General features: G+C 37.1%; 2 protein-coding genes and 1 non-coding gene across 3 annotated transcripts; 1 reads left to right on the forward strand and 2 right to left on the reverse strand.

The window, feature by feature from the left end:
• Positions 1-17,195: 17,195 nt before the first annotated feature.
• On the forward strand, positions 17,196-17,301 carry LOC148268837 (small nucleolar RNA R71). Its single transcript, XR_015817467.1, has one exon. It is a non-coding gene; the product is annotated as a small nucleolar RNA R71 (small nucleolar RNA).
• Positions 17,302-21,993: 4,692 nt separating this feature from the next.
• Positions 21,994-22,619, reverse strand: LOC148268838 (uncharacterized). Its single transcript, XM_088212196.1, has 2 exons — positions 22,324-22,619; positions 21,994-22,168 (listed from the first exon to the last, which is right to left on the reverse strand). The coding sequence occupies exons 1-2, from the start codon at positions 22,617-22,619 to the stop codon at positions 21,994-21,996; spliced, it is 471 nt and encodes a 156-aa protein (XP_088068322.1).
• An 84,956-nt stretch (positions 22,620-107,575) lies between these two features.
• On the reverse strand, positions 107,576-108,208 carry LOC148268839 (uncharacterized). The gene is made up of 2 exons (XM_088212198.1): positions 107,979-108,208; positions 107,576-107,807 (listed from the first exon to the last, which is right to left on the reverse strand). The coding sequence occupies exons 1-2, from the start codon at positions 108,206-108,208 to the stop codon at positions 107,576-107,578; spliced, it is 462 nt and encodes a 153-aa protein (XP_088068324.1).
• Between the last annotated feature and the right edge of the window lie 180,150 nt (positions 108,209-288,358).

A 288,358-nucleotide genomic window follows, 5' to 3' on the forward strand; every position in this document is an offset into this window, starting at 1 on the left:
ATTTGTGTTTACATCATTTGAAATTTGCTCCAAGTCACCTTCTGATGCTCTTTGAGTATTATGAGTGTTTTTAACCTTGTTTGCATCATTCCCCCTCCCCTCAAAAGGATTCGTCATATATGTTAAATGTAGCCGAAACACTATACTCACATGGTAGGTCCACTTTGTAGGCATTTTCATTGATTTTGGCTATGATTTGAAATGGACCATCCCGACGAGCATCCAACTTAGATTTCCGTTTTGATGGAAATCGTTCCTTGCGCATATGAACCCACACCCAATCTCCGGGTTCAGATGAAATCTTGCGCCTTCCTTTATTGACATGGGATGCTACTTGTTCATTTTCCTTTTCAATGTTCTGCCTTGCTTTTTAACCTTGTTTGCATCATTCCCCCTCCCCTCAAAAGGATTCGTCATATATGTTAAATGTAGCCGAAACACTATACTCACATGGTAGGTCCACTTTGTAGGCATTTTCATTGATTTTGGCTATGATTTGAAATGGACCATCCCGACGAGCATCCAACTTAGATTTCCGTTTTGATGGAAATCGTTCCTTGCGCATATGAACCCACACCCAATCTCCGGGTTCAGATGAAATCTTGCGCCTTCCTTTATTGACATGGGATGCTACTTGTTCATTTTCCTTTTCAATGTTCTGCCTTGCTTTTTCATGAATTGCTTTAACCATTTTTGCTTTCTTATGTCCATCCAAATTAGAAATGTCACTTATAGGAATAGGCAACAAATCAAGAGGAGTTAAAGGATTAAAACCATAGACAATTTCAAAAGGTGAAAACCCAGTAGAAGAATGTGTACTCCAATTATAAGCAAATTCAACAAATGGTAGCACATCTTCCCAAGTTTTAACATTCCTTCCAATTAAAGCACGTAATAATGTATCACGTGTTCTATTTACTACTTCAATTTGACCATCCATTTGTGGATGTGAAGTAGTAGAAAATAAAATTTTGGTCCCAAGTTTGGACCACAAAACTCGCCAAAAGTGGCTTAAAAACTTAACATCCCTATCGGACACAATGGTTTTAGGAATGCCATGCATTCTAACAACTTCGCGGAAAAACAAATCTGCTATGTGTGTGGCATCATCTATTTTGTGACATGGTATAAAGTAAGTCATTTTGAAAAAACGATCAACAATAACAAATATTGAGTCTTGGCTTTTTCTAGTCATAGGCAAACCCAACAAAAAGTCCATAGAAATATCAACCCAAGGATGTGTAGGAATGGGTAATGGCATATATAATCCATGTGGTTGAACTCTAGACTTAGCTTGCCTACATGAGATGCACTGCGCACAAATTTTCTCAACATGTTTGCACATATTAGGCTAAAAGAAATGTTCATGTAAAATGCTGAAAGTTTTGCCAGTCCTAAAATGTCCCATTAAACCACCACTATGTGCTTCACGAACAAGCAACTCCCTAATAGAACTATTAGGTACACATAATTTTTCCTTTTTAAATAGAAAACCATCATGCCTATAAAAGTCTTGAAATATCACATGTTCACAAGCGACATAAACATTTGAAAAATCACTATCATGCACATACAATTCTTTGAAATGCTCAAATCCCAACAATTTTGTAGAAAGAGTAAAGATAAGGATGTACCTTCTTGAAAGCGCATTAGCTACCACATTTTCTTTTCCTTGCTAATATTGGATCACATATGGGAAGGAATCTATGAATTCTGCCCATTTTGGATGTCGTTTATTAAGTTTGCCTTGCCCTTTCAAATACCTCAAAGATTCATGATCGGTGTGAATCACAAATTCTTTTAGTAACAAATAATGTTGCCATGTCTCTAATGCTCTTACCAAAGCATAAACTCTTTATCATAGGTGGAATAATTCAATTGTGCACCATTGAACTTCTCACTGAAGTAAGCAATGGGTCTTTTATCCTACATAAGAACAACACCTATCCCAAGCCCAAAGACATCACATTCAATTTCAAAAGTTGAATCAAAATTAGACAATCTTAATAAAGGCACATTACATAACTTTTCTTTCAATAAGGAAAATGCATGTTCTTGTTCTTTTCCCCAAATAAACCCCTTATCTTTTTTCATGATTTCAGTTAAAGGGGCAGCAATGACACTAAAATATTTTACAAATCTCCTATAGAAACTTGTCAAACCATAAAAACTACGCACCTCACTTACACTTTTAGGTGTCGACCACTCTTGAATAGCCTTTACCTTTTCACTATCTACTTCGATTCTTTTTGCACTCACGACATATCCTAAGAAAATGATGCGATCAATGCAAAATGTACATTTCTTCATGTTAGCATATAGTTGAAATTTGTGCAATGTGTCAAACACTTGCCTCAAATGCATGACATGCTCATAAATAGATTTGCTATATACAAGAATGTCATCGAAGTAGACAACCACAAACTTTCTAATAAATTCACATAAAACATGGTTCATTAAATGCATGAAAGTACTTGGCGCATTAGTTAAGCCAAATGGCATAACCAACCACTCATGTTTTGTTTTAAAAGCAGTTTTCCATATCTCCTGGTTTCATTCTTATTTGGTGATAACCACTTTAAGATCAATTTTAGAAAATACACAAGCACCATGCAACTCATCTAACATATCATCAAGTCGAGGTATTGGGTGTCGATATTTTATTGTTATTTTGTTGACGGCTCTACAATCAACACACATACACCAACTACCAACTTTTTTGGGTACTAATAAGACAGGTACTGCACATGGACTTAAACTTTCTCGAATGTGCCCCTTTTATAAGAGCTCCTCCACTTGCCTTTGAAGCTTTTTGGTCTCCTCAGGATTGTTCCTATAGGCTGGTCTATTTGGTATGGCAGCCCTGGGAATGAAGTCAATTTGATGCTCAATCCCTCTCAAAGGTGGTAAACCTTGAGGTAGATCATCAGGAAAAATATCGCTAAATTCCTGCAAAACTTCAACCCCAACACTTGACAAAGAAGGGTCATGTTCGTTAGTTGAGAAACAAGCTTCCTTATACATGAGTACAATAATTGGCTTGTTAGAAAATAAAGCTTTCCTCACATCTCTCATTTTAGCATAAAAGTTCATTTTCTTTCCCTCATTCTTTTCTATAGTCGAATGCATCTCTTTTTCTTTTTCCTTTTGATCTTCATTTTTCCACTCTAATTTTCTCTCTCTCTTTTCTTTTCTCTTTTCTCTTTTTCTTTTCTTTTTCTCTCGGTCTCTCTTTGTGCGAATTCATCATGGGACTTTTTAAGTTGCATTTGGTCTTTAAAAACTTGTTTAGGGGTTAAAGGAAGAAGAGTATACTTTTTGCCCTCTTTTCCTATCATGTACCTATTGAGATACCCATCATGCATCACTCTCCTATCCCATTGCCATGGTCTACCCAGCAAAATATGACTAGCTTGCATAGGAACTACATCACATATCACCTCATCACTATACTTCCCAATAGTAAAAGGCACCCTCACTTGCTTATTAACTCTCACCTCCCCACTATTGTTAAGCCATTGCAGCTTATAAGGTTTAGGATGTTTTGTAGTTTCCAACCCAGTTTATAAACAAATAAGGTACTAGCCACATTTACACAACTACCCCCATCAATAATCATGCTACACAATTTTTCATTCACTAGACATCTAGAATGAAAAATGTTCTCTCTTTGCAACTTAACCCCCTCATCATCATTCCTTACTTGCATATTCAAAGCACGTCTAGAAACCAACAATCTATCTTCCATAGGCAAATCCCTATCACTACAATCCTCCACATTTTCTCATCATCTAAATCAACACCATCACCACGCATCACCATTACCCTTTTATTCGGGCATTGAGATGCAATATGACCAAAACCTAAGCCTCTGAAACACTTGATATCTCCTAGGAGTTTGGGAGTTAGAAATACCTTTGTTTTTATTATCATTAGCATCTTTTGGCTTAGTTTTGTCATCTCTTTTGAATTGGACAACCTTGTTATCTCCCCTCCAATTCGGTCTCTAATTGGAATTTTGGGCCGAGTAAGTATTGGCTTGCCTTGTGTTCCCCTTTCTCTTTAATTGTCTTTCAATCTTTATAGCCATGTGCACCATATCATCAATCTCCACATAATGTTGAAGCTCTACAATGTTGGTTATGTCTTTGTTAAGGCCATTTAAGAACCTTGCCAAACTAGCTTCCCTATCCTCTTCAATGTTAGCCCTTATCATGGCTATCCCCATCTCTTTGTAGTAGTCTTCTACACTCTTGTTCCCTTGTATAAGGCCTTGCAATTTTTGATGTAAGTCCCTATAGTAGTGAGTAGGAACAAAGTGCCTTCTCATGATAGCCTTCATTTCAGCCCAAGTGGAAATAGATCTCGCTCCATTTCTCCTTTTACTTGTGATGAGTTGATTCCACCACACAATGGCATACTCTTTAAACTCCACGGCTGCAAGCTTTGTATTTTTCTCATTCGAATAATTGTGGCACTCAAAAATAAGCTCCACCTTGCGCTCCCATAAAAGATAAGCATTCAGATCATTCTTGCCTAGAAACGATGGGATTTTAATTTTGATGCTCCCAATGTTTTTATCAAGATTGTTTCGACCCCTACCATAATTTCGACCTTCATTGACCAAAGTAGTTTGGTCATCAAATTCTTCCTCCAGTTCCTCATCAAAAGGTGGTGTTGGAAGTCTTCTTGCCCCTGGATTGGTTTGGGAAGCTTCCCCTCTCATGGAATTTAACTCACGTTGTTGTTTCTCTAGTTTCTCATTCATGTTGCTAATAGCTAGTTGAATCCTCTCAAATTGTTGTTGCATTGCTTTGAGGATGAATTCTCGATCGTTTGATGTTCTCACTCCCTTGTGGCTCCATCTTCAAATCTGAAATTTTAATGACAAACAAAATAGATTACAACCTCACAAATCACTCCCTCACGTGTTTACTCTCGTAGTATGGGCACTTGTGTTTCACTCAATTTTGGCTTTTATCCTCTTTTGAGCTCAAACTCTCTTGCTTTTTAACGCTCAAGAAATCTTTTATAACTTTATACAAAATGGCCAATTCAAACAACAATTAATTATCACTCTGTACTCAATTTTAATTAGAGATAACAAAGAATTTCTAAAGAAACAAGATACACGAATTCAACTCTAAAAGCAAACTAGAACAATCTAAACAATGAAGAGCACACACTTGATATAGAAATAAGTGTATGATGATTTTTATGTTAATTAGGCAACAACGAATCATATTATTATTTTAAGATGTAATAAGCAGCATATGGGCAGAAATATTAAATGAAAACTAAAGATGCAAGAAAAAAAATGGTGAATATGGAATTTAATGCATGAAACTTGTAATTCTCTAATAGAACCACAAATGATCACCCAAAATACTCAAATTAAGTGAAACAAACAGTTTTGGATGAAAACAAACTCAATTGGGTGAGTTGTTTCCAAACAGCCCCGAAAATTATACAAACAATCTCAACCAAACAAACAGCCTTGAAACGAGTTTCCCTTTTAAATTTTAAATGTATTTGAATGTTATATGAGATAAATAAAAGGAAAATAACAACAGCTATGTCAATTACACAAGGTAGAATATGTGGAAATGTGTTTTGCACAATTAAGCAAATTAGGCTAATCTGATTTTTTTTTTTGCTGAATGCAAATTTGTCTCGTTTTTTTTGTAAGAAATAATGAAAATAAAGACAACAAAATAAGGATAGACTAATTTACTTGGTGAACCAATGCTCTGATACCAAATGATGCAGAACCCCAAGACCCTTGCTTGAACCTTAGAACTTTTCAATCGGTTTAGAATGGAATTTAGATCATAAGTAAAAAAAGAATCAAATTTGTTCAATCACCCAAATGATAGAAGTTAAAGAGAACCCAAGAAAGATAAATGATATCCCTTGAACCCAATCCAAACAAGCACAAAGAACAATTGAAATATGAAATCAAAATTGAAATACATGTGATAACAATTGTATTCCAAATCAACACCTTATGCATAAAGTGAAAAGAAAGCCAAAACACTCTCAACTCAATTCTAAAATGTTTGATTACAACTCTTGATGTCCACAAAAAAGAGTTCCTTTGGTATTTATAGCTAAAGAAATCAATGATACGTTACAATACAACTAGGCTAATTATAGGCATGTAATTATTATGTAACTCCTTGTAACTCCAATCTTCTTAAACAACACCACTAATTATTTGTGGCACCGTATAGTTATGGGTTCATTCTTGTAATAACACTAAGACAAGACTTAAGCCCAAAATGAGTTATACTTAACTATATGGGCTTAATTAACTTACACTAAAATAAAACAATCCAAAATACTTAAAACAACTCAACTATCAAGCCCATATACAAGGCTTATTCATCCATTATCAATAAGATTAAAACAAGCCCAAATTATCCCAAATCACTTAAATCCAATTAAAGTTACGAATTTGGGCTGTTCAAAAAGCTCATATTTGAACTTTCCACAATTGACCAGCTCATCATCCACATGTTTTTGAGTAAAACTTGGAGCATCACCTTCTGATGCTCTTTGAGTATCTTTAGTGTTTTTCATCAAGCTCTCTTTAAAAAATACCATGTTACTCATCACATCTCCACAGCTTACCACCCATAAGGTGAAGTCGATCCTTGAGAAGATAGTCAATCCTAATAGGAAGGATTGGAGTTTGCAACTCGATGATGCATTATGGGCTTACAGAATAGCTTTGAAAATCCTCACAAGAATGTTGTCATACTGCTTGGTCTTTAGCGAAGCTTGTCAGCTTCTTGTTAAATTGGAGCACAGAGCCTATTGGGTGATCAAAAGTTGTAACATGAAGTTAGAAAAAGTTGAAGAAACAAGAAGTGATGCTTACGAGAATTCAAGAATCTATAAATAAAAGACAAAGGCTTTCCATGATCAGATGATCTCTAGAAAACAATTCTCAATAAGGTAGAAAGTCTTATTTTACGATTCTCATCTGTAACTATTTCTTGAGAATATATGGTCAAGGTGGTTAGGCCTGTTTGTTGTTACCAACACATTCCCTCGTGGTTCAGTCGAGATTAAAAGCTTGGACACCCATAAAATTCTCAAAAGAAACAGCCATCGATTGAAGCCCTTCTATAAAGGATTCTTTTCACAATAGGTTGAAGAACTCACTTTGAATATCCCTGAAAAAAGTGTTTGACATACCTAGGGCAATAAATAAGGGTGCTTAATGGGAGGCAACCCATTCGATTTTTAGTGTTTTTATTTTGAAATTCAATTATTTATTTATTTATTCGTGACATTTTGTTCTATTTATTCTGACATGAATTTTCCTATCATTTGCAGCTCACCAATGAAGAGGCCACATACAAATCTACTGAGTTTTTAATCTTGAGTGTTTGCATAAGCCTTGCCTAAGGTTTATGTCAACTACTCTAGGCTTGCCCCAGGCCTACGCTAATTCTTCTGAGATATTTACACGAGCCTTGCACTAGGCTTGATCATGCCACTTATTTAATTTGAGGTATTCGCACAAGCCTTCCCAAGGCTTATGCCATAACCATATCTGGGATTAATTTAGGGATGTTCGCATAAGCCTCACCCAAGGCTTATCCCAAGGCCATTTGACACCCATTTCAATTTATTTTTGCCCTAAACCTTTCTCTTTTTAATTATCACAATAGCCACTTCACCTCTCTTCTATCAAAACAAAAAACACTTTTTATTTGCTCTACCTGAACCTCCCTCTTCTTGCTTACAACTTCCACCCAAAGTTAACCTCCCTCCACTCCAAATATCCTTCAACCATATGAAATAAAGACGAAGGAAGTTTTCCCTAAATATGGCCGATTAGAAAATAAAAGGCTTTGAACCACTAGTGAGACAAAAACACAAACACAGTCGCCTCTAGCAACACCCAAACTCCAAATCACATGAGAGGAACAAGCTTCACTCTAAGTGCAAGTGGTTCTAAGATGGCCGACCAACACTATAGCCCCATAATTGACATGCTCGATTCTCTGACTCGAGAGCAAAATGCACAAAACCCCAGAATAAGTTGCATAAGCAACTCTTGAATGAAGAAGCAGCAAACTGTTGCCTTTCTCTTATTGTCTTTTAATAAACTCATCATATGACTTGATAATTTTGAGTTGGTCTTCATAGGCGTCCCTTCTTGACAAAGCTGTCAAAACAAGGGTAAGGCTTCCCATTTGAATAAAGTATTGATTCCTTTCACCAGCATGGCTAACATCTCGATTATATTGCCATGGCCTGCCTAACAATAAGTGCCCTATTTGCATGGGAACCATGTCGCACAATATCTGATCAATATAGTTACCAACAAAAAATGAGACACGTACTTGCTAGGTGACACTAATCTCCTTACTGTCATCCAACTAGTATAGCTTATAGGGACAAGGATGTTGTTCACATGTTAACCCTGTTCGATCCACTAGTAAGCCGTTGGCAATGATAGTATAACTGCCTCCATCAATTACCACACTACAGACCTTTCCATTGACCAAGCATCTGGAGTAGAAAATTATTTCCCTTTGACCATTGCCATTGGGCTTAACTTGTATGTTCAGTGCTCATTGAGCCATAAACACATCTCTATGTACTAATTGAACGACACTTTCTCTACTTGCACCCACTGATGGAAGATTTTTCTACTCATTACTGCTCTCATGATCACTGACAATATTTTCATCATCTCTGGTGATCATGGCGCGCTAATGGGGATGTTGAGATGGAATATGCCCAACTTCTAGGCACTTGAAACATTTAATAGTGCTTTGGCGAGTAGTAAGTGCCTTAGGATTACCTGTTGAGTTGTCAGTGGGTTAATTTCCCTTACTGTCATCCACTTTTTTGCCTTCATCCCCTCGAGTCCACCTTTGATTACCCTAGGGATTGTCACTGACATATCCTTAGTTGGTTCCTCTAACCATTAGTTTCATTTCAATCTTGGTAGCCTTGTGTACCGTCTCTTCCAAATTGACATAATTTTGAAGTTCAACGACGTTGGCTATCTCCTTATTTAGGCCCTCCAAGAACCAAGCCATGGTAGCTTTTGGCCGTTCGTCTATTTGGGCCCTAACCATAGTTATTTCCAATTTCTTGTAGTATTTTTCCATTAACTTGGAGCCTTGAGTTAGGTGTTGCAGCTTCATATTCATGTCCCTGTCGAAATGGGTTGGTATAAACTGTTTCCTCATAATGGATGTTAACTCTCTCCAAGTGGTGATTTGTAACACCCCGCCCATCACTGTGCTTAAATTATTTGAAAACCCTATTTATTCGAGTCTTTGGTCATGTTAAACTTAATTAATTTACGCTACTTAATAATTATTGTAATTTTGGTTGATTTATTTATTTATTTAATTTTTATTTGATTTTCTTTTAATTAATTTTATTTTAATTTATTGTAATTAAACTAAGTCTAACTCGTTTAAATTAAATATAAAAATTAAGAAAAAATTAAAAAATGGTGAATCGGGAAGAAAATCTCGTAGGAAAAATCCTGCGGGGAATTGTGCGCGTGCGAATGCGCACAGAGTAGCTGCGGGACATGCGCACGATCCACACTCACGCACGCATGAGACATGCGCACAACGAGCATGTCCCATCTGCACTCACGCACGCACAAGACGTGCTCACAGCGAGCATGTCCAATTTGCACGCCTGCACGCACGGGATGTGCGCATAGTGCGCACATCCCCTTTGCACACATGGTATGTGCGCATAGTGCGCACATCCTCTCTGCACACATGGCGAAGGGTCAGGACTTGCGTGCGTCCTATTGAGCGTAGGCGAGCAATCCGTGTGTCACATCGCACGCGAACAGGCACAACAAACTATGCGCAGCTAGTCGGCACAGTAGGCCTTCGGGTGGTGCCCAGCACGCCAAGGCCCTGCACTCGTGGCAGGAGACCTGTGCACCTGTAGGCTAGCCTATAATGCGCCGCTGCTGCCTCAAGCGACATGCCATCGTCGCTGGTGGAGGAGGCCCTCCTCCCTTTTTTTTGTGCGAAAGCATTTTTTCTCATTTCTCTTCATCGGATTTTACCACTTGGCGTGAATCTGACAGTTTCAAAACTCTATAAATTACCCTTCCCCTTCCTTCGCTCTCTACACTTCCATTCTTTCATTTTTTTTAAAGATTTAAAGAGAGAGAGATAGTAGTCTAGTGGGAGAAGAAGAGAAAGAAAGGAGAACGGTGAAGGAAAAAAACATCAAGGTCTCGATAAAGAATCTAGTACTTCTTTCGACGTCTTAAGGAGTATTTTTAGATAAAATAAATTAATATGATTGTTATTTTTCCTGTTTTGCATGCCTTTGTGTTTAGATAAGTGGAATTATTTTTGTTTTCAAGCATGCTATGTGAATTACAGACAGTTGATGAATTTGCATGTAATATATATAATATGTATTCTGTAACAGTAAAAAGTATAAAATAAAAGAAAAAGAGAAAAGTGGAATGAAGCCTGTATAGTCTGAAGTGTATTTGTATTGACATGCATATTGTATCAAGTGTCTCACTAGATTTTTTATCTCTGAAGGGTATCTGTTCCTCTTGCCATTCGGGGTATCTGTTTTTCCCTTCCCTATCTGGTCTAGAAAGACATAAGAGGACCGCTCCCAATGGATGGTGGCGTACACTCTAACGAGAGTGGTATCACACTCTCTGTAGGGGTCACCCGTGATCAGTAATGTCGTGATTGTGAATATTTGTTAAGGCCACTACGGCTGGTACGACCGTGGTCATAGATCGTACCATAGTTTGGCCAGTTAGAAATGGGCTTGAGCAAATTGTCATATCTGTATCTGATCTTGTCATTCTACTTGGGTAGTTGAAAATCTGTATCTGCCCTGAAAGATAGAAGTTATGACGACTTCGTGAAGCATGACACTAAAATTTGAGCATTTCATGATTTATTTGATTTTGTCTATTATCTGCCATGACGTATGTTTTGTTATCTGTATTAACATATCGTTTTCTTAACAAATAAATGATTTTTCATAATGTGAGATAGGTAAACGATGAGGTTAAATGGTAAGTTAAAATAACTAACTTTTGAAATCTTATGATGTTAATTTAATATTATTTTTCTTACTGAGCATATAAAACTCACTATTTCCATGCCCCCCCAGATGAAGAAAAAAGTGAGGAATCGCAGGCTGACCTACCCTTAGAAGTCTATGAGGATCCCGTAGATTCATAAATCTGAGTGCATGACTATTCCCGCACTCTGATGAGTCCAATAGCATAGTGAAAGAAGTGGCCCTTATGTTTTGTTTTGTATTTTGCAGCCACTTATGGCCTCATTATATGTATGTATAGGATCTCATATGTATTTATAAGGGATTTGTAATAATTTCGTTCCGCTACATAAATTTTATCATACACTCGTTATTCTGAATATGTATCTAACACCCATTTGCTTTAATTAGCAAATGGGATGTCACATGATTGGCAGGTCCCCATTTTGTTCACGGAGAAGGGCTATTTGATCACACCATACTGAGGCATAGCCTGTAAATTCAAAGGTGACCAACTTAAGCTTTTTTTCTTCACTATAGTGGCGGTAGCTGAAGATGCAGTCAGTCATCCACTCCCACTCAAGATAGGCTTCAGGATCATTTTTTCCCTTAAAAGTTGATATATGGAACTTAAAGTCATGGAGGTCTCCATCTGCCTCTTCGCGACGGCCTCCCTGTCTGTCGCCAACTTCATCACCATAAGATCTTGTTTTTTCCCGTGTTATTTGGCATCAGGCACGATTGCGATTGTCTCCCTGTTCCAGATGATCCATGCGGGCAGCCATGTTCCCCATTTGGAAACTTAACTGAGTGAACATGTCCAGAACCCTCTCTTTTATGGTTACTTGTAACACCCCACTCATCGTGTGCTTAATTAATTTGAAAAATCATATCTGTTTGGGCCTTTAGGCTGCATTGAACTCATTTAATTTGCTCCGCATGTTATTTATCGTAAATCGTGAATCTTACCTATTTTTAATTATTTTGATTTTATTTAATTTTTAATTGTTTTTATTTATTTCTAACTTAGTTTCATTTATGTCATTTATTTATTTAGAAAAAAATTGGAAATTCGAAAAAACGGCGAAATGGGAAAATCTTGTGGGGATGGACAACAACCCACGCGGAATGCCTGCACATTGTGCGCGCATGCATGCGCACAACACATACGTCCCATCGACTCATGTGGTGCGGGGCCAGACCCTACGCTTGACATGTTGCGTGAAGGCTCGTTCGTGCATCACTTCGTGCGCGGATAGGCGCCACACATTGTGTGCATGTCATCTGCACAGCAGACATGTGCAGATAGGCCCCTGTGCACCTAAGGCCTGTGCGAGCGACGCCTACCGTAGCTTGGCCCTGCGTGCGCAGCAGGTGGCCTGTGCACCTACAAGCTAGTTTACAGCGTGCCAGGTAGGCCACTGCCACCTCAGGCAGTTCGCCGCTGTTGCCTCGCTCCGCCACCACTGGCGGAGGAGGCCTTCCTCCCTCATTTTTCGTGTTGAGCATCTTTTTTCTCTCTCTTCATCGAATTTTGCTACTTAGCACGAATCCAACGGTTCCAAATTTATATAAATAGGTCTTCCCTATCAATTCTTCCCCACACTTCCATTCTTTCATTTTTCAAGACTTAGAGAGAGAAAAATAGAGAGAGTGATTTAGAGAGAGAAGGGGGAAAAGAAAAGAAGAACGATGAATGAGGAAATATCAAAGTTTTGGTAAGGAATTTATTATTTTTTTCAACGTCTTAAGGAATATTTTTAAAAAAATTATTAAATTATGATAATGATGACTTTGCCCGTTTTGCATGTTTGTGTGTTTGTAAGTCTTATAAGCTAAATTGTTCTTGTTTTCAAGCATGCTATGTGATTTATAAACACTTGATGTTTTGCATGTAATAAAAATTAATATGAACTCGGTATTGTTATCTGGAAAGTTAAAAGAAACAAAAAAAAAGAGATAAAGTGGAATAAAACATGAATGGTCCGAAGTATGTATCTATACTGACATGCATAATGCATCAAGTGTCTCGTTAGACTTTTTATCTCTGAGAGGTATCTGTTCCCCTAGCACCATCCGGGATATCTGTGTCCCCCTCCCCCATCTGTTCTTAAAAGACGTAAGAAGGTCACTCCCTGTGAATGACAGTGTACCCTCTGACGAGAGTGGTAACGCAAATATCTATTAGGGATCACCTTTGGCTAAGTACTATCATGACTGTAGATATCTGATATGACCACTATAGTTGGTTCGATCGTGGTCGTAGATTGTACCATGGTTTGGCCAACCAGAATTGTGCCTGAGCGATTGTCATTATCCATATCCGATTTGGTCATTCCACATGGATAGTTGGAAATATGTATCTGCTTTCAGAGATGGAAGTTATAACGACTTTGCGAAGCATGAAACGAAAATTTGAGCATTTCATGATTTATTTGATCTTTTCTATTATCTAGCATGATGTTTGTTTGTTTGATTATATTAACGTATTATTTTCCTAATGAATAAATTATTTTCATAATGTAAGATAGGTCTACGAAGTAGCCAAACAGTAGGTATTTACGTTAGAATAATTCACTTTTAAAACCTTACGATGTTATTTGAATATTATTTTCCTTACTGAGCATATGAAACTCACTCTTTCTATGCCCCCTAGATGAGGAAGAAAATGATGGACTGCAGGCTAACCTACCCTTGGAAGTCTATGAGGATCCCGTGGATCTACAGAACTTGGGTGCATGACTGTTCTCGCACTTTGATGAGTCGAATAACATAGTAAAAGAAGTGGCCTTCTTTTGTGTTTTTATTTTGTAATTATGGCCACTTCTGGCATCAGTTATATGTATATACTTGAAACTCATATATATTTGTAAGGGATTTGTATTAATTTTTTCTATTGCATAAACTTTTATCATGTGCTCGTCCTTCAGTTTCTGTATGTGACACCCATTTGCCTTGAATAGCACTTAGGATGTCACATTACCTTTGCTTCTGTTAACCTTACAATCTCTCAATTGACAACTTCTTCTATCGAGTTGAGCATTTAAAATCAGAATCACTTGGATCGAGTCTGTACGTTAGTCCTTACGACATAACAAGGATCCTAAAAGATATTGATGATACCTGAAAGCTCTTCAAACTTGGCATTTACATTAATAGTTAACATTACAACTGAAGGCAAGATCTGTTCAAGAGAAATAGATGAAAAGGAGTCAGCTAGGTTTTCATTTTATTTTTTTTATTTTTTTTATTTTTTTGTTTTTTTAAAAATTTTTTCTCAACAGCATGAGCATGCAGCTGGCCATGCCATTTTTTGCCCCAAAAATCTTTTTTACCATGTGTTTGACCATGCAGATGGTCATGCACCTTGTTGTCCTCCTTTCCTGGTTAAGTCTGAATGTGCCTGAGTGACTGCATCACCATGCTGAAGCTCATGCAGCTTGCTGCCCTATGTTGTTTGTCATGTGTAACACCTCTAAAACCTTCCAAATGATGAAAAGTTACTTAGATTATACCATGAGACACATCGAAGAAGCAAACTCATGCTTAAACCATAACATACCACTTAGAATTGACTAAATACATTGAAAACAACGAATAATTAACCCTAAAAAAATTAAAAACTAAAAAAAACATAATTAAATATGAGGGTAGAGAAGTAGTTCTAAGTTATAGTCGTTAGTTTGACTTTCTTTTGGAGCTCAATCTCTCAATTTGAAGGCTTCAGTTACAAGATTGAACCGTCCTACAAAATATGGCTTAAACTCCATTTTTGTTGTCTCTACATGTGGCTCCTCCTTTATTCATAGCACAATGTATGATAGAGATTCACCTTCCAACTCTATCACTTCCTTTTTCAAGTGAGGATCCTCCTCTTCAATTGTGTTTGATAGCACGAGACATCTCTCTAAATTATCCTCCATTAGAGTGGCTTGTTTTTATTCATCTACACACTCATCAATAATATAAATTGCACAACAAATATCATCCAAACTAATAGAAGGATTTTTCATCGCCTTCTTGATATCAAAGGCTATCTTCTCCTCATTGAACCTAAGGGTTACTTTACCATTCTTTATATCTATTAATGCTCCAACTGTGGCTAAGAATGGTCTATCTAGAATCAATGATAATTCAGGCTCAACATCCATATCAAGTATAACAAAATCTACAGGGAAAATAAACACCCCTACTTTTACCAAAATATCTTCAAGGATTCCCACAGGTCTTTTAGTTGATTTATCCACAAATTGCAGAACCATATGTGTCTCTTTCATCTCCCCAAGGTTAAGTCTCCTACAAACATATAATGGCATTAGGTTAATTAGAACCCAAATCACATAGTGCATCTTTAAATTTAAATTTGTCTAGTTCACAAGGTATAGAAAAATTTCTTAGATCTTTAAGCTTTATAAGCAACTTATTTGTATAGTGGCACTACACTCTTCAGTAAGCATTACCATGCCATATTCCTCAATCTTTCTCTTATTATAAAGGATATCTTTAAGAAATTTTGCATATTATAGCATCTGCATCAAAGCTTCAACAAATGGAATGTTAATCTATAATGTCTTAAAGATCTCTAAAAATCTAGCAAACTTAGCATCTTTCTTTTCCTTTCTAATTCTATCTGGGTAAGGAAACTTGTTAACATCTACACTAGAGTTTGAATTGAAAATTGTAAATTTAGTATTTTTCTTACCTTGCTTTTCCACACTTACCTCAACTGGGTTTGATTGAATTAGCTTATCAATTTTTACTTTTTGCTTTGGCTTCTCCAACACCTTCCCATATCTGAGTGTAATGGCCTTGACATGCTCTTTGAGATTAGTCTTTGAGTTTCATGGTAATGAACCTTGAGTTTGACTCGTAATAACATTGGCAAGCTGTCCAATTTGTGTCTCTAGATTCTTCATGGAAGCCTCATGATTTTGCAACCTTGTTTCGGTAGAGTTAATGAACCTTGTCATTAGCTCTTCTAAGTTCGATTTCTTTTCTTGTAGTGGAGAATACTATTGAGGTTGGAATCCTAGTGGTGGTTATCTCCCTTGATTATTTTTATTATTCCACGATAAATTTGGGTGATTTCTCCAACCAAGATTGTAAGTATTATTGAAGGGATCATTTTACCTGTGAAAATTATTAACAAAGCTAAGTTGTCTAGGAATATTATTAGCAGTAAATGTATTAACTGCCTGGCACTCTTGATTCGAGTGCCCTCCTCCACAAGAATCATAAACAGCTGCCACTACAGCTGATTTTCCAATTGTAGCCCTTGTAGATTGTAACACCATGAAAACCTTCGTGCTTAATTTATAATGTGAACCCCTATTTATTCGGGCCCTAAGACTGTTTAAACTCTTTAAATTTTGTATTTTAAATTCCTGAATGAATTTCATATTTTAGTTTAATATTTAATTAGTTTAAATAATCATTAAAATTATTTTTATTATTTATTTGTTGATAATTTATTTTAAATTTAATTAAAAAGATTTAAGGAAAAGCAGAGGAGAAAAGGTGACAAAATCACGCGAGAAAGATTTATTTTGAAATCTTAGTGATGTAAATTAAATATTATTTTTCTTACTAAGTATATGAAACTCACCTATTTCCATGTCCCTCTCTAAATGAGGAAGATAGTGAGGAACCAATTGCCTTTGAGGGTTTTGTGATCTGTGAACGGTTATGAGTGCATAGTAGTCCCGCACTCTGATGAGTTTATCTTTTATATAGGCTTGTAATTAATTTTGTTTCTACCTCAGTATTGTATGAAACTCTATTATTATTTTATAAGGGATTGTAATTATTTATTCTACTACATAAATTTATCTTATATGCACTCTTAATCTATTTCTGTATCTGACGCCCTTATGCTTTGTTTTATATTTAGGATGTTACATAAATTCTTATTCAATGCTTCCATTTGAGCTGCTAATGCTATAAAAACATCTATATTATAAATTCCAGCTGCCTTCTTTGTAAATTATCTTTCAGTGGGCCATTCACTTGAGTTAGCAACCATCTCTTCTATCAATTCATAAGCTTCTTCAAGTGACTTCATGTATATTGAACCTCTACGTGAAGCATCTATGATGCTTCTGACTTAGCTATTAATTCCATTGTAGAAGGTTTATACTTTTTGCCAAATAGAGAATTCCTCTTGAGGGCATTTCCTTAGCATATCCTTGTATCTCTCCCATACCTCATATAGGGTCTCTAAATCTCCCTGTGAAAATTTAGCAACCTCATTAATTAATTGTGCAATTTTAAACAGTGGAAAATATCTACTAAGGAAATTTTGTGCTAATGCATCCAAATAGTTATGGAGTTTCGTGGTAGTGATTGCAACTAATGTTGTGCTTTCTCCCTTAAAGAGAAAAGAAAAAGCCTCATCCTCCTTACATCTTCAGAAACCCAATTATACTTGAAAGTATCAACAATTTGGAGGAAACTTGCTATGTGTTGGTGTGGATCTTCACTAGGCAATCCTCCAAATTAACAAGTATGTTGGATTAATTGTAGTACTGCTGGCTTTATCTCAAAGTTGTTAACTTGAACAGTAGGTCCCAAAATGCCTGCACTTGTTCCTTCCAATGATGGCATGGCATAGTCTCTCATGATGCGAATAAGTTGAATAGCTCAAGCACCATTATTGTTATCACCTTCTTCAAGAAGATTGTTTTGATTTTCTACCATGTTGAATTTATGATTTGCTCTTTTTCTTTAAGGAAAAGTTCGTTTAGGTTCCGAATCAGATTCTGCTAATGGCTCCTCATAACTTCTGGTCATACACTAACAAAACTTGAAACATAAGAGAAATAAATTAAAAAAGAATTAAAATCTCAAATTAACAGCTAATAACAATATAATAATTTCTAAATAAATTTTAGTCCCTAGCAATGGCACCAAAAACTTGATGCGTCCTAAACAACACTAGCAAGTGCATTAGTCGTATCAGTAATATAGATATGAGAATCTGAATATCATCCCATGAAGATAATAAAATTTTATGAAGCAATTATTATACTGAAAACTATTATTTGAGAGATATTTATCAAATGAAAGTAAATTAAAGTAAAATATAAAACTAACTAAAATTGTACAGAATTGAATAACCAGATTAAATGGAAGATAAATCAATTAATAAAATAGTGTTAGGGTCCACAATCCCCATAAACTTGTTTGGATATCAATATTAATAACAAAATTTGAGTTAAGATTGACTGGTTAGTTCTAAAGCCTGGTTAATCTTATTCAGGGATATAACCTTTCTGATTTAACAAAACTTTGATTCAGACATTTTTATATAAATCTAACATATAATTAACCCAATTATCCGACCTTATTCAGGAACACAAATACATACTACAAGTCAATTTCAGATTATCTATTCGAACAAATCTGTTATTAACCTGTTATGCAAAATCCTAATAATCATGCATTGAAATCCCATCAATTGAAAACCTTAACTTCTCTATTCCACACATCATTAAGGAATTCAATCAACAAAATATCCATAGAAGCATTAAACTCAATGATTTTGCATAAAACTAACTCAGATATCATTAAGCAAAATCAATACCCTTTATAGTTTAGGGTTCATGTTTTCTCTAACAAAAGAAATCTACTCCATAATTAAATTGATAAAACAAAAACTGAAATTAAAAGAAAACATAATAAAATAAAATAAAACTTAGGATTGTGTCTTCGTCTTGAGCTTGATCTCCTCTCCAATTGAGTTTTGAGTCTTCCAGTAAGAAGAAGAAGAAGAAGAAGAAGAAAAACCCTTACTTAGAACAATATCTCAATTAAAAGAGTGCTGCTAGAATACTAATAATATGTCCTATATACACTGGGTAAATAACAAAATTTTGTAAATACAAATCCTAGGTGAAATAGGAAAGAGAATAAAGCATCCTAAGCCATTTAGGAAACCTAAAAATTATGCATTTCCTACATGACGATATGCATGACCATGCAAGCACCCATGCAAATTGTTGCCTTCAAAATTCTATGTAGAGAGAGACTCCAATACTGATGTGCATCACCACTGCATAAGTATGCATCTGTCAGTGCAAGTTTCTGCCTTTTTTGTGCCTTCATCTAAAACTTTTTAAATTCTCCCAAAATCAACTAAAATTTATAAAATAAACCAAAGTGACTAAACAAATTAAAATTAAACAAAAAACTAACGAGAATTACTCAAAACTAACAAAAACTAAAGCAAAAACAATCCTGATTGTATATAAAATACACCATTATCAATAAGTTTTTTTCGGGATAGTCTAGATGGTTACAAACATTTGAAAATTAATAAAATAATATCCTATCCCAATCTAGAATTCAAATTAAATAATTAAATAACCTAAGGGATAGAATTTACATTAAAATAAGCATTAAAAAAATTAAAAGAGGCTAAAATTATCCATGAAATTAATTAAATCATGTGAAAAAGTGAAGGTGGGATCCAAAAAAAGGACTTAAAAAAGTGGAGGCCGACTGATTTGCGAGATGGGTAGCCCGCGTACATTAGTTTATCGGATCGTGTGGGTCACCAAAACAGGCCTGTGTATTGGGCCTACACATCGGACGTGGGCCTGCTGGGTGCACAACTAGTCCAACTCCAGGCTGGGCGCATAGGCTGTGCATGTACGTGGGCAGTCTGTGTGCTTACGTGTGTGCAGAGCGTGAGGGTTTGTTCGTATGCTCGGTGCGTGCACGGGGTGGCTTACTCGTGCTTGAATGTGATATCCCAAACACTAATTAAAGCATAAGGGTGCAAGATACAGAAACAGATACGAGTGCATTTAAGATTAATTAAATGCAGCATAATAAAATATTGCAATCCCTTAAAAAATAGTAATAAAGTTCCAAACCTTACAATACTGAGGCGAAACAAAATTAAATAGAATCCTTTACAAAAGATGGACTCATCAGAGTGAGGAACAAAATATGGACTCGTAACAGTTCATGGATTCACGGGATCCTTAAAAGCTTCAAGAAGCAGATCAATGATTAGTTCCTCACTATCATCCTCATCTGAGGGGGGCATGGAAAAAGGGTGAGTTCCACATACTAAGTAAGGTAAACAGTATTTAAATAACATCACTAAGATTTTAAAAGTAATTAAAATTAAAAAAGTACCTTATTTACTCACCATCGGAAATCGTGTCAGAGATTCATTTTAATAATTATGAAAATATTTTACTTTATATAGAGAAAACATCAAATCAATCATGTCAAATCATGTCATACTCTTATCAAATCCTATCAATCATATCAAGTCAATCATATCAATCATGTTGAACTTAAATAGTGAAAACAAAACAAATCATGTCATGCTTTGTCTTATTTTCATTCTTCGCATGAAGTTGTTCTGACTTCCATCTACAAAGGACAATACAGATTCCCAACTACCCATATGGAATTATCAGTTCATTTCATATTATATTATATTAGCAATTTGCGGCTTGCAAAACTATCAGCACATTTATAGCTTGCCAAATCATGACACGATCTATGACCACGGTCGTGCCAACTATAGTATAGTCCTACATGTAAACTACAATCACGGTCATACTTCACCAAAGGTAACCCCTACAATCATATCATATTACCACTCTTGTACGTCGTCATCCACAGGGAGAGGTCCTCTCACCTCTTTTCAGACCAGATAGGGGAGAAACAGAAACTCTTAGAGATAAAAATCTAACAAATCATGTCATTTATAAACCATGCATGCTAATATCGATAAATATTTCTCATGTATATGAGATAATATCATGCTTTGCCACTTTATCATGTCATTGTACACGCATTAACATTTTTCATATACATAAAAATCATTATAGTTAAGCATGCAAACAACCGGTTTATATTCACTCACATTAACAAGCATTAGCACATAACATTTGCATTAGACTATAACAAAATTAAGCACGCAACCAACTAATTAGCATATTATTAAATTAATCTAGAAATACTCCTTAGTATGTAAAAATAAATATTAAATTCCTTATCGAACACTTGAAATTTTTCCTAGGTCTTTCCTTCTTTTGTTTCTTCCTCTTCTCCTTTTAGCTCTCTCTCTCTCTAGAATTTCTTTGTTGGATGGAAGAATGAAGTTGTAGTGATGAAGAAATGGTGAAAATGGGTCCCTATTTATAGAAAAATAAGGACTATTAGATTTGCACCAAGTGGAAAAATCTTATGAGGAGAAAAGAAAGGAAAAGGTGATTTGATGCGACGCGGTGACTGATAAATGTGATTGATGGATGGCCGATGCAATGACAATGATGCGATAGTAGTGAAAAAACAAAAGGCACGCCACCCAAATGACAGCGGCATGCTGCCCAATGGGCGACGCCCACTAGCTGAGGCAGCGCGCGTAGGCCTAAAACTTGCAGGTGGTGCCTGCCGTGCACCTCGCGCCCCACGAAAATGGGATGTTCGTGCAGTCGCACGTCCCATGCTGACCGTGGGTGCAGTGCATGGGGCCCACACGGATGCAGAGGCATTCCCACGACCCTTTCCATGGGATTTTTCTGTCTTTCCTAAAATCTTTTTAAAATAAATTAAATAATTAAATGTTTTAAAATAATTAAAAAAATTTAATTAAATAAATAAAAGTACGTTAGTTTGTGAGAATTTAAATAATTAAATTTAAACCCAATTTATTCGAAGATTAGAACATGAAATTTAAAGAGCTCAAATTGCCTTAGGGCCTAAATAATTAAAGGTTTTATACATCAATTTAGTGTAAAGGTTTTCAGGATGTTATATTCCTCCCATCTTTAAAAAATTTGGTCCTCCAAATTTGTCATAAATAAATGAGAAAACTCCTCTCACATCTCACTCTCCAGTTCCCGCGTTGTCTCTTCTAGAGTGTGATGTTGCCATTGCACCTTCACCATCCGGATCTTTTTGTTGCACAGAACTTTGTCTGTCTAACTAAGGATTTCTGCAGGGTGCTAGCTCCTCATAAATCATGTCTGTTGGGACCTGTATCTCTTGGTGAGGAGTTATGTGAGAAGGGTCAGGGTGGTACCTTTTAAACATGGAGATATGTAAAACATCATGTAGACCCGCAAACTCTGGAGGTATAGCAAGGCGGTACGCCATGTGTCTGATATGTTCCACGATAAAAAAGGTCTCACATAACGGGGGCTCAGCTTCCCCTTCTTACCAAATTGTATTTTACCCTTGTAAGGGAAGATCTTGCAGAAAACATGGTCATCAACAATAAACTCTAAGGGTCTTCTTCGGTTGTCAACTTAGCACTTTTGGTGACTCTGGGCGGTGGCTAGGTTCTTCTGAATAATGACGACTTTGTCAACAGTCTCTTGAATGTAGTTTGGTCCCAAGTGATGCTGGTTCCTAACATTGTTCCAGCAAGTGGGGGAATGATAAGGCCTACCATACAGGGCTTCATACAGACCCATGCCAATGTTGGAATGATAACTATTATTATAAGCAAATTCACAGAAAGGAAGATACTTATACCAGTAATCACCAAAGTCGAGAACACAAGCACAACATATCTTCAAGTGTCTGGATGATATATTCAGATTGACCATTGGTCTGAGGTGATAGGCAGTACTGAAGTACAATCCCGAACAAAGAGCTTCCTGAAAATTGTCTTAGAAATGGGAGGTGAATTGAGGGTCTCTTTTAAAAAAAAAAGGTGAAGGTTCACCATGGAGTCCGTTATTCTAATTGGTAGGAAATGGGTGGTCTTGGTTAACCTATCAATAATGATCCATATTACAGTGCGATCAGAACAGGTTCTGAGTAAATCAGTGACAAAATTCATGGTCACATGCTCCCACTTCCATTCTAAAATAAGGAGGTCTTGTAATAAACCGCTGAGTCTCTAGTGTTCAGCCTTAATTCTTTGGTAAGTAAGGCATTGGGAGACATAATCAACAATGTCTTTCTTCATTCCAAGCCAATAATATTGATCTCTCAAGTCCCGATATATCTTGGTATTTTTGGGATGGATGGAAAATTTGGAGACATGGGCAGCCATGAGAACATCTGTTCTGATAGTAGTATGGACCCAAATACGATACCGGAATCGACACAAACCATCATCCGTAAGTTAAAAATCAAGAAATTCATTAGAAGTAAACTTAAATTTTTAGTGATCTCTAGGTCAGTACATTGAGCTTCCCAAATTTTCATGAAAAGGTCAGGCAAGTCTCGAATCTGGGCGAGATAGGCACCATTATCGTAATGATTAAGGCGGAGTGCCTGCATTACATCAACTAATTTCTAACTGGAGGTCATCATCCTAGCCAACAAAGTGGACTCCTTTCGGCCCAAAGCATCAACAACCACATTACCTTTACCAGGGTGGTAGAGGATCTTGCTATCATAATCCTTCAGGAGATCCATCCAGTGTCTATGCCTCATATTTAATTCTCTCTGTGAAAACATGTATTTCAAACTTTTATGATTAATATAGATTTTAAATGTTTGACCATATAGATAGTGGCGCTATATCTTAAGGGCAAATACTATGGCAGCCAATTCCAGGTCATGTGTGAGGTAGTTACACTCATGGACTTTTAGCTATTTGGATCCATAAGCGACCACCCAACCATATTGCATCAAGACACATCCCAACCCTATGTGAGATGCATCACAGTAAACCTAAAATCGTCCAGTATTGTCGAAAAGGATCAACACTGGTGCAGAGGTGAGGCGATACTTCAACTCAACAAAACTTTCATCATATTCATAATCTCAAATAAAAGTTACACCCTTCCTGGTGAGGTGGGTCAACGGAGTTGCAATCTTGGAAAACCCATCAATGAACCACCGATAGTAGCTAGCTAAACCAAAAAAAAAAACTACGTACCTCAGCGATGTTTGTTGGCTGGCTCTAATTAATCATAGTTTCAACCTTAAATGGATCAATAGAAACTCCTTCGCCATAAATTACATGACCAAGAAAGAGACTCGATCTAACCAAAAAGAGCATTTGCTGAACTTTACATATAAATGATTCTAGCAGAGGGTCTCTAACACTCAGGACAAGTGATTTGCATGTTCTTCGTGGCTCTTTGAATACACCATAATGTTATCAATGAACATGATGATGTATTGATCAAGTGCTTGCTAGAAAACCCTATTCATAAGATCCATGAAAGTAGTAGGGGCATTAATTAGTCCAAAAAGCATAACCTTGAACTCATACTAACTGTATCGGCATCAAAAGGTCATCTTGGGGATATCTTCTTCCTTCACTCTCAACTGGTAGTACCCTGATTTGAGATCAATCTTTGAGAAAACGAAGACACCTTAGAATTAATAAAAGAGACCATCAATATGGGATAAAGGGTACTTACTTTGCACCATCACTCGATTGAGTTCTCTATAGTCAATACATAGTCGGAGGGAACCACCTTTCCTCTTTACGAATAGCACTGGGGCACCCTAAAAGGAATTATTGGGATGAATAAATCTTTTCCCAAGAAGCTTAGAGAGTTGGTGCTCAAGTTCAGCAAGTTCGGTGTAGCTCATGTGATAAGCAGGCTTTGAGATGGGTTGAGTTCCGAAAAGCAAATCGATGGAGAATTTTATCTCCCGTGGGGAGGTAGACTGGGTAGTTCCTCCAAAAAGACATCCAGAAAGTTACAAACAGTAGGGATTATATATATGGAAAGCTCGATATCCATATTCCTATTTATTCAAAGTTTAAAGAATAGTAAACAGAACTCATAAAAATTTTATTTCACTTTTAGTGAACGAAGAGTTACAACTTTACTTTCATAATTAATGATTGCTCTATACTTTTCTAACCAATCCATATCAAAGATAACATCAAATCCTGAGAAATCTAAGAGTATAAGATCTACTAACAATTCTACTCCTAAGGTTTTCATTTTACAATTTTTATACACACAGTGAGCTTCTAAATGATCTCTAGAAAAGGTCTCTATTATTAATACTTTGTTTAAAGGTTCAGGCTTAATATCTAATTTACAAGCAAAAGAACAAGAAATAAAAGAGTGGGTAGCACCTATATCAATTAAAGCTTGAGTAGTAGTGTCATGGATAGAAAGCATATTCTGAATAACAGCAGGAGTGGTGAGGACACCAGGCTCATCAAAATGGTATATACGACCCTACGCTATTGGTCTGACGATATCCTTCGGCCGCTAGGGATAGTCTTTCATGAAGTGCTAAGTGCTTATAGTAGGTGTTGTTCAAATACCGATAGGGCTTATCACCATGCAAGCGTCCACAATGCTCACCTGGTTGGGCAAGTCGGGTAGGGTGTCCAGTAGGTAGAGGCAAGGTAAGAGGAGGGACAACTCAGGGTCTTTTATCAGGATGGTCATTAGTTGGGAGGGGAAATCTTCTTCTTGGTTATTTGGGTTGGTGTTGTTGTTATTAGGTACAAACTCGAGCAATTCGTTGGTGTCGGGCCAAGATAAGATCTTCGACCAACTTGGCATGTTCCAGCACCTTGGCATAAAAGTTGGATACCGGCATCATGACCTGGTCGTAAATATCGGCACAAAGGCCTTTTAGGAATTTCCTAACTTTAAGGCTTTCAAAGGTAACCATTAGAGGGTAAAACCTAGATAGCAGGATGAATCGATATGCATAGTTGACAACCGTCATATTTCCCTAGCAGAGGTCCTGAAATTCCTACTCTTTCTTTTTCTGAACATAAACAGAGAAGAAATTTTGGAATAAAGCATCCATGAAAACCTCCTAGGTGGTAAGGGTGGGTAAAACATCTTTCTGAAGCCACCACCAATGTTCGACTTCTCTGGTTAACATGAAAGTTACCAGAAAAACCTTTTGTTTCTCGATCGAGTCTAGGACAGAGAAAGGTTTCTCTACCTGTCGGATCTAGGCTTCAGCAGCTAAAGGATTAGGGCCTCCTTTAAAATGAGGGGGGTTTCATCTCCTAAACTCAGCTATTTTATAGGAAATAGATCTCTCGACTAGGTGATAGTTAAAGATAGGAGGGTGGTGTTGGTAATGGTTTGGTTGGTTTTGACCTACAGCTACAGTTAGACCCTAAATTGCTAAAAAAAACTCAGTAAATTCGGCCCAAGTTAGATGATCTTGGCGCTCGCGTCTCTTGATTCATTCTACATAAGGTCTTCCTCACATTATTCCTAGAAAAAAGGAAGACATGAGTTGGTGGTCTAGTTTTTGAAAAAAAGAAATATCATAAGTATCTAGAGTGGTTTTCTAACTACAATCTTAGTTGTAAAGGATTATTCTACGTAACTGCTCTGATACCATTTGTGACATCCCAAGCATTAATTAAAGCATAAGGGTGCAAAATATAGAAATAGATACGAGGGCATTTAAGATTAATTATATGCAGTGGAATAAAATATTATAATCCCCTAATAGAGTTCCAAATCTTACAAGCACAGTGCCCCAACCAGCACGCTGCAGGCTAGCCTGTAGGCATATAGGCCTCTTATCGCGCGCGTAGGGCCTGCTGCGTTGATAGCGTACGCACAGTGTGCGGCACTTATCCGCCCGTGAGGTGACACGCGGACTAACCACCTACATGCGACAAGATGCGCACAAGACCTATCCCTGCGTTGTGCATGCGAAAGGGACGTGCACGTTGTGCGCAGGTCCTGTGTGTGCGTGAATGTATGCACAGTGTGCGGCATCCCGAACAGGTGGGATTTCTTCCCATTTCGCAGTTTTTTCAATTTTTTTCCAAATTTTCTAAAATTAAATAAAATAAAATTAAATACAAATTAAATAATAAAAATTAAAATAATTAAAAGTAACCTGATTCACGAATTACGATAAATAATACACAAAGTAATTTAAATGATTTTAATATGGCCAAATGTCCGAACAAATAGGATTTTCCAAATTAATTAAGCACAACGATGGGCGGGGTGTTACATCCCTCCACTTTAAAAAATTTGGTCCCCAAATTTGTCTCGATTAGATCCGGATACTTCTCCCTCATCTCACTCTTCAACTCCCACATGGCTTCTTCTCGGGTATGATGTTGACATTGCACCTTCACCATGGGAATCGTCTTGTTACTCAAGACCTTATCCGGATACTTCTCCCTCATCTCACTCTTCAACTCCCACATGGCTTCTTCTCGGGTATGATGTTGACATTGCACCTTCACCATGGGAATCGTCTTGTTACTCAAGACCTTATCGGTCCAACAAAGAATCTGGACGGGAACTTCATCATAAGTCATGTTGGCTCGTACCTGCACCTCATCACGAGGAATAATATGAGAAAGATCAGGGTGGTACCTTTTAAGCATCAAGAAGTGAAAAATGTCATGTAGACCCGTAAATTCTCGGGATAAAGAGAGGTGGTATGTCGCGGGTCCAATACGCTCGATGATCCGAAAATGTCCCATAAAATGAGGGCCCAACTTCTCTCTCTTCCCAAACTGCATCTTTCCCTTATAGGAGAAAACCTTAAGGAAGACTTAATCTCCAACAGCAAACTCTAAGTGTTTCCTATGATTGTTGACATAACTCTTCTGACGATTTTGGGTAGTTGCCAAGTTCTTGCAAATGATTGCGACCATCTCAATGGTCTCCTTAATGAAGTCTGGTCCTAAATGGCAATGGTTTTTTACTTCACTCCAATAAGTAGGAGAACGGCAAGGCCTTCTATACAATGCTTCATATGGGGCCATGCTGATGATGGAATGATAACTGCTATTGTAAGCAAATTCACAAAAAGAAAAATACTCATACCAGTTATCACCGAAGTAGAGAGCACAAGCACGCAACATGTCTTTCAATGTCTGAATCGTACATTTCGACTGACCATTCGTTTGGGGATGATAAGCAGTATTGAAATACAACCCAGACCTCAAAGCTTACTAGAAGCTGTCCCATAAATGGGAGGTAAATCGGGGATTGCAGTCGGACACAATAGATGAGGGAACACCATGAAGTCGAACAATCACATCAACATATAGGCTAGCTAACTTACTAGTCCAGTCAGTGGTTCTGATGGGTAAAAAATGGGCAGTCTTGGTTAGTCTGTCCACGATGACCCAGATAGCATTTCGACCAGAACAGGTCCTGAGTAATCTTGTAATAAAATTCATAGTTACATGCTCCCATTTTCATTCAGGAATCGGAAGACCTTGTAATAAACCATCGGGTCTCTGATGTTCTGCCTTAATCCACTGACAAGTAAGGCATCAAGAGATGTAGTCAACTATATCCTTCTTCATTCCTATCCACCAGTACTGACACTTCAAATCCCGGTACATTTTGGAATGGATAGATAACTTGGAAGCGTAGGCGGTCTTAAGAACATCCGCCCTTACAACAACAAGGACCCAAATTCGGTTCTAGAATCTGAACAGTCCATTTAAAATCTTAAAATCAGGATATTCGTCAGAAGTGAACTTACCTAAATTCTTGGTGAGTTTCAGGTTCATGGATTGAGCTTCTCAGATTTTTATAAAAAGATCCAATAGGGCTTGGATCTAGGCAAGATAGTATGTCCCTTTGCCATAATAGCTAAGGTAGAGAGACTGCATAGCATCCATCAATTTCTAATTAGAAGCTATGGATTAAGCCAGCACAGCAAACTCCTTTCGGCTTAATGTATCAGGGACCACATTTTCTCTCCCTGGTGGATAGATGATCTTGCAGTCATAGTCCTTTAGAAGATCCATCAAGCATCTCTATCTCATGTTTAACTACTTTTACAATAGGATGTACTTTAAACTCTTATAGTCAGTATAAATTTTAAAGGTCTGACCATACAGGTAATGACGCCATATCTTTAGGGTAAAAATAATAGCTGCTAGCTCCACGTCGTGGGAAGGCTAGTTCGCTCATTGAGTGGGGAATTTAGGATCGACTTACCAGATTAGTCTGTGGTGTCTTTCTGTATTCTTTCTTTTATTTTTCCAGTTGTTTGGATAAGTTTTTGCTTAGATGACTATGATTCCAATAGGAAGGGTTTATCCTATGTAATCGAGTTTTCATTTGTTAAATATAGTGGGTTTAAGATTGAAGTGTCTTTGGTCCGTGGAGCAAATGCACTCCACCCCACATCATATTGTATAATGAGTCTAAATTCATCACTACTATAGAGGGTGCAATAGATATATCTAGCTACACCATGTCTAGGCACAAAGTGACAATAAGGCCAGACTCCCAATTCCTATAAGCACTAGACTCCCAATGCACCCACGTATAACATGTATTGCACAAACAGATTCCTAACATGGTATAAATGGTTTCGAGTGCCAATGATGTCAGACTCCCCCCATAATTATCGATGAATATATTTCACAATCACATATTAAAAATGAAAACATAACAATAACTAATTTTTAGTTTCAAAATTAAAACATTGAATTTAAGATATTATTGGAATTTTAAAAAAAATGATAATTCAAATTTAGTAATTTTAAATCAATGACATAATTAATTCATACTTAAAATATTAAAATCATGCCAATTTTTTAATATGTTAAGCACTTAACTTGCTCTTGCTAATTTCAAAAATTCTTTAAACTCTTCCCATAAACTCGACAGCATAACGCCTATTTTGGTACTAATTTTATTCCTATTTTGGGTAGAACCCCGAGATATTTTATGTATATATTTATTCTCAAATAATACTCTAACTATACTTTAATTGATGTTATAAAAATTAATTCTAAAATTTTATTCATTTCATGGCCATTATTTCTTCTTCATAATTTTTTTTCTTTTACTTTATTTGTTGGCCCTTACTTCTCTTTTCTAATGTATATATAACCTTAATTTATATATATTGCAATATTAGTTTGATCGATAATAATGGATTTGATATATAATAATTTTATAGTATAAAATTTATTTATTTGTTATATATTTATTCAAAAATATTCTTCTTTCCATCATTTTCTTTTCTTCTATCTACGCTAATGTCTTCCATAATTTCATACTTAAATTTTATTTAGTTTGAGCTTGGGAAGTGTTAGAAGCTTAAAAGGTCACTTTATCCCTCTATTGGGGGGGGATTTAGGATTTCCCTCTAATCCTAATTTTTGTTTTCTCGCCTTATTTTCATTATGATTCTTTTTCTCATTCTTGTGGAAAGTTTTCAAACATATTATAATGTAATATGAGGTTTATAAACCTAATTCGAAGTTCGGAGTGACTTAGTTTCACTTTAGGGGAGTAAAATCCCTCGTCTAGGGGATTTTTCTCGCTAAACCTAATTTCTCATTTGTTTTCCTTTTCTTGTTTTCTATTTTCTACTGTTAAACACATTTCTATTTAAATATGCATATGTTCACATTACACATAAAATAGAGAACTAAAAAAATTAGAATATTTTATTTCTCTCCCCTTAAAATAAATTTGGTCCTGCAAATTTGAAATTACCAAGGATTTAAATTTAGAAATAGATGAGGATACTTATCTTTCATCTCCTCTTCCAACTCCTAAGTAGCTTCTTCAGTAGATTGGTGTTGCCATAGCACCTTCATTAGTGAAATCACCTTACACTGTAGTACCTTTTCCTTACGACAAAAAACTGCACAGGGACCTTAATATATGACAAATTATCTTACAAGGGAAGGGCTTCATGCCAGAGTACATGCATAGGATTTAGTTGATACTTCCTCAACATAGACACATAAAAGACATTGTGAATACTGGCTAGTTCTGGCGGTAGGGCCAATCTATAGGCGACAGCTCCAACCTTTTCTAATATATCAAAAGGTTCGAAAAATCGATGACTTAACTTGCCTTTCTTTCTGAACCTCATTATCCCTTTTATTGGATATATTTTAAGAAAAACATGATTGCCTACCTCGAAGAATCTCTTATCTAGTTATCTGCATAGATTTTTTGTCTTCTTTGGGTCGTTAATAGATGTTTCCTAATCACCTTGATTTTCTTTGTAGCTTTTTCTACAAAATCTAGTATAAGTATCATTTTTTCCCAACTTTTTTCTAGTAGATTGGTGATCAATATAGTCTTTTATACAGAGCTTCATAAGGTGCCATATGAATGCTTTATCGGTAACTATTATTATAAACAAATTCGATTGAAGGAAAATGACGTGATAATAACTTAAGGAAAGACCAGTAACAAACAGGAGGTTTATGAGACCACTAAAGGATGGAAAAGGCTAAACGGTAATGAACTTCCTAGATATGTTCGTAAATTTTCCCATACAGATAGTGACAAAGCTGAAACAACCCAGTTACAAGCCCAAGATAGCAAATTTGGATTAATTACACCTGGATCTCAATTTAAGAAGAGATAAAATTAGAAAAGATGGAAAAATTAGAAGTTATTGGGCCTCGACCCACGAATCTCGACCTAAGAAAAAGCCCAAAGTGTGGTGTGAGTATGGATCACAAGTAAAAAATGTAGCCCTTGCACGTGCAAGCACCAAGCCCCCATGGTCATGCACATCAGACTTACGAAGAACAACACCTGCATATCCCACAACATACACACAAGTGCACAAAGAGCTAGCCACACGTGCAGCCCGCAAGCGCACGTGGACAAGTCATCCCGCATGCCGAGCGCATGCTAACATGCATGCAGGACGAGCACAACACATACACGACAACACTTTTGTACATAGGAGGTTGGTTGTGCGCCCGACGACCCGTACGCGCATAACCCAGGCCCATGCTACAGGCCCGCGCGACCCGCATTGCCCACCTGCAGGGCATGCAACTTAACCTGTGCATCCAGTAGCCCACCCATGTGGCTGGCCTTTCCTAAGTCTACAAGGTTTCCTGAGCTTTTATAATTATCCCATGTGATTAATATGCAAAATTGGAGAAGGATTTCTAATCAAAATTGAAGTTAAAAGAAGATAAAGATCCTTAAAGATTTGGATAAGAAGAAAATATTATTTTAATATTTATCCCAATTATTTTATATACTTAAATTAAGTTTATGATAAGATTCTATTATTTTGTTCCCTAGTTCTTGTTTTTGCATGCCATATTCTTGGTTATAGATTAAAGTAAAGTGAGTGGTTAATTAGGTGGTTAATTTTCTAAAAGTGCATGCATTGGGTTGAGGTTCTGGGAGTCAAAACAATCCTTCCCATACCCTCTCGCATAAGGTAGTATCAGAACTTAGGCTCCTAATTGGTATCACCTGCGTGAGGAAGCATGAGAGGTGCCCAGCCAAGTCAACTCGCGCGCCCGTGCGCGCTGCCACGCGCGCAGGACATGCGTAGCATGTGCGTGACAATGTGCATGCACGCAAGCAGCTAGTCATGCGGCCAGTGACTTGCACCCAGGAAATATAAATGCGGCTCCCACCTAGCCCATCAGTGGAACCTACAGCCTGACCCGCACACCCAGTAGCTAGTTGCATGGTTTCCTTCTTCATAGTCCTTTATGGACTCCAATTTTTCACTTTTCCTATTTCTACAAGGTGTCATAGATTCCCAAATATCGCATGTGCAAAATATGCCAAATTTTTAAGTGGAATGCTACTCAAAATTGAAGAGAATATATCCTTGAATAATTAGGATGAGGAGACTATTATTTAATATTATTTTAATGTAAATCCTTATTGTTAGGATTATTTAATTAGGATAATGATAAGGAATTTATTATTTAATTAATTATATATTTGTTTTTTAGTTAAATTAAAACCTAAAGTTTGGATAAGAATCTTAAATTCTATTCTAACTAGAAGTAGTAATCAAGAGCCTATATAAAAGCCTTAGCTCAAGAATTGTAAGACACATAATGAGAATTAATAAAAGTTAAGCTTTGGGTGTTGTTAGCCTTGTGCTAATTCTTCTCTTCAAGTCCTTCCAAGCTAGGTGAGCTTACTAAAGTCTTGATTGAGCCAAGGAGTTGGGATCGACTTATCGAGTAAGTCGTGGCGTCTTTCCTTTCCTTATTTTTGTTCCCTAGTTTTTGTTATTACTTTCTTAATTTTAGGATTTTAATTTCAATTAGAGGGAGGGGTTTTAATTAGGTTGTTTGAGTTTCGATATTGCACACAATTGGGTTGAGGTTCCGAGAGTTAAAACAATCCTTCCCATGCCTTCCCGTGTCAAGTGGTATTAGAGGTTAGGCTCCTAGTGAACCTGTTTACATTAATTACTTTAGCATTCTTGTGAATCAATTAACAATTCAAATTAAATTTGTTTTGTTAGATCGTATTGCATCCCACTTCAATTCATATCTATCTGTTTAATTCAACTAGTTTGTGTTTATTACTAAAAAAATTACAAAACAAAAAATACAAAAATATCCCAATTGCACACCATAAGGCAATTGGTACGCTGTTTGCATCTTGCATTCAAAAGCAGAGTAACCGCCTAGTAAGTGAGATTGGAAAACCTTTATGGATTCAAAGGTAGAGTACTTCACTGAATAGGTGCGCGTGAAAACTTTTGGTTTTCATTCCTTTTGCATCATTCATATACATAAAGGAAAAAAGAAGATTAACTCCTATGAGTGAAAACCTTTTTTGCTTCGCTTTTAATTAATAGTTTTATATCCTAGAATTTTGATTTAAATGTTATATAAAGAAAGTCGACCATTCATAGAGCGTAGCTAGTATTGGGTAGTATAATTAGGATACACCTTCCGGTTATATCCATCACGATTGATCGAATCCCTACACAGTAGAGTCTAACTAGTTTTTTTGTGATCTACGTTTCCATTATTTCATTTTGCTTTTGTTCCATAATATATCTACGTGACTAATTCTTTTTGGTTGCTTAGCATATAAATAGGAGCACTCCATTTTTCTTCTCTGTGTTTATTTCGAACGTGTATAGATTAGATACCTTTAGGATTCTTATGTGCCAGAAAGACTAATGTGCAGATCCTGATCTAAAGCGAATCCGATTATGAATACTCAACTTGACATGAGCGAAGGTGAGGGAGAGTTTATTTGCTTTCATTAACCTTTTCTTGCAGGTTTCATTATGTCTCAAGAGAATAGTAGCCTTGTTCTCCAAAGAGCTCTTAATTTATAGATCAGGAGGGAAGACCACGAACAATAGGATAACACATTCCACACTCATTTCCTTGTCAACGATAAAGTGTGTAGTATGATCATCGATGTAGGAAGTTGCACCAATATAGCGAGCACCCTACTTGTGAAAAGATTGGGATTAACGTGCACAACCCATCCCAACCCCTACTGATTGCAGTGGCTAAATGAAAGTGGTGAGGTAAAGGTAACCAAACAAGTCATGGTACCTTTCTCCATTGGTAAGTACAAGGATTAGGTATGTTGTGATGTAGTACATATGTATGCCAACCATGTAATTCTAGGTAGACCTTAGCAATTTGATAGGCAAGTCTAACACCATGGCCGCACAAACCATTATTCACTGCAGAAGGATGGCCTTACAATTGTTCTTATGCTTTTGTCACCTCGTTAGGTATATGAGGACCAACTAAAAATTAAAAGGAACTATGAGGAATACTTAGAAAAAGAAAAGGAAAATGAAAAAAAAAGGCCCAACAAAAAGAAAAGAAAATATGAAATAGGGAAAAAAGAGTCTCTATGTAAGGGAGAGAGAGGTGAGGCGGCAATGTGTGCGAAAAGGAGCTTGATTGTACCATGGTATAGAGAGGCTTATTTGAATTTATCTGACCTTAACCAATCTTTGCCTAGTGGCATTTTCTGTCTTTTGCAAGAATGTGGAGATGTCTTTCTGAATGAAATCACGAATGGCTTTCAACCTATCCGAGGGATCGAGCATCAAATTGATTTTATCCCTGGAGCTACTACCTCTAATCGACCTACCTATAGGAGTAACCCTGAATAAACTAAGGAGCTCCAATGGTAGGTGGAAGAGTTGTTGGAAAAGGGACATGCTAGGGAAAGCCTAAGCCCTTGTATTGTTCCTATTTTACTAGTACCCAAGGAGGATTATTCTTAGTGGATGTGTGTTGACTGTAGAGTTGTCAATCAGATTATAGTAAAATATAGGCACCCTATCCCAAATTAGATGACATGCTAGATGAGCTTAGTGGAGCCACCATCTTCACCAAAATATATCTTAAAAGTGGGTATCACCAAATCAGAATGAACCCCGGAGACGAATGAAAAATAGCCTTCAAGACCAAGTACAGCTTGTACCAGTGGGTAGTAATGCCCTTTGGCCTTTCTAGTGCCCTTAGCATCTTCACAAGACTTATGAACCATGTCTTACGTCCATTTCTTGGGAAATTTATAGTGATGCATTTTGATGATATCGATCTATAACAAAAATTTAGATGATCACCTTGAGCATATCTGCTCTGTCCTCGAGGTTATTAGAAAGGAATAGTTGTATTCCAATTTCAAGAAGTGCATCTTTGTAGTAACAAAATGATCTCTTTAGGTTTTTATGGTGAGTGCTCAAGACATTGAGGTCCATGAGGAAAAAGTTAAAGCCATTAGGGAGTGGCCTACGCTGACAAATGTAAGTGAAGTCAAAAGCTTCCATGAATTAGCCAGTATTTACCACAGGTTTGTAAAAGATTTCAGCTCCATTATGGCACCCTTAAATGAGTTGGTAAAAGAGGATGTCAAATTCACATGGACTGAAAAATAAGAGAATATTTTTACTATGCTAAAGAACAAGTTGTGTTCTACTCCTATTCTAGTTTTACCTGATTTAAAAAAAACTTTTAAGCTTGAATGTGATGCTTCAAGAGTAGGCATAGGAATAGTATTGGTGCAAGAAGGGCACTCAGTAGCCTATTTCAGTGAAAAGCTTAGCGGTGCACCCTTAAACTACTCAACTTATGGCAAGGAGTTGTACGCCTTTGTAAGGTCCTTAGATGTATGGCAACACTACCTGCTTCCAAAGGAGTTTAAGATTCACACTGATCATGAGTCCCTTAAGTACCTAAAAGGCCAAGTTAAACTCAGCTATAGACACTGTAAGTGGGTAAAGTTTATAAAGTCATTCCCCTATGTGATTTAGTATAAACAGGGAAAGGATAACATTATCATAAATGCATTATCTCGAAGGTATGCATTAATATCCACCTTAAGTTATAAATTCTTAGGCTTTGAACATATCAAAGAGTATATGCCAACGATAAAGACTTTTCCATTATTTATCATACATGTGAACACTATGCATTTTAAAAATACCATAGGAGCAATAGGTTCCTTCTTAAGGAGGGAAGACTGTGTATACCCAATTGCTCAGTCAAAGTGTTGTTACTAAATGAAGCACATAGTGGGGGACTCATGGGACACTTCAGGGTATCTAAAACCCTAGAGATCTTGATCAAATACTTCTACTTACCTAATATGAAAAAAGAGATCCAATGCATCTGTAGCTCATGGTTTTTATACATCTTTAAATGTATCTATGGCACCTTGATAGATATTTCTATAGATTTCGTGTTAGGATTACCTAGAAATAGGAAGGGTATTGACAACATATTTGTTGTAGTGGACTGATTTAGTAAAATAGCCCATTTCATTGCTTGTCATAAGATTGATGATGCGACTAGCATCCTAAAACCTATTCTTTAACGATGTTGTGAGACTTCATAGCACACCTAAAACGATAGTAAGTGATAGAGATGTCAAGTTCCTTAAGCATTCTGGCGAGTACCATGGGGTAAGGTAGGTATAACACCCCAAAAACCTTCGTGCTTAATTGTTGTAAAACCTCTATTTATTCGGGCCCTATGGCCATTAACTCTTCAATTTTTTGTTTTTGATTTTCGCATGAAAATGGGTCGAAATTTAGAATTTGTATTTTTTCATAATTATTATTTATTTATTTTTACTAATTTTAAAAATTTGAAGAAAAATGGAGAAGGAAAACGACGGAGAAATCCCGCGGAAAAGCTGCATGAAATTTTTCCACACCAGTGCATGCATGCGGCTAGCCGCCTATGCGCACAGTCTGCATGCGCATCACATCTTACATAGACGATGTGCGACTCTGTGCGTCTGTGTTTGCGCCTGTGCATGTTGCCCCTTGGGCAGTGGGCGCCGCACTTTGAGGGGCGCGTGTTGTTGTTCGACCGACTTGCTGCCATCGTTTGAGAGGAGTGATTTGTCCCTCAGCTGATGTGCCTCCAATTTTTGTACCACCAAAGGCATGAATCATGCTTGCAGATGCGACCATATGGCGCGTAGCTTAACATGCACGGATCCCGTGCGCAAGCCTGTTGCATCAGACTTGTTCCAGAATGACGTTAAATACAAACTTAATTTCTCTATCAGGAGGTAGACTTGGAAGATCCTCTAGGAGTACATATGAAAATTCTTTCACTATAGGTATCTGTTGTGACGCGATATGCACTGAGGAGAAACCTTAACCAATGGCAGGCAAGAAGCTGCCCAGTACTGATGAACTACTAGGGAGTGAAAGAAAAAAATTGCGAAGTAACGATACTCTAGGCTACTATTTCCCCGATCAAGTATCAAATAGTGAGGTCGAAGCCACCAAACAGAGATCCCAGCCTAGGAAAAAAATGACACTAGAATGTGCTAGAAACCCGAAAGGTAATGGGCCTCACAGTTAAGTAATGACTTGCCCTGAAAATCCCGATCCAAAAAGAAAGCCCAAATATGGTATGGATATGGTGCCTGTGGGGTATACATGTGTCGCAATTCACATACAGGATACTTGGTCCCCATCTCCACTGGTGTTCCAAGGTCTTGGGATAAACCAATCGAAGTGACCTTATACCCTGTAAGAAAATCGGAGGCTTGCAAATTCCTCAACAGATGGACATGGAGGTCCACACGCGAACAAGGCTACCTCCTTGTGTGTCGTACGTGCAACCCAACCCGTGTGCCCGCTTAAACCACGCGCACATCAATGCCCACGCATGTGGTTCGTTTGGCCCGCGTGCCGAACCAGTCACATGCACACAGGAAAATGGGCTGAATGTGCTCGTCCTGTGCGGATAGGCTAGGAACCGGCTTAGCCGGCCCTGAACGCTGCCCGCAGCCTAAACTGCAAACCTAGTTCGTGCGACCCACCTAGGTTGCCTAAACCCGCCCGACTGATCCCCACTTTTAGTTAATTAATGTTTATTTTAAATTTTAAGGCTTTTAGAGCCCACTTTTTAAATCCCCATATTTTTAAATTAATTTCCACATGTCTAACTTAATTACCCCATGTGTTTTACATGAAAATCATATGGGATAAAGGCTATCCTATTTTAATTATTATTTTAATATGTATTCTATTTTTATGATTATTTAATTAATTATCTTGTAATTAGATGGGATAGAATAAATATTTTATTATTTTAGTATCATAGAATTAAATAGACTTTTATTTAGGATATTATTTTAATAATTTCTTTAAAAGATTGTAATCATCTAGAATTATCCTTAGAAGGCTATAAATAGGCATTTGCCTATAGGTTATAAGAACATTCAATTGCAATCAATTTAAGAGAAATTCTTGAAAGCTTCGACTTTTTCTCAATTAGCATTTTTACTAATTTTAGCTTCTTCAAGTTCTTCAAGGAGTAGGAGTCTTCAAAAGGCTTGTTTAGCCAAGGAACGAGGATCAACTTATCAGTAAGTCCGTGTCATTTTTCCTTATCTTATTTTATTTTTCTTAGTCTTTGTTTTTGCATTCCTTTTAGAATTATAGATTCAATTAGAGGAAGAGGTTTTCTAGGTGGTTAAGTTTCAATATTGCTAACGTTGAGTGGGTTATAGGAGTAGATTCGATCCTCCCCATAACCTCCTGCATCATGCTGTAAATCCATCTCACTAGTCTTGTTTTCTATCACATACACTAGGTAACCTCACATCATTTGTCTAACAATCTACGAGCTTGAATGCTAGAAACCAAGGAGGCACTCTGAGATTTTTTTATTCCCTTAAACTAGATGGCTTTATCATTAGGAATGTTGAAAGTACCTTCCATGACAGTCTACACTAGTATGATATGTGGCTAACAAATTCATACACAAATGACACCAAAATTATGATTGTTCAATAAAATAAATCCATCTCTAGTTCTCTATTAGCCATTTCTATGATGTCGTTCCAATATACACTATCAGAAATCACTTCAGTATTTGCTAGTGTAAATACTACCATAATGCAGTTTAATTTTGCTAGCTGAACATATAACTATAATGCAAACTGATAGGACACAAAGGAGTCTGCGAACTAGGATCTATCAAAATTTTTGCTAACTACTTATAAATTAAAATCATGCCTTGGATTACAACTTGAGTTGCCTCTGTGTCTTTTTAAGTAATGGCGTAAACCCTTCCTTGTGCTCTGGTCCTATCTTGTTATTGTTGCTAAGGACAATCTCAAATCATATGCTATGTACTGCCATATTTAAAAGAACTATTAATCAACTTGTAGCATGGCTTATTCCTGTGGTTCTTTCAATAGAGTGGATAAATCTACTTAGGTATTAGAAATGGTACTAGAGCTCTAGATGCCGAAGGTCTAGATGCAACATATATTATCCTCAGCCTCTTGCCTGGTTGCCCAAGCTCTTGTGATCTTTCCTTGTTATTGTTAGCCATTATTGTCATTGATGTTTCAACCACCGGCCTTATTGTTTCTTCTGTAAGCTAGGCATGATCTAGTGTTTCATGATAAGTACTCAATTGAAATACATAGTTCATATTCAAGAATTTTTTACTCAAACCCCATTGGAACTTCTTCATTTCCACTTTCTTCATCTATTACTAGTGTGGGGCAAACCTAGAAAGCTCTATAAACTTCACCAAAAATTCTCCAACACTCATACTACCCTACTTCAACTTAATGAATTCTACTTCTCTCTACTCTCTAATATATCGAGGGAAGTACTCCTCATAGAATGCTCTCAAAAATATTTCTTAGGTTATTGGAGCTCTCAGCATCTCCTTCATGTGTCATTAGTGTTCGGCGGCAAATGGACCTTTTGCCAAATGGAACTTTTTCTATGAGGTGTTCCGATGATCTTGAACAACTTCTCAATCTATATTATCCAATGTTAAACTACAATTGTATAAGGGCCTCCTTGAAATGATGGCAGTCTAAGTCTCTTGAAACACTCCAGTATTCTTTCATTGATCTCTACCACTGTCTCAGCCTAGTTGTGTGTGACATCTTACTACCTTATGGGAAGTGGTGTCCAATATAAAAAAAATAATGAGTGCAATACATATATATATATATCACGGAAGCGGTTCATCCCTTACAAAAAAATTTAGCAGTATAATTTACATTTATAAGGGAAAGAAGTTACCTAACAAAATAGTTATGGAGTGAAGCACCCATTCGCACTCAACAAATTACAAATCCATCAACGAATTCAAACAGGCATCAAGGGCAAATCGAGGGGCAAGTCCTCTTCCTTGACATCATCTGAGGGAAAATGGATTGGGATGAGTTCATAAAACTTGGTAAGGGAAATAACATTATAATCATACCCATAATGTTTCAAAGGTTAATTAAGGCATATCGGTAAAAAATACATTTGCTTTTTTTTTAAAGAAAATAACATACATAGATTCTCGAGACTGCTTCAAATTTCATAGTAAAATCATTGATGTATCTTTCTTGAAAATCATTTTACCGATCCATCCTCAAGTACACAACCAATCATTTACAGAAGCTCAAGTAAATTGATAACCTAACTAACAGACAAGTTAAACAATCCTAACAATGACTCAATTGGGTTTTAATGGTTCAGATCTTCACGCAAAGCCGTTTAATCCTATATCAACGGAAGGCAGAGGTGATCCCAACTACTCTTGTGAATGGAAACAATCAATTCAATTAAGAAGACATAAAATATAGAAATTCTATGACCATGGCATTATGTGGCATTGGGCACGGCTGCAATGGCCTCCCTTCTCTAGGCAGTCCATTCACGTTTTCCATTTGGAGAGTCAATTGGGTAAACATGTCCATGATCCTTTCTCCATAGTGAGCGGCTTACTGTTAGCACTATGGTGAGGCATGGTGACATTCTTGCAAAGACAAATGTTAGTGAAAACAATTAAACTTTCCCTCACTTTTGCTCTTGTTTATCTCACAATGTCTCAAACTATAGTTTTTTCTATTGAGTTGAATATTTGGAATTGGATTCGCTTATATCAAGTTAGTCTTTCTGACACACAAAGAATCCTAGAGGAATCTAATTTATACGGAAGCTCAAAAACAAGCTCATAGAAGAAGAAATGATGTGATTTTTATTTATATACTAAGCAACCAGGGATGATTAACTAGTTGCTCATATATGTAATAAAACAAAAGCACAATGAAATTAATGGAAATGAAGATCACAAAGAAAATAAGATAGACTCTACAATGTAGGGATCTAATCAATCCTGATGCATATAACCAGAAGGTATATCCTAATTATACTACCCAATGTCAGCTACGCTCTATGAGTGATCAAGTTTCCTTATACAACGTTAATTCAAAACTCTAGGATGCAAAACAGAAATTAAACGTGAAACATAAAAGGTTTCCACTCATAATGAGTTAATCTTCCTTTTTGCTTTATGCAACTGAATGAAAACTAAACATTTCACGTGCACCTATAGGTGAGGTACTCTTCCTTTGACTCATCAAAGGTTTTCCAATCACACTACTAGGTGGTTTGTGACATCTTACTACCCAGTGGGTAACAATGTCCAATATAGAGTAAAAAAAGTGCAATGAATTTAAAATCTCATGCAAAAGTTGCATTCATCCCTCACAAAAATTAAAAGTATATTTCTGAGCCATCGGAATTAACTACTTAATATTTACAAAATTATCCAAGCTAACTCTCGCAAAATACAAAATAATTGCTTCTTAGAGTACAATCCTCTCAATGCATTCATCATCTAAGGATCAACAAAAGTATCCAAGTAGCATCATGGGGCATATCAACAGGTAGATCTTCTTCCTTTACATCATTTGGGGGAGATGGATTGGGGTGAGTTACATGAAAATCAGTAGGTAAAATAGTATTAAATCCATAGCATTAATGTTTTAAAAGTTTATTAGTGCAACCGATGAAATAAGATTTATCATTTCAAACATTTGTTTACATAATAGAGATTGTTGAAAATTTTATAACACAATTTCATTTTATTTTAGAAAAATGCTAAAAATATCATAGTAATAGTCAACTTTAGTTTTATTTAAAATAGTAACTTTAGTCTATCTGTAATAGTATAATCAGACACAAAGAAAAAGAAGTTATTCTGGGGCAAATCATAATTCAATCAGTAACCTTATTGCTAGACAATTTTGACCATCCCAATTATTTTGACTCAATTAGGTTTCCTTTATTTAGAGACTTCATGCGAAGCTGTCTAAACCTATATCAATAGAGGGCAAGAGGGATTCGCGACTACCACTATGAATGGAAAACAATTAGTTTCACGATATGGTAATTTAGTAAGATTCTATGATCATGGTATTACTTTGCCATTGTGACCCCTACGATCAATCACAATCCACTCTCATCAGAAGGAAGGCCAATATGATACTCATTCACAGGGAGTGGTTTCGCTAGAATCAGTGAGCAGAAAATTAACGGTAACCCCTCTGTGATAATGGTTAAATGAATTTAGGAATTTTTTTGCTGATTTAAATTTTCATTCAAAGCAAAAGCATTTTTTGCCTACCGATGTGACGAAAACTTTCGATTCGTCAAAAGAACATTACCTCACCCACTGGGTGTACATGAAAACTTTTGTCTTGCATTAGTATGAGTAAAGAAGATTAATTGTCTTTATAAACGTGCGAAAACTGTTGCTCTATATTTAAATTTATTTGCATTTATTTAGTTTGCATCACACATTTATTCACTCGTGCATGCCTTAGGTGTCTAAAGCCTATGAGGAATTTTTTAAATTTATTTGCACTTATTTAGTCTGCATCACACATTATTCACTCGTGCATGCCTTGGGTGTCTAGAGCCTATTAGGAATTTTCTTAAAAATTATTTCTAACTTGCATGACTTGATTCAATAGGAGCCGATTCCCAACATTCAACTTGGCATATGAAGCTTGAGTGTTGAGACTTGAGAGTTGAAACACACGTGATTGCAAGGGATGTTATTTTCCACTAACTCTTCTTGCAAATTTTATTCACAATAAATTTTCACGAAGAATTTGTTGAATTACGGTGTGATATGCGAAAATTCAAATATCAATTTGACGAATAGAAGGAATTAGTGCGAGAAGCATTAAGGGAATAAATGGCTCGATCATGTAATGATGTGGCACAGAGTCTTTCTAGTCAAGAAGAGATTCAAGCTCCTGCGAAGGGTTTCGAAGGTTACCCACAAAAAAACCTTTACCTCAAGAAAGTCAAGATCTAAGGACGAATTTTTTCAAAGAAGAGGAGTCTGATGTGAGAACAACCAAGCCAAGAGCCATTCTAAAAATCCAAGCAGAGTTGTAATCCAAACAGGCAAGTAGTTTTGGATTCTTTTTGTTTATTAACCTGAATGAGGAAAGTGATCATGCTTTTAAACACCTTCATAATTGGAATTATTTAAAAGAATGGGCCAAGCCATGGTCTAAAACAAGAAGACATCAAGGTGTCATGGCCAAGGAGAGGCTCGACCTAAAGAGATTGCACCAAAGGGAAGAAGCCCAAGCCGTGACATGGGTTTTGATGCCTGCTGGGTGCACAAGTAAAGGCGTCCATGTACAGGGTGAGTAGCCCAAAAAATACCTATACACAAGGTAGCACGCATGTGCTAGATAACCCACTACACAAGTGCAGGAGAGGCATGCGCATGAAGCAAGCAGCACGCACATGCGGTAAATGTTACAGGGACGTGCACGCACAAAAGAAGTCTTGCGCACCTGGAAGAATTGTACTTGATTTACATACACACAGCAAAGGCGCGCGTGAGGAAAAGTTACACACATGGGCCATACGCACACCTACAGATTAACGAGCATGCGAACATACCTTCCCACACACTTGGCATGCTTGGAAAAAGATTACAATTGTTGGCTGAAAATTGGACTCCTTTTTGTATATTTTTCATGTGTTTTTATCCAAAAATCACATGGGGTAAAATCTACAATTATTTTAATATTTTATTTGTTATTATTTTAATATAAATCTATCCCTTATGATTATTTAATTAATATATTTAGAATAGAGATTGAGATAGAATTTTATTTTGTTATTTTTTAAGAGTTTGTGATTCTTTAGAACTACTTGGGTGAAAGCCTACATAAAGCCCTCATCATAGGTTGTAATTAACAACATAAAGATTGAGAAAATTAATAACGTTTTTGCTTCGAATTAGCTCTGCTAATTTTTAAGTTCTTTAGGTGTCTTCAAGTTAGGAGCTTCAGACTGCTTCGTTGAGGGTGGAATCGAGGATCGACTTATCATGTAAGTCATGACATCCTTCTTTATTCTTTTTTTTCTTTAATTTCCTAGTTAGTTAGTTAAGCTTTTGCTTAGTCAACTGTGATTCCAATAGAGAGAGTTTATTTTGGGTAATTAAGTTTTGAATTGCTTAATATAGTGGGTTTGAAATCAAGGTGTTTTCAATCTGTGGAGTAACCGCACTCTACCCCGCGTCATCCACCTATGAGAAATGTCCAAATCCAAGAAAATCATCTACTTCCTTCTTCAACCGCAAGTTCTCTTTAAGTTTAGGTGATCAAATTGGATTACACCCCAAGGAAGAAGAAGTCTACACTATTTCAAACTTAAGAGATCAAAAGGAAGGAGAAAACTACAAGCCAACAGACTTAAGAGAATTGGCCATGAGAAATAGAGTTCTACCCGATTTTCCATATTCAAAGTCAATTACAAGTCCACAAAGGAAGATTTTATCCTAAAAGAGAGAAGATTCACCTTATTTTAATAAGCTTTTATATTTAATTAAAGTTTTGGTTTTATATTTGAATTAGAATTAAGTATTTTTATGTAATTTCTTTTCTCATAGAATTAGTGGTGGAAATTTTATATAAGGAGGCCACCACCACTACTTCGTATTCACAATTCAAAATATCAATAACAGTTCAATATTCTTACTTAAGCTTTTAAGCTTCCAAGAGTGAGTGAGTGAGACTTTGATTGGTTTGTTGCGTTAGGAATTGGAATCAGTTATCAAGGTAAGTCTCTTGGAATCTTTTCAATTCTGAATTTCTTTTTTCCTGATTACCTTGGTTTTGCTCCCTAGTTGATTACGAGTCAAGTAGGGAGGGTTCACTTAGGGATGTATATGTGGGGCTTTAAATTGCATGTTGATCCTGGGTTCTGTATTAGTTAGTATCAAAGCTTACGCTCTAGTGAATCAATGATCCTTTTGATTTACTATTTTATATTTGTTTTTGCATAAAATTAATACTTGTTATGTAAGGTGTGAATCTGTTCAGTTTCTTTTCAAGCAATTTCAACACCATTAATTATAGTTCAAAAAGAGAAAACAAATCATGAAAAAACTGATTTCCTTCAAACAAAGCAAATCAAACACAAAAATTGCATTAAAACTTGATCAAAGATCAAATTCAATCGAAATCAAGCAAGGACGGCCATCCTAACTAAAAATCAAAGGTGCATGATTTCCTTACCTCTCTTTCTTTCTTCAACATTGTATTCATCACTTTGCATATCAAAAACTTGAGTCAATCATAGAGTGCAGCCATCATCAGGGTAAAATAATTAGACATAGCATTTTGATTGTGCCCATACGGGTTAATTGAATCCTTGAAGCTTTAAAGTCCATAATTATTTTTCTTTTAATCTTAGTTTTAGTCCTTCTCTAATGCTCTTGTTCCATTACATAACTAAGTTGATATTTGCATCCTAACTACTTAGGCATAACATAAAAGCTCACCACATCTTCTTCTGTGTGCTTAATTCTAAACTTCTAGAGATAAGATCTCTTCTAGGATTCTTTATAGAGTCTTAAAGAAAATCTTATTTGTCTTGATTCAAGAGATCCAGTTATGACACTTAATTTGACAGAAGAAGATAGAGAGAGGTAAACAAGAGAGATTGTGAGGGAGAAAACATAGCCATAACAGACACTGGTGATGTTGATTCGTATTGCGACAATAGTGAGGGTGACAAAAGAGAGATCGAGAGGGAAGATGACGATATTAAGTTCATCAAGATGCAGATACCCTTGATCAAAGGAAGGAACAATGTTGAGACCTTCCTGACTGAAATGTAAGGTAGAGCTAACTTTTTATTGCCAAAACTACAGTGAAGCCAAGAAAGTAAAACTAGCAGCAATCGAGTTTACAGACTATGCACTTGTATGGTGAGATCAAGTGACCGCCCTCATGAGAAAAGATGGGCACGAGCCAATATCCACCTTGAGAGAGATGAAATCCATCATAAGAAAAGGTTTGTTCCATCTTATTATCATAGGAAAATGGACCAGAAGCCCCAACGACTAACACAAGGTTCCATGTAACACCCCGAATCTTTGTACTTTAGCCTATAGTCAAAACTCTATTAATTTGGGTCTAATAACCATTTTAAATTTCTATCAATAATTAATTTCTCTGTATTTTAAATTATTAATATTTTTGCATTTTAATTTTTACCACGTTTTATTTTATTAAATTTGGTTTTTGTTTATTTAAAATATTTAAAATTAATTTTATCTTTAATTTATAATTATGAATTTTTAAAAGTATAAAATAAAATGAAATAAGAGAGAAAAGAAACAAAAGAAAGGAAAACAAAAAGAGGAGGAGATCTTCCCCATACCCACCCCATGCCCCCCCCCCCCCCTAGTTATCATGTGGGTCCCATGGTCACCCACTCGGACCCACTACCACTTGCTCTTCTTGGATGCTTGCCATGTGGCACACATCCAAGCTTCCTCCATGCCTATTTAAGGGCTCTCTTTTTTCTCATTTTCACACACTTCATTTCTTCTTCTTATTTCACTTTCTAGAGAGAGAAAGAAGCAAGAAGTAGGAGTTTAAGAAGCTTGACCAAGGAGTGCTGAAGTTCTTTCCTCCCCTCCCAAAAGACTAATCGATTTGGTTTTGGTAAGGGATTCTTTAGTATTTTTATCTAATTTTTAAGTACTCTTTTTAGTTAATTAATTTGGTGAAATTGGAGATTTGTTGAAGTGGATTTCTATGCTTGTTTTGGTGGTTAAATTTTTTGTATTTATTCATGATGAATGTGTTATAAAAATGATTTGGTATATCTATGATTTTGATACATGGACTTATGTGCTTGTTTGGTGATTAATTGTAAATATGATTATTTGAAGTATGATACATTATAATTATACCATATGACTCTTAATGCATGAACTCCTACAAGATTGGTGTTATTTATGTAAATGTGAAATATGGTATTGTTGAACATGATTGTATGACGTATAAATTCCTATGGTGATTCAATCATTGTTTGACCACGGAAATATTGAGCATGATGTATGAAAATATGATGATTGCTAAATGCATGCTAATTTGGCCCTTTGTTTTACCTCAGTAATAGTAATGTGGGTTATTCTAGTGGGTATTGACTCAAAAAAATGACCTGAAGGTCAAGTCCAAGTAAATGAGCCTTCTGGCCAGATATGAGCCTTCGGGCCCGATATGAGCTCTCGGGTCGAATATAAGCCTTCAAATTCGATATGAGCCTTCAGGCCAGATATAAGCCTTCAGCTTGACATGAGCCTTCGAGTCAGATACATGAAATGAGCATTCAGATCATACAAGTTTTGGAATCCTTATCAGGTTCGAGATTGATTACATTGAACATGTAATATGCATATGAAAAGAATTTGGAATTTGTTGTGAACATGGAATAAACAAGTGAAAAGAATGGAAAATTTATTCAATTATTATCCCTGAGGGATTTTGTTTTCTCCCTCCTCTGAATAAATGTTGGTGAATCGCTCTCTATGATGATCATCGTTCCTTATGACGATAGTGGATATATGTTAGGTATATGTAAGGCCACAGTAGTGAACTACGGCCGTGGTCATAGTTTAGATGGAAAAATGATAATGACCCGAGAATGGATCGGTGATTCATAGTGATAGTTGAGGATCCCCTCTGCCCTCATTGGATATATATTGTATCGGCTTCGTGCGAATGTTGGTAAAAGACTTAATAAAACATATATATAGTTAAAGATACTATTTGAAACTTTATGTTGATTTGTACGATGATTCTTCCATTTATTGAGTATGCTGCTTAATTGTATCTCTGTGATGATTTGTCTGATGGTTCTTCTGTTTACTGAGTATGCTACTTGTACTAATTGTATCTCTATAATGATTTGTATGATGGTTCGTCTATTTATTGAGCATGCTATTTGTTTAATTTCTATTGGATATTTGATATGTTCGGGTGTGCTAAATATGATATAACATTCTATTGGATATTTGATATGTTCGGAATGACTTTGTAAGTTATGACATGAAAATCTAGACATTTCATGATTTATTTTATTTTCTCTATTGTCAAGTATGATTTTGATTTGATTGTGGTGACTATGGTATAATGTTTTCTTAATAAATAAATTATTTTCATAAGGAACGATAGGACTCTAACATGACCATATGGTAAGTATTTATGATATAATTATTTACTTTTTAACTCTGACGATGTTATTTAAATATTATTTTCTTTATTGAGCATATGGAATTCACTTTTTCCATGCCCCCTAGATGAGGAAAATAGTGAAGAACTGTTTGTTGACCCCTTGAAGTCTATGAGGATCCCGTGGATCCGCAAACCTTGAGTGCATGATTTGTCCCTACACTTTGATGAGCCCAATAGCAGAATGATATAAATGATCCTTTTTGTATTTTGATATTTTATATTTTGTAACCACTTCTGGGCTAAGTTATATATGTGTATTTGGAACTCATATATTTTGTAAGGGATTTATATTAATTTGCTTCGATACATATAATTTCTATCATGCACTCAAAATCTATTTATATATCTAGCACCATCATGCCTTAGATTGTATTTTGGATGTCACAAATGGTATTAAAGTAGTTACACGAAACAAATCCCTTACAACTGAGACTGCATATAGAAATACCTTTGGGATATCTAGGAAAAATGAGTCATCTTTTCCAAAAATATTAGACCACCAACTAGTGTCTTCCTTTCTTTTATAGGAATGACGTGAGGAAGACCTTCAGTAGAACGTACCAAAAGACCCGATGCCCAAGACCATCCAACCAGGGCTAAGTTTACCCAACTCTTCTTAACTATCAAAGGATTTACTGCAGCTGTTGGACATAACCAAGCCAACCCCTGTCAATACCCTGCCCCAAAGTAGCGAACAATTGAGAGGTCCATCTCTCATAACATAGCGGAGTTTAGGAAACTTAACCCACCACACTTCGAAAGTGGGCCTGACCCCTTAGTAGCCGAAGCCTGGATCCTACAAATAGAGAAGCTTTTCTCTGTCTTAGACCTAATCGAAGAATAAAAGGTTCCCCTAGCAGCCTTCATGTTGATCAGTGAAGCAGAACACTGGTGGCGACTTAAGAAGGAAGTCATGTCGACCCCTACCACTTGGGAAGTTTTCATAGACGCATTCTGTGACAACTTTTTCCCAGCCTATGTCTGAGAAAAAGAGGAGGAATTTTAGGACCTCTGCCAAGGAAACCTGATGGTTGCCCAGTATGTGGCCTGATTTATCTAACTGTCTAGGTTTGTCCCTCTTATGGTCACCCCTAAAAGCTATAAAGCTAGGAAGTTCCAAAAAGGCCTTTGTGCCGATATTTATGACCAAGTTGCAATGTTGAAACCTAGCTCCTATGCCGAGGTGCTAGAACATGCCTAGTTGGCTGAAGACCTCATCTCGACCAAGCACCAACGTATTGCCCGAGTTCTTACCCAACAATAATAACCCCAACAACTCAAAAGAAGATTACTCGACCCAATAACTAGAGACCCCGATAAACGAATCTGAGTTGCCCCTCCCCTGCTCTACCTCCACCTACTTGACAACTTGCTCAACTTTCCCAACCATGTCAGCATTATGGTCCCTCGCATGATGATCTACCCTATCGATGTTTCAATTACACCTGCTATCGGTGCGGAAGCACCCAACACCTTATAAAGGACTGCCCTCAGCAGCCAAAGGACATGGCCAAACCTGTAGCTCAGGGTCGTGTGTACCACCTATATGAACCAGGTGCCCTCCCCACTCCTGTCCTTATCTAGGGTATGTTTTCTATTCATGATACTTATGCCAAGACTTTGATCGATACAGGTGTTACTCATTTTTTTATCTCCTATGCATTTGCTTGTAAATTTGATATTAGACATGAACCTTTGAGAGAAATATTAACTGTAGAGACTCCCTCTAGGGGACTACTAGAAGCTCATTGTGTATATAAAAATTATAAGATAAAAGCTTCAGAAATAGAAGCATTTGTAGCTTAATACTCTTAGATTTCTCAGGATTTGATGTTATTTTAGGAATGAATTGGTTAGAAAAATATATAGCAATTATTGATTGTGAAAGTAAAGCTATAACCTTGCGATCCCCGAAAAAAAGATAAAATATATTTTATTTTTCCTAACAATTGAATAAATAGGAAGATGGATGTTGATCCTGCTGTGTATTCTATTCTAATTGTTTGCAACTTTTTGGAAGTTTTCCTGTTGAACTACTTGGTCTACCTCCCCCATGAGAGGTAAAATTTTTAATCGAACTGCTACCCGAAACCCAAACTAATTTTGAGACCTGCCTATTGCATGAGTCGTGTTGAGCTCGCAGAACTGGAAAACTAGCTTTCCAAGCTGCTTGGCCAAAAGTTTGTTCGCCCTAGCCACTCCACTTGGGGCGCTCCGGTATTATTTGTGAAAAAAAAGGATGGCTCTTTCAGAGTATGCATGGACTGCTGGGAACTTGAATGGATAACGATAAAAAAGGAAGTACTCCTTACCTCGAATCAATAATTTTTTCGACCAATTACAAAAAGTCATGATTTTCTCCAAGATCAATCTCAGATCGGGATATTACCAGCTTAGAATCAAAGAAAAAGACATTCTGAAAACCACTTTTTGGTGTAGATATGGACTGTACGAGTTCAGGGTGATGTCGTTTGAGTTAACTAATACCCTTGCTACCTTCATGGACCTCATGAACATAGTTTTTCGGCATGCACTGGATCAGTACATCATCGTATTCATTGATGACATCTTAGTGTACTCCAAGAGACCGAAGGAACATGTTGTCCACCTATCTAAAGTGTTGTGGACACTTCACCGGAACCAACCGTATACTAAACTTAGCAAATGCTCCTTATAGTTGGATCGAGTTTCCTTTCTCGGCCATGTGATTTCGAGTGAAGGAATTTTCATGGATCCAGCTAAGGCTAAAGCAGTGATCAACTAGAATCCGCCCACTAATGTTACTGAGGTATGTAGTTTTCTTGGCTTTGTAGGTTACTATCAGCAATTCATCGATGGATTTTCTAAGATTGCTGCTCCGTTGACTCGACGCACTCGAAAAGGCATACCATTTGTCTAGAATTACGAATGTAGTGAGAGATTTATGGAATTAATGTGTCGTCTTACCTCTACTCCGGTGTTGATTCTCCCTGACAACACTAGAAGATTAGGTCTATTATGATGCAACTCATATCAGCTTGGGATGCGTTTTGATGCAGCATGGTAGAGTGGTCACTTATGGATCCCAACAGTTGAAATTCCATGAGTGGAATTGTCGTCACTTGCCTCAGCTATTATAGCAACGATACCTATCTTGCTTAGATCCAAGTCTTGCTTGATCTTTTCATGAAGATTTAAGAAGCTTAGTCCATAGACCTGGAAATCACCAAGAATTTGAATAAGTTCTCTTTTGACTAATTTCCCGATTTCAGAATCTCAGACAATGGGTTGTTCAGATTTTGGAACCAAATTTGGATTCTCGTCACTGTTAGGACAGATGTTCTCAAGGCTGTTCATGCCTTTTAACTCTCAATCCATCCTGGGAGTACCAAGATGTACTAAGACCTGAAGCGCCAATACTCGTGGCCAGGAATGAAGAAGGATATTGTTAACTACGTCTCCCAATGCCTTGTTAGAGGATTATGGCAAAACACCAGAATCGGTAGTTTGTTACAGGGCCTTCCGATTCTGGAATGGAAGTGGAAACATTCAAGCATGGATTTTGTCACCGGACTACCCAAGACTTGTTCTGATTGTAATGTTATTAGAGTCATCGTTGACAGCTGATCAAAACTGCCCATTTCTTGCCCATCACGACCACTGACTCCACCAGCAAATTAGCCGTCTTTATGTCGATTAAAATTTTCAACTCCATGGTATTCCCTCATCCATTGTGTTCGATCGAGATTCTCGATTCACCTCCCACTTTTGGAACAGCTTTCAAGAAGCTCTTCAGTCTGGATTGTACTTCAACATGGTTTATCATCCCCAAACTAATGATCAGTCGGAACGTACTATCCAAAAATTGGAAGATATGTTGTGTGCTTGCGTCTTTGACTTTGGCGATAACTAGTATGAGTATATTTTCCTGTGTGAATTTGCTTATAATAACAATTATCGTTCCAATATAGGCATGGCTTCGTATGAAGCTCTATATTGTAAACCCTACTAATCTCCCACTTGTTGGAGTAAAGTTGGAAACCAGCGTCATTTGGGACCAAATTTGTTCTAAGAGACTATTGAGAAGGTCACGTTCATTCGTAAGAACTTGGCTACCGCCCAGAGTCAGGAGAAAAGTTACGCTGATAATTGTAGGAGACCCCTTGAATTCGTCGTTCAAGACCAAGTCCTCCTTAGGGTAGCGAACCCAAAAGCGTCAGCCAAGAGTGGTTTAGGGGACAAATTATGACGTTGCCACCTCAATTCCTCAAGCTTATCCTTTTTACCCTCTTTTCCCTTTCCTTCATCCTTAAGTACTTCTAGAGTCTTTCATCCTTATCTAGAGTTTATGTATTGCCCTATCCTCCTTCTAGGAGCTTCCATACCAAATTGGGGCTTCCATTTAAGCTAATTTGGGCCGCTTTAAGCCCACCTAAACCCATAAGACCCAAAACTGCACTCCACACACATGTCTTCACTTTAAACAACCATAACTCCCTTGATTCTTATAAGTTTTCAACCTATTTCACCTTCACTTGCTCTTAGTGATTTTTATAACTTACTGACCAAATTTGTCCCAAATTGACGATATTTGGCATATGTAAGGTTTACTTAAGTCCCAAAAGGTCTAAACCGAAAATAAAGTTAGCCCCATACCTATACCCTTACTTCAAAACTCCTTAACTTGTTCAATTTTTAATCTTATTGGGATGACTTATGCTTCACGTGTTCCTCAAGTAGCTGCGGGACGTGCGCACCATCCACACTCACGCACGCACGAGACATGCGCACAACGAGCATGTCCCATCTGCACTCATGCACGCACGGGACGTGCTCACAGCGAACATGTCCAATTCGCACGCATGCACGCACGGGATGTGCGCATAGTGCGCACATCCCCTCTGCGCACATGGCGAAGGGTCAGGACTTGTGATGCAAACAAGGCTAAAAACACTCAAGATACTCAAAGAGCATCAGAAGGTGACTTGGAGCAAATTTCGAATGATATAAACACAACTAAAATTCCAAACCTAGAAAGTTTCAGCGGACCAGTAACAAGATCAAAGGCAAAGAAGCTTAAAGAGTTGCTCCAAGTTTTTACTCAAAAACATGTGGATGATGGGTTGGCCAATTGTGGAAAGTTCAAATATGAGCTTTTTGAACAGCCCAAATTCGTAACTTTAATTGGATTTAAGTGATTTGGGATAATTTGGACTTGTTTGAGTCTTATTGATAATGGATGAATAAGCCTTGTGTATGGGCTGGATTAGTTGAGTTGTTTTAAGTATTTTGGATTGTTTTATTTTAATTTGAGTTAATTAAGCCCATATAGTTAAGTGTAACTCATTTTGGGCTTAAATCTTATCTTAGTGTTATTACAAGAATGAGCCCATAACTATATGGTGCCACAAACAATTAGTGGTATTGGTTAAGAAGATTGGAGTTACAAGGAGTTACATAACAATTACATACCTATAATTAGCCTAGTTATTGTTGGAGTTACATTGTAATTACCACATAATTAACCTAGTTATTGTGGGAGTTACAATTGTAGGTATTGTATTGTAACTTATCATTGATTTCTTTGGCTATAAATACCAAATGAACTCTTCTTTGTGGACATCTAGAGTTGTAATCAAACATTTCAGAATTGAGTTGAGAGCGTTTTGGCTTTCTTTTCACTTTATTATGCACAAGGTGTTGATTTGGAATACAATTGTTATCACTTGTATTTCAATTTTGATTTCTTATTTCAATTGTTCTTGGTGCTTGTTTGGATTGGGTTCAAGGGATATCATTTATTTTTTTTGGGTTCTCTTTAACTTCCACCATTTGGGTGATTGAACAAATTTGATTCCTTTTTTACTTGTGATCTAAATTCCGTTCTAAACCGATTGAAGAGTTTTAAGGTTCAAGCAGGGTCTTGGGTTTCTGCATCATTCGGTATCAGAGCATTGGTTCACCAAGTAAATTAGTCTATCCTTATTTTGTTGTCTTTATTTTCATTATTTCTTACCAAAAAAAAGAGACAAATTTGCATTCAGCAAAACAAAAAAATCATATTAGCCAAATTTGCTTAATTGTGCAAAAAATATTTCCACATATTCTACCTTGTGTAATTGACATAGCTACTGTTATTTCTATTTTATTTACCTCATATAACATTCAAATACATTTAAAATTTAAAAGGGAAATTCGTTTCAAGGTTGTTTGTCTGGTTGAGATTGTTTGTGTAATTTTTGGGGCTGTTTGGAAACAACTCACCTCAATTGAGTTTGTTTTCATCCAAAACTGTTTGTTTCACTTAATTTGAGTATTTTGGGTGATAATTTGTGGTTCTATTAGAGAATTAATAGTTTCACGCATTAAATTCCATATTCACCATTTTCATTTTCTTGCATCTTTAGTTTTCATTTAATATTTCTGCCCATTTGCTTCTTATTACATCTTGAGGTAATAATATTGATTTGTTGTTGCCTAATTAACATAAAAATCATCATACACTTATGTCTTTATCAAGTGTGTGCTCTTCATTATTTAGATTGTTCTAGTTTGCTTTTAGAGTTGAATTCGTGTATCTTGTTTCTTTAGGAATTCTTTGTTATCTTTAATTAAAATTGAGTACATAGTGATAATTAATTGTTGTTTGAATTGGCCATTTTGTATTAAGTTATAAAAGATTGCTTGAGTGATAAAAGCAAGAGTGTATGAGCTCAAAAGAGGGTAAAAGCCAAAATTGAGTGAAACACGAGTGCCCATACTACGAGAGTAAACACGTGAGGGAGTGATTTGTGAGGTTGCAATCTATTTTGTTTGTCATTAAAATTTCAGATTTGAAGATGGAGCCACAAGGGAGTGAAAGAACATCAAAAGATCAAGAATTCATCCTCAAAGCAATGCAACAACAATTTGAGAGGATTCAACTAGCTATTGGCAACATGAATGAGAAAGTAGAGAAACAATAATGTGAGTTAAATTCCATGAGAGGGGAAGCTTCCCAAACCAATCCAGGGGCAAGAAGACTTCCAACACCACCTTTTGATGAGGAACTGGAGGAAGAATTTGATGACCAAGCTACTTTGGTCAATGAATGTCGAAATTATGGTAGGGGTCGAAACGATCTTGATAAAAACATTAGGAGCATCAAAACCAAATGCTTATCTTGAATGGGAGCACAATGTGGAGCTTATTTTTGAGTGCCACAATTATTCGGAGGAGAAAAAGTTAAAGCTTGTGGCCCTGGAGTTTGGAGAGTATGCCATTGTGTGGTGGGATCAACTCATCACAAGTAAAAGGAGAAATGGATAGAGATCTATTTCCACTTGGGCCGAAATGAAGGCTATCAGTAGAAGGCACTTTGTTCCTACTCACTACTATAAAGACTTACATCAAAAATTGCAAGGCCTTATACAAGAGAAGAAGTAGAAGACTACTACAAAGAGATGGAGATAGCCATGATAAGGGCTAATATTGAAGAGGATAGGGAAGCTACTATGGCAAGGTTCTTAAATGGCCTTAATAAAGACATAGCCAATATTGTAGAGCTTCAACATTATGTGGAGATTGATGATATGGTGAACATGGCTATAAAGATTGAAAGACAATTAAAGAGAAAGGGGAACACAAGGCAAGCCAACACTTACTCGGCCCAAAATTTCAATTGGAGACCGAATTGGAGGGGAGATAACAAGGCTGTCCAATTCAAAAGAGATGACAAAACCAAGCCAAAAGATGCTAATGATAATAAAAACAAAGGTATTTCTAACTCCCAAACTCCTAGGAGATATCAAGTGTTTCAGATGCTTAGGTTTTGGTCATATTGCATCTCAATGCCCGAATAAAAGGATAATGGTGATGCGTGGTGATGGTGTTGAAACAGATGATGAGAATGATGTGGAGGATTGTAGTGATAGGGATTTGCCTATGGAAGGTAGATTGTTGGTTTCTAGACATGCTTTGAATATGCAAGTAAGGAATGATGATGAGGGGGTTAAGTTGCAAAGAGAGAATATTTTTCATTCTAGATGTCTAGTGAATGAAAAATTGTGTAGCATGATTATTGATTGGGGTAGTTGTGTAAATGTGGCTAGTACCTTATTTGTTGATAAACTGGGTTGGAAACTACAAAACATCCTAAACCTTATAAGCTGCAATGGCTTAACAATAGTGGGGAGGTGAGAGTTAATAAGCAAGTGAGGGTGCCTTTTACTATTGGGAAGTATAGTGATGAGGTGATATGTGATGTAGTTCCTATGCAAGCTAGTCATATTTTGCTGGGTAGACCATGGCAATGGAATAGGAGAGTGATGCATGATGGGTATCTCAATAGGTACATGGTAGAAAAAGAGGGCAAAAAGTATACTCTTCTTCCTTTAACACCTAAACAAGTTTTTGAAGACCAAATGAAATTTGAAAAGTCCCATGATGAATTCGCACAAAGAGAGACCGAGAGAAAAAAAAAAAGAAAAAGAAGAAGAGAAAAGAAAAGAGAGTGAGAGAAAATTAGAGTGGAAAAATGAAGATCAAAAGGAAAAAGAAAGAGAGATGCATTTGACCATAGAAAAGAATGAGGGAAAGAAAATGAGAGATGTGAGGAAAACTTTATTTTCTAACAAGCCAATTATTGTACTCATGTACAAGGAAGCTTGTTTCTCAACTAACGAACTTGACCCTTCTTTGCCAAGAGTTGTAGTTGAAGTTTTACAGGAATTTTAGTGATGTTTTTCCCGATAATCTACCTCAAGGATTACCACCTTTGAGAGAGATTGAGCATCAAATTGACTTCATTCCCGGGGCTGCCATACCAAATGGACCAGCCTATAGGAACAATCCCGAGGAGACCAAAGAGCTTCAAAGACAAGTGGAGGAGCTCTTACAAAAGGGGCACATTCGAGAAAGTTTAAGTCCATGTGCAGTGCCCGTCTTATTAATACCCAAAAAAGATGGTAGTTGGCGTATGTGTGTTGTAGAGCCGTCAACAAAATAACGGTAAAATACCGACACCCAATACCTCGACTTGATGCGCTTTTAAGAAGGAATTGATTCAAGGACGAATCCTTTTGAGGGGAGGGAGAATTATGCAAACAAGGCTAAAAACACTCAAGATACTCAAAGAGCATCAGAATGTGACTTGGAGCAAATTTCAAATGATGTAAACACAAATACAGTTCCAAACCTGGAAAGTTTCAACGAACCAGTAACAAGATTAAAGGCAAAGAAGCTTAAAGAGTTGCTCCAAGTTTTTACTCAAAAACATATGGATGATGGGCTGGCCAATTGTGGAAAGTTCAAATGTGAGCTTTTTGAACAGCTCAAATTCGTAACTTTAATTGAATTTAAGTGATTTGGGATAATTTGGGCTTGTTTGAGTCTTATTGATAATGGATGAATAAGCCTGTATACGGACTAGATTAGTTGAGTTGTTTTAAGTATTTTAGATTGTTTTATTTTAATTTGAGTTAATTAAGCCCATATTGTTAAGTGTAACTCATTTAGGGCTTAAGTCTTGTCTTAGTGTTATTACAAGAATGAGCCTATAACTATATGGTATCACAAATAATTAATGGTGTTGGTTAAGAAAATTGGAGTTACAAGGAGTTACATAACAATTACATGCCTATAATTAACCTAGTTATTGTTGGAGTTACATTGTAATTACCACATAGTTAACCTCGTTATTGTGGGAGTTACAATTGTAGTTATTGTATTGTAACTTATCATTGATTTCTTTGGCTATAAATACCAAAGGAACTCTTCTTTGTGGACATCCAGAGTTGTAATCAAACATTTCAGAATTAAGTTGAGAGCGTTTTGGCTTTCTTTTCACTTTATGCACAAGTTGTTTATTTGGAATACAATTATTATCACTTGTATTTCAATTTTGATTTCCTATTTTAATTGTTCTTGGTGCTTGTTTGGATTGGGTTCAAGGGATATCATTTATCTTTCTTGGGTTCTCTTTAACTTCCACCATTTGGGTGATTGAACAAATTTGATTCATTTTTTACTTGTGATCTAAATTCCGTTCTAAATCGATTGAAGAATTCTAAGGTTCAAGCAAGGGTCTTGGGGTTTCGCATCGCGTCCTGTTGAGCGTAGGCGAGTCGTCCGCATGTCACATTACTTGCGGACAGGCACAACAGACTGTGCGCAACGAGTTCGCAGCAAGCCTTCGGGTGGTGCCCAGCACGCCAAGGCCCTGCACTCACGGCAGGAGACCTGTGCACCTGTAGGCTAGCCTGCAATGCGCTGCTGCTGCCTCAAGCGACGTGCTATTGCCGCTGGGGGAGGAGGCCCTCCTCCCTTGCTTTTCGTGCCAAGGCATATTTTTCTCCTTTCTCTTCACCGGATTTTACCACTTGGTGTGAATCTGACAGTTTCAAAACTCTATAAATTACTCTTCCCCTTCCATTGCTCTCTACACTTCCATTCTTTCATTTTTTTAAAGATTTAGAGAGAGAGAGATAGTAGTCTAGTGGGAGAAGAAGAGAAAGAAGGAGAACGGTGAAGGAGAAAACATCAAGGTCTCGATAAAGAATCTAGTACTTCTTTCGACGTCTTAAGGAGTATTTTTAGATAAAATAAATTAATATGATTGTTATTTTTCCTGTTTTGCATGCCTTTGTGTTTAGATAAGTGAAATTATTTTTGTTTTCAAGCATGCTATGTGAATTACAGACAGTTGATGAATTTGCATGTAATAAATATAATATGTATTCTGTAACAGTAAAAAGTATAAAATAAAAAAAAAAAGAAGTGGAATGAAGCCTGTATGGTCTCAAGTGTATCTGTATGGACATGCATATTGTATCAAGTGTCTCGTTAGATTTTTTATCTCTGAGGGGTATCTGTTCCTCTTACCATTCGGGGTATCTATTTTTTCCTTCCCTATCTGGTCTAGAAAGACGTAAGAGGACCGCTCCTAATGGATGGTGGCGTACCCTCTAACGAGAGTGGTATCACACTCTCTGTAGGGGTAATCTAATGTCATGACTGTGGATATTTGTTAAGGCCACTACGGCTAGTACGACAGTGGTCATAGATCATACCATGGTTTGGCCAGTTAGAAATGGGCTTGAGCAAATTGTCATATTTGTATCTGATCTTGTCATTCCACTTGGGTAGTTGAAAATCTGTATCTGGCCTCAAAGATAGAAGTTGTGACGATTTTGTGAAGTATGACACGAAAATTTGAGCATTTCATGATTTATTTGATTTTTTCTATTATCTATCATGACGTATGTTTTGTTATCTATATTAACGTATTGTTTTCTTAACAAATAAATAATTTTTCATAATGTGAGATAGGTAAACGAGGAGGTTAAATGGTAAGTTAAAATAACTAACTTTTGAAATCTTATGATGTTAATTTAATATTATTTTTCTTACTAAGCATATGAAACTCACTCTTTCCATGCCCCACAGATGAGGAAAAAAGTGAGGAATCGTAGGCTGACCTACCCTTAGAAGTCTATGAGGATCCCCTATATTCATAAATCTGAGTGCATGACTATTCCTGCACTCTGATGAGTTCAATAGCATAGTTAAAGAAGTAGCCCTTATATTTTGTTTTGTATTTTGCAGCCACTTATGACTTCATATATGTATGTATTGGAACTCATATGTATTTATAAGGGATTTGTAATAATTTTATTCCGCTACATAAATTTTATTATACACTCGTTATTCTGAATATGTATCTAACACCCATTTGATTTAATTAGCACATGGGATGTCACATAATTGACACCGAGAAGGGCTATTTGATCCCACCATACTGAGGCATAGCCTATAATATAAATTCAAAGGTGACCAACTTAAGCTTTTTTTCTTCACTATAGTGGTGGTAGTTGAAGATGCAGTCAGCCATCCGCTCCTACTCAAGATAGGCTTCAGGATCATTTTCTCCCTTAAAAGTTGATATATGGAACTTAAGTCATGGAGGTCTCCATCTGCCTCTTCGCGACGGCCTCCCTGTCTGTCGCCAACTTCATCACCATAAGATCTTGTTTCTTCCCGTATTATTTGGCATTAGACGCGATTGCGGTTGTCTCCCTATTCCAGATGATCCATGCGGGCAGCCATGTTCCCCATTTGGAAACTTAACTGAGTGTCCATAACCCTCTCTTTTATGGTTACTTGTAACACCTCGCTCATTGTGTGCTTAATTAATTTGAAAATTCCTATTTTTTTGGGCCTTTAGGCTGCATTGAACTCATTTAATTTACTCCGAATGTTATTTATCGTAAATCGTGAATCTTACCGATTTTTAATTATTTTAATTTTTAATTTTTTTATTTATTTCTAATTTAATTTCATTTATGTTATTTATTTATTTAGAAAAAAATTGGAAATTCGGAAAAACGGCGAAATGGGAAAATCTCGCGGGGATGCCCGCATATTGTGCGCGCACGCATGCGCACAGCACGTACGTCCCATCTACTCACGTGGTGCGGGGCCAGACCCTACGCTCGACATGTCGTGTGAAGGCTCGTCTGTGCATCACCTCGTGCGCAGATAGGCGCCACACATTGTGTGCATGTCGTTTGCACAGCAAGCATGTGCAGATAGGCTCCGTGCACTTAAGGCTTGCGCGGGCGGTGCCTCGCGCAACTTGGCCCTGCGTGCGCGGTAGGTGGCCTGTGCACCTGCAAGCTAGCCTACAACGTGCCAGGTAGGCCACTGCCACCTCAGGTAGTGCGCCACTGTCGCCTCACGCCGCCGCACTGGCGGAGGAGGCCTTCCTCCCTCATTTTTCATGCTGAACATCTTTTTCCTCTCTCTCTCTTCATCGAATTTTGCTACTTAGCGCGAATCCAATGGTTCCAAATTTATATAAATAAGTCTTCCCTTCCAAATCTTCCCCACACTTCCATTCTTTCATTTTTTAAGACTTAGAGAGAGAAATAGAGAGAGAGTGATTTAGAGAGAGGTGGAAAAGAAAAGAAGAATGGTGAATGAGGAAATATCAAAGTTTTGGTAAGGAATTTAGTATTTTTTTCAACATCTTAAGGAGTATTTTTTAAAAAATTATTAAATTATGATAATGATGACTTCGCTCGTTTTGCATGTTTGTGTGTTTGAAGTCTTATAAGCTAAACTGTTCTTGTTTTTAAGCATGTTATGTGATTTATAAACACTTGATGTTTTGCATGTAATAAAAATTAATATGAACTCGGTATTGTTATCTAGAAAGCTAAAAGAAACAAAAAAAAAATGAGATAAAGTGGAATGAAACATGAATGGTCTGAAGTATGTATTTATACTGACATGCAAAATGCATCAAGTGTCTCGTTAGGCTTTTTATCTCTGAGGGGTATCTGTTCACCTAGCACTATCCGGGATATCTGTGTCCCTCTCCCCCATCTGGTCTGAAAAGACGTAAGAAGACTACTCCTTGTGAATGACGGTGTACCCTCTGATGAGAGTAGTAACGCGAATATCTATTAGGGATCACCTTTGGCTAAGTACTATCATGACTGTAGATATCTTATATGACCACTATAGTTGGTTCGGTCGTGGTCATAGATTGTACCATGGTTTGGCCAACCAGAATTGTGCCTGAGCAATTGTCATTATCTATATCTGATGTGGTCATTCCACATGGGTAGTTGGAAATCTATATCTGCTTTCAGAGATGGAAGTTATAATGACTTTGCAAAGCATGACACGAAAATTTGAGCATTTCATGATTTATTTGATCTTTTCTATTATCTAGCATGATGTTTGTTTGTTTGATTATATTAATGTATTGTTTTCCTAATGAATAAATTATTTTCATAATCTAAGATAGGTCTACGAGGTAGCCAAATGGTATGTATTTTGGTTAGAATAATTCACTTTTAAAACCTTACGATGTTATTTGAATACTATTTGATCGGTACAGGTGCTACTCATTCTTTTATCTCATATCCATTTGCTTGTAAATTTGATATTAGACTTGAATCTCTGAGAGAAATATTAACTGTAGAGACTCCCTCTAGGGGACTACTAGAAGCTCACTGTGTATATAAAAATTGTAAGATAAAAGCTTCAGAAATAAAAGCATTTGTAGACTTAATACTCTTATATTTCTCAGGATTTGATGTTATTCTATGAACGGATTGGTTAGAAAAATATATAGCAATTATTGATTGTGAAAGTAAAGCTATAACCTTGCGATTCCCGAAAAAAAGATAAAATATATTTTATTTTTCCTAACAATTGAATAGGAAGATGGATGTTGATCCTGCTGTGTATTCTATTCTGATTGTTTGCAACTTTTTGGAAGTTTTCCTGTTGAACTACTTGGTCTACCTCTCCCGCGAGAGGTATAATTTTTAATCGAATTGCTACCCGAAACCCAACTAATTTTGAGACATGCCTATTGTGTGAGTCATGTTGAGCTCGCAGAACTGGAAAACTAGCTTTCCAAGCTACTTGGCCAAAAGTTTGTCGCCATAACCACTCCATTTGGGGCGCTTCGGGATTATTTGTGAAAAAAAAGGATGGCTCCTTCAGAGTATGCATGGACTACTAGGAACTTAAATGGGTAACGATAAAAAGCAAGTACCCCTTACCTCGAATCAATAATTTTTTCGACCAATTACAAAAAGTCATGATTTTCTCCAACATCAATCTCAGATCGGGATATTACCAGCTAAGAGTTAAAGAAGAAGACATTCTGAAAACCATTTTTTGGTGTAGATATGGACTGTACAAGTTCAAGGTGATGTTGTTTATGTTAACTAATACCCTTGCTACCTTCATGGACCTCATGAATAGAGTTTTTCGGCATGCACTGGATCATCCTTCACGGACCTCAATTCCTCAAGCTTATCCTTTTTACCCTCTTTTCCCTTTCCTTCATCCTTAAGTACTTCTATAGTCTTTCATCCTTATCTAGACTTTATGTATCGCCCTATCCTCCTTCTAGGAGCTTCCATACCAAATTGGGGCTTCCATTTAAGCTATTTTGGGCTGCCTTAAGCCCACCTAAACCCATAAGACCCAAAACTGCACTCCATGCACATGTCTTCACTTTAAACAACCATAACTCCCTTGATTCTTATAAATTTTCAACCTATTTTACCTTCACTTGCTCTTAGTGATTTTATAACTTACTGACCAAATTTGTCCAAATTGACCACATTTGGCATATCTAAGGTTTACTTAAGCCCCAAAAGGTCTAAACCGCAAATAAAGTTAGCCCCATGTCCATACCCTTACTTCAAAACTCCATAACTTGTTCAATTTTTATCTTTTTGGGCTGACTTATGCTTCACGTGTTCGTCAAATAGGTGTTATCACATGGTTTTGGTTTAGGCTTCATCCAGATCCATTTGGCTCACTTATGGCCCAATAATCCCAAAAGGTCAAATTTGTCCTTCATGTGCATGCCACTATGGACATTTTTGTTCCATACACATCGTCCTCAATGTCTTGGCTAGTTCTCAGCCAAATTTGAGCCTTAAATGCCAAGTATTTTGGTATCGGAACATAAATCAAGCTAAAAGGGTCAAATTAGAGCTTTATTGGGAACTATTTCACTAAGGTTTCAGTTCCTTGCATTTTTCTCTCAATGTTTCTTCTACACAAGTCTTTCTTTTCTTACAAATCTCTTTCCCCAAATTCCATCAATCTTGGGCTCAAGAAGTATTTCAAGCACTAAACATCACTTTGTGTTACTTAGGGGACTTTTCTCCCTCTCTCAAGGGATTTTCTCCCTCTCTTAGGGAATTTCTTTCTTAATTCTTAATCTAATTACTATCTCATGTTCTTGAAACGTCTTCTTATCTTCTACGATGTCGTTCTACTCTCAAGAAGCATTCCCAAGCCTTGAAACTTGATTTTCTACCTGAGAGAAAGTTCTCTTTCTAAGGGTTCCTTTTAACCCTAATTTCACCATCTTTGCTCCGTTTAACTCAAAACTTAGTCCATAACCTTATTACATTTCTCTTCATGCATTTATATGTACAATTAACTATACCAAATATAAGAGCTTAGAATGAGAAAAATTTGGGTTATCACAATAAGTCTCTAGCTAGTTGACCAAGAATCTACTCAGCATCAACCAAACCATCATATGATGGAATATTAATTTTTGCCTCCACCTTAAAAGGTTTTGTCTACCTCTCCTCTTCCTCTTTTTGAGGAGACTACTCTCTTTTCTTCTTTTTAAAACTCGTACTGACACTTTTAGTTGGCTCTATGGAGCTTCTATCAAAATCATTACGAGACTTATCCTCCATCCAAGATATAAATTTTCTCATTTGTTCAAATAGATTAGCAATTTGCTTAGCCAAGTTGACTACAGTAAAATCTTATGCCATTTTAACATACTCAACAATTTTTTCCTTCTTGAGGGTCTTTGGAGAATAAGAAATGATTCCTTTGTCTCCTTATAACCACTTCTAATCTTAACCATACAAAAGTAGGATCAAAATGCTTTGAACTAAGCTAATTCGTATGAGAGTGATAGAATTTGACAACTCTCAAAAAAATAATAATTGAAAATTAAGAGAAGGTTTATCTTTGAAGAAGTTAAGATCACTTCCATTCTTCTCTGATTATTTTTAATAATGACATCCTCTTATATATCTATGAGGAGTTTACAAAAATAAAAACTAAACTAAAGTATGTAATAATATAAATAATATATAAGCTAATATCCTCTCATTTTTAATAAATTAATTAAAACCATTAATCTATTAATGGAAAACTATAATAATCTTACATAAAAAATAGAAAGGAAAAATAATCCTTGATCAAGTGTTTAGTGTATCCTATCTCAGTTGCAATATAGTGATTCATAACAAACTGCAGTTGAATGGAGGTAAACCATACCTAGAGGTTGCAGGTGGTAAAGGGAGAGTCTCGATCAGGTAGGGAAGATGAGACCCAACTCAGCTTCAGGTCTATTTTCTTTAGATTTCAGGATAATCGAGCTTTGAATGGTAAGAGAGGCCTGCTTGTTGAGCTTAGCACTGTTTAATCATGCAAGCCCAATGGAAGAAGATTTATTTTCTAAGAGAATGACAAATAGACGCGAGCTCCCATACCCAAGACTAGTTTTTAGATATTAAACCTTTTTGTGGTTTATAATGATTAGGGACATGCTTGAGTTATATAATATATATTTTAAACAATTTAATCTTAATTACATAATTTATTTAATTCATTATAAATTTAGAGAAGTGATATTTAATTACATAAAATATGATATAATTTAAATATCATAGATATCAAATTGTATGTTATTATGGAGTTAGGTATTTCTAGTTGAGGGTGAAACTCTTAAAGAGCTCTCATTTCCTCAGTACAATTGGGAGTAAAAAGGAGAAATTTAAGGAAGCAAACTTCTAAAAGGAGGAGGAGAAACAAAAGGGATTTTCTTCAAAAAAGAAAGAGGGAAAATAGAAATAGGAAACAAGAAAGGAGATCCAAATGGCCATGTGCCTTATGATCCTCTACATGCTCAGCCTAGCCTGATGGGTCGAAACTAGGAGCAGAACATTTTTATACCTAAAAGAGGAAGAAGAGTAAATGAGATAGTTGATCCATTACAATTAGATTGCCTTGGCAGTGGATTGGTTTTAACGAATAAATTGTTAAATTTCCTAACAAAATCCTAAAAGATCAACAATTCTTTTCTAACCACTGCCCAAAAGTGTCTAACACTGCCTTCACCACCAAACTTAGAAGGTCCCAATCAATGGACTCCCAAATTCCTTACATGGAAATCCACTAGAAGCTACCACACTTGTCTGTGTAAGCTCCCTCAGTTGTTACCTTTTTTGAATCTAATTTACAGCTCACATCTTTCACCAACCTCCTATATGAGACTAGCACTTTTAGATGGGTCAATTGCTAAATGGCTGCCATTACTTGATGATTATAAGCTAGTTCATGGACCTCATGCACACTCAATTACAAATAAATAGTGTTCTATTTGTTTTTTTTTTTCCTTTTTTGAATCAGATTTGAAAAAAATAGTTCACCTAGATATGTTTGCCCCTGTTAGACTAGTTTTTATCAATTTAAAGCAAGGTATTCTTATATACTCTACTTCGTTATCAAACTGTTTTGACAACCTCTATTTTGTCCTCCTAAATAAGGAGGTTTCTATTTGTGGAGAGAAAATCATTTGATCTAGAACTTATGGGAAGAAAAATGAAAGGGTTTAAGCTAAGCCAAAATGATAGAGGCTACAAGTCTTCAGTAATTATTTAAGCAATGTAAATAAAGTGGTTTATTAAATGTCTAAGGTAGTTATATTAGCAAAAGATGATGCAAACAAGGTTAAAAACACTTAAGATACTCAAAGAGCATCAGAAGGTGACTTGGAGCAAATTTCAAATGATGTAAACACAAATACAGTTCCAAACCTGAAAAGTTTCAGCGGACCAGTAACAAGATCAAAGGCAAAGAAGCTTAAAGAGTTGCTCCAAGTTTTTACTCAAACACGTGGATGATGGGCTGGCCAATTGTGGAAAGTTCAAATATGAGCTTTTTGAACAGCCCAAATTCGTAACTTTAATTGGATTTAAGTGATTTGGGATAATTTGGGCTTGTTTGAGTCTTATTGATAATGGATGAATAAGCCTTGTGTATGGGCTGGATTAGTTGAGTTGTTTTAAGTATTTTGGATTGTTTTATTTTAGTTTGAGTTAATTAAGCCTATATAGTTAAGTATAACTCATTTTGGGCTTAAGTCTTGTCTTAGTGTTATTACAAGAATGAGCCCATAACTATATGGTGCCACAAATAATTAGTGGTGTTGGTTAAGAAGATTGGAGTTACAAGGAGTTATATAACAATTACATGCCTATAATTAGCCTAGTTATTGTTGGAGTTACAATTGTAATTACCACATAATTAACCTAGTCATTGTGGGAGTTACAATTGTAGTTATTGTATTGTAACTTATCATTGATTTCTTTGGCTATAAATACCAAATGAACTCTTTTTTGTGGACATCAAGAGTTGTAATCAAACATTTCAGAATTGAGTTGAGAGAGTTTTGGCTTTCTTGTCACTTTATGCACAAGGTCTTGATTTGGAATACAATTGTTATCACTTGTATTTCAATTTTGATTTCCTATTTCAATTGTTCTTGGTGCTTGTTTGGATTGGGTTCAAGGAATATCATTTATCTTTCTTGGGTTCTCTTTAACTTTTACCATTTGGGTGATTGAACAAATTTGATTCCTTTTTTACTTGTGATCTAAATTCCGTTCTAAACCGTTTGAAGAGTTTTAAGGTTCAAGCAAGGGTCTTGGAGTTCCGCATCACAATTAAATATATAAAGAATGCTTCTTCAAATTGACCAAACCAAAATAGTAATACGATAAATTCACGAATTATATCTTAGGGCCTTGCCTAAGCATAATAAGTCAATCGAAGACTTGGGAGGTGAAGGATGTAGTACTTAGCCTTAGAAAGATTAAAATAGGTAGAGAATATAATCAACCTTAATCAAATTATTATTTGACCCTTTGATCAAGGACCTCTAATAATCATCGGTAAGAAATATGAATCCCTAAGAATTACTAATATAGATTGTGGACTCCATAACTTGCAATGGAAATTTCACAAGACCTTTAGGGAGGCTAAATCAAGGATTGAGGTACTTCATAGATTATTCGAATCTTGGTGAATTTATAGGGACGATCCGATTTAGTTATATGAGACCTGGTAGGATATTGACCCAACTAAAGAGAAATGAAAAAGAGTCTTAAAAACCTTTATAGAGATATTGTATCCAGTCCATAGATAATACCTTTAAGTCAGAAAATTACCACACCAAACATAGGTTTGAATTCCAAACCTTTAAAGAAAATGCGTATATTGGCGTAATTAGAGAGTATAAAGAGAACATCTTTCACATAATCTCATACTAATTCTTGATAGTTAGAGAGTGAATGAAATAATTTGGACACATGAATTTCGGAAGACACTCTCCTATTAGTTAGATCTTAGGTGTGTTAGAAACAAAGAAATGTAGGACCAATTTTCTGACTCGTTTTTTTTTAAAACAAAATTATTTTCAAATTTAAAGGACCAAAATTTTAAAGGTGGGGGGGATTGTAACACCTTGAATCTTTGCGCTTTAGCCTATGATTAAGACTCTATTAATTTGGACCTAATTGTCATTTTAAATTTCTATCAATAATTAATTTCTTGGTATTTTAAATTATTAATATTTTTGCATTTTAATTTTTACCATGTTTTATTTTATTAAATTTGGTATTTATTTATTAACATATTTAAATTTGATTTTATCTTTAATTTATAATTATAAATTTTTAAAAAGATAAAATAAAATAAAATAAGAGATAGAAAAGAAAGAAAAGAAAGGAAAACCAAAAAGAGGAGAAGATCTACCCCATACCCGCCCCCACTCCTCACCCACCACCACTTGCCCTTGTTGGATGATTGCCATGTGGTGCACATCCAAGCGGTCCATGCCTATTTAAAGGCTCTCTTTTTCCTTATTTTCACACACTTCATTTCTGCTTCCATTTTCACTTTCTAGAGAGAGATTTTAGAGTGATGAATGTGTTATAATGATGATTTGGGATATCTATGATTTTGACACATGGACTTATGTGCTTGTTTGGTGATTAACTACTTAAATGTGATTATGTGAAGTATGATACATGATAATTGTACCATATGGCTATAATATATGAGCTCCTACAAGATTGGTGTTGTTTATATAGATGTGAAACATGGTATTATTAAACATGATAGTTTGATGTATAAGATGTAATACCCTGAAAACCTTTACACTTAATTTGTAATAGCGAACCCCTATTTATAAGGCTGCTTAAACTCCTTAAATATTTCATAATTTTAATTTTTAGATAAATATAATATTTCATATTTTAAATTTTGTATTTAATTGATTCTTAAAATTTATCATTTTATTTGGCCATAGAAAAATATATTTTGTTGTTATTTAAAAATAATTTTCAGGAAAAATGGAGAAAATGTGGAAATCCTGTGGGAAAATACCTGCGGGAAAGGTCCCGCGCCCGCGGCTGACTGGGACAACGTGCAGCTATCTCGGGCGGTGCACATAGCCAGCTTGGGTGATGTATCATCGTCGATTAGGTGGTGTGCCTTTGTTTTTCATGCTGCCGTCACATCATGTTGTCCGTCCATCGGTCACATCCATCAGTAGTCACATCTCTTCTTTTTCCAATGACTTTCCCTCTCCTCACAAGATTTTTTCACTTGGCACAAATCCGACAGTCCTCAGTTTTTATAAATAGGGACCCTCCCTTCACTATTTCCTCATCACTTCCATTCCATTCTTTTATCCTCCAAGAGTTTAGAGAGAGAAAGAGAGGAGAAGAAGAAGAAAAGGTATGATACCCCCAATGCAAAAGTAGAAGATAGTAGTAAACTTTGTCCACCTAAATCATTTTTTTTGTACATTCTTCAATTGATCTTAAAAAGGTTTGTTGGTGTATCAAGCTCAACATGAGCAACTAAGCATTTCAATTTCTAGTTAGAGATTTAATTGAAGTTTCAACTTTGGAATTATGAGATTAAATTATTTTACTTTTATTCTTATTTAACTTTAGTATTTATATATCTTGTTTTGTGCATACAAATATTGTATCTGATATCTATCCAATAGGGCTCGTTGTGTATATAGCATGATAGCATATTGCTGTTCAAGACTCCAAAATCTGTAATTGTTTAGGTTGTTTTAATATTAGTGGTAAAGTAGTGTCACACTAAGAGGATATATAATATAGTTTGAATGAACCATGCGGTTGAGTTTATTGATTAGAATTGGGTCTTTCTAGTTTTTAATGCTATTAATAAACTAAATTTTAGGAGTGTTTTCAGGATTGTTTATTAGCAAGAGTTAATCAACGAGCATTTTTTGGTTAGTATAGGATTAAGGAAAGATTTGACTGTTAGGAGCATCTCCAACAATTAGAACTGGTTTATTAAAAGTCGGTAGGAATTATCTTTGATCAATGATCAATCCTGCAAGTTGAAACTGATATTACTTCTTTATCTGGAACTCTCTCATAACTAATTTTCACTATATTATTTTGCTGAATTATATTAAAACGTCCCTTTACTTGACAAAATTACATAGATACCTCGGAATGCCAAATTTCTAACAAAACTATGCACCAGTAAAAAGAAGTTGAGCTATAATGAAAAGGTAAGTGTGGGGGAGAATGTCTCGACTATAATTCAGAGAAAACTACCCCAAGTGCAAGGACCAAGATATGTTTGCTACCTCTTGCAAGATAGGTACCTTAGATATAAAAAAGACTGTGTGATTTAGGAGCCTCAATAACTGTAATGCCACTATCCATTTATTCCAAGCTGAATACTGGTCTATTGAAGGGAACCGGTGTCATCATTCAACTAGTAGATAGGTCAGTTGTCTACCTTGAGGGAGTTCTAGAGGACATACTGGTCCAAGTGGACAATCTTATTTTCCTTGCTGACTTTTATGTATTAGACATGGAAGATGGAAAATCCTCTAACTCTTCTAATCTTTTGCTAGGTAGGCCTTTTATTAGTACGACTAAGATGAGAATAGATGTGTAAGACGATACACTTTTTATGGAGTTTGATGGAGAAATTGTAAAATATAATGTTTATGATGATATAAAGTATCCTAGTGATGTGTCTTGTGTGTATGGTGTTGATATTGTAGATACTCTAAGTAAAAAATACTTTGATTTAAGCTATGATGATAAGTTGAACATTATACTCTATAATGATTTGAATGTGAAAAGCTTAGGAACTTTGGAAAAAGATTTTGTTGTTGAAAGGAATGTGCAGGAAATAATGTTTGTATTAGAAACACTTAAACCACAAAGAGGTAATGTATCTAATATCAATCTCCCTATTTCTCACATGAAGCTTCAACATTATATTTTAAAGGCACCGAAGTTGGAACTAAAACCATTGCCCGAACATCTGAAGTATGCATTCTTAGGAGAAGGAGAAACCCTTCCGGTAATAATTTACAACAAGTTGAGCAGGACAGAAGAGGATCGGTTAACTAGAGTGCCCTAGAGCATAAGGACGTAATTAGATGGACCGTAGCTGATATAAAGGGGATATCACCATCCATGTGCATGCACAGGATACTACTGTTGGAAAAAAGCAACTCGAGCAAACGGGCATAGAGACGACTAACCCACCCATGATAGAGGTTGTGAGAAAGAAATATTGAAACTTCTTAATGTTGGACTCATCTACCCAATTTCAGACAGTAAATGGGTAAACCCGATGTAAGTGGTGCCAAAGAAAACATGAGTAACAGTGGTGGAAAATCACGATGGTGAGTATTAATCCACTAGAGTATAGAAGAATGGTTGGAGAGTATATACTACAATAAAATGAATGCATCAACCAGAAAAGATCACTTCCCCCTTCCTTTCATTGCTCAGATGTTGGAACATTTAGCCAGTTGAACACACTACTGTTGTCTTGATGGTTATTCATGTTTTAATCCAATCCCTGTTGCACTTGAAGATTAAGAAAATACAACTTTCACCTGGCCCTTTGCTACTTTTGACTATAGGAGGATGCCATTTGGCCTCTGCAACACCCCAACAACATTCTTAAGGTGCATGGTAAATATATATATTTTTTTAATTTTGCAGAGAATATAATAGGAGTATTCATGGATGATTTCATGATCCAAAGTAATTCCTTTGATGAATGCCTCATCAACCTGAAAAAAGTACTTTAGTAATGCCTTAAGTCTAACCTTGTTTTGAACTATGAAAAGTGCCATTTTATGGTAGATTAGGGATTAATCTTAGGACATGTGGTGTCTTCAAAAGTGATAGAAGTAGACAAGGCAAAAATTAATGTAATTAAATCCTTGCTTTATCCTGCGAGTGTACAGGAAGTGTGATATTTTCTTGGACACGTAGGGTTCTATCGGCGCTTTATTAAAGACTTCTCTAAGATTAACCTCTATGCTGGTTGCTATAAAAAGGAAATGGTTTCCAAATTTGATGCATCATGCAAGGAGACATTTGAAATACTTAAGAAGAAGCTAGTGTTAGCACCAATCATGCAATTGCCAAACTAGGAGCTGCCGTATGAGATTATGTGTGATGTCAGCAACTAAGCAGTGGGTATAGTCCTTGGGCAAAGGATAGGCAGGGAACCTCATGTGATCTACTACACCTCAAGAACTCTTGACAGCACTTAGATCAATTACTCGACCACATAAAAAGAGCTTTTAACTATCGTATTTGCCTTGAAAAAAATTTGTTCTTATTTGCTTAGCAATAAGGTGATTGTGTCTTCAAATCATGCACCTTTAAAGTACCTACTCAAGAAGAAAGATATAAATCGAGGCTGATTCGATGGATACTCTTGCCACAGGAATTTAACTTGAAAATACAGGATAAAAAGTGTATGGAGAATCTTGTTGTCGACAACCTCAGCTGTCTACCACTAAGTGAAGAGCCATAGCTACTAAAAGACAATTTCTTGGATGCGTATCTCTTCTCAGGTTGCCAATCAACACCATGATACGCTTATATCGTTAACTATTTAGTTACCAATACACTTCTAGATGGGTGGTTGTCCCGAGCAAAGAGAGATAAGATCAAGAAAAAAGAGGCTAGATATTATGTATGGGATGATCCCTGCTTGTGAAAATACTGTGCAGATCAAACCATTGGGTGCTGTGTCTTAAAAATAGAAGTACCCTCCATTTTAAAATTTTGCCATTCTTATGCTTGTGGAGGATGTTTTGGCCAAGAAAAACATCCCACAAGGAGTTGGAATCTGGTCTGTTTTGGCCCTCTTTATTCCATGATGCATATGTGTATTGCAAAACGTTTGAAAATTGTCAAAGAACAGGAAACTTAGGCCATAAAGATCAAATGCCACTAACACCTATCCTGATTTTTCAAATCTTTGACATATGGGGTATAGATTTTATAGGGCCATTCTCCTCTTCCTATGGTAATTCCTACATACTGCTTGTTGTTGATTATGTCTTTAAATGGGTGGAGGTAAGGGCTACCCGAGCTTGCGATGCTAAAACAGTTGTGAACTTTGACAAAACTCATATTTTCATCAGGTTTGGGATACCGTGAGTAATGATAAGCAATAAGAAAAACTCATTTTTGTAATTGGGTTGTAGGAGCTCTGATGCAGAACTCCAAGACCCTTGCTCATAATCGGTTTAGAACAGAATTTAGATCATAAGTAAAAAAGGAATCAAATTTGTTCAATCACCCAAATGGTAGAAGTTAAAGAGAACCCAAGAAAGATAAATGGTATCCCTTGAACCCAATCCAAACAAGCACCAAGAACAATTGAAATAGGAAATCAAAATTGAAATACAAGTGATAACAATTGTATTCCAAATCAACACCTTGTGTATAAAGTGAAAAGAAAGCCAAAACACTCTCAACTCAATTCTGAAATATTTGATTACAACTCTTGATGTCCACAAAGAAGAGTTCCTTTGGTATTTATAGCTAAAGAAATCAATGATAAGTTACAATACAATAACTAGGCTAATTATAGGCATGTAATTGTTATGTAACTCCTTGTAACTCCAATCTTCTTAACCAACACCACTAATTGTTTGTGGCACCGTATAGTTATGGGCTCATTCTTGTAATAATACTAAGACAAGACTTAAGCCCAAAATGAGTTATACTTAACTATATGGGCATTAACTTACACTAAAATAAAACAATCCAAAATACTTAAAACAACTCAACTAATCCAGCCCATACACAAGGCTTATTCATCCATTATCAATAAGACTCAAACAAGCCCAAATTATCCCAAATCACTTAAATCCAATTAAAGTTACGAATTTGGGTTATTCAAAAAGCTCATATTTGAACTTTCTACAATTGGCCAGCCCATCATCCACATGTTTTTGAGTAAAACCTTGGAGCAACTCTTTAAGCTTCTTTGCCTTTGATCTTGTTACTGGTCCGCTGAAACTTTTCAGGTTTGGAACTGTATTTGTGTTTACATCATTTGAAATTTGCTCCAAGTCACCTTCTGATGCTCTTTGAGTATCTTGAGTGTTTTTAACCTTGTTTGCATCATTCCCCTTCCCCTCAAAAGGAGTCATCATATATCTTAAATATAGCTGAAACACTATACTCACATGGTAGGTCCACTTTGTAGGCATTTTCATTGATTTTGGCTATGATTTGAAATGGACCATCCCCACGAGCATCCAACTTATATTTTCGTTTTGATGGAAATCGTTCCTTGCGCATATGAACCCACACCCAATCTCCGGGTTCAGATGAAATCTTGCGCCTTCTTTTATTGACATGGGATGTTACTTGTTCATTTTCCTTTTCAATGTTCTGCCTTGCTTTTTCATTGATTGCTTTAACCATTTTTGCTTTCTTATGTCCATCCAAATTAGAAATGTCACTTATAGGAATAGGCAACAAATCAAGAGGAGTTAAAGGATTAAAACCATACACAATTTCAAAAGGAGAAAACCCAGTAGAAGAATGTGTACTCCAATTATAAGCAAATTCAACAAATGGTAGCACATCTTCCAAGTTTTAACATTTCTTCCAATTAAAGCACGTAATAATGTATCACGTGTTCTATTTACTACTTCAATTTGACCATCCATTTGTGGATGTGAAGTAGTAGAAAATAAAATTTTGGTCCCAAGTTTGGACCACAAAACTCGCCAAAAGTGGCTTAAAAACTTAACATCCCTATCGGACACAATGGTTTTAGGAATGCCATGCATTCTAACAACTTTGCGGAAAAACAAATCTGCTATGTGTGTGGCATCATCTGTTTTGTGACATGGTATAAAGTATGTCATTTTGGAAAAACAATCAACAATAACAAATATTGAGTCTCGGCCTTTCTAGTCCTAGGCAAACCCAACAAAAAGTCCATAGAAATATCAATCCAAGGATGTGTAGGAATGGGTAATGGCATATATAATCCATGTGGTTGAACTCTAGACTTAGCTTGCCTACATGAGATGCACTGCGCACAAATTTTCTCAACATGTTTGCGCATATTAGGCCAAAAGAAATGTTCATGTAAAATGCTGAAAGTTTTGCCAGTCCTAAAATGTCCCATTAAACCACCACTATGTGCTTCACGAACAAGCAACTCCCTAATAGAACTATTAGGCACACATAATTTTTCCTTTTTAAATAGAAAACCATCATGCCTATAAAAGTCTTGAAATACCGCATGTTCACAAGCCACATAAACATTTGAAAAATCACTATCATGCACATACAATTCTTTGAAATGCTAAAATCCCAACAATTTTGTAGAAAGAGTAGAGATAAGGCTGTACCTTCTTGAAAGCGCTTTAGCTACCACATTTTCTTTTCCTTGCTAATATTAGATCACATATGGGAAGGAATCTATGAATTCTACCCATTTTGGATGTCCTTTATTAAGTTTGCCTTGCCCTTTCAAATGCCTCAAAGATTCATGATCGGTGTGAATCACAAATTCTTTTGGTAACAAATAATGTTGCCATGTCTCTAATGCTCTTACCAAGGCATAAACTCTTTGTCATAGGTGGAATAATTCAATTGCGCACCATTGAACTTCTCACTGAAGCAAGCAATGGGTCTTTTATCCTACATAAGAACAACACCTATCCCAAGACCAGAGACATCACATTCAATTTCAAAAGTTGAATCAAAATTAGACAATCTTAATAAAGGCGCATTACATAACTTTTCTTTCAATAAGGAAAATGCATGTTCTTGTTCTGTTCCCCAAACAAACCCCTTATCTTTTTTCATGATTTCAGTTAAAGGGGCAACAACGACACTAAAATCTTTTACAAATTTCCTATAGAAACTTGTCAAACCATAAAAACTACGCACCTCACTTACACTTTTAGGTGTCGGCCACTCTTGAATAGCCTTTACCTTTTCACTATCTACCTCGATTCTTTTTGCACTCACGACATATCCTAAGAAAATGATGCGATCAATGCAAAATGTACATTTCTTCATGTTAGCATATAGTTGAAATTTGCGCAATGTGTCAAACACTTGCCTCAAATGCATGACATGCTCATCAATAAATTTGCTATACACAAGAATGTCATCGAAGTAGACAACCACAAACTTTCCAATAAATTCACATAAAACCTGGTTTATTAAACGCATGAAAGTACTTGGCGCATTAGTTAAGCCAAATGGCATAACCAACCACTCATGTTTTGTTTTAAAAGCAGTTTTCCATTCATCTCCTGGTTTCATTCTTATTTGGTGATAACCACTTTAAGATCAATTTTAGAAAATACACAAGCACCATGCAACTCATCTAACATATCATCAAGTCGAGGTATTGGGTGTCGATATTTTATTGTTATTTTGTTGACAGCTCTACAATCAACACACATACACCAACTACCAACTTTTTTGGGTACTAATAAGACGGGCACTGCGCATGGACTTAAACTTTCTCGAATGTGCCCCTTTTATAAGAGCTCCTCCATTTGCCTTTGAAGCTCTTTAGTCTCCTCAGGATTGTTCCTATAGGCTGGTCTATTTGGTATGGCAGCCCTGGGAATGAAGTCAATTTGATGCTCAATCCCTCTCAAAGGTGGTAAACTTTGAGGTAGATCATCAAGAAAAACATCGTTAAATTCCTGCAAAACTTCAACCACAACACTTGACAAAGAAGGGTCATGTTCGTTAGTTGAGAAAAAAGCTTCCTTGTACATGAGTACAATAATTGGCTTGTTAGAAAATAAAGCTTTCATCACATCTCTCATTTTAGCATAAAAGCTCATTTTCTTTCCCTCATTCTTTTCTATAGTCGAATGCATCTCTTTTTCTTTTTTCTTTTGATCTTCATTTTTCCACTCTAATTTTCTCTCACTCTCTTTTCTTTTCTCTTTTTCTTTTTCTTTTCTTTTTCTCTCGGTCTCTCTTTGTGCGAATTCATCATGGGACTTTTCAAATTGCATTTGGTCTTCAAAAACTTGTTTAGGGGTTAAAGGAAGAAGAGTATACTTTTTTCCCTCTTTTCCTATCATGTACCTATTGAGATACCCATCATGCATCACTCTCTTATCCCATTGCCATGGTCTACCCAGCAAAATTTGACTAGCTTGCATAGGAACTACATCACATATCACCTCATCACTATACTTCCCAATAGTAAAAGGCACCCTCACTTGCTTATTAACTCTCACCTCCCCACTATTGTTAAGCCATTGCAGCTTATAAGGTTTAGGATGTTTTGTAGTTTCCAACCTAGTTTATCAACAAATAAGGTACTAGCCACATTTACACAACTACCCCCATCAATAATCATGCTACACAATTTTCCATTCACTAGACATCTAGAATGAAAAATGTTCTCTCTTTGCAATTTAACCCCCTCATCATAATGCCTTACTTGCATATTCAAAGCACGTCTAGAAACCAACAATCTACCTTCCATAGGCAAATCCCTATCACTACAATCCTCCACATCATTCTCATCATCTGTTTCAACACCATCACCATGCATCACCATTACCCTTTTATTCGGGCATTGAGATGCAATATGACCAAAACCTAAGCATATGAAACACTTGATATCTCCTAGGAGTTTGAGAGTTAGAAATACCTTTGTTTTTATTATCATTAGCATCTTTTGGCTTGTTTTTGTCATCTCTTTCGAATTGGACAGCCTGGTTATCTCCCCTCCAATTCGGTCTCCAATTGGAATTTTGGGCCGAGTAAGTATTGGCTTGCCTTGTGTTCCCCTTTCTCTTTAATTTTCTTTCAATCTTTATAGCCATGTGCACCATATCATCAATCTCCACATAATGTTGAAGCTCTACAATGTTGGTTATGTCTTTGTTAAGGCCATTTAAGAACCTTGCCAAACTAGCTTCCCTATCCTCTTCAATATTAGCCCTTATCATGGCTATCCCCATCTCTTTGTAGTAGTCTTCTACACTCTTGTTCCCTTGTATAAGGCCTTGCAATTTTTGATATAAGTCCCTATAGTAGTGAGTAGGAACAAAGTGCCTTCTCATGATAGCCTTCATTTCGGCCCAAGTGGAAATAGATCTCGCTCCATTTCTCCTTTTACTTGTGATGAGTTGATCCCACCACACAATGGCATACTCTCTAAACTCCACGGCCGCAAGTTTTGTATTTTTCTCCTCTGAATAATTGTGGCACTCAAAAATAAGCTCCACCTTGCGCTCCCATAAAAGATAAGCATTCAGATCATTCTTGCCTAGAAACGATGGGATTTTAATTTTGATGCTCCCAATGTTTTTATCAAGATTGTTTCGACCCCTACCATAATTTCGACCTTCATTGACCAAAGTAGTTTGGTCATCAAATTCTTCCTCCAGTTCCTCATCAAAAGGTGGTGTTGGAAGTCTTCTTGCCCTTGGATTGGTTTGGGAAGCTTCCCCTCTCATGGAATTTAACTCACGTTGTTGTTTCTCTAGTTTCCCATTCATGTTGCCAATAGCTAGTTGAATCCTCTCAAATTGTTGTTGCATTGCTTTGAGGATGAATTTTTGATCGTTTGATGTTCTCACTCCCTTGTGGCTCCATCTTCGAATCTGAAATTTTAATGACAAACAAAATAGATTACAACCTCACAAATCACTCCCTCACGTGCTTACTCTCGTAGTATGGGCACTTGTGTTTCACTCAATTTTTGCTTTTATCCTCTTTTAAGCTCAAACTCTCTTGCTTTTTAACACTCAAGAAATCTTTTATAACTTTATACAAAATGGCCAATTCAAACAACAATTAATTATCACTATGTACTCAATTTTAAATAGAGATAACAAAGAATTTCTAAAGAAACAAGATTCACGAATTCAACTCTAAAAGCAAACTAGAACAATCTAAACAATGAAGAGCACACACTTGATATAGAAATAAGTGTATGACCATTTTTATGTTAATTAGACAACAACGAATTATATTATTATCTCAAGATGTAATAAGCAGCAAATGGGCAGAAATATTAAATGAAAACTAAAGATGCAAGAAAAAAAATGGTGAATATGGAATTTAATGCATGAAACTTGTAATTCTCTAATAGAACCACAAATGATCACCCAAAATACTCAAATTAAGTGAAACAAACAGTTTTGGATGAAAACAAACTTAATTGAGGTGAGTTGTTTCCAAACAGCCCCAAAAATTATACAGACAATCTCAACTAAACAAACAGCCTTGAAACGAGTTTCCTTTTTAAATTTTAAATGTATTTGAATGTTATATGAGATAAATAAAAGGAAAATAACAGCAGCTGTGTCAATTACACAAGGTATAATATGTGAAAATGTGTTTTGCACAATTAAGCAAATTAGGCTAATCTGATTTATTTTTTTTTTGCTGAATGCAAATTTGTCTCTTCTTTTTTTTTGTAAGAAATAATGAAAATAAAGACAACAAAATAAGGATAGACTAATTTACTTAGTGAACCAATGCTCTGATACCAAATGATGCGGAACCCCAAGACCCTTGCTTGAATCTTAGAACTTTTCAATCGGTTTAGAATGGAATTTAGATCATAAGTAAAAAAGGAATCAAATTGGTTCAATCACCCAAATGATAGAAGTTAAAGAGAACCCAAGAAAGATAAATGATATCCCTTGAACCCAATCCAAACAAGCACAAAGAACAATTGAAATAGGAAATCAAAATTGAAATACATGTGATAACAATTGTATTCCAAATCAACACCTTGTGCATAAAGTGAAAAGAAAGCCAAAACACTCTCAACTCAATTCTGAAATGTTTGATTACAACTCTTGATGTCTACAAAGAAGAGTTCCTTTGGAATTTAAAGCCAAAGAAATCAATGATACGTTACAATACAACTAGGCTAATTATAGGCATGTAATTATTATGTAACCTTGTAACTCCAATTTTCTTAAACAACACCACTAATTGTTTATGGCACCGTATAGTTATGGGTTCATTCTTGTAATAACACTAAGACAAGACTTAAGTCCAAAATGAGTTATACTTAACTATATGGGCTTAATTAACTTACACTAAAATAAAACAATCCAAAACACTTAAAACAACTCAATTAATCCAGCTCGTACACAAGGCTTATTCATCCATTATCAATAAGACTCAAACAAGCCCAAATTATCTCAAATCACTTAAATCCAATTAAAGTTACGAATTTGGGCTGTTCAAAAAGCTCATATTTGAACTTTCCACAATTGACCAGCCCATCATCCACATGTTTTTGAGTAAAACTTGGAGCATCACCTTCTGATGCTCTTTGAGTATCTTGAGTGTTTTTAGCCTTGTTTGCATCAAGCTCTCTTCAAAAAATACCATGTTACTCATCACATCTCCACAGCTTACCACCCATAGACCAATGGACGAACAAAAGTTTCTAACAGAGAGGTGAAGTCGATCCTTGAGAAGTTAGTCAATCCTAATAGGAAGGATTGGAGTTTGCAACTCGATGATGCATTATGGGCTCACAAAATAGATTTGAAAATCCTCACAAGAATGTTGTCATACTTCTTGGTCTTTAGCAAAGCTTGTCAGCTTCTTGTTAAATTGGAGCACAGAGCCTATTGGGTGATCAAAAGTTGTAACATGAAGTTAGAAAAAGTTGGGGAACACATGAGGTTACATCTGTAAGAACTTGAAGAAACAAGAAGTGATGCTTATGAGAATTCAAGAATCTATAAATAAAAGACAAAGGCTTTCCATGATCAGATGATCTCCAGAAAACAATTCTCAATAAGGTAGAAAGTCTTATTTTATGATTCTCATCTGTAACTATTTCTTGAGAATATATGGTCAAGGTGGTTAGGCCTGTTTGTTGTTACCAACACATTCCCTCGTGGTTCAGTCGAGATTAAAAGCTTGGACACCCATAAAATTCTCAAAAGAAACAGCCATCGATTGAAGCCCTTCTATGAAGGATTCTTTGCATAATAGGTTGAAGAACTCACTTTGAATATCCCTGAAAAAAGTGTCTGACATAGCTGATAATGTCTAACCTAGGGCAATAAATAAGGGTGCTTAATGGGAGGCAACCCATTCGATTTTTAGTGTTTTTATTTTGAAATTCAATTATTTATTTATTTATTCATGACATTTTGTTCTATTTATTCTGACATGAATTTTCCTATCATTTGCAGCTCACCAATGAAGAGGCCACATACAGATCTACTGAGTTTTTAATCTTGAGTGTTTGCATAAGCCTTGCCTAAGGTTTATGTCAACTACTTTAGGCTTGCCTCAGGCCTACGCTAATTCTTCTGAGATATTTACACGAGCCTTGCACTAGGCTTGATCATGCCACTTATTCAATTTGAGGTATTCGCACAAGCCTTCCCAAGGCTTATGCCACAACTATATCTAGGATTAATTTAGGGATGTTCGCATAAGCCTCACCCAAGGCTTATCCCAAGGCCATTTGACACCCATTTCAATTTATTTTTGCCCTAAACCTTTCTCTTTTTAATTATCACAATAGCCACTTCACCCCTTTTCTATCAAAACAAAAAACACTTTTTATTTGCTCTACCTGAACCTCCCTCTTCTTGCTTACAACTTCCACCCAAAGTTAAGCTCCCTCCACTCCAAATATCCTTCAACCATATGAAATAAAGACGAAGGAAGTTTTCCCTAAATATGGCCAATTAAAAAATAAAAGGCTTTGAACCACTGGTGAGACAAAAACACAAACACAGTCGCCTCTAGCAACACCCAAACTCCAAATCACATGAGAGGAACAAGCTTCACTCTAAGTGCAAGTGGTTCTAAGATGGCCGACCAACACTATAGCCCCATAATTGACATGCTCGATTCTCTGACTCGAGAGTAAAATGCACAAAACCCCAGAACAAGTTGCATAAGCAACTCTTGAATGAAGAAGCAGCAAACTGTTGCCTTTCTCTTATTGTCTTTTAATAAACTCATCATATGACTTGATAATTTTGAGTTGGTCTTCATAGGCGTCCCTTCTTGACAAAGGTGTCAAAACACGGGTAAGGCTTCCCATTTGAATAGAGTATTGATTCCTTTCACCAGCATGGCTAACATCTCGATTATATTGCCACGGCCTGCCTAACAATAAGTGCCCTATTTGCATGGGAACCATGTCGCACAATATCTGATCAATATAGTTACCAATAAAAAATGAGACACGTACTTGCTTGGTGACACTGATCTCCTTACTGTCATCTAACTAGTATAGCTTATAGGGACAAGGATGTTGTTCACATGTTAACCCTGTTCAATCCACTAGTAAGCCATTTGCAATGTTAGTATAACTGCCTCCATCAATTACCACACTACAGACCTTTCCATTGACCAGGCATCTGGAGTAGAAAATTATTTCCCTTTGACCATTTGCCTTTGGGCTTAACTTGTATGTTCAGTGCTCGTTGAGCCATAAACACATCTCCATGTACTAATGAACGATACTTTCTCTACTTGCACCCACTGATGGCAGATTTTCCTGTTCATTACTGTTCTCATGATCACTGACAATATTTTCATCATCTCTGGTGATCATGGCGCGCTAATGGGGATGTTGAGATGGAATATGCCCAACTTCTAGGCACTTGAAACACTTAATAGTGCTTTGGCGAGCAGTAAGTGCCTTAGGATTACCTGTTGAGTTGTCAGTGGGTTAATTTCCCTTACTGTCATCCACTTTTTTGCCTTCATCCCCTCGAGTCCACCTTTGATTACCCTAGGGATTGTCACTGACATATCCTTAGTTGGTTCCTCTACCCTTTAGTTTCATTTCAATCTTGGTAGCCTTGTGTACCGTCTCTTCCAAATTGACATAATTTTGAAGTTCAACGACGTTGGCTATCTCCTTATTTAGGCCTTCCAAGAACCAAGCCATGGTAGATTTTGGCCGTTCGTCTATCTGGGCCCTAACCATAGTTATTTCCAATTTCTTGTAGTATTTTTCCATTAACTTGGAGCCTTGAGTTAGGTGTTGTAGCTTCATATTCATGTCCCTGTCGAAATGGGTTGGTATAAACTGTTTCCTCATAATGGATGTTAACTCTCTCCAAGTGGTGATTTATAACACCCCGCCCATCACTGTGCTTAAATTATTTGAAAACCCTATTTATTCGAGTCTTTTGTCATGTTAAACTTAATTAATTTACGCTACTTAATAATTATTGTAATTTTGTTTGATTTTTTTATTTATTTAATTTTTATTTGATTTTCTTTTAATTAATTTTATTTTAATTTATTATAATTAAATTAAGTCTAACTCGTTTAAATTAAATATAAAAATTAAGAAAAAATTAAAAAATGGCGAATCGGGAAGAAAATCTTGTAGGAAAAATCCTGCGGGGCACTGTGCCGTGCGAATGCGCACAGAGTAGCTGCAGGACATGCGCACGATCCACACTCACGCACGCATGAGACATGCGCACAACGAGCATGTCCCATCTGCACTCACGAACGCACAGGACGTGCTCACAGCGAGCATGTCCAATTTGCACGCATGCACGCACGAGATGTGCGCACTATGCGCATATCCCCTCTGCACACATGGGATGTGCGCATAGTGCGCACATCCTCTCTGCACACATGGCGAAGGGTCAGGACTTGCGCGCGTCCTATTGAGCGTAGGCCAGTCATCCGTGTGTCACATCGCACGCGGACAGGCACAACAAACTGTGCGCAGCGAGTCGGCACAGCAGGCCTTCGGGTGATGCCCAGCACGCCAAGGCGCACTCGCGGTAGGAGACCTGTGCACCTGTAGGCTAGCCTATAATGCGTCGCTGCTGCCTCAAGCGACGTGCCATCGTCGCTGGTGGAGGAGGCCCTCCTCCCTTTTTTTTTTTTGCCAAAGCATCTTTTTCTCCTTTCTCTTCACCGGATTTTACCACTTGGTGTGAATCTGACAGTTTCAAAACTCTATAAATTACCCTTCCCCTTCCTTTCTTTCTACACTTCCATTCTTTCATTTTTTTTTAAAGATTTAAAGAGAGAGAGATAATAGTCTAGTGGGATAAGAAGAGAAAGAAAGGAGAACGGTGAAGGAAAAAACATCAAGGTCTCGATAAAGAATCTAGTACTTCTTTCAACGTCTTAAGGAGTATTTTTAGATAAAATAAATTAATATGATTGTTATTTTTCCTATTTTGCATGCCTTTGTGTTTAGATAAGTGGAATTATTTTTGTTTTCAAGCATGCCATGTGAATTACAGATAGTTGATGAATTTGCATGTAATATATATAATATGTATTCTGTAACAGTAAAAAATATAAAATAAAAGAAAAAGAGAAAAGTGGAATGAAGCCTGTATAGTCTAAGTGTATTTGTATTGACATGCATATTGTATCAAGTGTCTCACTAGATTTTTTATCTCTGAGGGGTATCTGTTCCTCTTGCCATTCGGGGTATCTGTTTTTCCCTTCCCTATCTGGTCTAGAAAGACATAAGAGGACTGCTCTCAATGGATGGTGGCGTACCCTCTAACGAGAGTGGTATCACACTCTCTGTAGGGGTCACCCGTGATCAGTAATGTCGTGATTGTGGATATTTGTTAAGGCCACTACGGCTAGTACGACCATGGTCATAGATCGTACCATGGTTTGGCCAGTTAGAAATGGGCTTGAGCAAATTGTCATATCTGTATCTGATCTTGTCATTTTACTTGGGCAGTTGAAAATCTGTATCTGCCCTGAAAGGTAGAAGTTATGACGACTTCGTGAAACATGACACTAAAATTTGAGCATTTCATGATTTATTTGATTTTGTCTATTATTTGCCATGACGTATGTTTTGTTATCTGTATTAACGTAACGTTTTCTTAACAAATAAATGATTTTTTATAATGTGAGATAGGTAAACGAGGAGGTTAAAATAACTAACTTTTGAAATCTTATGATGTTAATTTAATATTATTTTTCTTACTGAGCATATAAAACTCACTATTCCCATGCCCCCCAGATGAAGAAAAAAGTGAAAAATCGCAGGTTGACCTACCCTTAGAAGTCTATGAGGATCCCGTAGATTCATAAATCTGAGTGCATGACTATTCTTGCACTCTGATGAGTCCAATAGCATAATGAAAGAAGTGGCCCTTATGTTTTGTTTTGTATTTTGCAGCCACTTATGGCCTCATTATATGTATGTATAGATCTCATATGTATTTATAAGGGATTTGTAATAATTTCGTTCCGCTACATAAATTTTATCATACACTCGTTATTCTGAATATGTATCTAACACCCATTTGCTTTAATTAGCAAATGGGATGTCACATGATTGGCAGGTCCCCATCTTGTTCATGGAGAAGGGCTATTTGATCACACCATACTGAGGCATAGCCTGTAAATTCAAAGGTGACCAACTTAAGCTTTTTTTCTTCACTATAGTGGCGGTAGCTGAAGATGCAGTCAGCCATCCACTCCCACTCAAGATAGGCTTCAGGATCATTTTTTCCCTTAAAAGTTGATATATGGAACTTCAAGTCATGGAGGCCTCCATCTGCCTCTTCGCGACGGCCACCCTGTCTGTCGCCAACTTCATCACCATAAGATCTTGTTTCTTCCCGTATTATTTAGCATCAGGCACGATTGCGATTGTCTCCCTGTTCCAGATGATCCATGCGGGCAGCCATGTTCCCCATTTGGAAACTTAACTGAGTGAACATTTCCAGAACCCTCTCTTTTATGGTTACTTGTAACACCCCGCTCATCGTGTGCTTAATTAATTTGAAAAATCCTATTTGTTTGGGCCTTTAGGCTGCATTGAACTCATTTAATTTGCTCCGCATGTTATTTATCGTAAATCGTGAATCTTACCTATTTTTAATTATTTTGATTTTATTTAATTTTTAATTGTTTTTATTTATTTCTAATTTAGTTTCATTTATGTTATTTATTTATTTAGAAAAAAATTAGAAATTCAGAAAAACGGCGAAATGGGAAAATCTCGTGGGGATGGACAACAACCCACGCGGAATGCCTGCACATTGTGCGCGCCTGCATGCGCACAACACATACGTCCCATCGACTCGTGTGGTGCGGGGCCAGACCCTACGCTCGACATGTTGCGTGAAGGCTCGTCTGTGCATCACCTCGTGCGCGGATAGGCGCCACACATTTGTGCATGTCATCTGCACAGCAGGCATGTGCAGATAGGCCCCTGTGCACCTAAGGCCTACGCGGGCAACGCCTACCGCAGCTTGGCCATGCGTGCGCAGCAGGTGGCCTGTGCACCTACAAGCTAGCCTACAGTGTGCCAGGTAGGCCATTGCCACCTCAGGCAGTGCGCCGCTGTTGCCTCGCGCCGCCATCACTGGCGGAGGAGGCCTTCCTCCCTCATTTTTCGTGTTGAGCATCTTTTTCCTCTCTCTTCATCGGATTTTGCTACTTAGCGCGAATCCAACGGTTCCAAATTTATATAAATAGGTCTTCCCTTTCAATTCTTCCCCACACTTCCATTCTTTCATTTTTCAAGACTTAGAGAGAGAAGGGGGAAAAGAAAAGAAGAACGATGAATGAGGAAATATCAAAGTTTTGGCAAGGAATTTAGTATTTTTTTTCAATGTATTAAGGAATATTTTTAAAAAACTTATTAAATTATGATAATGATAACTTTTCCCGTTTTGCATGTTTGTGCGTTTGTAAGTCTTATAAGCTAAACTGTTCTTGTTTTCAAGCATGCTATGTGATTTATAAACACTTGATGTTTTGCATGTAATAAAAATTAATATGAACTCGGTATTGTTATCTAGAAAGTTAAAAGAAACAAAAAAAAAAAAGATAAAGTGGAATGAAACATGAATGGTCCGAAGTATGTATCTATACTGACATGCATAATGCATCAAATGTCTCGTTAGGCTTTTTATCTCTGAGGGGTATCTGTTCCCCTAGCACCATCCGGGATATCTGTCCCCCTCCCCCATCTGGTCTGAAAAGACGTAAGAAGGCCACTCCTTGTGAATGACGGTGTACCCTTTGACGAGAGTGGTAACACGAATATCTATTAGGGATCACCTTTGGCTAAGTACTATCATGACTGTAGATATCTGATATGACCACTATAGTTGGTTCGACTGTGGTCGTAGATTGTACCATGGCTTGGCCAACCAGAATTATGCTTGAGCAATTGTCATTATCTATATCTGATTTGGTCATTCCACATGGATAGTTGGAAATATGTATCTGCTTTCAGAGAAGGAAGTTATAATGACTTTGCGAAGCATGAAACGAAAATTTGAGCATTTCATGATTTATTTGATCTTTTCTATTATCTAGCATGATGTTTGTTTGTTTGATTATATTAACGTATTATTTTCATAATGTAAGATAAGTCTACGAAGTAGCCAAACGGTAGGTATTTACGTTAGAATAATTCACTTTTAAAACCTTACGATGTTATTTGAATATTATTTTTCTTACTGAGCATATGAAACTCACTCTTTCTATGCCCCCCTAGATGAGGAAGAAAATGATGGACTGCAGGCTAACCTACCCTTGGAAGTCTATGAGGATCCCGTGGATCTACAAAACTTGAGTGCATGACTGTTCTCGCACTTTGATGAGTCGAATAACATAGTAAAAGAAGTGGCCTTCTTTTGTGTTTTCATTTTGTAATTATGGCCACTTCTGGCATCAGTTATATGTATATACTTGGAACTCATATATATTTGTAAGGGATTTGTATTAATTTGTTCTATTGCATAAACTTTTATCATGCACTCGTCCCTCAGTTTCTGTATGTGACACCCATTTGCCTTGAATAGCACTTAGGATGTCACATTACCTTTGCTTGTGTTAACCTTACAATCTCTTAATTGACAACTTCTTCTATCGAGTTGAGCATTTGAAATCAGAATCACTTGGATCGAGTCTGTACATTAGTCCTTACGACATAACAAGGATCCTAAAAGATATTGATTTATACTGAAGCTCATAAACAAGCACACAGGAGCAAGAATGGTGTGTTTTTTTATTTGTTAAGCAACTAGTATTGATTAGTCACTTAATTTTTTCTTGTAGTGGAACAAGATTCTAAAAAAAAAAGAAACATAAATCACATAGAATGATAATTCGAACTGATTAATGGGTTAATTCTAAACTTGTTTGGATATCAATATTGATAACGAAATCTAAGTTAAGATTAATGGGTTAATTCTAAAGCCTAGTTAACCTTATTCAGGGACATAACCTTTCAGATTTAATGAAACTCTTAGTCAGACACTTCATATAAATCTACATATAATTAACCAATTATCTGACCTTATTCAGGAACACGAATACATGCCACAAGTCAATTTCAGATTATCTATTCGAACAAATCTATTATGCAAAACCCTAATAATCATGAGTTGAAATCCCATCAATTGAAAACCCTAACTTCTCTATTCGACACATCATTAAGGAATTCAATCAACAAAATATTCATACAAGCATTAAACTCAACAATTTTGCATAAAACAAACTCATATATCATTAATCAAAATCAATACCTTTTATAGTTTAGGGTTGATGTTTTCTCCAATAAAAGAAACCTACTCCATAATTAAATTGAGAAAACAAAAATTGAAACTAAAAGAAAACATAATAAAATAAAATCAAATTGGGATTGTGTCTTTGTCTTGAGCTTGATCTCCTCTCCAATGGTGTTTTGAGTTTTCTATAAGAAGAAAAAGAAAAACCCTAACTTAGAACAACCTCTCAATTAAAAGAGTGCTGCTACAATACTAATAATATGTCCTATACATACTAGGGTAAATAACAAAATTTCCTAAATATAAATCTTAAGTAAAATAAGAAAGAGAATAAAACATCCTAAGCCATTTAGGAAACCTAAAAATTCTGCCTTTCCTACATGACCATTTGCATGACCATGCGTCTACCCATGTAGATTTCTGTCTTCAAAATTCTGTGTATATAGAGACTTTAGGACTAATGCACATCACCACCTGCATAATCTGTACTGGTAGATGCATGAGCATGCATCTACCAGTACAGATTTCTGCCCTTTTCGTGCCTTTATCAAAAACTTTCCAAATTCTCCCAAAATCACTTAAAATTTATAAAATAAACTGCTAGTCCAGAATTGGGTAAGCTGCACGATCATCGATGAAGCACAAAGCGAGGCTCAAAGTCCAACGCAAAGATGGAAGACACGTGCAGTATGCATAAACTACCTTTGGCACATGAGTAACAAGCATGGAGATCCACCCGTCCAGGTGGATAACATGCATATGTGAAGCAGCGTGCAAGCGTCCGACTATAATAGCACGCACGTCCCACGCGCGCAAGACCAAGTACGACCTTTATGAATGGTTTGTAATGCCTTTCAGCATTTCGAACACCCCCAGTACTTTCATGAGACTTATGAACCACATCCTTCGACCTTTTCTAGAAAAATTCGTAGTTGTGTACTTCGACGATATCATAATCAACAGTAAGAATCTACACAATCACATCCAGTATATTCGTTCTGTTCTTGAGGTCCTATGAAGGGAACAATTATATGCTAATGCGAAGAAATGTACCTTTTGTAGTGACAAGCTAACCTTTTAGGATTTGTGGTAAGTGCCCGTGGTATCGAGGTTGACAAAGAGAAGACAAAAGCCATTAAAGAGTGGCCCACATCGATAACTGCGAGTGAGGTGAGAAGCTTTCATAGGTTAGCCGGTTTCTATTGCAGGTTTGTCATAGGTTTTAGTTCCATTGCGGCACCCGTAAATGAGTTGGTTAAAAAGGATGTCAAATTCGTGTGAATTGAGAAACAAAAATCCAACTTCACCCTATTAAAGGAAAAATTATGCTATGCCCATATCCTTGCTTTACATGACTTGAACAAAAAATTTGCGATTGAAGGTGATGTTTCAGGAATAGGTATAGGAGCTGTGTTGATGCAAGAAGGGCGCCCAATAGCCTACTTTAATGAAAAACTCAGTGGCTCACCACTTGATTACTTGACCTACAACAAGGAGCTATATGCCTTGGTACTATCCTTGGAAGTGTGGCAACACTATTTACTGCCGAAGGAATTTATAATCCGCACTGATCATGAATCCCTTAAGCATTTAAAGGGCCAAGGTAAGCTGAACCACCGAAACAGTAAGTGGGTAGAGTTTATAAAAACGTTCCCCTATGTGATCAAGTATAAACAAGGAAAAGACAACATCATTGCAGATACATTATCTCGACGGTATGCGCTCCTCTCCACTTTAAGCTCTAAATTGTTAGGGTTTGAGCACATAAAAGAGATGCATGCCAATGATAAAGATTTTTTCTTTATTTACCAGCTAGTGAGCATTATACATTCCAAAAATATCACTAGAGCAATGGATTCCTCCTAAAGAAGAACAAATTCTTTATACCAAGTTGTTCCATTAGGGAACTATTGATACGAAAAGCGCATAGTGGGGACTCATGGTACATTTTGGGGCAGCGAAAACCCTAGATATGTTACAAGAACACTAGTCAAATATGAAAAGGGATGTTAAACATATCCGTAGCTAGTGTATCGCTTATAGGCAAGCCAAATCGAGACTAATGCCTCATGTTTTGTACACCCCGCTACCTATACCCACTAGCCTTTGTGTAGACATCTCTATGGACTTTGTGTTAGGGCTGCCAAGGACTAGGAGAGGTCATGACAGTGTATTTGTTGTGGTAGACCATTTTAGTAAGATGACCATTTTATTGCATGCCATAAAACAAATGATGCCACAAATATTGGCAATCTCTTCTTTAGGGACGTCATCAAACTTCATGGTATACCTAAAACCATTGTGAGTGACAGGGACGTTAAGTTCCTCAACCACTTTTAGAGAGTGTTGTGGGGAAAGCTAGGAACGAAGTTGTTGTTCTTCACTACCTGTCACCCCCAAACCAATGGGCAAACTGAGGTGGTAAATAGGACCCTAGGATCCCTTCTAAGAGCCATGGTAGGCCGTAACTGGAAGACCTGGGAAGATTGTCTACCTATGATCGAATTTTCCTAACATTGATGTATTCATACTTCCACTTGGATGTCACCTTTTTAGATAGTATACGATTTTAATCCTTCGACTCCATTAGATCTAACCCCTGTTCCTGTGTAATAAGTAAAAATTATCGATGGAAAAAAATGCGCCGAACTCATTAAAGCCATACATGAGAAGATTCAGTAGCACATATAAAAATAAAATGAAGTCTATGCCCGCATTGCTAATAAGGGATGGAAGCACCTCGCTTTCCAACCAAGAGACTGGGTATGGGTTCACCTATGGGAAAGAAGGTTCCCTAAGTAGCAAAAATCTAAGCTGAATCCTCGAGGAGATAGACCATTCTAAGTTTTGGAGCGTATCAAGGACAACGCCTACAAAATTGACCTACCAGGTGAGTATGAAGTATTCGCTACTTTTAATATATCTGACCTGTCTCCTTTTGAGGTAGGTGAATATTCAAGAATGAATTTTTTTTGAAGAAAGGGAGGATGACGTGAAAGCCATCACGAAGGATATCCTGATAAAAGAAGAAGAAGTGCAGGACTCTGAAGTCCTTGACAAACTAGACTCAATGGGTAAACAAGCCCAGTTGCCCGTAGGCCCAATAACCTGAAAGCTTCAAGGAATTTTCAATCTACTAGTCTAGGGTTGTGTAAGCAACACGATCATCGATGAAGCAAAAAGGGATGCCCAAAGTCCAGCGTGAAGATGGAAGACACGTATAGTATGCGTAAACTACCTTTAGCACGTGAGTAAAGAGCATGGAGATCCACTCATGCAGGTGGATAACTCCCACGCATGAAGCAGCGTGCGACTGGAACAGCACGCATGCCCCATCCATGCGCTCGCAACCTGCAGCCCAGGATTCCTTCTTGGCCACCCCATGCAGATGAGCCTGTGGACAACCCAACCAACCCAAGCCCACCAGCTTGTAACTCTCGTAGGCCTTTTCCCACGTAGCCCGCGTGGATCGGCCGGCCTGGCCCATCTGAGTGACCCAAACCCAGTCGGCCCTTTCGCTTTTAACTATTTAATATATTTTATTGTTTTATTATTTTAAAATTTTAAAAGGCTTTTGGGACCCACTTTTAAAATTATCCATGTTTTAAATTAAAATCCCACATGCCTAAACTAATTTCCACATGTGTTTTACATGGAATTCACATGGGATAAATATTTTAATTATTATTTTATTCTAATTCTATTCTTTAGGATTATTTCATTAATTTATTTAGGATAGAATAATTATTTTATTATGTATTTATCCTAGATTTAGATAGAATTTTATCTACCGAATTATTTTATTAAATTATCTCAAGAGTTTGTACTCATCTAGATTAACAAGAAAAGGCTATAAATAGGCATTTGCCCATAGGTTGTAAACTCCAATTACAATCAATTTAAGAGAATTCTTGAAAGCTTAGACTTTTCTTCTTTTAACATTTTTGCTAAAATTAGCTTCTTCAAGTTCTTCGAGAAGCAGGATTCGTTAGAAATCTTGTTGAGACAAGGGGCAGGAATCAACTTATCGGTAAGTTCGTGGCATTTTTCCTTTCCTTGTTTATTTTTCATAATCTTTGTTTATACATTCTTTTTAAGATTATAGATTCAATCAGAGGGAGAGATTTATCTAGGCGGTCATAGTTTCGATATTGCATAATGTTGAGTGAGTTATAGAAGTTGAATCGATCCTCCCTATACCCTCAAGCTTGACAAACAAAATGTTAAGTATGCATGGATTCATAAAATTTTCAATTACCCCACCCCAAACTTTTAAAATAGACATTGTCCTCAATGCTGAGAAGAATTTTCAAAGGAGATGATAAAGATTGAAATATAAAGTATAGAATACTCCCCTGAAATTTTTTTCGTGAGGACAAACTGCTTGTAATCTCTTTTAGTGTGATGTGGAAAAATGTTCTTGGTTGTCCTCTTCCATGGAATTATCTAATTTTCGCTTGATTCAATTTGGGCGAACACTGTGGCTATGGATGATACCTGAAAGCTCTTCAAACTTGGCATTTACATTAATAGTTAACATTACAACTGAAGGCAAGATCTGTTCAAGAGAAATAGATGAAAAGGAGTCAGCTAGGTTTTCATTTAATTTTTTTTATTTTTTTTATTTTTTTGTTTTTTTTAAATTCTTTTCTCAACAGCATGAGCATGCAGCTGGCCATGCCATTTTTTGCCCCAAAAATCTTTTTTTAGCATGTGTATGACCATGCAGATGGTCATGCACCTTGTTGTCCTCCTTTCCTGGTTAAGTCTGAATGTGCCTGAGTGACTGCATCACCATGCTTCAGCTCATGCAGCTTGCTGCCCTATGTTGTTTGTCATGTGTAACACCTCCAAAACCTTGCCAAATGATGAAAAGTTACTTAGATTATACCATGAGACACATCGAAGAAGCAAACTCATGCTTAAACCATAACATACCACTTAGAACTGACTAAATACATTGAAAACAACGAATAATTAATCCTAAAAAAATTAAAAACTGAAAAAAACATAATTAAATATAAGGGTAGAGAAGTAGTTCTAAGTTATAGTCGTTAGTTTGACTTTCTTTTGAAGCTCAATCTCTCAATTTGAAGGCTTCAGTTACAAGATTGAACCGTCCTACAAAATATGGCTTAAACTCCATTTTTGTTATCTCTACATGTGGCTCCTCCTTTATTCATAACACAATGTATGATAGAGATTCACCTTCCAACTCTATCACTTCCTTTTTCAAGTGAGGATCCTCCTCTTCAATTGTGTTTGATAGCACGAGACATCAATAACAAGATACTCCATTAGAGTGGCTTGTTTTTATTCATCTACATACTCATCAATAATATAAATTGCACAACAAATATCATCCAAACTAATAGAAGGATTTTTCATCGCCTTCTTGATATCAAAGGCTATCTCCTCCTCATTGAACCCAAGGGTTACTTTACCATTCTTTATATCTATTGATGTTCCAATTGTGGCTAAGAATGGTCTATCTAGAATAAATGATAATTCAGGCTCAACATCCATATCAAGTATAACAAAATCTATAGGGAAAATAAACACTCCTACTTTTACCAAAATATCTTCAGGGATTCCCATAGGTCTTTTAGTTGATTTATCCACAAACTGCAGAACCATATGTGTCTCTTTCATCTCCCCAAGGTTAAGTCTCCTACAAACATATAATGGCATTAGGTTAATTAGAACCCAAATCACATAGTGCATCTTTAAATTTAAATTTGTCTAGTTCACAAGGTATAGAAAAATTTCTTAGATCTTTAAGCTTTATAAGCAACTTATTTTGTATAGTGGCACTACACTCTTCAGTAAGCATTACCATGCCATATTCCTCAATCTTTCTCTTATTATAAAGGATATCTTTAAGAAATTTTGCATATTATAGCATCTGCATCAAAGCCTCAACAAATGGAATGTTAATCTATAATGTCTTAAAGATCTCTAAAAATCTAGCAAACTTAGCATCTTTCTTTTCCTTTTTAATTCTATCTGGGTAAGGAAACTTGTTAATATCTACACTAGAGTTTGAATTGAAAATTGTAAATTTAGTATTTTTCTTACCTTGCTGTTCCACACTTACCTCAACTGGGTTTGATTGAATTACCTTATCAATTTTTACTTTTTGCTTTGGCTTCTCCAACACCTTCCCATCTCTGAGTGTAATGGCCTTGACATGCTCTTTGAGATTAGTCTTTGAGTTTCATGGTAATGAACCTTGAGTTTGACTCGTAATAACATTGGCAAGCTGTCCAATTTGTGTCTCTAGATTCTTCATGGAAGCCTCATGATTTTACAACCTTGTTTCGATAGAGTTAATGAACCTTGTCATTAGCTCTTCTAAGTTCGATTTCTTTTCTTGTAGTGGAGAATACTATTGAGGTTGGAATCCTAGTGGTGGTTATCTCCCTTGATTATTATTATTATTCCATGATAAATTTGGGTGATTTCTCCAACTAGGATTGTAAGTATTATTGAAGGAATCATTTTACCTGTGAAAATTATTAACAAAGCTAACTTGTCTAGGAACATTATTAGTAGTAAATGTATTAACTACCTGGCACTCTTGATTCGAGTGCCCTCCTCCACAAGAATCATAAACAGCTGCCACTACAGCTGATTTTCCAATTGCAGCCCTTGTAAATTGTAACACCATGAAAACCTTCGTGCTTAATTTATAATGTGAACCCCTATTTATTCGGACCCTAAGACTGTTTAAGCTCTTTAAATTTTGTATTTTAAATTCCTGAATGAATTTCATATTTTAGTTTATTATTTATTTGTTGATAATTTATTTTAAATTTAATTAAAAATATTTAAGGAAAAGCAGAGGAGAAAAGGCGGCAAAATCCCGCTAGAAAGACCTTGCCTGCGCGAGCTCCACATGCCACTCGCGCATGTGCGCTCGCAGCCAACACAGGCACACATTCCATCTGTATGGGGCGCGAGGCACATAATCTACCTCCGTGGCTCCACACGCCTTGTGCACGTATATGAATTAACGAAATTTTAAATTAAATGGTTGCATGCTTAATCTTATATGCTTAAATAAAATTATTACGTGTTTATATGAACATATATGAATTCATTACTCGCATGTTTAACTAAAACAATTAAATGTTTGTGATAAATGTTGATGCATGATACATTGTACGATGGTGAAGTGATAAAGCATGAAGTGATATTTAAGCATGAAAAATATGTATCAGTATCAGCATGCATGATTTATAAAATATTTCATTAGGCTTTTTATCTCTGAGGGCTTTCTGTTTCTCTCCCCATCTGGTCTAAAAAGATGTAAGATGATTGCTCTCTGTGAATGACGAAGTACCCTCTGATGAGAGTAGTGACGTGATACGATTGTAGAGGTCACCTTTGGCTAAGTACAGTCATGGCCATAGATTACATGTAGGACCACTATTGTTGGCACGGCCGTGATCATATATCGTGTCATAGATTGGCAAGTCGTAAATGTGTTGTTGGTTGAGCAAGCCGCAAATTATTGATATAACATGAATTGAATTTGTCATTCCAAATGGGTAGTCGAAAATCTGTATTGTTCTCAATAGATGGAAGTCAGAACGACTTCACATGAAGAATAAAATGAAATAAATAGCATATCATGATTTGTTTGATTTTCTCCATTTTAAGCGTGAATGATTTGATTGACATGATATGATTATAACATGATGAAATTCATATTTTTTAAATAAAATAAATTATTTTCGTGATTATTAAAGAACCCCTGATAAGACTCCTGATCATAAGTAAATAATGGTACTTTATTTTAGTTTTAATTACTTTTGAAATCTTAGTGATGTAAATTAAATATTATTTTTCTTACTGAGTATATGAAACTCACCTATTTCCATGTCCCTCTCTAAATGAGGAAGATAGTGAGGAACCAATTACCTTTGAGGGTTTTGTGGGTCTGTGAACGGTTATGAGTGCATAGTAGTCCCGCACTCTGATGAGTTTATCTTTTATATAGGCTTGTAATTAATTTTGTTTCTACCTCAGTATTGTATGAAACTCTATTATTATTTTATAAGGGATTGTAATTATTTATTCTACTACATAAATTTATCTTATATGCACTCTTAATCTATTTCTGTATCTGACGCTCTTATGCTTTGTTTTATATTTAGGATGTTACATAAATTCTTATTCAATGCTTCCATTTGAGCTGCTAATGCTATAAAAACATCTATATTATAAATTCCAGCTGCCTTCTTTGTAAATTATCTTTCAGTGGGCCATTCACTTGAGTTAGCAACCATCTCTTCTATCAATTCATAAGCTTCTTCAAGTGACTTCATGTATATTGAACCTCTACGTGAAGCATCTATGATGCTTCTGACTTAGCTATTAATTCCATTGTAGAAGGTTTATACTTTTTGCCAAATAGAGAATTCCTCTTGAGGGCATTTCCTTAGCATATCCTTGTATCTCTCCCATACCTGATATAGGGTCTCTAATTAGCAACCTCATTAATTAATTGTGCAATTTTAAATAGTGGAAAATATCTACTAAGGAATTTTTGTGCCAATGCATCCAAATAGTTATGGAGTTTCGTGGTAGTGATTGCAACTAATGTTGTGCTTTATCCCTTAAAGAGAAAAGAAAAAGCCTCATCCTCCTTACATCTTCAGAAACCCAATTATACTTGAAAGTATCAACAATTTGGAGGAAACTACCTATGTGTTAGTGTGGATCTTCACTAAGCAATCCTCCAAATTAACAAGTATGTTGGATCAACTGTAGTACTGCTGGCTATCTCAAAGTTGTTAACTTGAACAGTAGGTCCCAAAATGCCTGCACTTGTTCCTTCCAATGATGGCATGGCATAGTCTCTCATGATGCGAATAAGTTGAGTAGCTCAAACATCATTATTGTTATCACCTCCTTCAAGAAGATTGTTTTAATTTTCTACCATGTTGAATTTATGATTTGCTCTTTTTCTTTAAGGAAAAGTTCGTTTAGGTTCCGAATCAGATTCTGCTAATGGCTCCTCATAACTTTTGGTCATACACTAACAAAACTTGAAACATAAGGAATAAATTAAAAAAAAAATTAAAATCTCAAATTAACAGCTAATAACAATATAATAATTTCTAAATAAATTTTAGTCCCTAGCAATGGCGCCAAAAACTTGATGCGTCCTAAACAACACTAGCAAGTGCATTAGTCGTATCAGTAATATAGATATGAGAATCTGAATATCATCCCATGAAGATAAAATTTTATGAAGCAATTATTATACTGAAAACTATTATTTGAGAGATATTTATCAAATGAAAGTAAATTAAAGTAAAATATAAAACTAACTAAAATTGTAAAGAATTGAATAACCAGATTAAATGGAAGATAAATCAATTAATAAAATAGTGTTAGGGTCCACAATCCCCATAAACTTGTTTGGATATCAATATTAATAACAAAATTTGAGTTAAGATTGACTGGTTAGTTCTAAAGCCTGGTTAATCTTATTCAGGGATATAACCTTTCAGATTTAACATAACTCTGATTCAGACATATTTATATAAATCTAACATATAATTAACCCAATTATCCGACCTTATTTAGGAACACGAATACATACTACAAGTCAATTTCAGATTATCTATTCGAACAAATCTGTTATTAACCTGTTATGCAAAATCCTAATAATCATGCATTGAAATCCCATCAATTGAAAACCTTAACTTCTCTGTTTCACACATCATTAAGGAATTCAATCAACAAAATATCCATAGAAGCATTAAACTCAATGATTTTGCATAAAACTAACTCAGATATCATTAAGCAAAATCAATACCCTTTATAGTTTAGGGTTCATGTTTTCTCTAACAAAAGAAATCTACTCCATAATTAAATCGATTAAGCAAAAACTGAAATTAAAAGAAAACATAATAAAATAAAATAAAACTTAGGATTGTGTCTTCGTCTTGAGCTTGATCTCCTCTCCAATTGAGTTTTGAGTCTTCCAGTAAGAAGAAGAAGAAAAACCCTTACTTAGAAAAATATCTCAATTAAAAGAGTGCTGCTAGAATACTAATAATATGTCCTATATACACTGGGTAAATAACAAAATTTTGTAAATACAAATCCTAGGTGAAATAGGAAAGAGAATAAAGCATCCTAAGCTATTTAGGAAACCTAAAAATTATGCATTTCCTACATGACCATATGCATGACCATGCGCCTACCCATGCAGATTGTTGCCTTCAAAATTCTATGTAGAGAGAGACTCCAATACTGATGTGCATCACCACTGCATAAGTATGCATCTGTCAGTGCAGGTTTCTGCCTTTTTCGTGCCTTCATCTAAAGCTTTTTAAATTCTCCCAAAATCAACTAAAATTTATAAAATAGACCAAAGTGACTAAACAAACTAAAATTAAACAAAAAACTAACGAGAATTACTCAAAACTAACAAAAACTAAAGCAAAAACAATCCTGATTGTATATAAAATACACCATTATCAATAAGTTTTTTTCGGGATAGTCTAGATGGTTTACAAACATTTGAAAATTAATAAAATAATATCCTATCCTAATCTAGAATTCAAATTAAATAATTAAATAACCTAAGGGATAGAATTTACATTAAAATAAGCATTAAAAAAATTAAAAGAGGCTAAAATTATCCATGAAATTAATTAAATCATGTGAAAAAGTGAAGGTGGGATCCAAAAAAAGGACTTAAAAAAGTGGAGGCCGACTGATTTGCGAGACGGGTAGCCCGCGTACATTAGTTTGTCGGATCGTGTGGGTCACCAAAACAGGCCTGTGTATTGGGCCTACGCGTCGGACGTGGGCCTGCTGGGTGCACAACTAGTCCAACTCCAGGCTGGGCGCGTAGGCTGTGCATGTACGTGTGCAGTCTGTGTGCTTACGTGTGTGCAGAGCGTGAGGGTTTGTTGGTATGCTCGGTGCGTGCACGGGGTGGCTTACTCATGCTTGAATGTGATATCCCAAACACTAATTAAAGTATAAGGGTGCCAGATACAGAAACAGATACGAGTGCATTTAAGATTAATTAAATGCAGCATAATAAAATATTGCAATCCCTTAAAAAATAGTAATAAAGTTCCAAACCTTACAATACTGAGGTGAAACAAAATTAAATAGAATCCTTTACAAAAGATGGACTCATCAGAGTGAGGAACAAAATATGCACTCGTAATAGTTCATGGATTCACGGGATCCTTAAAAGCTTCAAGAAGCAGATCAATGATCAGTTCCTCACTATCATCCTCATCTGAGGGGGGCATGGAAAAGGGGTGAGTTCCACATACTAAGTAAGATAAACAGTATTTAAATAACATCACTAAGATTTTAAAGTAATTAAAATTAAAAAAGTACCTTATTTACTGACATCGGAAATCGTGTCAGAGATTCATTTTAATAATTATGAAAATATTTTACTTTATTTAGAGAAAACATCAAATCAATCATGTCAAATCATGTCATACTCTTATCAAATCCTATCAATCATATCAAGTCAATCATATCAATCATGTTGAACTTAAATAGAGAAAACAAAACAAATCATGTCATGCTTTGTCTTATTTTCATTCTTCGGATGAAGTTGTTCTGACTTCCATCTACAAAGGACAATACAGATTCCCAACTACCCATATGGAATTATCAATTCATTTCATATCATATTATATTAGCAATTTGCGGCTTGCTAAACTATCAGCACATTTATAGCTTGCCAAATTATGACACGATCTATGACCACGGTCGTGCCAACTACAGTATAGTCCTACATGTAAACTACAATCACGGTCATGCTTCACCAAAGGTAACCCCTACAATCATATCATATTACCACTCTTGTACGTCGTCATCCACAGGGAGAGGTCCTCTCACCTCTTTTCAGACCAGATAGGGGAGAAACAGAAACTCTTAGAGATAAAAATCTAACAAATCATGTCATTTATAAACCATGCATGCTAATATCGATAAATATTTCTCATGTATATAAGATAATATCATGCTTTGCCACTTTATCATGTCATTGTACATGCATTAACATTTTTCATATGCATAAAAATCATCATAGTTAAGCATGCAAACAACCGGTTTATATTCACTCACATTAACAAGCATTAGCACATAACATTTGCATTAGACTATAACAAAATTAAGCACACAACCAACTAATTAGCATATTATTAAATTAATCGAGAAATACTCCTTAGTATGTAAAAATAAATATTAAATTCCTTATCGAACACTTGAAATTTTTCCTAGGTCTTTCCTTCTTTTGTTTCTTCCTCTTCTCTTTTTAGCTCTCTCTCTCTCTCTAGAATTTCTTTGCTGGATGGAAGAATGAAGTTGGAGTGATGAATGGTGAAAATGGGTCCCTATTTATAAAAAAATAAGGACTATTAGATTTGCACCAAGTGGAAAAATCTTGTGAGGAGAAAAGAAAGGAAAAGGTGATTTGATGCGACGCGGTGACTGATAAATGTGACTGATGGATTGCCGATGCAATGACAACGATGCGATAGTAGTGAAAAAACAAAAGGCACGCCACCCAAATGACAGCGGCATGCTGCCCAATGGGCAGCGCCCACTAGCTGAGGCAGCGCGCGTAGGCCTAAAATTTGCAGGTGGTGCCTGCCGTGCACCTCACGCCCCACAAAAATGGGACGTTCGTGCAGTCGCACGTCCCATGCTGACCATGCATGCAGTGCATGGGGCCCACGCGGATGCAGAGGCATTCCCACGACCTTTTCCATGGGATTTTTCTGTCATTTTTTCTGTCTTTCCTAAATTTTTTTTAAAATAAATTCAATAATTAAATGTTTTAAAATAATTAAAAAAATTTAATTAAATAAATAACAAGTATGTTAGTTTGTAAGAATTTAAATAATTAAATTTAAACCCAATTTATTTGAAGATTAGAGCATGAAATTTAAAGAGCTCAAATAGCCTTAGGGCCTAAATAATTAGAGGTTTTATACATCAATTTAGTGTAAAGGTTTTCAGGATGTTATATTCCTCCCATCTTTAAAAAATTTGGTCCTCCAAATTTGTCATAAATAAATGAGAAAACTCCTCTCACATCTCACTCTCCAGTTCCCGCGTTGCCTCTTCTAGAGTGTGATGTTGCCATTGCATCTTCACCATCCGGATCTTTTTGTTGCACAGAACTTTGTCCGTCTAACCAAGGATTTCTGCAGGGTGCTAGCTCCTCATAAATCATGTCTGTTGGGACCTGCATCTCTTGGTGAGGAGTTATGTGAGAAGGGTCAGGGTGGTACCTTTTAAACATGGAGATATGTAAAACATCATGTAGACCCGCAAACTCTGGAGGTATAGCAAGGCGGTACGCCATGTGTCTGATATGTTCCACGATAAAAAAGGTCTCACATAACGGGGGCTCAGCTTCCCCTTCTTGCCAAACTGTATTTTACCCTTGTAAGGCTTCATCTTGCGGAAAACATGGTCATCAACAATAAACTCTAAGGGTCTTCTTCGGTTCTCAGCTTAGCACTTTTGGTGACTTTGGGCAGTGGCTAGGTTCTTCTGAATAATGACGACTTTTTCAACAGTCTCTTGAATGTAGTTTGGTCCCAAGTGATGATGGTTCCTGACTTTGTTCTAGCAAGTGGGGGAATGACAAGGCCTACCATACAGGGCTTCATACAGACCCATGCCAATGTTGGAATGATAACTATTATTATAAGCAAATTCACACAAAGGAAGATACTTATACCAGTTATCACCAAAGTCGAGAACACAAGCACACAACATATCTTCAAGTGTCTAGATTATATGTTCAGATTGACCATTGGTCTGAGGTGATAGGCAGTACTGAAGTACAATCCCGAACAAAGAGCTTCCTGAAAATTGTCTTAGAAATGGGAGGTGAATTGAGGGTCTCTTTTTTTAAAAAAAGATGAAGGTTCACCGTGGAGTCAAACAATCTCCTCGACATATAGGTGAGCTAACTTGCTGGTAGAGTCCGTTATTCTAATTGGTAGGAAATGGGTGGTCTTGGTTAACCTATCAATAATGATCCATATTACGTTGCGATCAGAACAGGTTCTGAGTAAATCAGTGACAAAATTCATGGTCACATGCTCCCACTTCCATTCCAAAATAGGGAGGTCTTGTAATAAACCGCTAAGTCTCTAGTGTTCAGCCTTAATTCTTTAGTAAGTAAGGCATTAGGAGACATACTCAACAATGTTTTTCTTCATTCCAAGCCATTAATATTGACCTCTCAAGTCCCGATATATCTTGGTATTTTTGGGATGGATGGAAAATTTGGAGACATGGGAAGCCATGAGAACATCTGTTCTGACAGTAGTATGGACCCAAATACGATACTGGAATCGACACAAACCATCATCCGTAAGTTAAAAATAAAGAAATTCATTAGAAGTAAACTTAAATTTTTAGTGATCTCTAGGTCAGTACATTGAACTTCCTAAATTTTCATGAAAAGGTCAGGCAAGTCCCGAATCTGGGCGAGATAGGCACCATTATCATACTGATTAAGGCGGAGTGCCTGCATTACATCAACTAATTTCTAACTGGAGGTCATCATCCTAGCCAACAAAGCGGACTCCTTTCGGCCCAAAGCATCAACAACCACATTACCTTTACCAGGGTGGTAGAGGATCTTGCTATCATAATCCTTCAGGAGATCCATCCAGTGTCTATGCCTCATATTTAATTCTCTCTGTGAAAACATGTATTTCAAACTTTTATGATCAATATAAATTTTAAATGTTTGACCATATAGATAGTGGCGCTATATCTTAAGGAAAAATACTATGGCAGCCAATTCCAGGTCATGTGTGAGGTAGTTACACTCATGGACTTTTAGCTATCTGGATCCATAAGCGACCACCCAACCATATTGCATCAAGACACATCCCAACCCTATGTGAGATGCATCACAGTAAACCTAAAATCGTCAAGTATTGTCAAAAAGGATCAACACTGGTGCAGAGGTTAGGCGATACTTCAACTCAACAAAACTTTCGTCATATTCAAAATCTCAAATAAAAGTTACACCCTTCCTGGTGAGGTGGGTCAATGGAGTTGCAATCTTGGAAAACCCATCAATGAACCACCGATAGTAGCTAGCTAAACCAAAAAAAAAAACTATGTACCTCAGCGATGTTCGTTGGCTGGCTCTAATTAATCATAGTTTCAACCTTAAATGGATCAATAGAAACTCCTTCGCCATAAATTACATGACCAAGAAAGAGACTCGATCTAACCAAAAAGAGCATTTGCTGAACTTTACATATAAATGATTCTAGCAGAGGGTCTCTAACACTCAGGACAAGTGATTTGCATGTCCTTCGTGGCTCTTTGAATACACCATAATGTTATCAATGAACATGATGATGTATTGATCAAGTGCATGCTAGAAAACCCTATTCATAAGATCCATGAAAGTAGTAGGGGCATTAATTAGTCCAAAAAGCATAACCTTGAACTCATACTAACTGTATCGGCATCAAAAGGTCATCTTGGGGATATCTTCTTCCTTCACTCTCAACTGGTAGTACCCTGATTTGAGATCAATCTTTGAGAAAATGAAGACACCTTAGAATTAATAAAAGAGACCATCAATATGGGATAAAGGGTACTTACTTTTCACCATCACTCCACTGAGTTCTCTATAGTCAATACATAGTCGGAGGGAACCACCTTTCCTCTTTACGAATAGCACTGGGGCACCCTAAAGGGAATTATTGGGATGAATAAATCTTTTCCCAAGAAGCTTAGAGAGTTAGTGCTCAAGTTCAGCAAGTTCGGTGTAGCTCACGTGATAAGCAGGCTTTGAGATGGGTTGAGTTCCGAAAAGCAAATCGATGGAGAATTTTATCTCCCGTAAGGAGGTAGACTGGGTAGTTCCTCCAAAAAGACATCCAGAAAGTTACAAACAGTAGGGATTATATATATGGCAAGCTCGATATCCATATTCCTATTTATTCAAAGTTTAAAGAATAGTAAACAGAGCTCATAAAAATTTTATTTCATTTTTGGTGAACGAAGAGATACAACTTTACTTTCATAGTTAATGATTGCTCTATACTTTTCTAACCAATCCATATCAAAGATAACATCAAATCTGAGAAATCTAAGAGTATAAGATCTACTAACAATTCTACTCCTAAGATTTTCATTTTACAATTTTTATACACACAGTGAGCTTCTAAATGACCTCTAGAAAAGGTCTCTATTATTAATACTTTGTTTAAAGGTTCAGGCTTAATATCTAATTTATAAGCAAAAGAACAAGAAATAAAAGAGTGGATAGCACCTATATCAATTAAAGCTTGAGTAGTAGTGTCATGGATAGAAAGCATATTCTGAATAACAGCAGGAGTGGTGAGGACACCAGGCTCATCAAAATGGTATATACGACCCTAGGCTATTGGTCTGACGATGTCCTTCGGCCGCTAGGGATAGTCTTTCATGAAGTGCTAAGTGCTTATAGTAGGTGTTGTTCAAATGCCGATAGGGCTTATCATCATGCAAGCGTCCACAATGCTCACCTGGTTGGGCAAGTCGGGTAGGGTGTCCAGTAGGTAGAGGCAAGGCAAGAGGAGGGACAACTCAGGGTCTTTTATCAGGATGGTCATTCGTTGGGAGGGGAAATCTTCTTCTTGGTTATTTGGGTTGGTGTTGTTGTTATTGGGTACGAACTCGAGTAATTCGTTGGTGTCGGGCCAAGATAAGATCTTCGGCCAACTGGACATGTTCCAGCACCTTGGCATAAAAGCTGGATACCAGCATCATGACCTGGTCGTAAATATCGGCACAAAGGCCTTTTAGGAATTTCCTAAATTTAAGGCTTTCAAAGGTAACCATTAGAGGGGAAAACCTAGATAGCAGGATGAATCGATATGCATAGTGGACAACCGTCATATTTCCCTAGCAGAGGTCCTGAAATTCCTACTCTTTCTTTTTTGAACATAAACAGAGAAGAAATTTTGGAATAAAGCATCCATGAAAACCTCCTAAGTGGTAAGGGTGGGTAAAACATCTTTCTTAAGCCACCACCAATGTTCGACTTCTCCGGTTAACATGAAAGTTACCAGAAAAACCTTTTGTTTCTCGATCGAGTCTAGGATAGAGAAAGGTTTCTCTACCTGTCCGATCTAGGCTTCAGTAGCTAAAAGATCAGGGCCTCTTTTAAAATGAGGGGGGTTTCATCTCCTAAACTCAGCTATGTTATAGGAAATAAATCTCTCGACTAGGTGATAGTTAAAGATATGAGGGTGGTGTTGGTAATGGTTTGGTTGGTTTTGACCTACAGCTGCAGTTAGACCCTAAATTGCTAAAAAAAGCTCAGTAAATTCGGCCCAAGTTAGATGATCTTGGCGCTGGCATCCTTGATTCATTCTACATAAGGTCTTCCTCACATTATTCCTAAAAAAAAGGAAGACATGAGTTGGTGGTCTAGTTTTTGAAAAAAAGAAATATCATAAGTATCTAGAGTGGTTTTCTAACTACAACCTTAGTTGTAAAGGATTATTCTACGTAACTGCTCTGATACCATTTGTGACATCCCAAGCATTAATTAAAGCATAAGGGTGCAAAATATAGAAATAGATACGAGGGCATATAAGATTAATTATATGCAGTGGAATAAAATATTACAATCCCCTAATAGAGTTCCAAATCTTACAAGTACAGTGCCCCAACCAGCACGCTGCAGGCTAGCCTGTAGGCATAGAGGCCTCCTATCGCGCGCGTAGGGCCTGCTGCGTTGATAGCGTACGCACAGTGTGCGGCACCTATCCACATGCGAGGTGACACGCGGACTAACCACCTACATGCGATAAGATGCGCACAAGACCTATCCCTCCGTTGTGCATGCGAAAGGGACGTGCACGTTGTGCGCAGGTCCTGTGTGTGCGTGCATGTATGCACAGTGTGCGGCATCCCGCACAGGCGGGATTTCTTCCCATTTCGCAGTTTTTTCAATTTTTTCCAAATTTTCTAAAATTAAATAAAATAAAATTAAATACAAATTAAATAATAAAAATTAAAATAATTAAAAATAACCTGATTCACGAATTACGATAAATAATATGCAAAGTAATTTAAATGATTTTAATGTGGCCAAAGGTCCGAACAAATAGGATTTTCCAAATTAATTAAGCACAACGATGGGCAGGGTGTTACATCCCCCCGCCTTAAAAAATTTGGTCCCCAAATTTGTCTCGATTAGATCCGGATACTTCTCCCTCATCTCACTCTTCAACTCCCACATGGCTTCTTCTCGGGTATGATGTTGACATTGCACCTTCACCATGGGAATCGTCTTGTTACTCAAGACCTTATCGGTCCAACAAATAATCTGGACGGGAACTTCATCATAAGTCATGTTGGCTTGTACCGGCACCTCATCACGGGGAATAATATGAGAAAGATCAGGGTGGTACCTTTTAAGCATCAAGAAGTGAAAAATGTCATGTAGACCCGTAAATTCTCGGGATAAAGAGAGGTGGTATGCCGCGGGGCCAATACGCTCGATGATCTGAAAATGTCCCATAAAATGAGGGCTTAGCTTCTCTCTGTTCCCAAACTGCATCTTTCCCTTATAGGAGAAAACCTTGAGGAAGACTTAATCTCCAACAACAAACTCTAAGTGTTTCCTATGATTGTTGACATAACTCTTCTGACGATTTTGGGTAGTTTCCAAGTTCTTGCAAATGATTGCGACCATCTCAATGGTCTCCTTAATGAAGTCTGGTCCTAAATGGCAATGGTTTTTGACTTCACTCCAATAAGTAGGAGAACGGCAAGGCCTTCCATACAATGCTTCATATGGGGCCATGCTGATGATGGAATGATAACTGCTATTGTAAGCAAATTCACAAAAAGAAAAATACTCATATCAGTTATCACCGAAGTAGAGAGCACAAGCACGCAGCATGTCTTTCAATGTCTGAATCGTACATTTTGACTGACCATTCGTTTGGGGATGATAAGCAGTATTGAAATACAACCCAGACCTCAAAGCTTACTAGAAGTTGTCCCATAAATGGGAGGTAAATCGGGGATTGCGGTCGGACACAATAGATGAGGGAACACCATGAAGTCGAACAATCACATCAACATATAGGCTGGCTAACTTACTGGTCCAGTCAGTGGTTCTGATGGGTAGAAAATGGGCAGTCTTGGTTAGTCTGTCCACGATGACCCAGATAGCATTTCGACCAGAACAGGTCCTGAGTAATCCTGTAATAAAATTCATAGTTACATGCTCCCATTTTTATTCAGGAATCGGAAGACCTTGTAATAAACCATCGGATCTCTGATGTTCTGCCTTAATCCATTGACAAGTAAGGCATCAGGAGATGTAGTCAACTATATCCTTCTTCATTCCTATCCACCAGTACTGACACTTCAAATCCCGGTACATTTTGGAATGGATGGATAACTTGGAAGCGTAGGCGGTCTTAAGAACATCCGCCCTTACAACAACAAGGACTCAAATTCGGTTCTAGAATCTGAACAGTCCATTTAAAATCTTAAAATCAAGAGATTCATCAGAAGTGAACTTACCTAAATTCTTAGTGAGTTTCAGGTTCATGGATTGAGCTTCTCAGATTTTTATAAAAAGATCCAATAGGGCTTGGATCTAGGCAAGATAAGTCCCTTTGCCATAATAGCTAAGGTAGAGAGACTGCATAGCATCCATCAATTTCTAACTAGAAGCTATGGTTTAAGCCAGCACAGCAAACTCCTTTCGGTTCAATGTATCAGCGACCACATTTTCTCTCCCTGGTGGATAGATGATCTCGCAGTCATAGTCCTTTAGAAGATCCATCAAGCATCTCTATCTCATGTTTAACTACTTCTACAAAAGGATGTACTTTAAACTCTTATAGTCAGTATAAATTTTAAAGGTCTGACCATACAGGTAATGACGCCATATCTTTAGGGTAAAAATAATAGCTGCTAGCTCCACGTCGTGGGTAGGCTAGTTCGCTCATGATGTTTCAATTGTCTAGACTCATAAGTGACTGCTCTACCATGCTGTATCAAGATACACCCCAAGCCAATATGAGATGCATCACAGTAGACCTGAAATCTTCTCGTATTGTTGGAGATGATTAACACAGGAACAGAGGTGAGATGATGCTTCAATTCAATGAAGCTTTCACTACACTTATAATTTCAGATGAATGGTACCCCTTTTCGGGTAAGTCGGGTCAGTGGGGTGACAATCTTAACGAATCCGTTAATGAACTGTCGGTAATAACCTACCAAGCCAAGGAAACTACGTACCTCGGCCAATTGGTGGGCCGATTTCAGTTGACTACTATTTCACATTGGACGGGTCTACAGAAACTCCTTCACTCGAAATTACATGACCGAGAAAAGAAACTCAATCCAACCAGAAAGAGTGTTTGCTCAAGCACACAGTTGATTCCGGCAAAGAGTCTCCAACACTTCAGTCAAGTGCATTACATGTTCTTCAAGGCTTTTGAAATACATTAGGATGTCATCAATAAAAACGATGAAGTATTGATCTAGTGCATGCTGGAAAACTTTGTTCATTAGATCCATAAAGTTTGTAGAGGCATTGGTTAATCCGAACGACATTACCTTAAACTTGTATAAACTGTACCTACATCGGAAGATGGTCTTCGAAATATCTTCTTCTTTGACTCTCAATTGGTGGTATTCCATCCTGAGATCAATTTTAGAGAAGACTGTGGCTCCTTACAGTTGATCAAAGAGATCATCGATCCGAGGTAAGGGGTACATGCTTTTAACCGTCACTCGGTTGAGTTCTCAGTAGTCCACACAGCGTTTGAGGGAACCATCCTTTCTCTTCACGAATAACACTGGAGCGTCCCAAGGAGAATGGTTAGGGTGAATAAACTTTCGGGTAAAAAAGGTCAGAAAGGTTATGTTACAGCTCTGTTAGTTCAGCACGACTCATACGATAGGCGGGCTTTGAGATTGGCTAGGTTCCGGGCAGCAATTCAATTAAGAAATCTACTTTTTGTGGGGGAGGTAGACCAGGAAGTTTGATGGGAAAGACATCCAAAAAGTTGTAAACAATTGGTATGGCATACACAATAGGATCAGTAACCTTGTTCCTATTCATTCAATGGTTAGGAAAAATAATAAAAAAACTTTTATTCCTTTTTCAGGGACCATAAAGTTACAATTTTACTTTTACAATCGATAATAGCTCTATACTTTTCTAACTCCATTCCTAATATTACATCAAATCCTACAAAATTTAACAGTATCAGATTCACAAATACTTCTATTCCTAAAGTTTTTATCCTATAGTCTTTATATACACAGTGAGCCTCTAGCACTCCCCTAAAGGGAGTTTTAGACTGTTAATGTTTCTACCTAAGGTTCTAGTCTAAAATCAAGATTACAGGCAAATATACGAAAAATAAAAGAGCAAGTAGCACCTGTATTGTTCAGAGCCTTGGTAGAAGTGTCATGAATAGAAAGCATACCATGGATAAGAACAGGAGTAGGAAGAGCATCTGGTTCATCCAACTGGTACATGCAACCTTGTACTATAGGCCAGCCGGCGTCCTTTGGTCACTGGGGACAGTCCTTCATAAGGTGTTGGGTGCTTCCATACCGATAACAGGTATTATTGATATGCCGACAGGGTACATCACTATGCGAGCGACCACAATGCTGACAGGGTTGGTTAGGTCAGGCAAGTTGAACTGTAGGTGGAGGCAAAACAAGGCGAAGGGCAACTCTAAGGTAACTACTTACTGGGTTAGGTAATCTCCTCTTAAGTTGCTAAGGTTGTTGTTAGGTATGGACTCAGGCAATGCGTTGGTGCTTGGCAGAGATGAGATCTTCGGCCAACTGGGCATGTTATAGCACCTTCGCATACAAACAGGGTCTCAGCATCGCGACCTGGTCATAGATGTCGGCACGAAGGCCCTTGAGAGACTTCCTAACTTTTCGACTTTATGGGGTGACCATTGGAGGGGCAAACTTAAACAGTTGAACAAAATGGGCTGCATACTGGGCAACCGTCAGACTCCCTTGGCGGAGGTCTTAAAATTCCTCCTCCTTTTTCTAGGCATAGGCAGGGAAGAAGTTATCAAAGAATGCATCCATTAAAACTTCCCAGGTGGTAGGGGTAGGCAGGACTTCTCTTTTAAGTCACCACCAGTGTTCTACTTCGCCGTATAAAATACAAAAACAAAACATAAAAGAATGTCACTTCTTTCCCTATGCTATTAGACTCATCAGAGTGCGGAAACAATCATGCACTCAAATTTTGTGGATCCACGAGATCCTCATAGACTTTCAAAGGTAGGTCAGCCTGCGGTTCCTCATTTTCTTCCTCATCTTGGGGGGACATGGAAAGAGTGAGTTCCATATGCTCAGTAAAAAAACAGTATTAAATTGATATCATAAGGTTTTAAAGGTGAATTATTTTGACTTAAAAGCTTACCATTTAGCCACCTCGTAGACCTATCTTACATTATAAAAACAATTTATTTACTAAGAAAATAGTACATTAATATGAACAACCAAACATACATCATGCCAGATAATAGAGAAAATCAAATAAATAATGAAATGCTCATATTTTCATGTCATGCTTCATGAAGTCATTACAACTTCCATCTCTGAAGGCACATATAGATTTTCAACTACCCAAGTGGAATGACCAAATTAGATAGAGATATGGCAATGCTATGCCCATTTCTGGCTGGCCAAAACACGGTATGATCTACGACTACGGTCATACCAACCATAGTGGCCCTATCAGATATCTATAGTCACGATAGTACTTAGCCAAATATGATCCCTAACAGATATTTGCATTACCACTCTCGTGATAGGGTACACCCTCATCCACTAAGAGCGATCCTCTTACGTCTTTCTAGACCAGATAGGGGAGGGGGAAGCAGATACCCTAAAGGGCTAGGGGAACAAATACCCCTCAAAGATAAAAATTCTAACAAGACACTTGATGTAATATACTATCAATATAGATATACTTCGGACCATTCATGCTTCATTCAACTTTTTTCTTTTCTTTTTCTTTTTATTCTTTATTTTTACCAGGCAATAATACTGACTACATATTATATTTATTACATGCAAATCATCAAGTGTCTATAATTCACATAGCATGCTTGAAAACAAGAACAATTCGATTATCTGGGCTATAAATGTAAAGGCATACAAGCAGTCAAAATCACAATCATCACGTTTAATAATTTTATTTTATCTAAAAATATCCCTTAAACATCAAAAGAAATACTAAATTCTTTACTAAAACCTTAATGTTTTCTCCTTCATCATTCCTCTTTTCTTTTCCTCTTTCTCTCACTAGATTACACTCTCTTTTTCTCTCTCTAAGTCTAGAAAAAGGGAAGAATGGGATTGTGGGGAATAATGGGATGGGAAGACCTATTTATAGAATTTTAGAACTGCTGGATTTACACCGAGTGGCAAAACCCAGTGAAGAGAGAGGAGAAAAAGATGCTCAACACAAAAAAATGAGGGAGGATGGCACAGTGCCTGAGCCAGTAGTGCCCTAGCAGTGTGCTGCAGGCTAGCATGCAGACGCATAGGTCTCCTACCGTGAGTGCAGGCCTACTGCGCGGTCGCCCTAGGTGCGCAGACCCTATCCACGTAGGCTTGTCACGCGAACGTTGTGCAGACAGTTCGCAGCGCTTGTACACGCACGAGGTGACGCGCGGATGGCCCGCCTGCATGCGATAAAACCCGCGCATGACCTGTCCTCACGCTATGCGCATGGAAGGGATGTGCGCTTTATGCGCATGTCCCGCGTCTACTGTCCGCAGGATCCTGCCGAGCTACTCTTCTTCCAGGTGGGATTTCTTCCTATTTTGCCCTTTTTTCGATTTTTTCCAAATTTTCTAAAATAAAATTAAATAAAAATAATAATTAAAAATTAACTAAATTCACAAATTATGATAAATAATACGGAGAAGAATTTAAAAAAGTTTAATGCGGTCAAAAGCCCGAACAAATAGGGTTTTCCAAATTACTTAAGCACAACGATGGGTGGGTTGTTACAGAAACAATACCTCGAGGTATGGCTAGGTATAGATCAGATAGATTTAGGTACACTTCCTTATACTCCAATACTACGAGGCTTTTTCTCTCATAAACTGCTTGCCTCATCTATTGTGCCCTCATGTAAAGATTTACTTTTCCTTTCTCTTTCTCTCGAGTCTTTACTAGGCTAGGTTTACTCCTTTCTGGGTAATCCTTGACTTTTTCTCTCCCTTTCTCTCTCCAAGTATTCCTCGAAGGCCTTTTTGACCTTCACTTGATTCTTGTGTACCTCTTGGGGTGAGAAAGGTGTGAGGATATGAGTGAGGTCGGCCTTCCACCAAGAATAGCAGTTGGCCTAACAATAGTGTTGGACTCATCTATCAAATTGCCAAGGCTGGCCAAGTATCACATGGTTGGCTTGAATAGGAACAACATCACAACATACCTCATCTTTATACTTACTGATGGAGAAGGGCACCATGACCTGCTGGGTTACCTTTATTTCGCCGCTCTCATTCAACCACTACAGCAGGTAGGTGTTGGGATGGGCGATGCATGTTAGTCCCAATCTTTCCACGAGTAAGGTGCTTGCAATGCTGTCACAGCTTCCTCCATCGACGATCATACTACACACCTTATCATTGACTGGGCAGTGGGTGTGGAATATATTCTCCTGTTGTTCATGGTCCTCATCCTTGACGTGCAAGTTGAAGGTCCTCCACAAAATAAGGTTACTGCTCCAGTTGGGAGTTTCTTCAACGAGCTGAAACATACCGAAGTACCTGCAAGAAGACGTTAGTGAAGATAAAACTCTCTCTTACCTTCACTCGTGTTTACCTCACTGTCTCTCAATTGGTAGCTTCGTCTATAGAGTTGAGCATTTAAAATTGGAATCACTTAAATCGGGTCTGCACGTTAGTCCTTATGACACAACAAGAAACCTTAAAGGATTCTGCTTTCTACTGAAACTCAGGAATAAGCACACAGAAAAAGGAATGACGTGCCCTTTATGCGTTACGCAACTAGTAACAATTAGTCGCTTAATTATGTAATGGAACAAGCATCAACATAAATTATGAAACGTAGATCACAAAGAATGATAATTCAGACTGATATCCAATCAATTCTTATGGATATAATCGACAAGTCTATCTTCCTATACTACCCCTAATTTGTGACATCCCAAATGCTAATAAGGCATAAGAGTGCTAGATACAGAAATAGATTACAAGTGTATAATAGTTAAATGTATGTAGCGAAGCAATTTATTATAAATCCATTATAAAATATGAGTTCCCAATTACATATATAATTGAGGCCAGAAGTGGCAACAAAATATAAAATAACAAAATACAAAATAAAAAAATACAAAATATTAAAATACAAAAAAGGGAACTTCTATCACTATGTAAAAAGGCTCATCAAAGTGCAGGACAAGTCATGCACTCAAAAAGGTTTATGGATCCACGAGATCCTTAAAGAATTCAAGGGGTAGGTCAACGATCAGTTTCTCACTATCCTCCTCATCTGGATGGGGGCATGGAAAGGGGTAAATTCTATCTACTCAGTAAATAAAATAATATTTAAATAGTATCATAATATTTTTATGGTAGTTACAGGTATCATCATGACTTATCATTAAGAGTCATGTTAGGGTCCTTTATTAAATTATAAAAATAATTTATTTTATTAAAAAAATTATCAAACCCATAGTCATATCATATCAATCAAATATATCATGCTAAAAATAAAAAAAATCAAATAAGTCACGATATGCATTATTTTTTGTGTCATTCTTCGTGAAGTTGTTCCTACTTCCGATGTGAGGGCAATATGGATTTCTGACTACTCATGTGGAATGACTAATTCATTTTATTTATAAGAACAATTTGTGGCTTGCCAAACCAACAACACATTTGCGGCTTGCCAACCTATGAAATGATCTATAACCACGACTGTGCCAACCACAGTGGTCCTATATGTTAACTGCGGTCACAATCGTACTTCACTAACGGTGACCCCCTACAATCATATCACATCACCACTCTCGTTATAGTGTATGTCGTCATCCACAGGACCGATCCTCTCATGTTTTTTCAGACCAGATGTGGGAGAAACAGAAACCCTTCACAGATAAAAAGCCTAACAAAGCTCTTTATGAATTATGCATATCAATATCAATACATATTTCTAATGTCTATGCATCATTTCATGCTTAATCATTTTTTCGCCATCAATCACATATCAACATTTATTTCGAGCATCAAATCACATAAATTACACATACAAATTAATAAGTTCATATATGATCATAAAACATGCATTATCACATAAAATTACTTCGTTTAGGCATAAAATTAAACCATGCAAATCATAAATTTAAACCTCATTAGTTTTAATTCTATAAATGCTCCTTAGGATGTTTAAAAGTAAATACTAAATTTTTTACCAAAATCTTGATGTTTCCTAAACTTTTTCTTCTTCTTCCCCACTCCCTCTCTCTTTATATCACTCCCTCTCTCTCTAAGCTCTAGGAGGATAGAAGAATGGAATGGCAGAGATGAGGAAATGGTGAAGGAAGGGTCCCTATTTATAGAAATTGATGACCATATGATTTGGACCAAGTGGCAAAATCTGGTCAGTAGACAGAAAGTCAATGGGAAAGATGTGATGTGACGATTGATAGATGTGATTGACAGATGGACGATATAATGTAACAGTGGTGCAAAAAATAGAGGCACACCATCCAAACAGCAGCAGTACATCAGCCAAACGATGGGGGCACATCGCCCAAGCCGGTAATGACACGTCACCCAAGCGACAGTGGCACACTATTCAAGCCGGTGGTGGCATGTCGCCCAAGCGATGGTGGCACACCGCCCAATCAACAACGCTGATGTTTAAGGGCACAGTATACATTGCCTGAGGCAATCGCATGCTGCCTCAGCTAGCACCATATTGCAGGCCTAGCCTTCTGTGTGTGCCGACCTAATTTGTTGCGCGTAAGCCTAGCCTGTCGGGCACACAGGCCTAGCCTATCAAGCGTGCAGGCCTCTATAGTGCGCAAGGCACTGCCTGCTATCTTACCAAGTGCAGGCCCTTGTTCGCAGGTTGATTGCGGAGACGAAACATACACAGGGCGCTCGAAGCCGCACTCGTCTGCGCATGATGGGACGCGCATGCAGACTGCACTCATCTGTGTGCGATGGGACGCGCGTACAGACTGTGCTTGTCCAGGCATGATGGGACACACAGGTAAACCGTGCCTTGTGACCATGTAGACGAGATGTGCGCACAGTACGCACGTCTAGCACCGTGCCTTGTGACCATGTAGACGAGATGTGCGCACAGCACGCACGTCTAGCAGAGCCTGCACAGACAGGATCCTTCCTGCGGGCATTCCCAAAGGATTTGTTGTCTTTTCTCCACTTTTTATGAAATTATTTTAAATAAAAAATGTAATATAATTTTTCATACGCAAAATAAAATAATAATTTTAAGAATTAGTTAATTAAATAAAATACGAAATTTAAAATATGAAATGATATATTTATATGAAAAATTAAATTATAAAATATTAAAAAGTTTAAGTAGCCTTAGGGCTCGAATAAATAGGAATTTAATTTACAAATTAAGCGCAAGGATTTTTGGTGTGTTACATTCCCCCTACCTTTGAAAATTTGGTCTCAGAAATTTGTCATGATATGTGTGGCAACTTCTCTCTCATCTCATTCTATAGCTCCGATGTTGCCTCTTCTGGAGTGTGGTGTTGCAATTGCACCTTCACCCTTGGGATCCTCTTGGGATCCTCTTGTTGCACAAAACCTTGTTGGTCCAACCAAGGATTTTTGCGGGGAGTTCCTCCTATGTCATATTAGCTTAAACCTGCATCTCTTGGTGAGGAATGATGTGAGAAGGGTCAGGGTGGTACCTTTTGAGTATGGAAACATGAAAAACATCATGTAGACCCACAAACTCTCGAGGTAGAGTAAGACGGTATGCCAGGAGTTCAACACATTCTACGATCTGAAAAGATCCCACATAATGGGGATTCAACTTTCCGTTCTTACCGAACTGCATTTTTTCCTTATAAGGAAAGATCTTAAGGAAGACTTGGTCACCAACGACAACTCTGGGGATAGCATTTTTGACAACTATGGGTAGTGGTTAAGTTCCTTCAAATGACAGCAACTTTCTTGATAGACCTTCCACCTGACCAGCCCAAGAATATGAAAGAGGAGATGAAGCATGGGCCTTTAGGCAATCTTGGAATTTGAGGAGGAAGGCCCAAGCCCATGAATGTTCAACCATCATAGCGCTCGACTTAAAAACGACACATAGGCCAATAACCCATGTGACAAGTGAGAAAGGCCCATAGCCGTGATAGCCAATGGCTAAAGAAAGTTGTGCAAGCGAATGGCCATAAACATTGGGTTCAAGTTGCAGATCCGTGGGAGGCCCAACCTACACCTGAAGGAACATGCATGTGTGCAAGACAGGCAGCCCGTTCATGCAAGACAACTTGAACACTACGCACGTGCAAGATAGGCATGTCAGGTTGCACGCGGCACCCGCCACATGAGTGGGAGGCCAGCGCGCAAGTTCCTATATGTGTGACATGCCTAGGCTGCGGGATAATAGCCCGTGTCCTTATGGCGTGTAGGAATTACTTCCTGTATGTGACAAGCATGTGACAGCTGGACAGTTTTCTTTAACAATGAGTTTGTTCTTTGACATGTGATTTTTTTGTGGAATAAATTCTACAAGAACTCTGTAGTAACTCAACCTGAAATTTAAGCACATGGAAAAGAACAAATTTATCTACTATAATATTTTAATATTATTTTAAATGTAATTAATTTTTTATGTTTTATCTTTAGGATTTAATATTTATTATTTTAATCTTAGTATTAGACTAAATATTATTTATTAATTATTTTAATTATTTTTTAATCAAGCTAGAATATGGATCATATTCAAGTATTTGTATTCTACCATAATTATTCTGGGAAAAGCCTATATAAAGGCCTTTTACCCATAGGTTGTAAACATATAATTCAGAATATCAATAAAGAAGTTTTGGCTTAAATCAGCTCTAACATCCTAGATACCTGGTGGGGTAAAAGGGAGCTTGATAACAAAAATAAATACGAGTTCAAATAATAAAATATATGCAGCAAAAAAATAAAAATCCCTCACAATAAAATCAAAAGTTTATTTACACCCGAAGCTAAAGGTTGGCTACCAAAACATGAATATACAAAAGTGAGAGTCATTGTAATAATTACAAACATATGTCATCAAGTGCGAACAAAATATTGCACTCGTAAATATCTTAAAGATCCAAGAAGGGATTCAAACAAGCTTTAAGGGGCAACTCGGTGAGCGAATCATCACTTTCATCATCTGAAGGGGGCACAGATTAGGGTGAGTTCTATAAACTCAGTAAGGGAAACAATATTTAAACTATACAGCTAAAGTTTATAAAGGTGATTAATTTTTAGAGTAAAACATCATTCCTCAATTAAATAACTTACCTCAGAAGTCTCCACCGGGCGAGCTCAATTCAAATACTTAGAAAAAAAACCGCAATTTCTTTTTGAAAAACATATGAATATCAACATAGCAAATAACAAAGGCATAGAAAATATAAAGTCAATCATAAATCAGGAAATTCAATAGAAACTCATTGAGCCAACCAAGAACATAGTAAGATCAGGATAAATTAGAATAATTGTCATACAAAATCACCATAGAGTCTTCAACAACTAGTTAAATCATGTTTTTGCCTTATTAAGTCTTTTACCAATCTCCACATGAAGCGAGTCCAGCATATATCCATTGAGGGCAAAGGGGATTCCCGACTACTATTGTGAATGATTAGTCAATTCAATTTTCATATTGGATATAAACTATGACCACAACCGTACATCGCCACAGTGGCCCTATATATCATATCATGAATCCACTCTCATAAGATGGAACGCCAATCATTCACAGAAAGTGGTTCATTAACATTTTATATTTAGAGTGAAAAGAGACAGAAACCCCTAAAAGATAATAGTTAAATGGATTTTCATCTTTTCTCTTTGATGTTCGATGTCCAAATCACAATAACTTTCGTGCTTAGAATTCGGTGAGGATCTAAATACATATCTGGCACAAAGTACATTTACCCAGACTTGACCTTCGGGTCATCCTCTTTAGCCAAAGCTCATTAGAATAACCTATTCACCATGCCAAATGGTAAGGTAAAGGGTCAACCCTCATGCATTTCAAATCATCAAGTTAATAATGCATTATACTCGATATTTTCATAATTCATATTCGAATGAGCAATAGAAAATCAACATAAAGGTTTATGCATCAAAATCATTCAAGCTTAATAATTTCATATTTCATATCTAAATAAATAAATTGCCAATCATCATAGAAATTCAAGCAACAAAATGGTATTCAACATTTAAATTATTCTTTCTAGAAATTGCACTTAGAAATGTAAGAGAAAATACAAAAAGAATCTCTTACCAAAATCGAAATAAAATTAGTCTTTAAGGAGGGAAATGAAGGACTTTTAGTACCCTTAAACTTCTACTTTCTTTTCTTTTTTTCTTGGTTCTTTCTTTCATTAAAATCCTTTTTTTCTCTCTCTAAAATTTCTAAAATGAAGAAAAAAATGGTGGGAAAATGTTAAGAGAGGTGGGTCTTTCAATAACAATGGAGGGGCCATGGATGGGCAACACGTGGTGCTCATCCGAATAAGACCCATTGCGAGTAGGTATCTCGAAAAGGATGCTACAGCATGGGGAAGCATGCCGACGTTACCACAGGCTATCACGTCTGCGGCTGGGCATGCCCGAGTGCGGTAGGCAATGCGTGGCCTGCAGCACTGCGTGCACAGGCACGCCCTACTGTGCACACTGGTGCACCATGCTGTGAATTATGTATGTGCGCAAAGTTGACTGACACGCGGGCTGTGCGACGTGACCGCACACAGTACCCCCGGTCAGCCTGTAAATTTCAAGGGATTTTCTCCCCTTTTTTGGTTTTTGTCCTTTTTCATCCTTTTTCTCTCATATTTTTAGAAAACTCATAAATATAAATTAAAGATAAAAATCAAATTTAATATTTTAAATAAACAAGTACCAAATTTAGTAAAATAAAACATGATAAATGTAGAAAAATATTAATAATTAAAAATATGGAGAAGTTAATTATAGGTAGAAATTAAATGGCCATGATGCCCAAAGTAATAGACTTTTGACACCACATTTTAAGCACAAAAGTTCGAGGTGTTACATTAGCTTTGTTAATTTTTAAGTTCTTCAAGCATCTTCAAGTTAGGAGCTTTAGATTGCTTCGTTGAGCGAAGAATCAGGGATCGACTTATCAGGTAAGTCCATGGCATCTTTCTTTATTTTTTTCTTTTATTTTCCAAATTACTTGGATAAGCTTTTATTTAGTCAACTATAATTCCAATAAGGAGGGTTTATCTTAGGTAATTAAGCTTTGATATGCTAAATATATTGGGTTCGATATCGAGGTGTTTTCAATCCGTGGAGGAACCACACTCCACCCCGCGTCATTTGGTATCAAAGCTTAAGCACTTGCTTTGAATCTACTTTGTTATTTTTCTTTCCACTTTATATGCATAATTAGTAACAAAAACATCTTGTTGATCATCCATTTTGCTTATGAAACTGCGTCCCACTTTATTTTATCATGTTTGTTTATTCAAGTGGTAGTTTGTTTGTGTTATTGAGTAAAAAAATCCAAGAAAACTAGTTGTACCTCGTAAGGCAAGTGGGTCATTCTATTACATTATAAAGAAAAGAAGAATAACTGCCTACCAGTGTGAAAAAAAATTTGATTCATCGAAAGAAGATTACATCACCCACCAAGTGTATGCGAAAACTTTTTTTTTTTGCATTTAAATGAACAAAGAAGATTAACCATCTTTTCAAGATAGGTGAAAAGCCCATATTTAAATTTTTTGCATTGTTGAGTCTGTATTGCTCATTTGTTCACTCGTGCATGCCTTAAGTGTCTAGAGCTTGTTAGGGTACAAATTGTTTCTAACTTGTAGGACTTGATTCAAGGAGATGCCATTTTGCAGTGTTCAACTTAGTGGGTGAAGTTAAAGTTGTGAGTGGCAAAAATTAGAATAATAGTAAGACAAAAAGATGGGTCTTAGGATAGGAACGTTACCTTAGTTCCACATGAGGATGTGTTCTGCTAGACCCAATATCAACCTAACTCTTTCCACTTCTTTTTAGTTTTCTCATTGTGGCCAAGTTTAATAAAAGACAACGAAGCAAATTCGAGGATGAATCCTTTTGAAGAAAGAGGGGGTGATGATGTGATATCAAGTAGGCTTAATCATGCTTCACATGGCAAGCCGCATGGCATAGGTGTTCGATCCAAAATTCAAAAGAAAACAAGGCCTAGAAAACAAGCCCGCATATGGGAAGTGAAGGTCAGCCCACCTAAGTGTAATGATCTAGTTCGTAAAAGATTGGATCACGTAAGATGGATCTTAAATACCATCATGCAGGGGCAACCGTATAGGCCTTCAACCCGACTAGCTTAAGAATCTGAAGGTGGAGATGAAGATGGGCCTTTGGGGCAATCTTGGAATCTAAGGAGAAAGGCCCATGCCCATGGTCATTTGGCCATCATGGCCCTCAGCTCAGAAGTGACACATCAGCCAACAGCCCTATGCGACAAGCGAGATAGGCCACAGTCGTGACAGCTCACGACCCAAGTAAGTTATGCAAGTGGATGGCCATACATGCTGGGTCAGAGTTACGGATGTGTGGAAGGCCCAACCCACGCTCGAAGCAAGCACGCATACTTGCTTTGGATGTACCGAACGCCCCAGTGATGGCAAGCCATGAAAGTTCTAGCTAAAGTTCGATATCCGATTTTGATCATTTACAACTTCTGATAAATGAAAAAGATCTTCACTATAATTGAATCCCAGTAGGCAGGTCAGGTTTCCTTTAGGTCAGAATCCTACCGGCTAGTTTGCTTGGTTAACGCCTTCTTATTCCCATCTAACCTGGAACCTTCCTGGATGTACCTAACAGGGAAAGACTAGATGTACCTTGGACAAATCTCTTTTCTCTTTAGTGGAATATGCCTTTCTGGTAGCGCTTAATTTATTGCTTCTTTCTTCTTCTTGCTTTGGATCATTTCTTTTTTTGTCTATAGTGACTCCCGAGTCTTCCTTTTGGGTAAATAACCGTAGGAAGATCCAACTACTCGGACCAGCACTAGTGTTGGTGTGGGAGCTGTAGATGGTTTCTTTCCTTCTCCTCCAGAGTGAAAAAGGTTAGGATACCCCATCCGTATAACCAAATCCTTTCTACATTGAGTTGAATGAATCAGTTCGTGCGAGCGGGTATAAGAGAGTGAGAGTGTACAATCCTAGTCATTATTCTTCTTTATGGTATTCAATGAAGCGAGCTACGTATTGATTAGATTTGACCTCTCTCCATATAAAAGCACTTTTCTCTATTCATTTTGCTGAAACAAAGTAAGGATCCACAGATCTTCTTTCTTTTATTTGAAGTTGAATAATCAGTATGAATAAGAGAATGATTGTCTCACCTATGTTGAATGCTTGAAACATGCCAGTCTTTCGATTGGAATAAGAATCGAATATTTTTTTCGGTCGAGCTTCTATTCAATTACCTAGATGTTTATGTCCTTTACTATCCTTTCTTTCCTTGTCTACAAGAGAGAAATTCAAACCCCTGCTATCCAGCCGATGGAAAAGAAGGATGACTTTTCTCTTTATGTCCTTTAAATGAAATGGATATAAAAGATTTCCGACTTCCTGGTAAAGATCTGTGCCACGCCACTTCCTATGATAAAAGAAAAAGAGAACAAAGAAAGTGGCGTAGGATGCGAATTGTCACTCTGAACTGCCCTCGAAGTCTTTCAACCGGCTCCCCTTTCGTAGTATGGGCTAATCTTCTAAGTTCTATTATGGGGGGAAAAGACAACTCTTTTGCTTGCCACGGAAAGCCAAGAATGTAAAGAAGTTCAAAAAAATTCAAAGTAATCAAGACCGGCACCTTGTACTCTCTGACCTGTGCGCAGTGCTTCTTCAGTTTTTTGTGTCCCGAACCTGACTCGAATACTTCACTCTTGGGCAGATTCCCATGTTAGTGCGCTATTCTCAGCTAAAAGAAGCCATTTTTCTCGAACGAATGAAGATAATGGGAAGTGGAATGAGGAATGTCACTAAATGAATTTGAAAAATCTCTCAAACATCCGCCCATCCTTGTTCCACCTGTACCCGATGGACCACTCCTCTTATATTGACATGTCTAATGAGTTGCGTTTTAGGCCAACATGATGATACGGGAAGGGAAGGAAATAAAGGGAAATTTCTTATCAGAGTCAGAAATTCACTCATTATGAAACTAGGCCTATTGAGAAGACGTGTCTAGCCTTAGTTTGGGCAACAACAAGGTTGAGACATTACATGCTTGCTTATCCAGTCAAACTACTCGCCAGGATGGATCCCTTGAAGTCTTTATTTTAAAAACCTGCATTGACTAGAAGGACTGCTAGGTGGAAATGACTTTTTTCAGAATTGGATATCACCTCTTTACCCAGAAGTCAATCAAGGGGCAAGCAGTTGGCTGATCATGATCACCTGGCTTTGCACCCATCCCATTGGCCTTCAAGTGGAGTTTACCATGTACGTACGAACAATGTCGCTGAATACGAAGCTTGCAATGCTGGCCTGAGAGCAGCCCAAGAGCTATCAGGAAAGCATTTTCAAGTAATTAGGGATTCCTTATTGGTAAGGAGCCTTAGGAGCGGGGCAGGATCACATAATGAATGTGACAAGTGTCTCGTTATCTATTTATTTTGATTGAATGAATTTAGAAGAAATCGAATATGAAGATTCTCCCAAAAAAGAGAAGCCATTTTTCAAGATCTTGTGATAGACCGACCTTCTAGGAGGCAATTGAAATGGTACATTGAATTCGATAGATTGAAGCATGAAGTAGCTTGACTTAAACGAAAGGCATGGAATCTCTTTGCTTAAAAGAAGGGCGAAGCGGATTGACCGATCTCCATCCATTACGTGTTTCAGGCGATTGCAGACGTTGAGGAGTGAATTTCTTAGGATGTTTTGGTCTTTCTTCAGCAACATGGACAACTAAAGCTGGTTTGGCAGAAATGGGCTTTCTAGCAGTTGTTGGCCTAAGGTCACCTTAGAGGAATGGAAGAAGCTCTTTTATCGAGAGAAAGGATTCCTTAACCTTAAGCTTAGATTCCGGTGCGGATGACATGAGAGAAGAGAATGAACGGACTTTAGCAAGAGGAATGAAGTAGAGAGCGGGTTAGATTCAGAAAATGACAATTCCCTACCGTCAGCTGACGATAAGTGGTATGAAGAGAGAGAAGGCAAAGAAAGAATGACGAGAGGCACTAGTGAGACTTCAATAAAATGTTCTCTTGCTGCTAGGAAGAATGGAATGAAAGGGCATAAACATACGAATAAGCTGAATCCACATTAGCAGACACTTTGGAATCCCCAACTAGAGAATGGTTCTTTCATTTGTTGAAGGAGAAGTCTCATTCGAAGAAAGAAGAGATCCAAGAACACCTATACTGATCATGGCATAAACCATGCCTAAATACCCGAAGACCGGTTTTCCCGAAAAAGTCGAAACGATATGACTTATGATACCGGATCCAGGCAGAATGGGAATATACACCTCTGGATGACCGAAGAACCGAAAGAGATGCTGGTATAATATAGGGTCTCCACGTCTTTTGGTAGTGGGGGACAGAAGGCGGACAACATTGAGTTGTGGTCTTGTTAGGGAGCCCCTTTTCAACTCCGAGTTTTTCAGTTTATTGGGGAGATTTCTAGTATAATATATAAAGAAATGCTGGTTTTTTTTCTTGCCTTCTCTGGAAATAGTCTTCCCCCCCTTGCTACGTCAGTCAAATACGGCAAGCAAGAGCCAATGTAATGCTATTTGCATATATATGTATGTATGCTAGGCTTTTTCTTTCACATCGAGAAAGCTGCTCCAGAAAAGAAAGCAGAGTTGCTATGGACATCTTTGATTGGATGGAGACAGATATATAGAAAGTGTGCAGTGAGGGAGGTAGTCAGTCTTTACTTAACTCGGCCCAAGCAATGCCCAAAGACTCCCATGCCTTTCTCGGTTGGACCAACCCAACAATGATTATAGACAAGTCTTTCTTCATTTTTAGAGCAAGAAGCAGAACTACAGGAAAGCTTTCTTTATCTTTATGGATAACCAATCCATTTTCAAATATAGTTGGGAGACTCTACCCAAGAAATGGGTAAACAAAATGGAAATATCGGAACATGGGAATAGATCTGATACCAATACGGACTACCTGTTTCAATTATTGTGCTTTCTTAAATTGCATACCTATACAGGGGTTCAAGTTTCGATCGATATTTGCGGAGTTGATCATCCCTCTCAAAAACGAAGATTTGAAGTGGTCTATAATTTATTGAGTACTAGGTATAACTCACGCATTCGTTTACAAACCAGTGCAGACGAAGTAACACGAATATCTCCGGTAGTCAGTCTATTTCCATCAGCCGATCGGTGGGAGCGAGAAGTTTGGGATATGTTTGGTCTTTCTTTCATCAATCATCCAGATCTACGCCGTATATCAACAAATTATGGTTTTGAGGGTCATTCATTACGAAAAGACCTTCCTCTGAGTGGATATGTGGAAGTACGCTATGATGATCCAAAGAAACGTGTGGTTTCTGAACCCATTAAGATGACCCAAGAATTTCGCTATTTCGATTTTGCTAGTCCTTGGGAACAGCGTAGCGACGGATAATTCAGAATCAGAATAGGTCCAGTCCAGGGGACAAATCAATAGGAAATGTTATTTGCTTTGTAAGAATCAGAATGAACTTCTATGAAATGAAAGAGTTTCACGGGAATTGTCTTGATCGTGTCGGATATCATTGAGAAATAGGAAGAAGTGTTATCGAAGATTTCCCACAATTCTTCATAGTATGGAATGAGTAAAGAATCAAGCTACAAGTCTCGATCTATACTGGGTTTTTATCTTTCTTTCGGTTTCATTGATAGTAGAAGACCTTTACTCTATAGGGGCGCTAGCGCTTTACTAATATAATCTCAAGTAAAGGGGCTTGAAAAACGTAATAGGCTGCTACTCTAGGCTCGCTTCGCTTCTTTAAGCTCCGCCCCTTATTTCAAACTAAAGCGCTAACGCGCCAACTATTATTTAGTAAAGCAGCCTTTCGCGCTAAATGCTCATTTTTTTGTCTGGGTGGAAGCTGGCGGCAGGGCTTACTTAACCGGATACACGGAATTGGGATCTCTCTCGCATGCAACTATAGCACACATAGCACGATAGCACGCATGCGCGAGGCAAGTGTATCAGGTTGCACGCGACACACGTCATCTATGCAAAAGGCCTGTGGGTAGGGAATGAGCATGCATGCCCATCAATACTGGTGGCACACCCAAGTCGTGGGAAAATAGCCCGTGCTGGTGGGGCGTGCAGGAATTCCTTCCCACACATGCTAGAAATGTGACGGCTAGACATTTTTCTTCAACAAGGAGTCTCTTTTTTTACATATGATTTTTTTATGGGATAAATTCTACAAGAACTCCACAACAACTCAAGCTCAAATTTCAGCACATGAAAAAGAAGAAATTTATCTACTATAATATTTTAATATTATTTTAAATGTAATTATTTTTTTATATTTTATCTTTAGGATTAAATATCTATTATTTTAATCTTAGGATTAGACTAAGTATTATTTATTAATTATTTTAATGATATTTCAATCCTAGGGTTAGGATAAGAATTATATCCAGCTAGAATTTGGATATATTCAAGTATTTATATTCTAGCAAAATTATTCTGGGAAAAACCTATATAAAGGTCGTTACCCATAAATTGTAAACACACAATTCAAAATATCAATAAAGAAGCTTTTTCTTAAATTAGGTCTATTAATTTTCAAGTTTTTCAGGCGTATTCACGTTAGGAGCTTTAAACTGCTTCATTGAGTGGGGAATCTAGGATCGACTTACTGGGTTAGTCCGTGGTGTCTTTCTATATTCTTTCTTTTATTTTTCCAGTTGTTTGGATAAGTTTTTGCTTAGTTGACTGTGATTCCAATAGGGAGGGTTTATCCTATGTAATAAAGTTTTCATTTGTTAAATATAGTGGGTTCAAGATTGAAGTGTCTTTGGTCCGTGGAGCAAATGCACTCCACCCCACATCATATTGTATAATGAGTCTAAATTCATCATTACTATAGAGGGTGCAATAGATATATCTAGCTACACCATGTCTAGGCACAAAGTGACAATAAGGCCAAACTCCTAATTCCTATGGGCACTAGACTCCCAATGCACCCGCGTACAACATGTATTGCACAAACAGATTCCTAACATGGTATAGATGGGTTTCGAGTGCCAATGATGTCAGACTCCCCCCATAATTATCGATGAATATATTTCACAATCACATATTAAAAATGAAAACATAACAATAACTGATTTTTAGTTTCAAAATTAAAACATTGAATTTAAGATATTTTTGGAATTTTCAAAACAAAAATGATAATTCAAATTTACTAATTTTAAATCAATGACATAATTAATTCATACTTAAAATATTAAAATCATTCCAAATTTTTAATATGTTAAGCACTTACCTTGCTCTTGCTAATTTCAAAAATTCTTTAAACTCTTCCCATAAACTCGACGGCATAACGCCTACTTTGGTACTGATTTTATCTATATTTATTCTCAAATAATACTCTAACTATACTTTAATTGATGTTATAAAATTAATTCTAAAATTTTATTCATTTCATGGCCATTATTTCTTCTTCATTATTTTTTTTCTTTTAATTTATTTGTTGGCCCTTACTTCTCTCTTCTAATGTATATATAACCTTAATTTATATATATTGCAATATTAGTTTGATCGATAATAATGGATTTGATATATAATAATTTTATGGTATAAAATTTATTTATTTGTTATATATTTATTCAAAAATATTCTTCTTTCCATCATTTTCTTTTTTTCTATGTATGCTAATGTCTTCCATAATTTCATACTTAAATTCCATCTAGTTTGAGCTTGGGAAGTGTTAGAAGCTTAAAAGGTCACTTTATCCCTCTACTGGGGGGGGATTTAGGATTTCCCTCTAATCCTAATTTTTGTTTTCTTGCCTTATTTTCATTATGATTCTTTTTCTCATTCTTGTGGAAAGTTTTCAAACATATTATAATGTAATATAAGGTTTAGAAACCTAATTCGAAGTTCAGAGTGACTTAGTTTCACTTTAGGGGAGTAAAATCCCTCATCTAGGGGATTTTTCTCTCTAAACCTAATTTCTCATTTGTTTTCCTTTTCTTGTTTTCTGTTTTCTACTGTTATAACACATTTCTATTTAAATGTGCATATTAAACATTCACATCACACATAAAATAGAGAACTAAACAAATTAGAATATTTTATTTCTCTCCCCTTAAAAAAAAAATGGTCCTGCAAATTTGAAATTACCAAGGATTTAAATTTAGAAATAGATGAGGATACTTGTCTTTCATCTCCTCTTCCAACTCCCAAGTAGCTTCTTTAGTAGATTGGTGTTGCCATAGCACCTTCATTAGTGGAATCACCTTGCGTGTAGTACCTTTTCCTTACGACAACAAACTGCACATGGACCTTAATATATGACAAATTATCTTACAAAGGAAGGGCTTCATACCAGAGTACATGTGTAGGATTTAGTTGATACTTCCTCAACATAGACACATAAAAGACATTGTGAATACTAGCTAGTTCTGGCGATAGGGGCAATCTGTAGGCGACAGCTCCAACCTTTTCTAATATATCAAAAGGTTCGATAAATCGATGACTTAACTTGCCTTTCTTTCTGAACCTCATTATCCCTTTTATTGGAGATATTTTAAGAAAAACATGATTGCCTACCTCGAAAAATCTCTTATCTGGTTATCTGCATAGATTTTTTGTCTTCTTTGTAGCTTTTTCTACAAAATCTAGTCTAAGTATCTTTCTTTCCCCAACTTTTTTCTAGTAGACTGGTGATCAATATAGTCTTTTATACAGAGCTTCATAAGGTGCCATATGAATGCTTTACCGGTAACTATTATTATAAACAAATTCAATTGAAGGAAAATGACGTGATAATAACGTAAGAAAAGACCAGTAATAAACAGGAGGTTTATGAGACCACTAAAGGATGGAAAAGGCTAAATGGTAATGAACTTCCTAGATATGTTCGTAAATGTTCCCAGACAGATAGTGACAAAGCTGAAACAACCCAGGTACAAGCCCAAGATAGCAAATTTGGATTAATTACACCTGGATCTCAATTTAAGAAGAGATAAAATTAGAAAAGATGAAAAAATTAGAAGTTATTGGGCCTCGACCCACGAATCTCGACCTAAGAAAAAGCCCAAAGTGTGGTGTGAGTATGGATCACAAGTAAAAAATGTAGTCCTTGCACGTGCAAACACCCAGCCCCCATGGTCATGCACATCAGACCTACGAAGAACAACACCTGCACATCCCACAACATACACACAAGTGCACAAAGAGCTGGCCACATGTGTAGCCTGCAGGCACACATGGACAAGTCATCCCGCATGCCGAGCGCATGCTAACATGCATGCAGGACGAGCACAACACATACATGACAACACTTTTGTACATAGGAGGTTGGTCGTGCACCCAACGACCCGTGCGCGCATAACCCAGGCCCATGCTACAGGCTCGCGCGACCGCATAGTCCACCTGCAGGGCATGCAACCTAACCAGCGCATCCAATAGCCCACCCATGTGGTTGGCCTTTTCTAAGTCCTCTTGGACTCCCTTTTCTGATTTTTCCTAAGTCTACAAGGTTTCCTGAGCTTTTATAATTATCCCATGTGATTAGTATGCAAATTTGGAGAAGGATTTCTAATCAAAATTGAATTTAAAAGAAGATAAAGATCCTTAAAGATTTGGATAAGGAGAAAATATTATTTTAACATTTATCCCAATTATTTTATGTACTTAAATTAAGTTTATGATAAGATTCTATTATTTTGTTCCCTAGTTCTTGTTTTTGCATGCCATATTCTTGGTTGTAGATTAAAGTAAAGTGAGTGGTTAATTAGGTGGTTAACTTTCTAAAAGTGCATGCATTGGGTTGAGGTTCTGGGAGTCAAAATAATCCTTCCCATACCCTCTCGCATCAGGTGGTATCAGAACTTAGGCTCCTAGTTGGTATCACCTGCGTGAGGAAGCATGAGAGGTGCCCAGCCAAGTCAACTCGCGTGCCCGTGCGCGCTGCCTCGCACGCAGGACATGCGTAGCATGCGCGTGACAATGCGCATGCACGCAAGCAGCTAGTCATGAGCCCAGTGACTTGCGCCCAGGAAATCGAAATGCGCCTCCCACCTAGCCCATCAATGGGACCTACAGCCTGACCCGCACACCCTGTAGCTAGTTGCATGGTTTCCTTCTTCATAGTCCTTTCTGGACTCCAATTTTTCACTTTTCCAAATTCTACAAGGTGTCATAGATTCCCAAATATTGCATGTGCAAAATATGCCAAATTTTTAAGTGGAATGCTACTTAAAATTGAAGAGATTATATCCTTGAATAATTAGGATGAGGAGACTATTATTTAATATTATTTTAATGTAAATCCTTATTGTTAGGATTATTTAATTAGGATAATGATAAGGAATTTATTATTTAATTAATTATATATTTGTTTTTTAGTTAAATTAAAACCTAAAGTTTGGATAAGAATCTTAAATTCTATTCCAACTAGAAGTAGTAATCAAGAGCCTATATAAAAGCCCTAGCTCAAAAATTGTAACACATAATGAGAATTAATAAAAGTTAAGCTTTGGGTGTTGTTAGCCTTGTGCTAATTTTTCTCTTCAAGTCCTTCCAAGCTAGTTGAGCTTATTGAAGTCTTGATTGAGCCAAGGAGTTGGGATCGACTTATCGAGTAAGTCGTGGCGTCTTTCCTTTCCTTATTTTTGTTCCCTAGTTTTTGTTATTACTTTCTTAATTTTAGGATTTTAATTTCAATTAGAGGGAGGGGTTTTAATTAGGTTGTTTGAGTTTCGATATTGCACACAATTGGGTTAAGGTTCCAAGAGTTAAAACAATCCTTCCCATGCCTTCCCGTGTCAGGTGGTATTAGAGGTTAGGCTCCCAGTGAACCTGTTTACATTAATTACTTTAGCATTCTTGTGAATTAATTAACAATTCAAATTAAATTTGTTTTGTTAGATCATATTGCATCCCACTTCAATTTATATCTATCTGTTTAATTCAACTAGTTTGTGTTTATTACTAAAAAAAGTACAAAACAAAAAATACAAAAATATCCCTATTGCACACCATAAGGCAATTGGTACGCTGTTTGTATCTTGCATTCAAAAGCAGAGTAACCACCTAGTAAGTGAGATTTGAAAACCTTTATGGATTCAAAGGTAGAGTACTTCACTGAATAGGTACGTGTGAAAACTTTTGGTTTTCATTCCTTTTGCATCATTCATATACATAAAGCAAAAAAGAAGATTAACTCCTGTGAGTGAAAACCTTTTTTGCTTCGTTTTTAATTAATCATTTTGTATCCTAGAATTTTGATTTAAACGTTATATAAAGAAAGTCAACCATTCATAGAGCGTAGCTAGTATTGGGTAGTATAATTAGGATACACCTTCCGGTTATATCCATCACGATTGATCGAATCCCTACACAGTAGACTTTAACTAGTTTTTTTTTGTGATCTACGTTTGCATTATTTCATTGTGTTTTTGTTCCATAACATATGTACATGACTAATTCTTTTTGGTTGCTTAGCATATAAATAGGAACACTCCACTTTTCTTCTCTGTGTTTGTTTCGAGCGTGTATAGAATTAGATTCCTTTAGGATTTTTATGCGCCAGAAAGACTAATGTGCAGATCCTGATCTAAAGCGAATCCGATTATGAATACTCAACTTGACATGAGCGAAGGTGAGGGAGAGTTTATTTGCTTTCATTAACCTTTTCGCAGGTGTTTCATTATGTCTCAAGAGAATAGTACCCTTTTTCTCCAAAGAGCTCTCAATTTATAGATTAGGAGGGAAGACCACAAACAATAGGATAACACATTCCACACTCATTTCCTTATCAACGATAAAGTGTGTAGTATGATCATCGATGTAGGAAGTTACGCAAATGTAGCGAGCACCCTACTTGTGAAAAGATTGGGATTAACGTGCACAACCCATCCCAACCCCTACTGATTGCAGTGGCTAAGTGAAAGTGGTGAGGTAAAGGTAACCAAACAAGTCATGGTACCTTTCTCTATTGGTAAGTACAAGGATGAGGTATGTTGTGATGTAGTACATATGCAAGCCAACCATGTAATTCTAGGTAGACCTTAGCAGTTTGATAGGCAAGTCCAACACCATGGCCGCACAAACCATTATTCACTGCAGAAGGATGGCCTTACCCTTGTTCTTATGCTTTTGTCACCTCGTGAGGTATATGAGGACCAACTAAAAATTAAAAGGAATTATGAGGAATACTTAGAAAAAGAAAAGGAAAATGAAAAAAAGAAGGTCCAACAAAAAGAAAAAGAAAATATGAAAGAGGGAAAAAAAAGAGTCTCTATGTAAGGGAGAGAGAGGTGAGGCGAGCAATGTGTGCGAAAAGGAGCTTGATTGTACCATGGTATAGAGAGGCTTATTTGAATTTATCTGACCTTAACCAATCTTTGCCTAGTGGCATTTTTTGTCTTTTGCAAGAATTTGGAGATGTCTTTCTGAATGAAATCACGAATGGCCTTCAACATATCCGAGGGATCGAGCATCAAATTGATTTTTTCCCTAGAGCTACTACCTCTAATCGACCTACCTATAGGAGTAACCCTGAATAAACTAAGGAGCTCCAATGGTTGGTGGAAGAGTTGTTGGAAAAGGGACATGCTAGGGAAAGCCTAAGCCTTTGTATTGTTCCTATTTTACTAGTACCCAAGGAGGATTATTCTTGGTGGATGTGTGTTGACTGTAGAGTTTTCAATAAGATGATAGTAAAATATAGGCACCCTATCCCAAATTAGATGACATGCTAGATGAGCTTAGTGGAGCCACCATCTTCACCAAAATATATCTTAAAAGTGGGTATCACCTAATCAAAATGAACCCTGGAGACGAATGAAAAATAGCCTTCAAGACCAAATACAGCTTGTACTAGTGCGTAGTAATGCCCTTTGGCCTTTTCAGTGCCTTTAGCATCTTCACAAGACTTATGAACCATGTCCTACGTCCATTTCTTGGGAAATTTATAGTGGTGCATTTTGATGATATCGATCTATAGCAAAAATTTAAATGATCACCTTGAGTATATCTGCTCTGTCCTCGAGGTTATTAGAAAGGAATAGTTGAATTCCAATTTCAAGAAGTGCATCTTTTCTAGTAACAAAATGATCTCTTTAGGTTTTTGTGGTGAGTGCTCAAGACATTGAGGTCCATGAGGAAAAAGTTAAAGCCATTAGGGAGTGACCTACACTAAAAAATGTAAGTGAAGTCAAAAGCTTCCATGAATTAGCCAGCTTTTACCACAGGTTTGTAAAATATTTCAGCTCCATTGTGGCACCCTTAAATGAGTTGGTAAAAGAGGATGTCAAATTCACATGGACTGAAAAATAAGAGACTATTTTTACTATGCTAAAGGACAAGTTGTGTTCTACTCCTATTCTAGTTTTACCTGATTTAAAAAAAACTTTTAAGCTTGAATGTGATGCTTCAAGAGTAGGCATAAGAATAGTATTGGTGCAAGAAGGGCACTCAGTAGCCTATTTCAGTGAAAAGCTTAGCGGTGCACCCTTAAACTACTCAACCTATGGGAAGAGTTGTACGCCTTGGTAAGTCCTTAGATGTATGGTAACACTACCTGCTTCCAAAGGAGTTTAAGATTCACACTGATCACGAGTCCCTTAAGTACCTAATAGGCCAAGTTAAACTCAACTGTAGACACGGTAAGTGGGTAAAGTTTATAGAGTCATTCCCCTATGTGATTTAGTATAAACAGGGAAAGGATAACATTATCATAGATGCATTATCTCGAAGGTACGCATTAATATCCACCTTAAATTATAAATTCTTAGGCTTTGAACATATCAAAGAGTATATGCCAATGATAAAGACTTTTCCATTATTTATCATACATGTGAACACTACGCATTTTAAAAATACCATAGGAGCAATAGGTTCCTTCTTAAGGAGGGAAGACTGTGTATACCCAACTGCTCAGTCAAAGTGTTGTTACTGAATGAAGCACATAGTAGGGGACTCATGGGACACTTTAGGGTAGCTAAAACCTTAGACATCTTGATCAAATACTTCTACTTACCTAATATAAAAAGAGAGGTCGAATGCATCTGTAGCCAATGCATTGCATGTAGACAAACAAAATCTAGGGTATAATTCTCATGGTTTTTATACATCTTTAAATGTATCTATGGCACCTTGGTAGATATTTCTATAGATTTCGTGTTAGGATTACCCAGGACTAGGAAGGGTATTGACAACATATTTGTTGTAGTGGACTGATTTAGTAAAATAGCCCATTTCATTGCTTGTCATAAAACTGATTCGATCAATCACGCAAAGCCGTTTAATCCTATATCAACACAAGGCAGAGGTGATCCCAATTACTCTTGTGAATGGAAATAATAAATTCAATTAAGAAGACATAAAATATAAAAATTCTATGACCATGGCATTATGTGGCATCGGGCACGGCTACGATGGCCTCCCCTCTCTAGGCGGTCCATTGTGCATTCATGTCCATGATCCTTTCTCCATAGTGATCAGCTTACTGTTAGCACTATCGTGAGACATGGTGACATTCTTGCAAAGACAAATGTTAGTGAAAACAATTAAACTTTCCCTCACTTTTGCTCTTGTTTATCTCACAATGTCTCAAACTATAGTTTTTTCTATTGAGTTGAATGTTCAGAATTGGATTCGCTTATATCAAGATATACATGTTAGTCTTTCTAACACACAAAGAATCTTAAAGGAATTTAATTTAGACAGAAGCTCAAAAACAAGCTCACAGAAGAAGGAACGGTGTGATTTTTATTTATATACTAAGCAACTAGGGATGATTAGTTGCTCATATATGTAATATAACAAAAGCACAATGAAATTAATGGAAATGAAGATCACAAAGAAAACAAGATAGACTCTACAATGTAGGGATCTTATCAATCCTGATGCATATAACCATAAGGTATATCCTAATTATACTACCCAATGTCAGCTACGCTCTACGAGTGATCAAGTTTCCTTATACAACGTTAATTCAAAACTCTAAGATGCAAAACAGAAATTAAATGTGAAACAGAAAAGGTTTCCACTCACAATGAGTGAGTTAATCTTCCTTTTTGCTTTATGCAACTGAATGAAAACTAAACATTTTCACACGCACCTATAGGTGAGGTACTCTTCCTTTGACTCATCAAAGGTTTTCCAATCACACTACTAGGTGGTTTGTGACATCTTACTACCCAGTGGGTAACAATATCCATTATAGAGTAAAAAAAGTGCAATGAATTTAAAATCTCATGCAGAAGTTGCATTCATCCCTCACAAAAATTAAAAGTATATTTCTGAGCCATCGGAATTAACTACTTAATATTTACAAAATTATCTAAGCTAACTCTTGCAAAATACAAAATAATTGCTTCTTAGAGTACAATCCTCTCATTGCATTCGTCATCTAAGGATCAACAAAAGTATCCAAGTAGCATCATGGGGCATATCAACAGGTAGATCTTCTTCCTTTACATCATTTGGGGGAGATGGATTGGGGTGAGTTACATGAAACTCAGTAGGTAAAATAGTATTAAATCCATAGCATTGATGTTTTAAAAGTTCATTAGTGCAATCGGTGAAATACGATTTATCATTTCAAACATTTGTTTACATAATAGAGATTGTTAAAATTTTCATAACACAATTTCAGTTTATTTTAGAAAACTGCTAAAAATATCATAGTAATAGTCAACTTTAGTTTTATTTAAATAGAAACTTTAGTCTATCCGTAATAGTATGATCAGAAACAAAGAAAACGAAGTTATTCTAGGGCAAATCATAATTCAATCAGTAACCTTATAGCTAGACAATTTTGACCATCCCAATTATTTTGACTCAATTAGGTTTCCTTTATTTAGAGACTTCATGCGAAGCTGTCTAAACCTATATCAATAGAGGGCAAGAGGGATTCGCGACTACCACTATGAATAGAAAACAATTAGGTTCACGATATGGTAATTCAGTAAGATTCTATGATCACGGTATTACTTCGCCATTGTGACCCCTACGATCAATCACAATCCACTCTCATCAGAAGGAAGGCTAATACGATACTCATTCGTAGGGAGTGGTTTCGCTAGAATCAGTGAGCAAAAAATTAACGGTAACCCCGCTGTGATAATGGTTAAATGAATTTAGGAATTTTTGTGTTGATTTAAGTTTTCATTCACACAAGAGTTAATTCCTGAGGCTATTCCTAAATTCGCTCACAATTTATCATGTAAGTCTTATTGTACGATCCATTGGACCCACCAAACATTTCTCAATTTCCTCTTGGCTCATTAGTCTTACGTATACAGAACTAGACCAAACAGGGTCCATTACACCAGCCCTCGACCCATTAAGGCCCATAAAACACAACCGGGACCATATCGGGGGTTTATTGTTAAATTCTACGCTCTATAAAGCCCATTAACTTTTTTTTGGTCTCCTTTAAGCCCATCAAGAAACCTAGCCCACTAGGACCCATGTCCAATCCAAGGGCCACGAGGGAAGACCCTCTCTGTATTCACCAACTAGGCGAGACAAAGGCTACTTATATAGCCCTCTATGCACAAGGTGTACTTGGCAAGGCTGTACAACATAAGTAGTCAGCACATTGCAGTGCACTTAGTGCAGGCTGTCTAGACACTTAGGTGTGTTAGGACAAGCTCCCATGTGGAAATGAACATTTTTCTTTACGTGGTGCAACATGTCCACAAGCGCTTGTGTAGCACAACATGTCAGCTCATAGGCTCCCCCTCGCGGGACACAGGGTGCCATTGCATGCACTCCCTCGACATGCGGTGCCTGCCAATGTGACAAGCTTGTGCCCGCACCTTCCGTGTTAGGGGGGTAGTCTCGCCACTTTAGGCATCTCAAATTAACATTGCACATGCAGGCCTATGTCAGTCGCAACTCTCTCAGTGCACATGTATAATTGGTAGAGTTTGTTTATTCATGCAAAGCTCAATGTGTGCACATAGCAAGCAATGGGGCTCTACCCCGACACTTGGGTGTGCTTAAGCAGTATCTCGTGCATGCTACTTGTATGGCACGACTATGTGTGGCAGTCTTTTTGTCATGCTTCTTTTCTTTGACTTCAATACTCTTTCATCCCGAGATCCATTCCATTTAATTCCTAAAAATTTTACCGTCAACATGCACATAATTTCAAACATTCAAAATAAAACAAACAATTCAAATCATCTTGAATGTAGGCATGCATCATCGAAGTAAAAGCAATCTGGCATGCAATATTAAGCGTCTTAAACTTTCCAAGACTTTTCTAAAAATATCATGAAAAGTATCAAAGAAATACTCCATTCCTTAAATCATACGTGATGTCTCTTATTTTTAAATAGAAGTAAAAAGGCTCCCTTAGGCAGAGGAGGAAGCTGTTGTAGAGGAAAAAATTATCTTCCAAAGATCAGAAGTTATTCTTGTTTGGTTTGTGAGAGAAGAGCTACTATTAATGAGGTGATGTTTGATAAAAAAAACTGGAAAAGAGAAAGTAAAGGAGGAAAAAGGCAGGTAGAGCAGCAACGAGTGGCAGAGGTTGTAGTAGCAGCAACATGCAACCCTTCTTCCTAGAAATTCACTCAATTTCTTCATTGAATTTCTCTCAACTCTCTTGAGTTTTCTCTTTTGAAGAACATAAGAGAATAGAGGAAGGGAAGAAGCTTCAAATAGACGAGATTGGAGTAATGTGATCTGTTGGATCACATGCAAAGGAAAATGATCGTTGATTGACTTTGTGGCTGACCAAAAAAGGTTTGACATGACTGTGGTGCTCCACGTGGCAGAGAGGAGCTATGGGGGATGTCATGGTTTACAGATGGTGCAATTTGCTGGGAAGTTTTGCTCGACCAAAATATGTTCGTTTTGCAGGTTCGCACTGGCTCCGTAGCGTGGGCAAGGATAAAACTCACATTCTTCCTTGCAGGTTTTGCTCGCGTGTTGTGCTTGTGGTATAGTCTCATGTAGAACTTGCTCACATGTGGGGGGAAATTTCCTATGCATGTTATGCCCATTTTTCTATGAGGCCTGGGCTTGTGGGTAGGGAAGCTTCATTCCGTGCAAGTTGTGAGGCATGACTGGGGATTTCTATTCGTGAGTTATTTTGGAAATCCTTTTTTTTTTCTCTTTTTTTGAATGATTCATACATTCAATTCATTAATAAAATTACAAAACTATTAAAATAAAATAAACAGAAATGCTTGGAGGTTTTTAAGATAATAGCATGAGGGTTATCACAGCCTCCCCTCCTTATAAAAATTTGGTCCTCTAAATTTGAAATTTAAAATAATTCGGGATACTTGTCCCACCTCTCATATTTAATTTCCCATATAGCAATGTTAGGTGAGTGACATTACAAGACAACTTTTTCCATGGGGATCTTATTGGATATGAGGACTTTTTCTTATCGATTGATAATCTCAACGGGATACTTTGAGTAGGTCATATCTGATCACACTGGGAGTCGTTGGTACATGATGATATGGGAAGGGTCACAATGATACTTCTGGAGCATTGAGACATGAAAGACATCATGAAAACCAGTGAACTCAAGCAGTAAATTAAGAGGGTAAGCTATGGGACCAACAAAATTTAGTACTTCAAAGGGTCCCATAAAACGAGGACTTAGTTTACCTCTTTTTCCAAACCTCATGTTTTCTTTGGCTAGAAAGATCTTGAGGAAGATATAGTCACCCACTGGAAATTCTAGATCCTTCATTCAATTATTGGTGTAGCTCTTTTGTCAGCTGCGAGTTGTAATGAGATTCTTATAGATGACGAAAATTTTTTCCACTGTATCTTGATAAGGTCTAGTCCAAAGGGATGTCTTTTCCCAACTTCATTCCAACATATTGGGGATCAACAAGGCCTTCCATATAGGGCCTCGTAGGGGGCCATCCCAATATTGTTGTAAGTGAATTTTGCTAGTGGTAGATGCTTGTCCCAACTACCGCTAACCCCGCAAAAATTATTGATTGGATCGACAAAGTCTTACGCAATAAAAGGATCCCCATGGTGAAGGTGCAATGGCAGCACCATACTCCGAAAGAGGCAACGTGGGAGTTGGAGAGTGAGATGAGGGAGAACTTCCCAGACCTATTCGAAACAAATTTGGGGGACCAAATTTTCTAAGGTGGGGGGGATGTAACACCCTGCTCACCATCGCACTAAATTTGTATATGGAAATTGCTACTTATTCAAGCCTTAAGGCCACCTGAACTCATTTAAATTTATCTCATAGTTTTATATTGTATTTCCTGATTCAAATTCGTGATTTTAATTTTATACTGATTTCGTTATTTTATTTTTATTTAATTTTATTCATTATTGTTATTATTATTTTGTTATATTTTTATTAAAATAATTTTCAGGAGAAAAACAGGAAAAAAGGTGTGAAATCCTGCAGGAAAATTCTCGCGAGAAAGATCTGCCCATGTGGGCATTGCGCGCATGCATGCGCGGACAGCGCAGGATGTGCACACTGTGCACACGTCTCGTCCATGCGAGACGCGGGGCCAGTCTGCGCACGCATCCCATACATCGCACATGGACAGGGCCAGGCATCTTGTGCCCTGTGCCTGCGCCGTCCACGTAGTAGGCCTGCATGGATAGACCTACGTGTTGTAGGCCTTGCACGCAGCAGGATAGGCTAGCACCCGCAAGCTAGGCCGACTTAGAGAGGCGCATTGCTGCCTCGGGCAGTGTGTCGCCAGTCCTTAAGCACCGTGCGTCACCTTGGGCATTGTGCCACAAATACCTTGGGTGGAGAGCCACCACCGGTTAGAGGATTTTTTTCTCTAGTTTTTGTGTTGCTGTCGCATCACGTCAAATCACACATCTTTCACTCAGCATTCTCTCTCTTCACCAGATTTTGTCACTTGGCGCAAATCTAATGGTCTCTATTTTTTATAAATAGGGACCCTTTTCTTCAATTTTCCTTATCACTTCCATTTCATTCTTCCATCCTCCAAGAGCTTAAAAAGAGAGGGAGTGATCTAGAGAGAAGAAGAGGAGAAGAAGAAGAAAAGTGTAGGAAAACTTCAAGGTTTTGGTAAGGAATTTAGTATTTTCTTAAACATCTTAAGGAGCATTTTTAGAAACCAAAATTATAAAATTTGATCTTTATGTTTTGCATGATTTATGTTTAGTAGTTCCAATGAAGTGATTTTGTCTTGATTAAGCATCCTATGGGATTTTATAGGCACATGATGGTTTGCATGTAATTTAAATAACATGATTCTTGTGATAATTTTCTAAAATATAAAAAAGGGAATGAGCCTGAAATGGTTTGAAAAATAAATGTATCTATATTGACATATATAATGCAGTCAGTGTCTTGTTAGGCTTTTTATCTCTGAGGAGTTTCTGTTTCTCCCTCGCCCATCTAGTCTAAAAAGACATGAGATGACCGCTTCCTGTGGATGATGGCATACCCTCTAACGAGAGCAGTGACTCGAATATCTATTAGGGGTCCCCTTTGGCTAAGTACTGTCGTGGTTATAGAATATCTGATAGGACCACTGTGGTTGGTATGACGTGGTCATAGATCGTACCATGATTTAGTAAGCCAAAAATATGCTGTGAGCAAATTATCGTTATATATCTAATCTGGTCATCCCATATGGGTAGTTAAAAATCCGTATCTGCCCTCAGTAGATGGAAGCCAGAACGACTTCGTGAAACATGACACGAAAATTTGAGCATTGCATGATCTATTTAATTTTTTCTATTGTTAAGTATAATATGATTTGATTGTTGTGACTATGATATGATGGATCTGATGTTTTCTTTAATAAATAATTTTTTTTTATAAACTAAGAAAGGGTCCTGACGTGACCCGATGGTAAGTGTCGATAACTTAATTATTCACTTTTCAAATCTTATGACGTTATTTAAATACTATTTTACTAAGTATATGAAACTCACTCCTTTCTATGCCATCCAGATGAGGAAGATAGTGAGAAATCGATCGCTGACCTAAGTCTATGAGGATCTCGTGGATCCATAAACCTTGAGTACATGAACTGTCCTACACTCTGATGAGTCCATTTTGTATTTTGATATTTTATATTTTGTTGCCACTTCTGGCCTCAGTTATATATGTGTAATTGGAACTCATATATTTTGGTAAGGGATTTATAATAATTTACTTTGCTCCATACAATTTTTATTATACACTCATAATCTATTTCTATATCTAGCACCCTTATGCCTTAATTAGCATTTGTGATGTTACATTCATGATTATGTTGGTCCTCAGCAGGATGAGGATGGTTGTTATTGTGAGCACAATTTTAGCCAACTACAGTAATCAAACCATGAATGGCCCTGAATAACTAGGTGAATTCTGCCCTGGTTGAGGCACCATGGGCCTCAGGTATTTCAACGAATGATCTCTCTTGAGTCATGATTGCCGACAAAAGAGAGATAAAGATTTAGTAAAATGTATTTGTCAAGAGTTCCTAGGCTACTATATTTCTTAGGAAGTTTTTTTTCAACTTGCTGACCCTAAATCATAAGCCTCACCATAAGGGATGTCTTAGGGATCTTACTCTGATATCACCTGTGACATCCTACTACCAGAGGGTAACGATGTCTAATATAGAGTTAAATAAGTGCAATGAATTTAAAATCTCATGTAGAAGTTATATTCATCCCTCACAAAAATTACATGGGTATTTGTGAGGCACCAGAATTATCTACTTAAATATTCTATGCTAACTCCTAGAAAATACAAAATAATTGCCTCTCAAAGTACAATGCTCTCATTGCATTCATCATCTAAGGATCAATAAAAGTATTCAAGCAAGCATTGTGAGGTAGATTGAGGGGTAGATCTTCTTCCTCTACATCATTTTGGGGAGATGGATTGGGGTGAGTTACATGAAACTCATTAAGTAAAACAATATTAAATCCATATCGGTAATGTTTTAAAAGTTCATTAATGCAACCAGTGAAATACGATTTATCATTTCAAACATTTTTTAACACAATAGAGACTGTTGTAAATTTCATAATACAATTTCAGTTTATTTTAGAAAACTGCTGAAAATTTCATAGTAATATTCAACTTTAGTTTTATTTAAGATAGAAACTCCGATCTATCCCTAACAATGTAATTAGACAAAGAACACAAAGTCATTATAGGGTAAATGATAATTCAATCAGTAATAATAGCTACTAGTTTTAACCATCCTAATTATTTTGACTCAATTAGGTTTCCTCTATTTACAGACCTTCACGCGAAGCCATCTAGACCTACATCAATGGAGGGCAGAAGGGATTCCCGACTACCACTGTGAATGGAAAATAGTTTAGTTCACGATATGATAATTTAGTAAGATTCTATAATCACGATATTATTTTGCCATTGTGACCCTTACAGTCAATCGCGATCCACTCTCATTAGAGGGAAGGTCGATATGATACTCCTTCACAGGGAGTAGGTCACCAATAATTTGTGAACATAAACTTAACGGTAACCCCTTCATGAATTAGGTCAAACGAATTTAAGACTTTCTGTGTTGATTTAAGTTCTCATTCACACAATAGTTGGTTCCTAAGGCTATTCTAAAATTTGTTCACAATTTATCATATAAGTCTTACTGCACGGCCCATTGGGCGCACCAAACATGTCTCAATTTCCTCTTGGCCCATTAGCCTAATAAATAGAAATAGACCCAGCGGGTCCATTACCTTCGTCCCCAGCCCATTAGGGCCCATAAAACCCAACTAAGACCCTATCGAGATCCATTGTCAAATTTCAAGCTCCGTGAAGCCCATTAACTAACTCACCAATAGAGGCCAATTAACTTCTTTTTGTGTTCCTTAAAGCCCATCAAGCAAACCCAACCCACTAGGGCCAATGTCCAATCCAAGGCACATGATGGAAGACCCTCTCTACACTCACTAACTGAGCGAGACAAAGACCAGACACACAACCCTCTTGACACAAAGATGTGCATCGTAAGGCCATACAACACAGGCAGGTTGGGCGTTGTAGCATGCCCAAGGCAGGCTGTCTAGACACTTAGGCATGTCAGGACAAGCCCCCATACATAGATGTAGATTTTTCTTTCCCCAGTATGACATGTTCACGCGCATTAACTCTCCCCGCGTGGCATAGAATGATATCATGCCCACTCTCTCAGTGCACGACACTTAACAAAGTGACATGCTTGTGCAGGTGCCTTGTGTGTTGGGGGGTAATCTCGGCACTTCGAGCGTGCTAAATCAGCTCTACACATGCATACAGGTGTCAATCGTGGTTCTTTTGGTGCGCATGCGCGCCTGACAGAGTATGCTGTACATGCATAATAGCTCATTTTGCACACACAGTGTGCTAGGGAGCTCTATCTCAGTCTTGGGTGTGCCTAGGTAGTGTCCTACACTTGCTGCCTACACGGCATGGTCGTGCATAGCAATCTTTTTGTCATGCTTCATTTCTTTCATTTCAATACCCTTTCATATTTTACCGTCACCATGTATATAATTTCAAACATTCAAAATCAAACAAACAACTCAAATCATCTCGAATGCAGGTTTGCATCATTGAAACAAAAATCGTCTAAAAATTTCATTAAAATTATTAAAGAAATACTCCATTCCTTTCTTAAATCAAAAGTGATGTCTCCTGTCTTTAAATGGAAGGAAAACGGTCCCTTAGGCAGAGCAAGAAGCTGTTGTAGAGGCAAAAATTTTCTTCCAAATGGCTAAAGCTGTTCTTGTTTGGTTTATGAGAGAAGAGCTACTGTTAGTGAGGTGATGTTCAGTAAGAAAATCGAGAAAAAAGAAATAAAAAGTAAAGAAACGACTTTAACTTTCGAAGGAAAAAGGCAGGCGAAGCATCAGCAAGCAACAAAGGTTGAAGCAGCAGCAACACGCAGCCCTTCTTGTTGAAAATTCACTCAGTTTCCTCACTAAATTTCTCTCGACTCTCTCGGGTTTTCTCTTTTAAAGAATAGAAGAGAATGGAGGAAGGGAGAAGATTTAAATAGGTGAGATTAGAGCAATGTGATCTATTAGATCACATGCAAAGGAAAATGGTCATTGATCAACTATATGGCTAACCAAAATAGGTTCGACACGACTGTGGTGCTCCATGTGGTAGAGAGTTGTAAGGGATGTGATGGTTTGCAGATGGCACAGTTTGCTAGTTAGTGTCACTCGGGCATAATCTATCTATGTTTGCGGGTTCACGTTGGGCTTGCAGTATAGGTGGAGAAACACTCTTGTGCGCCCTTGCGTGTTTTGCCCGTATGTTGGGGAAATTTCCTACACATGTCATGCCCATGTGTCTGCGAGACCTGTGCTTGTGGGTGGGGAAGGTTCATCATGTGCAAGCCACGAGCAATGTCCAGGGGATTTCTATCTACGAGTTATTTTGGAAATCTTTTTTTTCTTTGTCCCTTTTTTAATGATTCATGTATTCGATTCATTAATAAAATTAAAAAAATAATAAAATAAAACTACTAAAACAAAATAAACAGAAATGCTTCGAGGTTTTTAAGATAACAACATGAGGGTTGTCACATAATTTCCTTCTTTTGAATGCAATAATGCAAACAGCATGTCGACTGCCTTATGGTGTGCATTTGGGATATTTTTGGATTTTGTATTTTTTTTACTTACGGATAGAAATATGAACTACTTGAATTAAACGGTTATGAATTCAAGTGGGATGCAAAATGAATTAACAGTTCAAATAAATTTGAATGTTAATTAATTAACAAGAATGTTAAAGCAATTAAAATAAATATGTTTGCTAGGAGCCTAAGCTCTGATACCACTTGACGCGAGAGGGTATGGAAAGAATTATTTTAACTCTCGAAACCCAATGCATACAATTTTACAAACTTAACCACCTAATTAACCCCTCCCTCTACTTGAATCTACAACCAAGAATATGGCATGCAAAAACAAGAAGTATGAAAAAAATGATGGAATAAAGATGTCACGGACTTACTCGATAAGTCGATCCCAACTCCTTAGGCTCGAAGAACTTGAGGAAGAAAAATTGGCACAAAACTAATTTAAAGAAAAGCTCAAAGCTTCAAATTTGTTAATTCTCAAAGTTGTTATTACAAAGCTTGAACTTAAGCCTTTACATAGGCTTTTATTTTCTATTTCTACTTGCAATATGATTTAAGATTCCTATCCAAATTAGAGGATTTAATTTAACTAGAATACAATTACTTAAATAATAAAATAACATAATCTTATCCTAAACTTAATCCAAATACATAAAATAATTATAATAAATATTAAAATAATATTTTCTTCTTATCCAAATCTTTAAGGATCTTTATCTTCTTTGAACTTCAATTTTGAATAGAAATCTTCCTCTAATTTTGCATATGAATCACATGAGATAATTGTAAAAGCTTAGTAAGCCTTGTAGTCTTAGGAAAAGTGAGAAAGGGAAATCCAAGAGGACTTAGGAAAGGCCAGTCGTGTGGGTGGGCTATTAAGTGCAAGTCAGGCTGCGGGCCTCTCGGGCAGGCTATGTGGGCCGTGCAGGCCTAGGTCGCGTGCGTGGGTTGCTAGGCAAGTGACCAGCCTCCTACGCACATGAGTGTTGTTGTACACATGCTACGCAAGTCCTACGCACATGTTAGCGCACGTTGTGTGTGCGAGAGTTTGTCCATGCACGCTTGCGAGCTGCATATACGGCTAGCTCCTTGCACGCTTGTGTAAACGTTGTGGGATGTGCAAGCATTGCTACACACACGACCTATGTGTGAGACTGTGGGGGCTAGGTGCTCACACGTGCAAGGGCCACGTTTCGCACCTGTGAAGGCCTGTACATATGTAGGCCACAAGTATCCATACTAACACCACACTTTAGGCTTCTTTTTAGGCTGGGATTTATGGCCTGAGTCTTTTCTTAGCAGGAAGGCCCAATAACTTCCGGTTTTCACGTCATTTCAGATTTTGTCTTTTTTTAGACTGAGATCCAGGTGTAATTAATCTAGATTTGTTGTGTTGGGCTTGTACTTGGGTGGTTTCAGCTTGTTCACTATTTGTTCGAGAACACTTACAAACATGTCTAGGAAGCTCATTACCATTTAGCCTTTTTCGTCCTTCAGTGATCTCATAAACTTCCTATTTATTACTGGTCTTTTCCTCAATTATTATCACATCATAGAGATTGTCTGCAAGAAATCTCACCAAGTCCACATCACAAAGGAAAACAATTCTGAGCATGTTTCATTACCTAAATGGAATTATGCTGGACAGAAAAGTAAAGTCATCCATAGATACTTTTCTAAATGGGATCGTCAACAAAGCAACCCCAAAATAAAGTAAGAAAGTGGGCTAAGGACTTAGGAGAAACTCATGGGCTTGGAGGCTCATCTAAGAAGAGATAGACCAAGCCTTAGTCCAAGACAAGTGAGAACTATGACATCCTAGATACCTGGTGAGGTAAAAGGGAGTCTAATAATAGAAAAAGATATGAGTTCAAGAAATAAAAATATATGCAGCAAAAAATAGAATCCCTTACAACAAAAAAAGGTTTAATATTTACAACTAAGGCCAAGAAGTTGGTTGCCAAAATTTAAATACAAAAAAGCTCCAAGAGCCACTTGTATCATTACAACTGGTCCTATCAGAGCGTAGACAAAATATAGCACTTTAATCATCCTAGGCATCCATGAAGGGATCCAAACAAGCTTCAAGGGACAACTCAGTGAGCGCATTATCACTTCCATCATCTGGGGGGCATAGATTGAAGTGAGTTCCATATAACTCAGTATGAGAAATAGTATTTAAACTACACTACTAAGGTTTACAAAAGTGATTGTTTTTAAAATTAAAATGTCCTTATTAAATAAATGACTAACCTCAGTAGTTCTCGCATAATGATTTTATTTTCAAATATTTAGTAAAACCTTTATCTTTCTTGAAAACAACATTTGAACATTGCTAACTTACTAAACAGTAAAGGCAGAGAGAAAAGATAATCAAATCATAACAATACATTAAAATTGAAGCTAGTTGAACCAACTAAGAGCTTTTGTAAATCATGATAAAATAGAAGAACCATCATACAAAATCACCATAAAGTATCAACAACATCCTAGTTATGTTTTGAATCATCAAGTGTCTATAATTCACATAGCATGCTTAAAAACAAGAATAATTCGATTATTTGAACTATAAATATAAAGGCATACAAGCAGTCAAAATCACAATCATCACGTTTAATAATTTTATTTTATCTAAAAATATCCCTTAAGACATCAAAAGGAATACTAAATTCTTTACTGAAACCTTGATGTTTTCTCCTTCACCATTCCTCTTTTCTTTTCCTCCTTCTCTCACTAGATTACTCTCTCTCTCTTTTTCTCTCTCTAAGTCTATAAAAAGAGAAGAATGGGAATGTGGGGAATAATGGGATGGGAAAACCTATTTATAGAATTTTAGAACCGTTGGATCCACACCAAGTGGCAAAATCCAGTGAAGAGAGAGGAGAAAAAGATGCTCAACACAAAAAAATGAGGGAGGAGGGCACAGTGCCTGAGCCAGTAGTGTCTCGGCATTGTGCTGCAGGCTAACATGCAGACGCACAGGTCTCCTGCTGTGCGTGCAGGCCAATTGCGCGGACACCCCAGGTGCACAGGCCCTATCCACGCAGGCTTGTCGCGCGAACGTTACGCGCATAATTTGCAGTGGTTGTACGCGCACGAGGTGACGCGCGGACGGCCCGCCTGCGAGCGATAAAACCCGCGCATGATCTGTCCTCACACTGTGCGTGTGGAAGGGATGTGTCCGCCTTGCACACATCTCGTGCGTGCGTGAGCTCATATGGGATGTGCGGGCTATGCGCATGTCCTGCGTCTACTGTGCGCGGCATCCTGCCGAGCGGCTCTTCTTCCATGTGGGATTTCTTCCTGTTTTGCCATTTTTTTTATTTTTTCCAAATTTTCTAAAATTAAATTAAATAAAATTAAATAAAAAATAATAATTAAAAATTAACCAGATTCATGAATTATGATAAATAATACGCAAAATAATTTAAATAAGTTTAATGCGGTCAAAAGCACGAACAAATAAGGTTTTCCAAATTACTTAAGCACAACGATGGGTGGGGTGTTACAGAAACAATACCTCGAGGTATGGCTAGGTATAGATAAGATAGATTTAGGTACACTTCCTTATACTGCAATACTACAAGGCTTTTTCTCTCATAAACTGCTTGCCTTATCTGTTGTCCCCTCATGTAAAGACTCACTTTTCCTTTCTCTTTCTCTCGAGTCTTTACTAAGATAGGTTTACTCCTTTTTGGGTACCCCTGACTTTTTCTCTCCCTTTCTCTCTCCAAGTTTCCTCGAAGGCCCTTTTGACCTTCACTTGATCCTTGTGCACCTCTTGGGGTGAGAAAGGTGTAAGGATATGAGTGAGGTCGGCCTTCCACCAAGAATAGCAGTTGGCCTAACAATAGTGTTGGACTCATCTGTCAAATTGCCAAGGCTGGCCAAGTATCACATAGTTGGCTTGCATAGGAACAACATCACAACATACCTCATCTTTATACTTACCGATGGAGAAGGGTACCATGACCTGCTGGGTTACCTTTATTTCGCCGCTCTCATTCAACCACTACAGCAGGTAGATGTTGGGATGGGTGGTGCATGTTAGTCCCAATCTTTCCACGAGCAGGGTGCTTGCCATGCTGGCACAGCTTCCTCCATCGACGATCATACTACACACCTTACCGTTGACTGGGCAACGGGTGTGGAATATATTCTCCCGTTGTTCATGGTCCTCATCCTTGACGTGCAAGTTGAAGGTCCTCCGCAAAATAAGGTTACTGCTCCAGTTGGGAGTTTCTTCAACGAGCTGAAACATACCGAAGTACCTGCAAGAAGACGTTAGTGAAGATAAAACTCTCTCTTACCTTCACTCGTGTTTATCTCACTGTCTCTCAATTGGTAGCTTCGTCTGTAGAGTTGAGCATTTAAAATTGGAATCACTTAAATCTGGTCTGCACGTTAGTCCTTATTGCACAACAAGAAACCTTAAAGGACTCTGATTTCTACTGAAACTCAGAAACAAGCACACAGAAAAAGGAATGACGTGCCCTTTGTGCGTTACGCAACTAGTAACAATTAGTCGCTTAATTATGTAATGGAACAAGCATAAACATAAAGAATGAAACGTAGATCACAAAGAATGATAATTCAGACTGATGCATAGGGATTCAATCAATTCTTATGGCTATAATCGACAAGTCTATCTTCCTATACTACCCCTAATTTGTGACATCCCAAATGCTAATAAAGCATAAGAATGCTAGATACAAAAATAGATTACAAGTGTATAATAGTTAAATGTATGTAACGAAGCAATTTATTACAAATCCCTTATAAAATACAAGTTCCCAATTACATATATAATTGAGGCCAGAAGTGGCAACAAAATACAAAATATCAAAATACAAAAAAGGAAACTTCTATCACTATATAAAAAGGCTCATCAGAGTGCAGGACAAGTCATGCACTCAAAAAAGTTTATGGATCCACGAGATCCTTAAAGACTTCAAGGGATAGGTCAACGATCAGTTTCTCACTATCTTCCTCATCTGGATGGGGGCATGGAAAGGGGTAAATTCTATATACTCAGTAAAAAAAATAATATTTAAATAATATCATTATATTTAAATAATATCATAATATTTTTAAGGTAGTTACAGGTATCATCATTACTTATCATTAAGAGTCATGTTAGGGTTCTTCATTAAATTATGAAAATAATTTATTTTATTAAAAAAATTATCAAACCCATAGTCATATCATATCAATCAAATATATCATGCTAAAAATAGAAAAAATCAAACAACTCACGATATGCATTATTTTTTGTGTCATTCTTCGTGAAGTTGTTCCTACTTCCATCTAGTGAGCTGACTACCCATGTGGAATGACTAATTCATTTTATTTAAAAGAATAATTTGTGGCTTGCTAAACCAACAGCACATTTGTGGCTTGCCAAACTATAAAATGATCTATAACCACGGCTGTGCCAACCACAGTGGTCCTATATGTTAACTGTGGTCACAATCGTACTTAGTAACGGTGACTCCTACAATCATATCGCATCACCACTCTCGTTATAGGGTATGCCGTCATCCACAGGACCGGTCCTCTCAACCAAATGGGGGAGAAACCCTTCACAAATAAAAAGCCTAACAAAACTCTTTATGAATTATGCATGTCAATATCAATAATATTTCTAATGTCTATGCATCATTTCATGCTTAATCATTTTTTCACCATCAACCACATATCAACATTTATTTCGAGCATCAAATCATATAAATTACACATACAAATTAATAAGTTCATATATAATCATAAAACATGCATTATTATGTAAAATTACTTTGTTTAGGCATAAAATTAAACCGTGCAAATCATAAATTTAAACCTCATTAGTTTTAATTCTATAAATGCTTCTTAGGATGTTTAAAAGTAAATATTAAATTTTTTACCAAAATCTTGATGTTTCCTAAACCTTTTCTTCTTCTTCACCACTCCCTCTCTCTCTAAGCTCTAAGAGGATAGAAGAATGGAATGGGAGTGATGAGGAAATGGTGAAGGAAGGGTCCCTATTTATAGAAAATGACGACCATTGGATTTGGACCAACTGGCAAAATTTGGTCAGTAGATAGAAAGTTAATGGGAAAGATGTGAGGTGACAATTGATAGATGTGATTGACAGATGGACGATTCAATATGACAATGGTGCAAAAAATAGAGGCACACCATCCAAACAGCAGCAATACATCACATCACCCAAACGATGGCGGCACATCGCCCAAGTCGGTAATGACATGTTACCCAAGCGATAGTGGCACACTGTCCAAGCCAGTGGGGGCATGTTGCCCAAGCGACAATGGCATACCACCCAATTGATACCACTAATGTCTAAGGGCGCAGTACACATTGCCTAAGGCAATCGCGTGCCGCCTCAGCTAGCACCATGTTGCAGGCCTAGCCATCTGCGTGTGCCGACCTAATTTTTAGCGTGTAAGCCTAGCCTGTCTGCGCACAGGCCTAGCCTATCAAGCGTTCAGGCCCCTATAGTGCGCAAGGCACTGCCTGCTGTCCTACCAAGTGCAGGCCCTTATTCGCAGGTTGACTGCGCAGACGACACATGCACATGGTGCTCGAAGCCGCACTCGTCTGCGCATGATGGGATACGCATGCAGACTGCACTCATCTATATGCGATGGGACGCGCGTACAGACTGTGCTTGTCTAGGCATGATGGGACACACAGGTAAACCGTGCCTTGTGCCCATGTAGACGGGATGTGCGAACAGTACGCACGTCTAGCGGAGCCTGCGCATACAAGATCCTTCCTGCGGGCGAATCCAAAGGATTTGTTGTCTTTTCTCCACTTTTTATGAAATTTATTTTAAATAAAAAATGTAATATAATTTTTCATACGACAAAATAAAATACGAAAGTTAAAATATGAAATGAGATATTTATATGAAAAATTAAATTATAAAATATTAAAAAGTTTAAGCAGCCTTAGGGCTCGAATAAATAGGAATTTAAATTACAAATTAAGCGCAAGGATTTTTGGTGTGTTACATTCCCCCTACTTTAGAAAATTTGGTCTCAGAAATTTGTCATGATATGTCTAGCAACTTCTCTCTCATCTCGTTCTACAACTCCCACGATGCCTCTTCTAGAGTGTGGTGTTGCAATTCCACCTTCACCCTTGGGATCCTCTTGTTGCACAGAACCTTGTTGGTCTAACCAAGGATTTTCGCGGGGAGCTCCTCGTATGTCATATTAGCTTAAACCTGCATCTCTTGGTGAGGAATGATATGAGAAGGGTCAGGGTGGTACCTTTTGAGTATGGAAACATGAAAAACATCATGTAGACCCACAAACTCTCAAGGTAGAGTAAGACGGTACACCAGGAGTTCAATACATTCTACAATCTGAAAAGATCCCACATAATGGGGATTCAACTTTCCATTCTTACCGAACTGCATTTTTTCCTTGTAAGGAAAGATCTTAAGGAAGACTTGGTCACCAACAACAACTCTGGGGATAGCTTTTTTGACAACTCTGGGTAGTGGTTAAGTTCCTTCAAATGACAGCAACTTTCTTGATAGTCTCCTAAATGAAATCAATTCCCAAACGATGCTGGTTCCCAACTTTATTCCAATAAGTGGGAGAACGACAACCCCTATCATACATGACTTCATACGGAGCCATACCGATGTTGGAATTATAACAGTTATTATAAGAAAGTTCATAAAGGAGAAGATCTTCATACCAATTATCGCCAATGTCAAGGACGCAAGCGTGCAATATGTCTTCCATCGTCTAAATAATGTGTTCACTTATAATCAGTCTGGAAATGATAAGTAGTGCTGAAGTACAATCTAGATACGAGTGCTTTTTAGAAATTTTCCCAAACAAGGGAGGTGAATCGAGGATCTTGGTCGGACACAATAGATGCGTGGACGCCGTAGAGTAAAAAACTTTTATCGACATACGAGCGGGCTAATCTGCTGGTGGAATCTATGGTTTTGATGGGTAAGAAGTGAGTGGTCTTGGTCAACCTGTCAATAATGACCTGTATGGCATTACAATTAGAACAGGTCCTAGGCAGTTTGATGACAAAGTCCATTATTACATGCTTCAACTTCCATTTCAGAATAAGGAGCCCTTACAATAAACTACTGGGTCTCTGGTGTTCTGCCATAACTCGTTGGCAAGTAAGGCATCAGGAGACAGTTCAAAATGTCCTTGTTCATTCTAGGCCACCAATATTGAGGCTTCAGGTCCTGATACATCTTAGTACTTTCGAGGTGGATGGACAGTTTGGAGGCATGGGTAGCCTTAAGAACATATGTCTTGACAGTGACAGGGACTCATATACAATCCAAACATCTACACAATCCGTCATCTGTGAGCTTGAAATTTGCAAACTCGTCAGAATTAAACTTACTCAAATTTTTGTTAATTTCTTAGTCTGTGGACTGAGCTTGCCAAATCTTTATGAAAAGATCAGGCAAAACTTGGATCTAGGTGAGATAGGCACCGTTGCCATAGTGATTAAGGTGGAGTGCCCACATAGCATCAACTAATTTCTAACTGGAGGCCATGGTTTTGGCCAAGGTAGTAGATTCCTTTTGGCTCAGCGCATCTGTGACCACATTACCTCTACTGGGGTGGTAGATGATCTTGTAGTCGTAATCCTTCAGGAGGTCCATCCAATGTCTCTATTTCATTTTTAATTCCCTTTGTGAGAATATATATTTCAAAATTTTGTGGTCAGTATAAATTTTAAATGTTTGACCGTACAAATAATGGCGTCATATTTTCAAGGCAAAGATTATGGTCACTAATTCCAGGTCGTGAGTAGGTTAGTTGCCCTCATGGGACTTCAACTGTCTGGATTTATAAGCAACCACCAAACTGTGCTAAATCAAAATACAACCCAAATCTACGTGAGATGCATCACAGTAAGCCTAAAATCTTTTAGTATTGTCAAGAAGGATCAACACTGGAGAAGAGATGAGACAATACTTCAATTCAATAAAACTTTCACCATATTCATAGTCCCAAACAAAAGGTACACCTTTTCTGGTGAGATGGGTCAACAGAATAGTAATTTTGGAGAACCCATTGATGAATCGTCGATAATAACCTATTAAACTAAGAAAACTACGTACCTCAGCTACGTTGGTTGGGGGGTTCTAATTAATAATTGATACAACTTTTGATGGATTCACAAAAACTCTTTCACCTGAAATTACATGGTCAAGGAAGGGGACTTGATCCAACCAAAATGAGCACTTACTAAACTTAGTATATAATTGGTTTCAATGAAGGGTCCCCAATACCTGAGATAAAGGGACTGCATGTCTTCCAGGCTCTTAGAATACATTAGGATGGTATCAATGAACACGATGACGTATTAATCCAGTGCATGCTGAAAAACTTTATTCATAGGATACATAAAGGCAGCAGGGGCATTAGTTAGTCCAAAAGGTATAACCTTGAACTCATACAGACTGTATCGGTATCAGAAGGCAGTTGTCAGAATATCTTTTAATTTGACTCGCAACTGGCAGTATCCTGGTCAGAGGTCGATCTTTGAGAAGACTGTAACTCCTTGCAACTGATCAAAGTGGTCATCGATACGAGATAGAGGATACTTACTCTTCACTGTTATCCAGTTGAGTTCTTTGTAATCTATGCATAATCTGAGGGAGCCGTCCTTTTTCTTCACGAATAATATTGGGGCACCCCAAAGGGAATGATTGGGGCGGATGAATTTTTTATCAAGAAGTTTAAAAAGTTGGTTTTCCAATTTTGTGAGCTAAGTATAACAAAAGTACATTTTTATTTCATTTTTTGGGATCGCAAGATTAGAACTTTACTTTCATAGTTAATGATTGCCCTATCTTTCGCTAATCAATCCTTCCTAAAATGACGTCAAATCCTGAGAAATCTAAAAGTATTAGATCTATTAATAGTTCGACTTCCAAAGTCTTTATTTTATAATTTTTATACATACAATGAGCTTCTAATAAATCCCTAGAGGGAGTTTTTACTGCTAATACTTCAGTTAAAGGTTCACGTCTAATATATAATTTACAAGTAAATGTACAAGAAATTAAAGAGTGAGTAGCACTTGTATCGATCAGAGCTCTAGCATAAATATCATGGACAGAAAGCATTCCTTGGATGAGGACTGAAGTGTTGAGGGCCCCAAGTTCATCACGGTGATACGCATGACCCTGAGCTACAAGTCTGGCCATGTCTTTCGGCAACTGAGGGCAGTCTTTCACAAAGTGTTGAGTGCTTTTGCACTTATAGCAGGCATTGTTCAAATGTCGACAGAGTTGATCACCATGCAAGCGACCACAATGCTGACATTGTTAGGAAGATTAGGCAGGTTGTCTAGTAAGTGGAGGTAGAGAAGGGGGAGGGGTTACTCGGGGTTGTTTATCAAGATGGCATTTACTGGGTCAGGCAGTCTTCTTCTGAGTTATTGGGGTTGGTGTTGTTGTTGTTGGGTACGGACTCGGGCTATACGTTGGTGTCTGGCTAAGATAAGGTCTTCACCCAACTTGGTATGTTCTAGCACTTCAGTATACGATCAGAGTTTCAGCATCGCAACCTAGTCGTAGATTTCAGCACGAAGGCCCTTTAGAAACTTCTTAACTTTCTGACTCTCAGGGGTGGCCATTAATGGGGCAAACTTAGACAACTAGATGAATCGAGATGCATATTGGGTAACTGTCAAGTTTTTCTGGGGAAAGTCCTAAAATTTCTCCTCCTTCTCTTGGACATAAACTTGGAAGAAGTTCTCAAAGAATGCATTAATGAAAACCTCCCAAGTGGTAGGGGTAGGTAAGACTTCCTTTTTAAGCCGCCACTAATGTTTAGCTTCACGAGTTAGCATGAAGGCTACTAGGGGGACATTTATGCTCCTCCGCTAGGTCTAAGATAGAGAAAAATGTCTCTATCTGCAGGATCGAGGCTTCAGCCACTAAGGAGTCTGGGTCTCGTTCAAAGTTGGGTGGATTAACTTTCCTAAATTCTACTATATTGTAGGAGATAGACCTTTCGGCTGGTTGATATTTAAGGGCAAAAAGATGTTGGCACAGGTTGGCTTGGTTTTGTTCTACAGCTCCAGTGAGACCCTAGATGGCTCGAAAGAGTTCGGTAAACTCGGCCCTGGTCGGATGATCCTGGACCTCAAGTCTTTCATTATGCTCTACAGAAGGTCTTTCTCGAGTCATACCTATAAAAGAAAAGAAAGACACGAGTTGGTGGTCTAGTTTTCAAAAAATGATATATTTCCTTAGTATTTTAGAAGGGTTTTTTCCTAGCTACAGCCTCAGTTGTAAAATATTGTTCTACGTAACTGCTCTGATACCATTTGTGACATCCCAAATGCTAATTAAGGCATAAGGGTGCTAGATATAGAAATAGATTACAAGTGCATAATAGTTAAATATATGCAGGGGAGCAATTTATTACAAATCCTTTACAAAATAGATGAGTTCCCAATTACAAATATAACTAAGGCCAGAAATAGCAACAAAATACAAAATATCAAAATATAAAAAGGGCCACTTCTATCATTATGTAAAAGGATTCATCAGAGTGCGGGATAAGTCATGCACTCAAAAAGGTTTATGGATCCACGGGATCATCAAAGACTTCAAGGGGTAGGTCAGCGATTTGGTCCTCATCTGGAGGGGGCATGGAAAGGGGTGAGTTCCATATACTCAGTAAGAAAAATAATATTTAAATAACATCATAAGATTTTAAAGGTAGTTACAGGTATCATCATTACTTACCATCAAGAGTCATGTTAGGATCCTTAATTAAATTATGAAAACAATTTGTTTTATTAAAGAAATCATTAAGCCCATCATATCATAATTATATCATATCAATAAAAAATATCATGCTGAAAATAGAGAAAATCAAATAAATCATGATGTGCACTATTTTTCATGTCATTCTTCGTGAAGTCATTTCAACTTCTATCTACTGAGGGCAATACGGATTCCTGACTACCCATGTGGAATGACCAATTAATTTCATTTATAACAATAATTTGCGGTTTACCAAACCAACAACATATTTGCGGCTTGCCAAACCATAACACGATCTATGACCACAGTCGTGCCAACTACAGTGGTTCTATATGCTAACTATGGTCACAGTCGTACTTCACCAATGGTGACCCCTACAATCATATCGCGTCACCATTCTCATCAAGGGCTTCAAAGTCCTGTGCGTCTTCTTCTTTTATCAGGATATCCTTCATAATGTCTTTTGTGTCAAACAATGCTAAATAGTGATGTGATATCAAGTAGGCATGATCTTGCTTCACATGGCAAGCCGCATGGTATAGGTCTTCGACCTAAAATCTAGAAGAAAACAAGGCCTAGCAAGCCCACATCCGAGAAGTGGAGGTCGACCCACCTAAGTGCAATGATCCAGTTCTCAAAAATTTAGATCACATAAGATGGATCCTGGATGTCATTAAACAAGGGCGGCCCTATAGACCTTCCACCTGACCAGCCCAAGAATCTGAAGGAGGAGATGAAGCATGGGCCTTTAGGCAATCTTGGAATTTGAGGAGGAAGGCCCAAGCCCATGAATGTTCAACCATCATAGCCCTCGACTTAGAAGCGACACATAGGCCAATAACCCCATGTGACAAGTGAGAGAGGCCCATAGTCGTGACAGCCAATGGCTAAAGCAAGTTGCGCAAGTGAATGGCCATAAACATTGGGTTCAAGTTGCAGATCCGTGGGAGGCCCAACCTACACCCAAAGGAACATGCATGTGTGCAAGACAGGCAGCCCGTTCATGCAAGACAACTTGAACGCTACGCACATGCAAGACAGGCATGTCAGGTTGCACGCGGCACCCGCCACATGAGTGGGAGGCCAGCGCGCAAGTTCCTACATGTGTGACACGCCTAGACTGCGGGATAATAGCCCGTGTCCTTATGGCGTGTAGGAATTACTTCCTGTATGTGACAACTAGACAGTTTTCTTTAACGAGTTTGTTCTTTGACATGTGATTTTTTTGTGGAATAAATTCTACAAGAACTCTGTAGTAACTCAACCTGAAATTTAAACACATGGAAAAGAACAAATTTATCTACTATAATATTTTAATATTATTTTAAATGTAATTAATTTTTTATGTTTTATCTTTAAGATTTAATATTTATTATTTTAATCTTAGTATTAGACTAAATATTATTTATTAATTATTTTAATTATTTTTTAATCAAGCTAGAATATGGATCATATTCAAGTATTTGTATTCTACCATAATTATCCTGGGAAAAGCCTATATAAAGGCCTTTACCCATAGGTTGTAAACATATAATTCAGAATATCAATAAAGAAGTTTTGGCTTAAATCAGCTTTAACATCCTAGATACCTGGTAGGGTAAAAGGGAGCTTGATAACAAAAATAAATACGAGTTCAAATAATAAAATATTGCAGCAAAAAAATAGAAATCCCTCACAATAAAATCAAAGGTTTATTTACACCCGAAGCTAAAGGTTGGCTACCAAAACATGAATATACAAAAGTGAGAGTCATTGTAATAATTACAAACATATGTCATCAAGTGTGAACAAAATATTGCACTCGTAAATATCTTAAAGATCCAAGAAGGGATTCAAACAAGCTTTAAGGGGCAACTCGGTGAGCGAATCATCACTTTTATCATCTGAAGGGGGCACAGATTAGGGGGAGTTCTATAAACTCAGTAAGGGAAATAATATTTAGACTACACAGCTAAAGTTTATAAAGGTGATTAATTTTTAGAGTAAAACATCATTCCTCAATTAAATAACTTACCTCAGAAGTCTCCACCGGGCGAACTCAATTCAAATGCTTAGAAAAAAAACCGCAATTTCTTTTTGAAAAACATATGAACATCATCAACATAGCAAATAACAAAGGCATAGAAAATATAAAGTCAATCATAAATCAGGAAATTCAATAGAAACTCATTGTGCCAACCAAGAACATAGTAAGATCAGGATAAATTAGAATAATTGTCATACAAAATCACCATAGAGTCTTCAACAACTAGTTGAATCATGTTTTTGCCTTATTAAGTCTTTTACCAATCTCCATGTGAAGCCAGTCCAGCATATATCCATTGAGAGCAGAGGGGATTCCCGACTACTATTGTGAATGATTAGTCAATTCAATTTTCATATTGGGTATAAACTATGACCACAACCGTACATCGCCACAGTGGCCCTATATATCATATCATGAATCCACTCTCATAAGATGGAACGCCAATCATTCATAGAAAGTGGTTCATTAACATTTTATATTTAGAGTAGAAAGAGACAGAAACCCCTAAGAGATAATAGTTAAATGGATTTTCATCTTTTCTCTTTGATGTTCGATGTCCAAATCACAATAACTTTCGTGCTTAGAATTCGGTGAGGATCTAAATACATATCTGGCATAAAGCACATTTACCCAGACTTGACCTTCGGGTCATCCTCTTTAGCCAAAGCCCATTAGAATAACCTATTCACCATGCCAAATGGTAAGGTGAAGGGTCAACCCTCATGCATTTCATATCATCAAGTTAATAATGCATTATACTCGATATTTTCATAATCCATATTCGAATGAGCAATAGAAAATCAACATAAAGGTTTATGCATCAAAATCATTAAAGCTTAATAATTTCGTATTTCATATCTAAATAAACAAATTGCCAATCATCATAGAAATTCAAGCAACAAAATAGTATTCAACATTTAAATTATTCTTTCTAGAAATTGAATTTAGAAATGTAAGAGAAAATACAAAAAGAATCCTTACCAAAATCGAAATAAAATTAGTCTTTAAGGAGGGAAAAGAAGGACTTTTAGTACCCTTAAAGTTCTACTTTCTTTTTTTTTTCTTGGTTCTTTCTCTCATTAAAATCCTTTTCTTCTCTCTCTAAAATTTCTAGAATGAAGAAAAAAATGGTGGGAAAATGTTAAGAGAGGTGAGTCTTTAAAAAGAAATGGAGGGGCCATGGATGGGCAACACGTGGTACTCATCCGAATAGGATTCGTGGCGAGTAGGTATCCCAAAAGGATGCTACAGCATGGGGAAGCATGCCGACGTTACCACGGGCTATCACGTCTGCGGCTGGGCATGCCCACATGCGGAATCTAGGTCTGCTAAGTTTCAAGTTTTTCAGGCGTATTCACGTTAGGAGCTTTAGGCTGCTTCATTAAGTGGGGAATCTAGGATCAACTTACCGGGTTAGTCTGTGGTGTCTTTTTGTATTCTTTCTTTTATTTTTCCAGTTGTTTGGATAAGTTTTTGCTTAGATGACTATGATTCCAATAGGAAGGGTTTATCCTATGTAATCAAGTTTTCATTTGTTAAATATAGTGGGTTCAAGATTGAAGTGTCTTTGGTCCGTGGAGCAAATGCACTCCACCCCACATCATATTGTATAATGAGTCTAAATTCATCATTACTATAGAGGGTGCAATAGATATATCTAGCTACACCATGTCTAGGCACAAAGTGACAATAAGGCCAAACTCCCAATTCCTATAAGCACTAGACTCCCAATGCACCCGCGTATAACATGTATTGCACAAACAGATTCCTAACATGGTATAGATGGTTTCGAGTGCCAATGATGTCAGACTCCCCCCATAATTATCGATGAATATATTTCACAATCACATATTAAAAATGAAAACATAACAATAACTAATTTTTAGTTTCAAAATTAAAACATTGAATTTAAGATATTATTGGAATTTTCAAACAAAAAAATGATAATTCAAATTTACTAATTTTAAATCAATGACATAATTAATTCATACTTAAAATATTAAAATCATGCCAATTTTTTAATATGTTAAGCACTTACCTTGCTCTTGCTAATTTCAAAAATTCTTTAAACTCTTCCCATAAACTCGACAGCATAACACCTACTTTGGTACTAATTTTATTCCTATTTTGGGTAGAACCCTGAGATATTTTATGTATATATTTATAATCAAATAATACTCTAACTATACTTTAATTGATGTTATAAAAATTAATTCTAAAATTTTATTCATTTCATGGCAATTATTTCTTCTTCATAATTTTTTTTCTTTTACTTTATTTGTTGGCCCTTACTTCTCTCTTCTAATGTATATATAACCTTAATTTATATATATTGCAATATTAGTTTGATCGATAATAATGGATTTGATATATAATAATTTTATAGTATAAAATTTATTTATTTGTTATATATTTATTCAAAAATATTCTTCTTTCCATCATTTTTTTTTCTTCTATGTACGCTAATGTCTTCCATAATTTCAAACTTAAATTCTATTTAGTTTGAGCTTGGGAAGTGTTAGAAGCTTAAAAGGTCACTTTATCCCTCTATTGGGGGGGGGGGGGGGGATTTAGGATTTCCCTCTAATCCTAATTTTTGTTTTCTCGCCTTATTTTCATTATGATTCTTTTTCTCATTCTTGTGGAAAGTTTTCAAACATATTATAATGTAATATGAGGTTTATAAACCTAATTCGAAGTTCGGAGTGACTTAGTTTCACTTTAGGGGAGTAAAATCCCTCATCTAGGGGATTTTTCTCTCTAAACCTAATTTCTCATTTGTTTTCCTTTTCTTGTTTTCTATTTTCTACTGTTATAACACATTTCTATTTAAATATGCATATGTTCACATTACACATAAAATAGAGAACTAAAAAAATTAGAATATTTTATTTCTCTCCCCTTAAAATAAATTTGGTCCTGCAAATTTGAAATTACCAAGGATTTAAATTTAGAAATAGATGAGGATACTTATCTTTCATCTCCTCTTCCAACTCCTAAGTAGCTTCTTCAGTAGATTGGTGTTGCCATAGCACCTTCATTAGTGGAATCACCTTACACTGTAGTACCTTTTCCTTACGACAAAAAACTGCACAGGGACCTTTAATATATGACAAATTATCTTACAAAGGAAGGGCTTCATGCCAGAGTACATGCATAGGATTTAGTTGATACTTCCTCAACATAGACACATAAAAGACATTGTGAATACTGGCTAGTTCTGGCGGTAGGGCCAATCTATAGGCGACAGCTCCAACCTTTTCTAATATATCAAAAGGTTCGAAAAATCGATGACTTAACTTGCCTTTCTTTCTGAACCTCATTATCCCTTTTATTGGATATATTTTAAGAAAAACATGATTGCCTACCTCGAAGAATCTCTTATCTAGTTATCTGCATAGATTTTTTGTGTTCTTTGGGTCGTTAATAGATGTTTCCTAATCACCTTGATTTTCTTTGTAGCTTTTTCTACAAAATCTAGTCTAAGTATCTTTTTTTCCCAACTTTTTTCTAGTAGATTGGTGATCAATATAGTCTTTTATACAGAGCTTCATAAGGTGCCATATGAATGCTTTATCGGTAATTATTATTATAAACAAATTTGATTGAAGGAAAATGACGTGATAATAACTTAAGAAAAGACCAGTAATAAACTGGAGGTTTATGAGACCACTAAAGGATGGAAAAGGCTAAACAGTAATGAACTTCCTAGATATGTTCGTAAATTTTCCCAGACAGATAGTGACAAAGCTGAAACAACCCAGTTACAAGCCCAAGATAGCAAATTTGGATTAATTACACCTGGATCTCAATTTAAGAAGAGATAAAATTAGAAAAGATGAAAAAATTAGAAGTTATTGGGCCTCGACCCACGAATCTCGACCTAAGAAAAAGCCCAAAGTGTGGTGTGAGTATGGATCACAAGTAAAAAATGTAGCCCTTACACGTGCAAGCACCAAGCCCCCATGGTCATGCACATCAGACTTACGAAGAACAACACCTGCACATCCCACAACATACACACAAGTGCACAAAGAGCTGGCCACACGTGTAGCCCGCAAGCGCACGTGGACAAGTCATCCCGCATGCCGAGCGCATGCTAACATGCATGCAGGACGAGCACAACACATACACGACAACACTTTTGTACATAGGAGGTTGGTCGTGCGCTCGACGACCCATACGCGCATAACCCAGGCCCATGCTACAGGACCGCGTGACCCGCATAGCCCACCTGCAGGGCATGCAACTTAACCTGCGCATCCAGTAGCCCACCCATGTGGCTGGCCTTTCCTAAGTCCTCTTGGACTCCCTTTTCTGATTTTTCCTAAGTCTACAAGGTTTCCTGAGCTTTTATAATTATCCCATGTGATTAATATGCAAAATTAGAGAAGGATTTCTAATCAATATTGAAGTTAAAAGAAGATAAAGATCCTTAAAGATTTGGATAAGAAGAAAATAATATTTTAATATTTATCCCAATTATTTTATATACTTAAATTAAGTTTATGATAAGATTCTATTATTTTGTTCCTTAGTTCTTGTTTTTGCATGCCATATTCTTGGTTGTAGATTAAAGTAAAGTGAGTGGTTAATTAGGTGGTTAATTTTCTAAAAGTGCATGCATTGGGTTGAGGTTCTGGGAGTCAAAACAATCCTTCCCATACCCTCTCGCGTAAGGTAGTATAAGAACTTAGGCTCCTAGTTGGTATCACCTGCGTGAGGAAGCATGAGAGGTGCCCAGCCAAGTCAACTCGCGCGCCCGTGCGCGCTACCACGCGCGCAGGACATGCGTAGCATGCGCGTGACAATGTGCATGCACGCAAGCAGCTAGTCATGCGCCCAGTGTCTTGCGCCCAGGAAATCGAAATGCGGCTCCCACCTAGCCCATTAGTGGGACCTGCAGCCTGACCCGCACACCTAGTAGCTAGTTGCATGGTTTCCTTCTTCATAGCCCTTTCTGGACCCCAATTTTTCACTTTTCCTAATTCTACAAGGTGTCATAGATTCCCAAATATCGCATGTGCAAAATATGCCAAATTTTTAAGTGGAATGCTACTCAAAATTGAAGAGAATATATCCTTGAAGAATTAGGATGAGGAGACTATTATTTTAATGTAAATCCTTATTGTTAGGATTATTTAATTATTTCAAGCGTGTATAGAATTAGATACCTTTAGGATTCTTATGTGCCAAAAAGACTAATGTGCAGATCCTGATCTAAAGTGAATCCGATTATGAAAACTCAACTTGACATGAGCGAAGTTGAGGGAGAGTTTATTTGCTTTCATTAACCTTTTCTTGCAGGTGTTTCATTATGTCTCAAGAGAATAGTACCCTTGTTCTCCAAAGAGCACTTAATTTATAGATCAGGAGGGAAGACCACGAACAATAGGATAATACATTCCACACTCATTTCCTTGTCAACGATAAAGTGTGTAGTATGATCATCGATGTAGGAAGTTGCGCCAATGTAGCGAGCACCCTACTTGTGAAAAGATTGTGATTAACGTGCACAACCCATCCCAACCCCTACTGATTGCAGTGGCTAAATGAAAGTGGTGAGGTAAAGGTAACCAAACAAGTCATGGTACCTTTCTCCATTGGTAAGTACAAGGATGAGGTATGTTGTGATGTAGTACATATGCATGCCAACCATGTAATTCTAGGTAGACCTTAGCAGTTTGATAGGCAAGTCCAACACCATGGCCGCACAAACCATTATTCACTGTAGAAGGATGGCCTTACCCTTGTTCTTATGCTTTTGTCACCTCGTGAGGTATATGAGGACCAACTAAAAATTAAAAGGAATTATGAGGAATACTTAGAAAAAGAAAAGGAAAAATGAAAAAAAGAAGGCCCAACAAAAAGAAAAGAAAATATGAAATAGGGAAAAAAAGAGTCTCTATGTAAGGGATAGAGAGGTGAGGTGGCAATGTGTGCGAAAAGGAGCTTGATTGTACCATGGTATAGAGAGGCTTATTTGAATTTATCTGACCTTAACCAATCTTTGCCTAGTGGCATTTTCTGTCTTTTGTAAGAATTTGGAGATGTCTTTCTGAATGAAATCACGAATGGCTTTCAACCTATCCGAGGGATCGAGCATCAAATTGATTTTGTCCCTGGAGCTACTACCTCTAATCGACCTACCTATAGGAGTAACCCTGAATAAACTAAGGAGCTCCAATGGTAGGTGGAAGAGTTGTTGGAAAAGGGACATGCTAGGGAAAGCCTAAGCCCTTGTATTGTTCCTATTTTACTAGTACCCAAGGAGGATTATTCTTAGTGGATGTGTGTTGACTGTAGAGTTGTCAATCAGATTATAGTAAAATATAGGCAACCTATCCCAAATTAGATGACATGCTAGATGAGCTTAGTGGAGCCACCATCTTCACCAAAATATATCTTAAAAGTGCGTATCACCTAATCAAAATGAGCCCCGGAGACGAATGAAAAATAGCCTTCAAGACCAAATACAGCTTGTACTAGTGCGTAGTAATGCCCTTTGGCCTTTTCAGAGCCCTTAGCATCTTCACAAGACTTATGAACCATGTCCTACATCCATTTCTTGGGAAATTTATAGTGGTGCATTTTGATGATATCGATCTATAGCAAAAATTTAGATGATCACCTTGAGCATATCTACTCTGTCCTCGAGGTTATTAGAAAGGAACAGTTGAATTCCAATTTCAAGAAGTGCATCTTTTGTAGTAACAAAATGATCTCTTTAGGTTTTTGTGGTGAGTGCTCAAGACATTGAGGTCCATGAGGAAAAAGTTAAAGCCATTAGGGAGTGGCCTACACTAAAAAATGTAAGTGAAGTCAAAAGCTTCCATGAATTAGCCAGCTTTTACCACAGGTTTGTAAAATATTTCAGCTCCATTGTGGCACCCTTAAATTAGTTGGTAAAAGAGGATGTCAAATTCACATGGACTGAAAAATAAGAGACTATTTTTACTAAGCTAAAGGACAAGTTGTGTTCTACTCCTATTCTAGTTTTACCTGATTTTAAAAAAACTTTTAAGCTTGAATGTGATGCTTCAAGAGTAGGCATAAGAATAGTATTGGTGCAAGAAGGGCACCCAGTAGCCTATTTCAGTGAAAAGCTTAGCGGTGCACCCTTAAACTACTCAACCTATGGGAAGAGTTGTATGCCTTGGTAAGGTCCTTAGATGTATGGCAACACTACCTGCTTCCAAAGGAGTTTAAGATTCACACTGATCACGAGTCCCTTAAGTACCTAAAAGGCCAAGTTAAACTCAACTGTAGACATTGTAAGTGGGTAAAGTTTATAGAGTCATTCCCCTATGTGATTTAGTATATACAGGGAAAGGATAACATTATCATAAATGCATTATCTCGAAGGTATGCATTAATATCCACCTTAAGTTATAAATTCTTAGGCTTTGAACATATCAAAGAGTATATGCCAAGGATAAAGACTTTTCCATTATTTATCATACATGTGAACACTATGCATTTTAAAAAAACCATCGGAGCAATAGGTTCCTTCTTAAGGAGGGAAGACTGTGTATACCCAATTGCTCAGTCAAAGTGTTGTTACTAAATGAAGCACATAGTGGGGGACTCATGGGACACTTCAGGGTAGCTAAAACTCTAGACATCTTGATCAAATACTTCTACTTACCTAATATGAAAAAAGAGATCGAATGCATCTGTAGCCAATGCATTGCATGTAGACAAACAAATTCTAGGGAACCTCATGGTTTTTATACATCTTTAAATGTATCTATGGCACCTTGATAGATATTTCTATAGATTTTGTGTCAGGATTACCTAGAAATAGGAAGGGTATTGACAACATATTTGTTGTAGTGGACTGATTTAGTAAAATAGCCCATTTCATTGCTTGTCATAAGATTGATGATGCGACTAGCATCCTAAAACCTATTCTTTAACGATGTTGTGAGACTTCATAGCACACCTAAAACGATAGTAAGTGATAGAGATGTCAAGTTCCTTAAGCATTCTGGCGAGTACCATGGGGTAAGGTAGGTATAACACCCCAAAAACCTTCGTGCTTAATTGTTGTAAAACCTCTATTTATTCGGGCCCTATGGCCATTAACTCTTCAATTTTTTGTTTTTGATTTTCGCATGAAAATGGGTTCAAATTTAGAATTTGTATTTTTTCATAATTATTATTTATTTATTTTATTTATTTTTACTAATTTTAAAAATTTGAAGAAAAATGGAGAAGGAAAACGATGGAGAAATCCCGCAGAAAAGCCGCATGAATTTTTTCCACACCCGTGCAGGCATGCGACTAGCCACCTATGCGCACAGTCTGCATGCACATCACATCTTACATAGACGATGTGCGACTCTGTGCGCCTGTGTTTGCACCTGTGCATGCTGCCCCTTGGGCAGTGGGCGCCGCACTTTGAGGGGCGCGTGTTGTTGTTCGACCGATGTGCCGCCATCGTTTGAGAGGAGTGCTTTGTCCCTCAGTTGATGTGCCTCCAATTTTTGTACCACCAAAGGCATGAATCATGCTTGCAGATGCGACCGTCTGACGCGTAGCTCAACGCGCGCGGATCCTGTGCGCAAGCCTGTTGCATCAGACTTGTTCCAGAATGACGTTAAATGCAAACTTAATTTCTCTATCAAGAGGTAGACTTGGAAGATCCTCTAGGAATACATATGAAAATTCTTTCACTATAGGTATCTGTTGTGATGCGATATGCGCTGAGGAGAAACCTTAACCAGTGGCAGGCAAGAAGCTGCCCAGTACTGATGAACTACTAGGGAGTGAGAGAAAAAAATTGTGAAGTAACGATACTCTAGGCTACTCTTTCCCCGATCAAGTATCAAATAGTGAGGTCGAAGCCACCAAACAGAGATCCCAGCCTAGGAAACAAATGACACTAGAATGTGCTAGAAACCTGAAAGGTAATGGGCCTCACAGTTAAGTAATGACTTGCCCTGAAAATCCCGATCCAAAAAGAAAGCCCAAATATGGTCTGGATATGGTGCCTGTGGGGTATACACGTGTCACAATTCACATACAGGATACTTAGTCCCCATCTCCACTGGTATTCCAAGGTCTCGGGATAAACCAATCGAAGTGACCTTATACCCTGTAGGAAAATCGGAGGCATGCAAATTCCTCGACACATGGACATGGAGGTCCACACGCGAATAAGGCTTCCTCCTTGTGTGTCGTACGTGCAACCCAACCCGTGTGCCCGCTTAAACCACGTGCACATCAATGCCCACGCATTTGGTTCGTTTGGCCCGCGTGTCGAACTAGCCACACGCACACAGGAAAATGGGCTGAATGTGCTCGTCCTGTGCGGATAGGCTAGGAACCGGCTTAGCCGGCCTTGAACACTGCCCGTGGCCTAAATTGCAAACCTACTTCGTGCGACCCACCTAGGTTGCCTAAACCCGCCCGACCGATCCCCACTTTTAGTTAATTAATGTTTATTTTAAATTTTAAGGCTTTTAGAGCCCACTTTTTAAATCCCCATATTTTTAAATTAATTTCCACATGTCTAACTTAATTACCCCATGTGTTTTACATGAAAATCATATGGGATAAAGGTTATCCTATTTTAATTATTATTTTAATATGTATTCTATTTTTATGATTAATCATTTAATTAATTATTTTGTAATTAGATGGGATAGAATAAATATTTTATTATTTTAGTATCATAGAATTAGATAGACTTTTATTTAGGATATTATTTTATTAATTTCTTTAAGAGATTGTAATCATTTAGAATTATCCTTAGAAGGCTATAAATAGGCATTTGCCTATAGGTTATAAGAACATTCAATTGCAATCAATTTAAGAGAAATTCTTGAAAGCTTCGACTTTTTCTCAATTAGCATTTTTACTAATTTTAGCTTCTTCAAGTTCTTCAAGGAGTAGAGTCTTCAAAAGGCTTGTTTAGCCAAGGAACGGGGATCAACTTATCAGTAAGTCCGTGTCATTTTTTCTTATCTTATTTTATTTTTCTTAGTCTTTGTTTTTGCATTCCTTTTAGAATTATAGATTCAATTAGAGGAAGAGGTTTTCTAGGTGGTTAAGTTTCAATATTGCTAACGTTGAGTGGGTTGTAGGAGTAGATTCGATCCTCCCCATAACCTCCTGCATCATGCTGTAAATCCATCTCACTAGTCTTGTTTTCTATCACATACACTAGGTAACCTCACATCATTTGTCTAGCAATCTACGAGCTTGAATGCTAGAAACCAGGGATGATTAACTAGTTGCTCATATATATAATGAAACAAAAGCACAATGAAATTAATGGAAATGAAGATCACAAAGAAAACAAGATAGACTCCACAATATAGGGATCTTATCAATCCTGATGCATATAACCAGAAGGTATATCCTAATTATACTACCCAATATCAGCTACGCTCTATGAGTGATCAAGTTTCCTTATACAATGTTAATTCAAAACTGTAGGATGCAAAACATAAATTAAACGTGAAACATAAAAGGTTTCCACTCATAATGAGTTAATCTTCCTTTTTGCTTTATGCAACTGAATGAAAACTAAACATTTCACGCGCACCTATAGGTGAGGTACTCTTCCTTTGACTCATCAAAGGTTTTCCAATCACACTACTAGGTGGTTTGTGACATCTTACTACCCAGTGGGTAACAATGTCCAATATAGAGTAAAAAAAGTGCAATGAATTTAAAATCTCATGCAAAAGTTGCATTCATCCCTCACAAAAATTAAAAGTATATTTCTGAGCCATCGGAATTAACTACTTAATATTTACAAAATTATCTAAGCTAACTCTCGCAAAATACAAAATGATTGCTTCTTAGAGTACAATCCTCTCAGTGCATTCATCATCTAAGGATCAACAAAAGTATCCAAGTAGCATCATGGGGCATATCAACAGGTAGATCTTCTTCTTTTACATCATTTGGGGGAGATGGATTGGGGTGAGTTACATGGAAATCAGTAGGTAAAATAGTATTAAATCCATAGCATTAATCTTTTAAAAGTTTATTAGTGCAACCGGTGAAATAAGATTTATCATTTCAAACATTTGTTTACATAATAGAGATTGTTGAAAATTTTATAACACAATTTCAGTTTATTTTAGAAAAATACTAAAAATATCATAGTAATAGTCAACTTTAGTTTTATTTAAAATAGCAACTTTAGTCTATCCGTAATAGTATAATCAAACACAAAGAAAACGAAGTTATTCTAGGGCAAATCATAATTCAATCAGTAACCTTATAGCTAGACAATTTTGACCATCCCAATTATTTTGACTCAATTAGGTTTCCTTTATTTAGAGACTTCATGCGAAGCTGTCTAAACCTATATCAATAGAGGGCAAGAGGGATTCGCGACTACCACTATGAATGGAAAACAATTAGTTTCACGATATGGTAATTTAGTAAGATTCTATGATCATGGTATTACTTTGCCATTGTGACCCCTACGATCAATCACAATCCACTCTCATCAGAAGGAAGGCCAATATGATACTCATTCACAGGGAGTGGTTTCCCTAGAATCAGTGAGCAGAAAATTAACGGTAACCCCTCTGTGATAATGGTTAAATGAATTTAAGAATTTTTTTGCTGATTTAAATTTTCATTCACACAAGAGTCAATTCCTAAGGCTATTCCTAAATTCGCACACAATTTATCATGTAAGTCTTATTGTTATGTCCATTGGACCCACCGAACATGTCTCAATTTCCTCTTGGCCCATTAGTCTTACGTATACAGAAGTAGACCAAACATGGCCCCGTAGCGTGGGCAGTGATAAAACTCACATTCTTCCTTGCAGGTTTTGCTCGCGTGTTGTGCTTGTGGTATAGTCTCATGTAGAACTTGCTCACATGTGGGGGGAAATTTCCTATGCATGTTATGCCCATTTTTCTATGAGACCTGGGCTTGTGGGTAGGGAAGCTTCATTCCGTGCAAGTTGTGAGGCATGACTTGGGGATTTCTATTCGCGAGTTATTTTGGAAATCCTTTTTTTTCTCTTTTTTTGAATGATTTATACATTCAATTCATTAATAAAATTACAAAAATAATAAAATAAAACTATTAAAATAAAATAAACAGAAATGCTTGAAGGTTTTTAAGATAATAGCATGAGGGTTATCACATCCTCCCCTCATAAAAATTGGGTCCTCTAAATTTGAAATTTAAAATAATTCGGGATACTTGTCCCACCTCTCATCTTTAAGTTCCCATATAGCAATGTTAGGTGAGTGACATTACAAGACAACTTCGGCCATAGGGATCTTATTAGATATGAGAACTTTTTCTTACCAATTGATAATCTCAACGGGATACTTCGAGTAGGTCATATCTGATCACACTGGGAATCGTTGGTACATGATGATATGGGAAGGGTCATAATGATACTTTGGGAGCATTGAGACATGAAAGACATCATGAAAACCAATGAACTCAAGGAGTAAATTAAGAGGGTAAGCTACGAGACCAACAAAATTCAGTACTTCAAAGGGTCCCATAAAACGAGGACTTAGTTTACCTCTTTTTCCAAACCTCATGTTTTCTTTGGCTAGAAAGATCTTGAGGAAGACATAGTCACCCACTGAAAATTCTAGATCCTTCATTCAATTATTGGTGTAGCTCTTTTGTCAGCTCTGAATTTTAATGAGATTCTTACAGATGATGAAAATTTTGTCCACTGTATCCTGATAAGGTCTAGTCCAAAGGGATGCCTTTTCCCAACTTCATTCCAACATGTTAGGGATCGACAAGGCCTTCCATATAGGGCCTCGTAGGGGGCCATCCCAATATTGTTGTAAGTGAATTTTGCCAGTGGTAGATGCTTGTCCCAACTACCGCCAACCCCGTAGAAATTATTGATTGGATCGACAAAGTCTTACGCAACAAAAGGATCCCCATGGTGAAGGTGCAATGGCAGCACCATACTCTGGAAGAGGCAACGTGGGAGTTGAAGAGTGAGATGAGAGAGAACTTCCCAGACATATTCGAAACAAATTTAGGGGACTAAATTTTTTAAGGTGGGGGGAATGTAACACCCCACTCACCATCGCACTAAATTTGCATATGGAAATCACTATTTATTCATGCCTTAAGGCCACCCGAACTCATTTGAATTTATCTCATAGTTTTATATTGTATTTCCTGATTCAAATTCGTGTTTTTAATTTTATACTGATTTAGTTATTTTATTTTGTTTTTATTTAATTTTATTCATTATTGTTATTATTATTTTGTTATATTTTTATTAAAATAATTTTTAGGAGAAAAACAGGAAAAAAGGGGTGAAATTCTGCAGGAAAATGCCGCGGGAAAGATCTACCCATGTGGGCATTGCACGCTGTGTGCACGCATGCATGCGCGGACAGCGCAGGATGTGCACACTGTGCACTCGTCTTGTCCATGCGAGATGCGGGGCCAGTCTACGCACGCATCCCATACATCGCACATGGATAGGGCCAGGCGTCGTGTACCCTGTGCCTGCGCTGTCCATGCAGTAGGCCTGTATGGATAGGCCTACGTGTTGTAGGCCCTGCGCACAGCAAGATAGACTAGCACCCGCAGGCTAGGCAGGCTTAGAGAGGCGAACTGCTTCCTCGGGTAGTGTGTCGCTAGTCCTTCAGAGTATGCATGGAGTACTGGGAACTTAAATGGGTAACGATAAGAATCAAGTACCCCTTACTTCAAATCAATAATTTTTTCGACCAATTACAAAAAGTCATGATTTTCTCCAAGATCAATTAGATCGGGATATTATCAGCTGAGAGTCAAAGAAGAAGACATTCTGAAAACCACTTTTTGGTGTAGATATGAATTGTACGAGTTCAAGGTGATGTCGTTTGAGTTAACTTATACCCTTGCTACCTTCATGGACCTCATGAACAGAGTTTTTTAGCATGCACTGGATCAGTACGTCATTGTATTCATTGATGACATCTTAGTGTAGTCAAAAAGACCGAAGGAACATGCTGTCCACCTGTCTGAAGTGTTGGGGACACTTCACCGAAACCAACCGTATAATAAACTTAGTAAATGCTCCTCATAGTTGGATCGAGTTTCCTTTTTCGGCCATGTGATTTCGAGTGAAGGAATTTTCGTGGATCCATCTAAGGTTAAAGAAATGATCAACTAGAATCTGCCCACCAATATTACTAAGGTATGTAGTTTTCTTGGCTTGATAGGTTACTATCAGCGATTCATCGATGGATTTTCTAAGATTGCTGCTTCGTTGACTCGACGCACTCAAAAATACATACCATTTGTCTAGAATTACGAATGTAGTGAGAGATTTATGGAATTAATGTGTCGTCTTACCTCTGATTCTCCCTGACAACATTAGAAGATTTTAGGTCTACTATGATGCAACTCATATCAGCTTGGGATGCGCTTTGATGCATCATGGTAGAGTGGTCACTTATGGATCCCAACAGTTGAAATTCCATGAGTGGAACCGTCGTCACTTGCCTCAGCTATTATGGCAACGATACCTATCTTACTTAGATCCAAGTCTTGCCTGATCTTTTCATGAAGATTTAAGAAGCTTAGTCCATAGACTTAGAAATCACCAAGAATTTGAGTAAGTTCTCTTTTGACTATTTTCCTGATTTCATAATCTCAGACGATGGGTTATTTAGATTTTGGAACCAAATTTGGATTCTTGTCACTGTTAGGACAGATGTTCTCAAGGCTGTTCATGCCTCTAAACTCTCAATCCATCTTGGGAGTACCAAGATGTACTTAAGACCTGAAGCGCCAATACTGGTGGCCAGGAATGAAGAATGATATTTTCAACTACGTCTCCCGATGCCTTACTTGCCAGAGGATTAAGGCAAAACACCAGAATTGGTAGTTTGTTACAGGGCCTTTCGATTCTGGAATGGAAGTGGAAACATTTAAGCATGGATTTTGTCACCGGACTACCCAAGACTTGTTATAATTGTAATGTTATTAGGTTCATCGTTGACAGACTGATCAAAACTGCCCATTTCTTGCCCATTACGACCACTGACTCCACCAACAAATTAGCCACCTTTATATCGATTAAAATTTTCAACTCCATGGTATTCCCTCATCCATTGTGTTCGATCGAGATCCTCAATTCACCTCCCACTTTTGGGACAGCTTTCAAGAAGCTCTTCGGTCTGGATTGTACTTCAACACTGTTTATCATCCCCAAACTGATGATCAGTCGGAACGTACTATCCAGACACTGGAAGATATGTTGCGTGCTTGCGTCTTTAACTTTGGCGATAACTAGTATGAGTATATTTTCCTGTGTGAATTTGCTTAAAATAACAGTTATTGTTCCAATATCGGCATGGCTTCATATGAAGCTTTATATTATAAGCCTTACTAATCTCCCACTTGTTGGAGTAAAGTTTGAAACCAACAACATTTGGGACCAAATTTTTTCTAAGAGACTATTGAGAAGGTCACGTTCATCCGTAAAAACTTAGCTGCGGCCCAAGGTCAGGATAAAAGTTACGCTGATAATTGTAGGAGACCCCTTGAATTCGTCATTGGAGACCAAGTCCTCCTTAGGGTAGGGAACCCAAAAGTGTCAGCCAAGAGTGGTTTAGGGGATAAATTATGACGTTGCCACCTCAATTCCTCAAGCTTATCCTTTTTACCCTCCTTTCCCTTTCCTTCATCCTTAAGTACTTCTAGAGTCTTTCATCCTCATCTAGACTTTATGTATCGCCCTAGCCTCTTTCTAGGAGCTTCCATACCAAATTGGGGCTTCCATTTAAGCTATTTTGGGCCGCCTTAAGCCCACCTAAACCCATAAAAAACTGCACTCCATGCACATGTCTTCACTTTAAACAACCATAACTCCCTTGATTCTTATAAGTTTTCAACCTATTTTACCTTCACTTGCTCTTAGTGATTTTTATAACTTACTGAACAAATTTGTCCCAAATTGACCACATTTGGCATATCTAAGGTTTACTTAAGTCCCAAAAGGTCTAAATCACAAATAAAGTTAGCCCCATGCCCATACCGTTACTTCAAAACTCCATAACTTGTTCAATTTTTAATCTTTTTGGGCTGACTTATGCTTCACGTGTTCCTCAAATAGGTTTTATCACATGGTTTTGGTTTAAGCTTCATCCAGATCCATTTGACCCACTTATGGCCCAATAATCCCAAAAGGTCAAAACAAAAATCCTTTTTATTTGCTCTACCTAAACCTCCCTCCACTCCAAATATCCTTCAACCATATGAAATAAAGATGAAGGAAATTTTCCCTAAATATGGCCGATTAAAAAATAAAAGGCTTTGAACCACTGGTGAAACAAAAACACAAACACAGTTGCCTCTAGCAACACCCAAACTCCAAATCACATGAGAGGAACAAGCTTCACTCTAAGTGCAAGCAGTTCTAAGATGGCCGACCAACACTGTAGCCTCGTAATTGACATGCTCGATTCTCTGAATCGAGAGCAAAATGCACAAAACCCCAGAACAAGTTGCATAAGCAACTCTTGAATGAAGAAGCAACCTTTGGCCTAGTCTGAACTGTTGCCTTTCTCTTATTGTCTTTTAATAAACTGATCATATGACTTGATAATTTTGAGTTGGTCTTCATAGGCGTCCCTTTTTGACAAAGGTGCTAGCTCCTCATAAATCATGTCTGTTGGGACTTGCATCTCTTGGTGAGGAGTTATGTGAGAAAGGTCAGGGTGGTACCTTTTAAACATGGAGATATGTAAAACATCATATAGACCCGCAAACTCTGGAGGTATAGCAAGGCGGTACGCCATGTGTCTGATATATTCCACGATCAAAAAGGTCTCACATAATGGGGGCTCAGCTTACCCTTCTTGCCAAACTGTATTTTACCCTTGTAAGGGAAGATTTTGTGGAAAACATGATCATCAACAATAAACTCTAAGGGTCTTCTTTGGTTGTCAGCTTAGCACTTTTGGTGACTCTGAGCGGCGGCTAGGTTCTTCCGAATAATGATGACTTTTTCAACAGTCTCTTGAATGTAGTTTGGTCCCAAGTGATGCTGGTTCCCGACTTTGTTCCAGCAAGTGGGGGAATGACAAGGCGTACCATACAGGGCTTCATACAGACCCATACCAATGTTGGAATGATAACTATTATTATAAGCAAATTCACACAAAGGAAGATACTTATACCAGTTGTCACCAAAGTCGAGAACAGAAGCACACAACATGTCTTCAAGTGTCTGGATGATATGTTCATACTGACCATTGGTCTGAGGGTAATAGGCAGTACTGAAGTACAATCCCGAACAAAGGGCTTCCTGAAAATTGTCTTAGAAATGGGAGGTGAATTAAGGGTTTCTTTCTAAAAAAAAAGATGAGGGTTCATCGTGGAGTCAAACAATCTCGACATATAAGTGAGCTAACTTGTTGGTAGAGTCCGTTATTCTAATTGGTAGGAAATGGGTGGTCTTGGTTAACCTATCAATAATGATCCATATTATGTTGCGATCAGAACAGGTTCTGAGTAAATCAGTGACAAAACTCATGGTCACATGCTCCCACTTCCATTCCAAAATAGGGGGGTCTTGTAATAAACCGCTGAGTCTCTAGTGTTCAGCCTTAATTCTTTGGTAAGTAAGGCATTGGGAGACATAATCAACAATGTCTTTCTTCATTCCAAGCCATTAATATTGACCTCTCAAGTCTTGATATATCTTGGTATTTTTGGGATGAATGAAAAATTTGGAGACATGGGCAGCCATGAGAACATCTGTTTTGACAGCAGTATGCACCCAAATACGATCCCGGAATCGACACAAACCATTATCCATAAGTTAAAAATCAAGAAATTCGTTAGAAGTAAACTTAAATTTTTAGTGATCTCTAGGTCAGTAGATTGAGCTTCCCAAATTTTCATGAAAACGTCAGGCAAGTCCCGAATCTGGGCGAGATAGGCACCATTATCGTAATGATTAAGGCAGAGTGCCTGCATTACATCAACTAATTTCTAACTGGAGGCCATCATCCTAGCCAATAAAGCGGACTCCTTTCGGCCCAAAGCATCAACAACCACATTACCTTTACTGGGGTGATAGAGGATCTTGCTATCATAACTCTTCAGGAGATCCATCCAGCATCTATGCCTCATTCAATTCTCTCTGTGAAAACATGTATTTCAAACTTTTATTATCAATATAAATTTTAAATGTTTGACCATACAGATAGTGGCGCTATATCTTAAAGGAAAATACTACGACAGCCAATTCCAGGTCATGTGTGAGGTAGTTACACTCATGGGCTTTTAGCTATCTGGATCCATAAGCGACCACCCAACCATATTGCATCAAGACGCATCCCAACCCTACATGAGATGCATCACAGTAAACCTAAAATCGTCCAGTATTGTCGAAAAGGATCAATACTGGTGCAGAGGTGAGGTGATACTTTAACTCAACAAAACTTTCGTCATATTCATAATCTCAAATAAAAGGTACACCCTTCCTGGTGAGGCGGGTCAACAGAGTTTCAATCTTGGAAAACCCATCAATGAACCACCGATAGTAGCTAACTAAACCAAAAAAAAAACTACGTACCTCAGCGATGTTCGTTGGCTGGCTCTAATTAATCATAGTTTCAACCTTAAATGGATCAATAGAAACTCCTTCGCCATAAATTACATGACCAAGAAAGAGACTCGATCCAACCAAAAAGAGTATTTGCTGAACTTTGCATATAAATGATTCTAGTAGAGCGTCTCTAACACTCGGGACAAGTGATTTGCATGTTCTTCGTGGCTCTTTGAATACACCATAATGTTATCAATGAACATGATGATGTATTGATCAAGTGCATGCTAGAAAACCCTATTCATAAGATCCATGAAAGTAGTAGGGGCATTAATTAGTCCAAAAAGCATAACCTTGAACTCATACTAACTGTATCGGCATCAAAAGGTCATCTTGGGGATATCTTCTTCCTTCACTCTCAACTAGTAGTACCCTGATTTGAGATCGATCTTTGAGAAAAGAAGACACCTTAGAATTAATAAAAGAGACCATCAATACGGGATGAAGGGTACTTACTTTTCACCATCACTCGATTGAGTTCTCTATAGTCAATATATAGTCGAAGGGAACCACCCTTCCTCTTTACGAATAGCACTGGGGCACCCTAGAGGGAATTGTTGGGATGAATAAATCTTTTCCCAAGAAACTTAGAGAGTTGGTGCTCAAGTTCAGCAAGTTCGGTGTAGCTCATGTGATAAGCAGGCTTTGAGATGGGTTGAGTTCTGAAAAGCAAATCGATGGAGAATTTTATCTCCGGTGGGGAGGTAGATTGGGTAGTTCCTCTAGAAAGACATCCAGAAAGTTACAAACAGTAGGGATTATATATACAGCAGGCTCAATATCCATATTCCTATTTATTCAAAGTTTAGAGAATAGTAAACAAAACTCATAAAAATTTTATTTCACTTTTGGTGAACGAAGAGTTACAACTTTACTTTCATAGTTAATGGTTGCTCTATACTTTTTTAACCAATCCATATCAAAGATAACATCAAATCTTGAGAAATCTAAGAGTATAATAATCTACTTACAATTCTACTCCTAAGGTTTTCATTTTATAATTTTTATACACACAGTGAGCTTCTAAAAGACCTCTAGAAAAGGTCTCTATTAGTAATACCTCGTTTAAAGGTTCAGGCTTAATATATAATTTACAAGCAAAAGAACAAGAAATAAAAGAGTGGATAGCACCTATATCAATTAAAGAGCGAGTAGTAGTGTCATGGATAGAGAGCATATTCTGAATAACAACAGGAGTGGTGAGGACACTAGGCTCATCAAAATGGTACATACGACCCTAGGCTATTGGTCTGACGATGTCCTTCGGCTGCTAGGGATAGTCTTTCATGAAGTGCTAAGTGCTTTCGCACTTATAGTAGGTGTTGTTCAAACGCCGATAGGGCTTATCACCATGCAAGTGTCCACAATGCTGACCTGGTTGGGTAGGTCGGGTAGGGTGTCCAGTAGGTAGAGGCAAGGCAAGAGGAGGGACAACTCAGGGTCTTTTATCAGGGTGGTCATTAGTTGGGCCAGGAAATCTTCTTCTTGGTTGTTTTGGTTGGTGTTGTTATTGGGTACGAACTCAAGCAATTCGTTAGTGTCGGGCCAAGATAAGATCTTCGGCCAACTGGGCATGTTCCAGCACCTTGGCATAAAAGCTAGGTACCAGCATCATGACCTGGTCGTAAATATCGGCACAAAGGCCTTTTAGGAATTTCCTAACTAAGGCTTTCAAAGGTAACCATTAGAGGGGAAAACCTAGATAGCAGGATGAATCGATATGCGTAGTGGGCAACCGTCATATTTCCCTAGCAAAGGTCCTGAAATTCCTACTCTTCCTTTTCTCGAACAAAAACAGAGAAGAAATTTTGGAATAAAGCATCCATGAAAACCTCCTAGGTGGTAAGGGTGGGTAAAACATCTTTCTTAAGCCACCACCAGTGTTCGGCTTCTCCGGTTAACATGAAAGTTACCAGAGAAACCTTTTGTTTCTCGTTCGAGTCTAGGACAGAGAAAGGTTTCTCTACCTGTCGGATCCAGGCTTTAGCAGCTAAAGGATCAAGGCCTCCTTTAAAATGAGGTGGGTTTTATCTCCTAAACTCAGCTATCTTCTAGGAAATAGATCTCTCGACTAGGTGATAGTTAAAGGTAGGAGGGTGGTGTTGGTAATGGTTTGGTTGGTTTTGACCTACAGCTGCAATTATACCCTAAATTGCTCAAAAAAGCTTAGTAAATTCGGCCCAAGTTAGATGATCTTGGCGCTCGCGTCTCTCGATTCATTCTACATAAGGTCTTCCTCGCATTATTCCTAGAAAAAAGGAAGACATGAGTTGGTGATCTAGTTTTTGAAAAAAAAAATATCCTAAGTATCTAGAGTGGTTTTCTAACTACAGCCTTAGTTGCAAAGGATTATTCCACGTAACTGCTTTGATACCATTTGTGACATCCCAAACATTAATTAAAGCATAAGGGTGCCAAATATAGAAATAGATACGAGTGCATTTAAGATTAATTATATACAGTGGAATAAAATATTACAATCCCTTAATAGAGTTTCAAATCTTCCAAGCACAGTGCCCCAACCAGCACGCTGTAGGCTAGCCTGTAGGCATATAGGCCTCCTGTCGTGCGTGTAGGGCTTGTTATGTTGATAGCGTACGTGCAGTGTGCGGCACCTGTCCGCGTGCGAGGTGACACGCGGACTACCCACCTACATGCAACAAGATACGCACAAGACCTATCCCTGCGTCGTGCATGCGGCAGGGACGTGCGCATTGTGCGCAGGTCCATGTGTGCGTGCACGTATGCACAGTGTGCGGCATCCTGCGCAAGCGGGATTTCTTCCCGTTTCGCAGTTGTTTCAATTTTTTTCCAAATTTTGAAAAATTAAATACAAATTAAATAATAAAAATTAAAATAATTAAAAATAACCTGATTCACGAATTACGATAAATAATACGCAAAGTAATTTAAATGATTTTAATGTGGCCAAAGGTCCGAACAAATAAGATTTTCCAAATTAATTAAGCACAATGATGGGCGGGGTGTTACATCCCCCCACCTTAAAAAATTTGGTCCCCAAATTTGTCTCGATTAGATCCGGATACTTCTCCCTCATCTCACTCTTCAACTCCCACATGGCTTCTTCTCGGGTATGATGTTGACATTGCACCTTCACCACGGGAATCGTCTTGTTACGCAAGACCTTATCAGTCCACCAAAGAATCTGGACGGGAACCTCGTCATAAGTCATGTCGGCTTGTACCTGCACCTCATCACAGGGAATAATATGAGAAAGATCAGGGTGGTGCCTTTTAAGCATCGAGATGTGAAAAATGTCATGTAGACCCGTAAATTCTTGGGATAGAGAGAGGCGGTATGCCGCGGGTCCAATGCTCTTGATGATCCAAAAATGTCCCATATAATGAGGGCCCAACTTCTCTCTCTTCCAGAACTACATCTTTCCCTTATAGGAGAAAACCTTGAGGAAGACTTAATCTTCAACAGCAAACTCTAAGTGTTTCCTATGATTGTCGACATAACTCTTCTGACGATTTTGGGTAGTTGTCAAGTTCTTACAAATGATTGCGACCATCTCAATGGTCTTCTTAATGAAGTCTAGTCTTAAATGGCGATGGTTTTTTACTTCACTCCAATAAGTAGGAGAACGGCAAGGCCTTCCATACAGTGCTTCATATGGGGCCATGCTGATGCTGGAATGATAACTGCTTTTGTAAGCAAATTCGCAAAAGGAAAAATACTCATTCCAGTTATCATCGAAGTAGAGGGCACAAGCACACAATATGTCTTTCAATGTCTGAATCGTACGTTCCGACTGACCATTCGTTTGGGGATGATAAGCAGTATTGAAATACAACCCAGACCTCAGAGCTTCCTAGAAGCTATCCCATAAGTGGGAGGTAAATCGGGGATCGTGGTCGGACACAATAGATGAGGGAACACCATGAATTCGAACAATCACATCCATATATAGGCTGGCTAACTTACTGGTGGAGTCAATGGTTCTGATGGGTAGAAAATGGGCAGTCTTGGTTAGTCTGTCCACGATGACCCAGATAGCATTTCGACCAGAACAGGTCCTGAGTAATCCTGTAATAAAATTCATAGTTACATGCTCCCATTTTCATTCAGGAATCGGAAGACTTTGTAATAAACCATCGGGTCTCTGATGTTCTGCCTTAATCCACTGACAAGTAAGGCATCAAGAGATGTAGTCAACTATATCCTTCTTCATTCCTGTCCACCAGTACTGACACTTCAAGTCCCGGTACATTTTGGTACTTTTGGAATGGATGGATAACTTTGAAGCGTAGGCGGTCTTAAGAACATCCACCCTTACAACAACAAGGACCTAAATTCGGTTCCAGAATCCGAACAGTCCATTTAAAATCTTAAAATCAGGAGATTCGTCAAAAGTGAACTTACCTAAATTCTTGGTGAGCTTCAGGTTCATGGATTGAGCTTCTAAGATTTTTATAAAAAAATCCAATAGGGCTTGGATCTAGGCAAGATAGGTGCCTTTGCCATAGGGCTTGGAACAGCATCCATCAATTTCTAACTAGAAGCTATGGTTTGAGCCAGCACAGCAAACTCCTTTCAGCTCAATGTATCAGCGACCACATTTTCTCTCCCTGGGTGATTAGATGATCTTGCAGTCATAGTCCTTTAGAAGATCCATCCAGCATCTCTATCTCATTTTTAACTACTTCTATAAAAGGATGTACTTTAAACTCTTATAGTCAATATAAATTTTAAAGGTCTGACCATACAGGTAATGACGCCATATCTTTAGAGTAAAAATAATAGCTGCTAGCTCCACGTCATGGGTAGACTAGTTCGCTCATGAGGTTTCAATTGTCTGGACTCAGAAGTGACTACTCTACCATGTTGTATCAAGATACACCCCAAGCCAATATGAGATGCATTGCAGTAGACCTGAAATCTTTCCGTATTGTTATAGAGGATCAACACAGGAACAGAGGTGAGACGATGCTTCAATTCAATGAAGCTTTCACTACACTCATAATTTCATATGAATGGTACCCCTTTTCGGGTAAGTCGGGTCAGTGGGGTGGCAATCTTAACGAATCCATTAATAAACTGTCGGTAATAACCTACCAAGCCAAGGAAACTACGTACCTCGGCCAATTGGTGGGCCGATTTCAGTTGACTACTATTTCATATTGGACGGGTCTACAGAAACTCTTTCACTCAAAATTACATGACCGAGAAAAGAAACTCAATCCAACCAGAAAGAGTATTTGCTCAAGTACACATTTGATTCCGGTAAAGAGTCTCCAACACTTCAGTCAAGTGCATTACATGTTCTTCAAGGCTTTTGAAATACACTAGGATGTCATCAATAAAAACGATGAAGTATTGATCTAGTGCATGCTAGAAAACTTTGTTCATTAGATCCATGAAGGTTGTAGGGGCATTGGTTAATCCGAACGACATTACTCTGAACTCGTACAAATTGTACCTACATCGGAAGATGGTCTTCGGAATATCTTCTTCTTTGACTCTCAATTGGTGGTATTCCATCCTGAGATCAATTTTAGAGAAGACTGTGGCTCCTTACAGTTGATCAAAGAGATCATCGATCTGAGGTAAGGGGTACATGCTTTTAACGGTCACTCGGTTGAGTTCTCGGTAGTCCACACAGAGTTTGAGGGAACCATCCTTTCTCTTCACGAATAACACTGGAGCGTCCAGAGGAGAATGGTTAGGGCGAATAAATTTTTGGGTAAAAAAGGTCAGAAAGCTTATGTTACAACTCTGTTAGTTCAGCACGACTCATACGATAGGCGGGCTTTGAGATTGGTAGGTTCCAGGCAGCAATTCAATTAAGAAATCTACTTTTTGTGGGGGACACCAGGAAGTTTGATGGGAAAGACATCCAAAAAGTTGCAAATAATTGGTCATACACAACAGGATTAGTAACCTTCTTCCTATTCATTCAATGGTTAGGAAAAATAATAACAAAAATTTTATTCCTTTTTCAGGGACCATAAAGTTACAATTTTATTTTCACAATCGATTATAGCTCTATACTTTTCTAACTCCATTCCTAATATTACATCAAATGCTTGGCAAGGCTGCATAGCATAAGTAGTCAGCACATTGCAGTGCACCTAGTGCAGGCTGTCTAGACACTTGGGTGTGTCAGGACAGGCCCCCATGTGGAAATGAACATTTTTCTTCACGTGGTGCAACATGTCCACATGCGCTCGTGTAGCACAACATGCCAACTCATAGGCTCCCCCTCGTGGGACACAGGGTGCCATTGCATGCACTCCCTCGACGTGCGGTGCCTGCCAATGTGACATGCTTGTGCGCGCACTTTCCGTGTTAGGGGGTAGTCTCGCCACTTTAGGCATCTCAAATTAACACTGCACATGCATGCGTATGTCAGTCGCAACTCTCTCAGCGCACATGTATAATTGGTAGAGTTTGTTTATTCATGCAAAGCTCAATGTGTGCATATAGCAAGCAAGGGGGCTCTACCCCGACACTTGGGCGTGCTTAAGCAGTATCTCGCGCATGCTACTTGTATGGCACGACCATGTGTGGCAGTCTTTTTATCATGCTTCTTTTCTTTCACTTCAACACCCTTTCATCCTGAGATCCATTCCATTTAATTCCTAAAAATTTTACCGTTAACATGCACATAATTTCAAACATTCGAAATAAAACAAACAATTCAAATAATCTTGAATGTAGGCACACATCACCGAAGTAAAAGCAATCTGGCATGCAATATTAAGCGTCTTAAACTTTTCAAGACTTTTCTAAAAATTCCATGAAAAGTATCAAAGAAATACTCCATTCCTTAAATCATAAGTGATGTCTCTTATTTTTAAATAGAAGTAAAAAGGCTCCTTTAGGCAGAGGAGGAAGCTGTTGTAGAGGAAAAAATTATCTTCCAAAGGTCAGAAGCTATTCTTGTTTGGTTTGTGAGAGAAGAGCTACTATTAATGAGGTGATGTTTGATAAAAAAAACTGGAAAAGAGAAAGTAAAGGAGTAAAGAAATGGCCTTACCTTTAGGAGGAAAAAGGCAGGCAGAGCAGCAACAAGTGGCAGAGGTTGTAGTAGCAGCAACATGCAGCCCTTCTTCCTAGAAATTCACTCAATTTCTTCATTGAATTTCTTTGAACTCTCTTGAGTTTTCTCTTTTGAAGAACATAAGAGAATAGAAGAAGGGAAGAAGCTTCAAATAGACTAGATTGGATTAATGTGATCTATTAGATCACATGCAAAGGAAAATGATCATTGATTTACTTTGTGGCCGACCAAAATAGGTTTGACATGACTGTGGTGCTCCACGTGGCAGAGAGGAGCTATGGGGGATGTCATGGTTTACAGATGGTGCAATTTGTTGGGAAGTGTTGCTCGACCAAAATATGTTCGTGTTCGTGAGTTCGCACTGGCCCCGTAGCGTTAGAAGGGATAAAACTCACATTCTTCCTTGCAGGTTTTGCTCGCGTGTTGTGCTTGTGGTATAGTCTCATGTAGAACTTGCTCACATGTGGGGGGAAATTTCCTATGCATGTTATGCCCATTTTTCTATGAGGCCTGGGCTTGTGGGCCCCGAAGCTTCATTCTGTGCAAGTTGTGAGGCATGACTTGGGGATTTCTATTCGCGTGTTATTTTGGAAATCCTTTTTTTTTCTCTTTTTTTGAATGATTCATATATTCAATTCATTAATAAAATTACAAAAATAATAAAATAAAACTATTAAAATAAAATAAACAGAAATGCTTGGAGGTTTTTAAGATAATAGCATGAGGGTTATCACATCCTCCCCTCCTTCTAAAAATTTGGTCCTCTAAATTTGAAATTATAATAATTCGGGATACTTGTCCCACCTCTCATATTTAAGTTCCCATATAGCAATGTTAGGTGAGTGAGATTACAAGACAACTTTTACCACGGGGATCTTATTGGATATGAGAACTTTTTCTTATCGATTGATAATCTCAATGGGATACTTCGAGTAGGTCATATCTGATCACACCAGGAGTCGTTGGTACATGATGATATGGGAAGGGTCATAATGATACTTTTGGAGCATTGAGACATGAAAGACATCATGAAAACCAGTGAACTCAAGTAGTAAATTAAGAGGGTAAGTTATGGGACCAACTAAATTCAGTACTTCAAAGGGTCCCATAAAACGAGGACTTAGTTTACCTCTTTTTCCAAACCTCATGTTTTCTTTGGCTAGAAAGATCTTGAGGAAGACATAGTCACCCACTGGAAATTCTAGATCCTTCATTCAATTATTGGTGTAGCTCTTTTGTCAGCTCTCGGTTGTAATGAGATTCTTACAGATGATGAAAATTTTGTCCACTGTATCCTGATAAGGTCTAGTCCAAAGGGATGTCTTTTCCCAACTTCATTCCAACATGTTGGGGATCGACAAGGCCTTCCATATAAGGCCTCGTAGGGGGCCATCCCAATATTGTTGTAAGTGAATTTTGCTAGTGGTAGATGCTTGTCCCAACTACCGCCAACCCCGCAGAAATTATTGATTGGATCGACAAAGTCTTACGCAACAAAAGGATCCCCAAGGTGAAGGTGCAATGGCAGCACCATACTCTGAAAGTGGCAACGTGGGAGTTGGAGAGTGAGATAAGAGAGAACTTCCCATACCTATTCGAAACAAATTTCGGGGACCAAATTTTTTAAGGTGGGGGGGGGGATGTAACACCCTGCTCACCATCGCTCTAAATTTGTATATGGAAATCGCTACTTATTCAAGCCTTAAGGCCACCCGAACTCATTTAAATTTATCTCATAGTTTTATATTGTATTTCCTAATTCAAATTCGTGATTTTAATTTTATACTGATTTCATTATTTTATTTTATTTTTATTTAATTTTCTTCATTATTGTTATTATTATTTTGTTATATTTTTATTAAAATAATTTTTAGGAGAAAAACAGGAAAAAATGTGTTAAATCTTGCAGGAAAATGCCCGCAGGAAAGATCTATGCCCGCTGTGCGCACGCATGTGTGCGCAGATAGTGCAGCATGTGCACACTGTGCACACATCTCGTCCATGCGAGATGCGAGGCCAGTCTGCACACGCGTCCCATACATCGCACATGGACAGGGCCAGGCGTCGTGTGCCCTGTGCCTGCGCCGTCCATGCAGTAGGCCCTGCGCACAGCAGGATAGGCTAGCACCCGCAAGCTAGGCCGGTTTAGAGAGGCGCGCTGCTGCCTCGGGCAGTGTGTCGCCAGTCCTTAGGCGTCGTGCGTCGCCTTGGTCAGTGTGCCACAACTGCTTTGGGTGGAGAGCCACCACCGGTTAGAGGATTTTTTTCTCTAGTTTTCGTGTTGCTGTCGCGTCACGTCAAATCACTCATCTTTCACTCAACATTCTCTCTCTTCACCAGATTTTTTCACTTTGTGCAAATCTAATGGTCTCCATTTTTTATAAATAGGGACCCTTTTCTTCAATTTTCCTTATTACTTCCATTTCATTCTTCCATTCTCCAAGAGCTTAAAAAGAGAGGGAGTGATCTAGAGAGAAGGAGAGGAGAAGAAGAAGAAAAGTTTAGGAAAACTTCAAGGTTTTGGTAAGGAATTTAGTATTTTCATAAACATCTTAAGGAGCATTTCTAGAAACCAAAATTATAAAATTTGATCTTTATGTTTTGCATGATTTATGTTTAGTTGTTCCAATGAAGTAATTTTTTTCTTGATTAAGCATGCTATGGGATTTTATAGGCATTTGATGATTTGCATGTAATTTAAATAACATGATTCTTGTGATAATTTTCTAAAATATAAAAAAGGGAATGAGCCTGAAATGGTCTAAAAAATAAATATATCTATATTAACATGTATAATGCATCCAGTGTCTTGTTAGGCTTTTTATCTCTGAGGAGTTTCTGTTTCTCCCTCCCCCATCTAGTCTAAAAAGACATGAGATGACCGCTTCCTGTGGATGATGGCATACCCTCTAACGAGAGCGGTTTCGTGAATATCTGTTACGAGTCCCCTTTGGCTAAGTATTGTCGTGGTTATAGAATATCTGATAGGACCACTGTGATTGGTATGACCGTGGTCATAGATCGTACCATGATTTAGCATGCCAAAAATATACTGTGAGCAAATTGTCGTTATATATCTAATTTGGTCATCCCACATAGGTAGTTAAAAATCTGTATCAGCCCTCAGTAGATGGAAGCCAGAACAACTTCGTGAAACATGACACGAAAATTTGAGCATTGCATGATTTATTTAATTTTCTCTATTGTTAAGTATAATATGATTTGATTGTTGTGATTATGATATGATGGATCTGATGTTTTCTTTAATAAATAATTTTTTTTATAAACTAAGAAAGGATCCTGACGTGACCTGACGATAAGTGTCGATGACTTAGTTATTCACTTTTCAAATTTTATGACGTTATTTAAATACTGTTTTACTAAGTATATGAAACTCACTACTTTTTATGCCACCCAGATGAGGAAGATAGTGAGAAACTGATCGCTGACCTAAGTCTATGAGGATCTCTTGGATCCATAAACCTTGAGTACATGAACTGTCCTACACTCTGATGAGTCCATTTTGTATTTTGATATTTTGTATTTTGTTGCCACTTCTAACCTCAGTTATATATGTGTAATTGGAACTCATATATTTCGGTAATGGATTTGTAATAATTTACTTTGTTGCATACAATTTTTATTATACACTCATAATCTATTTCTATATCTAGCATCCTTATGCCTTAATTAGCATTTGTGATGTTACATTCATGATTATGTTGGTCCTCAGCAGATGAGGATGGTTGTTATTGTGAGCACAATTTTGGCCAACTCCAGTAATCAAACCCTGCATGGCCCTGAATAACTAGGTGAATTCTACCCTGGTTGGGGCACCATGGGCCTCGGGTATTTCAACGAATGATCTCTCTTGAGTCATGATTGCCTACAAAAGAGAGATAAAGATTTAGCAAAATGTATTTGTCAAGAGTTCCTAGGCTACTATCTTTCTTAGGAAGTTTTTTTTTGAACTTGCTGATCCTAGATCATAAGCCTCACCATAAGGGATGTCTTAGGGATCTTACTCTGATATCACTTGTGACATCCTACTACCAGAGGGTAACGATGTCTAATATAGAGTTAAACAAGTGCAATGAATTTAAAATCTCATGTAGAAGTTATATTCATCCCTCAAAAAAATTACAAGGGTATTTCTAAGGCACCAGAATTATCTAAATATTTACAAAATATTCTATGCTAACTCCTAGAAAATACAAAATAATTGTCTCTCAAAGTACAATGCTCTCATTGCATTCATCATCTAAGGATCAACAAAAGTATTCAAGCAAGCATTGTAAGGTAGATCTTCTTCCTCTACATCATTTGGGGGAGATGGATTGTGGTGAGTTACATGAAACTCAGTAAGTAAAATAATATTAAATCCATATCGGCAATGTTTTAATAGTTCATTAATGCAACCGGTCAAATATGATTTATCATTTCAAACATTTTTTAACACAATAGAGATTGTTGTAAATTTCATAATACAATTTCAATTTATTTTAGAAAACTGCTGAAAATTTTATAGTAATATTCAACTTAGTTTTATTTAAGATAGAAACTCCGATCTATCCCTAATAATGTAATTAGACAAAGAAAACCCAGTCATTATAGGGTAAATGATAATTCAATAAGTAACTTAATAGCTAGCAGTTTTAACCATCCTAATTATTTTGACTCAATTAGGTTTCCTCTATTTACAGCCCTTCACGCGAAGCCATCTAGACCTACATCAATGGAGGGCAGAAGGGATTCCTGACTACCACTGTGAATGGAAAATAGTTTAGTTCACGATATGATAATTCAGTAAGATTCTATAATCACGATATTATTTTGCCATTGTGACCCTTACAGTCAATCGCAATCCACTCTCATTAGAGGGAAGGTAATATGATACTCCTTCACAGGGAGTGGATCACCAATAATTAGTGAACATAAACTTAACGGCAACCCCTTCATGATAATGGTCAAACGAATTTAAGACCTTCTGTGTTGATTTAAGTTCTCATTCACACAACAGTTGGTTCCTAAGGCTATTCAAAAATTTGTTCACAATTTATCATATAAGTCTTACTGCACGGCCCATTGGGCGCACCAAACATGTCTCAATTTCCTCTTGGCCCAGCAGGGTCCATTACCCCCGTCCCCAGCCCATTAGGGCCCATAAAACCCAACTAAGACCCTATCGGGATCTATTGTCAAATTTCAAGCTCCGTGAAGCCCATTAACTAATTCACCAATAGAGGCCCATTAACTTCTTTTTGTGTTCCTTGAAGCCCATCAAGCAAACTCAGCCCACTAGGGCCAATGTCTAATCCAAGGCACATGATGGAAGACCCTCTCTACACTCACCAACTGAGCGAGACAAAGGGCATACACACAACCCTCTTGACACAAGGATGTGCAACGCAAGGCCATACAACACAGGCAGGTTGGGCGTTGTAGCACGCCCAAGGCAGGCTGTCCAGACACTTAGGCATGTCAGGACAAGCCTACATACACAGATGCAGATTTTTCTTTCCGCGGTATGACATATTCACGCGCATTCACTCTCTCAGCGTGGCATAGAGTGATATCATGCCCACTCCCTCAGTGCACGACACTTAACAAAGTGACACACTTGTGCAGGTGCCTTATGTGTCGGGGGCTAATTTCGACACTTCGAACGTGCTAAATCAGCTCTCCACATGCATAGAGGTGTCAATCGTAGCTCTTTTGGTGCGTATGCGCGCCTGACAGAGTATGCATGTACATGCATAATAGCTCATTTTGCACACACAGTGTGCTAGGGAGCTCTACCTCAGCTCTTGGTTGTGCCTAGGTAGTGTCCTACACATGTTGCTTGCAAAGTATGGTCGTGCATAGCAATCTTTCTGTCATGCTTCCTTTCTTTCATTTCAATACCCTTTCATCCTAATATTCATTCCATTTATTTCCTATATATATTACCATCACCATGCATATAATTTCAAACATTCAAAATCAATCAAGCAACTCAAATCATCTCGAATGGGGCATGCATCATTGAAACAAAAATCGTCTAAAAATTTCATTAAAATTATTAAAGAAATACTCCATTCCTTTCTTAAATCAAAAGTGATGTCTCCTGTCTTTAAATGGAAGGAAAATGGTCCCTTAAGCAGAGCAAGAAGCTGTTGTAGAGCAAAAAATTTCTTCCAAAGGGCTGAAGCTGTTCATGTTTGGTTTGTGAGAGAAGAGCTACTGTTAATGAGGTGATGCTCAGTAAGAAAATCGAGAAAAAAGAAATAAAAAAGTAAAGAAAAGACTTTAATTTTCGAAGGAAAAAGGCAGGCGAAGCATCAGCAAGCAACAAAGGTTGTAGCAGCAGCAACACACAGCCCTTCTTGTTGAAAATTCACTCAGTTTCCTCACTAAATTTCTCTCGACTCTCTCGGGTTTTCTCTTTTAAAGAATAGAAGAGAATGGAGGAAGGGAGAAGATTTAAATAGGTGAGATTGGAGCAATGTGATCTATTAGATCACATGCAAAGGAAAATGGTCATTGATCAACTATATGGCTAACCAAAATAGGTTCGACACGACTATGGTGCTCCATGTGGTAGAGAGGAGCTGTAGGAGATGTGATGGTTTGCAGATGGCGCAGTTTGCTAGTTAGTGTCACTTGAGCATAATCTATCTATGTCTGCGGGTTCACATTGGGCTTGCAGTACAGGCGGAGAAAACACTCTTGTGCACCCTTGCGTGTTTTGCCCGTAACTCAGTCTCATGCGGAACTTGCCTGTATGTTGGGGAAAAGGAACACATGTCATGCCCATGTGTCTGCGAGACCTGTGCTTGTGGGTGGGGAAGGTTCATCATGTGCAAGCCACGAGCAATGTCCAGGGGATTTCTATCTGCGAGTTATTTTGAAAATCCTTTTTTGCTTGTCCCTTTTTTTAATGATTCATGTATTCGATTCATTAATAAAATTGAAAAAAATAATAAAATAAAACTACTAAAACAAATAAACAGAAATGCTTCGAGGTTTTTAAGATAACAACATGAGGGTTGTCACACAATTACTCTTCTTTTGAATGCAGTAATGCAAACAGCATGTCGATTGCCTTATGGTGTGCATTTGGGATATTTTTGGATTTTGTATTTTTTTTACTTACGGATAGAAATATGAGCTACTTGAATTAAACGGTTATGAATTCAAGTGGGATGCAAAATGAATTAACAATTCAAATAAATTTGAATGTTAATTAATTAACAAGAATGTTAAAGCAATTAAAATAAATATGTTTGCTAGGAGCCTAAGCTCTTCTACCACTTGACGCGAGAGGGTATGGAAAGGATTATTTTAACTCCTGAAACCTCAACCCAATGCATACAATTTTACAAACACTTAATCACCTAATTAACCCCTCCCTCTACTTGAATCTACAACCAAGAATATGGCATGCAAAAACAAGAAGTATGAAAAAAAATGATGAAAATAAAGATGCCACGGACTTACTCGATAAGTGGATCCCAACTCCTTAGGCTCGAAGAACTTGAGGAAGAAAAATTGGCACAAAACTAATTTAAAGAAAAGCTCAAAGCTTCAAATTTGTTAATTCTCAAAGTTGTTATTACAAAGCTTGAACTTAAGCCTTTACATAGGCTTTTATTTTCTATTTCTACTTGCAATATGATTTAGGATTCCTATCCAAATTAGAGGATTTAATTTAACGAGAATGCAAGTACTTAAATAATAAAATAACATAATCTTATCCTAAACTTAATCCAAATACATAAAATAATTATAATAAATATTAAAATAATATTTTCTTCTTATCCAAATCTTTAAGGATCTTTATCTTCTTTGAACTTCAATTTTGAATAGAAATCTTCCTCCAGTTTTGCATATGAATCACATGAGATAATTGTAAAAGCTTAGTAAGCCTTGTAGTCTTAGGAAAAGTGAGAAAGGGAAGTCCAAGAGGACTTAGGAAAGGTTAGTTGTGTGGATGGGCTATTAAGTGTAAGTCAGGCTGCGGGCCTCCCGGGCAAGCTATGTGGGCCGCGCAGGCTTGTTGCATAGGCCTAAGTCGCGTGCGTGGGTTGCTAGGCAAGTGACCAGCCTCCTACGCACATGAGTGTTGCGCAAGTCCTACACACATGTTAGGTATGTTGTGTGTGCGAGAGTTTATCCATGCACGTTTGCGGGCTGCATATGCAGCTAGCTCCTTACACGCTTGTGTACACGTTGTGGGACGTGCAAGCGTTGCTACACACATGACTTATGTGTGAAACTATGGGGCTAGGTGCTTGCACGTGCAAAGACCACATTTCGCACCTGTGAAGGCCTGTACATATGTAGGCCACAAGTATCCATACTAACACCACACTTTAGGCTTCTTCTTAGGCTGGGATTTATGGCCTGAGTCTTTTCTTAGCAGGAAGGCCCAATAACTTCCGGTTTTCACATCATTTCATATTTTGTCTTTTTTTAGACTGAGATCCAGGTGTAATTAATCTAGATTTGTTGTATTGGGCTTGCACTTGGGTGGTTTCAACTTGGTCACGATCTGTTCGAGAACACTTACAAACATGTCCAGGAAGTTTATTACCATTTAGCCTTTTTCGTCCTTCAGTGATCTCATAAAACTCCTATTTATTACTGGTCTTTTCCTCAATTATTATCACATCATAGAGATTGTCTGCAAGAAATCTCACCAAGTCCACATCACAAAGGAAAACAATTCTGAGCATGTTTCATTACCTAAATGGAATTATGCTGAACAGAAAAGTAAAGCCATCCGTAGATACTTTTCTAAATGGGATCATCAACAAAGCAACCCCAAAACAAAGTAAGAAAGTGGGTTAAGGCCTTAGGAGAAACTCATGGGCTTGGAGGCTCATCTAAGAAGAGATAGACCAAGCCTTAGTCCAAGACAACTGAGAACTATGACATCCTAGATACCTGGTGGGGTAAAAGGGAGTCTGATAAGAGAAAAAGATACGAGTTCAAGAAATAAAAATATATGCAGCAAAAAATAGAATCCCTTACAACAAAAAACGGTTTAATGTTTACAACTAAGGCCAAGAAGTTGGTTGCCAAAATTTAAATACGAAAAAGTTATAAGAGCCACTTCTATCATTACAACTGGTTCTATCAGAGCGTAGACAAAATATAGCACTTGTAATCATCCTAGGCATCCATGAAGGGATCCAAACAAGCTTCAAGGGACAACTCAGTGAGCGCATCATCACTTCCATCATCTGGGGGCATAGATTGAAGTGAGTTCCATATAACTCAGTAAGATAAATAGTATTTAAACTACACTACTAAGGTTTACAAAAGTGATTGTTTTTAAAATTAAAATGTCCTTATTAAATAAATGACTAGCCTCAATAGTTCTCGCATAATGATTTTATTTTCAAATATTTAGTAAAACCTTTATCTTTCTTGAAAACAACATTTGAACATTGTTAACTTACTAAACAGTAAAGGCAGAGAGAAAAGATAATCAAATCATAACAATACATTAAAATTGAAGCTAGTTGAACCAACTAATAGCATTTGTAAATCATGATAAAGTAGAATAACCATTATACAAAATCACCATAAAGTATCAACATCCTAGTCATGTTTTGGTTGGGTTTTATTTACGTCTTTTACCAACCTCCGTGCAAAGTTGTTCCAACATATATCTTTTAAGGGAGAGGGAATTCCCCAACTACCACTGTGAATGACAATCAGTTCCATTTTTATATTGGGTATAATCTATTGACTACGACCAAACTTCGCCACTGTGATCCTATATATCACATTGTGAATCCACTCTTTTTAGAGGGAATGCTCATCTCATTCACAGGGAGTAGTTTACCAACATTTTTGGATATAGAGTAGAAGGAGACAAAAACTCCTCAGACACAACAATTAAACATATTTTTCTTTTTTTTTTCTTTTGTTATTCTATTTTTTTTATTCATAACGGTCACATATTTAAAACCCAGTGAGGGATCTAGTAATATATCTTGCCCAAGGCCCATTTTATCCGAACTTGGCTGTCGAGACATCCTCTTGAGCCAAGGTCCCAAAGAATGACTCTCTTCACCTTACCAAAGGCAAGGCAAAGGGCAAAACCCACACAAGCTTTGAATCATCATGTTTTGTACTAAACATGCATATTATTCCATGTTTTCATGCTCAAATAAATTAACAATCAACCAAGATTTTTGTTCATGCATCAAGATCATTTAAATCTTCAATGTAGCTTATCTAGAAAACTCACTTATGAATGTAAGAGAAAATATCAAAAGATATCTTACCAAAACCTTAGCTTGATTTGTCTTTTTGGGAGGAGGAGAGAAGGACTCTTAGTTATCCTTGAACGAAGTTGGGAACTCCTACTTCTTTTTCTTTCTTTCTTGCTTTCTTTCTCTCTCTAAACTTTCTTTCTCTCTCTAAATTTTTCTTCGAAAAGTAGATGGTGGATGTAACACCCTGTTCATCATTGTGCTAAATTGTATTTAGAAACCCTATTTATTCGGGCCTTCAGGCCACACTAAACTCATTTAAATTTATTTCGCAACTTTATATCATAATTCGTAATTTTGATTTATGCCGATTTTGTCTTGATTTTATTCAATTATTATTATTAATTTTATTTTATTTTGATTTAATTATTATTATTTATTTTTAAAAAAATAATTAATTTTCAGGAGAAAACAGAAAAAAGAGGGGAAAAATCCCGTGGGAAAACACCCGCAAGAGAGGCCCACATAGGCACTGTGCTCGACAGGCATAGGACGCGCGCATAATGGGCTCGTCCCATCTGTGCAAGGCGCGGTGCCAGACCTACGTGCAAGTCATGTCGCGATTAAATAGGCTCGTCCGCACGCATCACATCGGGCGCGGACAGGGGCCCAAGCGCCACACACTACGCAAGCTCTGTCCAAGTAGTAGGCCTACATGCCTGGGGCCTACATGCACACTAGCTTCGCGTGCGGCAAGGTAGCCCAGCGCCTGCAGGCTAAGCCTGCAGCGTGTGTAGGCCGAGTGAGGTGTACTACTGCCTCGGGCAATGTGCTGCCTCCCTCCTTGAGCGGTTTGCCACCACTTGGGGTGTACCACTACCGATGGAGGAAAACATTTTCCTCCGTTTTTTGTGCCGCGTTAAATCAATCTTCCTATTTCAACACTCTCTCTTCATTGTATTTTGCCACTTGGTGCAATCTGACGGCCCCCATTTTTTATAAATGCGGGCCCTTCCTCCCATTTTTTCATCACTTCCATTCTTCCACTTTCCAAGAGTTTAGAGAGAGAGGGAGTGATCTAGAGAGAGAAGGAGAGAAGGAGAGGAGGAGAAGAAGAAAAATATAGGAAAAAATTTGAGGTTTCGGTAAGGAATCTAGTATTTCTTTAAATGTTTGAAGGAGTATTTCTAGAAAATTAAAATAATGAATCTGTGATTTTTTGTGATTTTCATGTTTTATATTTAATAGTTTTTAATAAAGTAAATTGTTCTTGATTTCAAGCATACTATGTAATTTGTAGGCACTTGATGATTTGCATGTAAATAAAATAATAATAAACCGATAAGGTTATCTGGGAAATAAAAACAAAAAAAATAGAATGAAGTCTGAATTGTCCGAAGTATATATGTATTTGTATTAACATGCATAATGCATCAAGTGTCTCGTTAGGCTTTTTATCTCTGAGGGGCATATGTTTTTTCCTCCCCCATCTAGTCTACAAAGACTTGAGAGGACTTCTCCCTGTGGATGATGGCATACCCTTGGATGAGAGCAGTGACATGAATATTTGTTAAGGGTCACCTTTGGCTAAGTACTATCATGACTATAGAATATCTGATAGGACCACTATGGTTGGTATGACCGTGGTCATAGTCATACCATAGTTTGGCAAGCCGAAAATGTGCCTGAGCAAATTGTCGTTATCTGTATCTGATCTAGTCATTCCACATAAGTATTCAAAAATCCGTATCTGTCCTCAAAAATGGAAGTCGGAATGACTTTGTAAGTTATGACACGAAAATCTGAGCATTTCATGATTTATTTTATTTTTTCTATTATCAAGTATGATTTTGATTTGATTGTGGTGACTATGATATAATGTTTTCTTAATAAATAAATTATTTTCATAAGGAACGATAGGACTCTGACATGACCATATGGTAAGTATTTATGATATAATTATTTACTTTTTAACTCTGACGATGTTATTTAAATATTATTTCCCTTATTGAGCATATGGAATTCACTTTTTCCATGCCCCTTAGATGAGGAAAATAGTGAAGAACTGTCTGTTGACCCCTTGAAATCTATGAGGATCCCGTGGATCCGCAAACCTTGAGTGCATGATTTGTCCCTACACTTTGATGAGCCCAATAGCATAATGATATAAATGATCCTTTTTGTATTTTGATATTTTATATTTTGTAGCCACTTCTGGGCTAAGTTATATATGTGTATTTGGAACTCATATATTTTGTAAGGAATTTATATTAATTTGCTTCGATGCATATAATTTCTATCATGCACTCAAAATCTATTTATGTATCTAGCACCCTCATGCCTTAGATTGTATTTTGGATGTCACAAATGGTATTAAAGTAGTTACACGGAACAAATCCCTTACAACTGAGACTATATATAGAAATACCTTTGGGATATATAGGAAAAATGAGTCATCTTTTCCAAAAATATTAGACCACCAACTCGTGTCTTCCTTTCTTTTATAGGAATGACGCGAGGAAGACCTTCAGTAGAACGTACCAAAAGACCCGATGCCCAAGACCATCCAACCAGGGCTGAGTTTACCCAACTCTTCTTAACTATCAAAGGATTTACTGCAGCTGTTGGACAGAACCAAGCCAACCCCTGTCAACACCCTGCCCCAAAGTAGCGAACAATTGAGAGGTCCATCTCTCATAACATAGCGGAGTTTAGGAAACTTAACCCACCACACTTCGAAAGTGGGCCTGACCCTTTAGTAGCCGAAGCCTGGATCCTGCAAATAGAGAAGCTTTTCTCTGTCTTAGACCTAATCGAAGAATAAAAGGTTCCCTTAGCAGCCTTCATGTTGATCAGTGAAGCAGAACACTGGTGGCAACTTAAGAAGAAAGTCATGCCGACCCCTACCACTTGGGAAGTTTTCATAGACGCATTCTGTGACAACTTTTTCCCAGCCTATGTCTGAGAAAAGGAGGAGGAATTTTAGGACCTCCGCCAAGGAAACCTGACAGTTGCCCAGTATGTGGCCTGATTTATCTAACTATCTAGGTTTGTCCCTCTTATGGTCACCCCTAAAAGCTATAAAGCTAGGAAGTTCCAAAGAGGCCTTCGTGCCGATATTTATGACCAAGTTGCGATGTTGAAACCTAGCTCCTATGCCGAGGTGCTAGAACATGCCTAGTTGGCTGAAGACCTCATCTCGACCAAGCACCAACGTATTGCCCGAGTTCTTACCCAACAGTAATAACCCCAACAACCCAAAAGAAGATTACTCGACCCAATAATTAGCGACCCAAATAAACGAATCTGAGTTGCCCCTCCCCTGCTCTACCTCCACCTACTTGACAACTTGCTCAACTTTCCCAACCATGTCAGCATTATGGTCGCTCGCACGATGATCTACCCTATCGATGTTTCAATTACACCTGCTATCGGTGCGGAAGCACCCAACACCATATAAAGGACCTCAGCAACCAAAGGACGTGGCCAAACCTGTAGCTCGGGGTCGTGTGTACCACCTATATGAACCAGGTGCCCTCCCCACTCCTGTCCTTATCTAGGGTATGTTTTCTATTCATGATACTTATGCCAAGACTTTGATCGATACAGATGTTACTCATTCTTTTATCTCCTATGCATTTGCTTGTAAATTTGATATTAGACCTGAACCTCTGAGAGAAATATTAATTGTAGAGACTCCCTCTAGGGGACTACTAGAAGCTCACTGTGTATATAAAAATTATAAGATAAAAGCTTCAGAAATAGAAGCATTTGTAGCTTAATACTCTTAGATTTCTCAAGATTTGATGTTATTTTAGGAATGAATTGGTTAGAAAAATATATAGCAATTATTGATTGTGAAAGTAAAGCTATAACCTTGCGATCCCCGAAAAAAAGATAAAATATATTTTATTTTTCCTAATAATTGAATAAATAGGAAGATGGATGTTGATCTTGCTGTGTATTCTATTCTAATTATTTGTAACTTTTTGGAAGTTTTCCTGTTGAACTACTTGGTCTACCTCCCCCGCGAGAGGTAGAATTTTTAATCGAACTGCTACCTGAAACCCAAACTAATTTTGAGACCTGTCTATTGCGTGAGTCGTGTTGAGCTCGCAGAACTGGAAAACTAGCTTTCCAAGCTGCTTGGCCAAAAGTTTGTTCGCCCTAGCCACTCCACTTGGGGCGCTCCGGTATTATTTGTGAAAAAGAAGGATGGCTCCTTCAGAGTATGCGTGGACTACTGGGAACTTGAATGGATAATGATAAAAAGCAAGTACTCCTTACCTCGAATCAATAATTTTTTCAACCAATTACAAAAAGTCATGATTTTCTCCAAGATCAATCTCTGATCGGGATATTACCAGCTTAGAATCAAAGAAAAAGACATTCTGAAAACCACTTTTTGGTGTAAATATGGGCTGTACGAGTTCAGGGTGATGTCGTTTGAGTTAACTAATACCCTTGCTACCTTCATGAACCTCATGAACATAGTTTTTCGGCATCCACTAGATTAGTACATCATCGTATTCATTGATGACATCTTAGTGTACTCCAAGAGACCGATGGAACATGTTGTCCACCTGTCTGAAGTGTTGGGGACACTTCACCGGAACCAACCGTATACTAAACTTAGCAAATACTCCTTATAGTTGGATCGAGTTTCCTTTCTCGGCCATGTGATTTCGAGTGAAGGAATTTTCATGGATCCAGCTAAGGTTAAAGCAGTGATCAACTAGAATCCGCCCACTAATGTTACTGAGGTATGTAGTTTTCTCGGCGATTCATCGATGGATTTTCTAAGATTGCTGCTCTGTTGACTCGACGCACTCGAAAAGGCATACCATTTGTCTAGAATTACGAATGTAGTGAGAGATTTATGGAATTAATGTGTCGTCTTACCTCTACTCCGGTGTTGATTCTCCCTGACAACACTAGAAGATTTTAGGTCTACTATGATGCAACTCATATCAGCTTGGGATGCGTTTTGATGCAGCATGGTAGAGTGGTCACTTATGGATCCCAACAATTGAAATTCCATGAGTGGAATTGTCGTCACTTGCCTCAGCTATTATAGCAACGATACCTATCTTACTTAGATCCAAGTCTTGCTTGATCTTTTCATAAAGATTTAAGAAGCTTAGTCCATAGACCTAGAAATCACCAAGAATTTGAGTAAGTTCTCTTTTGACTAATTTCTCGATTTCAGAATCTCAGACGATGGGTTGTTCAGATTTTGGAACCAAATTTGGATTCTCGTCACTGTTAGGACAGATGTTCTCAAGGCTGTTCATGCCTTTAAACTCTCAATCCATCCTGGGAGTACCAAGATGTACTGAGACCTGAAGCGCCAATACTGGTGGCCAGGAATGAAGAAGGATATTGTTAACTATGTCTCCCAATGCCTTGTCAGAGGATTATGATAAAACACCAGAATCGGTAGTTTGTTACAGGGCCTTCCGATTCTGGAATGGAAGTAGAAACATTTAAGCATGGATTTTGTCACCGGACTACCCCAAGACTTGTTTTGATTGTAATGTTATTAGGGTCATCGTTGGCAGACTGATCAAAACTGCCCATTTCTTGCCCATCACGACCACTGACTCCACCAGCAAATTCGCCACCTTTATGTCGATTAAAATTTTCAACTCCATGGTATTCCCTCATCCATTCTGTTCGATCGAGATTCTCGATTCACCTCCCACTTTTGGGACAGCTTTCAAGAAGCTCTTCAGTCTGGATTGTACTTCAACACGGTTTATCATCCCCAAACTAATGATCAGTTGGAATGTACTATCCAGACATTGGAAGATATGTTGTGTGCTTGCGTCTTTGACTTTGGTGATAACTAGTATGAGTATATTTCCCTGTGTGAATTTGCTTATAATAACAATTATCATTCCAATATCGAAATGGCTTCGTATGTAGCCCTATACTATAAGCCCTACTAATCTCCCACTTGTTGGAGTAAAGTTGGAAACCAGCGTCATTTGGGACCAAATTTTTTCTAAGAGACTATTGAGAAGGTCACGTTCATTCGTAGGAACTTGGCTACCGCCCAGAGTCAGGAGAAAAGTTACGCTGATAATTGTAGGAGACCCCTTGAATTCGTCGTTTGAGACCAAGTCCACCTTAGGGTAGGGAACCCAAAAGAGTCAGCCAAGAGTGGTTTAGGGGACAAATTATGACGTTGTCAACTCAATTCCTCAAGCTTATCCTTTTTACCCTCTTTTCCCTTTTCTTCATCCTTAAGTACTTCTAGAGTCTTTCATCCTTATCTAGACTTTATGTATTGCCCTATCCTCCTTCTAGGGCTTCCATACCAAATTGGGGCTTCCATTTACACTATTTTGGGCCACTTTAAGCCCACCTAAACCCATAAGACCCAAAATTGCACTCCATGCACATGTCTTCACTTTAAACAACCATAACTCCCTTGATTCTTATAAGTTTTCAACCTATTTCACTTTCATTTGCTCTTAGTGATTTTTATAATTTACTGACCAAATTTGTCCCAGATTGACCATATTTGGCATATCTAAGGTTTACTTAAGTCCCAAAAGGTCTAAACCGCAAATAAAGTTAGCCCCATGCCCATACCCTTACTTCAAAACTCCATAACTTGTTCAATTTTTAATCTTCTTGGGCTGACTTATGCTTCACGTGTTCCTCAAATAGGTGTTATCACATGGTTTTGGTTTAGGCTTCATCCAGATCCATTTGGCCCACTTATGGCCCAATAATCCCAAAAGGTCAAATTTGTCCTTCATGTGCATGCCTCTTGGGTTCGGCCTCATTTCTCCCAAATTTTATTATATGGACATTTTTGTTCCATACACATCGTCCTCAATGTCTTGGCTAGTTCTCAGCCAAATTTGAGCCTTAAATGCCAAGTACTTTGGTCTTGGAACATAAATCAAGCTAAAAGGGTCAAATTAGAGCTTTATTGGGAACTATTTCACTAAGGTTTAAGTTCCTTGCATTTTTCTCTCAATGTTTCTTCTACACAAGTCTTTCTTTTCTTACAAATCTCTTTCCCCATATTTTTTCTAATGTCTCTTCAAATTTCATCCCCAAATTCCATCAATCTTGGGCTCAAGAAGTTTTCAAGCACTAAATATCACTTTGTGTTACTTAGGGGACTTTTCTCCCTCTCTCAGGGGATTTTCTCCCTCTCTTAGGGAATTTCTTTGTTAATTCTTAATCTAATTACTCCCTCATGTTCTTGAAACGTCTTCTTATCTTCTATGATGTCGTTCTACTCTCAAGAAGCATTCCCAAGCCTTGAAAACTTGATTTTCTACTTGAGAGAAAGTTCTCTTTCTAGGGGTTCCTTTTAACCCTAATTTCACCATCTTTGCTCCGTTTAACTCAAAACTTAGTCCATAACCTTATTACATCTCTTTTCATGCACTTATATGTATAATTAACCATACCAAATACAAGAGCTTAGACTGAGAAAAATTTGGGTTATCACAGTAAGTCGCTAGCTAGTTGACCAAGAATCTACTCAGCATCAACCAAACCATCATATGATGGAATATTAATTTTTGCCTCCACCTTAAAAGGTTTTGGCTACCTCTCATCTTCCTCTTTTTGAGGAGACTACTCTCTTTTCTTCTTTTTAAAACTCATACTGACACTTTTAGTTGGCTCTATGGAGCTTCTATCAAAATCATTACGAGACTTATCCTCCATCCAAGATATAACTTTTCTCATTTGTTCAAATAGATTAGCAATTTGCTTAGCCAAGTTGACTACAGTAAAATCTTATGCCATTATAACATACTCAACAGTGTTTTTCTTCTTGAGGGTCTTTGAAGAATAAGAAATGAGTTGTTGTAACCACTTTTAATCTTAACCATACATAAGTAGGATCAAAATGCTTTGAACCAAGCTAATTCATATGAGAGTGATAGAATTTGACAACTCTCAAAAAAATAATAATTGAAAATTAAGAGCAGGTTTATCTTTGAAGAAGTTAAGATCACTTTCATTCTTCTCTGATTATTTTTAATAATGACATCCTCTTATATATCTATGAGGAGTTTACAAAAATAAAAAATTAACTAAAATATGTAATAATATAAATAATATATAAGCTAATATCCTCTCATTTTTAATAAATTAATTAAAACCATTAATCTATTAACTGAAAACTATATTAATCTTACATAAAAAATAGAAAGGAAAAATAATCCTTGATCAAGTGTTCAGTGTATCCTATCTCAGTTGCAATATAGTGATTTAAGACAAACTACAGTTGAGTGGAGGTAAACCATACCTAGAGGTTGCAGATGGTAAAGCGAAAGTCTCGATCAGGTAGGGAAGATGAGACCCAACTCAGCTTTAGGTATATTTTCTTTAGATTTCAGGATAATCGAGCTTTGAATGGTAAGAGAGGCGTGCTTGTTGAGCTTAGCACTGTTTAATCGTGCAAGCCCAATGGAAGAAGATTTATTTTCTAAGAGAATGACATATAGACGCGAGCTCCCATACCCAAGACTAGTTTTTAGATATTAAACCTTTTTGTGGTTTACAATGATTAGGGACATGCTTGAGTTATATAATATATATTTTAAACAATTTAATCTTAATCACATAATTTATTTAATTCATTATAAATTTAGAGAAGTGATATTTTAATTACATAAAATATGATATAATTAAATATTATAGATATCAAATTGTATGTTATTATGGAATTAGGTATTTCTAGTTGAGGGTGAAACTCTAAAGAGCTCTCATTTCCTCAGTACGATTGGGAGTAAAAAGGAGAAATTTAAGGAAGCAAACTTCTAAAAGGAGGAGGAGAAACAAAAGGGATTTTCTTCAAAAAAAAAAGAGGGAAAATAGAAATAGGAAACAAGAAAGGAGATCCAAGTGGCCATGTGCCTTATGATCCTCTACATGCTCAGCCTAGCCTGATGGGTCGAAACTAGGAACAGGACATCTTTATACCTAAAAGAGGAAGAAGAGTAAATGAGACAGTTGATCCATTACAATTAGGTTGCCTTGGAAGTGCATTGGTTTTAACGAATAAATTGTTAAATTTCCTAACAAAATCCTAAAAGGTCAACAATTCTTTTCTAACCACTGCCTAAAAGTGTCCAACACTACCTTCACCACCAAACTTAGAAGGTCTCAATCAATGGACTCCCAAATTCCTCACATGGAAATCCACTAGAAGCTACCACACTTGTCTGTGTAAGCTCCCTCAGTTGTTACCTTTCTTGAATCTAATTATAGCTCACATCTTTCACCTATCTCCTATATGAGATTAGCACTTTTAGATGGGCCAATTGTTAAATGGCTACCATTACTCAACGATTATAAGCTAGTTCACGGACCTCATGCACACTCAATTATAAATAAATAGTGTTCTATTTGTTTTCTTTTTTCCTTTTTTGAATCAGATTTGAAAAAAATAGTTCACCTAGATAGGTTTGCCCCTATTAGACTAGTTTTTATCAATTTAAAGCAAGGTATTCTTATATGCTCTACTTAGTTATCAAACTGTTTTGAGAACCTCTATTTTGTCCTCCTAAATAAGCAGTTTTTTATTTGTGGAGAGAAAATCATTTGATCTAGAACTTATGGGAAGAAAAATGAAAGGGTTTAAGTTGAGCCAAAATGGCAGAGGTTACACGTCTTCAGTAATTATTTGCGCAAAGTAAATAAAGTGGTAACATTAAAAGTCTAAGGTAGTTATATTAGGAGAAGGGGAAAAATTATTGGGTGAGAATTATAAAAGACCCAAACATGTGTTATGGGTGACAATGAGTGAGAATGAAAGAGGAAAAAACCTAGTGTTAACTAAGAAGATGGGAGAAGAAAGATGTAGGGCTATCTTTTCACAAGGATTACAAGCCAATGGGTGGAGTCTTTTGAAGAAGATAGGAGAGCTCATTGGCATATAGGTTCAAATCAATTCTCATAAAACCAAAGAGGATAGTGGTCAAGCTTATAGGAAAGCAACAAATAAATAAGAAGGTAGTTGTAGTGTGTAGTGTGTAGTGTGTCTCAGGTAGTGCGCCGTTGTTGCCTCGCGCCGCCACCACTGGCGGAGGCCTCCCTCATTTTTTGTGTTGAGAATCTTTTTCCTCTCTCTTCATCGGATTTTGCTACTTAGCGCGAATCCAACGGTTCCAAATTTATATAAATAAGTCTTCCCTTTCAATTCTTCCCCACACTTCCATTCTTTCATTTTTCAAGACTTAGAGAGAGAAAAATAGAGAGAGTGAATATATCAAAAGGTTCGAAAGGTTCGAAAAATCGATGACTTAACTTGCGTTTCTTTCTGAACCTCATTATCCCTTTTATTGGATATATTTTAAGAAAAACATGATTGCCTACCTCGAAGAATCTCTTATCTAGTTATCTGCATAGATTTTTTGTCTTCTTTGGGTCGTTAATAGATGTTTCCTAATCACCTTGATTTTCTTTGTAGCTTTTTCTACAAAATCTAGTCTAAGTATCATTTTTTCCCAACTTTTTTCAAGTAGATTGGTGATCAATATAGTCTTTTATACAGAGCTTCATAAGGTGCCATATGAATGCTTTATCGGTAACTATTATTATAAACAAATTCGATTGAAGGAAAATGACGTGATAATAACTTAAGAAAAGACCAGTAACAAACAGGAGGTTTATGAGACCACTAAAGGATGGAAAAGGCTAAACGGTAATGAACTTCCTAGATATGTTCGTAAATTTTCCCAGACAGATAGTGACAAAGCTGAAACAACCCAGTTACAAGCCCAAGATAGCAAATTTGGATTAATTACACCTGGATCTCAATTTAAGAAGAGATAAAATTAGAAAAGATGGAAAAATTAGAAGTTATTGGGCCTCGACCCACGAATCTCGACCTAAGAAAAAGCCCAAAGTGTGGTGTGAGTATGGATCACAAGTAAAAAATGTAGCCCTTGAACGTGCAAGCACCAAGCCCCCATGGTCATGCACATCAGACTTACGAAGAACAACACCTGCACATCCCACAACATACACACAAGTGCACAAAGAGCTGGCCACACGTGCAGCCCGCAAGCGCACGTGGACAAGTCATCCCGCATGCCGAGCGCATGCTAACATGCAGGCAGGACGAGCACAACACATACACGACAACACTTTTGTACATAGGAGGTTGGTTGTGCGCCCGACGACCCGTACGCGCATAACCTAGGCCCATGCTACAGGCCCGCGCGACCCGCATAGCCCACCTGCAGGGCATGCAACTTAACCTACGCATCCAGTAGCCCACCCATGTGGCTGGCCTTTCCTAAGTCTACAAGGTTTCCTGAGCTTTTATAATTATCCCATGTGATTAATATGCAAAATTGGAGAAGGATTTCTAATCAAAATTGAAGTTAAAAGAAGATAAAGATCCTTAAAGATTTGGATAAGAAGAAAATATTATTTTAATATTTATCCCAATTATTTTATGTACTTAAATTAAGTTTATGATAAGATTCTATTATTTTGTTCCCTAGTTCTTGTTTTTGCATGCCATATTCTTGGTTATAGATTAAAGTAAAGTGAGTGGTTAATTAGGTGGTTAATTTTCTAAAACTGCATGCATTGGGTTGAGGTTCTGGGAGTCAAAACAATCCTTCCCATACCCTCTCGCATAAGGTAGTATCAGAACTTAGGCTCCTAGTTGGTATCACCTGCGTGAGGAAGCATGAGAGGTGCCCAGCCAAGTCAACTCGCGCGCCCGTGCGCGCTGCCACGCGTGCAGGACATGCGTAGCATGTGCGTGACAATGTGCATGCACACAAGCAGCTAGTCATGCGGCCAGTGACTTGCACCCAGGAAATCTAAATGCGGCTCCCACCTAGCCCATCAGTGGAACCTGCAGCCTGACCCGCACACCCAGTAGCTAGTTGCATGGTTTCGTTCTTCATAGTCCTTTATGGACTCCAATTTTTCACTTTTCCTAATTCTACAAGGTGTCATAGATTCCCAAATATCGCATGTGCAAAATATGCCAAATTTTTAAGTGGAATGCTACTCAAAATTGAAGAGAATATATCCTTGAATAACTAGGATGAGGAGACTATTATTTAATATTATTTTAATGTAAATCCTTATTGTTAGGATTATTTAATTAGGATAATGATAAGGAATTTATTATTTAATTAATTATATATTTGTTTTTTAGTTAAATTAAAACCTAAAGTTTGGATAAGAATCTTAAATTCTATTCTAACTAGAAGTAGTAATCAAGAGCCTATATAAAAGCCTTAGCTCAAGAATTGTAACACACATAATGAGAATTAATAAAAGTTAAGCTTTGGGTGTTGTTAGCCTTGTGCTAATTCTTCTCTTCAAGTCCTTCCAAGCTAGGTGAGCTTACTAAAGTCTTGATTGAGCCAAGGAGTTGGGATCGACTTATCGAGTAAGTCGTGGCGTCTTTCCTTTCCTTATTTTTGTTCCCTAGTTTTTGTTATTACTTTCTTAATTTTAGGATTTTAATTTCAATTAGAGGGAGGGGTTTTAATTAGGTTGTTTGAGTTTTGATATTGCACACAATTGGGTTGAGGTTTCGAGAGTTAAAACAATCCTTCCCATGCCTTCCCGTGTCAGGTGGTATTAGAGGTTAGGCTCCTAGTGAACCTGTTTACATTAATTACTTTAGCATTCTTGTGAATCAATTAACAATTCAAATTAAATTTGTTTTGTTAGATCGTATTGCATCCCACTTCAATTCATATCTATCTGTTTAATTCAACTAGTTTGTGTTTATTACTAAAAAAATTACAAAACAAAAAATACAAAAATATCCCAATTGCACACCATAAGGCAATTGGTACGCTGTTTGCATCTTGCATTCAAAAGTAGAGTAACCGCCTAGTAAGTGAGATTGGAAAACCTTTATGGATTCAAAGGTAGAGTACTTCACTGAATAGGTGCGTGTGAAAACTTTAGGTTTTCATTCCTTTTGCGTCATTCATATACATAAAGGAAAAAAGAAGATTAACTCCTGTGAGTGAAAACCTTTTTTGCTTCGCTTTTAATTAATAGTTTTATATCCTAGAATTTTGATTTAAACGTTATATAAAGAAAGTCAACCATTCATAGAGCGTAGCTAGTATTGGGTAGTATAATTAGGATACACCTTCCGGTTATATCCATCACGATTGATTGAATCCCTACACAGTAGAGTCTAACTAGTTTTTTTGTGATCTACGTTTCCATTATTTCATTTTGCTTTTGTTCCATAATATATCTACGTGACTAATTCTTTTTGGTTGCTTAGCATATAAATAGGAGCACTCCATTTTTCTTCTCTGTGTTTATTTCGAACGTGTATAGATTAGATACCTTTAGGATTCTTATGTGCCAGAAAGACTAATGTGCAGATCCTGATCTAAAGCGAATCCGATTATGAATACTCAACTTGACATGAGCGAAGGTGAGGGAGAGTTTATTTGCTTTCATTAACCTTTTCTTGCAGGTTTCATTATGTCTCAAGAGAATAGTACCCTTGTTCTCCAAAGAGCTCTTAATTTATAGATCAGGAGGGAAGACCACGAACAATAGGATAACACATTCCACACTCATTTCCTTGTCAACAATAAAGTGTGTAGTATGATCATCGATGTAGGAAGTTGCACCAATGTAGCGAGCACCCTACTTGTGAAAAGATTGGGATTAACGTGCACAACCCATCCCAACCCCTACTGATTGCAGTGGCTAAATGAAAGTGGTGAGGTAAAGGTAACCAAACAAGTCATGGTACCTTTCTCCATTGGTAAGTACAAGGATTAGGTATGTTGTGATGTAGTACATATGCATGCCAACCATGTAATTCTAGGTAGACCTTAGCAGTTTGATAGGCAAGTCTAACACCATGGCCGCACAAACCATTATTCACTGCAGAAGGATGGCCTTACAATTATTCTTATGCTTTTGTCACCTCGTTAGGTATATGAGGACCAACTAAAAATTAAAAGGAATTATGAGGAATACTTAGAAAAAGAAAAGGAAAATGAAAAAAAAGGCCCAACAAAAAGAAAAGAAAATATGAAATAGGGAAAAAAGAGTCTCTATGTAAGGGAGAGAGAGGTGAGGCGGCAATGTGTGCGAAAAGGAGCTTGATTGTACCATGGTATAGAGAGGCTTATTTGAATTTATCTGACCTTAACCAATCTTTGCCTAGTGGCATTTTCTGTCTTTTGCAAGAATTTGGAGATGTCTTTCTAAATGAAATCACGAATGGCTTTCAACCTATCCAAGGGAACGAGCATCAAATTGATTTTGTCCCTGGAGCTACTACCTCTAATCGACCTACCTATAGGAGTAACCCTGAATAAACTAAGCAACTCCAATGGTAGGTGGAAGAGTTGTTGGAAAAGGGACATGCTAGGGAAAGCCTAAGCCCTTGTATTGTTCCTATTTTACTAGTACCCAAGGAGGATTATTCTTAGTGGATGTGTGTTGACTGTAGAGTTGTCAATCAGATTATAGTAAAATATAGGCACCCTATCCCAAATTAGATGACATGCTAGATGAGCTTAGTGGAGCCACCATCTTCACCAAAATATATCTTAAAAGTGGGTATCACCAAATCAGAATGAACCCCGGAGACGAATGAAAAATAGCCTTCAAGACCAAGTACAGCTTGTACCAGTGGGTAGTAATGCCCTTTGGCCTTTCTAGTGCCCATAGCATCTTCACAAGACTTATGAACCATGTCTTACGTCCATTTCTTGGGAAATTTATAGTGGTGCATTTTGATGATATCGATCTATAACAAAAATTTAGATGATCACCTTGAGCATATCTGCTCTGTCCTCGAGGTTATTAGAAAGGAATAGTTGTATTCCAATTTCAAGAAGTGCATCTTTGTAGTAACAAAATGATCTCTTTAGGTTTTTATGGTGAGTGCTCAAGACATTGAGGTCCATGAGGAAAAAGTTAAAGCCATTAGGGAGTGGCCTACGCTGACAAATGTAAGTGAAGTCAAAAGCTTCCATGAATTAGCCAGTATTTACCACAGGTTTGTAAAAGATTTCAGCTCCATTATGGCACCCTTAAATGAGTTGGTAAAAGAGGATGTCAAATTCACATGGACTGAAAAATAAGAGAATATTTTTACTATGCTAAAGAACAAGTTGTGTTATACTCCTATTCTAGTTTTACCTGATTTAAAAAAACTTTTAAGCTTGAATGTGATGCTTCAAGAGTAGGCATAGGAATAGTATTGGTGCAAGAAGGGCACTCAGTAGCCTATTTCAGTGAAAAGCTTAGCAGTGCACCCTTAAACTACTCAACTTATGGCAAGGAGTTGTACGCCTTTGTAAGGTCCTTAGATGTATGGCAACACTACCTGCTTCCAAAGGAGTTTAAGATTCACACTGATCATGAGTCCCTTAAGTACCTAAAAGGCCAAGTTAAACTCAGCTGTAGACACTATAAGTGGGTAAAGTTTATAGAGTCATTCCCCTATGTGATTTAGTATAAACAGGGAAAGGATAACATTATCATAAATGCATTATCTCGAAGGTATGCATTAATATCCACCTTAAGTTATAAATTCTTAGGCTTTGAACATATCAAAGAGTATATGCCAACGATAAAGACTTTTCCATTATTTATCATACATGTGAACACTATGCATTTTAAAAATACCATAGGAGCAATAGGTTCCTTCTTAAGGAGGGAAGACTGTGTATACCCAATTGCTCAGTCAAAGTGTTGTTACTAAATGAAGCACATAGTGGGGGACTCATGGGACACTTCAGGGTAGCTAAAACCCTAGACATCTTGATCAAATATTTCTACTTACCTAATATGAAAAAAGAGATCGAATGCATCTGTAGCCAATGCATTGCATGTAGACAAACAAAGTCTAGGGAACCTCATGGTTTTTATACATCTTTAAATGTATCTATGGCACCTTGATAGATATTTCTATAGATTTCATGTTAGGATTACCTAGAAATAGGAAGGGTATTGACAACATATTTGTTGTAGTGAACTGATTTAGTAAAATAGCCCATTTCATTGCTTGTCATAAGATTGATGATGCGACTAGCATCCTAAAACCTATTCTTTAACGATGTTGTGAGACTTCATAGCACACCTAAAACGATAGTAAGTGATAGAGATGTCAAGTTCCTTAAGCATTCTGGCGAGTACCATGGGGTAAGGTAGGTATAACACCCCAAAAACCTTCGTGCTTAATTGTTGTAAAACCTCTATTTATTCGGGCCCTATGGCCATTAACTCTTCAATTTTTTGTTTTTGATTTTCGCATGAAAATGGGTCGAAATTTAGAATTTGTATTTTTTCATAATTATTATTTATTTATTTTTACTAATTTTAAAAATTTGAAGAAAAATGGAGAAGGAAAACGACGGAGAAATCCCGCGGAAAAGCTGCATGAAATTTTTCCACACCCGTGCATGCATGCGGCTAGCCGCCTATGCGCACAGTCTGCATGCGCATCACATCTTACATAGACGATGTGCGACTCTGTGCGTCTGTGTTTCCGCCTGTGCATGCTGCCCCTTGGGCAGTGGGCGCCGCACTTTGAGGGGCGCGTGTTGTTGTTCGACCGACGTGCCGCCATCGTTTGAGAGGAGTGATTTGTCCCTCAGCTGATGTGCCTCCAATTTTTGTACCACCAAAGGCATGAATCATGCTTGCAGATGCGACCATCTGGCGCGTAGCTTAATGCGCACGGATCCCGTGCGCAAGCCTGTTGCATCAGACTTGTTCCAGAATGACGTTAAATGCAAACTTAATTTCTCTATCAGGAGGTAGACTTGGAAGATCCTCTAGGAATACATATGAAAATTCTTTCACTATAGGTATCTGTTGTGACGCGATATGCGCTGAGGAGAAACCTTAACCAATGGCAGGCAAGAAGCTGCCCAGTACTGATGAACTACTAGGGAGTGAAAGAAAAAAATTACGAAGTAACGATACTCTAGGCTACTCTTTCCCCGATCAAGTATCAAATAGTGAGGTCGAAGCCACCAAACAGAGATCCCAGCCTAGGAAAAAAATGACACTAGAATGTGCTAGAAACCCGAAAGGTAATGGGCCTCACAGTTAAGTAATGACTTGCCCTGAAAATCCCGATCCAAAAAGAAAGCCCAAATATGGTATGGATATGGTGCCTGTGGGGTATACATGTGTCGCAATTCACATACAGGATACTTGGTCCCCATCTCCACTGGTGTTCCAAGGTCTTGGGATAAACCAATCAAAGTGACCTTATACCCTGTAAGAAAATCGGAGGCATGCAAATTCCTCAACAGATGGACATGGAGGTCCACACGCGAACAAGGCTACCTCCTTGTGTGTCGTACGTGCAATCCAACCCGTGTGCCCGCTTAAACCACGTGCACATCAATGCCCACGCATGTGGTTCATTTGGCCCGCGTGCCGAACCAGCCACATGCACACAGGAAAATGGGCTGAATGTGCTCGTCCTGTGCGGATAGGCTAGGAACCGGCTTAGCCGGCCCTGAACGTTGCCCGCGGCCTAAACTGCAAACCTACTTCGTGCGACCCACCTAGGTTGCCTAAACCCGCCCGACTGATCCCCACTTTTAGTTAATTAATGTTTATTTTAAATTTTAAGGCTTTTAGAGCCCACTTTTTAAATCCCCATATTTTTAAATTAATTTCCACATGTCTAACTTAATTACCCCATGTGTTTTACATGAAAATCATATGGGATAAAGGCTATCCTATTTTAATTATTATTTTAATATGTATTCTATTTTTATGATTATTTAATTAATTATCTTGTAATTAGATGGGATAGAATAAATATTTTATTATTTTAGTATCATAGAATTAAATAGACTTTTATTTAGGATATTATTTTAATAATTTCTTTAAGAGATTGTAATCATCTAGAATTATCCTTAGAAGGCTATAAATAGGCATTTGCCTATAGGTTATAAGAACATTCAATTGCAATCAATTTAAGAGAAATTCTTGAAAGCTTCGACTTTTTCTCAATTAGTATTTTTACTAATTTTAGCTTCTTCAAGTTCTTCAAGGAGTAGGAGTCTTCAAAAGGCTTGTTTAGCTAAGGAACGGGGATCAACTTATCAGTAAGTCCGTGTCATTTTTCCTTATCTTATTTTATTTTTCTTAGTCTTTGTTTTTGCATTCCTTTTATAATTATAGATTCAATTAGAGGAAGAGGTTTTCTAGGTGGTTAAGTTTCAATATTGCTAACGTTGAGTGGGTTATAGGAGTAGATTCGATCCTCCCCATAACCTCCTGCATCATGCTGTAAATCCATCTCACTAGTCTTGTTTTCTATCACATACACTAGGTAACCTCACATCATTTGTCTAGCAATCTACGAGCTTGAATGCTAGAAACCAAGGAGGCACTCTGAGATTTTTTTATTCCCTTAAACTAGATGGCTTTATCATTAGGAATGTTGAAAGTAACTACCTTCCATGACAGTCTACACTAGTATGATATGTTGCTAACAAATTCATACACAAATGACACCAAAATTATGACTGTTCAATAAAATAAATCCATCTCTAGTTCTCTATTAGCCATTTCTATGATGTCGTTCCAATATACACTATCAGAAATCACTTCAGTATTTGCTAGTGTAAATACTACCATAATGCAGTTTAATTTTACTAGCTGAACATATAACTATAATGCAAACTGATAGGACACAAAGGAGTCTGCGAACTACGATCTATCAAAATTTTTGCTAACTACTTATAAATTAAAATCATGCCTTGGATTACAACTTGAGTTGCCTCTGTGTCTTTTTAAGTAATGGCGTAAACCCTTCCTTGTGCTCTAGTCCTATCTTGTTATTGTTGCTAAGGACAATCTCAAATCATATGCTATGTACTGCCATATTTAAAAGAACTATTAATCAACTTGTAGCATGGCTTATTCCTGTGGTTCTTTCAATAGTGTGGATAAATCTACTTAGGTATTAGAAATGGTACTAGAGCTCTAGATGCCGAAGGTCTAGATGCAACATATATTATCCTCAGCCTCTTGCCTGGTTGCCCAAGCTCTTGTGATCTTTCCTTGTTATTGTTAGCCATTATTGTCATTGATGTTTCAACCACCGGCCTTATTGTTTCTTCTGTAAGCTAGGCATGATCTAGTGTTTCATGATAAGTACTCAATTGAAATACATAGTTCATATTCAAGAATTTTTTACTCAAACCCCATTGGAACTTCTTCATTTCTACTTTCTTCATCTATTACTAGTGTGGGGCAAACCTAGAAAGCTCTATAAACTTCACCAAAAATTCTCCAACACTCATACTACCCTACTTCAACTTAATGAATTCTACTTCTCTCTACTCTCTAATATATCGAGGGAAGTACTCCTCATAGAATGCTCTCAAAAATCTTTCTTAGGTTATTGGAGCTCTCAGCATCTCCTTCATGTGTCATTAGTGTTCGGCGGCAAATGGACCTTTTGCCAAATGGAACTTTTGCTATGAGGTGTTCCGATGATCTTGAACAACTTCTCAATCTATATTATCCAATGTTAAACTACAATTGTATAAGGGCCTCCTTGAAATGATGGCAGTCTAAGTCTCTTGAAACACTCCAGTATTCTTTCATTGATCTCTACCACTGTCTCAGCCTAGTTGTGTGTGACATCTTACTACCTTATGGGAAGTGGTGTCCAATATAAAAAAAATAATGAGTGCAATACATATATATATATATATATCACGGAAGCGGTTCATCCCTTACAAAAAAATTTAGCAGTATAATTTACATTTATAAGGGAAAGAAGTTACTTAACAAAATAGTTATGGAGTGAAGCACCCATTCGCACTCAACAAATTACAAATCCATCAACGAATTCAAACAGGCATCAAGGGCAAATCGAGGGGCAAGTCCTCTTCCTTGACATCATCTGAGGGAAAATGGATTGGGATGAGTTCATAAAACTTGGTAAGGGAAATAACATTATAATCATACCCATAATGTTTCAAAGGTTAATTAAGGCATATCGGTGAAAATACATTTGCTTTTTTTTAAAAAAAATAACATACATAGATTCTCGAGACTGCTTCAAATTTCATAGTAAAATCATTGATGTATCTTTCTTGAAAATCATTTTACCGATCCATCCTCAAGTACACAACCAATCATTTACAGAAGCTCAAGTAAATTGATAACCTAACTAACAGACAAGTTAAACAATCCTAACAATGACTCAATTGGGTTTTAATGGTTCAGATCTTCACGCAAAGCCGTTTAATCCTATATCAATGGAAGGCAGAGGTGATCCCAACTACTCTTGTGAATGGAAACAATCAATTCAATTAAGAAGACATAAAATATAGAAATTCTATGACCATGGCATTATGTGGCATTGGGCACGGCTGCAATGGCCTCCCTTCTCTAGGCGGTCCATTGTGCATTCACGTTTTCCATTTGAAGAGTCAATTGGGTAAACATGTCCATGATCCTTTCTCCATAGTGAGCGGCTTACTGTTAGCACTATGGTGAGGCATGGTGACATTCTTGCAAAGACAAATGTTAGTGAAAACAATTAAACTTTCCCTCACTTTTGCTCTTGTTTATCTCACAATGTCTCAAACTATAGTTTTTTCTATTGAGTTGAATGTTTGGAATTGGATTCGCTTATATCAAGTTAGTCTTTCTGACACACAAAGAATCCTAGAGGAATCTAATTTATACGGAAGCTCAAAAACAAGCTCATAGAAGAAGAAATGATGTGATTTTTATTTATATACTAAGCAACCAGGGATGATTAACTAGTTGCTCATATACGTAATGAAACAAAAGCACAATGAAATTAATGGAAATGAAGATCACAAAGAAAATAAGATAGACTCTACAATGTAGGGATCTTATCAATCCTGATGCATATAACCAGAAGGTATATCCTAATTATACTACCCAATGTCAGCTACGCTCTATGAGTGATCAAGTTTCCTTATACAACGTTAATTCAAAACTCTAGGATGCAAAACAGAAATTAAACGTGAAACATAAAAGGTTTCCACTCATAATGAGTTAATCTTCCTTTTTGCTTTATGCAACTGAATGAAAACTAAACATTTCACGCGCACCTATAGGTGAGGTACTCTTCCTTTGACTCATCAAAGGTTTTCCAATCACACTACTAGGTGGTTTGTGACATCTTACTACCCAGTGGGTAACAATGTCCAATATAGAGTAAAAAAAGTGCAATGAATTTAAAATCTCATGCAAAAGTTGCATTCATCCCTCACAAAAATTAAAAGTATATTTATGAGCCATCGGAATTAACTACTTAATATTTACAAAATTATCCAAGCTAACTCTCGCAAAATACAAAATAATTGCTTCTTAGAGTACAATCCTCTCAATGCATTCATCATCTAAGGATCAACAAAAGTATCCAAGTAGCATCATGGGGCATATCAACAGGTAGATCTTCTTCCTTTACATCATTTGGGGGAGATGGATTGGGGTGAGTTACATGAAAATCAGTAGGTAAAATAGTATTAAATCCATAGCATTAATGTTTTAAAAGTTTATTAGTGCAACCGGTGAAATAAGATTTATCATTTCAAACATTTGTTTACATAATAGAGATTGTTGAAAATTTTATAACACAATTTCATTTTATTTTAGAAAAATGCTAAAAATATCATAGTAATAGTCAACTTTAGTTTTATTTAAATAGTAACTTTAGTCTATCTGTAATAGTATAATCAGACACAAAGAAAAAGAAGTTATTCTAGGGCAAATCATAATTCAATCAGTAACCTTATAGCTAGACAATTTTGACCATCCCAATTATTTTGACTCAATTAGGTTTCCTTTATTTAGAGACTTCATGCGAAGCTGTCTAAACCTATATCAATAGAGGGCAAGAGGGATTCGCGACTACCACTATGAATGGAAAACAATTAGTTTCACGATATGGTAATTTAGTAAGATTCTATGATCATGGTACGATCAATCACAATCCACTCTCATCAGAAGGAAGGCCAATAAGATACTCATTCACAGGGAGTGGTTTCGCTAGAATCAGTGAGCAGAAAATTAACGGTAACCCCTCTGTGATAATGGTTAAATGAATTTAGGAATTTTTTTGCTGATTTAAATTTTCATTCACACAAGAGTCAATTCCTAAATTCGCTCACAATTTATCATGTAAGTCTTATTGTTCTGTCCATTGGACCACCAAACATGTCTCAATTTCCTCTTGGCCCATTAGTCTTACGTATACAGAACTAGACCAATCATGGCCCCGTAGCGTGGGCAGGGATAAAACTCACATTCTTCCTTGCAGGTTTTGCTCGCGTGTTGTGCTTGTGGTATAGTCTCATGTAGAACTTGCTCACATGTGGGGGGAAATTTCCTATGCATGTTATGCCCATTTTTCTATGAGACCTGGGCTTGTGGGCAGGGAAGCTTCATTCCGTGCAAGTTGTGAGGCATGACTTGGGGATTTCTATTCGCGAGTTATTTTGGAAATCCTTTTTTTTTTCTCTTTTTTTGAATGATTTATACATTCAATTCATTAATAAAATTACAAAAATAATAAAATAAAACTATTAAAATAAAATAAACAGAAATGCTTGCAGGTTTTTAAGATAATAGCATGAGGGTTATCACATCCTCCCCTCGTTATAAAAATTGGGTCCTCTAAATTTGAAATTTAAAATAATTCGGGATACTTGTCCCACCTCTCATTTTAAGTTCCCATATAGCAATGTTAGGTGAGTGACATTACAAGACAACTTTGGCCATAGGGATCTTATTAGATATGAGAACTTTTTCTTACCAATTGATAATCTCAACGGGATACTTCGAGTAGGTCATATCTAATCACACTGGGAGTCATTGGTACATGATGATATGGGAAGGGTCATAATGATACTTTGGGAGCATTGAGACATGAAAGACATCATGAAAACCAGTGAACTCAAGCAGTAAATTAAGAGGGTAAGCTACGAGACCAACAAAATTCAGTACTTCAAAGGGTCCCATAAAACGAGGACTTAATTTACCTCTTTTTCCAAACCTCATGTTTTCTTTGGCTAGAAAGATCTTGAGGAAGACATAGTCATCCACTGAAAATTCTAGATCCTTCATTCAATTATTGGTGTAGCTCTTTTGTCAGCTCTGAATTGTAATGAGATTCTTACAGATGACGAAAATTTTGTCCACTGTATCCTAATAAGGTCTATTCCAAAGGGATGCCTTTTCCCAACTTCATTCCAACATGTTGGGGATCGACAAGGCCTTCCATATAGGGCCTCGTAGGGGGCCATCCCAATATTGTTGTAAGTGAATTTTGCTAGTGGTAGATGCTTGTCCCAACTACCGCCAACCCCGCAAAAATTATTGATTAGATCGACAAAGTCTTACGCAACAAAACGATCCCCATGGTGAAGGTGCAATGGCAGCACCATACTCTGGAAGAGGCAACGTGGGAGTTGGAGAGTGAGAAGAGAGAGAACTTCCCATACCTATTCAAAACAAATTTGGGGGACTAAATTTTTTAAGGTGGGGGGAATGTAACATCCCACTCACCATCGCGCTAAATTTGCATTTGGAAATCACTATTTATTCAGGCCTTAAGGCCACCCGAACTCATTTGAATTTATCTCATAGTTTTATATTGTATTTCCTGATTCAAATTCGTGTTTTTAATTTTATACTGATTTCGTTATTTTATTTTGTTTTTATTTAATTTTGTTCATTATTGTTATTATTATTTTGTTATATTTTTATTAAAATAATTTTTAGGAGAAAAACAGGAAAAAAGGGGTGAAATTCTGCAGGAAAATGCCACGGGAAAGATCTGCCCATTTGGGCATTGCACGCTGTGTGCACGCATGCGTGCGCGGACAGCGCAGGATGTGCACATTGTGCACTCATCTTGTCCATGCGAGATGGGGGGCCAGTCTGCGCACGCATCCCATACATCGCACATGGATAGGGCCAGGCGTCGTGTGCCCTGTGCCTGCGATGTCCATGCAGTAGGCCTGCATGGATAGGCCTACGTGTTGTAGGCCCTACGCGCAGCAAGATAGGCTAGCACCTATAGGCTAGGCTGGCTTAGAGAGGCGCACTGCTGCCTCGGGCAATGTGTCGCTAGTCCTTCAGAGTATGCATGGACTATTGGGAACTTAAATGGGTAACGATAAGAAGCAAGTATCCCTTACTTCAAATCAATAATTTTTTCGACCAATTACAAAAAGTCATTATTTTCTCCAAGATCAATCTCAGATTGGGATATTATTAGCTGAGAGTCAAAGAAGAAGACATTTTGAAAACCACTTTTTGGTGTAGATATGGATTGTACGAGTTCAAGGTGATGTCGTTTGAGTTAACTTATACCCTTGCTACCTTCATGGACCTCATGAACAGAGTTTTTTGGCATGCACTGGATCAATACGTCATTGTATTCATTGATGACATCTTAGTGTACTCAAAGAGACCAAAGGAACATGCTGTCCACTTGTCTGAAGTATTGGGGACACTTCACCGAAACCAACCGTATACTAAACTTAGCAAATGCTCCTCATAGTTGGATCGAGTTTCCTTTTTCGGCCATGTGATTTCGAGTGAAGGAATTTTCGTGGATCCAGCTGAAGGTTAAAGCAGTGATCAACTAGAATCCGCCCACCAATGTTACATGGTATGTAGTTTTCTTGGCTTGATAGGTTACTATCGGCGATTCATCAATGGATTTTCTAAGATTGCTGCTTCGTTGACTCGACGCACTCAAAAATACATACCATGTGTCTAGAATTACGAATGTAGTGAGAGATTTATGGAATTAATGTGTCGTCTTAGCTCTGATTCTCCCTGAAAACACTAGAAGATTTTAGGTCTACTATGATGCAACTCATATCAGCTTGGGATGCGCTTTGATGCAGCATGGTAGAGTGGTCACTTATGGATCCCAATAGTTGAAATTCCATGAGTGGAACTGTCGTCACTTGCCTCAGCTATTATGGCAACGATACCTATCTTACTTAGATCCAAGTCTTGCCTGATCTTTCCATGAAAATTTAAGAAGCTTAGTCCATAGACCTAAAAATCACCAAGAATTTGAATAAGTTCTCTTTTGACTATTTTTCTGATTTCATAATCTCAAACGATGGGTTATTTAGATTTTGGAACCAAATTTGGATTCTTGTCACTGTTAGGACAGATGTTCTCTAGGCTGTTCATGCCTCTAAACTCTCAATCCATCCTAGGAGTACCAAGATGTACTTAAGACCTGAAGCGCCAATACTGGTGGCCAGGAATGAAGAAGGATATTTTCAACTACGTCTCGCGATGCCTTACTTGCCAGAGGATTAAGGCAAAACACCAGAATTGGTAGTTTGTTACAGGGCCTTTTGATTCTGGAATGGAAGTGGAAACATTTAAGCATGGATTTTGTCACCAGACTACCCAAGACTTGTTATAATTGTAATGTTATTAGGTTCATCGTTGACAGATTGATCAAAACTGCCCATTTCTTGCCCATTACGACCACTGACTCCACTAGCAAATTAGCCACCTTTATGTCGATTAAAATTTTCAACTCCATGGTATTCCCTCATCCATTGTGTTCGATCGAGATCCTCGATTCACCTCCCACTTTTGGGACCGCTTTCAAGAAGCTCTTCGGTCTGGATTGTACTTCAACACTGTTTATCATCCCCAAACTGATGATCAGTCGGAACGTACTATCCAGACATTGGAAGATATGTTGCGTGCTTGCGTCTTTAACTTTGGCGATAACTAGTATGAATATATTTTCCTGTGTGAATTTGCTTAAAATAACAGTTATCGTTCCAATATCGGCACGGCTTCGTATGAAGCTCTATATTATAAGCCCTACTAATCTCCCACTTGTTGGAGTAAAGTTTTAAACCAACATCATTTGGGACCAAATTTTTTCTAAGAGACTATTGAGAAGGTCACGTTCATCCGTAAGAACTTGGCTACTGCCCAAGGTCAGGATAAAAGTTACGCTGATAATTGTAGGAGACCCCTTGAATTCGTCATTGGAGACCAAGTCCTCCTTAGGGTAGGGAACCCAAAAGTGTTAGCCAAGAGTGGTTTAGGGGATAAATTATGACGTTGCCACCTCAATTCCTCAAGCTTATCCTTTTTACCCTCTTTTCCCTTTCCTTCATCCTTAAGTACTTCTAGAGTCTTTCATCCTTATCTAGACTTTATCTATCGCCCTATCCTCTTTCTAGGAGCTTCCATACCAAATTGGGGCTTCCATTTAAGCTATTTTGGGCCGCCTTAAGCCCACCTAAACCCATAAAAAACTGCACTCCATGCACATGTCTTCACTTTAAACAACCATAACTCCCTTGATTCTTATAAGTTTTCAACCTATTTTACCTTCACTTGCTCTTTAGTGATTTTTATAACTTAATGAACAAATTTGTCCCAAATTGACCACATTTGGCATATCTAAGGTTTACTTAAGTCCTAAAAGGTCTAAACCGCAAATAAAGTTAGCCCCATGCCCATATCGTTACTTCAAAACTCCATAACTTGTTCAATTTTTAATCTTTTTGGGCTGACTTATGCTTCACGTGTTCCTCAAATAGGTTTTATCACATGGTTTTGGTTTAGGCTTCATCCAGATCCATTTGACCCACTTATGGCCCAATAATCCCAAAAGGTCAAATTTGTCCTTCATGTGCATGCCTCTTGGGTTTGGCCTCATTTCTCCCAAATTTTATTCTATGGACATTTTTGTTCCATACACATCGTCTTCAATGTCTTGGCTAGTTCTTAACAAAGTTTGAGCCTTAAATGTATTTTGGTCTTGGAACATAAATCAAGCTAAAAGGGTCAAATTAGAGCTTTATTGGGAACTATTTCACTAAGGTTTCAGTTCCTTGCATTTTCTCTCAATGTTTCTTCTACACAGGTCTTTCTTTTCTTACAAATCTCTTTCCCCATATTTTGTCTAATGTCTCTTCAAATTTCATCCCCAAATTCCATCAATCTTGGGCTCAAGAAGTGTTACCATCCCTGCACGCTAAGGATAGCTCGGGTGAGAAAGCATGGAAGACACTCGTACGCCTAAGGATAGCTCGGGTTACCATCCCTGCACGCACAGAGACAACATGCGTTGCCTAATGTGCATGCATGAAAGACATATGGGCAGCACATGATCTGCACATAGGAAGCTCCAAACCTGCAAACACATGGATTCCTCCCCCAAGGCAAATTCTCGAGATCTAAACATCAAGGAAAGAAGCTTCAACTAACTAGCCTTAATTCCACAAATAGTTTTTGGCTAAGAAAGCATCAAGATTCATCATGAAGATGGCTTTGGAGAATTAGGAAGAAAGATTCAAGTTCCATAAGGCTCTATTACCCGAGAAAGAGCTAAGAACTTCCAAAAGCCTTCAACATGTTTGTTCAAGAGTGGATCATTCAAGAAACTGAATTGGAGGCTCAAGATTTCACATGAAAAATGTCAAAAACGCAAGAAGAGGCTTGACAACGCATGATCTTGGCCTTGGACGCCCATGGCCAAGAGGGTGAAGAGGATTTTTGGCCTACCCATCAAGGTTCCACACCAAGATAAGCAATCTGAAGCATTCTCCCTTTGGAAATATTTAAAGGCTCATATATGGATACAAAAAAATAATATGCATTGAAGAAGATACAAGTTAGAATGGTCCATGAATCAAAAGAGAAAATGGATAAACGAATCAAGAGTAGAAAAGACCTCCACTGATGTGAGCACAACTAAGCCAAGAGACATTCCAAAAATCCAAGTGAAGTCTGGATCCAAATAGGCAAGCAATTTCATATGATTTTTGTTTCCTAAACTGAAAGAGGCAAATGGTCATGCTTTTAAACACTTTTGTAATTGGAATTATTCAAAACAATGGGCCATGTCTTGGTCCAAAACCAAAAACATCAGGGCCTCACAGCCAAGGAAAGGTTCGACACAAAAAGATTGCACGAAGGGTAAGAAGCCTAAGTTATGATGTGGGCTTGGAGGCCCATTGGGCGGATAAGTGAAGGCATCCATATAAGAGGTGAGCAGCCCAAAGGTTACCCGCACATAAGGCACAACACCTGTGCGGGACAGCCCACCACACAAGTGTAGGAGAGGTGTGGACATGAAGTAAGCCGCTTGTACATGCGACACATGCTACGGGGATGTGCACACACAGAGGAAGTCGTGCACATGGGGAAGAGTCACACTCGTATTGTCCACGTGAAGTAAAGAATCTAACGTGTTGCGCACGAGGAAAAGTTGCACACGTAAAGTAAAGGCACTCACGGGCTACGTGACAGCAAACGTCGTGCACACGTGCTGTACACATGCCCGCGGATTAGTGTGCATGCCTTCTCACACACTTGACATGTTTGGCATAAGGCTGCAGTTGTTGGCCAAAAATTGGACTCCTTTTTGCATCCTTTTCATGTGTTTTTATCCAAAAATACATGTGATAAAATCTATAATTATTTTAATCTTTTATTTATTAGTATTTAATGTAAATCTACCCCTTATGATTATTAAATTAATATTTTTAGGATAGAGATTATGATAAAATTTTATTTTATTATTTTTCAAAAGTTTGTGATTGTTTAGAACTACTTGGGTGAAAGCCTATATAAAGGCCTCACCATAGGTTGTAATTAACAACATTAAGATTTGAAAAATCAATAAAGTTTTGCTTTGAATTACCTATGCTAATTTTAAAGTTCTTTAGGTGTCTTTAAGCTAGGATCTTCAGACTACTTCGTTGAGCGAGAAATCAAGGATTGACTTATCGGGTAAGCTGTGGTGTCATTCTCTATTCTTTTTTTTATTTTCCAGTTAGTTGGATAAGCTTTCGCTTAGTCGACTATGATTCTTATGGGGAGGGTTTATTTTAGGTAATTAAGTTTTGAATTGTTGAATATAGTGAGTTCGAGATCGAGATGTTTTCAATCTGTGGAGTAAATGCACTCCGCCTGCATCATTTTATATCAAACCTTAGACATTTGCTTTGAACCTTCTATTATCTTACTTTGCATTGTGTTTGCATAATTAGTAGCAAAAACACCTCATTGCTAATCCATTTTTCTTGTGAAATTGCATCCCACTTGATCCTATCCTGTTTGTTTATTCAAGTGGTAGTTTATTTGTGAAATTGAGTAAAAGAAATTAAAAAATTAAAAAATTCTAAGAAAACTAGTTGCACCCCATAAGGCACTTGACTCATTATGTTGCATCATAAACAAAAGAAGATTGCCTACCGATGTTACAAAAACTTTCGATTCGTCAAAAGAACATTACCTCACCCACTAGGTGTTCATGAAAACTTTTGTCTTGCATTAGTACGAGTAAAGAAGATTAATTGTCTTTATAGACGTGCGAAAACTGTTGCTCTATATTTAAATTTATTTGCATTTATTTAGTCTGAATCACACATTTATTCACTCGTGCATGCCTTAGGTGTCTAAAGCCTATTAGGAATTTTTTTTAAATTTATTTGCATTTATTTAGTCTGCATCACACATTTATTCACTCGTGCATGCCTTGGGTGTCTAGAGCCTATTAGGAATTTTCTTAAAAATTATTTCTAACTTGCATGACTTGATTCAATAGGAGCTGATTCCCAACATTCAACTTGGCATATGAAGCTTGAGTGTTGAGACTTGAGAGTTGAAACACACGTGATTGCGAGGGATGTTATTTTCCACTAACTCTTCTTGCAGATTTTATTCACAATAAATTTTCACGAAGAATTTGTTGAATTACGGTGTGATATGCGAAAATTCAAATATCAACTTGACGAATAGAAGGAATTAGTGCGAGAAGCATTAAGGGAATAAATAGCTCGATCATGTAATGATGTGGCACAGAGTCTTTCAAGTCAAGAAGAGATTCAAGCTCCTGCGAAGGGTTTCGAAGGTTACCCACAAAAAAACCTTTACCTCAAGAATGTCAAGATCTAAGGACGAATTTTTTCAAAGAAGAGGAGTCTGATGTGAGAACGACCAAGCCAAGAGCCATTCTAAAAATCCAAGCAGAGTCGTAATCCAAACTGGCAAGTAGTTGTGGATTCTTTTTGTTTATTAATCTGAATGAGGAAAGTGATCATGCTTTTAAACACCTTCATAATTGGAATTATTTAAAAGAATGGGCAAAGCCATGGTCTAAAACAAGAAGACATCAAGGCGTCATGGCCAAGGAGAGGCTCGACCTAAAGAGATTGCACCAAAGGGAAGAAGCCCAAGCCGTGACGTGGGTTTTGATGCCTACTGGGCGCACAAGTAAAGGGGTCCATGTACAGGGTGAGTAGCCCAAAAAATACCTATACACAAGGTAGCACGCATGTGCTAGACAACTCACTGCACAAGTGTAGGAGAGGCATGCGCATGAAGCAAGCAGCACGCACATGCGGTAAATGTTACAGGGACGTGCACACACAAAAGAAGTCTTGCGCACATGGAAGAATTGTGCTTGATTTACATACACACAGCAAAGGTGCGCGTGAGGAAAAGTTACACACATGGGCCATACGCACACCTACAGATTAACGAGCATGCGAACATACCTTCCCACACACTTGGCATGCTTGGCAAAAGATTACAATTGTTGGCTGAAAATTGGACTCCTTTTTGTATATTTTTCATGTGTTTTTATCCAAAAATCACATGGGGTAAAATCTACAATTATTTTAATATTTTATTTGTTATTATTTTAATATAAATATATCCCTTATGATTATTTAATTAATATATTTAGAATAGAGATTGGGATAGAATTTTATTTTGTTATTTTTTAAGAGTTTGTGATTCTTTAGAACTACTTGGGTGAAAGCCTACGTCCCCTCATCATAGGTTGTAATTAACAACATAAAGATTGAGAAAATTAATAACGTTTTTGCTTCGAATTAGCTCTGCTAATTTCTAAGTTCTTTAGGTGTCTTCAAGTTAGGAGCTTCAGACTGCTTCGTTGAGCGGGGAATCGAGGATCGACTTATCGTGTAAGTCATGGCATCCTTCTTTATTCTTTTTTTTCTTTAATTTCCTAGTTAGTTAGTTAAGCTTTTGCTTAGTCAACTGTGATTCCAATAGAGAGAGTTTATTTTGGGTAATTAAGTTTTGAATTGCTTAATATAGTGGGTTTAAAATCAAGGTGTTTTCAATCTGTGGAGTAACCGCACTCTACCCTGCGTCATCCACCCTTGATAAATATCCAAATCCAAGAAAATCATCTACTTCCTTCTTCAACCGCAAGTTCTCTTTAAGTTTAGGTGATCAAATTGGATTACACCCCAAGGAAGAAGAAGTCTACACTATTTCAAACTTAAGAGATCAAAAGGAAGGAGAAAACTACAAGCCAACAGACTTAAGAGAATTGGCCATGAGAAATAGAGTTCTACCCGATTTTCCATATTCAAAGTCAATTACAAGTCCACAAAGGAAGATTTTATCCTAAAAGAGAGAAGATTCACCTTATTTTAATAAGCTTTTATATTTAATTAAAGTTTTGGTTTTATATTTGAATTAGAATTAAGTATTTTTATGTAATTTCTTTTCTAATAGAATTAGTGGTGGAAATTTTATATAAGGAGGCCACCACCACCACTTCGTATTCACAATTCAAAATATCAATAACAGTTCAATATTCTTACTTAAGCTTTTAAGCTTCCAAGAGTGAGTGAGTGAGACTTTGATTGGTTTGTTGCGTTAGGAATTGGAATCACTTATCAAGGTAAGTCTCTTGGAATCTTTTCAATTCTGAATTTCTTTTTTCCTGATTACCTTGGGTTTTGCTCCCTAGTTGATTACGAGTCAAGTAGGGAGGGTTCACTTAGGGATGTATATGTGGGGCTTTAAATTGCATGTTGATCCTGGGTTCTGTATTAGTTAGTATCAAAGCTTACGCTCTAGTGAATCAATGATCCTTTTGATTTACTATTTTATATTTGTTTTTGCATAAAATTAATACTTGTTATGTAAGGTGTGAATCTGTTCAGTTTCTTTTCAAGCAATTTCAACACCATTAATTATAGTTCAAAAAGAGAAAACAAATCATGAAAAAACTGATTTCCTTCAAACAAAGCAAATCAAACACAAAAATTGCATTAAAACTTGATCAAAGATCAAATTCAATCGAAATCAAGCAAGGACGGCCATCCTAACTAAAAATCAAAGGTGCATGATTTCCTTACCTCCCTTTCTTTCTTCAACATTGTATTCATCACTTTGCATATCAAAAACTTGAGTCAATCATAGAGTGCAGCCATCATCAGGGTAAAATAATTAGACATAGCATTTTGATTGTGCCCATACGGGTTAATTGAATCCTTGAAGCTTTAAAGTCCATAATTATTTTTCTTTTAATCTTAGTTTTAGTCCTTCTCTAATGCTCTTGTTCCATTACATAACTAAGTTGATAATTGCATCCTAACTACTTAGGCATAACATAAAAGCTCATCACATCTTCTTCTGTGTGCTTAATTCTAAACTTCTAGAGATAAGATCTCTTCTAGGATTCTTTATAGAGTCTTAAAGAAAATCTTATTTGTCTTGATTCAAGAGATCCAGTTATGACACTTAATTTGACAAAAGAAGATAGAGAGAGGTAAACAAGAGAGATTGTGAGCGAGAAAACATAGCCATAACAGACACTGGTGAAACTAAGAAGATGTTGATTCGTATTGCGACAATAGTGAGGGTGACAAAAGAGAGATCGGGAGGGAAGATGACGATAATAAGTTCATCAAGATGCAGATACCCTTGATCAAAGGAAGGAACAATGTTGAGACCTTCCTGACTGAAATGTAAGGTAGAGCTAACTTTTTATTGCCAAAACTACAGTGAAGCCAAGAAAGTAAAACTAGCAGCAATCGAGTTTACAGACTATGCACTTGTATGGTGAGATCAAGTGACCGCCCTCATGAGAAAAGATGGGCACGAGCCAATATCCACCTTGAGAGAGATGAAATCCATCATAAGAAAAGATTTGTTCCATCTTATTATCATAGGAAAATGGACCAGAAGCCCCAACGACTACCACAAGGTTCCATGTAACACCCCGAATCTTTGTACTTAAGCTTATAGTCAAAACTCTATTAATTTGGGTCTAATAACCATTTTAAGTTTCTATCAATAATTAATTTCTTTGTATTTTAAATTATTAATATTTTTGCATTTTAATTTAACACGTTTTATTTTATTAAATTTGGTTTTTGTTTATTTAAAATATTTAAAATTAATTTTATCTTTAATTTATAATTATGAATTTTTAAAAGTATAAAATAAAATGAAATAAGAGAGAAAAGAAACAAAAGAAAGGAAAACAAAAAGAGGAGAAGATCTTCCCCATACCCACCCCATGCCCCCCCCCCCCCCCAATTATCATGTGGGTCCCATGGTCACCCACTCGGACCCACTACCACTTGCTCTTCTTGGATGCTTGCCATGTGGCACACATCCAAGCTTCCTCCATGCCTATTTAAGGGCTCTCTTTTTTCTCATTTTCACACACTTCATTTCTTCTTCTATTTTCACTTTCTAGAGAGAGAAAGAAGCAAGAAGTAGGAGTTTAAGAAGCTTGACCAAGGAGTGCTGAAGTTCTTTTCTCCCCTCCCAAAAGACTAATCGATTTGGTTTTGGTAAGGGATTCTTTAGTATTTTTATCTACATTTTTAAGTACTCTTTTTAGTTAATTAATTTGGTGAAATTGGAGATTTGTTGAAGTGGATTTCTATGCTTGTTTTGGTGGTTAAATTTTTTGTATTTATTCATGATGAATGTATTATAAAAATGATTTGGTATATCTATGATTTTGATACATGGACTTATGTGCTTGTTTGGTGATTAATTGTAAATATGATTATTTGAAGTATGATACATTATAATTATACCATATGACTCTTAATGCATGAACTCCTACAAGATTGGTGTTATTTATGTAAATGTGAAATACGGTATTGTTGAACATGATGGTATTGTTGAACATGATTGTATGACGTATAAATTCCTATGGTGATTCAATCATTGTTTGACCACGGAAATATTGAGCATGATGTATGAAAATATAATGATTGCTAAATGCATGCTAATTTGGCCCTTTGTTTTACCTCGGTAATAGTAATGTGGGTTATTCTAGTGGGTATTGACTCAAAAAAATGACCTGAAGGTCAAGTCCAAGTAAATGAGCCTTCTGACCAGATATGAGCCTTCGGGCCCGATATGAGCTCTCGGGTCGAATATAAGCCTTCAAATTCGATATGAGCCTTCAGGCCAAATATAAGCCTTCAGCTTGACATGAGCCTTCGAGTCAGATACATGAAATGAGCATTCAGATCATACAAGTTTTGGAATCCTTATCAGGTTCGAGATTGATTACATTGAACATGTAATATGCATATGAAAAGAATATGGAATTTGTTGTGAACATGGAATAAACAAGTGAAAAGAATGGAAAATTTTTTCAATTATTATCCCTGAGGGATTTTGTTTTCTCCCTCCTCTGAATAAATGTTGGTGAATCGCTCTCTATGATGATCGTCGTTCCTTATGACGATAGTGGATATATGTTAGGTATATGTAAGGCCACAGTAGTGAACTACGGCCGTGGTCATAGTTTAGATGGAAAAATGATAATGACCCGGGAATGGATCGGTGATTCATAGTGATAGTTGAGGATCCCCTCTGCCCTCATTGGATATATATTGTATCGACTTCGTGCGAATGTTGGTAAAAGACTTAATAAAACATATATATAGTTAAGGATACTATTTGAAACTTTATGTTGATTTGTACGATGGTTCTTCCATTTATTGAGTATGCTGCTTAATTGTATCTCTGTGATGATTTGTCTGATGGTTCTTCTGTTTACTGAGTATGCTACTTGTACTAATTGTATCTCTATAATGATTTGTATGATGGTTCGTCTATTTATTGAGCATGCTATTTGTTTAATTTCTATTGGATATTTGATATGTTCGGGTGTGCTAAATATGATATAACATGCCTACTTAAATTTTTAACAATGGTACTCTTAGCATGGTTATACACATGTTTCATCGGATTTCCTTAATAAAGACAGAGTTTCCTGAATAATTAAATATCTTCATCCTGTGGCAGTTCTCCAAGGTAAGAGGTATATAAAGTATTGTTCAAGTTGTTTACTTTTTAAACCTTCGTTGTGTAGTTTTAAATATTATTTTTCTTACTGAGTTTACATAGAACTCACCCCTAGTCCATGCCCCAAATGTCATGAAAGTTGAGGAATCGACTCCTTAAATTATCTTGAAGTTTGATTAGAACCTTTCACAGATCCTTGGAAATTCTTTAGGACATAATTTGAGTGCAATAATTATTATGCACTATGATGTAAAATTATGTAAGGACCCCACTTTTATATTCAATTATCTAGGATTGTCAAATTATGGCCTTTGATGTAAGTTCTTAAAATTTAGTTTGCTCTATAAGGAATTTTTATTTTCCGTTTCAATGTCAAAAATTATTTTTAGCACTTGTAACTACTTGGCAGTTGGCTCCCTTCTATCCACTCGGTATTTGGGATGTTACAAATTGTATTAGAGCCTGATTCTAGGAAACTCTCTTACAGCAAGCTTTATAGTTTAGACTTAGAGACAACCTTAAAAAATTCTTATAATTAGAAATGACTTTTCCTTTCTAGTCATTAAGCTTGTTGTCTCCCTTTTGAAGGATTAATGAGTCGAGAGAGACCATTCATTCCTAAAGTCTAGGACACTCTGACTAGGGTTGAGTTTACTGAGTTATCTCGAACCATCCAGGGTTTGACTGCTGTTGTAGGTCATAACCAAAATTAGCTACCCCCTGTCATGTAGACAGAACCATTTCACAAAACATCTCTAAGGTTTGAATACTAAACCCTCCTCTCTTTAACGATTGACCAAATCCCTTGGCTGCAGAAGTTTGGATTCTGCAAATAAAAAAGTAACCAACTTAGGAGAACTTATGAATCATCGGAGAATATAAGCCGAGATTGGACCTTCAAGAGAAAATGAGAAGTTTTGATTGCATGTGTGGGAAGTAGATAACCATTATATTCCAGGTTAGTAGTATAACAAGTATAGACAAATTTCTAATAAGTCCATCCTCCTTTTTGGAGACAGAAAAGAGATGATCTACTTTAGAAGCATCCTCTTTTTCTCATTCAAGAAAGACCTTAAATTGTTTCCAAGCATTGAAATAATATGTTCAAGATCTGTTCAAACATTCTTAGTAAAAATGTAAAATATATATATATATATATATGTAATAATAAAACAAAGAATACAATCTTACATCCAAGATTCTAGAAGATCAACTATTAAGATACCACAAACCAACCTCCCTAAAATAAATAAATAAATAAAATTTCTAAAACACAAATACTATTATTAACAAATTCAGTTATTTGAATTAACCCCAAACCTTTATAGTCATTAACCATAACGATCTGTTCCCAACTCGTAATCGAACTTCTGAAAGAAAATAGAATACCTGACTAGGATTTTCTACAAAAGGACCTTACTCGTCCTAAATCAAGTACTTAATGAAAGTATTCCTAGCAATATTTTGTAACAATAAGGTCTTTGGTCTGACAACCGATGCATATTTTTCCTTACTCCTAAGTTGGAATGTAAAAGTATATGTTATACAAATAAATCAAGACTGATCCTCTAAGTAAACACAATCAAAACTAAGACACAATCACAATTAAATATATAAAGAATGCTTATTCAAATTGACCAAACCAAAATAGTAATACGATAAATTCACGAATTATATCTTAGGGCCTTACCTAAGCATAAGTCAATCGAAGACTTGGGAGGTGAAGGATGTAATACTTAGCCTTAGAAAGATTAAAATAGGTAGAGAATATAATCAACCTTAATCAAATTATTATTTGACCCTTTGATCAAGGACCCTTAATAATCGTCGGTAAGAAATATGAATCCCTAAGAATTACTAATATAGATTGTGGACTCCATAACTTGCCATGGAAATTTCACAAGACCTTTAGGGAGGCTAAATCAAGGATTGAGGTACTTCAGAGATTATTTGAATCTTGGTAAATTTATAGGAACGATCCGATTCAGTTATAAGAGACCTGGTAGGATATTGACCCAACTAAAGAGAAATGAAAAAGAGTCTTAAAAACCTTTATAGAGATATCATATCAAGTCCATAGATAATACCTTTAGGTCAAAAAATTACCACACCAAACATAGGTTTGAATTCCAAACCTTTAAAGACAATGCGTATATTGGTGTAATTAAAGAGTATAAAGAGAATGTCTTTCACATAATCTCATACTAATTCTTGAAAGTTAGAGAGTGAATGAAATAATTTGGACGCATGAATTTCGGAAGACACTCTCTTATTAGTTAGATCTTAGGTGTGTTAGAAACGAAGAAATGTAGGACCAATTTTCTAACTTTTTTTTTTAAACAAAATTATTTTCAAATCTAAAGGACCAAAATTTTAAAGATGTTGTAACACCTTGAATCTTTGCGCTTTAGCCTATGATCAAAGCTCTATTAATTTGGACCTAATTGTCATTTTAAATTTCTATCAATAATTAATTTCTTGGTATTTTAAATTATTAATATTTTTGCATTTTAAATTTTACCATGTTTTATTTTATTAAATTTGGTATTTATTTATTAACATATTTAAATTTTATTTTATCTTTAATTTATAATTATGAATTTTCAAAAAGATAAAATAAAATAAAATAAGAGATGGAAAAGAAAGAAAAGAAAGGAAAACGAGAAAGAGGAGAAGATCTACCCCATACCCACCCCATGCCTCCCCCATGTCATGTGTGTCTTACAATCACCCACTCCTCACCCACCACCACTTGCCCTTCTTGGATGATTGCCATGTGGTGCACATCCAAGCTTCCTCCATGCCTATTTAAAGGCTCTCTTTTTCCTTATTTTCACACACTTCATTTCTGCTTCCATTTTCACTTTCTAGAGAGAGATTTTGGAGTGATTAATGTGTTATAACGATGATTTGGGATATCTATGATTTTGACACATGGACTTATGTGCTTGTTTGGTGATTAATTACTTAAATGTGATTATGTGAAGTATGATACATGATAATTGTACCATATGGCCATGATATATGAACTCCTACAAGATTGGTGTTGTTTATGTAGATGTGAAACATGGTATTATTAAACGTGACGGTTTGATGTATAAGATGTAACACCCTGAAAACCTTTACGCTTAATTTGTAATAGCGAACCCCTATTTATAAGGCCGCTTAAACTCCTTAAATATTTCGTAATTTTAATTTTTAGATAAATATAGTATTTTATATTTTAAATTTTGTATTTAATTGATTCTTAAAATTTATCATTTTATTTGGTCGTAGAAAAATATATTTTGTTGTTATTTAAAAATAATTTTCAGAAAAACGGAGAAAATGTGGAAACCCACTGGGAAAATACCCGCGGGAAAGGTCTTGCGCCCGCAGCTGACTGGGACAGTGTGCAGCTATCTCGGGCGGTGCACACAGCCGGCTTGGGTGATGTATCATCGTCGATTAGGTGGTGTGCCTCTGTTTTTTATGCTACTGTCACATCATGTTGTTCGTCCATCGGCCACATCCATCAGTAGTCATATCTCTTCTTTTTCCAATGACTTTCTCTCTCCTCACAAGATTTTTTCACTTGGCACAAATCTGATAGTCCTCAGTTTCTATAAATAAGGACCCTCCCTTCACCATTTCCTCATCACTTCCATTCCATTCTTTTATCCTCCAAGAGCTTAGAGAGAGAGGGAGAGGAGAAGAAGAAGAAAAGGTATGATACCCCCAATGCAAAAGTAGAAGATAGTAGTAAACTTTGTCCACCTCAATCATTTTTCTGTACATTCTTCAATTGATCTTAAAAAGGTTTGTTGGTGTATCAAGCTCAACATGAGCAACTAAACATTTCAATTTCTAGTTAGAGATTTAATTGAAGTTTCAACTTTGGGATTGTGAGATTAAATTATTTTACGTTTATTCTTATTTAACTTTAGTATTTATATATCTTGTTGCGCATACAAATATTGTATCTGATATCTATCCAATAGGGCTCGTTGTGTATATAGGATGATAGCATATTGCTATTCGAGACTCGTAAATCTGTAATTGTTTAGGTTGTTTTAATATTAGTGGTAAAGTAGTGTCACACTAAGAGGGTATATAATATAGTTTGAATGAACTGTGTGGTTGAGTTTATTGATCAGAATCAGGTCTTTCTAGTTTTAAATGCTATTAATAAACTAAATTTTAGGAGTGTTTTCAGGATTGTTTATTAGCAAGAGTTAATCAACGAGCATTTTTTGGTTAGTATAGGATTAAGAAAAGATTGACTGTTAGGAGCATCTCCAACAATTAGAACTGGTTTATTAAAAGTTGGTAGGAATTATCTTTGATCAATGATCAATCCTGCAAATTGAAACTGATATTACTTCTTTATCTGGAACTCTCTCATAACTAATTTTCACTACATTATTTTGCTGAATTATATTAAACGTCCCTTTACTTGACAAAATTACATAGATACCTCGGTATGCCAAATTTATAACGAAACTATGCACCAATAAAAAGAAGTTGAGCTATAATGAAAAGGTAAGTGTGGGGGAGAATGTCTCAACCATATTTCAGAGAAAACTACCCCAAGTGCAAGGACCAAGATATGTTTGCTATCTCTTGCAAGATAGGTACCTTAGGTATAAAAAAGATTGTGTGATTTAGGAGCCTCAATAAATGAAATGCCACTATCCATTTATTCCAAGCTGAATACTGGTCTATTGAAGGGAACCGGTGTCATCATTCAACTAGTAGATAGGTCAGTTGTCTACCTTGAGGGAGTTTTAGAGGACATACTGGTCCAAGTGGACAATCTTATTTTCCTTGATGACTTTTATGTATTAGACATGGAAGATGGAAAATCCTCTAACTCTTCTAATCTTTTGCTAGGTAGGCCTTTTCTTAGTACGACTAAGATGAGGATAGATGTGTAAGACGATACACTTTTTATGGAGTTTGATGGAGAAATTGTAAAATTTAATATTTATGATGATATAAAGTATCCTAGTGATGTGTCTTTTGTGTATGGTGTTGATATTGTAGATACTCTAAATAAAAAATACTTTGATTTAAGCTATGATGATAAGTTGAACATTATACTCTATAATGATTTGAATGTGAAAAGCTTTGGAACTTTGGAAAAAGATTTTGTTGTTGAAAGGAATGTGCAGTAAATAATGTTTGTATTAGAAACACTTAAACCACAAAGAGGTAATGTATCTAATATAAATCTCCCTATTTCTCACATGAAGCTTCAACATTATATTTTAAAGGCACCGAAGTTGGAACTAAAACCATTGCCCGAACATCTAAAGTATGCATTCTTAGGAGAAGGAGAAACCCTTCCAGTAATAATTTCTAACAAGTTGAGCAGGACAGAAGAGGATAGGTTAACTAGAGTGCCCCAGAGCATAAGGACGTAATTAGACGGACCGTAATTGATATAAAGGGGATATCACCATCCATGTGCATGCACAGGATACTACTGGAGGAAAAAAGCAACTCGAGCAAACGGGCATAGAGACGACTAACCCACCCATGATGGAGGTTCTGAAGAAAGAAATATTGAAACTTCTTAATGTTGGACTCATCTACCCAATTTCAGACAGTAAATGGCCAAACCTATGTAGGTGGTGCCAAAGAAAACATGAGTAACAATGGTGGAAAATCACGATGGTGAGTTATTATCCACTAAAGTATAGAATGGTTGGAGAGTTTATATAGACTACAAAAAACTAAATGCATCAACCAGAAAAGATCACTTCCCCCTTCCTTTCATTGTTCAGATGTCGGAACATTTAGCCAGTTAGACACACTACTGTTGTCTTGATGGTTATTCATGTTTTAACCCAATCCCTTTAGCACTCGAAGATTAAGAAAATACAACTTTCACCTGGCCCTTCGCCACTTTTGACTATAGGAGGATGCCATTTGGCCTCTGCAACACCCCAACAACATTCTAGAGGTGCATGGTCAATATATTTTTTTTAATTTTGCAGAGAGTATAATAGAGGTATTCATGGATGATTTCACGATCCAAAGTAATTCCTTTAATGAATGCCTCATCAACCTCAAAAAAGTACTTTAGTAATGCCTTAACTCTAACCTCGTTTTGAACTATGAAAAGTGCCATTTTATGGTAGATTAGGGATTAATCTTAGGACATGTGGTGTCTTCAAAAGGGATAGAGGTAGACAAGGCAAAAATTAATGTAATTAAATCCTTGCTTTATCCTGTGAGTGTACAGGAAGTGCAATATTTTCTTGGACACGTAGGGTTCTATTGGCGCTTCATTAAAGACTTCTCTAAGATTAACCAACCTCTATGCTGGTTGCTATAAAAAGGAAGTGGTGTTCAAATTTGATGCATCATGCAAGGAGACATTTGAAATACTTAAGGAGAAGCTAGTGTTAGCACCAATCATGCAGTTGCCAAACTAGGAGCTGCCGTATGAGATTATGTGTGATGTCAACAACTAAGCAGTGGGTATAGTCCTTGGGCAAAGGGTAGGCAGGGAACCTCATGTGATCTACTACACCTCAAGAACTCTTGACAACACTTAGATCAATTACTCGACCACATAAAAAGAGCTTTTAACGATCGTATTTGCCTTGAAAAATTTTTGTTCTTATTTGCTTAGCAATAAGGTGATTGTATCTTCAGATCATGCACCTTTAAAGTACCTACTCAAGAAGAAAGATACAAATCGAGGCTGATTCGATGGATACTCTTGCCACAGGAGTTTAACTTGAAAATACAGGATAAAAAGGGTATGGAGAATCTTGGTGTCGACAACCTTAGCCGTCTACCACTAAGTGAAGAGCCATTGCTACTAAAAGACAATTTCTTGGATGGGTATCTCTTCTCAAGTTGCCAATCAACACCATGATACGCTTATATCGTTAACTATTTCGTTACCAATACACTTTTAGATGGGTGATTGTCCAGAGTAAAGAGAGATAAGATCAAGAAAAAAGAGGCTAGATATTATGTATGGGATGATCCCTACTTATGAAAATGTTGTGCAGATCAAACCATTGGGTGCTGTGTCTCAAAAATAGAAGTACCCTCCATTTTAAAATTTTGCCATTCTTATGCTTGTGGAGGATGTTTTGGCCAAGAAAAACATCCCACAAGGAGTTGGAATCTGGTCTGTTTTGGCCCTCTTTATTCCATGATGCATATGTGTATTGCAAAACGTTTGAAAATTGTCAAAGAACAGGAAACTTAGGCCATAGAGATCAAATGCCACTAACACCTATCCTGATTTTTCAAATCTTTGACATATGGGGTATAGATTTTATAGGCCATTCCCCTCCTCCTATGGTAATTCCTACATACTGCTTGTTGTTGATTATGTCTTTAAACGGGTGGAGGTAAGGGCTACCCGAGCTGACGATGCTAAAACAGTTTGACAAAACTCATATTTTCATCAGGTTTGGGATACCGTGAGTAATGATAAGCAATAAGAAAAACTCATTTTTGTAATTGGGTTGTAGAAGCTCTCTTCAAAAAATACCATGTTACTCATCACATCTCCACAACTTACCACCCATATACCAATGGAAAAACAAAAGTTTCTAACTAAGAGGTGAAGTCAATCCTTGAGAAGATAGTCAGTCCTAATAGGAAGGATTGGAGTTTGCAACTTGATGATGCATTATGGGCTTACAAAATAGCTTTGAAAATCCTCACAAGAATGTTGTCATACCGCTTGGTCTTTAGTAAAGCTCGTCAACTTCTTGTTAAATTGGAGCACAGAGCCTATTGGGCGATCAAAAGTTATAACATGAAGTTAGAAAAAGTTGGGGAACACATGAGGTTACATCTGTAAGAACTTGAAGAAACAAGAAGTGATGCTTACGAGAATTCAAGAATCTATAAATAAAAGACAAAGGCTTTCCATGATCAGATGATCTCCAGAAAACAATTCTCAATAGGGTAAAAAGTCTTGTTTTACGATTCTCATCTGTAACTATTTTCTGAGAATATATGGTCAAGGTGGTTAGGCCTATTTGTTGTTACCAACACATTCCCTCATGGTTCAGTCGAGATTAAAAGCTTGGACACCCATAAATTTCTCAAAAGAAACAGCCATCGAATGAAGCCCTTCTATGAAGGATTCTTTGCACAATAGGTTGATGAACTCACTTTGAATATCCCTGAAAAAAGTGTCTAACATAGCTGATAATGTCTAACCTAGGGCAATAAATAAGGGTGCTTAATGGGAGGCAACCCATTCGATTTTTAGTGTTTTTATTTTGAAATTCAGTTTTTTTTTATCCGTAACATTTTGTTCTATTTATTCTGACATGAATTTTCCTATCATTTGCAGCTCACCAATGAAGAGGCCACAAACAGATCTACTGAGTTTTTAATCTTGAGTGTTTGCATAAGCCTTGCCGAAGGTTTATGTCAACTACTCTAGGCTTGCCCCAACCCTACACTAATTCTTCTGAGATATTTACACGAGCCTTACACTAGGGTTGATCATGCCACTTATTCAATTTGAGGTATTCGCACAAGCCTTTCCCAAGGCTTATGCCATAACCATATCTGGGATTAATTTAGGGATGTTCGCATAAGCCTCACCCAAGGCTTATCCCAAAGCCATTTGACACCCATTTTAATTTTTTTTACCCTAAACCTTTCTCTTTTTAATTATCACAATACCCACTTCGCCCATCTTCTATCAAAACAAAAATCCTTTTTATTTGCTCTACCTGAACCTCCCTCCACTCCAAATATCCTTCAACCATATGAAATAAAGACGAAGGAAATTTTCCCTAAATATGGCCGATTAAAAAATAAAAGGCTTTGAACCACTGGTGAAACAAAAACACAAACACAGTCGCCTCTAGCAACACCCAAACTCCAAATCACATGAGAGGAACAAGCTTCACTCTAAGTGCAAGCGGTTCTAAGATGGCCGACCAACACTGTAGCCCCATAATTGACATGCTCGATTCTCTGACTCGAGAGCAAAATGCACAAAACCCCAGAACAAGTTGCATAAGCAACTCTTGAATGAAGAAGCAACCTTTGGCCTAGTCGAACTGTTGCCTTTCTCTTATTGTCTTTTAATAAACTCATCATATGACTTGATAATTTTGAGTTGGTCTTCATAGGCGTCCCTTTTTGACAAAGGTGCTAGCTCCTTATAAATCATGTCTGTTGGGACCTGCATCTCTTGATAAGGAGTTATGTGAGAAGGGTCAGGGTGGTACCCTTTAAAAATGGAGATATGTAAAACATCATATAGACCTGCAAACTCTAGAGGTATAGCAAGGCGGTACGCCATTTGTCTGATATGGTCCACGATAAAAAAGGTCTCACATAACGGGGGCTCAGCTTACCCTTCTTGCCAAACTGTATTTTACCCTTGTAAGGGAAGATTTTGCGGAAAACATGATCATCAACAATAAACTCTAAGGGTCTTCTTTGGTTGTCAGCTTAGCACTTTTGGTGACTCTGAGTGGCGGCTAGGTTCTTCCAAATAATGACGACTTTTTCAACAGTCTCTTGAATGTAGTTTGGTCCCAAGTGATGCTGGTTCCCGACTTTGTTCCAGCAAGTGGGGGAATGACAAGGCCTACCATACAGGGCTTCATACAGACCCATGCCAATGTTGGAATGATAACTATTATTATAAGCAAATTCACACAAAGAAAGATACTTATACCAGTTGTCACCAAAGTCGAGAACACAAGCACACAACATATCTTCAAGTGTCTGGATGATATGTTCAGACTGACCATTGGTCTGAGGGTGATAGGCAGTACTGAAGTACAATCCCGAACAAAGGGCTTCCTAAAAATTATCTTAGAAATGGGAGGTGAATTGAGGGTTTCTTTCTAAAAAAAAAGATGAGGGTTCATCGTGGAATCAAACAATCTCCTCGACATATAGGTGAGCTACTTGCTGGTAGAGTCCGTTATTCTAATTGGTAGGAAATGGGTGGTCTTGGTTAACCTATCAATAATGATCCATATTATGTTGCGATCAGAACAGGTTCTGAGTAAATCAGTGACAAAACGCATGGTCACATGCTCCCACTTCCATTCCAAAATAGGGAGGTCTTGTAATAAACCGCTGAGTCTCTAGTGTTCAGCCTTAATTCTTTGGTAAGTAAGGCATTGGGAGACATAATCAACAATGTCTTTCTTCATTCCAAGCCATTAATATTGACCTCTCAAGTCCTGATATATCTTGGTATTTTTGGGATGAATGAAAAATTTGGAGACATGGGCAGGCATGAGAACATCTGTTCTGACAGCAGTATGCACCCAAATACGATCCCGGAATCGACACAAACCATCATCCGTAAGTTAAAAATCAAGAAATTCGTTAGAAGTAAACTTAAATTTTTAGTGATCTCTAGGTCAGTAGATTGAGCTTCCCAAATTTTCATGAAAAGGTCAGGCAAGTCCCGAATCTGGGCGAGATAGGCACCATTATCGTAATGATTAAGGCAGAGTGCCTGCATTACATCAACTAATTTCTAACTGGAGGCCATCATCCTAGCCAATAAAGCGGACTCCTTTCGACCCAAAGCATCAACAACCACATTACCTTTACGGGGTAATAGAGGATCTTGCTATCATAATCCTTTAGGAGACTCATTCAATTCTTTCTGTGAAAACATGTATTTCAAACTTTTATTATCAATATAAATTTTAAATGTTTGACCATACAGATAGTGGCGCTATATCTTAAAGGAAAATACTACGGCAGCCAATTCCAGGTCATGTGTGAGGTAGTTACACTTATGGACTTTTAGCTATCTGGATCCATAAGCGACCACCCAACCATATTGCATCAAGACGCATCCAAACCCTACGTGAGATGCATCACAGTAAACCTAAAATCGTCCAGTATTGTCGAAAAGAATCAACACTGGTGCAGAGGTGAGGCGATACTTTAACTCAACAAAACTTTCGTCATATTCATAATCTCAAATAAAAGGTACAACCTTCCTGGTGAGGCGGCTCAACGGAGTTGCAATCTTGGAAAACCCATCAATGAACCACCGATAGTAGCTAACTAAACCAAAAGAAAAAATTACGTACCTCAGCGATGTTCGTTGGCTGGCTCTAATTAATCATAGTTTCAACCTTAAATGGATCAATAGAAACTCCTTCGCCATAAATTACATGACCAAGAAAGAGACTCGATCCAACCAAAAAGAGCATTTCCTGAACTTTGCATATAAATGATTCTAGTAGAGGGTCTCTAACACTCGGGACGAGTGATTTACATGTTCTTCGTTGCTCTTTGAATACACCATAATGTTATCAATGAACATGATGATGTATTGATCAAGTGCATGCTAGAAAACCCTATTCATAAGATCCATGAAAGTATGGGCATTAACTAGTCCAAAAAGCATAACCTTGAACTCGTACTAACTGTATCGGCATCAAAAGGTCATCTTGGGGATATCTTCTTCCTTCACTCTCAACTGGTAGTACCCTGATTTGAGATCAATCTTTGAGAAAACGAAGACACCTTAGAATTAATAAAAGAGACCATCAATACGGGATGAAGGGTACTTACTTTTCACCATCACTTGATTGAGTTCTCTATAGTCAATACATAGTCGGAAGGAACCACCCTTCCTCTTTACGAATAGCACTGGGGCACCCTAAAGGGAATTGTTGGGATGAATAAATCTTTTCCCAAGAAGCTTAGAGAGTTGATGCTCAAGTTCAACAAGTTCGGTGTAGCTCATGTGATAAGCAGGCTTTGAGATGGGTTGAGTTCTGAAAAGCAAATCAATGGAGAATTTTATCTCCCGTGGGGAGGTAGACTGGGTAGTTCCTCCAGAAAGACATCCAGAAAGTTACAAACAGTAGGGATTATATATACAGCAGGCTCAATATCCATATTCCTATATATTCAAAGTTTAGAGAATAGTAAACAAAACTCATAAAAATTTTATTTCACTTTTGGTGAACGAAGAGTTACAACTTTACTTTCATAGTTAATGGTTGCTCTATACTTTTCTAACCAATCCATATCAAAGATAACATCAAATCTTGAGAAATCTAAGAGTATAATAATCTACTTACAATTCTACTCCTAAGGTTTTCATTTTATAATTTTTATACACACAATGAGCTTCTAAAAGACCTCTAAAAAAGGTCTCTATTAGTAATACCTCGTTTAAAGGTTCAGGCTTAATATATAATTTACAAGCAAAAGAACAAGAAATAAAAGAGTGGATAGCACCTATATCAATTAAAGCTCAAGTAGTAGTGTCATGGATAGAAAGCATATTCTGAATAACAACAGGAGTGGTGAGGACACCAGGCTCATCAAAATGGTACATACGACCCTAGGCTATTCGAAATAAATTGACTGGTATTTTTATTTGTTTTATTAATTCTTTCTTGATTTACTTCATTATTGTAAATGTATTTATCAAAATTTTTTTTTGTTGATTCAAGAAAAAGTTGTGTATTCATCCTTGGAATATTAACAATACATAGAAAAATTCTATATATATCCTTTCAATGAAAAATTTTATAAAATAATATGATTTACGAATTAATCGAGCATTTTTTCTTTTTAATATTTGCCAAATATTTTTTGATGATGCTAATATTTTAGCATGATAACTTGGTTTGTTAGAACTAATATTTATTTCTTGAGTTTGGGTTATAAATCCGTTTTTCTTCTCTTTTGTAATTTGTTCTGGTCTGACAATGTCCTTCGACTGCTAGGGATAGTCTTTCATGAAGTGTTAAGTGTTTTCGCACTTATAGTAGGTGTTGTTCAAACGCCGATAGGGCTTATCACCATGCAAGCGTCCACAATGCTGACCTGGTTGGGTAGGTCGGGTAGGGTGTCCAGTAGGTAGAGGCAAGGCAAGAGGAGGGATAACTCAGGGTCTTTTATCAGGGTGGTCATTAGTTGGGCCGGGAAATCTTCTTCTTGGTTGTTTTGGTTGGTGTTGTTATTGGGTACGAACTCGAGCAATTCGTTAGTGTCGGGCCAAGATAAGATCTTTGGCCAATTGGGCATGTTCCAGCACCTTGGCATAAAAGCTGGGTACCAGCATCATGACCTGGTCGTAAATATTGGCATAAAGGCCTTTTAGGAATTTCCTAACTTTAAGGCTTTCAAAGGTAACCATTAGAGGGGAAAACCTAGATAGCAGGATGAATCGATATGCGTAGTGGGCAACCGTCATATTTCCCTAGCAAAGGTCCTGAAATTCCTACTCTTCCTTTTCCCGAACAAAAATAGAGAAGAAATTTTGGAATAAAGCATCCATGAAAACCTCCTAGGTGGTAAGGGTGGGTAAAACATCTTTCTTAAGCCACCACCAGTGTTCGGCTTCTCCGGTTAACATGAAAGTTACCAGAGAAACCTTTTGTTTCTCGTTCGAATCTAGGACAGAGAAAGGTTTCTCTACCTGTCGGATCCAGGCTTTTGCAGCTAAAGGATCAAGGCCTCCTTTAAAATGAGGTGGGTTTTATCTCCTAAACTCAGCTATCTTCTAGGAAATAGATCTCTCGACTAGGTGATAGTTAAAGGTAGGAGGGTGGTGTTGGTAATGGTTTGGTTGGTTTTGACCTACAGCTGCAATTATACCCTGAATTGCTCAAAAAAGCTCAGTAAATTCGGCCCAAGTTAGATGATCTTGGCGCTCGCGTCTCTCTATTCATTCTACATAAGGTCTTCCTCACATTATTCCTAGAAAAAAGGAAGACATGAGTTGGTGATCTAGTTTTTGAAAAAAAAATATATCATAAGTATCTAGAGTGGTTTTCTAACTACAGCCTTAGTTGCAAAGGATTATTCCACGTAACTGCTCTGATACCATTTGAACATTGTTTAACTTACTAAACAGTAAAGGCAGAGAGAAAAGATAACCAAATCATAACAATACATTAAAATTGAAGCTAGTTGAACCAACTAAGAGCATTTGTAAATCACGATAAAGTAGAAGAACCATTATACAAAATCACCATAAAGTATCAACATCCTAGTCATGTTTTGGTTGGGTTTTATTTACGTCTTTTACCAACCTCCGTGCAAAGTTGTTCCAACATATATCTATTAAGGGAGAGGGAATTCCCCAACTACCATTGTGAATGACAATCAGTTCCATTTTTATATTGGGTATAATCTATTGACTACGACCAAACTTCGCCACTGTGATCCTATATATCACATTTTGAATCCACTCTTTTTAGAGGGAATGCTCATCTCATTCACAGGGAGTGGTTTACCAACATTTTTGGATATAGAGTAAAAGGAGACAGAAACTCCTCAGACACAACAATTAAACATATTTTTCTTTTTTTTCTTTTTTTTATTCTATTTTTTTATTCATAACGGTCACATATTTAAAACCCAGTAAGGGATCTAGTAATATATCTTGCCCAAGGCCCATTTTATCCGAACTTGGCCGTCGAGACATCCCCTTGAGCCAAGGTCCCAAAGAATGACTCTCTTCACCTTACCAAAGGCAAGGCAAAGGGCAAAACCCACACAAGCTTTGAATCATCATGTTTTGTACTAAACATGCATATTATTCTATGTTTTCATGCTCAAATAAATTAACAATCAACCAAGATTTTTGTTCATGCATCAAGATCATTTAAATCTTCAATGTAGCTTATCTAGAAAACTCACTTACGAATGTAAGAGAAAATATCAAAAGATATCTTACCAAAACCTTAGCTTGATTTGTCTTTTTGGGAGGAGGAGAGAAGGGCTCTTAGTGATCCTTGAACGAAGTTGGGAACTCCTACTTCTTTTTCTTTCTTTTTTGCTTTCTTTCTCTCTCTAAATTTTTCTTCGAAAAGTAGATGGTGGATGTAACACCCCGTTCATCATTGTGCTAAATTTTATTTAGAAACCCTATTTATTCGGGCCTTCAGGCCACACTAAACTCATTTAAATTTATTTTGCAACTTTATATCATAATTCATAATTTTGATTTATGCCGATTTTGTCTTGATTTTATTCAATTATTATTATTAATTTTATTTTATTTTATTTTGATTTAATTATTATTATTTATTTTTAAAAATAATTAATTTTCAGGAGAAAACAGAAAAAAGAGGGGAAAAATCCCGTGGGAAAACACCCGCAGGAGAGGCCCACATAGGCACTGTGCGCGACAGGCATTGGACGGGCGCATAATGGGCTCGTCCCATCCGTGCAAGGCGCGGGGCCAGACCTGCGTGCAAGTCATGTCACGATTAAATAGGCCCGTCCGCGCGCATCACATCGGGCGCGGACAGGGGCCCAAGCGCCACACACTACGCAAGCTCTGTCCAAGTAGTAGGCCTACATGCCTGGGGCCTACATGCACGCTAGCTTCGCGTGCGGCAAGGTAGCCCAGCGCCTGCAGGCTAAGCCTGCAGCGTGTGTAGGCCGAGTGAGGTGCACTACTGCCTCGGGCAATGTGCTGCCCCCCTCCTTGAGCAGTTTGCCGCCACTTGGGGTGTACCACTACCGATGGAGGAAAACATTTTCCTCCGTTTTTTGTGCCACATTAAATCAATCTTCCTATTTCAACACTCTCTCTCTTCACTGTATTTTGCCACTTGGTGCAAATCCGACGGCCCCCATTTTTTATAAATACGGGCCCTTCCTCCCATTTTTTCATCACTTCCATTCTTCCACTTTCCAAGAGTTTAGAGAGAGAGGGAGTGATCTAGAGAGAGGAGAGAAGGAGAGGAGGAAAAAATTTGAGGTTTCGGTAAAGAATCTAGTATTTCTTTAAATGTTTAAAGGAGTATTTCTAGAAAATTAAAATAATGAATCTGTGATTTTTTGCGATTTGCATGTTTTATGTTTAATAGTTTTTAATAAAGTGAATTGTTCTTGATTTCAAGCATACTATGTAATTTGTAGGCACTTGATGATTTGCATGTAAATAAAATAATAATAAACCGATAAGGTTATCTGGGAAATAAAAACAAAAAAAATAGAATGAAGTCTGAATTGTCCGAAGTATATATGTATTTGTATTGACATGCATAATGCATCAAGTGTCTCGTTAGGCTTTTTATCTCTGAGGGGCATATGTTTTTTCCTCCCCCATCTGGTCTACAAAGACTTGAGAGGACGTCTTCCTGTGGATGATGGCATACCCTCGGATGAGAGCAGTGACATGAATAGTTGTTAAGGGTCACCTTTGGCTAAGTACTATCATGACTATAGAATATCTGATAGGACCACTATGGTTGGTACGACCGTGGTTATAGTCATACCATAGTTTGGTAAGCCGAAAATGTGCCTGAGCAAATTGTCGTTATCTGTATCTGATCTAGTCATTCCACATAAGTATTCAAAAATCCGTATCTGTCCTCAAAAATGGAAGTCGGAATGACTTTGTAAGTTATGACATGAAAATCTAGGCATTTCATGATTTATTTTATTTTCTCTATTGTCAAGTATGATTTTGATTTGATTGTGGTGACTATGGTATAATGTTTTCTTAATAAATAAATTATTTTCATAAGGAACGATAGGACTCTAACATGACCATATGGTAAGTATTTATGATATAATTATTTACTTTTTAACTCTAACGATGTTATTTAAATATTATTTTCTTTATTGAGCATATGGAATTCACTTTTTCCATGCCCCCTAGATGAGGAAAATAGTGAAGAACTGTTTGTTGACCCCTTGAAGTCTATGAGGATCCTGTGGATCCGCAAACCTTGAGTGCATGATTTGTCCCTACACTTTGATGAGCCCAATAGCATAATGATATAAATGATCCTTTTTGTATTTTGATATTTTATATTTTGTAGCCACTTCTGGGCTAAGTTATATATGTGTATTTGGAACTCATATATTTTGTAAGGGATTTATATTAATTTGCTTCGATGCATATAATTTCTATCATGCACTCAAAATCTATTTATATATCTAGCACCATCATGCCTTAGATTGTATTTTGGATGTCACAAATGGTATTAAAGTAGTTACACGGAACAAATCCCTTACAACTGAGACTGCATATAGAAATACCTTTGGGATATCTAGGAAAAATGAGTCATCTTTTCCAAAAATATTAGACCACCAACTAGTGTCTTCCTTTCTTTTATAGGAATGACGTGAGGAAGACCTTCAGTAGAACGTACCAAAAGACCCGATGCCCAAGACCATCCATCCAGGGCTAAGTTTACCCAACTCTTCTTAACTATCAAAGGATTTACTGCAGCTGTTAGACATAACCAAGCCAACCCCTGTCAATACCCTGCCCCAAAGTAGCGAACAATTGAGAGGTCCATCTCTCATAACATAGCGGAGTTCAGGAAACTTAACCCACCACACTTCGAAAGTTGGCCTGACCCTTTAGTAGCCGAAGCCTGGATCCTACAAATAGAGAAGCTTTTCTCTGTCTTAGACCTAATCGAAGAATAAAAGGTTCCCCTAGCAGCCTTCATGTTGATCAGTGAAGCAGAACACTGGTGGTGACTTAAGAAGGAAGTCATGTCGACCCCTACCACTTGGGAAGTTTTCATAGACGCATTCTGTGACAACTTTTTCCCAACCTATGTCTGAGAAAAGGAGGAGGAATTTTAGGACGTCCGCCAAGGAAACCTGATGGTTGCCCAGTATGTGGCCTGATTTATCTAACTGTCTAGGTTTGTCCCTCTTATGGTCACCCCTAAAAGCTATAAAGCTAGGAAGTTCCAAAAAGGCCTTCGTGCCGATATTTATGACCAAGTTGCGATGTTGAAACCTAGCTCCTATGCCGAGGTGCTAGAACATGCCTAGTTGGCTGAAGACCTCATCTCGACCAAGCACCAACGTATTGCCCGAGTTCTTACCCAACAATAATAACCCCAACAACTCAAAAGAAGATTACTCAACCCAATAATTAGCGACCCCGATAAACGAATCTGAGTTGCCCCTCCCCTGCTCTACCTCCACCTACTTGACAACTTGCTCAACTTTCCCAACCATGTCAGCATTATGGTCGCTCGCATGATGATCTACCCTATCGATGTTTCAATTACACTTGCTATCGGTGCGGAAGCACCCAACACCTTATAAAGGACTGCCCTCAGCAGCCAAAGGACATGGCCAAACCTGTAGCTCAGGGTCGTGTGTACCACCTATATGAACCAGGTGCCCTCCCCACTCCTGTCCTTATCTAGGGTATGTTTTCTATTCATGATACTTATGCCAAGACTTTGATCGATACAGGTGTTACTCATTTTTTTATCTCCTATGCATTTGCTTGTAAATTTGATATTAGACATGAACCTCTGAGAGAAATATTAACTGTAGAGACTCCCTCTAGGGGACTACTAGAAGCTCACTGTGTATATAAAAATTATAAGATAAAAGCTTCAGAAATAGAAGCATTTGTAGCTTAATACTCTTAGATTTATCAGGATTTGATGTTATTTTAGGAATGAATTGGTTAGAAAAATATATAGCAATTATTGATTGTGAAAGTAAAGCTATAACCTTGCGATCCCCGAAAAAAAGATAAAATATATTTTATTTTTCCTAACAATTGAATAAATAGGAAGATGGATGTTGATCCTGCTGTGTATTCTATTCTAATTGTTTGCAACTTTTTGGAAGTTTTCCTGTTGAACTACTTGGTCTACCTCCCCCGCGAGAGGTAAAATTTTTAATCGAACTGCTACCCGAAACCCAAACTAATTTTGAGACCTGCCTATTGCATGAGTCGTGTTGAGCTCGCAGAACTGGAAAACTAGCTTTCCAAGCTGCTTGGCCAAAAGTTTGTTCGCCCTAGCCACTCCACTTGGGGCGCTCCGGTATTATTTGTGAAAAAGAAGGATGGCTCCTTCAGAGTATGCATGGACTGCTAGGAACTTGAATGGATAACGATAAAAAGCAAGTACTCCTTACCTCGATCAATAATTTTTTCGACCAATTATAAAAAGTCATGATTTTCTCCAAGATCAATCTCAGATCGGGATATTACCAGCTTAGAATCAAAGAAAAAAACATTCTGAAAACCACTTTTTGGTGTAGATATGGACTGTACGAGTTCAGGGTGATGTTGTTTGAGTTAACTAATACCCTTGCTACCTTCATGGACCTCATGAACATAGTTTTTCGGCATGCACTGGATCAGTACATCATCGTATTCATTGATGACATCTTAGTGTACTCCAAGAGACCGAAGGAACATGTTGTCCACCTGTCTAAAGTGTTGCGGACACTTCACCGGAACCAACCGTATACTAAACTTAGCAAATGCTCCTTATAGTTGGATCGAGTTTCCTTTCTCGGCCATGTGATTTCGAGTGAAGGAATTTTCATGGATCTAGCTAAGGTTAAAGTAGTGATCAACTAGAATCCGCCCACTAATGTTACTGAGGTATGTAGTTTTCTTGGCTTGGTAGGTTACTATCGGCAATTCATCGATGGATTTTCTAAGATTGCTGCTCTGTTGACTCGACGCACTCGAAAAGGCATACCATTTGTCTAGAATTACGAATGTAGTGAGAGATTTATGGAATTAATGTGTCGTCTTACCTCTACTCCGGTGTTGATTCTCCCTGACAACACTAGAAGATTAGGTCTATTATGATGCAACTCATATCAGCTTGGGATGCGTTTTGATGCAGCATGGTAGAGTGGTCACTTATGGATCCCAACAGTTGAAATTCCATGAGTGGAATTGTCGTCACTTGCCTCAGCTATTATAGCAACGATACCTATCTTGCTTAGATCCAAGTCTTGCTTGATCTTTTCATGAAGATTTAAGAAGCTTAGTCCATAGACCTGGAAATCACCAAGAATTTGAATAAGTTCTCTTTTGACTAATTTCCCGATTTCAGAATCTCAGACAATGGGTTGTTCAGATTTTGGAACCAAATTTGGATTCTCGTCACTGTTAGGACAGATGTTCTCAAGGCTGTTCATGCCTTTTAACTCTCAATCCATCCTGGGAGTACCAAGATGTACTAAGAACTGAAGCGCCAATACTGGTGGCCAGGAATGAAGAAGGATATTGTTAATTACGTCTCCCAATGCCTTGTCAGAGGATTATCGCAAAACACCAGAATCGGTAGTTTGTTACAGGGCCTTCCGATTCTGGAATGGAAGTGGAAACATTTAAGCATGGATTTTGTCACCGGACTACCCAAGACTTGTTCTGATTGTAATGTTATTAGAGTCATCGTTGACAGACTGATCAAAACTGCCCATTTCTTGCCCATCACGACCACTGACTCCACCAGCAAATTAGTCGCCTTTATGTCGATTAAAATTTTCAACTCAATGGTATTCCCTCATCCATTGTGTTCGATCGAGATTCTTGATTCACCTCCCACTTTTGGAACAGCTTTCAAGAAGCTCTTCAGTCTGGATTGTACTTCAACATGGTTTATCATCCCCAAACTAATGATCAGTCGGAACGTACTATCCAAAAATTGGAAGATATGTTGTGTGCTTGCGTCTTTGACTTTGGCGATAACTAGTATGAGTATATTTTCTTGTGTGAATTTGCTTATAATAACAATTATCGTTCCAATATAGGCATGGCTTCGTATGAAGCTCTATATTGTAAACCCTACTAATCTCCCACTTGTTGGAGTAAAGTTGGAAACCAACGTCATTTGGGACCAAATTTGTTCTAAGAGACTATTGAGAAGGTCATGTTCATTCGTAAGAACTTGGCTACCGCCCAGAGTCAGGAGAAAAGTTACGCTGATAATTGTAGGAGACCCCTTGAATTCGTCGTTCAAGACCAAATCCTCCTTAGGGTAGCGAACCCAAAAGCGTCAGCCAAGAGTGGTTTAGGGGACAAATTATGACGTTGCCACCTCAATTCCTCAAGCTTATCCTTTTTACCCTCTTTTCCCTTTCCTTCATCCTTAAGTACTTCTAGAGTCTTTCATCCTTATCTAGACTTTATGTATTGCCCTATCCTCCTTCTAGGAGCTTCCATACCAAATTGGGGCTTCCATTTAAGCTAATTTGGGCTGCTTTAAGCCCACCTAAACCCATAAGACCCAAAACTGCACTCCACACACATGTCTTCACTTTAAACAACCATAACTCCTTTGATTCTTATAAGTTTTCAACCTATTTCACCTTCACTTGCTCTTAGTGATTTTTATAACTTACTGACCAAATTTGTCCCAAATTGACCATATTTGGCATATGTAAGGTTTACTTAAGTCCCAAAAGGTCTAAACCGAAAATAAAGTTAGCCCCATACCTATACCCTTACTTCAAAACTCCTTATCACGTGTTCCTCAAGTAGCTGCGGGACGTGCGCACCATCCACACTCACGCACGCATGAGACATGCGCACAACGAGCATGTCCCATCTGCACTCATGCACGCACGGGACGTGCTCACAGCGAACATGTCCAATTCGCACGCATGCACGCACGGGATGTGCGCATAGTGCGCACATCCCCTCTGCGCACATGGCGAAGGGTTAGGACTTGTGATGCAAACAAGGCTAAAAACACTCAAGATACTCAAAGAGCATCAGAAGGTGACTTGGAGCAAATTTCAAATGATATAAACACAAATAAAATTCCAAACCTAGAAAGTTTCAGCGGACTTGTAACAAGATCAAAGGCAAAGAAGCTTAAAGAGTTGCTCCAAGTTTTTACTCAAAAACATGTGGATGATGGGTTGGCCAATTGTGGAAAGTTCAAATATGAGCTTTTTGAACAGCCCAAATTCGTAACTTTAATTGGATTTAAGTGATTTGGGATAATTTGGACTTGTTTGAGTCTTATTGATAATGGATGAATAAGCCTTGTGTATGGGCTGGATTAGTTGAGTTGTTTTAAGTATTTTGGATTGTTTTATTTTAATTTGAGTTAATTAAGCCCATATAGTTAAGTGTAACTCATTTTGGGCTTAAATCTTATCTTAGTGTTATTACAAGAATGAGCCCATAACTATATGGTGCCACAAACAATTAGTGGTATTGGTTAAGAAGATTGGAGTTACAAGGAGTTACATAACAATTACATACCTATAATTAGCCTAGTTATTGTTGGAGTTACAATTGTAATTACCACATAATTAACCTAGTTATTGTGGGAGTTACAATTGTAGGTATTGTATTGTAACTTATCATTGATTTCTTTGGCTATAAATACCAAATGAACTCTTCTTTGTGGACATCTAGAGTTGTAATCAAACATTTCAGAATTGAGTTGAGAGTGTTTTGTCTTTCTTTTCACTTTATTATGCACAAGGTGTTGAATTGGAATACAATTGTTATCACTTGTATTTCAATTTTGATTTCTTATTTCAATTGTTCTTGGTGCTTGTTTGGATTGGGTTCAAGGGATATCATTTATTTTTTTTGGGTTCTCTTTAACTTCCACCATTTGGGTGATTGAACAAATTTGATTCCTTTTTTACTTGTGATCTAAATTCCGTTCTAAACCGATTGAAGAGTTTTAAGGTTCAAGCAGGGTCTTGGGTTTCTGTATCATTCGGTATCAGAGCATTGGTTCACCAAGTAAATTAGTCTATCCTTATTTTGTTGTCTTTATTTTCATTATTTCTTACAAAAAAAAAAGAGACAAATTTGCATTCAGCAAAACAAAAAAATCATATTAGCCAAATTTGCTTAATTGTGCAAAAAATATTTCCACATATTCTACCTTGTGTAATTGACATAGCTACTGTTATTTCTGTTTTATTTATCTCATATAATATTCAAATACATTTAAAATTTAAAAGGGAAACTCGTTTCAAGGCTGTTTGTCTGGTTGAGATTGTTTGTGTAATTTTTGGGGCTGTTTGGAAATAACTCACCTCAATTGAGTTTGTTTTCATCCAAAACTGTTTGTTTCACTTAATTTGAGTATTTTGGGTGATAATTTGTGGTCCTATTAGAGAATTAATAGTTTCACGCATTAAATTCCATATTCACCATTTTCATTTTCTTGCATCTTTAGTTTTCATTTAATATTTCTGCCCATTTGCTTCTTATTACATCTTGAGGTAATAATATTGATTTGTTGTTGCCTAATTAACATAAAAATCATCATACACTTATCTCTTTATCAAGTGTGTGCTCTTCATTGTTTAGATTGTTCTAGTTTGCTTTTAGAGTTGAATTCGTGTATCTTGTTTCTTTAGGAATTCTTTGTTATCTTTAATTAAAATTGAGTACATAGTGATAATTAATTGTTGTTTGAATTGGCCATTTTGTATTAAGTTATAAAAGATTGCTTGAGTGATAAAAAGCAAGAGTGTGTGAGCTCAAAAGAGGGTAAAAGCCAAAATTGAGTGAAACACGAGTGCCCATACTACGAGAGTAAACACGTGAGGGAGTGATTTGTGAGGTTGCAATCTATTTTGTTTGTCATTAAAATTTCAGATTTGAAGATGGAGCCACAAGGGAGTGAAAGAACATCAAAAGATCAAGAATTCATCCTCAAAACAATGCAACAACAATTTGAGAGGATTCAATTAGCTATTGGCAACATGAATGAGAAACTAGAGAAACAATAACGTGAGTTAAATTCCATGAGAGGGGAAGCTTCCCAAACCAATCCAGGGGCAAGAAGACTTCCAACACCACCTTTTGATGAGGAACTGGAGGAAGAATTTGATGACCAAGCTACTTTGGTCAATGAATGTCGAAATTATGGTAGGGGTCGAAACGATCTTGATAAAAACATTAGGAGCATCAAAACCAAATGCTTATCTTGAATGGGAGCACAATGTGGAGCTTATTTTTGAGTGCCACAATTATTCGGAGGAGAAAAAGATAAAGCTTGTGGCCCTGGAGTTTGGAGAGTATGTCATTGTGTGGTGGGATCAACTCATCACAAGTAAAAGGAGAAATGGAGAGAGATCTATTTCCACTTGGGCCGAAATGAAGGCTATCAGTAGAAGGCACTTTGTTCCTACTCACTACTATAAAGACTTACATCAAAAATTGCAAGGCCTTATACAAGAGAAGAAGTAGAAGACTACTACAAAGAGATGGAGATAGACATGATAAGGGCTAATATTGAAGAGGATAGGGAAGCTACTATGGCAAGGTTCTTAAATGGCCTTAACAAAGACATAGCCAACATTGTGGAGCTTCAACATTATGTGGAGATTGATGATATGGTGAACATGGCTATAAAGATTGAAAGACAATTAAAGAGAAAGGGGAACACAAGGCAAGCCAACACTTACTCGGCCCAAAATTTCAATTGGAGACCGAATTGGAGGGGAGATAACAAGGCTGTCCAATTCAAAAGAGATGACAAAACCAAGCCAAAAGATGCTAATGATAATAAAAACAAAGGTATTTCTAACTCCCAAACTCCTAGGAGATATCAAGTGTTTCAGATGCTTAGGTTTTGGTCATCTTGCATCTCAATGCCCGAATAAAAGGGTAATGGTGATGCGTGGTGATGGTGTTGAAACAGATGATGAGAATGATGTGGAGGATTGTAGTGATAGGGATTTGCCTATAGAAGGTAGATTGTTGGTTTCTAGACGTGCTTTGAATATGCAAGTAAGGAATGATGATGAGGGGGTTAAGTTGCAAAGAGAGAATATTTTTCATTCTAGATGTCTAGTGAATGAAAAATTGTGTAGCATGATTATTGATTGGGGTAGTTGTGTAAATGTGGCTAGTACCTTATTTGTTGATAAACTGGGTTGGAAACTACAAAACATCCTAAATCTTATAAGCTGCAATGGCTTAACAATAGTGGGGAGGTGAGAGTTAATAAGCAAGTGAGGGTGCCTTTTACTATTGGGAAGTATAGTGATGAGGTGATATGTGATGTAGTTCCTATGCAAGCTAGTCATATTTTGCTGGGTAGACCATGGCAATGGGATAGAAGAGTGATGCATGATGGGTATCTCAATAGGTACATGGTAGGAAAAGAGGGCAAAAAGTATACTCTTCTTCCTTTAACCCCTAAACAAGTTTTTGAAGACCAAATGAAATTTGAAAAGTCCCATGATGAATTCGCACAAAGAGAGACCGAGAGAAAAAAAAAAAAAAAAAGAAAAAGAGAAAAGAAAAGAGAGTGAGAGAAAATTAGAGTGGAAAAATGAAGATCAAAAGGAAAAAGAAAGAGAGATGCATTTGACCATAGAAAAGAATGAGGGAAAGAAAATGAGAGATGTGAGGAAAACTTTATTTTCTAATAAGCCAATTATTGTACTCATGTACAAGGAAGCTTGTTTCTCAACTAATGAACTTGACCCTTCTTTGCCAAGTAACAGTTGAAGTTTTACAGGAATTTAGTGATGTTTTTCCCGATAATCTACCTCAAGGATTACCACCTTTGAGAGAGATTGAGCATCAAATTGACTTCATTCCCGGGGCTGCCATACCAAATGGACCAGCCTATAGGAACAATCCCGAGGAGACCAAAGAGCTTCAAAGACAAGTGGAGGAGCTCTTACAAAAGGGGCACATTCGAGAAAGTTTAAGTCCATGTGCAGTGCCCGTCTTATTAATACCCAAAAAAATGGTAGTTGGCGTATGTGTGTTGATTGTAGAGCCGTCAACAAAATAACGGTAAAATACCGACACCCAATACCTCGACTTGATGCGCTTTTAAGAAGGAATTGATTCAAGGACGAATCCTTTTGAGGGGAGGGAGAATTATGCAAACAAGGCTTAAAACACTTAAGATACTCAAAGAGCATCAGAATGTGACTTGGAGCAAATTTCAAATGATGTAAACACAAATACAGTTCCAAACCTGGAAAGTTTCAACGAACCAGTAACAAGATTAAAGGCAAAGAAGCTTAAAGAGTTGCTCCAAGTTTTTACTCAAAAACATGTGGATGATGGGCTGGCCAATTGTGGAAAGTTCAAATGTGAGCTTTTTGAACAGCTCAAATTCGTAACTTTAATTGAATTTAAGTGATTTGGGATAATTTGGGCTTGTTTGAGTCTTATTGATAATGGATGAATAAGCCTGTATACGGACTGGATTAGTTGAGTTGTTTTAAGTATTTTGGATTGTTTTATTTTAATTTGAGTTAATTAAGCCCATATTGTTAAGTGTAACTCATTTAGGGCTTAAGTCTTGTCTTAGTGTTATTACAAGAAGGAGCCCATAACTATATGGTATCACAAACAATTAGTGGTGTTGGTTAAGAAAATTGGAGTTACAAGGAGTTACATAACAATTACATGCCTATAATTAACCTAGTTATTGTTGGAGTTACATTGTAATTACCACATAGTTAACCTAGTTATTTTGGGAGTTACAATTGTAGTTATTGTATTGTAACTTATCATTGATTTCTTTGGCTATAAATACCAAAGGAACTCTTCTTTGTGGACATCCAGAGTTGTAATCAAACATTTCAGAATTAAGTTGAAAGCGTTTTGGCTTTCTTTTCACTTTATGCACAAGTTGTTTATTTGGAATACAATTGTTATCACTTGTATTTCAATTTTGATTTCCTATTTTAATTATTCTTGGTGCTTGTTTGGATTGGGTTCAAGGGATATCATTTATCTTTCTTGGGTTCTCTTTAACTTCCACCATTTGGGTGATTGAACAAATTTGATTCCTTTTTTACTTGTGATCTAAATTCCGTTCTAAATCGATTGAAGAATTCTAAGGTTCAAGCAAGGGTCTTGGGGTTTCGCATGTCACATCGCTTGCGGACAGGCACAACAGACTGTGCGCAACGAGTTCACGCAGCAAGCCTTCGGGTGGTGCCCAGCACGCCAAGGCCCTGCACTCACGGCAGGAGACCTGTGCACCTGTAGGGTAGCCTGCAATGCGCTACTGCTGCCTCAAGCGACGTGCTATCGCTGCTGGGGGAGGAGGCCCTCCTCCCTTGCTTTTCGTGCCAAGGCATCTTTTTCTCCTTTCTCTTCACCGGATTTTACCACTTGGTGTGGATCTGACAGTTTCAAAACTCTATAAATTACTCTTCCCCTTCCTTTGCTCTCTACACTTCCATTCTTTCATTTTTTTTAAAGATTTAGAGAGAGAGAGATAGTAGTCTAGTGGGAGAAGAAGAGAAAGAAAGGAGAACGGTGAAGGAGAAAACATCAAGGTCTCGATAAAGAATCTAGTACTTCTTTCGACGTCTTAAGGAGTATTTTTAGATAAAATAAATTAATATGATTGTTATTTTTCCTGTTTTGCATGCCTTTGTGTTTAGATAAGTGAAATTATTTTTGTTTTCAAGCATGCTATGTGAATTACAGACAGTTGATGAATTTGCATGTAATAAATATAATATGTATTCTGTAACAGTAAAAAGTATAAAATAAAAAAAAAAGAAGTGGAATGAAGCCTGTATGGTCTCAAGTGTATCTGTATGGACATGCATATTGTATCAAGTGTCTCGTTAGATTTTTTATCTCTGAGGGGTATCTGTTCCTCTTACCATTCGGGGTATCTATTTTTCCCTTCCCTATCTGGTCTAGAAAGACGTAAGAGGACCGCTCCTAATGGATGGTGGCGTACCCTCTAACGAGAGTGGTATCACACTCTCTGTAGGGGTCATCTAATGTCATGACTATGGATATTTGTTAAGGCCACTACGGCTAGTACGACAGTGGTCATAGATCGTACCATGGTTTGGCCAGTTAGAAATGGGCTTGAGCAAATTGTCATATTTGTATCTGATCTTGTCATTCCACTTGGGTAGTTGAAAATCTGTATCTGGCCTCAAAGATAGAAGTTGTGACGATTTCGTGAAGTATGACACGAAAATTTGAGCATTTCATGATTTATTTGATTTTTTCTATTATCTGTCATGACGTATGTTTTGTTATCTATATTAACGTATTGTTTTCTTAACAAATAAATAATTTTTCATAATGTGAGATAGGTAAACGAAGAGGTTAAATGGTAAGTTAAAATAACTAACTTTTGAAATCTTATGATGTTAATTTAATATTATTTTTCTTACTAAGCATATGAAACTCACTCTTTCCATGCCCCACATATGAGGAAAAAAGTGAGGAATTGTAGGCTGACCTACCCTTAGAAGTCTATGAGGATCCCCTAGATTCATAAATCTGAGTGCATGACTATTCCTGCACTCTGATGAGTTCAATAGCATAGTTAAAGAAGTAGCCCTTATGTTTTGTTTTGTATTTTGCAGCCACTTATGACCTCAGTATATGTATGTATTGGAACTCATATGTATTTATAAGGGATTTGTAATAATTTTATTCCGCTACATAAATTTTATTATACACTCGTTATTCTGAATATGTATCTAACACCCATTTGATTTAATTAGCACATGGGATGTCACATAATTGACAAGTCCCCATCTTGTTCATAGAGAAGGGCTATTTGATCCCACCATACTGAGGCATAGCCTCTAAATTCAAAGGTGACCAACTTAAGCTTTTTTTCTTCACTATAGTGGTGGTAGTTGAAGATGCAGTCAGCCATCCGCTCCTACTCAAGATAGGCTTCAGGATCATTTTCTCCCTTAAAAGTTGATATATGGAACTTAAGTCATGGAGGTCTCCATCTGCCTCTTCGCGACGGCCTCCCTGTATGTCGCCAACTTCATCACCATAAGATCTTGTTTCTTCCCGTATTATTTGGCATCAGACGCGATTGCGGTTGTCTCCCTATTCCAGATGATCCATGCGAGCAGCCATGTTCCCCATTTGGAAACTTAACTGAGTGTCCAGAACCCTCTCTTTTATGGTTACTTGTAACACCCCGCTCATTGTGTGCTTAATTAATTTGAAAATTCCTATTTTTTTGGGCCTTTAGGCTGCATTGAACTCATTTAATTTACTCCGAATGTTATTTATCGTAAATCGTGAATCTTACCGATTTTTAATTATTTTAATTTTTAATTTTTTTAATTTTTTTCTAATTTAATTTCATTTATGTTATTTATTTATTTAGAAAAAAATTGGAAATTCGGAAAAACGGCGAAATGGGAAAATCTCGCGGGGATGGACAACAGCCCACGTGGGATGCCCGCACATTGTGCGCGCACGCATGCGCACAGCACGTACGTCCCATCTACTCACGTGGTGCGGGGCCAGACCCTACGCTCGACATGTCGTGTGAAGGCTCGTCCGTACATCACCTCGTGCGCAGATAGGCGCCACACATTGTGTGCATGTCGTCTGCACAGCAAGCATGTGCGGATAGGCCCCGTGCACTTAAGGCTTGCGCGGGCGGTGCCTCGCGCAACTTGGCCCTGCGTGCGCAGTAGGTGGCCTGTGCACCTGCAAGCTAGCCTACAGCGTGCCAGGTAGGCCATTGCCACCTCAGGTAGTGCGCCACTGTCGCCTCACGCCGCTGCACTGGCGGAGGAGGCCTTCCTCCCTCATTGTTCATGCTGAACATCTTTTTCCTCTCTCTCTTCATCGGATTTTGCTACTTAGCGCGAATCCAATGGTTCCAAATTTATATAAATAGGTCTTCCCTTCCAATTCTTCCCCACACTTCCATTCTTTCATTTTTCAAGACTTAGAGAGAGAAATAGAGAGAGAGTGATTTAGAGAGAGAAGGTGGAAAAGAAAAGAAGAATGGTGAATGAGGAAATATCAAAGTTTTGGTAAGGAATTTAGTATTTTTTTCAACATCTTAAGGAGTATTTTTAAAAAAATTATTAAATTATGATAATGATGACTTTGCCCGTTTTGCATGTTTATGTGTTTGAAGTCTTATAAGCTAAACTATTCTTGTTTTTAAGCATGTTATGTGATTTATAAACACTTGATGTTTTGCATGTAATAAAAATTAATATGAACTCGGTATTGTTATCTAGAAAGCTAAAAGAAACAAAAAAAAAGAGATAAAGTAGAATGAAACATTAATGGTCCGAAGTATGTATCTATACTGACATGCAAAATGCATCAAGTGTCTCGTTAGGCTTTTTATCTCTGAGGGGTATCTGTTCCCCTAGCACTATCCGGGATATCTGTGTCCCTCTCCCCCATCTGGTCTGAAAAGACGTAAGAAGACTACTCCTTGTGAATGATGGTGTACCCTCTGATGAGAGTGGTAACGCGAATATCTATTAGGGATCACCTTTGGCTAAGTACTATCATGACTGTAGATATCTTATATGACCACTATAGTTGGTTCGGTCGTGGTCATAGATTGTACCATGGTTTGGCCAACCAGAATTGTGCCTGAGCAATTGTCACTATCTATATCTGATGTGGTCATTCCACATGGGTAGTTGGAAATCTATATATGCTTTCAGAGATGGAAGTTATAATGACTTTGCAAAGCATGACACGAAAATTTGAGCATTTCATGATTTATTTGATCTTTTCTATTATCTAGCATGATGTTTGTTTGTTTGATTATATTAACGTATTGTTTTCCTAATGAATAAATTATTTTCATAATCTAAGATAGGTCTACAAAGTAGCCAAATGGTAAGTATTTTGGTTAGAATAATTCACTTTTAAAACCTTACGATGTTATTTGAATACTATTTGATCGGTACAGGTGCTACTCATTCTTTTATCTCATATCCATTTGCTTGTAAATTTGATATTAGACTTGAACCTCTGAGAGAAATATTAACTGTAGAGACTCCCTCTAGGGGACTACTAGAAGCTCACTGTGTATATAAAAATTGTAAGATAAAAGCTTCAGAAATAAAAACATTTGTAGACTTAATACTCTTATATTTCTCAGGATTTGATGTTATTCTATGAACGGATTGGTTAGAAAAATACATAGCAATTATTGATTGTGAAAGTAAAGCTATAACCTTGCGATTCCCGAAAAAAAGATAAAATATACTTTATTTTTCCTAACAATTGAATAGGAAGATGGATGTTGATCCTGCTGTGTATTCTATTCTGATTGTTTGCAACTTTTTGGAAGTTTTCTTGTTGAACTACTTGGTCTACCTCTCCTGCGAGAGGTAGAATTTTTAATCGAATTGCTACCCAAAACCCAACTAATTTTGAGACCTGCCTATTGTGTGAGTCATGTTGAGCTCGCAGAACTGGAAAACTAGCTTTCCAAGCTACTTGGCCAAAAGTTTGTCGCACTAACCACTCCATTTGGGGCGCTTCGGGATTATTTGTGAAAAAGAAGGATGGCTCCTTTAGAGTATGCATGGACTCCTAGGAACTTAAATGGGTAACGATAAAAAGAAAGTACCCCTTACCTCGAATCAATAATTTTTTCGACCAATTACAAAAAGTCATGATTTTCTCTAAGATCAATCTCAGATCGGGATATTACCAGCTAAGAGTTAAAGAAGAAGACATTCTGAAAACCACTTTTTGGTGTAGATATGGACTGTACAAGTTCAAGGTGATGTTGTTTAAGTTAACTAATACCCTTGCTACCTTCATGGACCTCATGAATAGAGTTTTTCAGCATGCACTGGATCATCCTTCATGGACCTCAATTCCTCAAGCTTATCCTTTTTACCCTCTTTTCCCTTTCCTTCATCCTTAAGTACTTCTATAGTCTTTCATCCTTATCTAGACTTTATGTATCGCCCTATCCTCCTTGGAGCTTCCATACCAAATTGGGGCTTCCAGTTAAGCTATTTTGGGCTGCCTTAAGCCCACCTAAACCCATAAGACCCAAAACTGCACTCCATGCACATGTCTTCACTTTAAACAACCATAATTCCCTTGATTCTTATAAATTTTCAACCTATTTTACCTTCACTTGCTCTTAGTGATTTTATAACTTACTGACCAAATTTGTCCAAATTGACCGCATTTGGCATATCTAAGGTTTACTTAAGTCCCAAAAGGTCTAAACCGCAAATAAAGTTAGCCCCATGTCCATACCCTTACTTCAAAACTCCATAACTTGTTCAATTTTTAATCTTTTTGGGCTGATTTATGCTTCACGTGTTCGTCAAATAGGTGTTATCACATGGTTTTGGTTTAGGCTTCATCCAGATCCATTTGGCTCACTTATGGCCCAATAATCCCAAAAGGTCAAATTTGTCCTTCATGTGCATGCCTCTATGGACATTTTTGTTCCATACACATCGTCCTCAATGTCTTGGCTAGTTCTCAGCCAAATTTGAGCCTTAAATGCCAAGTATTTTGGTATCGGAACATAAATCAAGCTAAAAGGGTCAAATTAGAGCTTTATTGGGAACTATTTCACTAAGGTTTCAGTTCCTTGCATTTTTCTCTCAATGTTTCTTCTACACAAGTCTTTCTTTTCTTACAAATCTCTTTCCCCATATTTTGTCTAATGTCTCTTCAAATTTCATCCCCAAATTCCATCAATCTTGGGCTCAAGAAGTATTTCAAGCACTAAACATCACTTTGTGTTACTTAGGGGACTTTTCTCCCTCTCTCAAGGGATTTTCTCCCTCTCTTAGGGAATTTCTTTCTTAATTCTTAATCTAATTACTATCTCATGTTCTTGAAACGTCTTCTTATCTTCTACGATGTCGTTCTACTCTCAAGAAGCATTCCCAAGCCTTGAAACTTGATTTTCTACCTGAGAGAAAGTTCTCTTTCTAAGGGTTCCTTTTAACCCTAATTTCACCATCTTTGCTCCGTTTAACTCAAAACTTAGTCCATAACCTTATTACATTTCTCTTCATGCATTTATATGTACAATTAACTATACCAAATATAAGAGCTTAGAATGAGAAAAATTTGGGTTATAACAATAAGTCTCTAGCTAGTTGACCAAGAATCTACTCAGCATCAACCAAACCATCATATGATGGAATATTAATTTTTGCCTCCACCTTAAAAGGTTTTGGCTACCTCTCCTCTTCCTCTTTTTGAGGAGACTACTCTCTTTTCTTCTTTTTAAAACTCGTACTAACACTTTTAGTTGGCTCTATGGAGCTTCTATCAAAATCATTACGAGACTTATCCTCCATCCAAGATATAAATTTTCTCATTTGTTCAAATAGATTAGCAATTTGCTTAGCCAAGTTGATTACAGTAAAATCTTATGCCATTTTAACATACTCAACAATTTTTTTCTTCTTGAGGGTCTTTGGAGAATAAGAAATGATTCCTTTGTCTCCTTATAACCACTTCTAATCTTAACCATACAAAAGTAGGATCAAAATGCTTTGAACTAAGCTAATTCGTATGAGAGTGATAGAATTTGACAACTCTCAAAAAAATAATAATTGAAAATTAAGAGAAGGTTTATCTTTGAAGAAGTTAAGATCACTTCCATTCTTCTCTGATTATTTTTAATAATGACATCCTCTTATATATCTATGAGGAGTTTACAAAAATAAAAAATAAACTAAAGTATGTAATAATATAAATAATATATAAGCTAATATCCTCTCATTTTTAATAAATTAATTAAAACCATTAATCTATTAATGGAAAACTATAATAATCTTACATAAAAAATAGAAAGGAAAAATAATCCTTGATCAAGTGTTTAGTGTATCCTATCTCAGTTGCAATATAATGATTCATAACAAACTGCAGTTGAATGGAGGTAAACCATACCTAGAGGTTGCAGGTGGTAAAGGGAGAGTCTCGATCAGGTAGGGAAGATGAGACCCAACTCAGCTTCAGGTCTATTTTCTTTAGATTTCAGGATAATCGAGCTTTGAATGGTAAGAGAGGCCTGCTTGTTGAGCTTAGCACTGTTTAATCATGCAAGCCCAATGGAAGAAGATTTATTTTCTAAGAGAATGACAAATAGACGCGAGCTCCCATACCCAAGACTAGTTTTTAGATATTAAACCTTTTTGTGGTTTATAATGATTAGGGACATGCCTGAGTTATATAATATATATTTTAAACAATTTAATCTTAATTACATAATTTATTTAATTCATTATAAATTTAGAGAAGTGATATTTTAATTACATAAAATATGATATAATTTAAATATCATAGATATCAAATTGTATGTTATTATGGAGTTAGGTATTTCTAGTTGAGGGTGAAACTCTTCAAGAGCTCTCATTTCCTCAGTACGATTGGGAGTAAAAAGGAGAAATTTAAGGAAGCAAACTTCTAAAAGGAGGAGGAGAAACAGAAGGGATTTTCTTCAAAAAAGAAAGAGGGAAAATAGAAATAGGAAACAAGAAAGGAGATCCAAATGGCCATGTGCCTTATGATCCTCTACATGCTCAGCCTAGCCTGATGGGTCGAAACTAGGAGTAGGACATCTTTATACCTAAAAGAGGAAGAAGAGTAAATGAGATAGTTGATCCATTACAATTTGCCTTGGCAGTGGATTGGTTTTAACGAATAAATTGTTAAATTTCCTAACAAAATCCTAAAAGATCAACAATTCTTTTCTAACCACTGCCCAAAAGTGTCTAACACTGCCTTCACCACCAAACTTAGATGGTCCCAATCAATGGACTCCCAAATTCCTTACATGGAAATCCACTAGAAGCTACCACATTTGTCTGTGTAAGCTCCCTCAGTTGTTACCTTTTTTGAATCTAATTGTATCTCACATCTTTCACCAACCTCCTATATGAGACTAGCACTTTTAGATGGGTCAATTGCTAAATGGCTGCCATTACTTGATGATTATAAGCTAGTTCATGGACCTCATGCACACTCAATTACAAATAAATAGTGTTTTATTTGTTTTTTTTTCCTTTTTTGAATCAGATTTGAAAAAAATAGTTCACCTAGATAGGTTTGCCCCTGTTAGACTAGTTTTTATCAATTTAAAGCAAGGTATTCTTATATACTCTACTTCGTTATCAAACTGTTTTGACAACCTCTATTTTGTCCTCCTAAATAAGGAGGTTTCTATTTGTGGAGAGAAAATCATTTGATCTAGAACTTATGGGAAGAAAAATGAAAGGGTTTAAGCTAAGCCAAAATGATAGAGGCTACAAGTCTTCAGTAATTATTTAAGCAATGTAAATAAAGTGGTTTATTAAATGTCTAAGGTAGTTATATTAGCAAAAGATGATGCAAACAAGGTTAAAAACACTCAAGATACTCAAAGAGCATCAGAAGGTGACTTGGAGCAAATTTCAAATGATGTAAACACAAATACAGTTCCAAACCTGAAAAGTTTCAGCGGACCAGTAACAAGATCAAAGGCAAAGAAGCTTAAAGAGTTGCTCCAAGTTTTTACTCAAACATGTGGATGATGGGCTGGCCAATTGTGGAAAGTTCAAATATGAGCTTTTTGAATAGCCCAAATTCGTAACTTTAATTGGATTTAAGTGATTTGGGATAATTTGGGCTTGTTTGAGTCTTATTGATAATGGATGAATAAGCCTTGTGTATGGGCTGGATTAGTTGAGTTGTTTTAAGTATTTTGGATTGTTTTATTTTAGTTTGAGTTAATTAAGCCTATATAGTTAAGTATAACTCATTTTGGGCTTAAGTCTTGTCTTAGTGTTATTACAAGAATGAGCCCATAACTATATGGTGCCAAAAACAATTAGTGGTGTTGGTTAAGAAGATTGGAGTTACAAGGAGTTACATAACAATTACATGCATATTAGCCTAGTTATTGTTGGAGTTACAATTGTAATTACCACATAATTAACCTAGTCATTGTGGGAGTTACAATTGTAGTTATTGTATTGTAACTTATCATTGATTTCTTTGGTTATAAATACCAAATGAACTCTTCTTTATGGACATCAAGAGTTGTAATCAAACATTTCAGAATTGAGTTGAGAGGGTTTTGGCTTTCTTGTCACTTTATGCACAAGGTGTTGATTTAGAATACAATTGTTATCACTTGTATTTCAATTTTGATTTCCTATTTCAATTGTTCTTGGTGTTTGTTTGGATTGGGTTCAAGGGGTATCATTTATCTTTCTTGGGTTCTCTTTAACTTCTACCATTTGGGTGATTGAACAAATTTGATTCCTTTTTTACTTGTGATCTAAATTCCATTCTAAACCGATTGAAGAGTTCTAAGGTTCAAGCAAGGGTCTTGGAGTTCCGCATCACAATTAAATATATAAAGAATGCTTCTTCAAATTGACCAAACCAAAATAGTAATACAATAAATTCACGAATTATATCTTAGGGCCTTACCTAAGCATAAGTCAATCGAAGACTTGGGAGGTGAAGGATGTAGTACTTAGCCTTAGAAAGATTAAAATAGGTAGAGAATATAATCAACCTTAATCAAATTATTATTTGACCCTTTGATCAAGGACCTCTAATAATCATCGGTAAGAAATATGAATCCCTAAGAATTACTAATATAGATTGTGGACTCCATAACTTGCGATGGAAATTTCACAAGACCTTTAGGGAGGCTAAATCAAGGATTGAGGTACTTCAGAGATTATTCGAATCTTGGTGAATTTATAGGGACGATCCGATTTAGTTATATGAGACCTGGTAGGATATTGACCCAACTAAAGAGAAATGAAAAAGAGTCTTAAAAACCTTTATAGAGATATTGTATCAAGTCCATAGATAATACCTTTAAGTCAGAAAATTACCCCACCAAACATAGGTTTGAATTCCAAACCTTTAAAGACAATGCGTATATTGGCGTAATTAGAGAGTATAAAGAGAACGTCTTTCACATAATCTCATACTAATTCTTGATAGTTAGAGAGTGAATGAAATAATTTGGACACATGAATTTCGGAAGACACTCTCTTATTAGTTAGATCTTAGGTGTGTTAGAAACAAAGAAATGTAGGACCAATTTTCTGACTTGTTTTTTTTAAAACAAAATTATTTTCAAATTTAAAGGACCAAAATTTTAAAGGTGGGGGGGATTGTAACACCTTGAATCTTTGCGCTTTAGCCTATGATTAAAACTCTATTAATTTGGACCTAATTGTCATTTTAAATTTCTATCAATTATTAATTTCTTGGTATTTTAAATTATTAATATTTTTGCATTTTAATTTTTTCCATGTTTTATTTTATTAAATTTGGTATTTATTTATTAATATATTTAAATTTGATTTTATCTTTAATTTATAATTATAAATTTTCAAAAAGATAAAATAAAATAACATAAGAGATAGAAAAGAAAGAAAAGAAAGGAAACCAAAAAGAGGAGAAGATCTACCCCATACCCGCCCCCACTCCTCACCCACCACCACTTGCCCTTCTTGGATGATTGCCATGTGGTGCACATCCAAGCTTCCTCCATGCCTATTTAAAGGCTCTCTTTTTCCTTATTTTCACACACTTCATTTCTGCTTCCATTTTCACTTTCTAGAGAGAGATTTTGGAGTGATTAATGTGTTATAACGATGATTTGGGATATCTATGATTTTGACACATGGACTTATGTGCTTGTTTGGTGATTAATTACTTAAATGTGATTATGTGAAGTATGATACATGATAATTGTACCATATGGCCATGATATATGAACTCCTACAAGATTGGTGTTGTTTATGTAGATGTGAAACATGGTATTATTAAACGTGACGGTTTGATGTATAAGATGTAACACCCTGAAAACCTTTACGCTTAATTTGTAATAGCGAACCCCTATTTATAAGGCCGCTTAAACTCCTTAAATATTTCGTAATTTTAATTTTTAGATAAATATAGTATTTTATATTTTAAATTTTGTATTTAATTGATTCTTAAAATTTATCATTTTATTTGGTCGTAGAAAAATATATTTTGTTGTTATTTAAAAATAATTTTCAGAAAAACGGAGAAAATGTGGAAACCCACTGGGAAAATACCCGCGGGAAAGGTCTTGCGCCCGCAGCTGACTGGGACAGTGTGCAGCTATCTCGGGCGGTGCACACAGCCGGCTTGGGTGATGTATCATCGTCGATTAGGTGGTGTGCTTGTTTGGTGATTAATTACTTAAATGTGATTATGTGAAGTATGATACATGATAATTGTACCATATGGCCATGATATATGAACTCCTACAAGATTGGTGTTGTTTATGTAGATGTGAAACATGGTATTATTAAACGTGACGGTTTGATGTATAAGATGTAATACCCTGAAAACCTTTACACTTAATTTGTAATAGCGAACCCCTATTTATAAGGCCGCTTAAACTCCTTAAATATTTCGTAATTTTAATTTTTAGATAAATATAGTATTTCATATTTTAAATTTTGTATCTAATTGATTCTTAAAATTTATCATTTTATTTGGCCATAGAAAAATATATTTTGTTGTTATTTAAAAATAATTTTCAGGAAAAACGGAGAAAATGTGGAAATCCTGTGGGAAAATACCTGCGGGAAAGGTCCCGCGCCCGTGGCTGACTGGGACAACGTGCAGCTATCTCGGGCGGTGCACATAGCCAACTTGGGTGATGTATCATCGTCGATTAGGTGGTGTGCCTTTGTTTTTCATGCTGCCGTCACATCATGTTGTCCGTCCATTGGTCACATCCATCACATCTCTTCTTTTTCCAATGACTTTCCCTCTCCTCACAAGATTTTTTCACTTGGCACAAATCTGACAGTCCTCAATTTTTATAAATAGGGACCCTCCCTTCACTATTTCCTCATCACTTCCATTCCATTCTTTTATCCTCCAAGAGTTTAGAGAGAGAAAGAAAGGAGAAGAAGAAGAAAAGGTATGATACCCCCAATGCAAAAGTAGAAGATAGTAGTAAACTTTGTCCACCTCAATCATTTTTTCTGTACATTCTTCAATTGATCTTAAAAAGGTTTGTTGGTGTATCAAGCTCAACATGAGCAACTAAACATTTCAATTTCTAGTTAGAGATTTAATTGAAGTTTCAACTTTGGAATTGTGAGATTAAATTATTTTACTTTTATTCTTAATTAACTTTAGTATTTATATATCTTGTTTTGTGCATACAAATATTGTATCTAATATCTATCCAATAGGGCTCGTTGTGTATATAGCATGATAGCATATTGCTGTTCAAGACTCCAAAATCTGTAATTGTTTAGGTTGTTTTAATATTAGTGGTAAAGTAGTGTCACACTAAGAGGATATATAATATAGTTTGAATGAACCATGCGGTTGAGTTTATTGATTAGAATTGGGTCTTTCTAGTTTTTAATGCTATTAATAAACTAAATTTTAGGAGTGTTTTCAGGATTGTTTATTAGCAAGAGTTAATCAACGAGCATTTTTTGGTTAGTATAGGATTAAGGAAAGATTTGACTGTTAGGAGCATCTCCAACAATTAGAACTGGTTTATTAAAAGTTGGTAGGAATTATCTTTGATCAATGATCAATCCTGCAAGTTGAAACTGATATTACTTCTTTATCTGGAACTCTCTCATAACTAATTTTCACTATATTATTTTGCTGAATTATATTAAAACGTCCCTTTACTTGACAAAATTACATAGATACCTCGGAATGCCAAATTTCTAACAAAACTATGCACCAGTAAAAAGAAGTTGAGCTATAATGAAAAGGTAAGTGTGGGGGAGAATGTCTCGACTATAATTCAGAGAAAACTACCCCAAGTGCAAGGACCAAGATATGTTTGCTACCTCTTGCAAGATAGGTACCTTAGGTATAAAAAAGACTATGTGATTTAGGAGCCTCAATAAATGTAATGCCACTATCCATTTATTCCAAGCTGAATACTGGTCTATTGAAGGGAACCGGTGTCATCATTCAACTAGTAGATAGGTCAGTTGTCTACCTTGAGGGAGTTCTAGAGGACATACTGGTCCAAGTGGACAATCTTATTTTCCTTGCTGACTTTTATGTATTAGACATGGAAGATGGAAAATCCTCTAACTCTTCTAATCTTTTGCTAGGTAGGCCTTTTATTAGTACGACTAAGATGAGAATAGATGTGTAAGACGATACACTTTTTATGGAGTTTGATGGAGAAATTGTAAAATTTAATGTTTATGATGATATAAAGTATCCTAGTGATGTGTCTTGTGTGTATGGTGTTGATATTGTAGATACTCTAAGTAAAAAATACTTTGATTTAAGCTATGATGATAAGTTGAACATTATACTCTATAATGATTTGAATGTGAAAAGCTTAGGAACTTTGGAAAAAGATTTTGTTGTTGAAAGGAATGTGCAGGAAATAATGTTTGTATTAGAAACACTTAAACCACAAAAGAGGTAATGTATCTAATATCAATCTCCCTATTTCTCACATGAAGCTTCAACATTATATTTTAAAGGCACCGAAGTTGGAACTAAAACCATTGCCCGAACATCTGAAGTATGCATTCTTAGGAGAAGGAGAAACCCTTCCGGTAATAATTTACAACAAGTTGAGCAGGACAGAAGAGGATCGGTTAACTAGAGTGCCCTAGAGCATAAGGACGTAATTAGATGGACCGTAGCTGATATAAAGGGGATATCACCATCCATGTGCATGCACAGGATACTACTGTTGGAAAAAAGCAACTCGAGCAAACGGGCATAGAGACGACTCTAACCCACCCATGATAGAGGTTGTGAGAAAGAAATATTGAAACTTCTTAATGTTGGACTCATCTACCCAATTTCAGACAGTAAATGGGTAAACCCGATGTAAGTGGTGCCAAAGAAAACATGAGTAACAGTGGTGGAAAATCACGATGGTGAGTATTAATCCACTAGAGTATAGAAGAATGGTTGGAGAGTATAGACTACAATAAAATGAATGCATCAACCAGAAAAGATCACTTCCCCCTTCCTTTCATTGCTCAGATGTTGGAACATTTAGCCAGTTGAACACACTACTGTTGTCTTGATGGTTATTCATGTTTTAATCCAATCCCTGTTGCACTTGAAGATTAAGAAAATACAACTTTCACCTGGCCCTTTGCCACTTTTGACTATAGGAGGATGCCATTTGGCCTCTGCAACACCCCAACAACATTCTTAAGGTGCATGGTCAATATATATTTTTTTTAATTTTGCAGAGAATATAATAGGAGTATTCATGGATGATTTCATGATCCAAAGTAATTCCTTTGATGAATGCCTCATCAACCTCAAAAAAGTACTTTAGTAATGCCTTAAGTCTAACCTTGTTTTGAACTATGAAAAGTGCCATTTTATGGTAGATTAGGGATTAATCTTAGGACATGTGGTGTCTTCAAAAGGGATAGAAGTAGACAAGGCAAAAATTAATGTAATTAAATCCTTGCTTTATCCTGCGAGTGTACAGGAAGTGTGATATTTTCTTGGACACGTAGGGTTCTATCGGCGCTTTATTAAAGACTTCTCTAAGATTAACCTCTATGCTGGTTGCTATAAAAAGGAAGTGGTTTCCAACTTTGATGCATCATGCAAGGAGACATTTGAAATACTTAAGAAGAAGCTAGTGTTAGCACCAATCATGCAATTGCCAAACTAGGAGCTGCCGTATGAGATTATGTGTGATGTCAGCAACTAAGCAGTGGGTATAGTCCTTGGGCAAAGGATAGGCAGGGAACCTCATGTGATCTACTACACCTCAAGAACTCTTGACAGCACTTAGATCAATTACTCGACCACATAAAAAGAGCTTTTAACCATCGTATTTGCCTTGAAAAAAATTTGTTCTTATTTGCTTAGCAATAAGGTGATTGTGTCTTCAAATCATGCACCTTTAAAGTACCTACTCAAGAAGAAAGATACAAATCGAGGCTGATTCGATGGATACTCTTGCCACAGGAGTTTAACTTGAAAATACAGGATAAAAAGTGTATAGAGAATCTTATTGTCGATAACCTCAGCTGTCAACCACTAAGTGAAGAGCCATAGCTACTAAAAGACAATTTCTTGGATGCGTATCTCTTCTCAGGTTGCCAATCAACACCATGATACGCTTATATCGTTAACTATTTAGTTACCAATACACTTCTAGATGGGTGGTTGTCCCGAGCAAAGAGAGATAAGATCAAGAAAAAAGAGGCTAGATATTATGTATGGGATGATCCCTACTTGTGAAAATACTGTGCAGATCAAACCATTGGGTGCTGTGTCTTAAAAATAGAAGTACCCTCCATTTTAAAATTTTGCCATTCTTATGCTTGTGGAGGATGTTTTGGCCAAGAAAAACATCCCACAAGGAGTTGGAATCTGGTTTGTTTTGGCCCTCTTTATTCCATGATGCATATGTGTATTGCAAAACGTTTGAAAATTGTCAAAGAACAGGAAACTTAGGCCATAAAGATCAAATGCCACTAACACCTATCCTGATTTTTCAAATCTTTGACATATAGGGTATAGATTTTATAGGGCCATTCTCCTCCTCCTATGGTAATTCCTACATACTGCTTGTTGTTGATTATGTCTTTAAATGGGTGGAGGTAAGGGCTACCCGAGCTTGCGATGCTAAAACAGTTGTGAACTTTGACAAAACTCATATTTTCATCAGGTTTGGGATACCGTGAGTAATGATAAGCAATAAGAAAAACTCATTTTTGTAATTGGGTTGTAGGAGCTCTGATGCAGAACTCCAAGACCCTTGCTCATAATCGGTTTAGAACAGAATTTAGATCATAAGTAAAAAAGGAATCAAATTTGTTCAATCACCCAAATGGTAGAAGTTAAAGAGAACCCAAGAAAGATAAATGGTATCCCTTGAACCCAATCCAAACAAGCACCAAGAACAATTGAAATAGGAAATCAAAATTGAAATACAAGTGATAACAATTGTATTCCAAATCAACACCTTGTGTATAAAGTGAAAAGAAAGCCAAAACACTCTCAACTCAATTCTGAAATATTTGATTACAACTCTTGATGTCCACAAAGAAGAGTTCCTTTGGTATTTATAGCTAAAGAAATCAATGATAAGTTACAATACAATAACTAGGCTAATTATAGGCATGTAATTGTTATGTAACTCCTTGTAACTCCAATCTTCTTAACCAACACCACTAATTGTTTGTGGCACCGTATAGTTATGGGCTCATTCTTGTAATAATACTAAGACAAGACTTAAGCCCAAAATGAGTTATACTTAACTATATGGGCATTAACTTACACTAAAATAAAACAATCCAAAATACTTAAAATAACTCAACTAATCCAGCCCATACACAAGGCTTATTCATCCATTATCAATAAGACTCAAACAAGCCCAAATTATCCCAAATCACTTAAATCCAATTAAAGTTACGAATTTGGGTTATTCAAAAAGCTCATATTTGAACTTTCTACAATTGGCCAGCCCATCATCCACATGTTTTTGAGTAAAACCTTGGAGCAACTCTTTAAGCTTCTTTGCCTTTGATCTTGTTACTGGTCCGCTAAAACTTTTCAGGTTTGGAACTGTATTTGTGTTTACATCATTTGAAATTTGCTCCAAGTCACCTTCTGATGCTCTTTGAGTATCTTGAGTGTTTTTAACCTTGTTTGCATCATTCCCCTTCCCCTCAAAAGGATTCATCATATATCTTAAATATAGCCGAAACACTATACTCACATGGTAGGTCCACTTTGTAGGCATTTTCATTGATTTTGGCTATGATTTGAAATGGACCATCCCCACGAGCATCCAACTTATATTTTCGTTTTGATGGAAATCGTTCCTTGCGCATATGAACCCACACCCAATCTCCAGGTTCAGATGAAATCTTGCGCCTTCCTTTATTGACATGGGATGTTACTTGTTCATTTTCCTTTTCAATGTTCTGCCTTGCTTTTTCATTAATTGCTTTAACCATTTTTGCTTTCTTATGTCCATCCAAATTAGAAATGTCACTTATAGGAATAGGCAACAAATCAAGAGGAGTTAAAGGATTAAAACCATACACAATTTCAAAAGGAGAAAACCCAGTAGAAGAATGTGTACTCCAATTATAAGCAAATTCAACAAATGGTAGCACATCTTCCAAGTTTTAACATTTCTTCCAATTAAAGCACGTAATAATGTATCACGTGTTCTATTTACTACTTCAATTTGACCATCCATTTGTGGATGTGAAGTAGTAGAAAATAAAATTTTGGTCCCAAGTTTGGACCACAAAACTCGCCAAAAGTGGCTTAAAAACTTAACATCCTATCGGACACAATGGTTTTAGGAATGCCATGCATTCTAACAACTTTGCGGAAAAATAAATCTGCTATGTGTGTGGCATCATCTGTTTTGTGACATGGTATAAAGTATGTCATTTTGGAAAAACGATCAACAATAACAAATATTGAGTCTCGGCCTTTTCTAGTCCTAGGCAAACCCAACAAAAAGTCCATAGAAATATCAACCCAAGGATGTGTAGGAATGGGTAATGGCATATATAATCCATGTGGTTGAACTCTAGACTTAGCTTGCCTACATGAGATGCACTGCGCACAAATTTTCTCAACATGTTTGCGCATATTAGGCCAAAAGAAATGTTCATGTAAAATGCTGAAAGTTTTGCCAGTCCTAAAATGTCCCATTAAACCACCACTATGTGCTTCACGAACAAGCAACTCCCTAATAGAACTATTAGGCACACATAATTTTTCCTTTTTAAATAGAAAACCATCATGCCTATAAAAGTCTTGAAATACCGCATGTTCACAAGCCACATAAACATTTGAAAAATCACTATCATGCACATACAATTCTTTGAAATGCTAAAATCTCAACAATTTTGTAGAAAGAGTAGAGATAAGGCTGTACCTTCTTGAAAGCGCATTAGCTACCACATTTTCTTTTCCTTGCTAATATTAGATCACATATGAGAAGGAATCTATGAATTCTACCCATTTTGGATGTCCTTTATTAAGTTTGCCTTGCCCTTTCAAATGCCTCAAAGATTCATGATCGGTGTGAATCACAAATTCTTTTGGTAACAAATAATGTTGCCATGTCTCTAATGCTCTTACCAAAGCATAAACTCTTTGTCATAGGTGGAATAATTCAATTGCGCACCATTGAACTTCTCACTGAAGTAAGCAATGGGTCTTTTATCCTACATAAGAACAACACCTATCCCAAGACCAGAGACATCACATTCAATTTCAAAAGTTGAATCAAAATTAGACAATCTTAATAAAGGCGCATTACATAACTTTTCTTTCAATAAGGAAAATGCATGTTCTTGTTCTGTTCCCCAAATAAACCCCTTATCTTTTTTCATGATTTCAGTTAAAGGGGCAGCAATGACACTAAAATCTTTTACAAATTTCCTATAGAAACTTGTCAAACCATAAAAACTACGCACCTCACTTACACTTTTAGGTGTCGGCCACTCTTGAATAGCCTTTACCTTTTCAGTATCTACCTCGATTCTTTTTGCACTCACGACATATCCTAAGAAAATGATGCGATCAATGCAAAATGTACATTTCTTCATGTTAGCATATAGTTGAAATTTGCGCAATGTGTCAAACACTTGCCTCAAATGCATGACATGCTCATCAATAGATTTGCTATACACAAGAATGTCATCGAAGTAGACAACCACAAACTTTCCAATAAATTCACATAAAACATGGTTTATTAAACGCATGAAAGTACTTGGCGCATTAGTTAAGCCAAATGGCATAACCAACCACTCATGTTTTGTTTTAAAAGCAGTTTTCCATTCATCTCCTGGTTTCATTCTTATTTGGTGATAACCACTTTAAGATCAATTTTAGAAAATACACAAGCACCATGCAACTCATCTAACATCATATCATCAAGTCGAGGTATTGGGTGTCGATATTTTATTGTTATTTTGTTGACGGCTCTACAATCAACACGCATACACCAACTACCAACTTTTTTGGGTACTAATAAGACGGGCACTACGCATGGACTTAAACTTTCTTGAATGTGCCCCTTTTATAAGAGCTCCTCCACTTGCCTTTGAAGCTCTTTAGTCTCCTCAAGATTGTTCCTATAGGTTGGTCTATTTGGTATGGCAGCCCTGGGAATAAAGTCAATTTGATGCTCAATCCCTCTCAAAGGTGGTAAACTTTGAGGTAGATCATCAGGAAAAACAGCGTTAAATTCCTGCAAAACTTCAACCACAACACTTGACAAAGAAGGGTCATGTTCGTTAGTTGAGAAACAAGCTTCCTTGTACATGAGTACAATAATTGGCTTGTTAGAAAATAAAGCTTTCATCACATCTCTCATTTTAGCATAAAAGCTCATTTTCTTTCCCTCATTCTTTTCTATAGTCGAATGCATCTCTTTTTCTTTTTCCTTTTGATCTTCATTTTTCCACTAATTTTCTCTCACTCTCTTTTCTTTTCTCTTTTTCTTTTATTTTTCTTTTTCTCTCGGTCTCTCTTTGTGCGAATTCATCATGGGACTTTTCAAATTGCATTTGGTCTTCAAAAACTTGTTTAGGGGTTAAAGGAAGAAGAGTATACTTTTTGCCCTCTTTTCCTATCATGTACCTATTGAGATACCCATCATGCATCACTCTCCTATCCCATTGCCATGGTCTACCTAGCAAAATTTGACTAGCTTGCATAGGAACTACATCACATATCACCTCATCACTATACTTCCCAATAGTAAAAGTCACCCGCACTTGCTTATTAACTCTCACCTCCCCACTATTGTTAAGCCATTGCAGCTTATAAGGTTTAGGATGTTTTGTAGTTTCCAACCTAGTTTATCAACAAATAAGGTACTAGCCACATTTACACAACTACCCCCATCAATAATCATGCTACACAATTTTCCATTCACTAGACATCTAGAATGAAAAATGTTCTCTCTTTGCAACTTAACCCCCTCATCATCATTCCTTACTTGCATATTCAAAGCACGTCTAGAAACCAACAATCTACCTTCCATAGGCAAATCCCTATCACTACAATCCTCCACATCATTCTCATCATCTGTTTCAACACCATCACCACGCATCACCATTACCCTTTTATTCGGGCATTGAGATGCAATATGACCAAAACCTAAGCATATGAAACACTTGATATCTCCTAGAAGTTTAAGAGTTAGAAATACCTTTGTTTTTATTATCATTAGCATCTTTTGGCTTGTTTTTGTCATCTCTTTTGAATTGGACAGCCTGGTTATCTCCCCTCCAATTCGGTCTCCAATTGGAATTTTGGGCCGAGTAAGTATTGGCTTGCCTTGTGTTCCCCTTTCTCTTTAATTGTCTTTCAATATTTATAGCCATGTGCACCATATCATCAATCTCCACATAATGTTGAAGCTCTACAATGTTGGTTATGTCTTTGTTAAGGCCATTTAAGAACCTAGCCAAACTAGCTTCCCTATCCTCTTCAATATTAGCCCTTATCATGGCTATCCCCATCTCTTTGTAGTAGTCTTCTACACTCTTGTTCCCTTGTATAAGGCCTTGCAATTTTTTATATAAGTCCCTATAGTAGTGAGTAGGAACAAAGTGCCTTCTCATGATAGCCTTCATTTCGGCCCAAATGGAAATAGATCTCGCTCCATTTCTCCTTTTACTTGTGATGAGTTGATCCCACCACACAATGGCATACTCTCTAAACTCCATGGCCGCAAGCTTTGTATTTTTCTCCTCTGAATAATTGTGGCACTCAAAAATAAGCTCCACCTTGCGCTCCCATAAAAGATAAGCATTCAGATCATTCTTGCCTATAAACGATGGGATTTTAATTTTGATGCTCCCAATGTTTTTATCAAGATTGTTTCGACCCCTACCATAATTTCGACCTTCATTGACCAAAGTAGTTTGGTCATCAAATTCTTCCTCCAGTTCCTCATCAAAAGGTGGTGTTGGAAGTCTTCTTGCCCTTGGATTGGTTTGGGAAGCTTCCCCTCTCATGGAATTTAACTTACGTTGTTGTTTCTCTAGTTTCCCATTCATGTTGCCAATAGCTAGTTGAATCCTCTCAAATTGTTGTTGCATTGCTTTGAGGATGAATTTTTGATCGTTTGATGTTCTCACTCCCTTGTGGCTTCATCTTCGAATCTGAAATTTTAATGACAAACAAAATAGATTACAACCTCACAAATCACTCCCTCACGTGTTTACTCTCGTAGTATGGGCACTTGTATTTCACTCAATTTTTGCTTTTATCCTCTTTTGAGCTCAAACTCTCTTGCTTTTTAACACTCAAGAAATCTTTTATAACTTTATACAAAATGGCCAATTCAAACAACAATTAATTATCACTATGTACTCAATTTTAAATAGAGATAACAAAGAATTTATAAAGAAACAAGATACACGAATTCAACTCTAAAAGCAAACTAGAACAATCTAAACAATGAAGAGCACACACTTGATATAGAAATAAGTGTATGATAATTTTTATGTTAATTAGACAACAACGAATCATATTATTATCTCAAGATGTAATAAGCAGCAAATGGGCAGAAATATTAAATGAAAACTAAAGATGCAAGAAAAAAAATGGTGAATATGGAATTTAATGCATGAAACTTGTAATTCTCTAATAGAACCACAAATGATCACCCAAAATACTCAAATTAAGTGAAACAAACAGTTTTGGATGAAAACAAACTTAATTGAGGTGAGTTGTTTCCAAACAGCCCCAAAAATTATACAGACAATCTCAACTAAACAAACAGCCTTGAAACGAGTTTCCTTTTTAAATTTTAAATGTATTTGAATGTTATATGAGATAAATAAAAGGAAAATAACAGCAGCTGTGTCAATTACACAAGGTAGAATATGTGGAAATGTGTTTTGCACAATTAAGCAAATTAGGCTAATCTGATTTATTTTTTTTTGCTGAATGCAAATTTGTCTCTTTTTTTTGTAAGAAATAATGAAAATAAAGACAACAAAATAAGGATAGACTAATTTACTTGGTGAACCAATGCTCTGATACCAAATGATGCGGAACCCCAAGACCCTTGCTTGAATCTTAGAACTTTTCAATCGGTTTAGAATGTAATTTAGATCATAAGTAAAAAAGGAATCAAATTGGTTCAATCACCCAAATGATAGAAGTTAAAGAGAACCCAAGAAAGATAAATGATATCCCTTGAACCCAATCCAAACAAGCACAAAGAACAATTGAAATAGGAAATCAAAATTAAAATACATGTGATAACAATTGTATTCCAAATCAACACCTTGTGCATAAAGTGAAAAGAAAGCCAAAACACTCTCAACTCAATTCTGAAATGTTTGATTACAACTCTTGATGTCCACAAAGAAGAGTTCCTTTGGTATTTATAGCCAAAGAAATCAATGATACGTTACAATACAACTAGGCTAATTATAGGCATGTAATTATTATGTAACCTTGTAACTCCAATCTTCTTAAACAACACCACTAATTGTTTATGGCACCGTATAGTTATGGGTTCATTCTTGTAATAACACTAAGACAAGACTTAAGTCCAAAATGAGTTATACTTAACTATATGGGCTTAATTAACTTACACTAAAATAAAACAATCCAAAATACTTAAAACAACTCAACTAATACAGCCCGTACACAAGGCTTATTCATCCATTATCAATAAGACTCAAACAAGCCCAAATTATCTCAAATCACTTAAATCCAATTAAAGTTACGAATTTGGGCTGTTCAAAAAGCTCATATTTGAACTTTCCACAATTGACCAGCCCATCATCCACATGTTTTTGAGTAAAACTTGGAGCATCACCTTCTGATGCTCTTTGAGTATCTTGAGTGTTTTTAGCCTTGTTTGCATCAAGCTCTCTTCAAAAAATACCATGTTACTCATCACATCTCCACAGCTTACCACCCATAGACCAATGGACAAACAAAAGTTTCTAACAGAGAGGTGAAGTCGATCCTTGAGAAGATAGTCAATCCTAATAGGAAGGATTGGAGTTTGCAACTCGATGATGCATTATGGGCTCACAAAATAGATTTGAAAATCCTCACAAGAATGTTGTCATACTTCTTGGTCTTTAGCAAAGCTTGTCAACTTCTTGTTAAATTGGAGCACAGAGCCTATTGGGTGATCAAAAGTTGTAACATGAAGTTAGAAAAAGTTGGGGAACACATGAGGTTACATCTGTAAGAACTTGAAGAAACAAGAAGTGATGCTTATGAGAATTCAAGAATCTATAAATAAAAGACAAAGGCTTTCCATGATCAGATGATCTCCAGAAAACAATTCTCAATAAGGTAGAAAGTCTTATTTTATGATTCTCATCTGTAACTATTTCTTGAGAATATATGGTCAAGGTGGTTAGGCCTGTTTGTTGTTACCAACACATTCCCTCGTGGTTCAGTCGAGATTAAAAGCTTGGACACCCATAAAATTCTCAAAAGAAACAGCCATCGATTGAAGCCCTTCTATGAAGGATTCTTTGCATAATAGGTTGAAGAACTCACTTTGAATATCCCTGAAAAAAGTGTCTGACATAGCTGATAATGTCTAACCTAGGGCAATAAATAAGGGTGCTTAATGGGAGGCAACCCATTCGATTTTGTGTTTTTATTTTGAAATTCAATTATTTATTTATTTATTCGTGACATTTTGTTCTATTTATTCTGACATGAATTTTCCTATCATTTGCAGCTCACCAATGAAGAGGCCACATACAGATCTACTGAGTTTTTAATCTTGAGTGTTTGCATAAGCCTTGCCTAAGGTTTATGTCAACTACTTTAGGCTTGCCCCAGGCCTACACTAATTCTTTTGAGATATTTACACGAGCCTTGCACTAGGCTTGATCATGCCACTTATTCAATTTGAGGTATTCGCACAAGCCTTCCCAAGGCTTATGCCACAACTATATCTAGGATTAATTTAGGGATGTTCGCATAAGCCTCACCCAAGGCTTATCCCAAGGCCATTTGACACCAATTTCAATTTATTTTTGCCCTAAATCTTTCTCTTTTTAATTATCACAATAGCCACTTCACCCCTTTTCTATCAAAACAAAAAACACTTTTTATTTGCTCTACCTGAACCTCCCTCTTCTTGCTTACAACTTCCACCCAAAGTTAAGCTCCCTCCACTCCAAATATCCTTCAACCATATGAAATAAAGACGAAGGAAGTTTTCCCTAAATATGGCCAATTAAAAAATAAAAGGCTTTGAACCACTGGTGAGACAAAAACACAAACACAGTCGCCTCTAGCAACACCCAAACTCCAAATCACATGAGAGGAACAAGCTTCACTCTAAGTGCAAGTGGTTCTAAGATGGCCGACCAACACTATAGCCCCATAATTGACATGCTCGATTCTCTGACTCTAGAGTAAAATGCACAAAACCCCAGAACAAGTTGCATAAGCAACTCTTGAATGAAGAAGCAGCAAACTGTTGCCTTTCTCTTATTGTCTTTTAATAAACTCATCATATGACTTGATAATTTTGAGTTGGTCTTCATAGGCGTCCCTTCTTGACAAAGGTGTCAAAACACGGGTAAGGCTTCCCATTTGAATAGAGTATTGATTCCTTTCACCAGCATGGCTAACATCTCGATTATATTGCCACGGCCTGCCTAACAATAAGTGCCCTATTTGCATGGGAACCATGTCGCACAATATCTGATCAATATAGTTACCAATAAAAAATGAGACACGTACTTGCTTGGTGACACTGATCTCCTTACTGTCATCCAACTAGTATAGCTTATAGGGACAAGGATGTTGTTCACATGTTAACCCTGTTCAATCCACTAGTAAGCCATTTGCAATGTTAGTATAACTGCCTCCATCAATTACCACACTACAGACCTTTCCATTGACCAGGCATCTGGAGTAGAAAATTATTTCCCTTTGACCATTTGCCTTTGGGCTTAACTTGTATGGAAAATTATTTCCCTTTGACCATTTGCCTTTGGGCTTAACTTGTATGGAAAATTATTTCCCTTTGACCATTTGCCTTTGGGCTTAACTTGTATGTTTAGTGCTCGTTGAGCCATAAACACATCTCCATGTACTAATTGAACGATACTTTCTCTACTTGCACCCACTGATGGCAGATTTTCTTGTTCATTACTGTTCTCATGATCACTGACAATATTTTCATCATTTCTGGTGATCATGGCGCGCTAATGGGGATGTTGAGATGGAATATGCCCAACTTCTAGGCACTTGAAACACTTAATAGTGCTTTGGCGAGTAGTAAGTGCCTTAGGATTACCTGTTGAGTTGTCAGTGGGTTAATTTCCCTTACTGTCATCCACTTTTTTGCCTTCATCCCCTCGAGTCCACCTTTGATTACCCTAGGGATTGTCACTGACATATCCTTAGTTGGTTCCTCTACCCTTAGTTTCATTTCAATCTTGGTAGCCTTGTGTACCGTCTCTTCCAAATTGACATAATTTTGAAGTTCAACGACGTTGGCTATCTCCTTATTTAGGCCTTCCAAGAACCAAGCCATGGTAGCTTTTGGCCGTTCGTCTATCTGGGCCCTAACCATAGTTATTTCCAATTTCTTGTAGTATTTTTCCATTAACTTGGAGCCTTGAGTTAGGTGTTGTAGCTTCATATTCATGTCCCTGTCGAAATGGGTTGGTATAAACTGTTTCCTCATAATGGATGTTAACTCTCTCCAAGTGGTGATTTATAACACCCCGCCCATCACTGTGCTTAAATTATTTGAAAACCCTATTTATTCGAGTCTTTTGTCATGTTAAACTTAATTAATTTACACTACTTAATAATTATTGTAATTTTGGTTGATTTTTTTATTTATTTAATTTTTATTTGATTTTCTTTTAATTAATTTTATTTTAATTTATTATAATTAAATTAAGTCTAACTCGTTTAAATTAAATATAAAAATTAAGAAAAAATTAAAAAATGGCGAATCAGGAAGAAAATCTCGTAGGAAAAATCCTGCGGGGCACTGTGCGCGTGCGAATGCGCACAGAGTAGCTGCGGGACATGCGCACGATCCACACTCACGCACGCATGAGACATGCGCACAACGAGCATGTCCCATCTGCACTCACCAACGCACAGGACGTGCTCACAGCGAGCATGTCCAATTTGCACGCATGCACGCACGGGATGTGCGCATAGTGCGCACATCCCCTCTGCACACATGGGATGTGCGCATAGTGCGCACATCCTCTCTGCACACATGGCGAAGGGTTAGGATTTGCGCGTGTCCTATTGAGCGTAGGCCAGCCATCCGTGTGTCACATCGCACGCGGACAGGCACAACAAACTATGCGCAGCGAGTCGGCACAGCAGGCCTTCGGGTGGTGCCCAGCACGCCAAGGCCCTGCACTCGCGGTAGGAGACTTGTGCACCTGTAGGCTAGCCTATAATGCGCCGCTGCTGCCTCAAGCGACGTGCCATCGTCGCTGGTGGAGGAGGCCCTCCTCCCTTTTTTTTGTGCCAAAGCATCTTTTTCTCCTCTCTCTTCACCGGATTTTACCACTTGGCGTGAATCTGACAGTTTCAAAACTCTATAAATTACCCTTCCCCTTCCTTTGCTTTCTACACTTCCATTCTTTCATTTTTTTTTAAAGATTTAAAGAGAGAGAGATAATAGTCTAGTGGGATAAGAAGAGAAAGAAAGGAGAACGGTGAAGGAAAAAACATCAAGATCTCGATAAAGGATCTAGTACTTCTTTCGACGTCTTAAGGAGTATTTTTAGATAAAATAAATTAATATGATTGTTATTTTTCCTGTTTTGCATGCCTTTGTGTTTAGATAAGTGGAGTTATTTTTGTTTTCAAGCATGCCATGTGAATTACAGACAGTTGATGAATTTGCATGTAATATATATAATATGTATTCTGTAACAGTAAAAAATATAAAATAAAAGAAAAAGAGAAAAGTGGAATGAAGCCTGTATAGTCTGAAGTGTATTTGTTTTGACATGCATATTGTATCAAGTGTCTCACTAGATTTTTTATCTCTGAGGGGTATCTGTTTTTCCCTTCCCTATCTGGTCTAGAAAGACATAAGAGGACTGCTCCCAATGGATGGTGGCGTACCCTCTAACGAGAGTGGTATCACACTCTTTGTAGGGGTCACCCGTGATCAGTAATGTCGTGATTGTGGATATTTGTTAAGGCCACTACGGCTAGTACGATCGTGGTCATAGATCGTACCATGGTTTGGCCAGTTAGAAATGGGCTTGAGCAAATTGTCATATCTGTATCTGATCTTGTCATTTTACTTGGGCAGTTGAAAATCTGTATCTGCCCTGAAAGATAGAAGTTATGACGACTTCGTGAAGCATGACACTAAAATTTGCGCATTTCATGATTTATTTGATTTTGTCTATTATCTGCCATGACGTATGTTTTGTTATCTGTATTAACGTATCGTTTTCTTAACAAATAAATGATTTTTTATAATGTGAGATAGGTAAACGAGGAGGTTAAGTGGTAAGTTAAAATAACTAACTTTTGAAATCTTATGATGTTAATTTAATATTATTTTTCTTACTGAGCATATAAAACTCACTATTTCCATGCCCCCCAGATGAAGAAAAAAGTGAAAAATCGCAGGTTGACCTACCCTTAGAAGTCTATGAGGATCCCGTAGATTCATAAATCTGAGTGCATGACTATTCCCGCACTCTGATGAGTCCAATAGCATAATGAAAGAAGTGGCCCTTATGTTTTGTTTTCTATTTTGCAGCCACTTATGGCCTCATTATATGTATGTATAGATCTCATATGTATTTATAAGGGATTTGTAATAATTTCATTCCGCTACATAAATTTTATCATACACTCGTTATTCTGAATATGTATCTAACACCCATTTGCTTTAATTAGCAAATGGGATGTCACATGATTGGCAGGTCCCCATCTTGTTCACGGAGAAGGGCTATTTGATCACACCATACTGAGGCATAGCCTGTAAATTCAAAGGTGACCAACTTAAGCTTTTTTTCTTCACTATAGTGGCGGTAGCTGAAGATGCAGTCAGCCATCCACTCCCACTCAAGATAGGCTTCAGGATCATTTTTTTCCCTTAAAAGTTGATATATGGAACTTAAAGTCATGGAGGCCTCCATCTGCCTCTTCGCGACGGCCTCCCTATATGTCGCCAACTTCATCACCATAAGATCTTGTTTCTTCCCGTATTATTTGGCATCAGGCACGATTGCGATTGTCTCCCTGTTCCAGATGATCCATGCGGGCAGCCATGTTCCCCATTTGGAAACTTAACTGAGTGAACATTTCCAGAACCCTCTCTTTTATGGTTACTTGTAACACCCCGCTCATCGTGTGCTTAATTAATTTGAAAAATCCTATTTGTTTGGGCCTTTAGGCTGCATTGAACTCATTTAATTTACTCCGCATGTTATTTATCGTAAATCGTGAATCTTACCTATTTTTAATTATTTTGATTTTATTTAATTATTAATTGTTTTTATTTATTTCTAATTTAGTTTCATTTATGTTATTTATTTATTTAGAAAAAAATTAGAAATTCAGAAAAACGGCGAAATGGGAAAATCTCGTGGGGATGGACAACAACCCACGCGGAATGCCTGCACATTGTGCGCGCCCGCATGCGCACAGCACATACGTCCCATCGACTCGTGTGGTGCAGGGCCAGACCCTACGCTCGACATGTTGCGTGAAGGTTCGTCTGTGCATCACCTCGTGCGCGGATAGGCGCCACACATTTTGTGCATGTCATCTGCACAGCAGGCATGTGCAGATAGGCCCCTGTGCACCTACAAGCTAGCCTACAGTGTGCCAGGTAGGCCATTGCCACCTCAGGCAGTGCGCCGCTGTTGCCTCGCGCCGCCATCACTGGCGGAGGAGGCCTTCCTCCCTCATTTTTCGTGTTGAGCATCTTTTTCCTCTTTCTTCATCGGATTTTGCTCCTTAGCGCGAATCCAACGGTTCCAAATTTATATAAATAGGTCTTCCCTTTCAATTCTTCCCCACACTTCCATTCTTTCATTTTTCAAGACTTAGAGAGAGAAGGGGGAAAAGAAAAGAAGAACGATGAATGAGGAAATATCAAAGTTTTGGTAAGGAATTTAGTATTTTTTTCAACGTATTAAGGAATATTTTTAAAAAAATTATTAAATTATGATAATGATAACTTTGCCCGTTTTGCATGTTTGTGCGTTTGTAAGTCTTATAAGCTAAACTGTTCTTGTTTTCAAGCATGCTATGTGATTTATAAACACTTGATGTTTTGCATGTAATAAAAATTAATATGAACTCGGTATTGTTATCTAGAAAGTTAAAAGAAACAAAAAAAAAAGATAAAGTGGAATGAAACATGAATGGTCCGAAGTATGTATCTATACTAACATGCATAATGCATCAAGTGTCTCGTTAGGCTTTTTATCTCTGAGGGGTATCTACTGACATGCATAATGCATCAAGTGTCTCGTTAGGCTTTTTATCTCTGAGGGGTATCTGTTCCCCTAGCACCATCCGGGATATCTGTGTCCCCCTCCCCCATCTGGTCTGAAAAGACGTAAGAAGGCCACTCCTTGTGAATGACGGTGTACCCTTTGACGAGAGTGGTAACACGAATATCTATTAGGGATCACCTTTGGCTAAGTACTATCATGACTGTAGATATCTGATATGACCACTATAGTTGGTTCGACTGTGGTCGTAGATTGTACCATGGTTTGGCCAACCAGAATTGTGCTTGAGCAATTGTCATTATCTATATCTGATTTGGTCATTCCACATGGATAGTTGGAAATATGTATCTGCTTTCAGAGATGGAAGTTATAATTACTTTGCGAAGCATGAAACGAAAATTTGAGCATTTCATGATTTATTTGATCTTTTCTATTATCTAGCATGATGTTTGTTTGTTTGATTATATTAACGTATTATTTTCATAATGTAAGATAAGTCTACGAAGTAGCCAAACGGTAGGTATTTACGTTAGAATAATTCACTTTTAAAACCTTACGATGTTATTTGAATATTATTTTTCTTACTGAGCATATGAAACTCACTCTTTCTATGCCCCCCCAGATGAGGAAGAAAATGATGGACTGCAGGCTAACCTACCCTTGGAAGTCTATGAGGATCCTGTGGATCTACAAAACTTGAGTGCATGACTGTTCTCGCACTTTGATGAGTCGAATAACATAGTAAAAGAAGTGGCCTTCTTTTGTGTTTTCATTTTGTAATTATGGCCACTTCTGGCATCAGTTATATGTATATACTTGGAACTCATATATATTTGTAAGGGATTTGTATTAATTTGTTCTATTGCATAAACTTTTATCATGCACTCGTCCCTCAGTTTCTGTATGTGACACCCATTTGCCTTGAATAGCACTTAGGATGTCACATTACCTTTGCTTGTGTTAACCTTACAATCTCTCAATTGACAACTTCTTCTATCGAGTTGAGCATTTGAAATCAGAATCACTTGGATCGAGTCTGTACGTTAGTCCTTACGACATAACAAGGATCCTAAAAGATATTGATTTCTACTGAAGCTCATAAACAAGCACACAGGAGCAAGAATGGTGTGTTTTTTTGTTTGTTAAGCAACTAGTATTGATTAGTCGCTTAATTTTTTCTTGTAGTGGAACAAGATTCTAAAAAAAAAGAAACATAAATCACATAGAATGACAATTCGAACTGATTAATGGGTTAATTCTAAACTTGTTTGGATATCAATATTGATAACGAAATCTAAGTTAAGATTAATGGGTTAGTTCTAAAGTCTAGTTAACCTTATTCAGGGACATAACCTTTCAGATTTAATGAAACTCTTAGTCAGACACTTCATATAAATCTACATATAATTAACCAATTATCTGACCTTATTCAGGAACACGAATACATGCCACAAGTCAATTTCAGATTATCTATTCGAACAAATCTATTATGCAAAACCCTAATAATCATGAGTTGAAATCCCATCAATTGAAAACCCTAACTTCTCTATTCGACACATCATTAAGGAATTCAATCAACAAAATATTCATACAAGCATTAAACTCAACGATTTTGCATAAAACAAACTCATATATCATTAATCAAAATCAATACCTTTTATAGTTTAGGGTTGATGTTTTCTCCAATAAAAGAAACCTACTCCATAATTAAATTGAGAAAACAAAAATTGAAACTAAAAGAAAACATAATAAAATAAAATCAAATTGGGATTGTGTCTTTGTCTTGAGCTTGATCTCCTCTCCAATGGTGTTTTGAGTTTTCTATAAGAAGAAAAAGAAAAACCCTAACTTAGAACAACCTCTCAATTAAAAGAGTGCTGCTACAATACTAATAATATGTCCTATATATACTAGGGTAAATAACAAAATTTCCTAAATATAAATCTTAAGTAAAATAAGAAAGAGAATAAAACATCCTAAGCCATTTAGGAAACCTAAAAATTCTGCCTTTCCTACATGACCATTTGCATGACCATGCGTCTACCCATGTAGATTTCTGTCTTCAAAATTCTGTGTATATAGAGACTTTAGGACTAATGCACATCACCACCTGCATGAGCATGCATCTACCAGTATAGATTTCTGCCCTTTTCGTGCCTTTATCCAAAACTTTCCAAATTCTCCCAAAATCACTTAAAATTTATAAAATAAACTGCTAGTCCAGAATTGGGTAAACTGCACGATCATCGATGAAGCACAAAGCGAGGCTCAAAGTCCAACGCAAAGATGGAAGACACGTGCAGTATGCATAAACTACCTTTGGCACATGAGTAACAAGCATGGAGATCCACCAGTCCAGGTGGATAACATGCATATGTGAAGCAGCGTGCAAGCGTCCGACTATAATAGCACGCACGTCCCACGCGCGCAAGACCAAGTACGACCTTTATGAATGGTTTGTAATGCCTTTCAGCCTTTCGAACACCCCCAGTACTTTCATGAGACTTATGAACCACATCCTTCGACCTTTTCTAGAAAAATTCGTAGTTGTGTACTTCGACGATATCATAATCAACAGTAAGAATCTACACAATCACATCCAGCATATTCGTTCTGTTCTTGAGGTTCTATGAAGGGAACAATTATATGCTAATGCGAAGAAATGTACCTTTTGTAGTGACAAGCTAACCTTTTTACGATTTGTGGTAAGTGCCCGTGGTATCGAGGTTGACAAAGAGAAGACAAAAGCCATTAAAGAGTGGCCCACATCGATAACT

This window comes from Carica papaya, chromosome 2, assembly GCF_054855325.1.
Source record: "Carica papaya isolate Zhongbai chromosome 2, ASM5485532v1, whole genome shotgun sequence".
NCBI classification, from domain to species: Eukaryota; Viridiplantae; Streptophyta; class Magnoliopsida; order Brassicales; family Caricaceae; genus Carica; species Carica papaya.

Excerpts from the sequence above, each read along its gene's own strand:
- LOC148268838 (XM_088212196.1), bottom strand. The coding sequence starts at position 22,619 with ATGGTCAATCTGAATATATCATCCAGACACTTGAAGATATGTTGTGCT. Across the intron at positions 22,169-22,323 it reads ACCGCCCAGAGTCACCAAAA|ACACATGGCGTACCGCCTTG; the intron begins GTGCTAAGTTGA and ends GGAACATATCAG.
- LOC148268839 (XM_088212198.1), bottom strand. The coding sequence starts at position 108,208 with ATGAATTTTATTACAGGATTACTCAGGACCTGTTCTGGTCGAAATGCT. Across the intron at positions 107,808-107,978 it reads CATTTATGGGACAACTTCTA|TTATCATTCCATCATCAGCA; the intron begins GTAAGCTTTGAG and ends TTACAATAGCAG.